This window comes from Peromyscus californicus, unplaced genomic scaffold (assembly GCF_007827085.1).
Source record: "Peromyscus californicus insignis strain IS unplaced genomic scaffold, ASM782708v3 Scaffold_7__1_contigs__length_154581171, whole genome shotgun sequence".
Classification (NCBI taxonomy): domain Eukaryota; kingdom Metazoa; phylum Chordata; class Mammalia; order Rodentia; family Cricetidae; genus Peromyscus; species Peromyscus californicus.
This window is the reverse complement of record NW_026294595.1, coordinates 93,582,852-93,813,703: the sequence shown is the minus strand read 5'-3', so window position 1 is coordinate 93,813,703 and position 230,852 is coordinate 93,582,852. Positions and strand designations below refer to the sequence as shown.

Genomic DNA, 230,852 nt, shown 5'->3' with positions numbered 1-230,852 from the left:
GGGTGTAGCGGCCCAACTCTGTAATCCTAGCACTTAGGAGGAAGAAGCAGGGGGATCCAAAATTCAAGATCATTCTCAGCTCTGTAGTGAGTTCAAAGCCTGCCTGGGCAAAGGAAACCCGTCTCAGCAACAAAACAAACTAAATGAAATGCTCTTAAATGAAAAAGAACTTTTAGGGCTGGAGAGATGGATCAGTGGTTAAGAGCACTGGCAGCTCTTCCAGAGATTCTGAGTTAATTCCCAGCAACCACATGGTGGCTCACAACTATTTATAATACAATCTGATGCCCTTTTCTGACATATAGTTATACATGCAGTGCACTCATACATAAAATAAAAATGAATAACATTTTAAAAAAGGAAAAGAACTTTTAAATGAAAGTTTTAAGTTTTTTATTTGTTTTTCTTTTATGTGCACGAGTGTTTTGCCTGTATGTATGTCTGTGCGCCATGTATGCTCAGAAGCCAGAGGAGGGTGTTGGATCCCAGCCCTAAACAAGACATTTCTACCATTTCCTCTAAGGCTCAGGGAACATTGCAGAACAGGAGGTAGAAAAAGATCAAGAGCCAGAGAGAGGCCAGGTGGTGGTGGCAGCAGTGGTGCATGCCTTTAATCCCAGCACTCGGGAGGCAGAGGCAGGCGGATCTCTGTGAGTTCGAGGCCAGCCTGGTCTACAGAGTGAGTTCCAGGACAGATGTTACACAGAAAACCCCTGTCTGAAAAATTAAAACAAAACAACAACAAAAGAGCCAGAGACAGACGGGCTACAGATATCATCTGGGCAAGACAGCCATCACAACCCAAACTCCCAAGATGACTGGACCTGTCAGTCAAGCTTGGCTGGAAGACTGCTGAACTATTCCCTGCTGAAGCAGGAAATTTTGTCTTTAGTTGTATACCTACTTGTGCCCCCACCAGGCTCTGGTGGGTAGTTCCAATTCAGTGGTCATACAGTTGACCCTGGTTAAACTAAATGAATGGGTCTCCCCAAAAAAAGACCAAAAGTCACCAGGTGGCGCATGCCTTTAATACCAGCACTCGGGAGGCAGAGGCAGGTGGATCTCTGTGAGTTCGAGGCCAACCTGGTCTACAGAGTGAGATCCAGGACAGGCACCAAAACTACACAGAGAAAACCTGTCTCGAAAAACCAAAACCAAACCAAAACAAAACAAAAAAACCAAAAGTCATGAATCTGTGAAAGAACTGGTAGAGAGGAGGGGGCACTTGATGAGGGGAGGGAGGGAGATGAGAGTCTCTGGGGGGAGATTAATCAATATATATACATGTATGAAATTGTCAAAGAACAAAATGAATAAAGCAATGTATGGATGGCATCCCAACAAGTTACACAAAAAGATAACCCTCTCCTTCCTTCTTCTTCCTGGAACTTGTTCTAATGACTGTTTGCCTGGTTTGTTTTTATGACAGAGTTCTTATTACAGCACTTAGCATTTCGTTGTCAGGCGGCTTCCAAGTTGTAAACAGTAATGCACTGGGGGAACTTGAGACCTCCAGAATGCAGAAGTAGTCACTGAGGCTACAGATGCAATGTGGAGGCATCAAAGCCCTAGACCTCACTTCCTGGCCTCTGGTTTACATTGTAGTCGATGATTCTCATCAGCTGTTTACATCTAACAGCTGTCACTAGTTCATAAGAAAAGGAAGGGGGGGTGGGTAAAAATTAAAGTTGTTTGGCACCAAAAGAGAGAGAGAAGTGGACTGCAGGTGGGACTCTCGTTGCTGCTTAGCCTGCTGCTCTCTCTCTAAAGTGTGCATTTATTTTATGTGCAGGGTATGTCTGTGCACCAATGCATGCAGTGCCCATGGAGGCCAGAGAAGAGCACTGGATCTCCTAGGCCTGGAGTTACAGATGGTTGTGAGCCACCGTGTGGGTGCTGGAATCAAACCCAGGTCCTCTGGAAGAGCAGCCAGTGCTCTTAACCGCTGCTCCATCTCTCCAGCCCGCACCCACTGTTTTCTTGCTGTATGCAGAATTTTAAAAAAAAGAGGGAAGGGGACAGATGGCTCAGCAGGTAAAGGTACTTCCCACCAAGTCTGCGGACCTGAGTTCAACCCATCAGTGATAGATGCTGCAAGTTCCTCCTCGAAAACAAACAAAAACCCTTAGGATCTTGTGGGAGACGTGAATGCACATGTTTAACTAAAAAACAGTTAACGTTCAGTGCGCACCAGTCCATGACGGTGGTGAGAGAGAGGCCCAGGAGCTGGAGAGAGGAGAGGACGCTTCTTCTGGAGCTGAAGTGTGTGGGCATGCTTCTTGAGAGGTAGGAGGGGGTGCACCGTAGCAGGAGAAGAAGGATTTCACTGTGGAGAGAGGAGAAAACATACAGGGTATGGTCCTGTGAGCCAGGGAGGTAGCTGCATCTCTGTGTGTGCGCTCTGGGGGTTGGGGTTCTTTTTTTTTTTGGCTCCAAGCCAAAGAACTGACTCAGCTAATGTAAGCAAAAAGGGAATTTATTGGAAAGATGAGTGACTCTCAGAAATGATGGGAAATTTAGAGAATTAAATTTGGAACTAGAATCAAGGGTGCTGCAGAACTGGAGGTAGCAGGGACTACTCTGCTGTTGGAGTGAGTGCCAATATGAATGTTTCTGTCACTGAATAATCTGACTTGGGATTCAAAACCTTGAGGCAGGGAGCAGGGATGGGAACTGGGATCAATAGCTGGTCCTAGTTAGAAGTGTGTTATTATTACACGGGGGTGACTCGATGACATAATTTAGTGTCCATTACAAAAGGCTATAGGCACATCCTAGGATCCTGAAAAAGGACGATGTGTGTGGTGCTGTGTGGAATTCCAGCACTTGGGGGATGGAGGCAGGAGGAGTGGGAATACTAAAAGTCTAGGGGCTGGAGAGATGGCTGGGGGTTAGGAGCACTGGCTGTTCTTGCAGAGGACCCAGATTCAATTCACAGCACCCACATGGGGCTCAGAACCATCAGTAACTCCAATTCCAGGGCATCTGGCACCCTCCTCTGACCTGTCCGAGCACCAGGCACATGTCCTACATAGACAGATGTGTGGACAAACTCCTCAGAGGAAGAGTACAAAGGTCTGGACTACATGGGGTAGACACAGTTGCCAGGAAAAACAACAAAAACAAAAACCAAATGCCCGGAGCCAAGGACATGGCTCAGCAGGGAAAGTGCTTGTCATACAAACGTGAAGACCTGAGCGTGGAACCCCAGGACCCATGTAAGAGGCTGGACATGGGCGTTCCCTGGGGCTCACTGGTCAGCCGGTCTAATCAATTGGTGAGCTCAAGTTTCATCAAAGAATCGTTGCTTTAAAATACATACATAGAGGGGCTGGAGAGATGGCTCAGAGGTTAAGAGCACTGCTTGCTCTTCCAAAGGTCCTGAGTTCAATTCCCAGCAACCACATGGTGGCTCACAACCATCTGTGATGAGATCTGGTGCCCTCTTCTGGCGTGCAGGGATATGTGCACTGTATACATAATAAATAAATAAATTAAAAAAAAAATACATACATAGAGCTGGACAGTGGTGGCACACGCCTTTAATCCCAGCACTCAGGAGGCAGAGACAGGCGGATCTCTGTGAGTTCGAGGCCAGCCTGGTCTATAGAGCGAGTTCCAGGACAGCCACCAAAACTACACAGAGAAACCCTGTCTTGGAAAACCAAAAAACAAAACCCCACAGACACATGCACACACACAGTAGAAAGTGTCAGTCTCAATACAAGCGTAGGTGCACACACAAGTGTACCTGCATGCACATACACTCAAAAAGAAAGGAAGAAAGGAAGGAGAGAAGGAAGGAAGGGAGGGAGGGAAGGAAGGAAGGAGACCAATAAAATAAAAATTAGATAGGAAGAAAATCAGAGTAGTATCTCTGTGGTGGTTTTGAGAGAAAATGGCCCCCAAAGGGAGAGGCACTATAAGGAAGTGTGGCCTTGTTGGAGGAAGTGTGTCACTGTAGAGGGGGGCTTTGAGGCCTCATATATGCTCAAGTCACACCCAGTGAGACAGTTCACTTCCTGTTGACTGTGGGTCAACAGGACTCTCAGCTCCCTCTCTAGCACCATGTCTGCCTGCAGCCACCATGTTGTACCATGATGATAATGGACTAAACTTCTGAAACTGTAAGCCCCGCCCCCCGCCCCCCCCATGGTCCAAACAGATCTCTCTCACCTGCTGTCCTGCAACTGCTCAGACCCAAACAAACACACAGAGACTTATATTATTTACAAACTGTATATGGCCTATGGCTTTAGCAGCTTGCCAGCTAGCTCTTTCATCTTAAGTCAACCCATTTCTATAAATCTATGTTTTGTCATGTGGCCATGGTGTTACCCGTCTGCTGGCATCTTGCTTCTCCTTCAGTGGTGACTGGAGTCTCTCTTGACTCTGCCTTTCTTCTTCCTGTCTGTCTCTTGGATTTCTTGCCTCGCTATAACCTGACTCTCCATAGGCCAGAGCAGCTTATTTATTAACCAATGGGAACAACATACATTCACAGTGTACAGAAAGACATCCCCCAGCACCGTGGTCATGGTGTCTTGTCACAGCAATAGAAACCCTAAGGCAATCCTGTAAACCAGATGTGGCAGCATAGACCTATAATCTCAGAACTTGAGAAGTGAAGGTTGGAGAATCAGGAGCTCAAGATCATGCTGATAGCAAGTTCCAGGCCAGCCTTGGCTGCGTGAGATCCTAGCTCGAAAATAAGAGAAAATTCATATATAATCACAAACACCTTTAATTGGGAGGTAGAATCAGGAAGGTGGCCCATGTGTTTCAGACCATCTTGGTCTACATAGTGGATTCCAGGCCAGCCAAGGATCCATAGCAAAACCTCGTCTCATAAAAACCAAAACCAAGGCTGGAGAAGTGTCTCATCAGTTAAGAGTATATACTGCTCTTGCAAAGGACCCGCGTTCCTTTCCCCACCCACTTCCAGTGGTTCACAAGTGCCTGTAACTCTAGCTCAATGCCTCTGGCCTTCCTGTTCATGGTCTCACACAATTAAAAATGAAAATAAATCTTGAAAAAAAGATAAAATTTTGTATATCATGTCCTCATCCCCCCTATGGTGGTTTGAATATGATTGATCCCCATAAACCCATAGGGAGTGGCACTTTTAGGAGGTGTGACTTATTGTAGGAAGTGTGTTACTGTCGGGGCGGGCTTTGAGTTCTCCTGTGCTCAAGCTACTCCCAGCATCCCAGTCCACTTCCTGTTGCCTTCTGATCAAAATGTAGCCAGCACCATGTCTACCTGCACGCCGCCATGCTCCCCACCATGGTTATAATGGACTGAACCTCTGAACTGTAAGCTGCCACCCCAATGAAATGTTTTCCTTTATAAGTGTTGCCATGGCCATAGTGTCTCTTCACAGCAATAGAAACCTTAACTAAAACATCTCCTCTTTTTTGTTTGTTTTTTGAGGCAGGGTTTCTCTGTAACTACTGTAACCCTGGCTGTCCTGGAACTCACTTTGTAGACCAGGCTAGCCTCAAACTCACAGAGATCTCCTGCCTCTGCCTCCTGAGTGCTGGGGTTAAAGGCGTGAGTGACCATGCCCAGCCCCCTCCCTTTTGTTTTTCTTGTGAGACTGGGTCTCACTGTGTATCCTGTCTAGTCTGGAACTCATTGTGTAGACCAGACTGTCCTGGAACAGTGATGGAATTAAAGAAAGATATATACTGTCATGCCCAGAAATGCTCCCAACACTTTCAGTCGGGGGAAAGGGTCTCATGTAGCTCAGGTTAGCCTTGAGCTCACTGTATAGCAAAGGCTGGCCGTGAACTGTCAATTTCCCAAGCGCTCCAATTACAGACCTGTGCCACTGTACCTGTTTTCACATTTCTTAATAATTATCATATTTAAATTGTTGATTATATATCTGTCTCATACTATGACCTCTCCTTTACCAATAATGCATAGATAATGCATAACAAATACTCCTAAGAACAGAAAATCCTGCCTGCTTTATGGATAAGGTAGTGTTGTTGCCCTCAGTGATATTTTTCTAGTATTTTATTTATCAAATGATTTTACAGTGAATATCCACATAGTCACTACCCTGATTTTGCCTTTAGTTACTTCTTATGGCTTTTAGGGATATAATAATTTATTTTAAAAAAATCAGTGCAATTGCAATATTTCAACAATACTTAACCCAACTATAAACTGTAGAAACACCTCCTATTCATGTGTGTATGTGTATCTGTGTTTGTGTGTCTGTGTGTGAGAGACTGATTTACAGTTTAAGTTTATTTACAGAAACCTGGGTCTCCTACCAGTGGCTGCATGGGGAAACTTTCAGTTGTTGAGACGGTCTCATTACAGAGCTCTGGCTGGCCTTGAAGTCCACTCTTTCTGCTTCAGATTACCAAGCGCTGGGAGTAGTGGTGCCATCAGGCTTTGGCTTTGTTGTTACATTCTTTTTTTAATGTGTATGGGTATTTTACCTGTGTATCATTTGTGCACACAGGAGGCCAGGAGAAGGCATTGGATCCCTGGGATTGGAGTCACAGTTGTGAGCTACCATGTAGGTGATGGGAATCAAATCCAGGTCCTCTGGAAAAGATGCTCTTAATCACTGAGCCACCTCTCCCACCCCAGTTACTGTTTTTAAAAAAAAGTAATGTCTTGCCGGCTACTCTGGAATTTATTTTCTAGTCCAGACTGTCCTCATACTCTGATCCTTTGCCTCACCCTCCAGAAAGCTGGGACTAGAAGTATGAGCCAGCAGGTCCAACTAAGTCCCCTTTTAGACAGGTCTTAAATGTTCTTCCAAGTTTGAGTTGGACTTTGTTTATCTGAATGTCCCATCGACTGGTACTCCCGAGGGCTGTGAAACATAAATATATTTCTTCTTCCTTGAGTAGCTCCTTGACTGTTTGGAGATGAGGGCCATGACCTCTCTGACTCTTTCCCTCCCCTCTCTCTCTCTCTCTCTCTCTCTCTCTCTCTCTCTCTCTCTCTCTCTCCTCATCTCTCTCTTTTGAGACAGGATCTCTACACACAACCCTGGAGCTCACTATGTAGCCCAAGCTGACCTCGAACTCACAGCATCTATCTGCCTGTCTCTGCCTCCCAAGTGCCGTGATTAAAGGTGAATGTCACTGCATCTGGCTAGTCCCATATAAATATTGAAGGGCACATATAAGAAGGCACCTGAAGTACTCATCACATCCATCTATTATTTTTCTGTTTGCTTCCCATAAAACACTTGGGGGAATAAGAGAAACTGTTTTCAGAAGCACATAGCATTGTGATGAGGAGAACTTACAATAATGATGGTTTGGAGGATGTATTAATGAGTTGTGTGGGGAAGAAAGGAAGTGGTCTTTGGAGTGACATCCTAGAAATGTAATTAGAAGAAAAATGACACCAAAGGGAGATTGGGAAATCAAAGTCGGACAGCTGAAAAGCTGTGTATTAAAAGGTCCAGCCGTGATGAAATTCAAACAACAGGAAAGTTGTATGACTAATTGTTAATGTTGAAAAAACAACAGGGAAATTACAATATCATGTATTGTTTCTCTTACGCTTTTAGGTTAAAAAAATTCTTTTTATTACTTTCCTGAAATGTAAAAAATGCAGGGGACTGTGCACGTGCTTCGGATGGACAGTCCTTGCTAGCACATGTGAAGCTCTGGTTCTGTTCCCAGCACAATGTCAAGCTGAGTATGGAGGTGATTCCTGTAATCACCCAGGGGGGAGAAGCAGGGAGGACAGCAGTGGAGGGTCATCTCTGCTAGCTGGAGGCCAGCCTGGGCCAGGTGAGAACCCGACTGAAGAAGAGAAAAGTCATTGTGATTTCCATGTGTTTCTATGTGTGCTTCCGGTACTGAACAAATAACAGAGATCAGGGAAGAATGAGGAAAAAAATGCTAGCATTTCAAAAACATGTTTCCGAAGCTAGGCAAGGTGATGCAGTCTTGTGACTTCAGTGCTGGGGCAGGAACCACTACATATGAGTTTACAGCAGGCCCGAACTACACTCTGAGAATCTCTCTTAAAAAAAAAAAAAAAAAAGCATCAGGCAGGGCATGGTGGCACATGACTTTGATCCCAGCACTCAGGTGGCAGAGGTGGGCAGCTATCTGTGAGTTCCAGAAACACCTAGGACTACACAGTTAGACCCTGTCTCAAAAAAGAAAGGAAGGAAGGAAGAAGATAGGAAGGGAGGGAGGGAGGGAGGGAGGGAGGGAGGGAGGGAGGGAGGGAGGGCAGCTTTTGGAAACCACCACAACAACTATGATCTTAACTTTAAATAAAATAACGAAATAGATACTTAAAAGTTAAAAAATTCGTAAGCCTCCAAAGAATGAAGGAATTGTGACTTACCAACATTAGGCTGAAATGTAAATAGTAGACTTTGCCAGATTGGTGTGAGTGGTTTTCTGGGGGTTTTTTGGATTAAGAATTCCAGGAACAAGAGAAGAAGCAAAGTGTTATATACTCTGTTGAGTTATGAGCAATGCAGGGTGACCTATCGTCCTGTGAAACCTCCATTGGGAACTCATATGGTTTCCAGGTGAGGGTAATGACTGGAAACACTTGAGAAAGATGCATCAGTACAAGCGAGCAATGCTGGGGGAAGGAACCGGAAACCTTTCATTGTGAAGTAACAGAGAAGTTGATACAATGAAAAAATGCTGTTTGGAGAAAAACAAAACAAACCAGAACTGAATATTCAGTTCAAGAAATAGAATATTACCAGTGCCACAGAATCTCACCTTGCCCCCTTACAACATTTTTTTTTTTTTTTTTGGTAAATTTTAAAATATGTGTGTGCTTGTGTGTCTGTGTGGGACTATGTGCTAGTGAGTGCAGTTACAGGAAGATGCCAGAAGAGGGCATCAGACAACCTAGAGAGGAAGTTACAGGCCGTTGTAAGCTGCCTAATGTGGGTGCTGGAAATTGTACACACTATTAACCGCTGAGTGGTCTCCAGCCCCTCACCTTGCTCCCTTCCACATCTCCATCCCAGCAATGGCCATTATCTTCAGTTTTACTTGTAGGCCTTTGCTTTCCTCACTACAAATGGCCCCCAACCCATAGCAAAGTAGTTTTGTCTATTTTTGAAATTCACATGTATGACATCACATTGAATGTATACTTTTGTGCCTGATTCCTTTATCCAGCATTATTCTGTGGTATGTTGTGTGTCTATGTCTAGTTGATTTTCTTTGCTGTATGGTATTGTGTGAAGTCTACTTGTGGGAGCTATGTTCTGACTAATGTCATGAGGTGGTTTCACCATTGTGTGAAGACGGTGCAGGAGGATTACAAGACCACTGTCTCCAGACCAAAGACGTAGGGAGCAATGACTGCTCCCAGCATTCCTTGACACTGTTACAGCCGAAACAGATTTTGTTCTGGTTTAGCTTGCTTTGGTTTTGAATTGTTTATTCATTGCCCTACCTGTCTTAGAATTCACAAGCTGGCCTCAAATTCAGAGATTTGCCTTCCTCTACCTCCTGAGTGCTAGGATTAAAGGTGTGTTCCATCAAGTCTGGCTTGGGTTTGCTTTTGGTTTTGTTTTTTGTTTTTGTTTTGTTTTGAAACAGGGTCTCTTCAGTGATTTGAGTGAGAAATGTCTTCTGTAGGCTAGTGTATTTCAACACTTATTCTCTAGTTGGCGGTGCTGTTTGGGGAGGTTTAAGAGATGCAGCCTCGCCGGGCGGTGGTGGCGCACGCCTTTAATCCCAGCACTCAAGAGGCAGAGGCCGGTAGATCTCTGAGTTCAAGGCCAGCCTGGTCTACAGAGTGAGTTCCAGGACAGCCAGAGCTACACAGAGAAACCCTGTCTCCAAAAACCGAGTGGGGGCAGCCTTGCTGGAGGAAGTGTGTTTCTGGGGATGACTTGAGATTTCATAGCCTCATTCAATCTCCAGTTTGCTTTTTCTGTTCCCTGATTGGTCACCCATCTTCCTGGGTCTGCTGCCATGCTTCACCGCCGTGATGATTCTTGACTTTCTGGAATGGAGAGCCAAAATAAACTCTTTCTTCCACAGTTGCTTTTGGTCATGGTGCTTTACCACAGCAATGGAAAAGTCACTAATACAGTGTCGCCACGTAGGCCTAGCTGACCTGGGGCTTGCTGTATAGACCAGGCTGGACTCACACTCAGAGGCCCTTCTCCTGCCTGGGTCTCCAGAGTCTGAAGATTACAGCCATGCACCACAATGCCCAGATTGTTTTCCTATTTTTGAGATAGGGCCCTCTGTAGTTCAGGCTGGCTTTGAACTCCTGATTATCCAATCTTTTACCTCTCAAGTGTTAGAATTACAGGCATATACTACCAGGTCCCATAAAATTTTTCTTTAGAGACATAGAATGAGTACTCTTTAAAGTAATAGCAAAAAGTTTTGTATAGTACATGCATGAATCAGTAACACAGTTATTTTTATTATTATTAGTATGCACTATGCATAATTTATAAGGCTGCCCACATATTAGGCTTGCTTATACCATCAGCACCATACGCACATGAGCACTGGACTGGGTTGTGATGTTATAACAGCATAGGATTTTTTCAGTTACATCATCTTATAGGCCCACCCTTGTATGTGAAATCTGTTTGTTGATTAAATCACTGTTATTAAGCTGGGTATGGTGGTGTGTGCCTGTATTCCTGCCACCTAGGAGGCTGAGGCCAGAGGACAATAAGACTAAATCAAGTCTGTCCTCAAAAGAAAACCCTGTCTCAAAAAACAACAAAACAAAACACTGTTACAGGATCTGGTAAGGTGGATAAAGTACTTGCTATTCAAGCATGGAGCCTGGATTATGGACTCCCCAGAACCCCATAAAAGTCTGATGGACTAGGGCTGGAGAGATGGCTCAGCAGTTAAGAGCACTGACTGCTCTTCCAGAGGACTGGGGTTCAATTCTCAGCACTGACGTGGCAGCTCACAACTGTCTCTAACCCCAGTTCCAGGGAATCCAATGCAGGCAAAACACCAATGCACATAAAATAATAATAAATAAATTACACTTAAAAGAAGTCTGATGGGCCTGGTGACCTGTCTGTAATTCTACCACTCTATCCGAACTGGGAAATAGGAAACCCCTGAAGCAAGCTGCCTAGCCAGGCTAGTCACATTGGTAAGCTCTGTACTCAACTGAGAGACTCTGCCTTGAAGAATAAGGTAGAGAGTAATCAACCTGGGCCTCCACAGGCCTGTGCATACATGTTCATGCACACACCACACACACATAATAAACTACGTATTCTTATGCCACACATGACTACCACAGACTATTCTGTTGCATTATTAGTTTTGAGGCAGTAAACAACTTTCAAGTTTCTGGCTTACAATAACAAACATTTGTTTCTTGGGGTTGGGAATGTGGTTGAGTTAGTAGAGTGCTTGCCTAGCATGAACAAAGCCCTCACTCAGTTCAATCACCAGCACGACATAAAACTGGACATAGTGTCCGTGGCTATCTTCCCAGCACTCGTGAGGTGGAGGCAGCAGAGTGAGAAGTTTAAGTTTAATCTGCTACGTGTGACCCTGTCTTAAAGAAACAGGAGTCAGAGATATGGCTCAGTAGATAGAGGGGCTTGCCACCAAGCCTGATGAACTGTGTTCAACCCTGGAATCCACACGATGGAAGGAGAGAAGCACCTCCGACATGAATCACACACACAAATAGAAGCATGAAACAAACAAAAGAGACTGGCGGGATGGTTCAGTGGTAAAAGCACTTGTTACTCAAGCATGAGGACCTCAGTTCGAATCTCAAGCACCCACATCAAAAGCTAGGTGTGGCTGCACTGGCCTGTAACCTCAATGCAGTGTGGAGGCAGGAGGATCCCTGAGGCTTGCTGGCTGCCAGCCCTGCTCCGGGTTCAACCACAGACCGCATCTCAAAGAATTAAGGTAGAGAGTGTTAGAGCAGGCCACCTGATGCCCTCCTCTGGCCTCCCCACAGGTGCACACACACACACACACACACCACACACACACACACACACACAGTGTGCATGGGCATACATGCCAAACCAAATAAACAGAAACTCAACTATCTGTTTTGTTTTGTTTGTTTTGGTTTGGTTTGGTTTTTCGAGACTGCCTCTGCCTCCCGAGGGCTGGGATTAGAGATGTGTGCTATCACTGCCTGGCAAGTATCTGTTTCTGGCTCTTGAAATCTGTAGACCCTGTCGACCTGACTTTTTTCTGTGTTTTCACATTTTTAGGACACAGGCTGAGGGAGCAAATTCTTTAAAAAAAAAAAAAAATTCAATTTCCTTAGCACTCAGGAGACAGAAGCAGGCAGATCTCTGAGTTTGAGGCCAGCCTGGTCTACAGGTTGAGTTCCAGGATAGTCAGGGATACACAGAGAAACCCCATCTCAACAAATCAAAAAAAAAAAAGGGGTTTTGAAATTTTAGGCTGGAGCGATGACTCAGTCATTTAGAGCACTGACTGCTCTTCCAGAGGACCCGGGTTTGATTCCCAGCATCCACATGCGGCTCACATCTGCTGTAACTCCAGTTCCAGGGGGTCTAATGCCCTCTTCTGACCTCCTACAGCACCAGGTACAATGTGATGAGCAGACACACATGCCAGTAAACCACTCAGACACATAAAATAAAAATATAGTTTTTTAAATTTATATTTATTATTATTAATTTGTGGCGGGGGCTGGGCACGCCATAGCACTCATGCGGAGGACAGTGAACAGTTTTCGGGTTTTTGTTCTTTCCTTCTACTGTGGGTTACAGGGGTTGCACTCAGGTTGTTTGACTTGCATGGCAAATGTTTTACTCACTGAGTAATCTCACTGAAGAAGCAAATTTTATATGGGAATATGCTGTTTTGTTTTGAGACAGGATTTCTCTGTGTGGCCCTGGCTGTCCTGGAACTCACTCTGCAGACCAGGCTGGCCTTGAACTCACAGAGATCCACCTGACTCTGCCTCTTGAGTGCTGAGATTAAAGGCGTGCGCCACTATGCCCACCAGAAAATATATCTTTTTGAAACAGCAGGGGAAGCAATTATTTCTGGCAGGAATACACTGAAATTCTTAAAGCTTCCGCTTGGACATAACTAGCAGCTGTTGTCTGTTCTACTCACAGTGTATTGGCCGAGCACGTCCAAGCCAAGCCACTCATGTGGAATGAATGCTCCAGGAGTCACACGGGTGGTACACCTGAGTACCAGGAGCTCTGAAGAACAAGCTAGGAGGCCACTCTGGAGACCGAGGCAGGAAGATCATGAGATTAAGGTTCGCTTAAACCCTATTTCTTTCTTTTTTAAATTAAAATCTCTTTTTTTTCTGTGAATGTTTATGTTATGAATGTTATGAATGTTTAACCTGCATGCATGTCTGTGCACCATGTGTATGGCTGGTACCCAAGGAGGCTAGAAGAGGGCACCAGATGCCCTGGAATCAAAGCCACAATGGCCCTGAGCTGCCACATAGATGCTGGGATCCTTCAGGAGAGTGACCAGTGCTCTCAACCATGGAGCTACCTCTCCAATCCTCTAAAACCCGATTTCCAAAACAAAGAAGCCCAGTAAAACCAAACACAGAGAAGAAGCCCGGGGGCTGGGGATATATCTCTATCAGGAACAAAACCCTGGCTTTGATCTTCAGCACTGCTTGTAAACTTGGATCCTGTATAGTCCAAATTGACCTCAAACTTGATATAGAGTGGATGATGACCTCAAACTCTTGATCCTCCTGCCTCAACCTAGGAAGTACTAGAAATATAAGAATTCATGTGTGCCTCTGTGCCCAGTGGGCCTTAGGTATTTTTGCAAAAAATGTTATACTCATAAATCCCACAAATTTTTGGAGTGTTGATTGGGCTTGTTCTGAATCCACAAGTGACTCTAGGGATAATCAACACTGAGGAAATCAGGAATTCCAAGCATGAGTTGGGTTTGAATCTCCACTCAGAGTTTTCTTTAATACCTCTTGACAAAGTTTTTCCCATAAATGTCTGACACAGCGTCCGTCAGGATAACTTCTAGGTACTTTTTATTTTGAAATAATTTTAGATTTACAGAAGAGATACAAAGAACAGAAATTCCTGGAACTCTTGTTCACTCAGGTTCTCCTCATATCTTACAACATCATGGTCATTTGTAACCATTGTGAAATTAGTATTTATAAACTATGATGAACTGAACTATGCAGTTTTTTTTTTTACAGTCCACCTGTTTTCCAATAGTGTATTTTTTCAGCCTCATTATCCAATCCAGGATATTATATTGTATTTTGTTTGGTGTTACTTTAAATATCATTTGTTAAAATTTTTATTTCCTACCTGCTTATTACTAGTACATAGAAATACAATTGTCTTACACATTAATTTTGGCTTTTGTCTTTTTAAAGACTCTACCAATTTTAATAATTACTCCATATTTTCTACACATGCATATCACTTATGAATAATGACTTATTCCTTTCTAACTATAGAATTTTACTCTGGTGTAGTGACACAAGCCTCTAATCATAGCACTTAGATGACTAAGGCACAAGAATTTTAAGTTTGAAGCCAACCTGGGCTACATGGTGTTTCCAAAATCAAACATAAACCTGCAGAACTTTCATTCCTTTTTCTTGGATTCTTGCTGACTGAGGCTTCTAATATTCTACAGAAGAAAATTGGGTCTAGAAAGCATCCTTGTCTTGTTCTTTATTTCAGTAATAAGAGAACATTCTGGGGCAGTGTGGAAGAGGCTCTCGGGTTAAGAGTACTTGTTGCGCCGGGCGGTGGTGGCTCATGCCTTTAATCCCAGCACTCGGGAGGCAGAGCCAGGCAGATCTCTGTGAGTTCAAGGCCAGCCTGGGCTACCAAGTGAGTTCCAGGAAAGGCGCAAAGCTACACAGAGAAACCCTGTCTCGAAAAACCAAAAAAAAAGAGTACTTGTTGCTCTTGCCAAGGCCCAGGTTCAGTTCCTCACACCCACCCAGTGCCTCACAGCCACCCACAACTCTAATCCCAGGGCATCCAGTGTCTTCTTCTGACTTCTGATGGCACCAGACATGCGCATGGTGCTATGCATATCATACATTCAGGCAAAACACTCAAACACATAAGTAAAGTAAATAGATCTAATTTTTTTAATTAAGAAAAATTTCTGTTTGAGGTAGAGAATGAGGTGGAAGGTTGGTGTGAGTTGGAGGCTGTTCTGAGATGCACAGTGAGGTCCACTTCAGCCTGAGCCACAGAGGGAGAAACAGTCTTCAAAACCACGGGATGGGAGGACTTTCACCATTCACTGTGTGTGTGTGTGTGTGTGTGTGTGTGTGTGTGTGTGTGTGTGTGCATGTATGTGGAGGCCCCAGGTTGACATCAGGCGTCTTCCTTGATCACTCTACACTTTATTTGTTGAGGCGACTGAACCTGGAGTGTAGCAGGAATCTTAAAAGTTCTTATTAAAAAAAACAAACCTGGAGCCAGGTATTGGGGTGAACACTGGAAGATCAGAGAAACAGAACAAGCCACAACCACCTCACCTTGCCAATTCCTCAGCTGATCCTGTTTCCTCAGACTGGAAGCCTCTCAGTCCTCATCCAGAATGAATCTCAGCTAAACTGCTGCTCAAAAGCCTCAATGCTTAACCAGCTAAATGCTTCTAATTTCTGGTCTCTACACCTTATATACCTTTCTGCTTCCTGCCATCACTTTCTGGGATTAAAGGTGTGTGAGTCACCATGCCTAGTTGTTTCCAGTGTGGCCTTGAATTCGGAGATCCAGGCGGATTTCTGTCTCTGGAATGCTAGGATTAAAGGCGTGAGTGCCACCATTTTCTGGCCTCTATATCTAGTGGCTGTTCTGTTCTCTGACTCCAGATAAGTTTATTAGGGTGCACAATATTTTGGGGAACACAATACCACCACACTGGAGCTTGCCCGTTCGTTTAGCTAGTATAATTAGGCAGCTTGCTCAAAAGATCCTTTGCTGCCCAAGTGCGAGGGTTTACAAGTGGGTCACCACATCTGCTTGGTTTGTACAAGGGTTCTAGGGACCTGAACCCTTGTCCTCACACCTGTATGGCAAGCACTTCATCCTCTGAATATTCTCTCTAGCCCTGTACATTTTATCGTACTTTTTTTTTTTTTTTTGAGACAGGGTTTCATCTGCCCAGGCTGGCCTTGAACTTACTGCATAGTCAAGGATGATCATGAACTTTCCACCTCCCAGGTACTAAGATCACAGTGATGTCCCATCACACCTGGCCTACTGTGCAACATTTAATGTTATATGAGTTTGCCGGGCAGTGGTGGTACATGCTTTTAATCCAGAGGCAGAGGCAGGTGGATCACTGTGAGTTTGAGGCCAGCCTGGTCTACACAGTGAGTTCTAGGACAGCTGAAGCTGTTATACAGAGAAATCCTGAAGCCCTGTCTCAAAAAACCAGAAGAAAAAAAATGTTATGTGAGTTTAAAACAAATTGAATTTTTGTTTGTTTTTTTGTTTTTGTTTTTCGAGATAGGGTTTCTCTGTGTAGTCCTGGCTGTCCTGGAACTCACTCTGTAGACCAGGCTGACCTCGAACTCATGGAGATCTGCCTGCTTCTGCCTCTCAAGTGCTGGGATTAAAGGCGTGTGGTGCAGCTACCACTACCACCCAGCTACAAATTGAATTTTAAAATGTATATATTAGTTTTGTTTTTTAAAACTACACTAAATGTAAATGAAGAGGGTAGGGATGCAGTTCAGCTGCAGAATGCTTGCCTAGTATGCCTGAAGCCTAGATTGGGATTCCTAACACCACAGTAATCCAGATGTGGTGACAACATGTAGGAGCATCAGAAGTTTAAGGTCACCCTCAGCCACAAAGGGAGTTGAAGGCCAGGGTGAACGCAGTGTTGCATGTTTATAATCCCAGTACTTGGTAGGCAGGATAGCAAATTTGAGGTCAGTCTGGACTTGACACCAGGCCAATAACAAATAAACAAAAGGGGACTTGGAATGAAGCCCTGTGTGGGAATCCATAGAACAGGCCCTCCGGTCTGTCAGTTATCAGAGTGAGAGGTGAGACTATGGTGCAGAGTGTCTCAGCACAGATACTGGCCAGGAAGCAGGAGAAAGAGGGTCATAAGCTAGTGTAAACTACAGACAAACGTGGTTAGAACACTGTAGGGGCCATGCTTCCACTGAACAGGCTCCAGAGGCAGGATGCAACCTTGAAAGGAGATGAGACTGAATACAGGAACCCAGACTGAGGGCTGTCTAAACTGACCAATGCATGCTGTAAGGATAAACAGGAAAACAGTGTGGTGCGTATTCAGACAGCCAAGCCAGTCACAAGGCCAACACAAAAGATTACACCCTTGTTAGAGGAAAGGAGCAGAAATGGTACCGGGTGAGGTCCTCATCAGTATGAGATCCAGTAGACTGCAGGCAACTGGTGGTCAAAAATGTGGGGCCGCAGGGCAAACAGCATCTCATACCAGAATGTAACTTTTGTAAAGGAAAGACGCAGACCCAGGATGGTTGACATTAGCAAGAGAGAGGGAGTCGGGAGAAAGCTCGCCGAGTGGGAATTTGAAAAGAGTTTGCACGATCCGTGCTGCAAAAGGAAAATGAAACGTCCTGGTCTGGGTCCACAAGGTCGCTTCTGGAATTCTTAAGGTTAGAAATTAGGTAAGGATTTCTCAAAACGTTGGCCTACTGGCAGAATTAAATATTTTCGTATCTATATGCAGTCAAGCTTTAAAACAATCTTGAATATGTGCCATTAGCTTCAGTGAATTTCCCAATTTCTTTTTCTTTTATTTACTTATTTACTTATCTTAAGAGAGAGAGGGTCTTACTATGTAGTTTTTGGCCTGGAACTCACTATGTAGATCAGGCTGGCCTCAAGCTCACAGAGATCCACCTGCTCTAGTTCCTAAGTGCTGGGATTAAAGGTATGAGCTACCACAATTGGATGACTTTTTAATTATTGTTATTAAAGAAAATGTCTCACTATGACTGGTATAACATACAGTTGTGACACCAGCACTCAGGAGGTAGAGGCAGGAGACTCACCATAAGTTCAAGGCCAGCTTGGCCTACCAAGTATGCTCCAGGCCAGCCAGCAAGATCTTCTCTCAGAGAAAAGCTGCTGGAGAGCTGGCTCAGTGGTTAAGAGCACTTGCTACTCTTGCAGAGGACCCAAGTTTGGTTCCTAGCACCCACATGGCAATCCACGAGACTATAACTCAACCTTGTTTCAACCAAGGTGGAAAGAACTGACTCCTGAAAGTTATCCTCTGACCTCCATATGTATGTTGTAGCTCATATGATACCTCCACACATACACATACAAAAAACTCTGATAGCTTAGAATGATCAACTGTAGCTCATAGAAATTTCTAGAGGCCATCTCCTAAACTCCCAGGTGCATTACCAGATATAGAAGTCATTCATAAAGTAACTCAATATAATGGGAAGTACTGTGTAACAATCGATATACTTGATAAACTATTTGCAATATGCATGGGTAATGAAAGCCAAGAATACATCACCTCTATATGGGAGAGCAAACAATGTAAGTTTGTGAGACTCTCACAAGGCTCTTCAAATAGTCCAATGATAGCAGCTTCATTACTATACACCCAGATTAATTAGCAAATTATGACTTTAATTCTGTCATATGTAGATTATATAATAATGACAAGCAATAAATAGAAACAGAAAAGAAGCAATTAATAGAGAGGATGAAAAGATGGCACAGTCACTAAAGCCATGAAAAGCTGGGGACCTGAGTTCATATCCTTGGCTCCCAGGTAAAAGCCAGGTATTGTCAAAAACTTCTACAACCCTGGCACTGAGGATGGATATTAGGTTCTCAAGAGGAACAGAACCTAGAGAGTGAATATATAGATATATATATATTCACTCTCTCTATATATATGGATTTATTAGATTGGTTACATAATATGGGTTGGGCCGTCCAGCAATGGCTGTCTTCACATTGGAGAGGCTGAGAACCTGTAACTGCTCAGGCCATGAGGCTGGATGCCTCAGCAGTCTCAGTCTGGTTCGGAAGAGTCGGAGGCTTCCAGGATTGCCTTCAGTACATGCTGGAAGGCTGAAGAAGCAGGGTTCTGATGACAGCAAAAGATGGCAGGAGCAGCAACAGGGTAGAGAAGCCCATGAGCAGGGTGGATACACTAGCCAGACACACTAGCGAGGCAAAAAGGTGAGCAGTCATAAAGCAAAGGTTTTTCTTTTGGTCCTCTTCTGGTTGGTAGCTGCCAGAATGATCCACATTCATGGTGGATCTTCCCACTTCAGTTAATGTAATCAAGAAAATTCTGAGCTGATGAGATGGGTCAGGGATAGACACACTTGACAAACAAGCCTCTCAGCCACGTTCCATCCCTAGACCCCACATAAAGGTAGAAGGGGAGACGTGACTCCACAGAGTAGTCCTCTACCTGCACATGCACACCATGGCTCATTTGATACAGCCCCACCCCAGCTATGCACACATGCACCCAGTAAAAAGAAAGACAACCTCACAGGCATGCCCAAATTAACCTAATCTCTCTAGCTACCCCTCACAGGGGTTAGAAAGCTCAAGAGGCTTGACTCACAGGTAATCCCAGGTCTGTCAAGTTGACAAGCAATATTAACCATCACATGGGCAGATCCCTGAAGTTCACGGGTCAGTTGTTTAGTCAACTGGCCAGCTCTGGGTTCACGAGAGACCCTGTCTCAAGAGATAAGGTGGAATCTGGGAGTGGTGATGAACACTTTTAATCTCAAGACTCGGGAGGCAGAGGCAGGAGGATCTCTGTGAGTTTGAGGGCAGCCTGGTCTCCAAACTGAGTTCCAGAACAGCTAGGGCTGCATAGAGAAACTCTGTCTCAAAACAAAACAAGAAAGATAAGGTGGAGAGTGAGATTGGAAGACACTATGTTAACCTCTGGCCTCTACATGCATACGTACCCACACACACACATGTGCACACATAAACTACATATACACACTACACACACATAAAAGAAAAAATAGAGGAACTTAGATACAGAAGTTGGACAATCAGCAGGGGAAAAACAATAGGAACAGACAAAGTCACTTGTAGATGTTACATGCTCGTAAGATGGCAGGTGGGACAATGACAGACAAAATTATGGTAACAGGGACACCTGTGTTGAAACATGCAGCACCAAGTCTAATAGGATTACCTGAATATTGGAGTCAACACATCCCCCATTTGAACATCCCACTAAGATCCCCATATACAGTTGCAAGGTCACAGGACTTCATATGAGCAGAGCAGGGGCAGGCACTACAAACAATAAAAGATTATGTCCATACTGGAGATATGCTTCGTGGTGCACTGGCTGGTTTTGTGTGTCAACTTGACACAAGCTAGAGTCATCAGAGGAAGGAGCCTCAGCTGATAAAATGCCTCCGTGAGATCCAGCTGTAAGATCTTTTCTCAATTTGTGATCAGTGAGGGAAGGCCCAGCCCATGGTGGGTGGTGCCATCCCTGGGCTGCTGGTCCTGGGTTCTATAAGAAGGTAGGTTGAGCAAGTCAGGGAAAGCAAACAAATTAGCCGCACTCCTCCATGGCCTCTGCATCAGCTCCTGCCTCCAAGATCCTGCCCTGTTTGAGTTCCTGTCCTGACTTCCTTCAGTGATGAACAGTAACGTGAAAATGTAAGTCAAACCCTTTCCTCCCTAACTTGATTTTTGGTCATGGTGTTTCATTGCAACAGTAGAAACCCTAAGACATTTACTGCTCTTTTAGAGGATCCAGGTTCAGTGTCCAGCACACATATGATATCTCATGACTGTCTATAGTAGAGAATTTGATGCCCTCTTTTAGCCTCTTTGGGCACCAGGCATGTACACAGTGCACATACATATTCAAGCATAACAGTCATAGATATATAAAAAACCTTAAAAGATTATGCATATACCTTCCAAAGGCTACATTACTCAATACCTAATGCATACTTAAAATTAGAAACTATGATGGCACAGGATTACAGTACTGGGTCACTGAACCAAGAAGCCCACACAACATAATTTTGTTCCAACAGAATTATGGGTAATTTATTTCCCACGTGTATCCAATAAATAGGCACTTTTGGAAAAGTATATTTGGCTAACTTATGAGGTCTCTGGTAGCACAGGAAAGGTCAACAATTGATAAAAGGGATCTCTCTCTCTCTCTCTCTCTCTCTCTCTCTCTCTCTCTCTCCCTCCCTCTCCCCCCCTCTTCCCCCCTCTCCCTCTCTCTCTCCCTCTCCCTTTTGTTGTTTTTTTTGAGACAAAATTTCTTTGTGTAGTCCTGGCTGTCCTGGAACTCACTCTGTAGACCAGGGTTGGCCTTGAACTTGGAGATCTGACTGCCTCTGCTTCCTGAGTGCTAGGATCAAAGGCATGCACCACCACTGCCCAACAAATGGTATCTCTTGATCCTAAAAAGTTTCTGAACAGAAAAGTAAACATTCCTACAAGTGAAGAAGGATTTCTCTCTCTCTCTCTCTCTCTCTCTCTCTCTCTCTCTCTCTCTCTCTCTCTCTCTCTCTCTCTCTCTCTCACACACACACACACACACACACACACACACACAATCAAGAAAATTATTTAGAGATTTAGAAACAACTAAATATAACAATATCAGATGCACTGATAAAAATTATAAAAGTAGAGGTCAAAAAGCCCAAATTAGTCGACTTGCTACGTGTACTAGCAGCCTCAGTGATAAGGTTTGCACAAAAAGCTGATGGGTGGTTGGGTATAATGCTGCACACACACCACATATGCATAATCCCAACACTTGGGAGGCAGATCTTTGTGAGTCCAGGCCAGCCAGGACTACTTGTGAGACCCTGTCTCCAAAACCAAACCAATTGCTCTTAGGAATCAAGAGGTGGTGACCAGACTGTGCCCTGTTCTACAATACTCCCATGTTGTGTAAAATAGTGGTTTTTCAGACTGTGCCTTGCCCTGAGAGAACCCATTTTACAAGAAGCTTGGGGCTCTCTTTTAAGTGCAACCATAAAGATGGGATAGCTATGTACTTTGTTGGGCATGTAAACACTAGCATTTGCTTGCTATCATTCACAAAACAGATAAGTAACTTGTCCCTAAAAGTAGGACAAGTGCCACCTACAAATTTATCAAAATGAATGAGTGTATTAGTAGACAGGTGTATTAAAGTCACATGAGAACAGCCGGAACAAGGGCTGGAGTGACAGCTCAGTCAGTAAAGTGCTTGCAAAGCATGCAGGAGGACCTGACTTTGATCCCCAGAATGCAAGTGAAAGAAGCCAGGCATGGTGCAGGCACTTGTAATCCCATTGCTGGAGAAGTGGAGGCAGGCAGGGTGCTTCCTGGCCAGTAAGTTTAGACTGCTTGGTGAGTTCAGGCCAATGAGAGACTGCTTTAAAAAAAATAGCAGATATCTGAGGTTGCCCTGTGGTCTCCACATGCAAGCACATGTACTTGTCTGTACACATGTGTCAGTTACACCCACAAACATGCAAAAACAGGCCTGTGGGTTTACTGAACACACTAGGCTAAGGAAGGGTGGTGCACCCTCACCTGGAACCTATAAAAAGGAAGACAACTAACACTGCAGTCTGTCCTCTGACCACCAAGTGTGTGACAAGGAACTCACAGGCAGAGAACTCCTGACTCTCCCCACTGCTGAGCCAGCCCACTCAATCACCAAACAGCTTTGTACCCGGTGGTCCATCTGGGATTGCTGTCCGTTCATCCTCTGGCCCAGTCTATTGCCAGAGGTTGAACTATCTAGTCTTCAACGCCATCAAAGACCCAAAGATGTAATATTATCTAACAACAGAGACAGCTGGCTACCTGGAGAGTCACTCAAAGTTACTCTACAATGTTGAGGCATCCATCTTCAGCCCACAGGCTTAGAGTATCTGGCAGACTTTTCTATCCTGTCTTATTTTGGCAAAGTTTGTCAGTCACTTTCCTCTGTGTCCTGCATAATATCTGGCAGACTCTTCGGTGAAGCAGGAATTTTGAAGGACTGTCCTGCCTTGTTTTGGCAAGTTCAACAGTCTTTTCCTGTGTGTCCTGCATGTCCAGTCTGCACAGCACATTGTCAGCAGTCAAAGGCAGCAGTTTCTTTGCCCAGTGGCTAACCTTGCCACAATGAAAGAAAACTCCATAAGGAGTTTCTTCGATACCCATCATCTCTGAGGTAAATTGGTGCTGCCAGGAGCAGATGTGCCTCATTGTCATGAAAAGCCCTAAGTTAACAAAACATTTTAAATGCCATATTCTGTAAGTCTTTGAAATGTTTGAAGACCATCTATCTAAAATATATCTATTTAGCCTAGAAAACATACCTAACATATGTATAAATTTGATTGTTATAAATGACTAACTACTGAGCTATGTTTCTTGATTGTCTTATATAGTTTATAATAATGGTTTTCAAAAACTAGAACTTCACCCTACATTCCACAACACCTCAAAAATAGAAACATACATACAATATGTTGTAACAAAAATAACCTTACTTTTTTTAACCAATAAACAAAAATCCTTTAGACAAGATTAGAAACATATATATGTATATATATTGTTATAAATATACATATGTATATATATATATATATAGTGTAACAAAAATAATTTTAAATTTCTATAAATTTTCTATATTCCCCTAAATGGTAACAAACATCCATAACCCACCAAATAACCAAAAATCACCCACACCCCCTAACTCTTGGGAATGTGGGTGTAGTTTTCTCCATACTGCTTTCTGCTGTTTGTGAATGAAGTATCTTTAGGGTTCCAGAGATAAAATTTCAGATAATGGCCAAGTCCTAGGAAGACCAGCAGTAATCTTTGCTGATAGTTATCACCTGTCAAGATTCAGGAGGTCTTGCCTATGCCTGATCAAACCTGATCCATATCAACACTGAAGGAATCCACAGCTTCTCATCTCCTGTGGAAACAAAATTCCAAAGCATTTTGATTCCATTTGACAAATATATTTTTTGACTTCTTTTTTTAAAATTAAGATAGCCCTAAAGTATCTAGGTAGTTTCAATTTTCAGTCCTGTTCACAATCTCATGTGTCCTAACAGCTGTCTTTTGCTGTTCAGCATTCAAAATAGTCAAAGTCAACACAATACTATACTGGATCCAGACTCCCTGTGTATTTCCCATCTTATGTGGCTTTTTTATTTACTCTCTCTTTAAAGACTTTATTTTATACACTATTCTTTTTTTTCTATGACTATATCCTTTTTCTTTTCTTAAGCCTACACACATTATTAAACACACTATAACCCGTTTAGAGGTTTTTCTGTGTGGACCTCTTTTATTGGGCACCTTCAGACTTTTTTGACTGTATGATTAAACTTTTAAACTGCTAACCTATACCTGGATCCTCTGCATGCGACTCTCAGCTGGTTCCACCCACTTCTTGGGTCATGAAAGCCAGGACTAAAGCTCACAGCCTGGTTGGAGGTTTGTGACTAAGAACTGTGTTCAAGGTTCTTAGAGCTCTAGAATGCCGATGCTTGCACTGTGGCAGGCATTTTTACTTGTTTTTTTTGGTTACTACTTAACATACTGGCTGCTCAAGGACTCGACTGCGGGCAAAAACTCTTAAAGGAGCCATATCCTCTTTTTTTCTTTTCTTTTCAAGCTTTCTTAGACCTATGAAAATGTGAGCCCCACATTGGGTGCCAATTGTTTTTTTTGTTTTGTTTTGTTTTGTTTTTAAATTGCTGCTGCCTTTTAAACCATGGCTGTTCAAATAAGCAACTGCAACTCCACTGCTACCAGCAGTGGTTAGGTCACAAGAGCCACAGCCTGAGGGAATTCTGTTCCCTCAGGCCTGACTCTTTCAACGCTACAAAGGGAACTTAACTAAATCTCTGTCCCTCTGAAGAACTCAAGATTCAAATGTCAAGGTGGAATTCTGCTCCTCAGAGAGGCTGAATAGCAAGTAGCTCATCTCCTCTCCTTGCTCATGTCCTCCAAAAAGCCCTTGTGCTCCTCCTCATCCCTACTTAAAAACCCTTCTCCATTTGGCTCCTCTTTACCACTTCCTGTCAGCTAGTTGCTATCTTGGCCTCCTGACTGCAGGTGAATTTTATTTAATCAAACACATCTTTGCATCATTAAACAAATATTCCAGAGCATAAACAAAAGCAACACACCTTAAAATAATATTGTACAATAAACCTGTTAGCAAACTAGACCCCCCTACCTGCATGGAGTTCATACACATCCCTCTCTGAACAATGAATAAATGTTTCTTGGTAAATGACCAACAAACAGACTCTATTCAATTGTACTCCAGTTATGTATGGGTATGAGGATGCTCAAACTTGTTTTGAGTCAATGTGCAACATGGCAAACTGTTTTCTAAATGAACTTTTAGGGAGAATCCCAATGGTAGTTTGAATGTAATTGGCCCTCAAAATCCCCAAAGGAGAGGCACTATTAGCAGATGTGGCCTTGTTGGAGTAGGTGTGTCACTGTGGAGGCGGGCTTTGAGGTCTCATTTATGCTCAAGATAATGCCCAGTGTTTTAGTTGATCCTGTTGATCCTTCTCCGGTACCATGTCTGTCTGCACACTGCCTTGCTTTCTGCAATGATGATAATGGACTGAATCTCTGAAACTGTATGTTGACACCACAATTAAATGTTTTTCTTTATTTTTTTTAAAGATTTATTTATTATGTATAAAGTGTGTACGACTGCAGGCCAGAAGTGGGCACCAGATCTCATTACAGATGGCTGTGAGCCACCATGTGGTTGCTGGGAACTGAACTCAGGACCTCTGGAAGAGCAGTCAGTGCTCCTAACCTCTGAGCCATCTCTCCAGTCCATGTTTTCCTTTATAAGAGTTGCCATAGTCACAGTGTCTATTCACAGTGATAGAAACCCTAACTAAGGCACCATCTTATGCATATATATAATTGAGCAATATTTGATTAAACATGAGCAGTAAAAAAGAGGTTATACAGCTTATATCTGTCAATCAAAATAAAGAACCACCTTAGTAACCATCCCTCCCTTTTAACACCATAAGAAGCCCCAGGCAATACTGTGGAGCCCAACTCATGTGGCCTGTTTGTGACCTATATTTATAGCTTCATTTTGAATAGTGTTACCTTGCTGTGTTTACAAACTGTGTGCGCATTTATTTCATTCCTGAACAGCCACTAAGAACCTGGAAACACCTAACGCATCCTGTCTATCAGTGACAATGTGAGTTTTCTCTCAGCTACCTAGTGACTAGGGCAGCAGTACCACCTGGGTCCAGGGACTGGAGACAGATCTGGCAACACTGCAAGTCACTTTCTCAAGACAAATAAGACAAAATCACATCATGGATGTAAGAAGTAAGACCTGTAAAATATTAAACTTTTTCTATGCTCAGTCTTCACTCATGACTAAATTCATTGCATGCTTTGTCTTGCCACCCTTCTGATTCTAGAATCATCCTAAAATGGTCTGTTTTTACTAATAAATGTATATAATTTATTTCTTGTGTTTTGACTACTTATTTTCTTTCATAACCTACTATTCTAAAACTCTAGTGTATCTTAAGGAGTTTAAAATCCTCTCCCAGCCTCCTTGTACCCTGGGCAAATATGTGGCGTACTGACATACACACAAGCAAAACATCCATACCCAAGTCAGGCGGTGGTACATGCCTTTAATCCTAGCAATAGAGAGGCGGATCTCTGTGAGTTCGAAGCCAGCCTGATTTACAGAGAGTTCCAGGACAGCCAGAGCTGTTACACAGAGAAACTCTGTTTCATAAAACAAACAAACAAAAATCCATACACATAAAATTAAAACCCACCAACCAATCAATAAACAAACAAATGAAAACAAAAAGCTCTTGCACTGTTTTTCCAAGAAATTTCCTAGGATGCTCTGATGTTTTTGTTTGTTGTTTTTGTTTCTCCCCAGGTATTGGGATATAATATTACACATTCTGCAATACCCTAAATTTGATTATAAGGTCTGAAGGATGGAGGAAGAGATAATGGAAGACTTCCATATTCCTGGATGTTTATTCAAACTGAGTTAAAATCCCAGGCAGTTGAACCAGGAGTCCCCCGATTCTAGAAGGAGTGTACTTTCACTATTGCCAGGCATACATTGAAGACACTGATACCTCTAGATGGTCCTCTGAGCCCCACAGTTTACCTAGCAATGGACTGGATGGTTGCCAAAATTTTAGTTACATTACCAGGAGTAATTTCATGCCAGTTGGGTGAGTAAAAAATCCCTGGTTTTTTTTTTTTTTTTTTTTGAGACAGGTTTCATTCACTATGTAGCCCTAGCTGGCCTAGAACCACTGTACCATAGTGAGTTCTCAACCTTCCTAATGCTGCGACCCTTTAATACAGTTCTTCATTTTTGTGGTGACCCCCAACCATAAAATTATTTTCATTGCTATTTCATAATTGTAATTTTGCTACTGTTATGAATTGTAATGTAATATTTTTGGAGATAGAGGTTTGCCAAAGCAGTTGAGACCCACAGGTTGAAAACTACTTGTCTCCATAAGCTATGGGAGACCAGGCTGGTCTCAAACTCACACAGGCCCACCTGCCTCTGCCTTCTGAGTGCTAGTACTAAACTCATGTACCACCACTCCTGGCTGCCGAGTAGATTTTAAGTTCTCAAGGGAAACCTTGTGGAGTAACACAAGTCCATTACTAAATGGCCACTGTGCTGCCTAGTTTTCTGTCAACTTGACACAAGCTATAGCTCTCTGAGAGATGGGAAGCTTGAATAAATAAATGCCTCTGTAAGATCCAGCTGCAGGCAAGCCCGTAGAGTGTTTTCTTAGTGATTGATGCGGCAGGAGGGGGCAGGGGACCCCATTGTGAGTGGTTCCACCTTTGGGCTGTAGTCCTAAGTTCCTTAAGAAAGCAGGATGAGCAAGCCGTGAGGAGCAAACCAGTAGTAGCACCCGTCCACGGCCTCTGCATCATCAGCTTCCTGCCCTGTGTGAGTTCCTGTTCTGTGTGAGTTCTTGTCCTGATGTCCTTCAAGATGAACAGCTATGTGAGATTGTAAGCCAAACAAACCCTTTTCTCCCCAAGTTGCTTTGGTCACGTTGTTTCCCCACAGCAATAGAAACCCTAATTAAGACAGCCACTTAATAAGTGAATTATACCCTTTCAGCCGCTCACTTTTGCTGTGCAAACCAGATTCCATTCCTGATAACCCTGGAATCCTAAGGCCTGCACACAACCATCTCATCTAGCTGCGCCACCTCACATAACCCGCAGTGCTGTCTTCTTGAGGCTAAAGGGGAGCCCCAAACTAATAACTGCACCAGAGTAACATTATACGGCAGGAACTTCCTTGCAATGTACAACCTGCCCACAGGGCCCCAAACAGAGAACGAAGTATTAGTCCACAGCCTATCCTTTTCTTGCTATCTTATTGTCACCAAACTCCGAAATCAGCTGTGTGCCGGTTGTGCGATGAACATGCAGAGCTTGACATAGAGGAAACTGAGCCAAGAAATCAGGGTGTGGTGGAGGATGTATGTAATCCCAGTACTCAAGAGGCTGAGGTACAGCATCCTACATTTGAGGCCAGCCTGGGTGACACCAGAGCAGATCTGTCTTTAACAAAAAGGGGTACAAACTGAGAAGATGGAAGGCAAGCCTCGAATCCAACTTTCCCTAGCAGCTATGATTATATGTTATAGAAGGGAAGCACACACGTACGATAGGAGACAGTCCAGGGGAGAAACTGATTTCACAAGTTTTCATAAAATCAAGGTTTTCATACTTTGACAGAGGACATCTGGTAAACAAACCATTGAGCAATTTATGCTTCTGTAAAACAAGCTTGCAAATCATTTGGTGACACTCTTCTGGAACAGACAACAAGGTCTCCTCTCCATTATTCAAGGAATGTGAATGGGGAGAATGTACTTAAGGTGAGGTTAGTTTGGCCATAGGAAGAATGTGTTTTGTTTAGTATGTTAATCTTAGGTAGCTCAGTAGTAGAATGCTTACCTAAAACACTAGCATTAGCAACATCGAGTTCCATTCCCAGAACTGAACAGAAAAACAGAAAAGAAGCCAGCTGCTGGTAGTGCACATCTTTAATCCTAGCACTCTGGAAGCAGAGGCAAGTAGATCTTTGTGAATTCAGGCCAACCTGGTCTACAGAGTGAGTTGCTGGACAGCCAAGGATACAGAGAAACTTTGTCTCCAAAAAATCAAAAAACCAAACAAATAAACGAAAGAGAATCAACTTTAGAAAGGAAAAATGGTTCGAAACTCTTAGTAGTGAAAACTGCTTTATTAATATGTATACATAATTTAATATATAGCATTTTTATATATAATAGTTTTCTTGAGATAGTGTTTCACGGAAGCCCGGGCTGCCCTTGAACTGGTTATTTAGCTGAAGATGACCTCTTTGACTTCTTGATCCTCCTGACTTCTTGATCCTCCTGCCTATACCTCTAAAGTGCTGGGATTTTAGGCATCGGCCACCATACCAGTCTTTGTGTTTTGTTAAGTTTATGGAGCCCAATTACAAATCCTACTTCTATTGACCATTCCTCAATGTAGTAGGACGAGAGACGATGACTGATGGGCTGTTTTCTTCTGAGATGGTGCAGTGGTTTGACTGAGAATATTCCTTAAAGGCTCAGGTGTTTAAATAATCAGTCCCCAGGTGGTGGTGCTGTTAGGATAGCTTTAGGAGATATGACCTTGCTGGAAGAAACATGTCACTGGGGATAACTTTTGAGGTTTAAAAGCCACACACCATTGTCAGTTCACTCTCTGCTTCCTGTTTTTGGTTTAAAGTGTGAGCTCTAAGCTTGCTACTTCAGCCATGATGCTTACCACTTCCCCACCATGATGGACTCTTATCCTCTGGAACTATAAGCCTGAAAAACCTCTCTTCCTTGCCTTGGTCATAGTATTTTATCACAGCAATAGAAGGGTAACTAATAAAGATGAGGTGATTGTGTTGTTCGAATCTTAGATGGTCTTATAATTAAAAACCCAGAGCCAGATATCAGGGTGAAAGCTGAAAGATCAGAGAAGCAGAACAGCCCGCCACTAGTTCTTACCTCTATGAAATCCTTAGTCTAAAGAGCCAGTTCCTGTTTCTTCATGCTTTATATACCTTCCTCTGCTCTGCCATATTACTTTCTGGGATTAAAGGCATGTGTGCTTCCCAAGTAAAGGCATGAGATCTCAAGTGCTGGGATTAAAGGTGTGTGCCACCACTGCCTGGCTCTGTGTCTAATCTAGTGGCTGAATCTGTCCTCTGATCCTCTGGCAAGTTTATTAGGGTACACAATATATCACCACAGTGGTGTACATGAGTTGGAGGAATGAAACTCTTTCACATGAATTTGATATACTCAATAGTTCCTGCAGAAAATTCAAGGTTCTGTGAAATCATTGCTTGAGTTTCTTTAGCCATTTTTCACTGAACATATTGAAGCAGATTTGATTATAACAAAAGTCACAAATAAAGTCAGTAAAATTCATGTCTCAATTTTAGTAGTCAAGAACAGTTAGACTCAATGCCCTGGGCATTCTAGAAAAACAACCAGTCATTGGCTCCTAGTACTTAGAAGGAATTTTAGTTTTTTGAAACAGTTTCATATAGCTCAGGCTAGCCTTAAACTTTATTTGTAGGTGAGGATGTCCTTGAACTCCTGCTCTTCATTTCTCTATCTTCCAAGTTCTTGAGTTACTGGTGTGTGTCATCACACCCAGTCCCTCTGGGGATGTTTGGTAAAGTTAGGAAACATGTTTTCAAATCTTCCCCAGGATAGTTTGAACTTCAGCACAAGATTAATGTAAATACAACAGGAAATAACTGCAATAGCACAACCCTCTATTTAAAAAAAAAGGTTTTTTTTTTTTTTTTTTTGTGTGTGTGTGTGTGTGTGTGTGTGTGTGTCTGGATTTGTATACACTAGTAAAGTGCTGTGGAGGTCAGAAAAAGAAGCTGGATCCTCTAGAGCTGGAATTACAGGTGGTTGTAAGCCACCTGATATGGACTCAAGGTCCTCTGGAAAAGTAGAAAGTGCTCTTAACCACTGAACCATTTCTCCAACCCATAAACCCCTCTCCTGCTTGGCCAAGATATGATGTAAACCTCAGGAATCTGGTCATTGACCACTACTTTAGCTAAACCTGCTGTAAGAATTCCTAGCCACTCTCCCATGACCGTGCATTTGCTGGTAAGATGCTTAGTCATCCTAGGGCCTTATGTCCTACGTAATCCATGCACTGCTTGATCATGTAATTTGCATGCAGCGTGATCACATAATCTATGCGCATGTGTGGCATAGCTATGTAAGCCGGTATACGCATGTGCAGGGGAATCTATAAAAGCAGGTCTCACTCATCCCTCTGCCCTTTTCTTCCTGCACGGTCATTCCCATAGGCCTAAGCACCTCCTTCTGCTCCCTTCCCTTAAGAAACTTTTCTGGTACGGTAAACAGCACCACTTAATGAATAACATTGTGCCGCTTAATAAATAACACCTGCTATTTGGGGGCAGAGTTTACCCAGACAATTTTCATTAACTGTATTTTCAAAGGTAACAGATTTGAAATACTTTGTGTTTTTACTTCTCCTCAAGTCAAGGTTCTACTGAAGAGAATACAAAAATCTACCTTCCTGGTATATAAATTCTTAGATTTTGGTTTTGTTTTTTGGTGCCAGGGGGTTCAAATACAGAGCATTATACTTGTTAAACAAGCCCTCTACCACTGTATTACATCCTCAGCCTTAGTTCTTGAGAACTTAATGTTGGTCTAGTGCTTAGTGTCTTAGGGCTGATAGGTTCACAGAAGCTGGTTGGAGAGCCTAATAGGCAAGTTCTCCATCTTCTGCAGCTTTTCAGTAACACAGACACTCATGGGGGTTCTTCAAAGCTTCTTCAGCTTATCAGATATCCTGCCAGAACACAGAGGTAAGCCAAGAGGTCAGTGTGGTCATGAATCAACAGGTTTTGGAAGATACCATCAGTTAGATGTCTTACTTTAGGCAGGGTATGAGCTCACCCTTAGAGTTATCTATGTATACACAGGTTCAAGCAACAATGTAAATATACACAGAAACCATTAAGGCTAGTTTTCAAGAAAATGACAAACATGTAGCTAAATACAATTATGTTAACACCCCACCCCACCCCACCCCTGGTCAAGAGGACAAGTCAGTTGTCTTTTGCCTTTTTAATTTTTTTCATTTATTTTTATTTACATGGATATAAGTATATGCCTTGTGTTGGTGTCCTTGAAGGCCAGCTGGAGTTATAGGCAGTGGTGACTGAGGAAGCTGCCTGACTTCCATTTTGAAAGCAGGAGCCATTATGCTGTATTGTTAAAAAAATAACTTTCTGGGGCAGGAGAGATGGCTCAGTGGTTAAAAACACTGGCTGTTCTTACAAATGACCTGGGTTCAATTCCCAGCACCCACATGGCAGCCCACAACTGTCTATATCTCCAGTTCCAGAGGATCTGGCATACTCACATGGACATACATGTAGGCAAAACACCAATGCACATAAAAATAAATAAATTAAAAAAAAACTTTCTATTTACTGTTAAGAGATGAGTTGGGGGGCTAGAGAAATGGCTCAGAGCTTAAGAGCACTGACTGCTCTTCCAGAGGTTCTGAGTTCAATTCCCAGCAACCACATGGTGGCTCACAACCATCTGTAATGAGATCTGGTGCCCTCTTCTGGCCTGCTGCATATATGCAGGCAGAACACTGTACATAAATAAAAAAAAACTTGAAGAAAAAAAAAAGAGCTGAGTTGGTGTTTTTATGTTTATTTCCTGGAAACTGACCTTCCACAACCCATGACCTTGACTTGTTTTTGGGAATACCTTTCCCCTCCCCGAACCTTCCCTAATCACACAGTGACCACGTGATGCATTTTGAGATTTTTTTCCTGCATTTTCTTATTGCCCCATTGTCTCTCTTCTATAAACTTGCTCTGCAACTCTTTGTGATTTTACTCCTTAAAAAAGGCCCAAGAAATGGATTTGCTGCTGCTGTCTTTAAGCTGATTTAGGAGGCAGTTGCTGACCAATTCTTAGGTGCACCCCAATAAAAATCAAGCTTGCTTCAAATTTTGCTCAAACTTTGGTAGTAGTCTTATTCTCGACTGGCGAGTTTAACATTTTCTAGAGGCCCCAGCAAGATTCAGACCACCTACCCAAATTCTAAACCCAGACCTTTGCTCTGGAACTCAAGGGGTTAATTAAGGAGGCACTGAGACATTGCAAGGCTCTGAGGCTGCCTTCATTCAGTTCAGGGACTATCAGAATGAGAAATGCATCAACCATCTACAGGCCTCCTGGTGAGTCATGGTGTTGTAGAATATTATTTTAAGATCTGTTACATTTGTTTATGCTGCAAAGGTATGTTGCATTCTTTTATTCTGCATTTGTTTAACTCTGTAAAATCGTGTTACTGTGCCTGTCTAAAACACCTGATGGTCTAATAAAGAGTTGAACAGCCTATATCGAGGCAGGAGAAAGAATAGGCGGGGCTGGCAGGCAGAGAGAATAAATAGAAGGAGGAATCTGGGAGGAGAAGAAATAAGAAAGAGCAAGAGAGAAGGAGAGGAGGATGCGAGGGGCCAGCCACACAGTCACAGCCCGCCATGGAATAAGAGTGAAAGTAAAAGCCGGGCAGCAGTGGCGCACGCCTTAATCCCAACACTCGGGAGGCAGAGCCAGGCCGACCTCTGTGAGTTTGAGGTCAGCCTGGTCTACAGAGTGAGTTCCATGATAGGCTCCAAAGCTACACAGAGAAATGCTGTCTCAAAAAACCAAACCAAAAAAAAAAAAAAAAAAAATCTAACATTCTAAGGTTTGACTATCTAACATACCTTTGTGTTCTTGCTGCTGAAATTTGTATCATGATTGTCCTATGGCTAACAGTTTTGTTATTTTGCTTTCAACCTATGCAAACAGAACCTAAATGCATCTTTACTGGGGAAATAAAAGGCACAACTATCATAGGAAACACCCTGATATTGTCTTGTCATGTAAAAAATTGTCTTTATCCACCAGGGCCCATAGATTGGACAAAAGAAGGGGAAGAACAGCCTTTAGCCAGATGGATGGAGGATACTTGGGATGGACTCGTCTAATTGACCAATTCCAACGTAATAATACAGACCAGCATAACCACATATTCTTTAAGAGGTTCTGAAAATGGAAATTACAGGTGTGCTAAAATGAGAAGGGAAAGGGAAGTTTCATTAATCACTTCAATTGAACAGAGTAACCCTGTCTGTAATTAATAATGTGGAATATAATCTCTGGGTCCATGTAGCACTAAAAAGTCAATGAAAAAAACTCCTTCTGTGTCAGAGTAATTTGTGAGGCTAGAGAGATGGCTCAGAGGTTAAGAGCACTGGCTACTCTTCCAGAGGTCCTGAGTTAAATTCCCAGCAACCACATGGTGGCTCACAACCATCTGTAATGAGATCTGGTGCCCTCGTCTGTCATGCAGGCAAACATACAGACAGAACACTGTATATATAATAAATAAGTCTTTTTAAAAATTGTATGGAATAGGGGTATCTTACGAAATGATACAAGGATAATGAGGACAAAAACGGAACATGTCCCCACTATTGTTTTAAAAGCTGTGGCTGATGTTCCCGTTGACGTCTTTTTTCTCTGCTGTCCATGTTTGGATTGTGCTGATGTCCCTTCTTATTGTAATTCCACCTCTTATCACATGTTCCCCTTTGGTAAACAATTGCCCTTAGGATGGACTTTTTCTGTGAAATTCATACTTATTCTGCACTCCCAGAAGGATATAAGGGTTTATGTGAGATAGGATGTGTTACACCTATTTTACTCAGTAAATCTTTACAAACTGTTAGTGGAATTACAAGAACTCTTCCTGAAAATTGCCAGGATTCCTTACATCTGTTAGGTTCCACTACAGTTGCTGCTACCACAGCCCTTCTGTTACTTGTCCCAGGACTTGGTGTTGGCCACAAAGAGAGGTTTCTAAAATAGCCTGTCTAATTTCAAAAACTACTAATATTACAACAAAAATATTAGCAGAAATTAATCAAGAAATGGGAGAACTGAGAATAACTGTTTTACAAAGCAGAGCTACTAAAGATAACCTGTTACTTACAATCCTGGTTGTCAGCAAATTACTGGAATGTGTTGTTTCAATATCTCTGATTTTCTCATACTATTGACAACCAAATTGATGATCTACATATAGAAATAAACAAAATTTCTCAGATAAATTTTGACTGGCCAATATGGCTAAGATGATTCTTTTCCTTCATTGGTCCTCTAATATTATTTCTATTAGTTATCATAATTGGACCCTGTGCCCTTCAATGTATCACTAACTTGATCACCCGTCAGATAAACAATTTTAGAATCACTGCTGCTTGACAATATTATTAAGACATCCTCTATCAAAGACTTGGCAGGGAAACATAAGTCAAGGGGGGAATGAGGAACCTGCCTGACTCCATTTTGAAAGCAGGAGCCATTATGCTGTATTGTTAAAAATAAGTTTCTATATTTATTGTGAGATCGGTGTTGTAGTTTGACTTTCTTTGGGACACCAGCCCCCAATAATGCCACGGAGACTTATTATTAATTATGAAAGCTTGGCCTTTAGCTTAGGCTTATTCCCAACTAGCTCCTATAACTTAAATTAACCTGTTTCCATTAATCTATGTTCTGCTACGTGGATCTCCTCCCTAATCACTTTCCCAGATCACATGGTGACCACATGATGTTTTTGAGATTTTTCCTGCATTTTCTTATGGCCTCATTGTCTCTCTTCTGTAAACCTGCTTTGCAACTACTTGTGATTTTACTCCTTAAAGGAGCCCAAGAAAAGGATTTGCTGCTGTTCTCTTGAAGCTGACTTAGGAGGCAGTCGCTGGCTAGCTCTAGGATGCACCCCAGTAAAACTCATCCTTGCTTCAAATCTTGCTTAAACTGTGGTCGTGGACTTATTGTCCATGAGTGGATGAACAGGCCTGCCTGACGGGGTGCTAGTAACCTAACTCCAGTCTTCTGTAAGAGCAGCAAGCTCTCCTTACCTCTGAATTGTCTCACTAGCTCCATATGTTAACTTTTTTTTTTTTTGAGACAAAAGTCTCTTTATGTTGTTCTAGCCGTGTTAGAGCTCACTATGTAGATAAGGCTGGCTTCAAACTGACAGAGATCCTCCTGCCTCTGCCTGAGTGCTGGGATTAAAGATATTCGCCACCATGCCTACCTGGATGTTAACATTTTTTTGTTTTTTTGTTTTTGTTTTTGAGACAGGTTCTCATATGAAATACAGGACAGCACTGAATTCAAGATTGTCCTGTTTCGGGGCTGGAGAGATGGCTCAGAGGTTAAGAGCACTGATTGCTCTTCCAGAGGTCCTGAGTTCAATTCCCAGCAACCACATGGTGGCTTATAACCATCTATAACAAGATCTGGTGCCCTCTTCTGGCCTGCAGCCATACATGCAGACAGAACACTGTATACATAATAAATAAATAAATCTTAAAAAAAAAAAAAAGATTGTCCTGTTTCAGTCTTCTGAGTAGTAGGATTACCTTTTTCTTTTCTTCTTTAGGGGGTTGGGGGTTAGGGTATCATGTAGCCTAGGCTAATCTTGAGCTGGCTGTCACTGAGGATGACTCTGAATTACTGATCCTGCCTCCACCTCTCCAGTAATAGAACTGCAAGTATGTACTACCATGCCTAATTTTCCCCCCTTCTTTTTTTCAGGACAGGGTTTTTCTGTTTAGCTTTGGAGCCTGTCCTGGAACTCACTTTGTATACCAGCCTGGCCTCAAATTCACAGAGATCCTCCTGCCTCTCCCTCCTGAGTGCTGGGATTAAAACATGCGGCATGCGCTACAACCACCACATGCCACCACCACCCGGCTCATGCCTAGTTTTAAGTGGTATTAAGATTTCAATCTCAGGGACTTGTGCATGCTGGGAAGGTACCATACCAACGGAGCTATATCCTCAGCTATATTGCCTTTTTAAAGAGAAATTTTAAATCTGTATTTGGATCACACATCTTTTAGTCTTTGGTTACTTTAGAGACTAGTGGGGTGTATTTGTTCTAGAATTAATATTAATATGCCTTCCCAGTCATAAATCACTCAACACTTAAGAGGTTATTAAGGGAAAAAAATGCTCTTTGGACTGTGCCTTCAAGATTTTACTAACTTTATACACCTTAGGCTTATACACTCCATAAATACTCTCATCCTTAAATCTCTTTCATGTCCAACCCCAGGTTTCACTTTGAACAATTTTTTGTTTGTTTTTTTGAGACTGGGTTTCTCTGTGTAACAGCCCTAGTTGTCCTGGAACTCTACAGAGATCAGGCTGGTGTTGAACTCACAGAGATCTGCCTGCCTCTGCCTCACGAGTGCTAGGATTAAAGGTGTGCACCACCGTGCCCGACTTCACTTTGAACAATTTAAAAAGACAGGAAACTGCAAGTCTGGCCACATGGAGAGATGAGAGATTTACATAGCAAAAAATATTGGAGATTCTCTCTCTCTCTCTCTCTCTCTCTCTCTCTCTCTCTCTCTCTCTCTCTCTCTCGGTTTTTCTGCTACACCTGATAAACTTATTTCTCAAATACACCAAAATTGTCATTTTTTAAGTTGTTACTGTTGTGCCCAGATCGTGACCCCCAGAGAGACCACCAAAGACGAGCATGCCGGAATGCAAAAGCAAGGTTTAATTCTTAATACAAGCCTAGGCAGGGACTTTGTCCAATACATCCAACGCAGTGGAGGCTGGAGGAAGTGCCCGCCTGTCCGCAAGCTCAGTTTTTAAAGGGAAAAGTCACAAGGTTACATCTTTTAGGGGTGCTAGTACGGGTACAATTCTGATTGGCTCGCTTCTAGGGGCTTCTAGAAATTACTTCTAAGGGAGTGGTTGCCCACCACCATTTCTCATTGTATGCCCTTAGGTGGGGGCATTTTTATGGTCAGTTACCCTGGAAACCAGGGAGAGGACATTCCATAGTCTGGCAGGTATTACCTTGTGACTACCTTGTGACTCTGTACTTTTACACTTCCTGGTTTCTGGAATCTGAACTGACTTGTTTCAGTAACTATTGGCCTATTCCTAGAAAGAAAAATCTTAGGCCTTAGTTTTTGGGTGAAGGCATTTTGGTCCTATTTCTAAGATGGCTCATTTTGGTCTCACAGTTACTCAGGTTCATTTTTCCCATGTGGCAGAAAATTATGCCTTTCCTGATAAGGGCACAGGGGACTTAATGACAGATCAGGACTTAACATGGCTGTGAGTGTCCTTTAGAAGTTCTGTTCTTTGCTATGGGGATGAGCCTAATGACCAATTGTTAAGTAAGGGCAGACTCTTTTTGTTATGGGAATGGAGCCCAGTTGGATGTCAGTCTTGCTGAACAGACATTAGCATCTATTAGCACCCTAAATTTTACCAATCTCTAAAAGGCCTGGTTAGTGTGCTATTTATCTATGGGGTATTTTGGACACAGCTCCCTTAATTAAATTTTACTTTGTGTGACTTAATTTCCCCTAAGCAAATAGAAATAATTTATAGCATCAATTCTGTAACTTGGATGGTGGCAAGCCACATGTTACTTATATCCCCAAATGGAATCATGCCACATGGTTCCTTTAAGATTACCTATGCATAGATTTTTACTATCAACTCTTAGTGCTATTAGTTTTAAGTTAACCTTTTCCACAGATTTTACAAATTTTAACCATATCTAACAAAATCAACTTATAAATCTTCAGGTAGAAAATGTTCACATAAGCCACGTCTAATTTTTTGGCTCTTCTCTCCTGTCACAGTGTCAGATGGCTCAGACTGACAAAGGACATAAAGGAACTTTTACATAAGCACGCCTGGGTCTAGAGAAAGGAGAGCCATAACCCAGCTCTAGAGCCTTCCAATAAAATAGAACAGCAGAAAACAATTTTAATGTTATTCACACCAAAAAGCTATCTTAACTCTTGCTAACCCAAATCCAGTGACCAGAGAGCTCAGCGATAACTTCTGAGGCCTGGCCATAAAAGCAGCCATGGTAGTGGTGGTGACTAGCGGCTGGCACACAGAGGCAGCAAAAATATTGCAACCAAACTTACAGACACACTAGAAAACAGACAAAACTTTCCAACAGAACAGGCAGACACAACTTTCATGAGACAGACAAAACTTTCCAACCAGAACCAGGTGGGCGGTGATGTCTCCCTATACACCTTAGACAGGAGAATATTGGGGTCCCATCGAACCCCTCCACACTCCAGATAGGGATCCCACAAAACAGAACCAGACTATGACTCACCAGGAGGCCTCTGTAGATGCTTGCTGCCTTTCTCAGCATAGGAAGGAGTTCACTCCAACAGTCGGCAAACTGAAGGCAGCCTCGAAGCCTTGAAATGTCTCAAGGCACATGCCTCTTGATGTGGCCTCAGCCTTGGCGTTCTGGAGTAAAGGTTCAGCTTTAGAATTTGGGTTAGGGGTCTGAATCTCATCGGGCCTCCAGAAAATGTTAATCCCACCGATCGAGAATAAGACTACTACCACAATTTAAAGCCAAATTTGAAGCAAGCTTTAATTAAATACTGGTCAAGTTGATGGACTCTGGACAGGTCCACCTCTGGTTTCCCAGAAAAAAATGGCCCCGAGTCATGGTTTGCAGCAGCTTAAGTATTTCTCATCAGGTCCAATTAGGGGCAAGTGTACATCCCGATGTATTTCCTGCTTGTGAACCTCCCTCCCACATGTGATCAAGCATATCTGTAACAGATGGGTCAAACACACTTGTTTAGGGGAGTGAAAACATGTGGCTTGTTATCTCCCATAAACAGTAATCTCCACCATTTCAGGAACTATCTGTCCTTGGGCAAGGGGCTTACAGATCAGAGGCATTTTTGTTTCATGGATCTTTTAGGCACAGTAATTAAAACTTAAAATGTAACTTTGCCTCTCACACCAGGACTATCTATATACACAGAGAAGTCCTGTCCTGAAAAAAACAAGAAAAAAAAAAAAGCATCCTTTAAGTCTAGCATAATATACCAACATAAGTCTTCCAAAACGGTGTTTAAGAGAATGTAAGGTCTAGGGGGAAAAATGGACAAGAACCTTTCACTATTCGACCTATGGTCCTGACAGAACCATTCTTCATAATTTAGTGTTTGCACTAGAAAGATGGGGATGTTATATGAAGAATGGCTTGGTCTTATGATGACTTCTTTTAAACTTAAAAGACCACCAGGAGTGATTACATTCCTCTTAAGGGTATTTTGAGGTTACATATTTCATGGCCTTCCTTTAGGATTGATTACCCAACCAGTCATGGTGGTTTGGATATGTGCTGGCTTCCATCTGCTTTATGACCTCTCTTACCTGGTCCAAGTTGTCTCCTAGTCTCCATAAAGACTCTTTTCTGTAGCAATAGCATCTGCGGGGTATAGGCACATTCAGTTCACACTCCTACCACTACTCAGCCTGGTGAAAAGTTACCTAAATTACTTTGTGAGCAAGTCAAGTAGAGGAATTGGGCATTCAGGCATATCTAGAAAGTTATGCTTGAAGCTCCTATCACTACGGGAAGGCTAGGTTAAAGGCCTCCCCTGGCTCCCTCATAGTCATACAGTTTATTACTACTAATGTGTATGAGTGCATATGTATGCATGTCACAGCACATGTGGAAGTCAGAAGACACCTTTCAGAAGTCTGTTCTCTTCTTCCATCACACATCCTGGGGACTGACCTTAGGTTGTCAGGCTTGCATGCTAAGTGTTTTTCCCACTGAAACATCTCACTTTTTTAAGTTAGGAGATGGGTGTTCATGACAGAATTAGTGGTTCCCATATTAACTTGTTCCTCATTGTCATTTGTATCACAAGTTCCTGTGGGGGATATGGGAGGCCATTTAAAATATCTAAACTTTTTGTTTTCTTTCAAGACAGGGTTTCTGTGTTGTAGTCCTGGCTATCCTGGAACTCACTTTGTAGACTATCCTGGTCCTGAACTTAGAGATCAGCCTGTCTCTGCCTTCCTGAGTGCTGGGGTTAAAGGTGTGCACTACCATGCCTAGGGAAAATTTTTTTCTAAAACTAAGGATCTCACTATATAGCCCTATCTGATCTTGAACTCAGAGAGCCTTTTGCCTTCTGAGTGCTAGAATTAAATGCATGCACAGCCACACCTAATTATGTTATTGTCATGTCCATGAATGCATGTGTAAGAGGGCATTAAATACCCTGGAGCTGGAGTAATGGGTAGTTTCAAAAAGTTGTCTGATACTGATGCTAGGAGCTCAATGCCAGTCCTCTTACAAAAGCAACAAGTACTCTTGTTTTTTTTCCAGACAGGGTCTCTCTGTGTAGCTTTGGAGCCTGTCCTGGAACTCACTCTGTAGACCAGGCTGGCTTCGACCTCACAGAGATCTACCTGCCTCTGCCTCCTGAGTGCTGGGATTAAAGGTGTGCACCACCACCTGGCTGCAACAAGTACTCTTGACCACTGAGTCATCTTTGCAGCCCAAGAGAGGGCATATGAGATCTAAGAGAACTGTTAAGTTTCTTCATTTTTACCAGAAATTCCTCATTCTAATTGGGTGGTTTGAAAAGCAGAGTTTTAACCTTGTTCTTCCACTTCTTTTAGGTTCTTCAGCTTGATTTTGTTTTTGTGTTTATATAGCAAGTGTTGTATGCACATGGATATGCTGGCCTGTTTGAATTACATGGAGTGCAGAACAGACAACAGATATCTTTCTCTATTACCCTCCATTTTATCAGTTTGACCCAGGGCCTCTTACCGAACAAATGTTTGGAAGCTTTTGGCTAGACTGGTTGACCAATGAGCTCTTGGGATATGCTTGTCTGTCCCTTAGCACTAGGATTACAAACATGTACCGCCACATAGGGCTTTATTTTCTCATGTGGGTGCTAGGGATCCGAACTTATGGCCTCATGTTTGCAGAGCAATTGCTCTTGCCCACTGAGCCATCTCTTTCGCCTTTGGCAACCTTTACGTCAGCATCCTTCTCCCTTGCAGTACTGCACTTTTTTCTTCTTAGAGGGGCTGATCACTGCTTCCATCCTCTAGGTCCTAATAATCCTTTCTGTTTCCACCCTAAAATATGAATGCTCCTGCAAACCAGGACTTTCACTTCATTTTCCATTTGCTCTTTCAAATCCTGTGCTTGATCTCTGTCATAGTAAACGTTGAAAGCCATCTCTACTAGGCATTACAAAAACATAAAAAAAAAACCCAAAAATTTCATGTGTATGACTTTTTGCATGCATGTATGTGTATTATACACGTCTAGTCCCCTGGAGGCCAGAAAATTCTCTGGCACTGGAGTTACAGATGATTGTGAGCCACCCTGTGGGTGCTGTGAACCAAACCCAGGTCCTCTTCAAGAGCAGCAAGCACTTTTACTGATGAGCCATCTCTCTAGCCCAAAATACATCCTTAAAATACCACCCACCTTTTGTAGTTTTCAGTTTATCATCAAGAATGCTTTGGCTGATAAAACTGATGTTTATCTTTTTTGGGTGGGGAGAGAGTCTCAGGTTTGACATCTAGACAGCACCAGTGGGTCTGACAGATAATACTCATTTTTTGTTGTTGTTGTTTTGAAGGGTCATTCAGAGGTCTTTGATTAACCTCCAATGCTTTGTCAAGACTCTGTAGCTTAGCAACTCCTCACCCCTTCTTTAAGTCTTGTGAATAGGTATCTTCTGTACTTTTCAAGGACTAGTCCACAGTCAGTCATGTCTCATACAGTATGTATTGTAGGGACAGATTCGTTTGTCCAGCAGGATTCAGTGGACACACTAGATGGAGCCCTTGGCTTCACTGTTAGCATACTGTTCAGGAGTGCCTGAGTGTCAGCCCAAATGAGGTGCTGAAATGTGGGATGGATTATCTTGACATGGCTATTACTGTTACAATTAAATTGATCAGAAGTAGAAAGTACTAATAAGTAAAAGGAGAGAGAGAGAGAGAGAGAGAGAGAGAGAGAGAGAGAGAGAGAGAGAGAGAGAGAGAGAGAAAACGAGAACACACCAAATTAAATCTCGGCTTTTCCCTGCCTGGGCATCGGTGGCACCTTAACCAACGGCAGCATGACAGGTGGGGAGACCATTTCTTCCCAATAGTTTTTCCTGACCTGTTTTCCCCGAAGTTGAGTTCGGGGGTGGGGGTGGAGGTGGGGGTGGGAGGCAGCCACTAGTGGTCTTTGAACATTTGTGGTTATTTCCCATTTGGTACCAAGCACGGCAAGGTTAGGGTTTTTTTTTGTTGTTGTTTTGTTTTTGTTTGCCTCTAGAAACATGACTTTTGCATCTGTACTGAACAGGCTATTTCTTGCAGAAGAAAGCTTCTTGGAGGTCTTCTTTCCACCTGTCTTCTCTCTTTCAAAGGTGATATATGGGCTTCTCTTTGTACTCGCTTTGATTTTTGCAGAATCTTTCTTATAATTTTTAAAAATTACGTTTCTCTGTGTTTGTATATCACAAACACGTACTACAGCAAGTATGTGAAGGTCAGAGGACAATAAGGAGTCAACTCTCTCCTGGTATCATGTGGATCCAGGAGTTTAATTCAGGTCGTCAAAATTGGCGGAAAGTGCCTTTATCCACTGAACTGTCTTGCTGGATCCTCTTACAAAATAATTATTACTGTTAAACTGTATTGAATTTAAGCCGGGCGGTGGTGGCGCACGCCTTTAATCCCAGCACTCGGGAGGCAGAGCCAGGCGGATCTCTGTGAGTTCGAGGCCAGCCTGGGCTACAAAGTGAGTCCCAGGAAAGGCGCAAAGCTGCACAGAGAAACCCTGTCTCGAAAAACCAAAAAAAAAAAAAAAAAAAAAAACTGTATTGAATTTAAAGTCTCGTTTCCACATTTTTCTCCTGAACTTAAGACAAACCAAGAAACACCCCAGCAGTTGGGAGGCAGAGGCCAGCCTGGTCTACAGAGTGCGTTCCAGGACAGCCAGGGCTACACAGAGAAACCCTGTCTCGGGGAAAAAAATGTATAAACAGTTCAGGTCCAAAGGATGCGACCTGAATCAAATTGGAGTCGCTCAATGCGCAGTGCAGACAATATTAATCCAACAACTGATTCTTGCAGAAAACGAAAGGGTAGAGTTCAACAACTCTTTATAGGTCTCCAAACTGAGTGTCTATCAAATAGAGATGGGAAGAGAACTAGGCATGGTGGCGCACACTGTAATAATGTCAGGACTCAGGAGGCCGAGGCAGGAGACTCTCTCCGAGCTTGACACTAGCCTGGGGCTACAGAGCCAGACTCTGTCTCAAAAACAAACCCAGACAAAATAACAACGGTACAAAAACATCACCCCCACCGCCGCCCCCTAAAAAAAATGCTGCGGCCGCACGTGTGGTGGGGACTCACCCGCTAGGGAAGCGGATAATGCATGGAAGGTTCAAGCGCCTCTGCGCCAACAGTCTTGAGCCGAGGGTGGGAAACGTCCCCAAGGCGAACAACGTCGTGGCATCTACCAGACACGCCCAAGCTGATCTCAAGGTCCGCCCACTACCTGGAGAAAACTTCCAGAAGGAACGTCAGGTAGCCCCTCCCGGCGGCTGCCCGCAAGTACAAAATTATCCCTAGGATCTTGGGCGGGTTCCATTGACGTTACTTCCGGGAAAAGTAACCTTTCTTCGGCGGTTGCAGGGCCGCTGAGCTCTCGCGACATTTGCTCCCGCGAGATGTGCTTGCTCACTCCAGCGATGACATCCTCCTCCTCCCCGTCGCCTTTCGGCAATCTTCGCCAGTCCCAGCCCCGACCAATCTGCACTCAGATAGTATAGATGAGGGTCTCCCCCAGAACTTCGGTCCGCGAGGGGCGTCAGGCGGCAGCGGCGGGGTACAAGCTGCACGAGGCCGACCGTAGCGGCACTGTGGGTGGACACGGGCTGGCGACTAGCAGTGAGCGTGGGCGGGGCGGGGGTAAGCCAGCCGAGTAGCTGCTCGATTGTTCTGGCCTGGCTATGGCGCCTCTCCTCCCCCCCGCCATGGCTCCCCGTGTCCCTGCTCCGCTCCTCTCAGTGAGTGAAAGTGGCCGCCGCCGCCGCCGGCCCAGCGCCCGCAGCCGCCTCAGCGCCGCCGCCATCTTGGGGTCCCAGGAGCCGCCGAGGGAGCGAGCTAGGAGCGTTCCCGTCCAACGCAGTCACCGTCCCTCGGCCTCAGCGAGCGAACCGCGGCTCCACAGTCGGCGGGGCGACCCCCCCCCTCCGGACCCCGCCCGCACCCCGCCCCCCCTCCGCCGCCGCCGCGGCGGCGGGGCCCCTCGGCCCGAGGTGAGGTTGAGTAGACGTGGGCGGGTGGACAGAGGGGGTGTAGTGTAGGCCCCTATGCGCCCCTCTCTGCGGGCGACGACTGGGCCGCGTCTTAAAGGGGCCGTAGCCCCCGGCCCTTGGATTTGTTGGGGTTAGTAGAGAGGATGGGTGTGGACACTCCCCGTAGGGTTGGGACCTCAGAGACCTGGGCCTCGGCTTTTCTCTCGTACCTCTGGAGCCCTGGGGTCATGGGTGACCTCAGCTCCCCGAGGAAGCCCGTGGAGCACCCACACGTGGGGAGTGTTAGACCAGGTGCACGTGGGACCCGGTGGGGCGGTGTCGGGCTAACACGTGTGTGGGTTTGGAGACGGGGAGGGGCAGGGCGGAGGCTTGTTGGGCTAGACTGGCAACCGGGTGAGGGTTCTACCTGTCAATTTAAACGAATGAGATCTGTGGGCTTGATAGTATGAGTATCAGTTTATGGGGAGCGAGCCGCGATACGGGTGAATGGTGCAAGTTGCTGGTTGGTGTTAGAGAGGGACGGACTTAACACGTGCACAGACTTAGAAATGTGTCCGTGACGTCCCTTCTGGGTTTTTGAGGCTTTTGCCGCGCGGCTAAGCAAGTGTCATCTTATTTTGACAATTCCTTCTTGAGCTTGCTGATGAAAAGTACTACTTCCGTAATCACGGAGGATGGAAGCCCCCTACAGTTTAGAAGTTGGATAGAGCCGAGGAAGGCATTTAACTATTTTAGTTAAGAACCAACTGTGCTGAGGATTCTTTGATTTACGTTTTTTTTTACTTGTTAGGAATAGTGAAAGGAATTTGAAGGTTGAACTCTTTAAAACATCGCTGGTCATGAGCTTAGTTAGTGACTCCTTAATTTACGTTCCTAATTTTCATTGTGGCTTACTGATACTGGTTCCCACGACTTCCCTTCCTTCCGGTCTTGTCTTTCTTGTTTTTTATGTGTGTTTTTGTTTCGGGCCAGGATGGCCCAGAACTTGAGATCCGCCTGCCTCAGTCTCCACAGTGCTGAGATTGTACACTTCCATGGCTCCCCTCCAACTCCCCACTAACCTTTTTCATATATGATCGTAGTTCAGGTGAATTAGACACAGTTCAGAAATTTTCAGTATATGCAGAGTTGTGTAACTATCACCACGATTTAACCAGTCACTTCAAAAAAAAGTATAGGAGCCTCTTAAGTACCATACATTCCTTTGTTTCCTCTTTCCACAGCACAATCAATCAATTTTCTGTCGTCTTCGACTCTTTTTTTTTTTTGAAACAGGGTCTCACTGTGTAGCTCTGGTAGTCCTGCAACTCACTATGTAGACCAAGCTGGCCTCTAACCCACAGATATCTGCCCACCTAAGTGTCCTGAGTGCTGGGAAATAAAGACATGCAACACTGTGTCCAGCAGATTTGCCTAGTCTTGACATTTCCATTTTATATAAAGGGATGCTAATATATGTACCCACTTTTTACTAGCTGCTTTCATGTAACGTGTTTTTGAGGGTCATACATGCTATAGCATGTAAAATTTGGTGTTTTGTTTTGTTTTTGCTGTTATTCTTTTTAAAGAAAGATTTCTGTATATGTGTGTGACCCTGAATGTATGTATATACCCATGTGTGTGTGTAGGAGCCCATGGAGGTCAGTTAGAAGAAAGCATCAGATTCTTTGGAACTGGAGTTACAGGTGGTTATGAGCCACCATGTGGGTGCTGGGAACCAAACCTTGGTCCTGTGCAATAGCAGTAAGCACTCTTACCTGCTTAGTCCTCTCAGCTCCCTGTTTCGGGTGTTTATTTGAGTCAGGATCTTACTATGTAACCCAGGGTAGTCTTGAACTCACAATCCTCTTGCCTCTGCCTCTTGATAAAGACATGGGCTATCTGGTTTTGTTTTATGCTGAAAATTCACTAGCTCCATCTTCCTATAAAACAACAATCTGGAATTGTTAAATTGGTTTTTCTTGGCACTTGCTTCTGCATCTTTATCTTTAACCAACCTTGGACTAAAACCTTCAAAAATTTTCAAAAAGTAGAACTTGAATTTGCTTTGGACCCAGCGCTCTGATGAATCCAGGATAATGAAGTAGTGTGTAGGCATACTGTGTTGGGGGCGGCCTCATCTCTTTCACAGACCCTCACTCTCATCTGAGCATTGTTCACTTTGCTCTCTCTCTTCTGTGCTGTGTAGTTAGGTTTGTGGTGGTTATGTCTGTCCCGAGCAAAACCATTCCCTAAACAACTGTACACATTGTACTTATATGTTACATTGATCCATAACTGAACGGTGACGTGAAGAAATGAAGATGTGGGTAGGTTATGTCAAAAGGTACTTCATTTCGAGCGTCTATGGGTTTTGGTGTGGGAGAGCACTAGAACCAGCCCCCGGGATACTGAATGATCACTGCAGTCATGAGTGATTTTGGAACTGCATATGGGACCATGCCTTTGCCACGTAGCCCAGGGTGTAGTAGTTTATACCACTGTATTCGTGTAAGCCCACTGTTAGAATGCTTACATGACAACAGGAATAGCTCAAGAAATAGTCACATTTCTCAGAATGTTTGTCATTACATGATGCATGTGTGTGCCTAGTAATAGCTGCATGTCTTTTAGATTTTGTTGGGCTCTTTTTCTGGGAGCTGGGAGGAAAACATGGTCTCATACTGTTGTAGCTCGAGATAGCCTAGAACTTACTGTGTGGACTGTGGCAGCCTCAAATTTTCAGCAGTCCCAGGAGTGAGCCACCATGCCTAGCTTCTGCCTATAGTCTAAAGTAAATTTTGTTTTTAAGAGAATAAATGCCTTGTTTTAATTTACTGTGTTCTTTCCTCTATGTCAGTGGTTCTCAGCCTTCCTAATGCTGCCCCCCTTAATACAGTTTCTCATGTGGTGATCCCAACCATAACATTATTTTCATTGCTACTTCAGAACTGTAATTTTATTACTGTTAGGAATCATAATGTAAATATCTGTGTTTTCCAATGGTCTTAGTTGATCCTGAAGGGGGTCTCAACCCACAGGTTGAGAATTGCTGTTCTGTATCTTGAGAAGAATTCAAACCAAGTTTAAAAGTATATGCATATGCATATATATACACACACATATATACATATATATAAATTTTTATTTAGTGTATTTGTGTGCACATGCCACATCACATGTGTGGAAGTCAAAGGACAATTTGCACAACTTGTGGGGGTCATCCTCACTGCCATGTGAGTTCCAGAGGTCAAGCTCAGGTCACCCAGTTTGGAGGCAAGTGTCTTGCCAGTTCTCAGACCAGTTTTTGAACTCTTTTTGATAGGGAATGTAACTAGAAAAAATTCTCTGACTGGGCTAGGGTGTGCCTCAGTAGTAGAGTGCATGCTCAGGGCCTTGAATTTGATCCGTAGCACCACCCCCTGCTACAATAGTAGTAGTAGTAGTAATAATAATAATAATAATAATAATAATAATAATAATAATAATATTGAGTAATCCAAAAAACACTGGTGGTGCATGCTTACAATTCCAGAATATAGGAGCTTGGAGCCAAGAAAATAAAAAAATTTAAAAATGATTTATTTATTATTTGATGTGCATTGGTGTTTTGCTTGCATGTATGTCTGTGTGAGGGTGTCAGATGCCCTGGAACTGGAGTTACAGACAATTTTGGGATGCTGTGTGGGTACTGGAATTGAATCTGGGTGCTCTGGAAGAGCAGCCAGTGCTCTTAATGGTTGAGCCATCTCTCCAGCCCTGAGTTTTAAGCTTGAAGTCAGCCTGGGCTACATAGGAAATTCATTAAGTACTTATACTCACTGAGCCATCTGGTATCCTGAAGACAAGTTTGAAAGTTGACTACTAAGTCTCAGAATATTGATGAGCTAGCATACAGTGATGAGAAGAGCTTAGGCATTGCTATTAAAAACCTGTAAGAGCCAGTTAGTGCTGGGAATGTAATTTGGAAGGGTGCCCAAAGCCCGGGTTCAATCCCCACCAACCCCTATACTGGGCATGGTACCACTTGCTGCAAGGTGGCCAGCTTGGGTTATTTCCAACCCTGTCTCTAAAATTAAGTAAATGAGCTGGGTGTGGTGGCATATGCCGATAATCCTAGCACTCAGGAGGCAGAGGCAGGTGGATCTCTGAGTTCGAGGCCAGCCTGGTCTACAGAGCCAGTTCAGGACAGCCAGGGCTACACAGAGAAACCCTGGCTCAAAAAAAGAGAGAGAGAAGAAAAAAGTTAAGTAAATGAATAAATATATGAACTGTTTAACATGATCAATACTTTCTTTCAGTATTCTAAACTTGGTTGGTTTTTATCCCTGTTTTACAGATGACAAGTAAAACTCAGGTTGCCAGTAAGTGGTAGTGTTGTCTCCTTTCAGTCCCAGAAATATTCTAAAGAGCATTTGTGTTTGTTTGAAGTCAATTCTCTTGTAGGCCAGGCTGTCCGTGGAGGCTGACCTTGAATTCTTAGTCCTCCTGCCACCACCTCTGAAGAGGTAGGATTACAGACATGTGCCACCACCCTCAAAACAAACAAACAAAAAAACAGTAAGAATTGCACTGAAAACTTTAGGTTTCTTTATAAAATGCTTTCCGTAAATTGACTGTGGTGGCACACAGCTATAATCCCAGCTCTTGTCAGGTGGAGACCGGAGGAGCAGGAATTCTAGGTCATCCTCTACTGAGAGCCAGTAATAGTTCAGAGAACTTGGTAGAGTAGTATATATAGGGTCTGGTGATGTATCTCAGTTGGTGGAGTGCTTATCTAGCATCCATAAAGTCCATAGCAATGTATAAACTGGGTGTGGTGGTTCACACCTGTAATCCCAGCACTTGGGAGATAGCAGCAGGTGGACCAAAAGTTCAAAGTCATAGTGAGTTCAAGGCTAGCATGCCCCAAAATAAGTAAAAGGTTTTTCACTTGAAAGACTTGGGTTTGACGGCTGGGTGTATAGGTAAGTGCTTGTAATTTCAACTCCTGGGAAGGTGAGGCGTGGGAGTGGGGGGTGGAGTTTCCTTGGAGTTGGAAGCCATCTTGGACTACAGAATGAATTCAAGGCCAGCCAGGGATGTACAGTGAAACCATGTTTTAAGATCTATGGTTATAGGGCTTAGAGAGGTCTCGGGTTCAGATCCCTGCACCCACATGTCAGGCCACAGTTGTCTATAACTCTAGTTCCAGGCTATCTGACACCCTCTTCTGGCCTCCACAGGCACCAGGCAGACATGTAGTGCACAGGTACACATGTAGGCATTCACATACACATAAAAATAAATCTTAAAAGAAACCACAATATTAATCTCAGTACTTGAGAGGTAGTAGGAGGCTTCTCAGTTCAAGGTCATCATTTTTACTGTTAGTTGCATGTTTTCACTTTGATGGCTTGCTTGGATTCATATTGTGGAGACCTTTTAAATGAAGATACCAAGAGTCAGCTTGAGGCTGGGCAGTGGCTCGCTCCTGGAACTGCTGAACATTTGAGGCTGCCACAGTCCACACAGTAAGTTCTAGGCAGAGCCAGGTGGATCTCTGTGAGTTCTAGGCCAGCCTGGGCTACAGAGTGAGATCCAGGACAGGCACTAAAACTACACAGAGAAACCCTGTCTTCAAAAACCAAAAACGAAAAAAAAAAAAGAATCAGCTTGATTAAACTCACCATGAAAGTTTTATACAAAGGTCGTCCTGAAAGGGTCCTGTGGGAGCAGTGGACATGCACTTACTGTGTAAAAGGCAGTTGAATGGAAGCTCTGCTATAGAAGATTATTACACGTAAGATTGATGTTTTACCATCATAAAAATTAAAGTTCTACCCCTCCAAAACAACAAAAAAAAAACCATGCAAAATAAAACCCAAACTCAATAACAACAAAAACCTGTTGGATATGATGTGAGCCTTATCCCAGGACTGGGGAGGCAGAGGCAGCCTGGTCTATATAACTAGTGTCCAGCCAGGCAGGATAAGTGGAGAAACTCTGTTTCAAAACAACAAATAAACAAACTAACTCACATAGGAACACAATCAACCAAACAAAATGAAATAGAAAAAGACTTCGATTTAATCTCATTTACTGGGCAAATTATTTAACATGTAACCTATGCTGACTTGAAATCTGTGTGTCCCACATCTGCCTCATGAGTGCTTCTTGGGATTATAAACTAAGATTACAAGTGTGCATCTCACCAAAGTCCAGCCACGATGAAAATTTGAGCTTCTAATAGGTAAAATGGAAATTATTATTTCTGCTTCTGAAACTAAATCACATGTTAAGCACTGAGCACATCACTGAACGTTGTTATCTTTTTTCATTTGGGAAATAAGTACACCAGTGGTTGTCACATTGTTTTGTTGTAGAATGGAGCTATTGCTTACTAGTAAGAGGGAACAACTAGGGGTTGGGAATTTAGCTCAGTGGTAGAGCGCTTAGCTCAAGGCCCTGGGTTCCGTCCTCAGCTCTGGGAGAAAAAAAAAAAAGAAGGAACAACTAATAGAGCATGAGGTTTTCTGAAATACTTAGGTTTAGAATGTATCTTTAGAGAAATGCTGCTATAAACACACCCCCCACCCCTGACGGGGCTCCTGTTTCCTCTCCTCTCCTCTCTTACCCCCCCCCTCCTCTCCACTCCCCTCCCCTCCCCAGGGTTTCACTGGCTGTCCTGGAATTAGCTCTGTAGACCAGGCTGGCCTCGAACTCAGAGATCCTCCTACTTCTGCCTCCCCTCCTGAGTGCTGGAATTAAAGGCGTGTGCCAACACTACCCAGTGAGACAGGGTTTCTCTGTGTAGCTCTGCCTGTTCTGGAGCTCACTCTGTAGGCTAGGTTGGCCTTGAACTCACAGAGATCAACCTGAATCTGCCTCCCCAGTGCTGGGATTAAAGGCGTGCACCACCAATGCCGGCTATATTATTATTATTTTTTTTTGTGAGGGCATGTTTGTATTTTTTGTTGTTGTTTTCCTATATTCTTGTTTTCTATAAAATAAAACAAGTGAGTTACCTCCAGTTTTGCATGTGATAACTTTTCTGCTCAGAAATTAGTTGCTGAGTAGAATAAAATGTGAAAGTCTGTGTGTGGAAACAGGAAAACAGATAAAAAAAATCTGTAGGATAAAAGAAATAATAAATAAAGGCACCGTGATCAGTTTATCCCTAAGAATGTTGTCCAGATAAGTTGCCAGAAAGGCCAATAAAAATAATTCCCAAATGGGTGGTGGTGGCATACACCTTTAATCCCAGCACTTGGGAGGCAAAGGCAGGTGGATCTCTGAATTCTAGGCTGACCTGATCTACAACATGAGTTCCAGGTCAGCAAGGACTGTTACACTGCGAAACCTTGTCTGAAAGAACCAAAACAAAAGTCATTCCCAGGAAGAGTATGAGGAGAGCGGCTGTGCCCCGTGAGATGGTCCGGTAGGGCCAGTGCTTGCTGTACAAGTCTGTCAGTTTGAGTGCCACCCCCAAACCTACAGTCGAAGGGAGTCAACTCCCAATGTGCTTCCATCTCTCATGGAGGTGTGTGCATATACAGGAAATAAAGTGAAGGAAGAGCTAATCGGTGCTTTGATCCCAGCTCTCCAGAGGCAGAGGCCGGTGGATCTCTGTGAGTTTGAGGCCAGCCTGGTCTACAGAGCAAGTTCCAGGATAGCCAGTGGTGGTGGTACATTGCTTTAGTTCCAGCACTTGGGAGGAAGAAGCAAGCGGATCTCTGGGAGTTCGAGGTCAGCCTGGTCTACAGAGTGAGTTCCAGGACACAAACCCTGTCTGGAACACCCCCACACACACACACCCCCGCAAAAAAAAATTGTTAAAAGTTTTTTTGTTTTGTTTTTCAAGACAGGGTTTCTTTGTGTAGCCCTTGACTCTCCTGAAACTAGCTATGTAGACCAGGCTGGCCTCAAACTCCCAGAGATCCTCCTGCCTCTGCCTCCCAAGTACTGGGATTAAAGGTGTGTGCCAAACAGCTTACTTTTTGACTGTAAGTGCTGGAGGTCCAAACTCAGGTCCTCAGACTGCACAGCAGGCACTTTACCCCTGGTCACCTTTCCAGCCTGCTCTTTTAGTAAGAGTGTTTCACACATTGATAATACAGTTAGAGTCTCATTAGTCTGCCTGCCTTCCTGGGAGCCTTTGATGTCCTAACATGATTTTTTACTTTAATCTGTACACATTCGATGGTCATAGTGGCTAATGCTTGCCTCCCCACTCCCAGCACTCTGGAGGCATAGGTATCTAACTAGAAATCTAGTCTCAAAAAAAGAAAAAAAATTTGGGTCTAGAGGTGTGCTCCTAGAGCCCCAGTGCTGGATGATTCCAGAGGCTTGCTGGCCCACCAGGCTACTAAATTGGCAAGTTTCAGGTTCAGTGAGGACTCTGTAAGATAAGATGGAAGGGCCATTGAGGTGGCTCAGTGCATAGACGCACTTGCCAAGCCAACTGTCCATCCAACTTTGAGCCATAAACCCATACAACTCTGATGTCCACATACTCACCCTCTCACACATCATGCACAAACTTACACACACAAAAGAACAAAGATGGAGAGTGATAGAGGGGGCACTGGACCTCTGGCCTCTGCATTCTCGCACGTCATGTACACGCTTTTTTTAAAGGAGGGGAGAAATGTGCTCTTCTAAATAACCTTAAAAAGGAATGAAATCTAAAACAAATAAGTGTATAAATCTATACTCAAACATTTTTATTACATTTTAGTTTATTTTTGTGTTTGTGCACACACATGTACTACAGTGTGTGGGGGGACATCAGAGGACAGCCTTAGGAGTTGGTTCTCTCCTTCTAAATCTGGGTCCTTGGGATTGAACTAAGGCTGTCAGATTTGGCATCAGATGCCTTTATCCATTGAGCCATCTTGCTGGCTATTCTGAGGCACTCATAAATATGGAATATGATAAAGTCATATTCAATATGGCTACAGGTTAACAGTTCTGATACTGATGTATATGCATACTAGAGTTGGACAACTAACTAAATGGGTGACTGGAGACAGACCTCTCAACTGTTGAAGTGGGATTCCTCCCAACCCCCCCTCCACAGGGTTTCTTTGTGTAGCTGAGGATGTCCTAGAACTCAGTCTGTAGACCAGGCTGGCCTCCAACTCTCAAGCTCAGGGACCCTCCTGCCCCTGCCTCCCAGGTGCTAGGATTAAATGTGTGCGCCACCACGCTGAACTTTGAATGGAAATTTGTAGGCAAGCACGAAAAAGAGGATTTCAGTATGAATCCCAAGTTTAGCTTCATATAAATACAGATTATTATACTTAGAAACATTAAGATACATACTCTTGCCAGGTGGTGGTGGTGGCGCTTGACTTTAATCCCAGCACTCAGGAGGCAGAGGCAGGCAGATCTCTGAGTTTGAGACCAGCCTGGTCTACAGAGCTAGCTTCAGGACAGCCAAGGCTTTTATACAGTGAAACCCGTTTTCAAAAACAAAACAAAATCCCCGAAAACATTCTTGTTCAATATAGACATAGAACACATCTATACTGTATTACTGTATTAGTTGGTTACATAATGACATCATGTATCCACTTAGTGCCTAGGTCTTTTTTTTTTTTTTTTTTTTTTTTGGTTTTTCGAGACAGGGTTTCTCTGTGTAGCTTTGCGCCTTTCCTGGATCTCGCGCTGTAGACCAGGCTGGCCTCGAACTCACAGAGATCCGCCTGCCTCTGTCTCCCGAGTGCTGGGATTAAAGGCGTGCGCCACCACCGCCCGGCGCCTAGGTCTTTTTTTGTTTGTTTGTTTTTTGTTTTTTTCCAGACGGTTTCTCTGTGTGGCTTTGGAGCCTATCCTAGCCTATCCTGTAGACCAGGCTGGCCTCGAACTCACAGAGATCCGCCTGGCTCTGCCTCCCGAGTGCTGGGATTAAAGGCATGTGCCACCAACACCCAGCTTTTCTTTTTGGTATTTTAAAGTCAAGAGTTTCTCTGTAGCTCTCTCTGCTTGTCCTGGAACTCAGAGATCTGCCTGCCTCTGCCTCCTGAGTGCTGGGTTTGAAGTTGTGCACTGCCAATACCCAGCTAGTGCCTAGATCTTTTATCTTCAATAAAAGGAAAAAGGTCTGTGTGGTGTTTTGAGTGAGACTGGTCCCTATAGCTTCATGTATTTGAATATTAAGTTCCCAGTTGGTGGACTGTTTAGGAAGGATTAGAAAGTGTAACCTTGTTGTTGAAGTGGTGGGGCGTTGAGGACTCAAAAGCCTAGGGTAGACTGGGCCTACCCTAGGCCCAGTCTCAGTCTCTTTCTGCTCCTGCCTGTGGATCAGGATATAGGTTCTCAGCTACTGCTCCAGCAGTATGCCTGCTTTCTTCCATGCTCTCTCCGTGATGATCATGGACTAACCCTCGGAAATTGTAAGTCTTCAATTTAAAGCTTTCTTTTATAAGTTGCCTTGGTCATTGTGTGTCCTTGTAGCAGTAGAACGGTAACTAAGACTGTTTGGAGAAGTGACCAGTTCTAGAGTTGACGGAAATATAAATGATTAAAAAGTACTTGGAAAAGTCAGGTCACGTGCAGACTTTTTTGTTACATACTTTTAAAACAATACAGTGTACAAATATTTGTGTAGCATTTGTAGTGTATTAGATAAGTAACTGAGAGATTCACAGTAAACCGGATATATGAGGGTCATAAACAGATTATGTGCCAATTTAATATGAGAGCATCCATGACTGGGTTTTGCAGGGATTCTAAAATCAATATCCTGTGTACACTTAGAAATGACTATATTTCATTTTGAAAAATAGCATGCAGGTTTCATTAAGAAAGAAAAAGGATTAAGAAAATATATAGTCACAATATACTTATGGGGTGGCAGTATATTCTTTTCTTTGCCACTTTAGGAATTTGTGGAAGGGAAGGAATTTGTGGAAGGGACAACCTTTTTTAGCCAAGACTTTTTCAGTTCACTTTTAAAATGCAGGTATTTTCTATCTCTGGAACATTATGAGTAAACTCAGCTTGTTAAGTTGCTAGACTGTTTCCATGTTATAGTGACCCTTAGGCTGAGCAGAGTGTTTCTGGCCCTCATGGTTGAGTGCTCTACCTACTTTTGCTGTTTGAGGGCAAGCCAGTTTTTCTCCCTGTATTTGCTCCTTAGTTTGGTGTGTGGTTCATATTATCTCTTCCTAATCAAGAGCTTTGTGACTTTATTTACCAGGATAAGGTAACCAAATAATTTACAGTTGAAACCTGGATGCTTTGGAAAGTGAAGGGAGAAGGTCTAAATCAGATTAGTGGGAGATAGGTCAGCGTAATGGTGGGACTTCTTGTTGTTTTTTGTTTGTTTGTTTGTTTTTGCTATTTTGTATCAGTGGCTGGTTGTTGTGGGTATTCATTCAGCCAATAGCTTTGGACTACCAGTATTAGGGCGTGGCCTCTTGGCAGGTTACATGACTGCTTAAAATCTGAGGAGGGGCACACAGTTGCTCTCTTAGAGTGATTGGAGACGAATAGCCTGCTGCTGGGCAGAACGGAGGACAACGATGGCTGTTTACTTGGTTCTGTATCCATGAGTGTATTTTCCCCCAATTTCATATCTTAATAAATCCTTGATGTCCCTAAACAGACTGGGGTGATGTGGGAGACCTGCTCCTTCCTCAGCTGATAGTAAAGAATTGGGGCTTTAGAGTCACTGATGGTAAATGGATTTTTTTTTTTTTTTTTTTTTTTTGGTGTTTCCACACAGGGTTTCTCAGTGTAGCCTTGGCTGTCCTGGAACTCGCTATTTAGACCAGGTTGACCTCAAACTCACAGACATCCTCCTGCCTCTGCCTCCTGAGTGCTAGGATCAAAGGCATGCACCACCACTGCCCAGCTCCAAATTCTATTTTTTTTAACTTAGTTATTTAAACTAAAATGAGAGTACTTTTTGTTTTGTATTTGGAGATAAGGTTTCTCTGTAGATTTTGCTGTTCTGAAACTTGATCTGTAGACCAGGCTGGCCTTAGACTTACAGAGATCTATCTGCCTCTGCACACCATCACTGCCTGGGTGAGTTTGACCTTGAAGTTTTGATCCTCCATGTGCTGGAATTATATAGGTGTGCACTACTGTATCAGGACAGAATTTGTAGTATACAGATTAAATGAGCTAGTTTGTTTTATTTTTTTTTAAGTTAAGAAATTTTGTGTGTGTGTGTGTGTGTGTGTGTGTGTGTGTGTGTGTGTGTGTGTGTGTATGTATGTATAGCACATGTATGTATATACCACAGGCACCAGAAGAGGGTGTCAGGTTCCCTGGAACTGGAGTTACAGACAGCTGTGAGCCACTGTGTGGTTGTTGGAAACTGAACCTGGGTCTTCTGCAAGAGCAGCCAATGCTCTAAATGCTGAGCCATCTCTCCAGGCATTTTATTTTTCAAGTTTTTGATAATGGGTTCCAACCTAGGGCCTCTCACGGGCCAAGAAAGCTCTATAACTCTGAGCTAGTAATTGACCTACAATATAGAATCCCCATACTAGTAGATTTTTCTAAGTATGTATGTGTGCACATACACATAAGTAGACTTAACATGGACATGGGGCAATTATGAGGAACTGAAGTATAATCAGAGTATAACCAGGATTAACTAGAGTCTTGGCACAGACCAGTCAATGGTAAATTGCTCTGTCAATGTATTAATAGTTTTTCCATCCTTAGAAATGTCAGTGTAAGGCAATATAAACTTTGAAGAGTTCTTCACTTTAAGATTGGAATAGATTTGACAAGTTTTTAGAAGAAGGTATTCATTCCTCCTTGGAGTCTTATCACTCCTGGAAAGTTTACACCTTTCTTTAATCTGTGATCCCCCTGCTAAGAAAGAAGATGGCTGGGCATGGTGGTGAGATTTTGTAGAAAACTCTAATAATATATGTATTCCCCTGGCAAATAGGCTACCTCATACATATGAATGACTATAAGTATAAAAAGAAGGTGATGTTGAAAATAAATACTGTACTCTGCAAGATGCACACAGTCAGCTCTTCACATGGATAGTTACTCATTCTTTTTGTAGTTATTAATGGAGGAGAAACAGGAAATACATCCAAGGATTGTTTGAAAAAGTGTTTTATAAATTGTGTTGCAGTTGATGATAATGTTTCTACATTTTACCTTTGCACTAGACGCCTTTGTGTCTAATGAACTATCTGAGTTTGTTGTGGTCTCTATGTCTTGTGTTTGAGAGAGCCTGATTTCTGTTTATACAGAAGGCAGACAGGCAGAAGAGGAAGAGGAATAGTCTTTTATGTTTTTTCCTTTTTCTTTTTTTCACTTACCTTCATTCTGCAGCTGTGCAGTCGGAGGTCTTTGTGCATGAAGACAGATTTGTTCTATGGCCTCGGAGTTGGGTGCCGGGGACGATGGCAGCTGCGCTGAGCTGGCAAAGCCCCTCTATCTTCAGTACCTGGAGAGGGCCTTGCGGTTGGACCATTTTCTGCGACAAACATCGGCCATCTTCAACAGGAATATTTCTAGGTTTGTTACTTTATCTCTAACAATGTTTTATTTCATTTGTGATTACTGTCTCTAAGATTTAATGGTAAACTATTTATGATTTTTATTTTTGGTATTTTTTTTTTCTCTTTCAAATAAAACAGTCAACTTTTTCAAAGACTGTTTGTTCTTTAAATGTTCATTTGTAATAACCTTAAATTAATCATTCAGTCAATCTTTTTTTTTGAGACATGGTCTCCCTATGTAGACCAGGCTGACCTAGAACTCACGGATCTCTGCCTCCACCCCTGGAACACCAGGTTTAAAGGTGTGAGTACCAGCTTGCCTGACCACTTAGATCTCTCTTTCACACACACACACACACACACACACACACACACACACACACACTCACACACACACTCATTTATATTATATTATATTGTATTATATTATATTTATACTGGTCTCAAATGACCTTGAACTCCTGATCCTCCTGCCTCCACCAGGTGCTAGGTTTATAGGCATGTGCTGCCACACTTGGCTCAAAATATATTTTGTTGGATAATCTTTAATTACAGACTTATTCTTTATTATTCAATTTATAGTGATGACAGTGAAGATGGACTGGATGACAATAATCCCTTATTGCCCGAGTCTGGGGATCCCTTAATACAAGTAAAAGAGGAACCTCCAAATTCATTGCTGGGGGAAACTTCTGGGGCAAGCAATTCTGGATTATTGAACCCATACTCACTGAATGGAGTTCTGCAGTCAGGTCAGTGTGGAGTGGGATTCCTCTGGACCTTGAGTTCTCTTGGGGGCAGTCATCCTTTCATTTTTTTTTTTTTTTTTTTATTCTTTATGTTTCTTTATCCAGAATCAAAATCTGACAAGGGGAATTTATATAACTTCTCTAAGTTGAAGAAAAGCAGAAAGTGGCTAAAGGTAAGAGCTAAGACAGAATGTTTCTAGTCCAAATAACCTCCTAAGATTGCAATAGAAGGGAAGTCCCTGCTCCATTTGGGCATCCTGGCAGGTGTTTCCAGAGACAGGTTTTTATATTGGAGTTGGTTTTGTGAAGAGAACTCAGTGAAGTCATTTTAGTAGACTTATTAAATATGAGACACTGAAGAAAGAAGAGACATTGATTGGATAAGCTACTTCCTTCATTGGCTCACCTTGTAATTAGGAATGTCAATTTTTCATGAATGTTTGAATAGTTCACCAAATGTCCTGAGTGCCTCCACGTGCCAAGTCCATGTGCCAGCTGCTATTATAGGTAGACAAGTCTCTGATCTGTGTCATTTACATTCTGCATGAGGGAGGTAGTGAGTAAGAGTGTAAACAAGTAATTACAACTTCATTAAAAGATAGCATTTCAACAGAATTCTGAATGATCAGAGTGAGCCGTGTGAATGTCTAAGGTAAGAGCCATTGATCATATGAGACATACACAAGAATCATTCACAAAGAAGCAACTTGGTGTGTCTGGGAGAAGAGGCTAGGGTGGCTGGCAAAGTGAATAGGGTAGTAGAAATGAGATTAGAACCTAGTGATGTGTGGGCTGCCTTCCATTGTTAGGAGTGCCCTTACTCAGATCACAGCTATAAGTAGTTAGAGTAGCATAGTATTTACTCCACTACTGTGACTGGTCTCAGTTAACAGGGTGATATTTCTTCTTTTAAAAGGGTCTCTTAGTTAGCATATGCAAACATTTAATTAAAAAAAACTGATTCACTATTTCTTACTTTTGCTATGAGCTCAAAATGATGTAAGTCCTTTAATATCACCACCATGTCCTTTAAAACTCAGATGGTTAAAGCCTGACTTGCTTTATATCAGAAAGATTTTTAGAAAGTTAGAAATATAGAAACCTTTATGCTTAACTATCACATTTTTAAGAATTGAGATATGGCTCTGGAGAGGTGGTTCACAATGCTTGTTGCTCTTGCTGAGGACCTGGATTTTGTTCCCAACACATATGGTGTCTCACAACCATCAATAACTCAAGTTCCAGGGGATCTAATACCTTCTGACCCAGCGGGCACCAAGTATGCATATAAGTGCATGCAGACAAAACACATACACATAAAGTAAATAAATCTTAAAAAAAAAAGATAAAAATTGAGATATAAGTCACTGACCATAAAATCTAATCTTTTAAACTATGAGACATAGCTTTTAATATGTTCACAAACTTCTTGGCAATTACCATTGTCTAATTTCAGAACATTTCATCATTACATGAAGAAACCCTTTGCTCATTAACAGCCACTCCTGTCCTGAGAGTCTCTCAGTCCCTGCTGGCTGTTACTCACTCACTCTCTTCTCTCTCTCTCTCTCTCTCTCTCTCTCTCTCTCTCTCTCTCTCTCTCTCTCTCTCTCTCTCTCTGTTGATTTGCCCATTCTGGACATTTCATAGAAATTGAATCATAGTATTTGGACTTTTGTGGCTGGCTTTTCTTACTTGGTGTACTACTTGAAGGTTTATTATGTTCTGGTATGTGTTAGTACTTTGTATCTTCTCATGGTCTAATCTGAATCTGCCACGTTTTGTTTCTCCATTCACAAAGTACTGGACATTGAGTTGTCTCCCTTCTAGCTATCACACCTTGCTTTGTCCTTATTCCCTTATACGCTGTATTCCTTTTTTTTTCTTTATTCCTATACCCTAAATTTTTTGTATTCAGCATTTAGATGGATTTTTTTGTTGTTGTTAAAGAGAAGTCTAAGAATCTGAAATGACTATACTCTGGCTCTTTTGGTCGTTGTTCTAGCATCTGGGGAAAAAATGATTGGATTGTAAAAGAAATTGCTTCACAGCAAAAGTTATATTCAATTTTCACCCCTTTTCTAGAGTATTCTTTTAAGTGATGAGTCCAGTGAGGCAGATTCTCAGAGTGAAGACAATGACGATGAAGAAGAAGAACTCCATCTCAGCCGAGAAGAGCTTCACAACATGCTTCGATTACACAAATATAAGAAACTTCACCAAAATAAATACAGTAAAGACAAGGAGGTGAGGGTTTCAAGAGAACGCCCCACCGTGACACTCTTCTAACCTGTGTGAGATAGTGATTGTTAATAGTTTATTGTGACCAGAAGTCTAGCTTTTGAAAGTAGGTAATTGAATGTCTTTTAAATAGCCTTAGTGTTGTGTTTCCATCCTCACTGTCTCAGTTCTGGGCCACTTTCATCACTTAGAAAGACCCCTTTTGCCCTTAGCTTCTGCTCTCGTCTGGTCTTTCTTGGTACCAGGCAGCCACCAGTCTACCTTCTTTCTTGATACTTCTTTGTATTTTACATATTTATCTACTTGAGACTTGCTTAGGAGGGTGACCTTGAACTCCCATCTCCACCATCCAAGTGCTGGCATGTGCCACCACGTACAGTTGTGGTTGTTTTATTTTTGGGTGGTGTTACAGATTGAGTCCAGGGCCTCATGTATGCATGTGTCCATTCTAGACATTTCATACAGATGGAATCAGATAACGTACTTTTTACCCAACTTCTCTCACTTAATATAATGTTTACAAGGTTTGTCCATGTTTGTACTATGTATTACTATCCCATTCGTTTTTATTGCCAATAGTTTTATTTTTAGAACATGGTGTTTTTGTTTGTCACTCGATGAGCTGATTTTTCCCACTTTGGGCACTATTGTATGCTACTGTGAAGGTTTTTTGTAGATGTATGTTTTCATTTCTCTTGGTTATATACTCAGCACAGAAGTTGCTAGGTCATATGATAACTGTGCTTTACTTTGTGAGACTATCAGTATATAATTACCACTGCAATTACTTGTTGATGTTTTCTGTCTGGGAAAAACTTTTCTTCATAGATCAATATTATAGTGATGATAGTTCCCACCCAACCCCCAACCCCCTGGCTGTCCTGGAACCTGCTCTGTAGATCAGGCTGGCCTTGAACTCAGAGATTGGCCTCCCTCTGCCTCCTCCTAAGTGCTGGGATTAAAAGTGTACGCCACCGCCACCCATTTGATGATAGTTTTAATGACAACTATTTGACCACTGTTACCAAAACATTCTGATTTTTGCCAGAAATATAGGCTATTGTACATAATGAGCAGTAGTATATTTTAAGACCAAATGATTTTCCAACAATATTAAGGTTGAATGGTAGTTCAGAGAACCTTGAGTAATACACGTAAACTTACAAACTACAAACCTATGGGAATGATAAGCAGTGGAATACCTAACTTTCGTGGTTATTGTTGTTTTGAGATAGAGTTTCTCTGTGTAGCCCTGACTATCCTGGAAACTCACTGTGTAGACCAGGCTGGCCTTGAACTCACAGAGATCTGCCTTCCTCTGCCTCCCAAATGCTGGGATTAAAGGTGTGCACCACCACTGCCCAACAGTATCCTAACAGTTTTGATTCTGAAACCTGATGCCATAGTACTTGGTACTCTTTGTATTTACTCATTTCTCTTTTTCTTTTTTTGAGACAGGTCTCACTCTATAGCCCAGATGGGCCTTGAATTCATAGCAGTCTGCCTCAGCCATATGTGTTGGGATTATAGGCATGATCTGCTTTGATTTTTTTTTTTAATTGAAATAAAACTGATATACATAGGACTGTAAGTGTACAGCTTGATGCATGCTTACTTAATTTTGCCAGTTGACAGAGGGCTTTATTTTAGTCCTCCATGTTATTCCATCATTTATAATCTTAAAAAGTGATTCAAAAGATTTTAATTTATATGAGAAATAAGATTTTATGGGGTTTGAAAGTCAGTTGAAATGAAATGTTTGGAAGGATTTACTGCTACATGGATGGAAAAAATGAGATTATTCATGTTAATTGTAAAATAATAGGTACTGTACTTAATAATAAACTCTTTTGGTGAGAGGGAGGGGGACTTGAAAGGGGATAGGGCTGTGATGACAGATTGGTAACTGTTTGAAGGACCTAACAGCATATGCAACCAGCACAGAGGCAGGCGGGAGGCCAGGAAGTCTGCATGGTGTGTTTCGGGCCAGCCAGGACTACACAGTGAGTAACAGCCCGAATAGTTACTATCAGGAACCTAGTAAAGTAAAGTTGAGGACCTATTGGTAGTGGAACTACGGCTTACTTCTTAATGATGAATTTTTGTTTGATTTTTGCATTTACTTATTTAGTTTGTGTGTGGGCATGTGTGCAGCACACGTGTATGGATGTGAGTGATGTCAGAGGACAGCATCATTCAGGTGTCTTCCACACTTTGGTTTCCAGGGATTGAACTCAGGCTTTCAGAGTTGATGGCAAATGCCTTCTTTATCTGCTGATATCTTTCTAGCCCTTAGGTGAATTTCTAAAGACAAAAGATTCTTTATCTTTTTGTTTTGTTTTCATTTTTTGTTGTTGTTACAGTGTTTTTGCTTTGTTTCTGTTTTATTTAAGACAGAGTCTTGTGTAGCTCAGGCTGGCCTGGAATTCCTGATCTCCTTGCCTCCACTTTCCTTTTCCCTTTAAGCCAGTGTTGGAATTACTAGCTTAAAGAGAAATGCCTCTGGTACCAAAGTGTATCTGAAGTACATAGTGGTGCACATTTGCATATCCAGTATTTGGAATGAGGAGTTCAAAGCCAGCCTGGACTGCATAAGCTGCTGTTGAAGAAGGTTAAAAAAAAAAAAAAAGAAAGAAAGAAAATATGATAGAAAATCAGATTCGTGAAGGTTTTCCTTCCCAAACTCTTTCCAACAATCTGTCTTATGCATAGCAGTTGAACCTGTTTTGCTTCAAAGTTAAGAAAATTGTCTTTGCTGGACTAATTTCTTACTGGTCTGTGGAAACAATGTTTAGGAGCTATGATTTCCTCTGGCTTAGCTTTCTTTAATTGAGATGACTTGAGGCTGTGCTGTGGGGTGCAGGCAGGCCCATCACAGTGTTTGCCTGCTTCAGTTGCAGCAGTACCAGTACTACAGTGCAGGCCTGCTCTCCACATACGACCCTTTCTATGAGCAGCAGCGTCACTTACTTGGACCCAAAAAAAAGAAATTCAAGGAAGACAAGAAGCTTAAAGGTAAGCATTTATCCCACCCATATTTACTCTTCCTTCATTTCAGAATTGTGTGTGGTGCATTTGGACTTTAAATGTAGTATCAAATTACTGAAAAACTATAGTCTCTTTTTTCTGATTAGTGACATTATTATTTCACATTTGTTCTGTGGTCTTTCCTAGAAATAGAAAGACTTAAGAACTATAGATTGTAAACATTTGCCAGTAATCCCAGCACTTGGTGGGTAGACTCAGGAGAGTCTAGAGATCAGATACGAATTCTGCTCACAAAGCATATTTTTAGTCTTCCCTTCTTTTTCACATCCCCCTTTTCTTATCTTCTACTCTCCCTTCCAGTGGAAATGAAGTATTTGTGCTATTTATGATTTTTTCCTCAAAAAATTTATTGTCCTATCAACTGATGCATTTTTTCTCCTATTATTTTCTTTAGTTGTCTTGCATTTCCACCAAAAAGAAGTAGGTTTCCACGTTGTGACTGTCACTTGAGGCCAGTGATGCTTTACAAACCTTTCACAGTGCAAAGTTCAGAAGTCATTTGAATTTTACATATTAGTCTGTTTTTCATGTGAACAGAGGGAATGTCCAAAATTCTTTTCAAATTAGTGAGATCTTCCTTTTGGAATATTTATTGGCTTGATAAAAGGAAGAAACATTGCCTGCCTCTGGTAGAATGAGGAGAGCTCCTGAAGACTTTTGTTTTAGAGTGATGATGGTGTTCTTTGGTTGTGTGCTGTGGAGGGAGTGAAATGTAGCCTTGTAAGCATCTCTTTCCTTTGCAGCTAAGTTGAAAAAAGTGAAGAAAAAAAGACGACGAGATGAAGAGCTTTCCTCTGAAGAATCCCCACGTCATCACCATCACCAGACCAAAGTCTTTGCTAAGTTTTCTCATGACGCACCTCCCCCTGGCACCAAGAAGAAACACTTATCCATTGAGCAGCTTAATGCTCGCCGCAGGAAAGTATGGCTCAGCATCGTGAAGAAGGAGCTACCGAAGGTAAGTGAGTGAAAGGGACGGGCGGGAACACGGCAGCGGGAGTGGGAGGGAGTTCTGGTGGTGTAGGACCAGCTTAGACATTTAGTGATGTTCGTCATGTTTCTTACAACCTCCAGAAGTAAGCAAAGTAAATAAAACTGACCAAATGGGGGCTGGAGAGATGGCTCAGTGGTTAAGAGTACCGGCTACTCTTCCAGAGGACTTATGTTGAATTCCCAGCAGCTACATGGTAGCTCACAACTGTCTGTACCTCCAGTTCCAGGGGATCCAACACCCTTATACAGACATACTTGCCAGCAAACACCAATGCACATGAAATAAAAATAAATCATTAAAAATTTTTAAAAAAAAGACCAACTGACCAATATGTGGGCGAATGGGCATATTAATGATGAGAGGAGAAGGGCCAAATGTAACAGGAACAAGTCAAACAGATGTATTTACCTGTGTTATAAATAACAGTTATATTCTAGTGGTGGATGCTAAGTGTGTGTCTCCATGGTTTTATACTCAAGGAGTATGTAGTAAAAAAAGAAAATACCGTATTATGTAAACTAAGACAAAAAGAACTACACAGGGCTGGTGAGTGGCTCGGTGAGTAAAGGCTCTCACCACCAAGCCAATTCCTGCACGTTGTCCTCTGACCTCCACATGGGCACCTTGGCATGTACATACACACAAAACACACATACACGTTAGACATAAAGTTTTAAAAACTACACAGAGTGGGGTTAACATTGTAAATGTGGATAGTGATCAGATGAGCTATTTTGAAATTACATCATCTGTATACTACACTTCAACAGTCAAAGAAAATATATTACCAATGAGAGCTGCTTTCTCACTCCAGGGAGTGATGTTATAAGTAAGGAAAAGGGAAAACTGAGCTGAAGCCTGGGAAATCTGACTAGAATTAGAGATCTTAGAATGATTTCATGGAGACTCACACATGTGACTATAGAAGTATATAAATGATTGTGTTTGCATGTACAAGCTGGCAGAATTCAAATAAGTACCACTTTTGTTTTGTTTTGGTACTGGGGATTAAAACTTAGGGTCTTAATATAAGCTAAGTAGAACTGTTCTCTCACTGAACTATATACCAAAACGACTTTTTGTTTCTTGTGGGTTGTTCCGAGACAGCATTTCTCTATGTAGCCCTGGCTGTCCTGGAACCTGCTCTATAGACCTGGTTGGCCTCGAACTCAGAGATCCACCTGCCTCCCCTCCTGAGTGCTGGGACTAAAGGTGTGCACCGCCACCACCCAGCTTCCTGTTTGGATTTTTGAAATGGGGTATCATGTGTACCAGGTTGGCTATCAGAAAATGGAGAATGTCCTTGGATTCCTGACTTCGCTTCCTAGTTGGTTTAGTTTTTCAAGAAAAAGATTCCCTCTGTATAAGCACACTGCAGTCATACATCAGGAGCTTTAACAAGCTGATCAAATATTGTCTGCTTTGTGGTTGATAGTAACATTTCATCAGTTTTCTCCTGATTGAAGCCAGGATCCAACTTTGGAACTACATGTTGCATTTAGTTGTTAAATCTCTTTCATCTGAGTTTTTCAACCTTTGTCTTTTGTGACATTGTTACTTTTGAAGAGGACAGGCCTGTACCTGGTGTTTCTACATGGGTAGATTTGGGCTATGCATTTGCGCATGATTATCACAGTAGTGATGTGTTCTCCTCTGTGAGGCATTTCAGGTAACATACACATTTCTGTCCACTGCTGGATGGCAATCTCTGGGTGACTTTTGGAAGTAATTTGTCTTGTATATACTTGACATTTTATTTTTCATTCCTTCTGGAATTAAATAAAGGCTACATAGTCTTATTAGAAATGAATCTTAAGTATTACTTTCAAATGTTTTAGGCCAACAAGCAGAAGTCTTCAGCTCGAAACCTCTTTCTCACCAATAGCCGAAAGGTAACAAACATACTTTCCGTTTTCTTTTTTGCCTGGGCGTGTGTTCTCCTCTGGGCCTATTCTTACTATTCTTGTGTGTTGTTATGTATTGATCATGAGTCAGATAATATGGAAGAGAACTTCTAGATAGTCTCATTCTGCTTATACTTTGAACTTTTTGTATTAAGCCAATTAATTAATGTTTGGTTCTTGGGCAGATCATAGTGTCTTTAAGATCTGTGCTCAGTCTTTCCATTTAGCAATGATGGGGATCAGAGAGACGGCTCAGTGGGTAAAGGTACTTGCTACCAAGCCTGAGTTCAGTCCCTGGAACCATTGATGGAAGGAAAGAGCTGACTCCCTACAGTTGTCCTGGAATGTCCACACATGTGCCGTGGTACATGTGTACCCCCAAACACACAGCTATCACACACACTATAATAGTAACTAAAAAAAGACAAATGTTGATGGGAAGAAACTTCTCTGAGAGAAAAATAACAATTTGTTGTAAGGATCAGATGAGGTAACATTTTTAGTCTGATTTCTCCATACTAGGCTCTCAGCCCCTCTATTTCCTCATCTATAAAATAGAGATGATGATGATGATGACACTCTTTCAAAGGGCTTTTGTGAACAAAGGATACATTAAGACTTGGTAAAATATGCCTCACACGGAAAAAAGCAGCGATGGCTATTATGATTATTAATGTGATAATAATACTTTGTCACTTCTCAGTGAATTTCAGGGCCTTGCCATTGTTGCATTTCTTTTCTTGGGGAAATGTGAAGGAATATGTTCATCCCAGTTAGGGCACCAAGGACAGGTGAACCATTCAGTTTAATTGGAGTTACTTAGACACACATGGGCAGCTTACAGACAGGACACAGCGAAAAGCCACGCCCCCATCCCAGCCCTAGTCCTTGCAGGGCAGTGGGGCCTACTGAACGCTGTCTAGGTAGCTCCCTTAGAGGCTGCTGCTTCCCTTGTGCATGTGCTGTCCTGTAATTTCTCCCACCTTTCACAAGGGAATATTAGTGGGTCCACTCTTGGGAGGGTCTCAAGCCAATAAATATATCCAGGGCCGTTTCATGCCTAAAGTACAGAGTTCTACGACAGTACATATATTTTGTTTCATTTAAAGTCTAGGTGTAGGTAGGTTTCTTGATTGGAGATTTAACCTTGGGTCTGGACCTCAGTCACACTTGATCACCCTTTTCTCTTCATTTTTCACTCCCTCCCTTCCTCTCCTCACTCTTCTTCCTTTTGCATTTATATTTTTTTATGTTGTTCATTAACAATATTTGCCTTTTTAAAAGCAAAAATGTTTTAAAAGAATAATATGTAGGCTTATATAAAGATTTGATAAATTCTGTTGACTTCATATAATTAATGACAGATTAATTCAGGGGAATTATCTCTTTAATAGGACTGTTGTACTTAAAAATAAAAAATGGGGAACACTGGTTTAAAGTCACAGGCAGAACTCTTGCTGGAAGTAGGTTCTTCCCTGTTATGATAATGATGCTGCTTGCAGCTCGCCCACCAGTGCATGAAGGAGGTGCGTCGAGCTGCCTTGCAAGCGCAGAAGAACTGTAAGGAGACTTTGCCTCGTGCTCGCCGCCTAACCAAGGAGATGCTTCTGTACTGGAAGAAGTATGAGAAGGTGGAGAAAGAGCACCGCAAGCGAGCAGAGAAGGAAGCTTTGGAGCAGCGGAAGTTGGATGAGGAAATGCGGGAGGTGAGGCAAAAGCAGATTCTAAAAGCCGCCTTAGTACCAAAGCACTAAGAATTGGGTTTGTTGCTTAGTGCTTTCCTGGAACTATAATATAGACCAGGCTGTCCTCAAAACTCTCACAGAGATACTTGCCTCTGCCTCCTGAATGTCTGCCCCTTTTCTCTGTTTCTCATTTGTTTGGTTTAATTTCATTATCATCATCATTATCATCATTTTGGTTTTTCAAGACAGGGTTTCTTTGTGTTGCTCTAGCTGTCCTGGAACTCAGAGATCCACCTGCCTCTGCCTCCTGAGTGCTGGGATTAAAGGCGTTCACTACCGACTGGCTTGTTTTAATTTCTTTAAGAAATTATGATTTTATGTGAGTATTTTGCCATCATGGATCTGTGCCTCACATGCATGCATGCTGAGGCCAGAAAAGGGCATTGGATCCCCTAGAACTGGAGTTATAGAGTGTGTTACATAGGGACAATAAACAATTAATCTAGGTTTCTGAGACCCATCCACTTTTTCATCTACCATTTTAAACTTTAGCCATTACTATTGCTGAATGTGATGTCTCTCAACTAGTCTAGACTTTGTATATCTAGGAATAGTGAATGAAGAATTTTATTGTCATTGATAAAACAGTTGGAATGAATAGAAGAACAGTTAGGGTCCAGAAAAGATGAGTATCAGAGGATTGGATGATGCTTTTTTCAGATGTGGCCCCTAGTCTTTCTCAGAGTGGAGCTTTGGAGCCTCTCCTGAACCCTTGCTCATCCTTTTCATTTCATTTTTCACTTCTTCTCTTCCCTTTTCCTTTTGTATTTATGTATTTGTGTGCTTAAGTGTTGTTCATTAGTAACATTTGTCTTTTTAAAAGTAAAAACTTTTTTTTAAGAGACTTATATGTAGGCTTATATAAAGATTTAATGAATTCTGTTGACTACATATAATTTATGACTTGGATGTTTTTACCTTCAAACCCCCCCCACCCCCCACTGTAGGCCAAGAGGCAGCAGCGAAAACTGAACTTCTTAATCACTCAGACAGAGCTGTATGCTCATTTCATGAGTCGAAAACGTGATATGGGTCATGATGGAATCCAGGAAGAAATCCTAAGGAAACTGGAAGATAGTTCTACCCAGAGACAAATTGACATTGGTGGTGGAGTGGTGGTTAACATCACCCAGGAAGACTATGGTGAGTCCTGAGTCAGGAGGCAGAGGAAGCAGGTAGCCTCCTGCTAAGCTAAGTTACAATTCTTAAAAGTTTGGTCCTGATTCATAGGTAATGCCGATCAGAAAAAAGATTTATTATATTGTAGAAGGAAGTATGTGTGTTTTTGCAAAAGAAGCCTATAAAATAATTTATGAAAGAATTTTCAGTAGAGCCTTGGATAGGTAAGAGTGTTTGCCTAGCCTTCGTGGATCCCTGGGTTTGATACCCGGCACCACATAAACCAGGCACAGCAGTGCAATCATGTGATCTCAGCACTTTGGAGGGTTAGGCAGGAGGATCAGAAGTTTGAGATCATCTTCAGTTACATAGTAAGAGGATTTTCACAGTGTAGTAATCAAGATCATGTTGACCTAGAAATGCAGGAGAATGGAAGTATTTCAGAGTATCTTGAGTATTAACATATGTATAGCTAGATTTCATCTGAAATCTGCGTGATTTTGATTGTCCTGGCAATTGGTATCAAATTATAAAAGAAACCCTAGGCCTGGGAGATAGTAGATCTTAACTCCCAGATGGGTTTTGTGTGCTGGCTTTCACTGTTGGAGACCAGGGACATGAACTTTACGTTGACTACTACTTTACTTTTAGGTTCTTTTGATTATTTGTTTTTGTTTTAGCTTTTTCAAGACAGGGTCTCATTATATAGCTCTGGCTGTCCTTGAATTCACTGTGTAGAACCCACAGAGATCCGCCTGCCTCTGCTCCTGAGTGCTGGGATTGAAGGTGTGCGCCACTAAGCCTGACTTAGTTCTTGTCTCTGGCAAAGCCTTTAGCCTTTCCCCCTCCCAGTCCTGTGTTCGCCTTGGGATAAATATGTGGAGAACGGGGGATCCACTTATGTATGGGGTAAGTTGTATCTTTGAAGGAGATCAAGTGTGATAATCTACATGTCTTCTCTTTTCAGATAGTAACCATTTTAAAGCCCAAGCCCTGAAGAATGCTGAAAATGCTTACCATATTCACCAAGCTCGAGTAAGTCTTTTAATGAAAAGACAGGCTGGGCGTAGTAGCCACACCTTTGATCCCAGCACTCAGGAGGCAGAGTCAGGTGGATCTCTGAGTTTGAGGCTAGCTTGCTGTATAAGATCAGTTCCACACCAGCCAAGGATTCATAGTGAGACCTTGTCTCAGAAAAAAAAAAGAAAGAAAGAAAAGGCATATTGTTATAGGCCTAGGAAATGTCCCACAGTTTTTCATTTGCGTGTTCTTAGTTTTTTACTTTTTTTTTTTATTTATTTACTTTATTTTTACTTTCTTTGTTCATTGTTTCAGTTAAACAAATTGGTTAGCACTCGTGCCTGGTCCTGGTGTGTCTGTGTATGTAGTCTGTGTGTGTTCTTGTGTCTGTGTCTGTGTGACTCTGACCACATGTAGGGTGAAGTCTTCACTTCTTTCAAAAACAGATGTTATTGGCCACCAGGTGGGTTCTGGTAATTGAACTAGGTCCTCTAGAAAAACAGCCAGTGCTTTTAACCCCTGAGCCATCCCTCAGTCTCATCTCTGCTTCAGGATAGTACTAATACTTGGGATGGCAGAATAACAAATACTTAGTTGTATAGAAATTTTATTATTACTAAAGTTGAAAAGTTACAGTTAAGCTACAAACTGTTTTGTATCCTCTTGAGTAATCATGGGTTGTTTTAATGAAAGAGACTATCAAGAGTCCTGTGCCTTGAGAAACTAAGTCACTGGTTTCTTTCACTCAAATACTAATTTGTTCTATTATTCCTGAGCTAGTCTTTTTTTAAAAAAAAGATTTGTATTTATTCTTTGTGTATGACTGTTTTGCTTCTATGTATGTATGTGCACTATGTGTGTGCTTAATGTCCACAGAGGCCAGAAGAGAGTACCAGGTCACCTGGAACTGGAGTAAAGATGATTGTGAGCTTCCAAGTGGGTGCTAGGAACTGAACCCAGGTCCTCTGCAAAACAGCCAGTGTTATTCTGAGTCATCTCTACAGCCCTTGAGGACCTAGTGATCTTTAATAAAATTAGTAAGAAACTAATGAGTTGAAACAAGTGAAGAAAATGCAGTTTAGTGTACTTCAGGGAGCCTTTCTGTTACTTTGTCAGAATTAAGAATAGATACAAGCTGCGCCGTGATGGCACATGCCTTTAATCCCAGCACTCGGGAGGCAGAGCCAGGTGGATCTCTGTGAGTTCGAGGCTAGCCTGGGCTACAGAGTGAGTTCCAGGACAGCCAGGGTTACACAGAGAAACCCTGTCTTGGGAAGAAAAAGAAAAAAAAAAAAAAGAATAGACACAATTGCTGGGTGTGATAGTACCCACCTTTAACCCCATCACTCTGAGGCAGAGGTGTGCGGATCTCTGTGAGTTTGAGGCCAGCCTGATCTATGTAGTGAGTTCTAGGACAGCCAGTGCTATGTAGAGAGACCCTGTCTCAAAAAGACCAAACAAACTAACAAGAGTAAACACAAATACCACCTTCACACAATTACTCCAGTTACATTTTGTATTAAAGCCTGTTTTGATTTTTGATATTAGTAGATGTTCATTGTACAAAGTTATGAATTTCTTAATAACATTTTTATTCAAGTATATCATGTACATTCATCATTATCATCATACTCTCCTATGCACTCAACCCCCTGTATCACAACTTTTAACCAGCCGGGCGGTGGTGATGCATGACTTTAATCCCAGCACTTGGGAGGCAGAGGCAAGCAAATCTCTGAGTCCTAGGCCAGCCTGAACTGGCCTAGAGGGAGTTCCAGGACAGCATCAAAGCTACACAGAGAAACCCTGTCTCGGAAAACAACAACAAAATCTTTGAATTAGCAAGTAATATGATACAGCTTAGTTTGTTAATAAAAACATTTTTATATAATTATTACATTAACTTTGTAAGATATTAGAAAGTTTATTCTATTTTTTAGCATAGTGTAAAAATATGCTAATGAATTGTGTGTTTAAATTTTTTTAATTTTTATTTTATGTGCATTGGTGTTTTGCCATGGGTGTCTGGTCCCATGGAACTGGAGTTAGAGTTGTGAGCTGCCATGTCGGTGCTGGGAATCAAACCAGGGTCCTCTGGAAGAGCAGTCAGTGCTCTTAACTGCTCAGCCATCTCTCCAGCCCATGCTTAAATTTTTTTATTTTTATGTTTTTCTTGACTTTTTATTTTCCAGACAAGGTCATTTGATGAAGATGCAAAAGAAAGTCGAGCAGCTGCCCTCAGGGCAGCAGACAAGTCTGTCTCTGGGTTTGGGGAGAGCTACAGCCTTGCGAATCCATCCATCCGGGCTGGTGAGGATATTCCACAACCCACTATTTTCAATGGCAAATTGAAAGGTTACCAGCTGAAAGGCATGAACTGGTTAGCCAATCTCTACGAACAGGTAAATTTTAGAAATATGTCAGACCTATAATTTTCTTTCAATTAATGTAATTATGAAGTGAGTTCATCTTTAGCTTTTTTTGTTGTTGTTGTTACATTTACTTATTTTTATTTTGTGTGTAAATGTTTACCTTTATTGTATGTAAGTACACCATAGGCATATAGTGTCCATCGAGGTCAAAAGAGGGAATCAGATCCCCTAGAACTGGAGTTAGAGCTGGGTGTGAGTCATGTGGGTGATAGAAACTGAACTTGAGTCCTCTGCAAGAGCAGCAAGTGTTCTTAAGCACTGAGCCATCTCTCCATTCCCAAAACTTGAGCTTTATGCAAGAGTCTGAAAGGTATCACTGTATCTCTAACCTGGAGATTCTGTTTGTATCCTGTATATAGTATGCCTTAGGTACTCCTGGTAAGCCTCATTGTTTGCTTGATAAATGAGTTAGATTAAGTAAAGAACTGGCCTTAGTCTTGGTCTAATATATCATGAATCACACATATAACTGTAATGGTGGAAAAAGAAACCATTGCATTAGTCTTGGTACTGAGTATCCAATCAAGCTTGGTTGATCTGATCCTCATCTTTGTTACATCTTCTGGCACTGAATGGAATGAAACGTATGTGGTATAATCAGGTGTTGACCGAATATCTCTCACTCTCCATGACTCCCAGGGTATTAATGGAATTCTTGCTGATGAAATGGGTCTTGGTAAAACTGTACAGAGCATTGCACTCCTGGCCCATCTGGCTGAGGTGAGTAGATGGAATTGTCAGTCATCTTCCTATCCTGAATTTAGGCTCATTTCCTATCAACAGTGAGCCACTTAAAAGCAATGTTATGCTTGGTAGCATATCAAAATAATAGAACTTGTTGCTACATTTGAAGGCCTTTTTAATGGACAGAATGGTGGGCCAGGACAATATTTGAACAAGTATAGCTAGAATCCTTGTCTTTCACTTCCTTTTAAGACCTACCAGCGTAGTGGCAAGGACTTTATTGTTAAATTACAGGATCTGGTACTGGATTCCCATCTCAACACTGCTCTTTCTAGCCATGTCATATAGGCAACCCACTTCACCTTTTTTGAAGTGATTTCACTTTAAATCTCTGAGGCCTAGTTTTCTATCTTTTTCAAATCAGAGGTAATATATATCTTATAGGAATCTTAGAAAAATTAAATGGGAAAATGTGTAATAACATACATCGAAAAAATTAATACTCTTCCAATTAAAAAACAGTGAAATTATGATAACATAGTAGAAAATAATAAAAATGAATCAGTATGTCATGTATGTTTTTATGAAAAAAATTAAAACCTAGAAGTCACAAGAGAGTCGTTGCTTAGTACTTTACCTCTTTGGTGTGTTCTTATTATACTAACATTACTTCTTTTCTATTTTCGTATTACTTACTTTGGTTTTTCAAGACAGGGTTTTTCTATGTAGCCCTGGCTGTTTTGGAACTAGTTCTGTAGACAAGGCGGGCCGCAACTAATATTGCTTCTTATTGAGTGCATATGTATGGACATTTGGGAGATAGGCACGATTTCTCTTGTTGCTGTGTTTCCTGTTTTCCAATTTCTCTTGTTGCTGATTATTTGGGATTGAATAGCTTCAGTTTCCTATAGCTGGCTAACTCAGTTTTCTGTTACAGAGAGAAAACATTTGGGGACCTTTCTTAATAATTTCACCTGCTTCTACACTTAATAATTGGCACCAGGAGTTCACAAGATTTGTTCCTAAATTTAAGGTAAAGAAGCTCTTGTTCTTTAAGATAAGCTTTCTGACCCTTCTTTTGTCTTTGGTTCCTGTTGTTGTAGTGAACACTGTGACTGAGAGCAGCCTGGGGAGGAAAGGGTTGATTTCAGCTCGCAGCTTGTATTCCATCATCCGAGGAACTCTCCACACGAACTCAAGTAGGCAGGAGCTGAAGCAGAGGTCTTGGATGATGCAGCTTACTGGCTTGCTCAGCTTGCTTTCACTCAGTACCACCTGCCCAGGTGTGGCACCACCTCCTGTGGGGTGGGACCTTCCACATCAGTCAAGATAATGCCTTACAGACTTGCTTACAGGCCAGCTCTTCATTTTTTTTTGAGACAGGGTATCTTGTAACTCTCTATGTAGATCAGGTTAGCCTTGAACTCAAAGAAATCCACTGGTTCCTGCCTCCAGAATGCTGGAATTAAAGGCATGTGCCACCATACCTGATTTACAGGCCATTTTCTCACTTGTGGTTCCCTCTTCTCTGCCTCCCAATTGTTAGTATTCAAGGTGTGTGCCAGCCCTCCTGGCTCTTTTAAACTGTCATAGCTGTGTGTGGGGTATGTGCAAAGAAATGTGTTGGATCTCCTAGAGCCAGGGTTATAGGTGTAACCTGTATGAGCTGCCTGATGTGGCTGCCGGGAATCAAACTCGGGTGCTCTTAACTGCTTGAACCATCTCTTTAGCTCCCTTATGTTTGTTTTGATACAGTCTTATGCATCACAGCTGCCCTCGAACTTGTTATATAGCCAGTATTTATGAGTGTATACCACCATACCAGGTTTATATAGTGTTGAGAGTCAATCACAGGGCTTCATGCATGCTAGACAACCACTCTGAACAGAAGTACCTTCACAGTCCTTTTATATCTGTATTTGTTTTATTGCTTTGCTTTTGTTTTTTACAGATAGAGTCATACTCTATCCCCAGTACTTCAGGCTGTCTTAAAACCCCACTGTGTATGTAGACCAGTGGCTTTGAACTTGTAGTAGGCAGTCAGCTTGCCTTGGCTCCTAGGTGCTGGGATTATATGTGAACCTTGACACCTGGCTTTTTCTTTTGATTTTATTGAGATGTCATCTGCTGTGGATGACTTTGAACTTCTGATCTTGCCTCGACCTCCCAAGTGCTGGGAGTGTGAGTCATCATCCCCAGCTTCCTTATATTCATTTCTTAGAAATATTTACTTAGGAGAGTAATAAGGAAGCTTATAAACCTTTATGCTAAATAAATGAAAAATTCAAAGTCTAATATAAGTTATTTGTGCCATTTTTCCACATGAATTGATGGTCAAGGTAAGATGATAGAAAAAAACTACCTTACTTGTTTCAAAGTAGATTTTGGCAATTTTTATATTGTATTGTAATCCATTTATAATAATTCATTTTTCTTAATAACTCTAAAGTTAGTCTTGATCTAGCTTATAGCATCTAAAGTAGATAATGTGAAAATTGATTTAACTAACACAGAGAGGAAAAATTGAGATTGACTGGGCCAGGGATGTTCACTTGGTAGAATGCTTGGTTCCTATAAATGAAACCTCAGACTGGACCCACAACACTGCATAAAACTGGTGGCGGTGGTGGCAAAACCTATAACCTCGCACGTAGAAGGTAGAAGAAGGAGTATGAAAACAGCATCCTCAGCTATAGAGCAGGTTTCAGACCAGCATGAAACCCTGTCTTAAAAAGAATCAAGAGGTGTGTTACAACAGATTAGGTCTAACGTAGACACAGTGCAAACAGTTTTTACGCTGAACATGGTGACTCATACCTCTTGATTTCATTACATGTGAGGCAGAAGTGGGAAGATAAGAATTCAGTGCCAGCCTTGGCTGTATAGAGAGTTCAAGACTAGCCTGGGCTACATGAAACCCTTTCTCAAAACCCCTTTCCCCCAAACAAAGAACAAAACAGTTTTGTTTTGGTTTGGTTTGGTTTTGTGTGTGTGTGTGTGTGTGTGTGTGTGTGTGTGTGTGTGTGTGTGTGTGTGTGTGTGTATGTGTGTGTGTGTGTGTGTGTGTGTGTGTGTGTAATATTGTAGAAATATAGAAAAATGAGTGGGGTTGATTATATTACTTGTAGTTAGAATGGGTGGGTAATGAATTAGCTGTGTTCTGTCCCTGAAAGGATGCATTGAACATGAAGTTGCATATTAGTAAAGATTTTATGAATTATGGATCAAGAAATACTATCTCTGAGTTGAATACTTTATAATTTTAATGGGCTCCATACATTGCTGCAAGAAGGGCAGAGATGAGGCAAATATTTTTCTGTCTTAATGCTTCGTAAGATAGAGGAACATAACTGGGATTTCTTAGCATCGTGCAGTTTTTTTGGCTATATTCCTTTTCTTACTGAATTGTTGATATAGAACATGGGGTTTTTTTTGTTTCTCTCTTTTTGGTTTTTCGAGACAGGGTTTCTCTGTGTAGCTTTGCGCCTGTCCTGGAACTCACTTGGTAGCCCAGGCTGGCCTCGAACTCTCTTTTTTTTTTTTTTTTTAAGAAATTTTTGTATTCATTTTATATACCAGTCACATATCCCCCTCTTCCCTCCTCCCACCCCTCCAGCCTTCCCCCTCCAACACACCTCCCATTCTCTCCAAGAAGATAAGGCTTCTCATGGGGAGTCAGCAGAGCCTCGTACATTCAGTAGAAGCAGGTCCAAGCCCCTTCCCCTGCCTCAAGGCTGTGCCTGGTTTGTTTTTTGTTTTTCAAGACAGGGTTTCTCTGTGTAGCCTTGGCTGTCCTAGAACTATCTTTGTTGATAGACCAAGCTGTTGTCCAACTCAGAGAGATCCGCCTGCCTCTGTCTCCCGAGTGCTGGGCTCAGTGGTGTGCACCACCACCACCTGTCATGTAGAAAGTGTTTAAAAAGGATATCAGGACTTGAGAAGATGGCTCAGTGGCTAAGAGCACTGGGTGATCTACCAGAGTACCCAGAGTTGATTACCAGCCCCCACATAGCAGTTCACAGCTGTCTTAATGCCATTCCCTGGAGATCTGATGCCCTCTTCAGGCCTCTGCAGGCACTGCATACATGTGGTCCACAGATACACATGCAGGCAAATACTCACATTTAAAATGTAATCTAAAATAAGAGATCAGAAAAGTAGCTCTTAATTTGCGTAATCATTTTCAGCTCCCTTAGAATATGAGATTGGCTTAATTGAAATTTTTTCATGAATTGTTGGGCATATGAAAAATGGAAATAGTTTTCTGGCTTTTCTTGTTTTCAAATTATGGCTAGATACATGTTGAATACAATGTTAAAATCTTTAATTTCTACCCAGCCACTGGAGGTTTTTTTGCAGTTCCTCCACTGGCCAAGTGTAGTTAGAGTTTTCCTGCCTGGCCCACAGTCAAGGCAAATCTCTCTCACCTGCCAGTCCCACAGCCTCTCAGACCCGACCAAGTAAACACAGAGACTTATATTGCTTACAAACTGTATGACCATGGCAGGCTTCTTGCTAACTGTTCTTACAGCTTAAATTAATCCATTTCTATTAATCTATACCTTGCCACGTGGCTCATGGCTTACCGGCATCTTCACATGCTGTTTGTCATCATGGCGGCTGGCAGTGTCTCTCTGACTCAGTCTTCCACTTCCCAGCTTTATTCTCCTCCTTGTCCCGCCTACACTTCCTGCCTAGCCACTGGCCAATCAGTGATTTATTTATTGACCAATCAGAGCAACACATTTGCCATACAGAACATCCCACAGCAGCCAAGAGATGGCAATGTGATGTTATTTTAAATCTTCATATCTTTCCTTTGCTTTAATGCCTAGAACCGAGCTTTTATGTGCATATTCAATTTCCATCTTGTTTATTTGTTTATTGAATTTTTTTAAAGATTTATTTATTATGTATACAGTGTTGTGCCTGCACGCCAGAAGAGAGTACCAGATCTCATTACAGATGGTTGTGAGCCACCATGTGGTTGCTGGGAATTGAACTCATGACCTCTAGAAGAACAGCCAGTGCTCTTAACCTCTGAGCCATCTCTCCAGCCCTGAATTTTATTTTAACACTGGTGTAGATGTGGTAAAATAGAATCTGTGGGCCATGTTTTAAGTGTCCTCTGTTGGATTTTCTGTTCTAACTTTTTTATATTATAAAATATTCATAACACAAAAATTTACTATTTTACCAAGAGAATGGTATGTACTTGTCCTCTCAGTACTCAGAAGGTTCAGAAAGGAGGATTGCCACACATTCAAGGCCACTCTGATCTACGTTGCACATTCCTGGCCAGCCAGGACTACATAGCAAGACTCAGTCTCAAAAAGTCAGACAGAGCCGGGCGGTGGTGGCGCACGCCTTTAATCCCAGCACTCGGGAGGCAGAGCCAGGCGGATCTCTGTGAGTTCGAGGCCAGCCTGGGCTACCAAGTGAGTTCCAGGAAAGGCGCAAAGCTACACAGAGAAACCCTGTCTTGAAAAACCAAAAAAAAAAAAAAAAAAGTCAGACAGATAGTCATCCAAAAACTACCTTATTCAGGGAAGGTAGAATGGCCCAAGGAATGGAGGCACCCACCAAGCCTGGAGACCTGAATTCTGGCCCCAGTACCAGATGCCAGGGGAGAGAACCAAATTCTGCATGTGGTCCTTTGACTTCTGCCTGTGCTCTGTGGCACATCTTGAGTATGTACACATGCATATCTGCATATTCACATATATGTAAAATGAGTGTGATAAAAAAACCTACCCTCATAGCCATGTAAGTGTATGGTTTAGTGCTTTAAGTCCATTCACAATGTTGTGTGGCCATCGCTGCTCTCATCCCTATAGTCCTCACCCTACCCTTAAACCCTGTCCATACCGGGAGGTGATGTTGAACACCTTTAATCCCAGCAATCGGGAGGCAGAGGCAGGTGGATCTCTGAGTTCCAGGGCAGCCTAGTCTACAGAGTGAGTTCCAGGACTGCCAGGGCTACACAGAGAAACCCTGTCGGGGGTGGGGGGTTGGGGGGGTGTTGGTGGTGGTGGTGTTGGTTGTGTAGGCTTTTGTTTGAATGCGTGTCTTGTTTTCATTACTTCAGGCCATATGCCTGAATTGAATTACTGGATCATTCAAGTTATTTAGAAGCCTACTCTTTATGTGGTCTGGGAGCTAACACTAGATTGAACAGCTTGAAATTATTGATTTGAAAATACTTTGTAATATAGGACATAGAAATCAAATATGTATCTTTTGGAATCCAGCCACACTGTTGTATGTGTTATTTATGGATTCAAACAGTATAGTTGTTTTGACAGAGACCATATGGACTACAAAGCTTAGACTTTACAAAAGATTTGCTGACCCTAGTGTCATTGATTGTTTTGATTGTCATTCCCTTAGATTGTTGAAAACATGTTTACTTCTCTATTAGATAGAGGTTCTCCTCAGGTTTATAGTTAGAGTATATGAGATCCATAGATCGTGATGCCGACATCTGGAACCTCAGTATATTTGGTGTAGGTGTTTGGAAAATGTGTATGGTTCTGACTAGGATCTCTACTCCCCCCAATTTCTTTATTTTTCTCATAAAATGTGATTTGTATTTTTTTAAATAATTTATTTTTATTTTATGTGCATTAGTGTTTTGCCTGCCTGTGTGTCTGGGTGAGGGTGTAAGGTTCTTTGGAACTGGAGTTACAGACAGTTTTGAGCTGTCATGTGGGTGCTGGGAATTGGACCTGGGCCCTCTGGGAGAACAGTCAGTGCTCTGAGCTATCTCTCAAGCCCCATGATTTGCATTTTAAGTAGTTATTTGCATTATTTTTCGTTCTTTCGGGTTTTTTTTCTTCCCCTGCTTTATTGTTTCTGCTCTGTCTTCTTTATTTCTCTGCTTCTAAACTTCTTTCAACTGTTGTGACCTGGAACTTAATGTTGTTGACCATCATCTGTATGGATATGTGTTTGAGGGGATCACAGATTTCTAACCATGGCTTTAGTCAGCCACAACAGTTTGTTTTGAGACATGGTCTTACATTCTAGCTCTGACTATCCTGAAACTCAGAGATCTGCCTGCCTCTGCCTCCTAAGTGCTGAGATCAAAGGTGTGTGCCACCATGCCTGGCATCCAGAGCTGCGATGTGTCACATGTTAAAATTATACCTAACTTCCACTGTCGTCCTTTGGTTCATGAGTTGTTTAAAAGTATAGCTCATTTTCAAGTAGTAAAGGCCTTTTTATGTGTCTTTCCTGTTACTACTCCATAGCTTGAGCCCATTGTGGCAAGAGGACATGTGATATTATTATGTTACTCCTTTAAAATGTCTTGGTTTTATGGTGTAGCATATGGTCAATTTCCATATGTCCTGACCATGTTTGAGAATTTAGGTGTTCTGCAGTTGTTCAGTTCAGTATTCTGTTTGTTGATAGGTCAGGAAACAAAGTCAGATGACTTGTTTAGCTTCTTCTCTCTCTCCTATACATCTGCCTGATGTATCCACTGAGAGAGAGAAAGGTATGTTATAATCTACCACAGCTACTATATGTCTGTTTTGCTTCTAGCTTTAGCTTTTAACTTTATTTACTCTTAAAAGTCTTAATGTATATAGAAATATATAATTACTTACTTTACCTCCCTGCTGAACGGAACCTTATTTATTTATTTATTTATTTATTTATTTATTTATTTATTTATTTATTCATTCATTCATTCATTCATTCATTCATTCATTCATTCCGTCCTTCGTTGTTCTGAGACTGGGTTTCTCTTTGTAGCCTTCCTTGGCTGTCCTGGAACTCACTTTGTAGACCATACTTGCTTTAAACTCATGAGATCCTCCTGCCTCTGCCTCCACATCCTGGGATTAAATGCTTGCATCACCATGCCCTAAATCTTTTATTATTATAAAATTGTTTTAAGACTTTTTGATTTAAAATAATTTTTCTGGTATATCTAGTCTAGTTTTCTTCTGATTTTTTTTTATGTAGTGCTTTTCTATCTTAATTTTTTTTTTTCATTTAATTTACTGCATGTGTGTGAGTGTTTTACCTGCATGTACTTCTGTGTACCATGTGCATGTCTGGTGTCTGTGGAAGTTAGAAGAGGATATTGGATTCCTTGAGAATAGTTATAGAGGTTGTGAACCGCCATGTGGGTGCTAGGAACTGAAGCTGGGTCTTCAAGAGGAGCAAGTGCTGTTAACCACTACGTAGCTCTATTGCCTAGATGAGCTTTGGCTTCATGAGTATTAGGATTACGGGTGTGTATGATCATATCCATCGTATTTATTATTTATTATTCGTGTGTGGTCTTGCATGCATAGGACTTTAGTGTGTGTGTAGGTCAGAGGACCACTTTTAGGAATTACATTTCTTTTTCCATTTTGGCTTGTAGAGATTGAGTTCATATGGCCAGACTTGAGTGACAAGCACCTTTACCCACTGAGTCATCTCACTGATTGCCAGTTTATTTTATTTTTTAGTAGAAAACCTGAGAGAAAGCACCGTGTATTTTAGGTTGTCTATTTGAAATAGAGTCTGGCTAGGTAATCTCTGATGACCTCAAACTTATGATTCTCCTGCCTCAGCTTGCTCAGTTTTAGGATTACAGGCATGTAACACCTGGATGCTTTAACATTGGTAAAAGCTCAATCCTCATCTTCTCATTATCTCAATCTTCTTTGGGTTTGTTTCTGTAATTTTTCACATTAGTTTTCAGTGTTACTTTTCGAACGTTTGATTATTATTGCTCAATCCTGTGTCAGAGTGTATAGTAAAATTTCTACAGATATTGTAGACGTACTCTTTTCTTCCACATAGGAGATATATATAGATATATATATATCTATATATAGATATATCTATATATCTATATATAGATATATATAGATATATAGATATATATAGGCAGGGAAGGTTGATTTGTTTTTAAGGTAGTATCACTTAGCCGGGCGGTGGTGGCACACACCTTTAATCCCAGCACTTGGGAGGCAGAGGCAGGCAGATCTTTGTGAGTTCAAGGCCAGCCTGGTCTACAGAGAGAGATCCAGGAAAGGCGCAAAACTACACAGAGAAACCCTGTCTCGAAAAATCAAAAAAAAAAAAAAAGATAGTATCACTTGCAGCCCAGGCTGGCCTCAGATTCACTCTGTAATTGAGAATGACTAGTTTTGATTCTTCTGCCTCCACTTTCCATGCCCTGGCTTCATGTGTGCTAGGCAAGCTGTCTTAGTACCTATATGTCCAGCATTTATTTATTGTTTGTTTGTTTGTCTGTCTACTTATTTATTTTTCCCTACTAGTATTGTTGCCCCTCTGGCACATAAGTAATTCAGTGTTTTCTTAATTTAATCAGAGCATGAGATAATTCAAGGATTTTAATACTCATACATAATCCTTGAGTTATAGTTTAGAGCCAGGAGTGTGAGTAGTTAAGTTACCAGAATACGCCGACTTGAACTATAGTTTGTTTGTTTGTGTGTTTATCCTTGGCTCTACATCTCTTTTTTTTAATTTTTTAGATTTATTCTCTTTTATTTTATTTTGGTTTGGTTTGGTTTTGGCTTTTTGAGGCAGGATTTCTTTGTGTATCCTTGGCTGTCCTGGATCTAGCTCTGTAAATCAGGCTGGCCTTGAACTCACAGAGATCCTCCTGCCACTGCCTCCTGAGTGCCAGGATTAAAGGTGTGCGCCACTACCACCTGGCTATTAATTTCATTTTATGTGTGTTTTACCTCCATGTATGTGTTTACTCTCAGAGGTCAGAAGAGAGTATTGGATCACTTGGAATTGGAGTTGTTGATGGTTGTGACCCACCATGTGGGTGCTGGGAACTTAACCTAAGTCCTCCACAGTAGTAACAGGAGCTGTCTCTCTAGCTCCCCTACATGTCCTTTTAAAAAATCTCTGCTAAGCTTTTTATTCTCTCAGCTGGAACTTTTGGAATCTATCAGTGCTGCATAGAGAAAGTATACCACATGCTAATAGGCTTTACCACTTTTTCTGGTCCTTGGCTCTGTAATTTTCCATTGCTTCAGTATCTCTGATATTTTAAAAAAGATACATTGTGTATGTGTTTCTATTTGGTTAGTAGAATTGGTAAAGCAATGCCCCTTTTATTAGTTTTTTTATTAAATCATTCAGAATAACATTTATTGATAATGTTTACAGTTTATTACCAAAGAAAATAATGTATGTATTGATCCATTTTCCAGGTGCTACCATATTGGGGAAATCCTCATGATAGAAAAGTCATCCGGAGATTCTGGAGTCAGGTAACTTCAGTTTCTCTCTCTGTCTCCCCCTTCCCTTTCCTCCTCCCCGTTCCTCTCTCCCTCCCCCCCTCTTCTCTCTCAGTTCTCTTTGATTTGAATAAGTCCTCATGTTTATAAAATCTACATTTCTGGATATGGGACAAATATATTTTTCTTTAGATACATTGTTTTTCCTGTACAGGCAGTCATTTTTACTTATAGTCCAGTATGAAGAAAGACCTTTTTTCTTTAAGATTTACTTTTTTAAAAAATTTATGTGAGGCTGTGTGTGGTGGAGGTGGAGATCCTTCTGCCTCTGTCTCGCCAGTGCTGGGATTAAAGGTTGCACTACTACACTAGGCTTCCTTTTTTACCTTATTGAGAATGGTTATGTTGCCTAGAGAGATGGTTCAGTGCGTGCCATGCCAGCTTGATGATATTTGTTCAGTCCCTGAAACCAACAGTGGGAGGGCAGAGCCAACTCTGGAAAATTGTTGTTTGACCTCCACGTGGATATGTGCTTATTCCTATTTATACATACAGACATTGAAAATACTTGTTTGACAATGTTTACATATCATTTTCCATATTTCCCCTCTTACATTTGTAGAAGACCTTGTATACTCAGGATGCCCCCTTCCATGTGGTCATCACTAGCTACCAGCTGGTAGTACAGGATGTCAAGTATTTCCAGCGGGTCAAATGGCAGTACATGGTACTGGATGAAGCTCAGGCGCTGAAGAGTAGTTCCAGGTAACATGCATATTAGAAACTAGCCTTCATGGGTGGGAGTCTCCACATAGAATCAGCAAAGGCCAAAAATTTCAGAATATAACATAGCATGGTTTGTGCCTCAATAGTTTGCCTGACCAGAATGCAGAAATTCTTACTTGATGTATTTTTCTTTGACACTCAAATATCATGCTTAGAATATATAGATTTTTCTCAATCTCTTCAGTTTTGACTTTTGTTGCTAAGGAAAATTCTATAGGAAAAGGGAACTTGGCCTTTTCTGTGGGATTACTTTATACAAGAATTCCAAGCAGCAAGTAGAATGTTACTCAAGGGGCATTAGAGATTATCACTTTTTTATCACCCTCCCCCCCAGTTGCATGGTTATTAGACCTCAAAAAGTCTTTTTATTTTAAGTTACATGTGTAAAGATTCTCAAACTAAAATAGAATAGTGCTTGGCTATATAATTTTACTTGGTGAACCTGCAGAACTTCTCTTAGAAGTCCATGGAATGGGCAAGTGGAAAGTCCCAGTCTGTGGAGGGCATTGTTGTTGAGGAAGGACCTGCCTGTGGCTAAGAGGAGTGAAGACTTCTCTTCCAGCCAGCACTTATTTCATTGCTCCACCAGATGAGCTGAGAAGGCAAAGATTAATACTTTTGACACTTTGTGTTTCGGATAAGTGGTTTCTAAGTAACTGCCTTATGGGGTGTGTGTGTGTGTGTGTGTGTGTGTGTTTTAAAGGCAAGAACAGCAGGAGAAGATAAAGCTAGAAAGGTCACCCACTTCACCTGTTTGAGGGGTTTTTTTTTCTAAGCATTCATACCATTGGTATTGATGAGTCTCAGTTCTGGGATTTTTATCTTCATCTTTGTTAAAATATATTTTTATTGTGTGCATGATACAGTATATGATTCTTAAGTTGTTTGAAAAGTATTTTTAGAAATATTGACTCAAGATAATTACAGAAAGACTTATTGCCAACTTGGAATTTGTAACTCATTTTCTTGAACAGTGTTCGTTGGAAGATTCTCTTACAATTCCAGTGTCGGAATCGGCTTTTGTTAACTGGAACCCCCATTCAGAATACCATGGCAGAGGTAGGCACTAATCAGGATCACCGTTTATATCTTCTTAAGACCCCTGTAGCCACGATGGCCTCCTACCATTCTGTACAAATGATATTCACTGCCATAGAAGACTTTGAGTCTTCCTAAGTATCTTGTCGGCACCATTCTCACTTTCTTACTCTTTGTTAATTACAGTGTCCCTTTTTGTTTCTTTAATGAATATTGAGCACATTAGGAAATGTTGCTCATCTAATACGGGTAAGTTTTTACTCTAGAATCAGAAGCTAATATTCTCTAAAACCAAGCTGAGGACGGAACCCAGGGCCTTGTGCTTGCTAGGCAAGCGCTCTACCACTGAGCTAAATCCCCAACCCCGATTCTTTTTTAGAATCATCGTATTTAACATTTTGTAGACAATACATTCACTGTTAACTGCTTGTTTTTGCCTATATAATATGGAAACTCATAAATAGGGTAGAAATGAATGGCTCTGGCTATGTTCCCATAAAACTTCATTCATGAAAGTACATAGTCAACCAGTAGCCTCACAGGCTGTAATTCTGTGGCTCCTTCTTTAGGGTTATTGACAGCTAGTTATACTACAACAAAACTGTGTTCAGCTATGGAATCAGCTTTTTGACTGTCGTCTTTAAAAATGCCATCTATACTACTACAAAAGCTGAGCAGTATTTATATTATTAAGCTTTTAGTTTTCGATTACTTGAGAAGTCATAATTTTTTGTTACAACACCTAATCGTAGCGGGTTCATTGAGCAAGTGTTTAGATTCATTTATTCTTTCTGCCTCACGTACATGCGTTCATTTGTTACTTCATTCCCCAAACCTTAATCTGTAGTCACATAGCATCATTTTATGACACTATTATCTGTTTAATATTTTTCCTTTGTTTGAAGCTCTGGGCTCTGCTGCATTTCATTATGCCAACATTATTTGATTCACACGAAGAATTTAATGAATGGTTTTCCAAGGACATTGAAAGTCATGCTGAAAACAAATCTGCTATTGATGAGAGTAAGTACTACTATGCCTTTCTCTTTTGTGTGTGGAATTTTAAGATTCTGTGACCCAGGTTTCACACTATGGCCTAGACTGTCCTGGAATTCGCTATGAAGTTGGGCTTCAAACTTAGACATTTCCTGTTTCAGTTTCCCAAGTGCTGGGATTACAGGTGTGAGCCACCACATCTGGATCTGAACTTTGTTTTCAATATATTAGTATGGGCAACCATGTACTTAGGATTTCTTTATTTTTTCTTTTAATTTTACTTAGTATTGGGTGGGAGGGTGCATGCCACGGTGAGCTTGTGGAGGTCAGAGGGCAACTGTGGAGTTGTTCTCTTCTTCATTTTACCTTTGTATGGGTTCTGGAGATCAAACTCAGGTTTACCAGGCTTGCTTGGCAAGCATCTTCATCCAATGAGCCATTTTATGAGCCCTAGGATTTGTTTCTGTTGCAGACCTTTTTTTTTTTTGGTTTGCTTTGGTGCCTGTCCTGGATCTCGCTCTGTAGACCAAGCTGGCCTAGAACTCACAGAGATCTGCCTGGCTTCACCTCCCAAGTGCTGGGATTAAAGGCATATGACACCACCGCCCAGCTCTGTTGCAGACATTTTTAACCTGGCTTGTCAAAATAGTTTTGTACTATTTGCCTAGTATTGAGAACATGCCAAGTTGCTTATTGTGTAAACATAACTTCACATCTACTAATTGTAAGAATAATTAAGTAGGGTCTGGAGAGATGGCTCAGTGAGCACTGAGTTTTCCAGAGGATCCAGGTTCAATTTCCAATACCCACATGGCAGCTCCCAGCATATGTTACTCCAGTCACTTGGGATATGACACCGTCTCGTGACCACATTAAGCACTGCATACGCACATGGTGCTCAGACTTGCATGTAGTAAAATAAATTCTTCAAGTGATTTGAAGAAGTTGTTAATTTTTTGACATTTCTTTAGAGATAATTTTGGGCAAACACTGTGACCTAGTTTGGGGAGAAAGGGTTCTTTTGGGTTACACATCCCAATCTTAGACCATCCTAGAAGTTAGAACAGGAGCAGAAGCAGGGAGCTTGAAGCAGAGACCATGGAAGAAAACTGCTTTCTGGCTTGCTTCCATGGGTTGTTCAGCCTGCTTTCTTGTACTACTCAGGACTACCTGCCCAGGGGTGGCACTGCCCACAGTTGACTGGGTCCTCCTGAATTAATTAGGCAGAGACAGGCAGATTTCTGTGAGTTCGGGGTTAGCCTGGTCTACAGAATGAGTTCCAGGACAGCTAGCGTTACATAGTGAGACCCCGTCCCAGAAAAAACAAACACACGCACCCACGGAAAGAAAATGCCTCCCAGGCTTGTCCAATCAAGTCTGATGGGAACGAATTCCTCAGTTGAAGTTCGATCTTCCCAGGTGTCTCCATTGTGTCAAATTGACAAAATAACTAGTACACACTGGGAGTCTTTTCTAGCTTTCTTTAGATCTTTGTGAAAACCTTTTTATTGATACAGTTTTCCAGATATGCTCTGAAAGTAGTTTCTATGTAAATAGAGCCTAAACAAGATGCTTGTTCTTCTTCTTTGAAGTTTCATCCTTCCAGAAAATCATTGAGCCCAGTGGCACTTGGAGGGTTTGGAGGGAGGAACATGATGTTTACTTTGACTGTCTTATATCAGTGTACCGTGTATTATTTGTGGACTTCCTGTTTCAGATCAACTCTCTCGCTTACACATGATCCTGAAACCATTTATGCTGAGAAGAATCAAAAAAGATGTAGAAAATGAATTGTCTGACAAGGTAAGAAATAAAATCTTATTTTTAATGAGTTTGAGCCTCAGGTGGTACCAACTTAGGGTTCTTGGCAGGAAATTTCCTTGGCATATATTTATATGAAAGGTAATTAATTTGATTGAGATATTTGAACTTGAATGGTCACAGGGGACCTAAGCAAGGCAAATAACATTCTTTTCCTTTTGTTACCCACCTACCCGAATTTGGGTTTGTTTTGTTTTATTTTTATATAAGGTCTTACACTGTAAGCTAGGCTGGCCTGGAACTGATGTAGAATAGGGTGATCTCAAACTCTGAACAGTCCTGCCTTACCCTTTTGGCTGCCTGCTGAGATTATATGCATGAGCCCTCATGCCTAGCTGTACTTTTATTGAGAATTTGAACCATTACAAAAACAGAATAATGTCATGACTCCACTTGTACCCATGGTACAGCATCAGCAGTGATTAATGACCATTCCTAACCTTTGGTGTACTCTAAAACAAGTCTCACAATTATTTTATTTCAAAATAGTTTCATGCGGGTGGAGAGATGGCTGAGTGGTTAAGAGCACTGGTTGCTCTTGCAGAGGACCCGGGTTCAATTCCCACCACCCACATGGCAGTTCACAATTGTCTGTAACTTAAGTTCTGGGGGATCCGCATGTCTCTTCCCCAGCGCCTCCCCCCACCCCAATATATACAGGCAAAATACCAGTGCACCTTAAATGAATAAATAAATCTTTTAGAAAAGTTTCATGTGGCCGGGCGGTGGTGGAACATGCCTTTAATCCCAGCACTTGGGAGGCAGAGCCAGGCGGATCTTTGTGAGTTTGAGGCCAGCCTTGGCTATAGAGTGAGTTCCTGGAAAGGTTCCAAAGCTATACAGAGAAACCCTGTCTCAAAAACCCAAAAAAAGGAAAAAAGAAATTTCATGTGTATCTCTCAGTGATTTTATTTTCCTTGGAGACAAAGTCTCACTGTAGACCAGTCTGAGGCTAGCCCCAGAGCACAGAGGTTCTCTTGCATCTTCCTCCCAGGGACTGCGCCTAAATTGTGTACCTCCATGCTCTGTAGATTTGTTGTTTTTTTTTTTAAATTAGGTATTATTATCTTTGCCAACTGAATGAATGATAATACTGTTAACCAATTTAGTAAGTCATAGAAGAGGTCTCTTTCCCCTTGTCCTACCACTCATGTGCTTGTTGTAGACTGAGTAGTCCTTTCACAGTTGGTACTTGAAGATATGGACATGAGATATTTGGAAATGTAGTTTTGTAAATTACTGTGAAGGGTGATAGTTGGTGCTGTAAGAAGTGGAAAAGAGGATTCAGAGGGGATATCTAGTGTGTGTGACAAGTGGGGCAAGGAAACATTGTTTTATTTAAGTTTATACTGATTTTTTTTTTTTTAAGATTGAGATTCTAATGTACTGTCAATTGACCAGCCGACAAAAGCTCTTATATCAGGCACTGAAGAATAAAATTTCCATTGAAGACTTACTGCAGTCTTCTATGGGCTCTACTCAGCAAGCACAGACCACCACCAGCAGCCTCATGAATCTCGTCATGCAGTTCAGGAAGGTAAGGCTTAGGTCGTTTGCTCTGTGGGTTTTGTTAACCTGCTTTGTGGAGAGGGCTCCAGGCTTGATGCCAGATAGACCTCTAGAGATGAAAATGGGAAGGTAAATATTCATGAAGTTTAATACTCAGCAATGATGTCTGCAAATGACAATGTTGTCCTGCCATTTCCCTTCACCTTAGGTGTGTAACCACCCAGAGTTATTTGAACGGCAAGAAACTTGGTCTCCATTTCATATTTCCCTAAAGCCATATGAAATTTCTAAGTTTATCTATCGTCATGGACAGATCAGGGTCTTCAACCATTCACGAGATAGGTGAGCACATATTGATACCGGTTGATGCTGAGTGCTTTTATAATTTGGCTCAAGGGGCACATATATTATTTAGTAGTGTCAGGGATTGAACCCACCCTCATGCTTATGTCGTAGACAACGTGCTATAGTGCTGTGTCCTTAGTGGAGTAGATGAGTTTAGTGTTGACTGTGTGAGCTTCCTGTAAAGAGATATGTAAACCAATAGTGAACAACTACTGATTGCTCTTATGATGGGAGTTGGAGCACTATTAAGGCTTGCATTAGATGGCCTTAAATGCCTTAGCCATTTTTAAATCGGAATATGTACCTATGTACAAATGTGTATTTGCACCAAAAGTCAACAGTAAATTTACTAGAAATGTCCTGGTATACTTAAATTATGTTAAAGTGACTTAGAATCACACTTAATGCAGAACTGAATTGATTGCTTTTTAATTAAATTTATTCTCTTGATAGAGTCTGCAGGAATAAATTTGGTAAAGTTGAATTAGTCACTAAACTAGTACGCTAGAGACCATTTCATTCAGAAACTTGGTGTGTGGTCCATCTTATACCTCTAAGTTAGGATAGTTCTGGATTTCAGACTTTTTATTGTACTCTTAAATGGATGTCTGTATGCCAGCATTTGAAAGCTGTGGACTTTGAAAGTTCAAAGTTTTCGTTATAAAAATATTCATCAACATGACCTGATGAAAGTAAAATTGAAGGTCATTTAACAGATTTGAGCAAGAGAAATGGACCAGAGTTGTCCTTTTTGTTCAGACTAGAGTTGAGAGTCTGTGAAGTGAGGAGAGAGTTACATTATTGTAACAGTTTTGTATTTTCTAGCATTTGTGTCATGATTTGCATAGTAATATGACAAACTTACGTGCAGAAATAGTCTTAAAAGATTTTCCTTAATTTGGAGCTTCTAGGTTAGTTAACTTCCCAGTGTTTGTACTCCCCTTCAGATTTATTTTAATTACTTGCTCTACAGGTGGTTAAAGGTTCTTCTTTCTCCATTTGCACCAGACTATATCCAGCAGTCTCTCTTCCACAGAAAAGGTAGGAGTTTTGATCTTTGAAAGGAGTGTCGGGATTTACCAGGATGGTCTTTGTTTTGCCTGTGACTGTAGTGTTTTGACTTTAATTTCGGATGTCTTGATAAATTGCTAAATTAGTGGCTAGGGAGCGGCTTTGACTATGGAACATTAGCATTTGCCACACTAGTGTGAGGGCTAACTAGAGTACAGAACTCCAGATCCCAGGTAAGTGCTGGCTGGGAGTGGTAGCCCTCCTGCAATCCTAGCACATAGGTAGAAGAGACAGGATCCCTAAAGTAGCTGGCTAGCTAAACTGGTCAAATCAAGGAACACCTTGTTCAGGCAGAGACCTTGCCTCAAAAGATAGAAAGGCACCAAGGAAGGTACCTTTGCACATGCAATTTGCCCACACTCACGTGAACTTGTATACACACATGCTTTCGTACCACTCAAACGAAAGATTAAAAAAAAAAAATTTACAAGTTGTTTATCTTCATCTATAATTTCTGTAATTCTTATTTTATTTTATGTGTGTGTTTGTTTTATTAGAGAAGACAGGGTTTCTCTATCTAACCCTGGCTGTCCTGGAACTCACTATGTAGAAAAGGCTGGCCTTTAACTCAGTGATCTGCCTGCCTCTGCCTCCCGTGTGCTGGGATCAAAGGCATGAGTCACTGTGAAGACCTACTTTCTGTTATTTGTAGATATACCAGGAAGCAGTACAAAATAGTCAGAGTGACTTTCTCCGTTTTATACCTCCCTGTCTCTTAGGACTTTCTCTTCCTTAAAGCCAGGTCCAGTGGCTCACCTCTAATCTCAGTACTCAGGAGACCGAAGCCATGAGTTTGAAGCCAGTCTGGCCTAGTATGAGAACTTAAAAAAAAAAAGAAGAATTGGCCTGGGCATGATAGAGTGCTTGCTTAACATGCACAAAGCTCTTAGTTCAATCCCTAACACCTAATAAACCAGGCTTGGTGGCACATATCTGTAATCCCTTCATTCAGGAGAGAGAGTCAGGAAGATCAGAAGTTCAGAGTCATCCTTGAGTACATAACAAGTTTGAGACTCCCCCCTTGGGCTATATGAGAACTTATCTCAAAACAGAATTTCTTACACTTGAAATTTGACATTAATGCTTTTATTGAGAATTCCTTTCTTCTTTCTTATCCTAAGCTGCTTGACCTTGAGCATTGTCCAAAATATTAAGGCGAAAGTTCAGAACCTTTCTCTTCTGTTCTGTCCTTTCCTTTTTCTTCAAATCATAGAAATTCACCAGAGGCCAAACCCCCCAAAGGTGACTGATGAGCCATCTGCACTCCATCCCGTATGTGCTGTACTTGACAGGTACGGCTTCTGTCTGTGGCTATAGTACACAAACATGACATCCTGGCTGGATCAGAGTCTTTGCCGTTTGTTTTTAAGAACTAAACAAGTCAGCAGGTTGAGTATTGTCTCGTGGTTTGCTAGCGGGCTCAGCATTGTTCTTTGATTTTCCAGGTATTAATGAAGGAAGCTGTTTTTCTTTCCTTCGATTTATTGATGTCTCGCCAGCAGAAATGGCAAACCTCATGCTTCAGGGACTTTTGGCCAGGTGAGAAGTTTGCGTACTGTGTTAGAAGAGCAGTTGGGAATAGGCAGGGACAAAAATGAAGTACTGCGAAATTAAATATTTAATATTAGGCCATTTGAGCCTCTATTTTTTTCCCTTTTGATAATTTTTTTATGAGCTAGGGATGGTGGTGATACATGCCTATAATCCCAGCACTTAGAAAGCTGAGGCAAGGGGATTGGGTGTTGGAAGCAGCGTGTGCTACATGAAACCTTGTCCCACCCCCGAATAGAAAAGAATTATTATAATCCTTTTTTTTTTGTGTGTGTGTGTGTGTAGGTAGGTGCATATAGATATGCTTACTATTACCTCAAGCATTCTGGAAAATTTAGCTGTGTGTTTTTATTCTTTACAAAATGACTTTCACAGATTTTTATTACATTGTTTTTAATATATAATATATATATAGGCGTACACCGCCACCACCACCCAGCATATATATATATTTTTATATTCGTATTTCCTGGGTCTGGAGTTACAGACAGGTGTGAGCTGCCATGTGGGTGTTGGGAATTGAACCTGGGTCCTGTGGAAGAGCAGCCAGTGCTCTTAACTGCTGAGCCATCTCTCTAGCCCCTATTATATTGTTTTTAATGAAATAGATAATTCATTAGGAATGACTGTCTTCCTGATAAGATAGTTTTTAATGGTAAAAGTTTTTGAAGTTGAGATAAATGTTTCTGAGTACTTTTCTTATTTATTTGCTTTTTATTATAGCTGTATAGAGCATTTTACTTTAAAAACAAATCATGTAAAGGAATATATAGAACAAAAGTATGTAATGACTTTATCTGAAGGTCAGAAAGAATTGCTTCCTAAATGCTCAAGATTTGCAAATGATGTATGATAATGAGATAGGTCCTTATTGTGAGCTGCCAAATTTCCTAAGAGCACTGAGTGAACCTATCTCTGTGGTTTGTTTCAGGTGGTTAGCTCTTTTCCTGTCTCTGAAAGCCTCCTACAGGCTCCATCAGCTGCGCTCTTGGGGAGAGCCAGACAGGGAGAACCATCAAAGATATCTGAGAAATAAGGATTTTCTTCTTGGAGTTGATTTTCCACTTTCCTTCCCTAACCTTTGCAGCTGCCCTTTGTTGAAGGTAAGGAGTTATATGTGCTTAAATTGTCTACTTAGTGCCCTCACTTCTTTTTTCTTTGCGTTAGTAAGAATAAATGGTGTTCTCAAGAACCCCAGTGTTCACCCAGGCAGTGATGGTGCACACCTTTAATCCCAGCACTCTGGTGGCAGAGGCAGGCAGATCTCCCTGAGTTCAAGGCCAGCCTGGTCTACAGAATGAGTTCTAGGACAGCCAAGACTACACAGAGAAACCCTGTCTCAAACAACAAAAAGCAAACAAACAAGAACCTCAGTGTTCTGAGGGGGTCTGTACCATGTATTGAGTTACACCTATATTGTATGTCTATTTTTCCTGTGTAAATGTTTTGTTTATAACTTCGTTGTGATGAAGAGCGGCTTGGCTTGCTCTTTTTTAATTCTTCGTTTATCCTTTATGTGTATGGGCGTTTTGCCTGCATGTACTCCTGTGCAGCCTGGGAGGCTAAGGCAAAAGTTTACACGTTCAGAGCCAGCTTGAGTCTCTCTTCCTGGCCTGCTTATGTTCACTTGAGGCTTGCATGGTGCCAAGAGACTCTTTAGCAAAGCTTTGCTTTATTACTACTGTGTGTATATTGTGGTTCTGGCAGCCAGACTGCTCGTGCTGGGGGGATGAGGAGGCAGTCAAGAGCATGAACACAGAACAAGAGACTAGCTAAAGCTGTAACTTGTTAAAACCAAGTAACCACCATTCCATCAGTGAGATCACTGTTTTCTTTAAATAAAATGATGGCCAAAATAGACTAAAGAAATAATGTTGCTAGTTGTATGTCCACTGATCCTACCCTCCTACCCTGCTTCCCTTGCATTGATTATAAACAGTAAAGTATTTGAGGAGTTGTCAGGATTTCTGTAAAGCAAAGGTTACATATTGAATATTTTAAACTAATGAGCTTTTTTTTTTAAATCTAGAATTAGATATAAATTATCTTGACTTACAGACTTCCAATAAAATACCTAATATATATGACAGTATATTCTCATGTGGGAATTTCCACCCAGGAATAGAATTACTGCTAGATAGACTTTTTCCAGAAAGGGACTGATGGGGTTTTTATTTATTTTTGGTTTTTTTGAAGGGGGGAGTTGTTTGTTTTTCCATTCAAGGTATCTCTGTTCTGGAACTTGTTCTATAGACCAGGCTGGCCTTGAACTCAGAGATCCTCCTGCCTCTGTCTCCCAAGTGCTGGGATTAAAGGTGTATGCCTCCATGCCTGGCCTGATATTTTATTAAGATTCCTTATGATGAGTTTTGGCATCTCTTCCATTAAAAACATTTTTTAAAATTTTAATTTATTTGTATATTTTGCCTGCATGTACATTTGAATACCACATTTATGTAGTACTGATGGAGGCCAGAAGAGGGCATCACACCCCCTGAGACTGAAGTTACAGACAGTTATGAGCCTCTGAATTGAACCCAGGTCCTCCGGAAGAGCAGAGTAGCTGGAGCTTTTAACTATTGAGCTTCCTCTCCAGCTCCTTGTATCCCTTTCTTTTTTTTTTTTTTTTTTTTTTTTTGGTTTTTTTCGAGACAGGGTTTCTCTGTGTAGCTTTGCGCCTTTCCTGGAACTCGCTTTGGAGACCAGGCTGGCCTCGAACTCACAGAGATCCGCCTGGCTCTGCCTCCCGAGTGCTGGGATTAAAGGCGTGCGCCACCACCGCCCGGCTTGTATCCCTTTCTTAATAACTACATTGTTGGAAGGAAGAAGTTGGAGAAAATGTTCATTCCCTTGTGTATTCTATGAATGTAATAAAAGATTTCTGCTGAGTTTTGCTCTTGGAGAATATTCAGAATGAAGATGACTTAGAGATAGAGATAGTGTTTGGTTACTGTTGTTTAGAAGTCAGTAAATGTTCAAATGCCATTAAGTTATCTGTTGATGTTATGTCAACTGCTTGTCCAGAGATGATCTGAATGCCAGTGGGTATCCCAACTACCAGTCCTGAACTACTCCTGAAGTAAGCAGAGATCGTGGGCCTGTGCCTGTCTGGTCTCCTCTCTAGCTCAGGAGGATAAGAGGACTTACTGTTTATGTCGGAAGTATACTTTTGAGAAATCAAGAAAACAACAAACAATACAAAACAACCTAGAGCTTCTGTTTTGTTTTTGTTTTTGTTTTTGTTTTTTTGAGACAGGATTTCTCTGTGTAGCTTTGGAGCCTATCCTGGAACTCACTCTGTAGACCAGGCACAGAGATCTGCCTGCCTCTGCCTCGGAGTGCTGGGATTAAAGGCGTGCCGCCACGTCTGGCCCTAGAAGTTCATTTTTAACCCTTGTCTGTACATTAGTAATAAGCCTCAGGGGTAGTGTACCTAGCTAGTCAGCATTTATTAGTACAGGCTGACAGCTGAATAATTTTCATATTAATCATTCGGGTGATAATAGATAAAAATGTAAAGAGACAAGTGAACTTTATTCCAGAGACCAGCCAGCTAAAGAACACAGATGCTATTAAAAGATTAGTGGTCTTTGGTGGGGGTTAAAAGGACCTTAGCATCTACAGAAAAGGCAAAACATGTCAGAGCTGCGTGGGCCTAAGCTTGTCAAAGCTCTGTGTGCCTACCATTGTACTAAAGTGATTAGGAACCACTGAGGGAACAGATGGGTGTGGTGTGTTCCCCTGCAATCGCAGCTTTTGGGAGGCTCAGTCAAGAGGACTGCAGATTGAGACCACCTAGAACATGAGTGAGAATGCTGGGTGCACACAGGCCAACCCCTGCAATAATAAAGAAATACACTAATTGTTCTCTGTAGTGGAACCCAGGACCTTATTGGTAGTAGGCAAGCACTCTGTCTATCTCTCAGCTACATCTTTAGTCCCTGATACTATAATTGAAGAATTTACATTATTTTGAAATAATAATGTTGCTCAGGTTAGCTTAGACCTCATTATGTAGCCAAGAATGTAGACCTTGAACATCTAATCTTCCTCTAAACCCAGCCCTTACTCAGTGCTTCATGTTGAATTTAAGTCCTCATGCATGCTAGGATAAGCATTACACCTACTTAGCAATATCCCCAACCCAGTTGTTAGTGCTTCGATTTTATTATTATTTTTTTTCTAGAAAACTCTTTTTTTCCAATTAATTTATTTCTGTGTGTATGGGTATTTTGCCTGCATGTTTGTCTATGAACCAAGTGTGTATATGGTACCTGAGGAGACCAGAAGAGAGTGTTGGATTGCCTGGAGTTGGAGTTAAAGATGCTGTGAGCCATCCTGACTGTCCTAGAACTTCCTCTGTAGACCAGGCTGACCTCAAACTCACAGAGATCTACCTACCTCTGCCTCCCGAGTGCTGGGATTGGTTAAAGGCTTGCCCTAACACTGTCCAATCTCAGTTAACATTTCTAATTAGTTGTCCAATGGAGGCTAAAAAGAGACTATTTCCTGTTCATGAACACTTGTATTCCTGTCTCTGTGTAAATAAGAAAAATAATCAGAATGGTGGTGCATGTCTGTGATCTTCTTAGCACTTGAGAAACAGTGACAGGAGCATTGCCACAAGCTTTGAGACCACTCATCTACCTAGTGAGTTGTGTAGACCAGATATGGTTGCATAGTGCAATTCTGTCTCAAAAGAATCACTGTTTGCAGGGTGTGGTGGTGCACACCTTTGATCCAGCACTCAGGAGGCAGAGGCAGGTAGAGCTCCCGTGAATTGAAGGCTAGCCTGGTCCATCAAAGGCTACATAGTATGACACTGTCTCAAGAAGAACCAACTTTGTTAGAACTACATGACACTATTAGCACTTGATTCTACACTGTCTTAAGGGAAATCTTACAAGAAACTAGTCTTAATCATTGTAATTTGAGTTTGCATTCATAGTCATAACAAACCAGCTAGCTACCTAGCACACATAGTATTTCTCTTCTGGAAGTGAAATTAGAAATGACACTTGATTTTGTATACTAATAAAACCACATTTTTAAATTAACATGAGCCTTAACTATGTATTACACATTTGGTTCTGATTAAAGGTTATTTAGAATTAATAGTATTGACCAGGAAAAACGTTCATTAAGTTGGATATTCAGTGTGTGACACATTTTCTGTTCTGCTTCATTAACACTTTTTTTTGTTTTAAGTCTCTTGTTTTCAGCAGCCACTGTAAAGCAGTGAGTGGCTACTCAGATCAGGTCGTCCATCAACGGAGATCAGCTACCTCCTCGCTTCGTTGCTGCCTGCTCACTGAGCTGCCATCTTTTTTGTGTGTGGCCAGTCCACGAGTAAGTCTCACAGGAGGGAAGAACAGAAACAGTTAATATTGTTTAAAAAAAACAAAAAAAAAACCAGTACTCGGGGTAGTTTCTAAGCTGTTTGGATCTTCAAAACATACCAATTCTAGTTTGTAAAAGGAAAGGAGCTGGGCATGGTTATTCACTTGTGATCCCAAGACATGGGAGGCTTGAGAGTTCAAGGCAAGACTGAATTATACTGAGACCTATTTCAAAAGAAAATTTAAGAGCAGGAGAACATCCATGATCCTGTCTTTTCCAAGATAGTACTTCACCTTGAAATGTAGAGATTTTAGAATTACTGTATGTTGGTGGTTGCTACTTTTGATTAAGTCAGAGGCTATAAACTGTAATGTGCAAGCCATCTGTCAGGAAGATCAGTACCCAGACAGCAGGGCCAGGAGAAAAGCCATAGTTACCTGCTTTGATGTTTTGTTAAGGTTGTCATAGGATGGTAACTCAGTTAGGGTGGTGGCTTCGTTAGTAAAAGAGTTCATCTGGCCTTATCTCAGTATGGTCACTCCAGAATCAGGCAGTTCCCAGTCTGCTCTTCTCTCACTTCCTCAACAGCCTTGCCTGGATTGTGTTTCTCAGGTGTTTTCCATCTGAACAGTGACTGCTGCATCTTACTTGACATTCAGTAGTCAGACTTTTTTCCCGGGGGCAGTAGGGAGGAGTGATAGTGTTGGTATTTCTGTTGTGGTTTCAGCTTTGAGCACGCTCTCTTCCATTACCCTGTTTATTCAAGCAGTATTCCCGGGATTACTGACAAACAGCCCTGAGAGGTTTCCTTTGGTTCTCTGTCTCCCTCTTCCACTTCCTTTCTTCTCTTCATTGATCATAGAAAAGTCAGACAAAAATTCTCCCTATTCCATGAAGAAGTATGTCAAGGGAGAAAGGCAGAATAGTGATGTGACCCACCTAAGTGTTTAGACAAAAGAATACCTTCCTTCTGTTTTCCCAGCTTGCTGTTTTCTGTTGCTCCTGGGACAACAGAGTTAGCTAAGGAGCTCTTTCCCTTTTCTGTTTTTATCTTGTTCCTCCACTCATCCCAAATCTTCTATTTTCACAGTTCTATCCAAAAAAGAAACTTTCAGGTCTTCCTTGGAAACATTTGTCTGCCATTATTTTTATCAGTTTGCATATTTTATTAAATGAGAATAGATAAAAGAGAATCTGATCAAGGGTCTAAAGAAAGGTGAATAGAAAAGAAGTACTGAGTCCCATGGGCTGCTCCCTGCCTAGATTTCTATCTATTGGTCCTGTGCTGTGTGAGCCTAATTCCCATGCCGCTCTCAACCCTGTTTGCTGTATATTTATGGAAAAAGTTTTTGGAATCTGTATGTATCCTGTTGCTCCAGAGCATTCTTAGAACCGAAGTTGTTGAGGGAAATGAATTTTTTTATAAAAAGTATCTAACTCCGAGTACTGTGTGGAAAGCAGCCTTCAGGCTTCACTGTTACATGGTTGGTTTCCTTCTCTTTTAACCTGATCTTCTGTACCAAGTTCCTAAGAGAGGAGGCTTAGGTTTCTGGGAGAGGAATGCCAAAACTATTCCTAGTGTGTCATCGAACCAGTAAAAGCCACTAACTCATTATGTATGTAAAAATTGTCTTTATGCACATAAGAAATATTTATCTCTCAAGACTCCCTAAATCTCTATAACCAACTGTACTCAAAAATGTCTTCCCAAAATTAGAAATTTAAACAAACAAAAATATGAGAAACAGTCTTGGGCTGAAGCATGGTGGCTTATATCCCTATCATTCTAACATTTGGTTGGCTAAGGCAAGAGAGTTGTTAAGTTCGAGTCCAGCCTTGTCTCACAAGGGAACGAAGAGAAAAAAGCAAAGAAAACAGTGTTTTTACAGGGGCTAGGCAGAAGTCTGAACTGCCACGTCTGATGGTGCTCTTCCTCTAAAGAATAATAAATGTTGATTGAAGAAGCTGTAATCACTGTAAATGTGTGGTGGTCATCAGGGAGCAGTAGAAAATTTACCACCCTCTCTTCCTATGCAGTCTCTCTCCTCATATTTGTAGAGTTTTCTCATGTAGCATGTGCTGAACCTGAAAACAGGAATAATTACACCATGATTTTGAGGACATGAGGATTCTAACCATGTCTGAATATTTTATGTGCACCTAACTAGGCTTCACCTTTCATCTCAGTCCTGGGGATGAATAAAGTGATTATTTCATGAGATGTCTTTCATTCTACTGACCTTAAACATTTGGTGAGGAAAGAGAAATTGATTTCCTTGGAGCCTTGACTGGCCTACCACTTCTAGAAGTCATTTCCCTGGTGTGTGTTCTAGAGTAACCATCACTAAGGAAGGAACTGTTTCTCAATAGCGAGAAGTAGTTCTATAGGGTTAGTAGAGTAAGGAAGATCCTGGGCATTCATCTCACCAAAACCCAGAAATGTTTGGAGCAGTCACGCTCCCAGAGCCAGAGCAGGAACATACATGTCAGGAAGGACGCCCTAAATGCTTGACGAAGCAGCTCCTCCAACTACAGTAATTTAGGAGGTTAATGAAGCAAAGCATGGAATTAGCGTGTGGGAGTTGCAAGGGGTACAACCTTTTGACATTGTGATATGATGCTGTCATGTACAGAAGAGTTGGGTTTTCTTCGTAGCTATCCGTGAACACCTGGCCTGCAAGCATAGGTTGGATATGCCTGGACTAGACGCAGGATGCATTTCCATTTGTGGGGAGGGAAGAATGGTACGTCATGCCTCATTGCTACTATTTCTACACCATCAAGGTTTGCAGAATGAGCACAAACTATCTAGGATGGAGCTAATTTAGAAGTAGGATTATTCTAAGAAGAAATGGACTTTTTTGTTCCTTTGGACCTCCAAAGTATACTGCTCACATACTTAGACTATGATATTTTATAACCAAAGCTTATTTTTTTAAAAAAAATTGTGTCTCAGGTTCAATTCCCTGTACCACAAGGTGGCTCACAACTGATCATTCTAGTTCCAAGGGATCTGACACCCTTTTTACTCCATGGGTATCAGGAACACACATAGTGCATATGCATACATGTTAAGAAAACATACATTTAAAAAAAAAAAAGAATTGTGCCTTGTATTCAGCACTGGACTTGGAAGGATGGGATGTTGGCAACATTGTAAGTTTATAACTGAAGATGTTTTGCTTTTTAAACTGTTGGGAGCACCTGGATACAAGTCCTTAGCAGGAGAACATTTGCCTATGTCACTGATCTTCCATTGTCCTTCATTCTGAGCATCTAGTTTCTGAGTTTCCATCTTGAGATTATGGCCCCAAAAGCCTTGATTCCAGTCTGTGTTCTGTTTTGTACTAGAAAATAAGGGGACGTTAGAGAGGGTTTTCTTTAAGTGTGTAATATCCAGTATTAGTCTCCACTGTCCAGTGTGGTGGTTCAGCCTGGAATTCCAGAACTCAGGAAGCTAAGTCAGTAGGATTATGAGTTCCAGGATAGCTAGACTACATGAGAGACCTTCCGAAAAAAAAGTCTAGGGATGTAGCTCAGTGGAAGAGCACTTATGTGAGCAAGTTCCTAGGTTCAGTCTCCATGCAGAGATGGTGATGCAGTCAGGAGGAACACATGCTGTTTGAGCATATGTAGAGCCTTCCCCTAAGGTCACAGCCACAGCTTTCATCATTTTTATAGCGGGACAGCTGTTAGAGTTTGAGGTGATGTGACTCACATCCTACATGGGAAATGTCTGCTCTGGCCCAAAGTCTGCGGGATTGCGGAGTAGATAAACTATTTCAGAGAGAGATACGGTTTTTGTAAACCTGCTTTTATTTCCATCTTTATAAGTATCCATGGGAAAATGAGGTGAGCGAGAAGGAAAACAACAACATCAAAGATACTCTGGAAGAAACAAAAGTAGTAGGACTTGTCTACATAAACTGGTTTAACCCTGAGTAAGTTTGGAGCTCCTGGCCCTTTGCTGTGGCCTTAGGTAGTTTTGCAGCTGAACTGTAGATGGCACTGCTCTCTAACAAATTTAGTTCCCTCCGGCTGCCAGCTAGTGCTGTCTCTTTTCTGGCTGTTGATAATAAATGAGACTGTTTACCCGCTCTTGGTACCCTGTGGCTCTTAGCAGAAGCAACTGCAACCCCATGTTCAGCTATCACCATTGTCTAGGCTTGTTTGTTAACCTAGGTCAAAATAGTTTCCCCTCCTCTAGATTCACACCTGTCATCTGCTCCCATCATAGCTCTAACGGTTGATTGCTGTGAAAATAGAGTAGTTAATAGCAAAGCAAATTTCCTAAGTACTCATCTGTCAAGAAATTGTAGAACAGCCTAACTAGGTACAACAACTTCTCTGTTCTGATCTCTCTCACACCTTGGCTCTTTATACACTCTTGGCTGTTTATACCCATTTTCTCCCCATCTCTTTGTCTACTTCGACGCTTTGTCTGAGTAATTTACTGCTTTTGGTGAATGGACTTTTAGCGTTTTCATCATCTTGGACTTGGTAGAACAACCAGAGCCTTTCCTTTTTTTTTAAATTTATTTATTATACATACAGTGTTCTGTCTGCATGTGCCCTTGCAGGTCAGAGGAGGGCACCAGATCTCATTACAGGTGGTTGTGAGCCACCATGTGGTTGCTGGGAATTGAACTCAGGACCTCTGGAAGAGCAGTCAGTGCTCTTAACCACTGAGCCATCTCTCCAGCCCCCAAGCCTTTACTTTTTAACAAGAGGTTACATTCAACAGTCTTCTTATCAGATGACTTCACAGAGAACTAAAAAAGGATAAACCTATGTTTCTAAGTTGGCAGAGAGCCCTTTCTCTATTGGGAAGGCCACATTCTAGTTTTATCAGGTTGTACTATGATGACATAAGAGTTTTGTGCAGTCTCTGCCTTAGCCAGGAAATGAATACACTGCTTGCTGGTGATTGCTTCTCTCTATCCTCTATGTCCCATATTCCTTCTCCAGCATGGCTTGAAAGAAGTCTTCCCTTCTTCTCCATTGGAGTTGTCCATGAGAAGTCTTGATAAACAAAGAAATTTTGCCATGAAAGCATTAAAGATAGCTTCAGGCATAGCCAGGTGGTGGTGGCACACACTTTTAATCCCAGCACTTGGGAGGCAGAGGCAGGAGGATCTCTGTGAATTCGAGGCCAGCCTGGTCTAAAGAGTAAGTTCCAGGACAGCCAGAGCTACATAGTGAGAGACCCTGTCTCAAAAAACAAAGATCGCTTCATGTGTGTGAGAGCAATACTGTAGTCCTTTAATGATGTCTGTCCATCTCCAGATCCCTTTCTGGTATCACCATCGTGTGTGGCCAGTAGTTCTTTGTCTAGTAGTGAGTGTGAGTAGTAAATGTATCGAGATTAGAATCCTGTCACACTAGCATCCTAGTCTATCCACATGCTCCAGTTTCTTTTTGTGTCTTGTGATTATAGGTTCATGTTTAATATTAGAGATTACCATTTTACCCAGAGCTCTCTGACTCAGTCATTGGCACCATCTTATTTTGTTAGATGAGGAAATTTAAAGCCAGCAGCCTGAGATTATCATATTGCTCTGATTTCAGAGTTCTGGGCCTAGGGATAAAGCTCAGTTGTTGATAGAATGGTTGCTTAGCATTCACGAGCCTGAAATTTGCCTATAATCCCACACTGGGTAGTGAAGGTAATAGGATCAGTTGTTCAGGGTCATCCTTGGCTTCCTGAAAATGTGGAGGCCATCCTGGGCTACATGAGATCCTGTCTCAGAAGAAGAAAAAAAGAAAGTTGAAGTTCCCTCAAGGCTTGATGTGTGTGGAAAATGCAGAAGCAGTGATTTTCCACCTGTGACTTTGGCCCTGCAGGTCACCGCAGTGCCGTTGGATTCCTACTGTAATGACAGAAGTGCAGAGTATGAGAGAAGAGTTCTGAAGGAAGGAGGGAGTCTGGCTGCCAAGCAGTGTTTGTTGAATGGGGCTCCTGAGCTGGCTACCGATTGGCTAACCCGCAGGTCGCAGTTCTTCCCAGAGCCAGCTGGAGGGCTGTGGAGCATCAGGCCCCAGAACGGCTGGTCTTTCATCAGAATTCCAGGTAAGTTTTCTGCTCCCTTGGAGCATGTTCCCAGCTTTGGTAAGAGAAGAGGAGGGAGAAAGCCCGTGTGATAGTTTCCAGTGTTTTGTGTTCAGAGTTCGTGAGGTTTCTGCCTCTCCTCCCACCTGTAATTTATAGGTAAAGATATAAGTAACTTGTGTCTTGAGTGGAAAGATGGGAAGAGAAATGTTTCTAGATTTGTTCTTGAGTTCTCTCCTTTGATAAAAAAGTAATGCCACTTTTTTAAAAAGGCGGGGGTTGGGATGCTCATGGGTAGAGTGCTTATCTAGCGTACAGAAGGCCTGGGTTCCACCCACTTCAGAGTCCGTTCCCCCCTTCCCCCCCCAAAAAAAAAGAAAAACCACACACACACAAAGTTTAGGAAAGGCTCAGGTCGAGTGAGTGCAGTTGTCTTGTGTCGTCACTCCAGAGAGCCTAGTTTAAGCAGCACAAACAGTGTCCTGAGCAGGCCTAGAGATCTAAATGATAATAGGAGGAAAAACAGTATGTTTTGTGCCAAAACACTAGCAGATTCCCAGACCCCCTGGGGTCAAGGTCCAGGGTTGAAAGGAAACTAGGTTTTCATCTTTGCTTCAGTGAGACTGCACTTAAGGAAGTGGAACACAGAAGGTCCACAGACTGATGCACTTTCCACCTGCTGCAGAGTGTAGCTTAGAGCTACAGTGTTAGCTTGATTGTCCAAATTCTCCGATGTCTTGATTGTGTTCTTACTGAAATTTAATGGAAGCTACTAGGACTATGCTCTCAAGGGGAGCCTCTGCTGTTAGTGACAGCTGGACTTCTGTGGGGAGGCCTGCTTCTCTGTTTCTTGTCTGAAGGCTTTGTATCATCCTGTTGATAGCCTTTTAGAGTGCTTTGACTATGTCTGTTTGGGTATGTGAAATCTATATTGCCTATGGCCTCAGAAGTGACTTAGAATGCATGAGAGTAGTGGGTAAAAGTGTTTGAGTCCAAGCATAAAGCAGGACTGGATGGATACCACAGACATGCAGGTAGGAAAGAAGCATGGGTACCAAAAGAAGCAAGATGTACCATATTTCTTCTTCGTTCTTTCTAGCTCGTTGGTTCCCAGTGTAGGAGTAGAAGGCTTATTGCTGGCGCTGTGGGAATCTCTTGTGGCTTTTCCTGTTCTTTGAAAGAAAAATGGACCTTGTTTAAATAGCAGGAAGTGTCTGAGTTCTTTTCGCATCGATAAAAAGCACCAGCCTCACTGGCTGTTTACTGTGAGAACCGACAAGCTCCTCACTGACCCCATTGTGCTCTGTGGACTAGCTGGGGTGGGGTAGGGCTGGGGGGGGTATCACTTGAACCTGTCTGTATTTTATCTCCTCCTTCTATACTTTTACATTTTTTGTTTCCCTGGGAAAGGTGGAGTCTTTCCAGTTGTTTGGAAGACTGACCAAAATTTCCTGAGTTCCATATCTTGGTTGCTTCTGCAGGTTTCAGCCTTTCAGAGGGTTTCTTTCCTTGGAGAAGAGAGATATTTGTGTCTTTTTGTCTTGTCAGAGTCCTCGTCTGTGGAGAGTAAGAACCAGTGTTTAAATGTAAATACCATTAGATTGCTAGAAAGATTATGAGAGAGGATAGATAGGTCTGGTTGTTTCAGTATCCTTTGAGGTCCTAGTTTAAAGAATGGGCTGGGACTGGATTTGACTGGGCAGAATCTGCTTGATTTCTTGGGAATTATGCTTCTCCTGGCTCTGTGCCCCGCTTAGCCATAGGTGGTGCTTTTGTACCACATATCTTGGTAGCTCTTAAAAATTGAATGATGTGGCCAGGCGGTGGTGGCACACACCTTTAATCCCAGCACTTGGGAGGCAAGGCAGGTGGATCTCTGAGTTCAAGGCCAGCCTGGTCTACAAAGTGAGTTCCAAGACAGGCTCCAAAAGCTACACAGAGAAACCCTGTCTCAAAAAACAAAACAAAACCAAACAAACAAAAAAAAGTTGAATGATGTATACCAGGCCCCAAAGATACCAGGGTGGACAGCAAAAGAAGCCTGTTTTCTGCATATCTCACTAAGGACAAATGCTAGACACTGATTTGATCTGTCTAGCACACTCACTGGAGAACTCAGAAATATTTTTGTTTGCTTAAGTGTTTTATCCCCTTGGTTCAAGTCTGTTTCTTTGGAGTCTTTGCTTTCAAAACAGTCCAAACAGGTCCATTTGGTCTAAGGATGTAGCTCACTGGTATAACACTTATCTTGCATGTATGAGCCCTGTGTTTGACCCCAACACCACAAAACAAACAGACACAACCCAGATCTAGTCCCTTGCCTCCACCTCCCCCAACTGCAGTGACAAGCTAGCAATGCTTGCTGCGTGTGTGCATGCATGCATGCATGCATCTTTCTTTACCTCTGTACTTTCTGATCCTAGCATCAGTTCGTTCTAGTTCTCAAACTAAAGAGACTCTGGGAAGCAAGGAAGTGTGAAGACTGTTGAATCATGGTTTTATTTATTTATTTATTTATTTTTGGTTTTTCCAGACAGGGTTTCTCTGTAGTTTTGCGCCTTTCCTGGAACTCACTTTGTAGACCAGGCTGGCCTCGAACTCACAGAGATCCGCCTGCCTCTGCCTCCCAAGTGCTGGGATTAAAGGCGTGCGCCACCACCGCCTGGCCTGAATCATGGTTTTAAAGTCAGTAAGGGGCTGAAGATAGCTCCCAGCTTAGGAGACTTCACTGCTCCTACAGACGACCCACGCTTAGCTCCCAGCACCCACATGGTGGCTTAAAAGTCCAAACCACCAAATTCAGGGTTTCTGATGCTTTCCTCTAACCTCACTGGGTGCCAGGCACATACATGGCATACATACATACATATAGGCAAATATTCTTAGGGTTGCTAGTGCTATGAGGAAACACCATGACCAAAGCAACTTGGGAAGACAGGGTTTATTGGCTTAGGATTCCACATTGCTGTTTATCAGTGGAAGAAGTCAGAACAGCAACTGAAGCTGGAGGCAGGAGCTAATGCAAAGGCCATGGAGGGGTGCTGCTTACTGGCTTGCTTACTGGCTCATGGCTTGCTCAACCTGCTTTTTTAGAGAACTCAGGACCACCAACCCAGGGATGTCACCACCCACAATGGGCTGGCCATCACTGATAATGAAAATGCCTTACACCAGATCTTATGGAGGCATTTTCTCAACTGAGGTTCTCTGCTTTCCTATAACTCTGGCTTGTGTCAAGCTGACATAAAACTAGCCAGCACACATACACATAAAAATAAACACATCTATTATTACAAAGTCAGAAGATGCTTCTCAGAGTCTAGACACCATACAGATTTGGGTGTACTTTGCTGCTGATTTGTTCTGAAGGGAGAGGAGACGTAAGCAGGCTATAAAAACATGAAGAGCTTAGCTTGCCCATTCCCATTCAGTGACTGAAAATCGTGTGGCTTTAAAAACGAGGGAAAAAATGACTAGTTCTGTGGGAAATAGTAAAAGCTATCAAAACCAAAAGACTCCTGACATTCAGTAAAGAAGGAATTATGAGGAGAAGGGAACTTCTTGAATTGTTCAGAAAGCATTGCTGCCTGATCAGACTTGGAATTTCCACTGGCCTCCTTGTCCGGTGCCAGGGAGAAAGCTCAGGACTCGCTCCTGCTGCACTGCAGTCTTCTGATTGTGCTGGTAAGGAGACAGCAGAGAGAAGAGCATGTCAGTAATCTAAACAGGAGCAAACAAAGAGACTGAACAAAGGTGTGGAACACAGCAGCGGGGAGGGGGGGTGCCCAGTGTGTTCTGGCAGCATTCGAAGGTGGGGAAAGGGTGCAGTGCAGAGGAGTAAACATCCAGGACCCATAGCTTTGTAGCAAAACAGAGCAGCTGGTGATTTGTTATGGTGCTGTCAGCACATCCGTTCTTGTTCGATGTAGACAATAATTGTGTACTTGGCAAATAGTGGCAAGAATGACAGTTGAGAATTCTTGGACTACTGTCAGTACTTGGCCTTTGCAGTTCTGAAGAAAGCATGGGTCAACCCCGGAAACTAAGTTTGACTTCATAGTTTTCTCTTTTACTTTTGGGGGGTTTGCCAGTGTAAAATTCTCTATATTGTTTCTCTTCTTTTTGGTGTGTGTGTTCCCCAATCACTTCCATTTATATTGTTATGTAGCCTCTCAAGCCTCTTTTCTTTCCCTCTTAATGCAACAATTGTTCAGGGCATGTTTATGAACGGTCTGCAAACAGGAAACTCTCCTTCCTGGAATATGATGTGAGTGAATGGTACTGAATGGATACGATGAAAACTTGGGAGTTAAGTGTTCTTAAAAGGTCTCAAGCTGAAATGTGTTTCATGTGGGAAGAGGAAAGAGAAAACACAAGCTCGTGGGTGAAAGCAGTTTCATTTCACAGACACTTAAAGTCTGTTCTTTCTGAAAAACTGGGAGTAGGGCTCCTTGAAAGAGCACATGCTAAGCACATGGCCCTGGAATTGATAGCAGTTATTGGAGGGTGTCAAGGGTAGACACATTTACTTACATTTCTTGGTGTTTACATTATCTCCAGACAGCTGCCCTTGTCTCTGTCTGTTCTCATGCTTTTAGGGCATAACCTCTGTCTTAGCTACTGTTCTGTTGCTGTGAAGAGATAACACCATGATGAATACAACTTATAAAAGTAAGCATTTAAATGGGGGCTTTTAGAAGGTGAGTCCATGAGCCGCCTGGCAGGGAGCATGGCCCCAGGCAGACAAACGTAGTGCTTGAGCAGTAGTTGAGTGTACATCTTTCCTGCAAGTTGCAATCAGTGGCCTTTGGAAACCTCAAACCCCGCCCCCAGTGACACTTCCTCTAACAAGGCCACACCTGCTAATCCACTAATTGGGGACCAAACATTCATATGAGTCTCATTCAACCCAGCATAAACACAGGATTAGAAGCAACAAGTTTCTTGAGATAAGTAAACAAAAGGATTAGAGTCTTGAGGGTACTTATAGCACATGACATACTTGTCACTAGTAGATAGCCTTGTATACTTGGTGTTCCCTCAGTAAGAATGTGCACCAAACACCTAATCGGCTCTGTCAGCTGAGAGGCCGTCTCCAGCTCTTTCAGGATATGCCTTCACAAGCACTCCTGGAGTCAGGATTTAACAGAACTTTCCATTCCACCTCATGAAGATAAGATCCTGATTACAGAAATTTCGACAGCATACAGCCTTGCAGTAGGTGATTTGTTGCTTCAATTAAATAGTTTCCTCCCCTACCCCTTTTTTTCTCCCCAGGCAAGGAGAGCCTCATCACAGACAGTGGAAAGCTGTATGCCCTTGATGTCCTGTTGACTCGACTCAAGTCTCAAGGACATAGGGTCCTTATCTACTCTCAGATGACCAGGATGATAGACCTACTGGAGGTAGGAGAAGGAACCTTGGGGACCTATGAGTCCTTGACATTTAATTTGGATAGGAATCTAATGTCCCTATAGTATCAGCCATAATTACTGGGAACACCCAAAGTTGTCTTTGTGGTTTTCCATTCTGTAGAAGGAGCAGAGTGCCCCATCCCCCAGTCATCAGAGGACTTCTGTTCCCTTAGCCAATGAAATGCTCTTCTTTACAAGAGAAGAAATGCCACAATTTTAAAGCAGATCCTAGTCTGGGAAGTCTCTGAATTCTATATAGAAGTCAAGATTAGAGATTCAGGGTTTTTTTTGTTTGTTTGTTTTTTGTTTTTTATGTGCATTGGTGTTTTGCTTACATGTAGGTCTGTGTGAGGGTGCCAGATCTCCTGGATCCGGAGTTATAGACAGATAGACAGCTGTGAGCTGCCATGTGGGTGCTGGGAATTGAACCCCGGTCCTTTGGAAGAGTAGCCAGTACTCTTAACCCCTGAGCCATCTCTCCAGCCCCCGAGATTCAGTTTTTTGTTTTATGTTTTTATTTTTTTATGTTAAAAACCCGGGAAATAGCTATTCAAGCAGATTACATTTAATGGTTTTCATCTTGACTATATGTTGCAAACATTGGAATGAGCTCTGAGAATTAGGATATTTAAAATCTCCTGAGGTAATGTTAATGTACAGCCATGGTTCACCACTGGATTAGCCATCAAAGACAACTGGTTACATGGTTAGGGCCTCTCTGTTTTCTTTTCTGAAGGATGACTTATTTGCGCAAGAAGAGGTCGTAGACAGAAACAAAAAAACAAGAACAAATAATCACAAACCACCAGAGTTAAGTCTCTTACAGGAAAGTTGGGAGAGGCTGAGGTATCTGGTGATCAGAACTGTATAAAGAGCTCATATTTTTTCCTGGGTTTAATATGTGAAAAGCTCTGTATGCTAGCCTGCTACTTGAAGGATAGTATTAAGTAGAGATTACTGTGATGGTCCCTGTTTAAGAACAAGGAGATCAGGACCGTGAAGATAGAAGGGATGGGATAGCAGAAGGGAAGGTGGATGACTCGGCACAAGGGCACTTGCCTCCAAGCCTGGTGACCCGTGTTCAGTTCCCAGAACCCACATGGTTGAGAGTTGAATTCCCACAGATTGTCCTCTGACCTCCACATGTACATCTATGCATGCACACATACACACACAAATAATAAAACAGTATTTTAAAAAGGAGTAGGGACGTTTTGGGTTCTTTGGACACCAAAGTTGACTTGGTAGATTTTGCAGGGTGTTTATCCATTTTGTGGGCAGGCTCCTTTTAATAATTTGGTAACTTCTTTTAGCAAGAGATGTAATAAGCAACATCTAGAGTCAATTTTATTTCTATAAGTCTTAGATTTCATACAGTGCTTAGATTTGGGGTACTTATAACATGACAAACTTTCTGATTTGTTTCATGACATCCCCTATTTATAAATGATGGGAAAGTCCTAACAAGTTTGAGCATAAGAGAGGCGATTAAGCCACTGTTGCAAATGTTTTCTTTTGATTAGTTGCTGTTCACCCCAGTTTCCCACATACTGCTCAGAAAGTAGGACCTAGGGCTTTCTGTATGCTAGGTATGTGATAGCCTCAGCCATGTTTGGTGGTGTAAATCTTTAATACAATAAGGTTCTAATAGCAGCAGTTGAGCTAAAAGAACTCTGCTCAGACCAGATGATGACAGTAGCCAAAGTAATGTAAGTACCAGTCGTGCAGTGAGGGGCTCTCTTCTTGGTTCTTGTGTGCTTGCCTCATCCTGAAGAGTTGGGGAAAGTACAGGGGAAGCAGTGATTGTCAGCTGGTAAGAATTACAAAGAGGCCGGCCGTGGTGGCACACCCCTTTAATCCCAGCACTCGGGAGGCAGAGCCAGGCGGATCTCTGTGAGTTCACGGCCAGCCTGGTCTACAGATCGAGATCCTGGACAGGCTCCAAAACTACACAGAGAAACCCTGTCTCAAAAAAACGGAAAAAAAAAAAAAAAAAAGAATTGCAAAGAGAACTGCTGGAGAGATGGAGAGATGACTCAGCTGAAGAGCACTGGCAGCTCTTCTGGAGGACCCAGGTTCAATCCCCAGCACCCACATGGCAACTTACAACTGTCCCTGACTCCAGCCCCAGAGGACCCAATACTCTCTCTGGCCCATGCTGGCACCCCACAAATGTAATTTACAGACGTATATGCAGGTAAAACACCCATACACACAGAAAAAATTACTTTTAATTACTGAAAGAGCAGTGCACAATGGGCCTAGTAAAGGTGGCAAAAACCTTCCTTTTTCAGAATTATATAGAGTCTGAAAAGTTGATGCATATCCAGAGAAGTTCCATGGGTCATGAGAGAATAAGTAAGCTGTAAGCTAGCTGTGACAGATGAAGATAAGTGTGGGTGGGTAACGTCTGATATGGCCCTGAGTTTTAGGTGGCTTAGTGGGTGGTATTTATGAACAAGACAGCTGAGAACTTTAAAATGCAGGTACCTCTCTGTGGAGAATTATAAATTAAGAAAAAGCAGATTCATAACCCGAGTTTCACAGCTGAGCCATGTTCTTTGTTCCAAGCAGTTGGTTCTCACAGAGCTGAGCTTCTGAGGAGCAAGTGGCAGTGCCCATAAGTGTTTACTGTTCTGGCTGATGGTTTACTGAAATGTAAACGTGTTGTGGATCTCAGGGTAATGCAGCATTAGGTCTGTATTCCTGTATTTGTCAGAATATTTCCAGTCACTTTCATAATGGACTCATTCATGAAACCCGAGTCCCTGAGTCTAAAGAGAAAGAGTATGCTTCTTCAGTATACCTGACTTCTCTAACACAATAGGCTCAGAAAGTCGGTTTTTATTTTCGGGATACCACACCCCCCCCCATTGTCATCTTATAGTTGTACAAAGGGGGAAAGAAAAGTTCCCACTTAACGTAGGAGTTAAAGACACTCGAGGCCACTGAGATCCGATGCATGGCTCGGGAGCATGACCTCTCTCGTTCACCCAGTGGTCCTTTTCCTCCCTGTTACTCCCGTCTTTTGCCTTGGCCCTGCTGTTTGTTTCTCAAATTCAGCAAAACTAGAAGGCAATATAGGGCCTTTAGTGGGGGCAGCACTAGTTCTGGGCACCTGCCTTGGCTGGTTTCTGTAGCAATTGACAGCTGGGCATGGTGGTGCACACCTTTAATTGCAGCACTCGGGAGGCAGAGGCAGGAGGAATCTGAGTTTAAGGATAACCTGGTCTACATAGAATTCCCTGTCAGCCAGGGTGAGACAGTGAGACCCCATCTCAATTAAATAGTGATTGATGGACATTTTTTCTTTTGATAAAAATCTCACTTCAATTTAAATGTGTAAGTGTCTGATCTTCCAAATATAATTTTGTACTCAGAAATGTTTTAACTTATTACATGGCATCCAAATAAATATTTCTGAGTGAGGAAATTAAAGAAAAGGGGAAATTTATTCACTGAACTAGGAATGTTATAGTTTCCACAGGCAGAAGTAGAAGATATTATAGATGACTAGGTGTTGCATTCTGGTTTACTTAATATTCGCGGAGTCACCTGTAGTGTCTTCCCTGTTGAGGGTACTGTAGAAACAGACATCCCCTGAGCAGTTGGGATGAGCTTGTACAGCTCTATGTCACACAAAACTCTTCTGCTGCCACCTTTTTTGTGGGGAAAGATGCCCATTTCTGTGATATTTTCACAGTTAAAGAGAGCTGTTAATTTATTCCAGACAACTTTCATTATGTCTGGGTTTCATCTTTGGAGATTCACTCCTGTTGCATAAGTAACTGAGTCTGAATTTAAAAGAAATACATTGCTCGGTCTCCTGTGCAGTATAAAAGTCCTTGTAACACCTCAGTCAACTCATGATTGTATGGCATGATAAGTACTGAAATCCAGCAGATCTTAACCTGAACTCATATTTTAAAATATTAGGATATAGAATTAAATCCAGATAATCCATAGCTAATTGTGACACCTGAGACCACTGGGTTGTGTAACTTGTCCAGGCAAGCCTGAAGTACAGTCCCTCACTGGAGAAGGATTCATCCTAAACAACACTCTGTCATGTCATCTGAGCACTGGCTTCTTTACAGCTCCAGATTACCTTTGGGAACCGTGATTTTGACCATGCTAGGAAGCTAGCATGTCCTTAACTGTCCCCACAGAATGAAAAGCAAATTTGAGTCACTATCAACTGAATTTTCGTAAGGTCTTAAGAATGGTAGGGAAAATGTTTTAGCTTACAGCCGCACTACTTAAAATCAGCAGAGACAGGAGAGTCTCTGGGGCTTGCTAACTGCCAGCCTAGCTCCAGTTTCAGTAAGAGACCCTGTCAAGGGAATAAAGTGGATAGTGATAGGGCAGGACACCTGATGTACTCTGTTGCCCGCTGTATACAGATGAGTATATCCACATACACATGTGCATTGGAAACACACGTTAAAAAAAGAAATAAAATCTATAAATAAATATATTTATTTTCATGACACTTGTGAGCAAGGCATTATGCTTTACAGCAATGGACCTGGTGTTTACATACACGAATAACTGCCAAACGAACCCTGATACTAGTGCCAAAATGAAGCATTAGCAAAACTAAAGATAGCTAGAGGGAATATGTTTATTTGTAACTCAGCCACTTTTGCAGAAGGCTACATACATAGAGAGTAATATTTGAACTCAATTTAAATTGGATTGTAATTATCAGGAAGAAAGGAAATTCAAAACTAAAGAAACCTGATTTTTAAAAGGCAATGGTGTGAAAGTATAGACTTGGGGAGGTAGTCCACTGTGACTGGAAGATACAGTATAGGAGAAAAGAAAGACAGTGATTATGTTGAACCCATAAGAATCTTAGAAAAGAATCTGCTCTGAAGTGATCTGTATTTTGTAAGGGAAATAAAGCCATCGTATTTCATTCTCTTGGTACATTATGCTTAGGCTACAGAGAAACTGTAACCGACATAGAGAGGAGTCTGACTTTTTCCTGGTGATATACCCCAAAGATAAAGCAATTCCAAAAAAATGAGTTACACCGTGTCTGGAGGTTTTTGATTCAACACTTAAGTCTTTCTCTCACTTTGCTTTATCAAAGCGAAATTGGGTTAAAATGAACCTTAAAGGCAAATTTGAAATAAACTTTAGAGTGGATGAGGCCCTGCCCCATTTCCCTTCCCCACCTAGCATTGAGCATCCCTTTTACCTGGGAAACAAAAGAAGAGTGAAGCTTGAACCAATCTGTGAGTCCCAATTCTAGCCCCAGGTCTCTTTGTAGACTTCATTGAACATCCACTGGACAGTGGGAGTGACTGTAATAGCACCTATCCTAAAGGCCATCCTGAGGATGAGATGAGCTGAACCAGGGAAAATATATAAAACACTGACTATACTTAGTGAATGCTCAGGAAATCCCAGCTATCAACAACACATCACCGATACTGCAAGGTTCACCTAGTATCTTTGCATTACGCTACTGTATCTGTATATCTGTTTTACTTAGTGAACTTCAAATGGTTGAGAAAGTATTTGCTAAACTACTTCATTAGGCTGATACCTTTGTTTACATGTCACTGGTTAAACATGTAGGATGTAGAGCCTGGCCTAGTAGCTCATGCCTTTAATACTACTAGTACTTGGGTCTGAGTCAAAAGGATTGCCACAAGTTTGAGATCAGTCCCTCACTCCATAGAGAGTTTTTGGCTAGTTCTTCGTTATGAGGTGAGACCCTGAGAAATAATAAGTAGGATTTATGGATATGACCCAGAACTGGTCTGAACTTGTAGGAGCTTTCAAAATGGAGGACTATTGTAGATTGAGAACAAGCTAGAGTGTGGGCAAATGGGACCCTGAACCCTCCACCTGTCTTCACTAACCAGAATAGTGATGCCTTTATCTATTTTGCATATAGAGGGAGTCCATTAACCTTTAGTTTAGAAAAAGTTGTAGTGTTTTGTCAGCTCTGATAGCATAGTCCTGCAATCCCAGTACTCAGAATGCTGAAGTAGGAAGATTGCCCTGAGTTCTAAACTATCCTCAGCTACAGATATGAAGAACCCAGAAAGTGCCAGTGTTTTAAAAACAGTGTGTTCTACAGCAGTCTTTCTTTTTTGAAATTTTTTTCATAAAATATATTTTGACTATGTTTTCTCCTCTCCTGATTTCTCTCAGATCCTTCCCACCTCCCTACCCACCCAAATTTGTCCTTTAGACAAAAAATACCCAAATAAATCAAAATGAGTCAAAAAGTCTACAAAAATACCACTGAGTTCGTTTTGTGTTGGTCAACTTCTCTTAGGCATGGAGCCTGACCTGAAGTGCAGTTGATATACTGCACCCAGTGAGACTGTTTGGAGAAAAGTGAAGTTTTCCTTTGCCAGCTGGTCTTGGTTGCAGATAGCTTCTTGATTTTAGGTGGGAGTCTGTGTCTGCTTCCCCTTCATTGCTAAGACCCCATCTGGCTTGATCCTGTGCAAGCCTCAGGCATGCTGCCCCAGTCTCTGAGTTTATATGTGCATCAATCTTGTGTCTGGTAGACACTGTTTCCCTGGAGTCATCCACCACCTCTGGTTCTTACAGTCTTTCTGCCTCTTCCACATAGATCCCTGAGCCTTAAGGGGAGGGGTTTGATGAAGACAGTTCATTTAGGACCGAGTGCTCCAAAGTCTCTCACTCTCTACAGTAGTGTTTCTTAAACTTGATGCTTACAAGTAATACATCATCAAAATGTAGGTTCTGGTTCTGCCTTCGGTCTTGCAAACTCCAGGTGTCCCTAGTGATGAATGTCATTGGACGGTCATGTCCAATACTAGGGCTCAAAGGGACTCCTCCCTTTCTTTCTGCTCTTTGCTTGTGTCCTCACCTGTGGATTTGGGGTGTATATTAGTTTCATCTTTGAAACTTTACTTAAGATATATTTAACAAATAGAAATCATATTTAAGGTAGATTTAAGGTAAATCTACGTTTATCTACTTTTGGGTGTATGTAGATGTACATATTTATATATTCTCTCTAACATAGATATTTTATCTCTATTTGTTAGAGAGCACTCATTCCTTTAATGTATTTGACATTCCTGTACATGTATATAATGTATCTTGATCCAGTCTACCCTCAACTCCCTCTTCTCCTCCCCGGCATGCCCTGCTCTCACATACACTCTTCTTTTTGTGATAACCTATAGTCTAGTTAGCGCTGCCTACTAGAATGTTGGCTGCAATGAGTTATGAGTACACTGGCCATGTCATATCTAGAAGGCAACATTTCGGCCCTTGTCCCCATCTTCTTACCTCCTTTCTGTCTCCTTTTCTGTGACGTTCTCTGAACCTTAGCAAGGTGGAGGCGTGTTATATAGATGTCCCTTTTAGGACCAAGCATACCGTGGTCATTTACTCTCATCCCTTTATCAGTTTGAACTGCTGCATTAACTGTTGACCATTACAAAAAGAAGCTTCTCTGGCCAAGGTTGAGAGTGATATTAATCTATAATTATAAACGTAAGTATTTAGAAGACAGTTTGACAACATGTCCTTTAGGAAAACAACAGAAGTAGATGCCTTGATAGAGCATCTGACCTCCAGAGCAATGGACGTTTATAATACCAGGCATAGATTTCTTCCTGTGGATCAATCTTCATATCCAATCAGAACCTTGGTTATCTTCATAGTGTTTTTGAACCAATAGGCATCTTGCCTAGAAGGCCGATATTGTAGCATTCAGGGTTCACACACAGCTGGGTAGTACAGTTGATGGCTTTTCTCCCTCAGTGGTCTGCATAGCACTTCCTGGCCCTATGCAAAGCTAGACAGATGAAAGAGAATGCTGGCCGTACTCTCAGGAGGGAAGGCTAAAATCTTTCTAGACTATGGATTAGCCTATAGAAAAATGTCTGCCGTAAATCAGACAGTGAAGGGAAGATGAATAGGAATCTCACTTATACAACTGAAGTAAAACAGCTCTCTGAACAGATGAAGATAGGTTTCTTCTGTATCCCAGAATCTAATCAATATTTATATGTATAATTCAGGTGTCATTTGGCTTAAAAGGGCTTATTGGGAAATGTTATCATTTATACTATTTTCTACAGAGAAAATATTTTACTGTTTAAAATAACCCTGGACTTTTAAATTATAACCTGTTTTTATGTTCAGGCTATCTGTATTATTTCTCCTGCAGTTGTACATAAAATGTTTTTACATTAAAAAAAAAAGGACAAATACTATAGAATTGTATTACATGAAATATAGAGTATACAAATTCATAGAGACAGAAAAATTAGACGTTATCTCAAGATGGAGAAGAAAGGAATATAGAGCAATGATTTCCCAAGTACAGAATCTGTTTTGTGTGGTAAAAAAAACCCACAAATGGACAGTAGTATCAGGACATAATATCATGAATTTAATAAATCAATATAATTAATGTAATTAATGAATATCATAAATATAATTATTGAATGAATACTTCGAATGTAATCAATGAATACTATAAATGTAATTAATATCATGAGTGTAATGAGTGAGTGTAATTAAAAAATAAATTAGTTAAAAAAAAAAAAAAGAAAAGCTAGCCAACAAGGAGGAGATTTTCAGATCATAAAACCAAAAATACTCTTTTTCTTTACTGCAGAATAAAATTCCATTGTGGTAGTGCGCCACCTTTTCATTTTAATTTCTCTATGTCCTGCACCCAAAGTGTGCTATGTCTTCAGCAGCAGTGTCTTACTGTGTAGATATGGTGTGCAATGGCAAATAGCCTGCCTTGTTTGGGTGACTTTTTGGAACTTCCCTGACCAGTAACTCTGTAGGGAGGTAGCCCACACCAGGGCACTGAGATTTTATAGTTAGCTTACAGAATAATAGGTTTCTATAAGGGTTTTTCATCTGTTTGGATTAACCTGTTTCCTTCTTCCTCCCCTCTTATTTACCCTTCCCTATTCTCTTCCCACTTAGTATTTGACCCTCTCCTTGTGCTTTCATGGCATATGTGTCCTGCTGTCCCACCGCCACTCTCACGGGCCTTTCTACCTTACTGACCTCTACAAACATTCAAAATTAAATACACATCAAAATTGTGAAGCTAGGATAGATATGTGAGTGAGAACATGTAGTCTGTGACTTGTTGGAGCTGAGTACCTCACTTGACACTGTTTCTGGTTTCATTCATTTTCCTGCAAATCTAAAAGAATTCATTTTTAAGCTGGGGGGTGGTGGTGGTGGTGGTGGTGGTGGTGGTGGTGGCGGCGGCGGCGGAGGCAGAGGCAAGCAGATCTCTGTGAGTTTGAGGCCAGCCTGGGCTACAGAGTGAGTTCCAGGAAGGGCGCCAAAGCTACACAGAGAAATCCTGTCTTGAAAAACCAAAAAAAAAAACCATCATTTTTCTAGCTGAGTGGTGGTGGTGCATGCCTTTAATCTCAGCACTAGGGAAGCAGAAGCAGATGGATCTCTGTTAGTTTGAGGCCAGCCTGGTCTACAAAGTGAGTTCCAGGGCAGCCAGAACTGTTACATAGAAACTCTGTCTCCATAAAACCAAAAATACTCTTTTTCTTTACTGCAGAATAAAATTCCATTGTGGTTGTGTGCCACCTTTTCATTATCCGTTTATCATTTGCTGTGCATCTCACCTAATTCGATTTACTAGCTATTGTGAATAGAAGCAGCATTAGACATGGGTATGCAGTAATTTCCATAATGGCTGTACCAGTTTGCACTGGTACCAACAGTGGATAAGTGTTCCCCCTTCTCTCGATACATGCCAGCATTTGGTGTCATTCGTGTTCTTGTCTTGTTTTTTTGAGACAGGGTCTCTCTATGTAGTCCTGGCTGGCCTCAAACTCAAAGAGATCTACCTGCCTCTGCTTCCTGAGTGCTGGGATTAAAGATGTGTGCCACAAGCAGCTGTCATTGTATTCCTGATAATAGCTATTCTTACTGGGGTAAGATGGAGTTTCAAAGTAATTTTAATTATGTTCCCCTAGTGGCTAGTGATGTTGAACAATTTTTAAATTGTTTGCTGCCATTTATATAGTTCTTTTTTTTTTTTCTTTCAAGACAGGGTTTCTGCGTAGCCCTGGCTGTCTGGAGCTCACTCTGTAGCCCAGGCTGGCCTTGAACTCACAGAGATCCACCTGCCTCTGCCTCTCGAGTGCTGGGATTGAAGGCGTGCGCCACCACCACTGGCTGTAGTTCTTATTTTAGAACTCTAGTTACGTGTCCATCTCCCCTCCCCCCCTTTTTTAGTAGAGTTATTTCTTCTATTAGTGTTTAGCTTTTTGAGTTCTTTCTATAGTCTACATACTATCCTCTGTCAGGTACATACTGGCAGAGATTCCCCCCTCCCCTTATTCTGTAGGCTGTCTCTTAACTCAAGTAACAGCTCCTTTTGCCTATACAGCAGCTTTTTAATTTCATGTTACTCTGTTTGTTGATTATCAGCCTTATTTGTAGTCTGAGTGGTTAGAGTCCTATTTAGAAAGTACTTGCCTGGGCCTTTATCTCAAAGTGTGTCCCTATGTTTTCTTAGAGCAGTTTCAGAATTTCAAGTGTAATTTTGAGGCCCTTGATTGATTTGAAGTTGAAATTTGTGCAGAATGAAAAGATAAGGATTTAGTTTCATTCTTCTACGTGTAGATAGCCAGTTTTCTCAGCACTATATGTTGAAGATGCTGTCTTTTCTCCAATGTGTATTTTTCGTATTTTTTTTAAATTAGGCATCTGTAGTTGTTTGGCCTTGTAACTGGATCTCTCTTCTATTCCCTTAATCTGTGAGTCGGTTTTTATTCCAGTACTATGCTGCTTTCAATTCTGTGGCTCCATACTATGACTTGACGTTAGGTATGATGATAGCTCCAGCAGTATTCATTTTGCTCAAGGTGCTTTGGCTATCTAGGATCTCTTGTGCTTCCATATGAAATTTAACATTTTTTTCCCTGTGAAGAATGCCACTGGAATTTTGATGGAAATTGCATTAAATCTGTAGACTGCTTTTGGTAAAACAGCATTATTCACAGTGGTGACTCTTCCGTCTAGAGTCTTTCTCATTTTTTTCTTCAGTGTTTTAAAATCTTCATTGTGCAGGTTGGAAAGATGGTTAAGAACACACATTGCTCTTTTGGAGAATCCAAGTTCAGTTCACAGCACCCACGTCAGGCAGCTCACAGCCACCTGTAACTTCAGCTCTAGGGGATCTGATTCCCTCCTGCCTCTGAAGACACCACATACACATGAACAGGACCCCCATACACAAGAATAAAATAATTTTTTTCATTACAGAGATGTACCAGATTGATTGAGCTTATTTCAGGACTCTTGTTGTTTTTGTTTGTTTGTTTTAGGTTATTGTGAATAGAACTGTTTCTCTATTTTTTTCCCTTTTTTATTTTATATGTATGGAGTGTTTTCCCTGCATTTATGTGTGTACAATATGTGGGTATAGTGCCTGAGGATGTCAGAAGAGGGCATCAGGTCTCCCTGGAACTAGTATTACAACAGGTGGTTGTGGCTGCTAGGAATCAAACCAGGGTCCTTTGGATGAGTTGCCAAGTGCTCTTAACTGTTGAGCCATCTCTCTAGCTGGTTTCTTTTTCAGGTTGTCATTGGTATGTAGGAAAGCTCATGATTTTTGTGTGTTAATTTGGTATCCTGCCACTTTGCTGAAAGTACGTATTCATTCTAAGAGTTTTCTGATACAATCTGTAGGATCTCTTATAGTATAGAATCTTGTCATCTGCAAACAGTGGTACTTTGCCTTCTTCTTTTCCTATTTGTATGCTTTTTGTTTGCTTCTCTTGTCTTACTGCCCAAACTAACACTTAAGCACTATATTGAATACATGTGGAGAAAGTGGGCCATCTTAGGTTGTTACTGATTTTAATAGAATTCTTTTGAGTTTTTCCCCATTTAAGGTTAGCTATAGTTTGGTTGTATATATAGCATTTATTATGTTGAGTTATCTTTCTTTTGTTCCAAGTTTCTTCAGGGCTTTTAAGATGAAGTGATGTTGGATTTTGTCAAATTTTTATATTTATTTCTATTTTATTTTATGTATAAGAATGTTTTGTCTGCCAGGTGGTGGTGTGTATGCCTTTAATCCCAGCATTCCAGGACAGCCAGGACTGTTTCACGGAGAAAACCCTGTCTCAAAAAAAAAATAATAAAATAAAATAAAGAAAAAAAGAAAGAAAGGAATATTTTGTCTGCATGTATGTGCACCATGTGCATGCCTGATACTCAGGGAATTCAGATGAGGGCTTTGGATCTCCCTGAATCTGGAGTTAAGGATGGTTGTGAGCCACCATGTGGAATCAAACCTGGTCCTCTCCAAGAGCAACAAGTGTTCTTAACTGCTGGGCCATCTCTCCAGGCCGCAAGAGCCTTTTCTACACCTTTCAAGATGACAGTGTGATTCCTGTCCCTTGAGTCCATTTTCCTATAACATTTATTGGTTTTCAAGCATTGAACCATACCCACATCTCTGGAAAAAACCCAACTTGGTCATGGTTAATGATTTCTTTTCTTTTCTTTTCTTTTCTTTTTTTTTTTTTTTTTGATGTGTTCTTGAATTCAGTTTGCTAATATTTTGTTGAGAATTTTTAAATCTAAGTTCAAGAAAATTGATCTATAATTTTTCATTGTTGTATCTGTCTGCTTTAGGTATCAGGGTAATATTAGCTTCATAAAAAAGTTTTGTAGTGTCTCTTTCCTGTTTTATGAAATAGTTTGAGAAGCATTAGTTTTAGTTCTTTGGAGGTTTGGTAAAATTCACCAGTAAATCCATCTGGACCAGAAATACTTAATTACTGCTTCAGTCTCATTGCTTATTATAGAAGGTTTTGTTTTGTGTTGTTTTTGGGTTTAGAGACAGGGTTTCTCTGTGTAGTCCTGGCTGCCCTGGAACTAACTCTGTAGACCAGGCTGGCCTTGAATTCAGATTTCCGCCTGCCTCTGCCTCCGGAGTACTGGCATTAAAGGCGTGGGCCACCACAGCTGGGCTTTTTTCTTTTAGTTAGTTTAGCAGAGGGTTTGTCAGTTGTATCTTTTCAAAGAACCAACTGTTTGTTGCACTGATTCTTTGTAATTTTTTTTTCCATTTCATTAATTTCTTCCCTGGCCTTAATGACTTCTTTCTGTCTACTAATTTGGGGTTTGGCTTGCTCTTCTTTTTCCAGGGCCCTAAAATGCATCGTGAAGTTATCTCTCTCAGAGATCTCTGATTTCTTAATGTAGGCACTAAAACTATAAACTTTCCTCTTAGGACTGTTTGTATTAAGTCTGGGTATTGATATGTCCTTCATTTCCATTTGATTCTAAGAACTTTTCATTTCCTTTGTTAAAGGAAATAACTGGCTTCTTAATTTTCAGATTGGCTTTTAAATATTTTCATTTTTATGTATGAGGATAAGGGATGTGTGCACTGAGTGAAGTTGCCCAGTTGCCAGAAGAAAGTGTCAGACCCCTTAGAACAGGAATTAGAGGCCCTTGTTGTGAGGCTCTCCATATGGGAGCTGGGAACCAAACTCCTCTGCAAGAACAGTAAGTGTTCTTGACCGCTGAGCCATCTCTCCAGCTCCATTATTTTTATCTTGGTTTCTTCAAAGACCTTAGTCATTCTTGGCTAGTTCATGTTTAATCTCCTTGAGTTTATACAGTCACTAGGATTGTGTTTGCTATCGACTTGTAGTCTTCCTCCATTGTAATCACATACTGTACCAAAAAAAAAAAAAAAAAGATTTCAGTTTTCCTTTGTTTGTTGAGGCTCACTTTGTGTCCTAATATGTGATCTACTTCAGAGAAAGTTACATCATGGGGAAAGTCCTTACTGCCACAGGAAACCAGTGTAAATGTCTCCAATATGTAGAATTTACTGGCTTTTTGGTTTGGGTTGGTTGTTTTTGTAGTACTAGAGATTGATATAGTTACTTAACTATAGCTCTGGTTCTCTTTCAGTTTTGTATTATAAAACAGTCTCATTGAACTGTCCAGACTGGTCTTGAACTTACCCTCCTGCTTTAGCCTTCCAAGTAGCTGGGATTACAGAGCTGTTTCACAAGGCCTGGCTGATTAGTCTTTTTCAGTAGGGAAAAGTTATGTTAGACCCTATATATAGTTGAACTTAGTTGTGGTTCTTAATAGATACATTTATTTATTCTAAGACTCCCCAGAACCTAAGACATATACACTTTTTTTTCTGTATATACCTAAGATAGTTTATCAAGTAACAATTTACTGGTAGCTAATAATAAAATAAAATGTAATACACTATATCAAAGTTATTTTAAAAATTACTAATTGGCCTGATACACTGTAAGCCTTTAATCCTAGCACTCAGAGACAGAGGCAGGCAGATCTCTTTAAGTTAAGGGGCAGCCTGGTCTACAAAGAGTTCAGGGCTACATAGTAGACCTGATCTCAAAGACAAAACCTGGCAACACACGCCTTTAATCCCAGCACTTGGGTGGCAGAGGCAAGTGGATCTCTATGAGTTCAAGGCCAACCTGGTCTGCAGACTAAGTTCCAGGACAGCCAGGGCTGTTACACAGAGAAACCCTGTCTCAAAAGAAAAAACAAAAACAACTTATTAATTACTTGTTTCTTATTTTCTATTTCCTATTTTCAAACTGCAGCTTTACTGTAGGTAGACTGAAGCAAGGAAAGTGAAACCACAGATTGAAGGACTACTGTTAACGTTTGCTGAGTGTGTGTGTGTGTGTCTGTCTGTGTCTGTGGTGTCTGTGTCTCTGCCTGCCTGCCTGCCTGCCTGCCTGCTTCGGGTCTCATGTTGCCCAGGCCGGCCTTGAATTTGCTTTGCAGCTGAGGTGGTTCTTACATCTCCTGATCCTTTTGCCTCCACCTCCTAAGAGCTGGGAACACAAGCCTATACCACCTCACCTGGCCACATGTCTGTCTGTTTATACATAGGCTACCCTGTTGAGATTTGGACATGAGCTTTTCTACAGTGAACTGTTTGTAGGGTCATCTTGGTTAACAGGAGGGAAAATAAGCATGAGTTTGATCTTCTTCTCTAAAGAACCGCAACTTTTGAGACAAGGGAAACACTTTTCCAGCTGGATCTCTTAAAGTCTTTTCTGCATCTTAAAATTGTGATTCGGTGATCAGACGAACATACTCAGCTTAGGAAAATTACTTTGTCATCTGTTTCACTCTGATACTGAGACTGTAAATTCAAGAACTTTAATCCGAAGGGATTTGCCAAGGGTGGGGCCGAGGGACACGGGTATAAATGTTAATTACTAAAAGGAAACTGGTCGTTGTTCATAGCTATGAAAAATCTATGCTCAGTGACTGAAAAGCCATTTTAGTTTGGAGGTTTAGTTTTTATTTGGGGGAGGTTGTTTTTATAAAGCCTACAGAAATCTGTATTGAATTAGTTTCCAAATTGAGGTTGAGATTACAGGTTGGTTTTTGAATTTCATACAGGAGCAATAAACTCACTTGCTGCCCTTTGATAATTAATCATCCCTCCCTGTTCTGTGTATAGTGGCTTGAGCCTGGTATGGAGAAGGTGGGCAAAAGCTTGTGAATTAGAACGCAGTGATTGGCGTCAGACTTACTGTGTTTTTATCCTCCTTGACAGGAATATATGGTTTACAGGAAGCATACCTACATGAGGCTGGATGGTTCATCCAAGATCTCAGAGAGACGGGACATGGTTGCTGATTTCCAGACCAGGTAACATTAATGAGCATTACAAAAATTCTTTTGATTTTCCTCTAGTGCTTTCAGTGATGAGTTTGTTTGTTTTAAGCCAGTGCATCTTAAATTATTAAGCAGTCACCATAGCATACCTAATTCGTGTGTGTGTGTGTGTGTGTGTGTGTGTGTGTGTATTGATATGTGTGTCCCTATGTGTTTGTCAGAGGTCGACATTACATGTCTTCCTCACCAGTTTGCTCTCCATGACTCACTGAACCTAGAGGTTACTGATTGGACACGAGGAGCTAGATAGTGAGGTCTAGGTATCCTCTGTCTCCACCTCCGGCTCCAGGCAGGCGTGCACCACCACCACATCAGCTAGTACCTACTATGCCCAACATTGCTAAGGCTGCTTAGAGTGGTTGAGACCAAAGAACGAGAGTGTGAACATTAGTATGAAATGTAGTGATAGGACTGGGTAGCCTTGACTGTCCTAGAACTGGCTCTGTAGACAGGCTGGCCTGGAGTTTGCAGTGGTCCTTTGCCTCTTCCTGAATGCTAGGATTACAGACATGAGTTACCACTCACAGCCATTTTTTTCTTACAACATCAGTGCCTACTATTTTGGAAAGTAAAGTATTTCCTTTTCTTTTTTAAGATGAAGATAGGAGCCAGGTGTGGTAGCACACGGTTTTAATCCCAGTACTCAGGAGGCAGGCGGATCTCTGAGTTCAGGGACAGCCTAGTCTACAAAGCGAGTTCCAGGACAGCCAGGAATGTTACACAGAGAAACCTTGTCTGGAAGGAAAAAAAAAAAAAAAGATGAAGATAGAGATACAGTCATAGATAGTTTGTGCTGGATTTATCTCTTGATCTCCCCTGCCTCCACCTCAGGAGTTCTGGAACTACAGGCATTGCTACTTACAGCAATAAAAGGATTTCTGAATATGAATGAGGACCCCCTCCACACACACACACACAAAAGAAGAGAATGTCAATGTCTATGAAGAAAGTGTTTACAAAGCTACATGTTAGTCTAAAGACATAGCTCAGTGATAGAGGGCTCACTTAGCATGTGCAAGACAAGTAGCTAAAGTAGCTATCTCTCAAGAGTTTGCTTAGAGTTGATTTCATTTCCTATGAGCTTTCTGGTGTTACAGATACAGAACAATGTGACAAGTTACAGTGGAGTTCAATCAGTCCTATTCCTAGCTCTCAGTCACAGTACCTCTCCCAGCTGCTAATGAAATTTCAACTACAGCATGTTAAATTTGGGGGGTTTACAAGAGCCATGACTGCACTGGGTGGGTGCTGCCTCTCGTTGTGCTGAGCAGTCAGTCTGGTGACTGCTCTCCTCAAAGAGCAAGCCATGTTCTTCTGCAGATAGGTCTGTTAAACCCCATTCATAGCGCGCTCTTCCTCACATTCGGAGAATTGAGAAAGGTGGTAGAGGGGCTAAAGACGGGGCACAGTGCTTCAGAGCACTGGCTGCTCTTCCAGGGGACCTGGGTTCAATTCCCATCCCCCAAATGGTGGCTCACTGCAGCCTGTAACTCCAGTCCCAAAGAATCTGACACCCTCTTCTGACCTCTTGGGACACTGCATGTACTTGGTACACAGACTTACATGCTAACCACATTTTTTTGTTTATTTTTGTTTTTGTTTTTCAAGACAAGGTTTCTCTGTATAACAGCCCTGGTGTCCTGGAACTCACTATGTAGACTAGGATGGCCGAAAACTCATAGAGATCTGCCTGCTTCTGCCTCCTGAGTGCTGGATTAAAAGTGTGCACCACCACATCCATCCAGCTTAAGGCTAACCACATTTTTAAAAATCGGAAAAAATTTTAAGAGAAATAATTTAGACCTTACAGTGTGAATAAGAATGGTTCTGACTTTCTAGACTTTAATTCATGTCCAATTAGTATTTATCTTTTTAATTCTTGGGAAGAAAGTTAAGCACGTAGCTATTTGTGTTAACTAATTTCTTTTATTTTAGTTGTATTTATTTATTGTTCTACTTATTTGTTTGCTTCCTTGAGACAGGTTTCATATAGCCATGTCTTTGAATGGCTGATTCTTCTGTTTCGTTTGAGGCAGGGTCTCTCACTGTAGCCTAAATTGGCCTGAGATTTGTAACATGTTGACCTCTGATGACTGAGTTTACAGCTGTTCTAGCTGACCCCATTCCAGGAATGGGGAGGGAGGGAAAGGAAGGGGAGAGAGAGAATATGTACTTGGAGGCCATAAGTCACTGTCAGGTGTCTTCCTCTGTCACTCTTTTTTATGTCACTGTTTTTATGATAGGGTCTCTCATTGAGCCAGGAACTTGTTCTTGGTTCTCGCTAGCTGGCCAGCAAGCCCCGGGCTCTGCCTGTCTCTGTCCACCAGTACTGGTTCTGGGAGTACCCTGCTCTTTGTGTGGATGGTGGGGAATTCCAACTTGGGTTCTTCTCCTCGTGCTAACTCTGCAGGCACTTACACATTGAGCCGTTTCTTTCAGTGTTAGGGGTTTTTGTGTGTGTGTGTGTGTGTGTGTGTGTGTGTGTGTGTGTGTGTGTGTGTGTGTGTCTGTTTTGTTCTATTTTGTTGTTGTTTGTTTGTTTTAGGGTCATGATATGCAGCCCAGGCTGGCCCATAACTCACAGTAATCCTCCTGCATCAGCCTTCTGAGTGCTGAAATTTTAGGCATGAAGGATCAGACTGAGCTAATCTCCTAATTAATTTAGTAAGAGGAGTTCATTGAGCAGGTTCGGTAGTGCAGTAGCTTTGAAGACTTTCCTGTAGGGACTGGCGATGGCTCGGCTTGTTAAGAGCACTTGTTGTTCTTGCAGAGGATCCAGGTGTGCTTTCTAGCACTCATGTGGTGGCTCACAACTACCCTCAACTCCAGTTCCAGGACGTCCAGTGCTCTCTTCTGGCCTCTAAGGGCAGCAGACATACACATAGTACACCATCAAGTTTCCCACATAAGATGTTCTCAGCTTATAAGTCTGAGTTGCATCTTAAAATAGAGAAAAAGACAGGTGTTTTTCAAAACAAAAGGCATGCTTTGCCAAATATTTTCATTATTATTAGTGAAAAGACATCAAAAGAAAAAAAATTGCAGTTTCAAATCAAAAGCCCTGTGGCTCAAAGGTCAGCCAGAGTAAACAAGAACTCCTATAAAAAGCCATTTACATTCCCTTCATACAAGACTTATTTATGAGGGATCCTTCCAGGAAAAAGTCTGGCTGAGACTAAAGACTGTTTGGCCAGGATGTCCTGGCAGCGTTCAGAACATGTGACCAGTATGTGATCCTAGGAGCCATTCACAAGGTCTTTGCTCTGTGATGAGTTGGCCTTTACTTCCCTTTCTCCTACCCCTTGGCCTTACCAGATGAATCCCCCCTCCTCTTCCTCCACTCTAGATAAGTGACCAGTTATAGTAACCCTTCGGAAAACTTGGAGGGAAATGACTGTAGCATGGGTTCTGTTGTTTGTTTTCTTCAGAGGGAGAGCATTGTGAGGCTGCAGTGTGACGCTTACATTCTGCTGCTTTTTCAGTCATTCAAGAAGCTTAGCTCCCATTCATTCATGCCTAGCACTGCTCAGGCATTTTGGTGCAAAGGGGACTTAGTGGAATGTACAAAAAGAGTGAGATTGAGATACAGTATGCCTGTGTAATGCGGGGTTTCATAGACTCCTTATAGACACTATAGCCTACTCCACCCGGCAAGGAGCTGGCCATTCAGCAAACCCTGAGTGTGACTTCTCTGCAGCCCCTAGAGGGCAGTCAGACTACACTGTTGCCTTCTAAGAGTTCATCTTGTCTAATCAGAACTCTTAAAACATTAACTTGTATTATCATCTCTAAATATAGTAAGTAAAACAGAACTTCTCAGCAGCTGTAGATATGTTCATTATAGTAATCTGACAATATAGTCCAGACTGGAAACATAACTCCTTTGATAATTACAACTCAAGATTTGTCTAATCCTTATTTTCTGTGATGAAATTACATTGATTATAGCAGATTTGAGCTATATTTAATGTGTCTCACCAGAAGCCGTCTTTTCAGCACAAAATTAATATCTAAAAGAAGCATTTTCACCCTGGCACTGGTGGTGATCACTTACAATTCTGGCATTCTAGGGCAGAGGTAGTCCATGGCAAGTCTGAGGCCAGCCGGGGCTCCATAGCATGACATGGTCAAGAAAAAAATTTTCTACAATTGTAGTTCGAAGTTTTTATGTTTATTTTACTTAGAGAGAGAGAGAGAGAGAGAGAGAGAGAGAGAGAGAGAGAGAGAGAGAGAGAGAGAGAGAGAGAGAGTGAGTTTGTTTCTGAGTGTTGACCGCATCTGGTCTGATTTCTTCAGCCCTCCAGATGACTCTGAGCAGTGTGTAATCTCTCTGCTGCTCTTTCGTAGTCTCCCCAGCCGTCACATGCCTGGTCACATCACGGAAGTCTACCCAGTGTTCATATGCTAGGCTTCTTCAGGAATTACCCACTGAAAGTGGGTATCACACAGGTATTAGAACAGGAGAGGAAGTTATATGGAGCCAGAGTCGTCTCAGTGCTCAAGTGAGATAATAGTGCAGTCTTTAGACACTAGTTGGGCCCTAAATCCTCAGTCAGTTTTTATGTGAACATTACTATTGTTCTTCCATGGACCTGTGAGCATGCAAGTTCCCGTGGACATTGGCCTGCCTCCATGGGAAAATGTGCTCGTGGACTGGTGGGTGCACTGCAGTTTTGTTGTTGTGGGCTTTGTGTTTTCATCATAAAATTGATGTTACGATTTAAATAAACTTCTGAAATATCACAATGGATGATGAATTCAAAGATTAAAAAGGAAAACAGAAAGCCTGGTATGGTGGCCACACCTTTAATCCCAGCACTCTGAGGCAAAAATATTACTGTGAGTTCAAGGGCAGCCTGGGCTACATAGTAAGAACCTACATCAAACAAGGTAAATGTTCTGTCAAGCTTCTAATGTTCCTTCCATCTCTTCATCTCTGAACCACATCTCTTAGAAGTGTAATTCCTCCTCCTCCTCCTCCTCTTCTTCCTCCTCCTCCTCCTCTTCTTCTTCTTCTTTTTTTTTTTTTTTGAAACAAGATTTCTTTATGTAGCCCTGGCTGTCCTGGAACTCACTCTGTAGCCCAGGCTGGCCTCAAACTCACAGAAATCTACCTGCCTCTGCCTCCCAAGTGCTGGGATTAAAAGGCGTGTGCCACCACAACTGGCAAGTGCACTCTTTTTTCTTTTTTTAATATTTATTTATTTTTATTTTACGTGCATTGGTGTTCTGCCTGTATGCATGTCTGTGTGAGGGTGTCAGATCTTATAGTTACAGACAGTTGTTAGCTGCCATGTGGGTGCTGGGAATTGAACTCATGACCTATTTCCATAGCAGTCAGTGTTCTTAACCGCTGAGACATCTCTCCAGTCCCCTTCTTTTGTTTTTTTCAAGACAGGGTTTCACTCTGTCACCCTGGCTGTCCTGGAAAGTCACTCTGTAGACGAGGCTGGCCTCAAATTCATAGAGATCCACCTGCCCCTGCCTCCTGAGTGCTGGGATTAAAAAGGCATGTACCACCACTACTGCCCAGCAAGTATATTCTTTTTTTTTTTTTTTTTTTTTTTTTTGGTTTTTCAAAACAGGGTTTTTCTGTGTAATAGCCCTGGGTCTCCTGTAACTCACAGAAATCCACCTGCCTCTGCCTACTTTGTACTGTAATTAAAGGCATGCGCTGCCACCACCTGGCATGCATATTTCTTCCCCTTTTTAAAAATATTTTATTTATTTATTTATTAAGAGATTTTCTGTTCATTTTTCATACCATCCACAGATTCTCCTGTCCCCCCTCCTCCCGCCACATATTCCTTCTTAATAAATATACCAAGACACTGTTTTGAGGAAAAAGGGGAAAGGTAAAAAGTAAAATATAAGGATAAACTGGTAAAACTTTTCTGGTAGTGTGGAGCTTTTGCATCTTGACATACTAGGGGCCTGGACAGGCTTTGATGTCCATGTGTGCCTCTCGGAAAGTTGTGTCTCCTGAATGCAGATAGTGGGCCTAGCTGGGTTAGAGGTTAACCAGGTGCTTATTTGACGACACTTCCTTCTCTGACAGGCATGTCTGTGACTGTGCCGTCAGTCAGTCACGCGGACTAGGTTTGTAGTTAACTAGACCTGAGTTTTGGAGTCTAGGAAGCAGTTTCAGAAGTCAAATGACCTTACCAAGGAAGAATAGCCCAAATGAGTGGGAGCTCTCTGATGTCAGCGGCTGGTTTGGGGTTTTTTTTGTTTTTTGTTTTTTCTTTTCTTTTTTAGGGGTCTTGGGGTACCGGGATGGTGGTGGAGACTGTCTCACTATGTAGCCCTGGCTGGCCTGAAACTTGGTGTGTAGACCAGGCTGGCATCAAACTCATAGAGATCCTTCTGTTTCAAGTGTGCACCCCCACATTCTTTTACTGAAACCTATGGATTAACTCCTTTTACTTTGTGATTTAGTACCTTTGTATCTAGAACTTCGCAGTTAGACTTCCTCTTTATCAGTGTACTAGAGTACTCTCTAGCTGCTCTGTTTCTTAACTCATTTATTTTTCTTAGTCAGTCCAGATGTGTCAGACTGACTTCATAACCAAAGATGGGTACTGAGGCTGGAGAGGTGGCTCAGCAGTTAAGAGCATTAGCTGCTCTTCCAGAGGTCCTGGGTTCAATTCCCAGCACCCACTTGGCAACTCACAACCATTTATAACTTTAGTTCCATGGGATCAGATATCCGCTTCTGGTGTGTAGACATAAATGCAGACAAAACACCCATATACATACATAAATTTTTAAAAAGTCTTTTAAAGAAAAGATGAGGATATTGGCTGCAGTTCGAAGAAAAGCTTGTGACCTGAGTTTCCAGTTGTGGTTCTCACTGCATACAGAGAAATTTACCACTTGATTTAGAGGACCCTCGTGTTTTCACTAGTATAATCTTTTCAATAGATTGTTAGGGTTGTTCTGGAAAATAACCTGAGGTGTGAAATATGAACATGAAAGGTTATCTTGGGCTACGCTTAGGTTATCTGCAGGAACTAGGCTGCTGTCAAACACCTGTTTGTTTATAAAATAAATCTTTCAGTGAAAAGCCCTTGTGATCTGGCTTGGACCTTTTTTATTTGGCAAATAATTTGTTGCCTAATAAGTAGCATCTGCTGCTTTGTAATTCTTTCTTTTAAAGGACTTAGAATGTAACAGGAATCAATATTGTATCTACTTGTTTCTATGTGAGGAGTTAGTTGGCCTTATCTAAAAGTGCATCCATCCTAAATGTCTTCCCTGGATTAGTCCTAAGTCAGCTTAGTGCACAGAAGTCATGACCAGATCTGAATTCCTGATGTGTGTTTATTTTTCTGAGTTGTGTCATCTTAAAGTGGGTGCTTTAAGCACCAGTGGATAACAGCATTTGTTCGCCAAGCCTAACATAACAGCCAGAATCCCAATTCTGGAAACTGTCCTCTGACCTCCTCTCATTCGATGTGGCACACGTGAGCCTGTTTGCGCGCTCGCTCGCGCTCTCTCTCTCTCTCTCTCTCTCTCTCTCTCTCTCTCTCTCCCCCTCCCTCTCTCCCTCCCCCCCCCCCTCCCTCTCTCATACACACACATAGAGAGAGAATAATCTTTCAAACTATTAGAATTCTGTTCTGATTTATTTGCCTCTACATGATCTGGGAATACTTTGACTAGTTAAAATTGGGGGCTACTAAGATGGCTCGGTGGTTAAAAAAGCTCCTGCCAGGCAGGCCTGGTCACCTGAGTTTGTTCTGTTCCCTGGAACCTAGGGTGGAATGAGAGAATTGAATTCTGAAAGTCCCCCTCTGACCTCCACCCACATGCATGTGGCACATGCACACGTCATACACACACACTCTCTCCCCTAATAATAATAAATAATTTTAAAGAGGGTTGTCAGTCCCAGCACTCAGGAGACAGAGGCAGACAGATCTCTGTGAGTTTGAGGACAGTCTAGTCTACAGAGTTCTAGGGCTACATAGAGAGACTGTCTCAAAAAATTTAAAAATAGGGCTCTTGGGAGGCTGGGAGATTGTTCAGTCAATAAAGTGCTCTCCTTACTGAGAACCTGAGTTTAGATCCTGGTGCGAAAACACTTGCCAATAGTCCCAAGGCTGGGAACCCGGGACTGGAGGGTCCCTGCTGCTTGCTGCTTGCTGCTAGCCTACCAGTCCATGGCGTCCGGTTCACTGAGAGCCTGTTTTCACAAAATATGAGAAAGAGAAGACACCCAATGTAAACTCTGACCTCCAAATGCAGGCACATGTTTGTACCCAAATAGGTAAACAGAAACCAACCAAAAACAGGCTGGGCATGGTGGCACGTACCTTCCTTAATCCCAGCACTCAAGCAGAGGCAGGAGAGTCTCTATGAATTCAGATCCAACCTGGTCTACATAGCAAGTGCCAGGCCAGCCATGAATGCATAGTTAAAACCTTGTCTCGAGGGGGGGAATGCACATGGAAATACTAGGCTTATGGTGCAGCCCTGTAATCTGAGCACTTGGATGATGGAAGCTAGAGGACCAAAATCCAGGGTCATCCTCAGCTATATAGCATGTTCTAGGCTAGCCAAGAATACAAGAAAGTGTCTCAAAAGAGGGGAGAAAGCTATTGGACTCAAGTGTAGCTCAGAGGTGGAGTGATTGCTGAGCATGTGCAGATTCCTAGGTTCGGTGCCCAGGAGCACCACAAGGAAGATGACAAACCAGTGTATGTGTAATGTGGTGTAGCCAGAGGTCTGTTTCTACAGTAACATTTTTCTGTTACATCTGCTTCACGGTTGTACTTTTATTGGTTATCAGTCAGATAGTGTGGCAGCAAAAGCTTATGTGCAGATTGGAAGATGACTTCCATCATGTGGATTTTGAAGACAGAACACCTATACACAGTGTCTCAGGAAAGCATCAGTCAGGTTCTCTAGTCACCAGCACTCTTCTAGGCCTAGATTGTTTTTAGAAATTCCTCTCTGTTCCCACATTGCATTATTCCTTTTCCTCCTAACATGTACTTTCCTCTTTTCTTTAGGAATGACATCTTTGTGTTTCTGTTAAGCACTCGAGCTGGAGGACTGGGTATCAATCTCACGGCTGCAGATACAGTAAGTGATGGGAGAGAGCATGATGCATTGGCTCTTCAGGGCTCTCCTATAAATATTTCATTCATCAAGCATTTTATCTTTCCTCTTGGTTTTTCCTATCCATTCTCTTTGAATGATTTCTTTACACATTAATTAATAGAAGATTAATGACTTGCTTACTGTGTGTCAAGTACTTTGCTGACAGTTGGGGGATACAGCAGTGAAAATAAACGGGGGTGGGGGGGTGGGGGGGTGGAGGAGGGGACGGACAGCCAAGCAATCCACTTAGATTTGTTTAAGGAGCTGTAACTAAACAAATCAGAATGATAGTTATGACTAAAATATGTGGTTTCATTACTGAGAAAGGTAATGCTTTTGTGTTCTGAACCTCAGGAGCTGTTTGGATAGCAATGACCTTTAAAAAAAAATAAACTAAGCCAAGTAGTGGGGGAGTATGCCTTTAATCTCAGTACTTGGGAGGCAAATGCAGGTGGATCTCTGTGAGTTTGAGGCCAGCCTGGTCTACAGAGTTAGTTCCAGGACAGCCAAGGCTACACAGAAAAACCCTGTCTCGAAAAACATAGATGGATGGATGGATGGATGGGTGGGTGGGTGGGTGGGTGGGTGAGTGGGTGAGTAGATGGGTGGATGGGTGGATGGATGGAATCTGTGCAACGATATCCCCACACACATTAGGAAGGTGCAGGTTCATGAGCTCATGGAGAAAAGAGGACAGGATGATGATGAGGTCTGAGGAAGCTCATAGTACCTACCAGAGCTGGAATTAGATCCCGGTCTCCATCTCCACTCCTAAGTTAGGCCCACTTTTTCTCTTTAGTAACTTGGCATCCTCAAACCATGTGCCTTAGAGAATGAAAATCAAATTCTATGGGAATGCTAATTATCGACCGTAAGATTCAAACTTGCCTTATTTACTACCAAGTGGGACAGGGCATGCGGGCCTGAAGACTGTTGGCATAACTCTATGGAGTACACCAACCTGCCATGTCCTGGAAGGATGACTATGGTTACGTGTGTTGTTCATGTGGTTACTCTGATGTGGTTGCTCACATCTGCCCTATTACATGACAAAGATTTGCTCTTGACCTTGTTTTTCTTAGTTCGCCTTTTTTGAAGATGTCATATAGTACCAACAGTTACATACTCATTAGTTTTTCCTAGCTGATCTTTTGAGTGCATCACAGTCCCTGGCCATATACCTCTTGGTCCAAATCCATTCTTGGCTCTGCCAACACTCAAGCACAGTTTGTTTGTAGCCTTCTTTACAGAATATGCTACTTAAAGCTCCTATCCATGGTTTACAAGCCTCTTCACTTGCCAGCCTGATTGCCAGATCCCTTCCCCTCCCAGAAGTAAATGACTGACTTGTAATTTTTTGAGTACACCATTACCATATTACACTACTGTTAATTTGTTACCTGAGCCTAGATCATTATGTTCTGAGCTACCTTTTCCACCTAGTAAACTTCTGTTTGTGTTTCAAAATACCTAGTCCAATATCACATCCCTTCCTAGTTCCTTCCCTGTGCTCAGTCATGTTATATTGTAAGTAATGATTGTACATGCTAGGCTTTGACCTACCTCATCAGTAGAAAGGAAGCCCTTTTTCTAATACCTGGGCCTGGCACCGTTTTAGGCACTAAGAATTCAACATTCAGTGAAATGAAGTTCTATTTTTCTCCTAGTAATTACATTGCTAGTTGTGGTAGTTGATAGAGTATAAACAGAAGAACTAATTTAAATACTGTGATGGAAAATACAACCATGCAAGTGGTAAGAGGACCCAGGTTGCTGTTCATAAGGGATGTTAAAGCCTCTCTCATGGGTGACATTTAAGTCAGGACCTGAAGAGAGTGAGAAAGCAAGCCAAGAAGTAGTCTGGCAGAAAGAAAACACTTCAGGCAGAGGAGGTAAGTCTCGGGCCTTAGACTAAGAACCTGGTTGACATGATCAAGCGACAGAGAGAAAGTAGAACAGAGTTAGTGAAGGAGGAGTGTAGTGGGCCACACAAGCACGTCCTGCAGGGCTGGATAGGTCCTGGCAAGACTCTGAGATCGAAGAGTACAAGAATTTGAACAAAAGATACCAGTAATATTCATTTTATCTGCCACCACAAAGCAGCAAAAAGTCCACATACGACTTCTAACCACAAAGTGTCTCATTTGAAAAAACTTTTTAAATTATTAAGTTGGCACCAAGTTTGTAGTCATTACATTAAGTAAAGAATATACCTACATAATAAACTTTTTAAATAAATAGAGCAACCTGAAAAAAAAACAAAACTAGTGGAACATTTGACACTATTTAAGAAACCAGTGCATCTCTTCTGGTTTCATAAGGAAGTTGGATGAGTTCCTGGGCTGCTCATCAGGTGTTTCGTTTCTAATTTATTTGCACACGGTGTGCTTTGTGGGGAAAAACTTGACGTCTTAATGACTGAGGAAGTGATTGTAAGCATGTATTTGTAAACACTGGGACTAGTCTACTAGGTTAGTAAAAACATGGTTTTAGAAGTGATGAACGACAGGTGATTTTTACCACATTGTTCTTTGCTAAGGATATCTTTATGTTTGACTCTGTTTAGGGAGGCATTGTTATAATAAACTGCCCAGAATTATTTTACTTTCTGACTTGTTTCAGATGCTTACGTGTAGAGAGAGGATATATAGCAACATGATATGTCCTATGCCCAGTGGAGTTAGCTTTTAGCTCTCTCAAGGGACTGGACTAACATGTGTTCTCTTGGAAGAGAAAGCGCCAGTCCCACTTCCAGTTGTTAGCCAAAATTCTCTGGTTGTTCCTGTGGAGTTTTCCCTGTTTTCCATTTCACTCCCTCATTCCTTGGCTTATATAGTCCAATCTCGGAACACCATGCCAGCTCTTACCATGCCTCCCGGCATGCCTGGCTTAGTGTTTACAGCTTCATGAAGGTACTGTTCATAGATTTCACCTTAGTCATAGCTGGGCTGCACATTCTACATGACATACTTTCATCATCCCTAGCTAAATCAGCTCGACTCCTGTAATTGTTTGTTTCTGGAGACTGAAGTGTGGCTGTCATCTGTGTCTCAGTTGAGCACTCGGTTGTCCCGTGTCTCCCCCCCACACACACACCCACCAGGTCATGCCACAGTGGTCCCAGCGTTCATCTGTCTTATTTTGTGTCCCATTCTTTTCACTCTTGTGCTTGCTTTAACCTGTTGATTTATATATGTTTTTATTATTTTTCCTGTGATTTTTCTTTTTCTAAACAGTATCCTGTTTTAGTCTGTTCTCTTCCCAAATTATCTTTTTTTTTTTTCTAAATATATCTTTTAAGTTATTTTCTTAGGCTTTAGTCTTCTGTTTATGAGCCCAGAAGAGCCCAAGTTGAATCAGGGTTTAATTGTCACTGAGATGTCTAAGGAAAAATGCAGATGTTAAGGCAGTCTTATGATTCATGGTGTAGGCATGTCTACTGTGAAGTCATGCTGAACCATTGCTCCAGGCTTCATTCAAGATACTCTTTTTAGCTGTGATTTCATCACATGTGTGTGTCGTTTGTACACATGTTGGATAATCCTAATGTTGAAATAGTTTATTTTGTGTATGGGTGTTTTACCTGCGTGTATGTCTGTGTGCCACTTGCATTGGTGTCAAAGAGGTCAGAAGAGGGTGTCAGAAGCCCTGGAACTAGAGTTACAGAGGTTGTGAGCTATTGTTTGCTGTGGGCTCTGGGAATTGAACCCAGGTCCTCTGGAAGAGCATTTGCAGCTGAGCCATCTTTCCAGCCCCATCCAAGTCTTTTTTTTTCCCTTAAGTCTGTATTTCCTTATTTTGCTCTTCCTGAAAATTTTAGATGGATTGTCTAAGATAGATATGGTAGTGTATACTTTGGAGGCAGAGGCAAGGGATCTTTTTAAGTTCAGAGCCAGTCTTGTCTACATAGTGAATTCCAGGCCTACCAAGCTATATAGGAAGACCCTATCTCAATAAAGAAATAAAGGTACTGAGGATATAGGTGACTAGTGGAGTATTTGTCTAGCTGCTAGCATATAACAGTTTGATCCCCTATACCATGATAAATGACAGAAAGCAGGGGTGGAAAGGTAGGTGGATGGATGTATAGTTAGGTAGCTCTTCTAAAAATTTTAGGCTCAATTTAAAATTACAGTAAGTATTCTGGTAAAGTTTGTGTCCTCTACAAGTGGCAGACATTGTATATTTCCGCATCAGGTCTATAGATATTGTTTTGGCCAGCATTTTGTATTTTCTTCCCCCAAGGACTTAACCTATGCCAAAGTTAAGGAATCATACCTAATATAAGAGCAAGACCAGACAGGGGTGGTGACATACATCTTCTATCCCAGTACTTGGAAGACAGTGGCGCAGGGACCACAAGACTGTTCACTGAACTCCACGGAAAGATGTGTCTGAAAGAATAAAATGAAATATCAAAACAAAAATGACATCATACAAAAGAGCCAGTGACGTGCTTAAGTAATACATCCAGAAGCATTAAAATGCTGATGCCATAGCCAGGCATCGTAGTGCACACCTATAATCCCAGCACTCATGAGGCAGAGGCAAAAAGATCACTGTAAGCTCAAGGGTAGCCTGGTTTGCATAGTAACATCCTATATCAAAAAGTAAAAGCAGGAAGCTGGAGAGATGGCTCAGTGGTTAAGAGCATGTACTGTTCCTCTAGAGGACCCTGGTTCTACATGGAAGCTCATAACCATCTGTAACCTTAGTCCCAGAAGATCCAACACTCAGTACACAAATAAATTGCTTATGAATAATATTTAGCACTTGGAAATAGAGGCTGAAGGATCAGTATTCAAGGTCTGCTGTGGAACAGTCCTTTTCTACACTATGAATATGTATTACTCTCGTTGGTTAATAAAAAGCTGACAGGTCAGTAGCTGGGCAGGAAGTTAATGGGAAAGCCAAACTGAGAATGATGGGAAGGAGGAGGGTGGAGTCAGGAGAGACATCAGCCAGCCACCTGGGAAGCAAGACATGCTAGAGGACAGGTAAAGCCACAAGCTACGTGGCAATTCATAGATTAATAGAAATGGGTTAATTTAAATGACAAAGGTCATCCTTAGCTACAAAGCAAATTCAAGGTCAGCTTGGGTTCCATGAGATGGGGGTCTCATGGAACCCCAAACCAAAGAAACAGTATTGTGCTCCAGGAAAGGCAACACAGAGAAAGTTTCAGGAGAGATGACTTAGCCCTTAAAGTAGCGCACAGGAGTCCTTGGGGACGCTGCTGCTTGTGGTCATTGCTCTTGGCTATGCTCGGCCCATTGTGTTCTTCCGCATCACCGTCAGTGGTGAGCCTTGGAATGCAGTTCATTTGAATCAGAGCTGAACATTTACTCCTTGTGGAAATTTGGCATAAGATTGATACTGATAGCAATTGTTTACAGATGAAGTAACAGGTTGACAAGAGAACTTTATTGCTGAGGATTCAGTTCTAAGGATTCCCACTTTCACAGAATTATCCAGAATCCATGTGCCAGGGTGGTGACTTCATACTGTATAGTGGCACTGGGCAAGTTCAAACATGGGGAGAAAATTTGAAAGTGAGGTAGTCCTGACATCTTGACCATGACAAATGTTGGTTCAAACACAAACGATGCCCTCCCATATGCACTGCTAAGGCTGAATGATTGGATAGTAAGCCTGTGGTCCTTAGGAAGGAGAGAAATGGCATGAGCATTAAGAGTAAGAGTCAGAGCCAGGCAGTGGTGGTGCACGCCTTTAACCCAAGCACTTGGGAGACAGAGGTGGGTAGATCTCTGTATGTTTGAGGCCAGTCTGGTCTATGGAGTAAGTTCCAAGACAGCTAGAGCTACATAATAGACCTTGACTTTAAAAAAAAAAAAAATCTAGGGTCACCTGATAGTCACCTGATCTTATTGGTTGATTATTGTACTGCTTTGGGGGAACCCTTTAAACATTTCATTTTAGCATTCGTGGAACAAGAAGTATGTTGATGAGAACTGGGGAATGCTAGGAGAATTGTGTGTGTCTTTGGTACTTAAGATTTTCCCATCTTTTATTGCCAGTCCTCCATTAGACTATAATCTTAGATAAATTATAATTTATCTGTAAAGTAAGATTTTTTTGTTTGTTTTTTCAGTGTTGCAAATCAAACCAAGGGCTGTGTCCATGCTAAGCACATGCTGTGTGTGCTCAACCATTGAGCTGTGTGCCCAGTGCTAAAGTAGAGGTCTTATTAGTACGCAAGTCACAGAGATTATGGGGTGTAAGCGAGTTACTGCACTTAGAATGGTGGTTGTATTTCAAGAGTCCTCTACTGATGATATTAGCATACCAAGTACTAGATGTAGATATTAACTATATTGGGAGGGGGGGTTAATTGTTTAAGGGACTCTTGTTGCTTTGTCCAACCTGGTCTTTGTTGTTGTTGTTGTTTAAGATTTATTTATTTGTTATGTATACAGTGTTCCATCTGCATGCATGCCTGCATGCCAGAAGAGGGTACCAGATCTCATTATAGATGGTTGTGAGCCACCATGTGGTTGCTGGGAATTGAACTCAGGACCTCTGGAAGAACAGGCAGTGCTCTTAACCGCTGAGCCATCTCTCCAGCCCCCCCCCCAAAAAAAAAAAACACCTGGTCTTAAACTCATAGACTCAAGTGGTGCTTCCTCGTGAACTTCCCAAGTATCAGGGACTACAGGCACACACCAGCACTCCTCTTATCTTACCCCCCTTTTAATTTATTTTTAGGGGTGTGTGGGTGGGTGGGTGTGTGTGTGTACTCCCATGAAGACTAGAGATGTCACATCCTCTAGAATTGGAGTTACAGGAGGTTTATCAGCCTCCTGTTGGGTACTAGGAATAAGACCTGGATCCTCATTCTCTTAATCACCGAGCCATCTCTCCAGTGCATACTTGCATCTTTTCAATGAACACTATACATAGACCAGGAGCATGCCTGTTTTTCCAAGAGCAGCAAACAGTTAGCTTGGTCTTCCAAGGACTTACTTTCTCACCATTACATAGATGATAGGAACAAAATGTGACCTGGCTAGCACCAGTGTTTACAGACAGATGAATAGCCATACACTGAAAATTCCTGTCCTGCACCCAGAGTACATCAGTCTTTGTTGTATTCTCTTCTTGCCTGTGCAGGTGATTTTCTACGACAGTGACTGGAACCCTACTGTAGACCAACAGGCCATGGATAGGGCCCACCGCTTAGGGCAGACAAAGCAGGTCACTGTGTACCGGCTTATCTGTAAGGGCACGATCGAGGAACGCATTCTGCAGAGAGCCAAGGAAAAGAGTGAGGTAAGCAAGGGGAGGGAGGGATTGTGCAACAGGGGATAGAAGCCAGCCCCAGTGACTGGATTGAGACTGTTGAAGAGTCTTGTCTTTCCTTAGTCATGGGAAACAACAAAGCCTGTACATAGGATGCTCATGTGCACACTGACACCACAGGGGGCCTGTGTGGGGGCTAACATTTCAGAGTCTGCCTCAGTTTGCCCACTTGACTATGTGCCAGAATAATGGTATGTTTTGAGTTATTTTTAACTGACTATTAATAGTCCCGAACAAAAAAAAAAAATCCCCAATTGTCCTTTCTTTGGGACAAATACGGTGGAGGAGCCAGCCAAGTGAATAAGAAGTAGTAGAGCCAGAACCTCCTATGGAAGTGATTCAGAGGGATGATTCTGGATGTTTGCGGTGTGGGAGTGGGTACTTGGAAATGACATGTTAACCCCTTTTGTGTAGATTCAGCGGATGGTGATTTCTGGTGGGAACTTCAAACCAGATACCCTGAAACCTAAAGAAGTGGTTAGCCTTCTTCTAGACGATGAAGAGCTGGAAAAGAAGCGTAAGTACTCTGGCAACAAACCTTCTGTCCTTCCCAGACTCCCAGATGAGATGAGCACTGTGTATGCCAAGGCCAGAATTTATTTTCATTTTAAATTACGTGTATGTGTGTGTATATTTCTGTACTAAAGTGTGCTCACATATGCGCGCGAATGACACAGCACATGTGTGGTAGAAGACAGCCTGCAGGATATTGTGGTCAACTTCCACTATATATGGGTTCTAGGTTCAAATTCAGGTTGTCAGATTTGGCAGCAAGTGCCTTTACCTGGTAAAACCTCCCACTGGCCCAGAGAAATATTTTATACAGAATTTCAATAGCAAGTTGCTGTAACCATGAAGACCTTTCACCTAGAGTTTCTAGATTTTGAGAATGTTGAGTTTTGGGTTTATCCTGTGAGTTCCTGTGAGCACTTCCACAGCCCCACATCTCAAAATAAGCTCTTTTCAAGTAGGAAAGACAAGGAAAGCCACAATAATTAAGTGGAATCATGGTTTGAACTTAGAAGCTATTAAGACACCAATAATTACTGTTTTTGACTTAGGAAAACACCAGTTTTTTGTTTTTTGTTTTTTTGAGACAGTTTCTCTGTGTATCCCTGGCTTTCCTGGAACTGGCTCTGTAGGCCAGCCAGGCTGGCCTCGAACTCCCAGAGATCTGCTTGCCTCAGGGTTCCCATCTTTGCCTCCCAAGTGCTGGATTAAAGGCATACAGCAGCACCACCAGTATTTTTATTAAACAACACAAAATTATACCTTAGGAACCACTAGAGGATGTGGCCCTACATTTCAGAGGGTAGAAGTTGTGATTCTCAAAGACTCTTGAGTGTTTTTATATTTTCTTGGTAGTGAGGCTACGGCAGGAGGAGAAACGGCAGCAGGAGGAGACCAACCGAGTGAAAGAGCGGAAGCGCAAGCGGGAGAAGTACGCGGAGAAGGTATCTGCAGACTGGGGTGGCTAGGGACTGCGGGAGAAGTCTGCGGAGAAGGTATCTGCAGACTGGGGTGGCTAGGGACTGCGGGAGAAGTCTGCGGAGAAGGTATCTGCAGACTGGGGTGGCTAGGGACTGCGGGAGAAGTCTGCGGAGAAGGTATCTGCAGACTGGGGTGCATAGGGACTGCGGAAGAAGTCTGCGGAGAAGGTATCTGCAGACTGGGGTGGATAGGGACTGGCAGGGCTTGGACTAAGTGTCAGAAGGACAAAAAAGGCCTTGGATCACTGTGTGCACGCATATCTATGCATACGTGATAAACCACAGCCTGCATGTGGAGATCAGAGAAGAACTCGGGAAAGCTGGTTTTCTACCCCCATCTGTGTGGGGGCTCTGAGGGTTAATGTCAGGTGCTCCAGATTGGCAAGCAAGTGCTTTGTCTGCTGAGCTGTGTCACTAGCCCCGTCTGTGTGATCTGAAACAGTTGTGTGCTGACGGACATTTGATGATGTAAAAGACATCAAATGTAGAGCTATGTTCCTTTTCACAGACTCTAGTGTTGGTCACAGTTGGACTGGGACCTATCTCAGTGATAACGATGACGGCCAAGGTGATGTTACTACATAACTAGCTTTTATAGAACTTGTTGGTTTTGGAGACGGAGTCTGTCTACATAGCCCTGGCTGTCCTGGAACTCACAAAATCCTCCTGCCCCAGCCTCAGGAGTGCTGGGATTAAAAGTGTGTGCTACCATGCTTGACTTCTTTCATAGAGTCTTTCAAAAAGACTAGCCGAGCATGGTGGCACCCCACCTTTAATCCCAGCACTTGGGAAGCAGAGATAGGCGTATGTCTCTGAGTTCCAAGCCAGTCATGGCTACACAGTTGAGACTATTCAAAATAAAAGGTTAGGGCAGGATCCCTTTGGTCATAGGCCTTTGATGGTTAGCAGCCTAGAGCTGGTCTATATAGCCTCTTTTAATGAAGAGCCAGTTTTAGCCTGGGGACACTTTGTACTTGCCTCTCTTACAGAGTTGGGAAGTCCTAAAAATGAAAGCTGAGCTCCTCCTGGCCTGGGCTGCCTTCTCTGCCCCTTCCCAGGCAGGCTCTTTTCCTCACTCTGTTCTCATAGCTAACCCATTACCTTTAACATTCAGAAAAAGATGAAGGTCTGGGGGTGTGGCTTACTAAGAGGTGGCTTTCTCACATAGGACACTACAGAAATTAACAATGCTTTTGTGTGTGTGTGTGTGTGTGTGTGTGTGTGTGTGTTCCTGTGCACATGCCACAGTGGGTATAGGAGGGTCAAAGGACATCTTTGTGGAGTTGGTTCTCTCCTTCTGCCTTTATATGGATCCTGGGGTTTGAACTGGGATCCCCAGACTTAAGTGGCAATCACCTGTACCCACCGAGCTACCTTGCCTATTGTAGAGTAACCATTTAGATCAGATGTCATCCATGCTCCAAATACAGAATAGAAAGTACTCAATGACAATATAACTACATGGTGTTGTACACTCTTCACCCTGTAATAGACGTAGACAACATGACTGTTGCAACAATCCAGAAAAGGTCCTGATGACCTGAGTTTGATCTCAGGAACCCATGCGGCAGAAGGGAAGAACCAGTTCCCGCAAGGTGTCCTCTGACTTCCACATGAATGCAGCACATGCACATACACACAATAAGTAAGTAAATAAGCAAGCCCAGTAGACGGTATATATGAAGAGACACCATATACCTTTCTCCTCCTCTGAGTTTTGACTTCCTTTATGGTGATTCAGGGCTTGAGATGTGGCTCAGTGCTGGAGTACTTGCCTCAAACGTGAGAGATTTTGGTTCAGTCCTCAGTACACATATAACCTATACACACAAAAAAGGAATGGAGCCAGAATGGTGATGCCTTCAAGAAGTTAGAGGCAGGAAGATGGAGGGAATTTGAGGCCAGCCTGAGCTGGAGAGCAAGATCCTGTCTTAAGCAAGTTTCAGTGGTGTGTGTTTGTCATCCCAGCACTTGGATGGCTGAGGCAGGAGGATGAGACTAGACCAGGAAACGTAACAAGTACCAGGCTATCTGGAGCCGTATAGCAAGACTCTGCCTGTCATCCTTTTATTTCCTAATCTCGCTTTTCTCTTTGGGGAAATGCTCATGTTGTTTTTTTTTTATGTATTTTCTGACCTTTGTATTCCCAGAAGAAAAAGGAAGATGAATTGGATGGGAAAAGGAGAAAAGAGGGCATGAACCTTGTGATCCCATTTGTTCCTTCTGCTGACAACTCCAACCTCTCTGCTGATGGCGATGACTCCTTCATAAGTGTCGATTCAGCCATGCCCAGCCCTTTCAGTGAGGTGAGGTTCCTTCTGGATGTCTTCATCACACTACTGGGACTGCATCCTGACCTTATGGCGGGGACATGATGCTGGACTGCTGGGCAGTGTTTGCTTCCAGCCTTGTGGGAAAGGGTTGCATAAGGGCAGGCTGGCTCTCAGAACCCAAGGCAGGATCAACACTGAAGGCAGGCCGGAGAAAGAATACATGCATGTCCCCTGAGGCGTGTTCTCACTTGAGCATGAGGGCTGCAGCCAGTGAGGGTATGATCTCAACCTTTCTGCTTCTAGATCTCAATCAGCAGTGAGCTGCACACTGGCTCCATTCCCCCTGATGAGAGCAGCAGTGACATGTTGGTTATCGTGGATGACCCAGCCTCCTCAGCTCCTCAGTCTCGAGCCACTAATTCTCCTGCTTCCATAACAGGCTCTGTCTCGGACACTGTGAATGGTAAGTGATGCTTCTGTCTCATACAGCTCCAGCCCGCTCCACTACTTCGTAGGAAGCATTCATTTGGTGGTGGGCAAGGTCCAATTCTTTTTAGGATAAGAGACTTTTTATGACTTGTTTGTTTTTAAGACAGAGTGTCTCACATAGCTCTGACACTCACTGTGTAGACCAGGCTGGCCTTAAACTCATAAGAGATCCTCATGCCCTGACTCCCACCCAGATCCTGGCATTAAAGGCATGCACCACCACATCAGGCACATTTTTGTTTATTGTATGTGTACACACATGTGGAGGCCAAAGGACAGGTTATGAGAGTTGGTTTTCTCCAAATCCAGGGATCTAATCAAGCTGTCACACCTGATATCCAGTCTTTAGCCATCCCACAAACCCAGATACCAGAATTTTATTCCTTCTTCCAAGAGTAAAAGGGAGCAAAAGATTTTACTTAACTGTGTGTGTGTGTGTGTGTGTGTGTGTGTGTGTGTGTGTGTGTGTGTGTGTGTGTTTTCAACTGTGGGGTGTGATAGTGTACCTAGGTGCATGTAGAGGCAAAGGTGGTGTCTAAGGTGGTGTCTTTCCTGAGTGTGTATGTATGGAGGCCGTGGGTTGGATCCCGTGTCTGCCCTCCCCATCCCCAGCACACATGCTGCCACACTCTTAGAGGTGCAGGAGACCCAAACTCAGGTCTTCGTGCTTGCGTGGCAGGCATTTTTACCAGGGGAGCCAGCTCCCCAGCCCCTGTTTTTGCTAGTTTTTAATCAAGTTAGCTTCGGGGGCATTTCTTCTGTGGTTGTATGAAGCCCAATGGTATTACTTTCTCTTGAGGAACCTTAATTTTAAAGCCTGAAACTAGGACTGAGCACAGTGGTGTGAGGATAGTCAAGGCCAGCCTTGGCTACATAGCGAGACCCTGTCTCAAAATTTAAATTAAAAAAAACAAAAACAGCCGGGCGGTGGTGGTGCACGCCTTTAATCCCAGCACTCGGGAGGCAGAGGCAGGCGGATCTTTGTGAGTTCGAGGCCAGCCTGGTCTACAGAGTGAGATCCAGGAAAGGCGCAAAGCTACACAGAGAAACCCTGTCTCGAAAAACCAAAAAAAAAAACAAAAACAAAAACAAAAACAAACTTAGAAGTAGGATTGGATATGTGGTTCAGTGGTAGAGTATGTATATAACATGCCCAAGGCCTAGCTAGATTCAGTACCCAGATATTTTTTTTTTTTTTTTTAAGAAATAGAGGTTCAAGGCAGAAACACTTTTAATTTCCCACAGCAAGTCCTTAGAGTTCATTTAGTAAGGGGCAAGAATAAAAATAAAATAATAAAATAACCATGGTGGAGCCACTTCTTAGAAGGAAAGACAGTTTGAAGAACATAGCTATGTTTAAAGAGCCCCAGATGTCCTCAGATACTCAGCAAGCCAGGCACCATATCCTGTGCCTGTAGTTCCAAAGCTCAGGAGACTGAGATTGGAGGATTACTTGAGATCAGGAGTTTGTGGCCAGCCTGAGCAACATTCGGAAACCTTGTCTCAAACAAAACAGAATACCTTGAGAGCCAGCATTTCCTGTCAAGGGGATATTTGGTGCTTGTTTTTTTTTCCTTTGGGGCGGGATGTTTGTTTTTTGTTTTATTCTTTTCGAGACAGAGTTCCTCTTTGTAACAGTCCTGCCTGCCCTGGATCTCACTCTGTAGACCAGGCTGGCCTCGAACTCACAGAGATCCGCCTGGCTCTGCTTCCCAAGTGCTGGGTTTACAGGCGTGTGCCACCACCGCCCAGCAAGGGAATATTTGTTAACATTTTAAGAGATTTCTTTTTTTCCCTCTTGGCTATTTGTTTCCACAGGAATTTCCATTCAGGAAGTGCCAGCTGCAGGACGTGGTCACTCAGCTCGAAGCCGAGGCCGCCCCAAGGGTTCAGGAAGCACAGCCAAAGGAGCAGGGAAAGGCCGAAGCCGGAAGTCCACAGCGGGCAGTGCTGCTGCCATGGCAGGAGCCAAAGCAGGGGCTGCAGCGGCATCTGCAGCTGCCTATGCCGCATACGGGTACAACGTGTCTAAAGGTGCGGAGGCCAGGGGGCCTGCAGACTGTGGTCCAGGACTGTCTGAGAGTCTGTTTAGCATTCTACAAGGTAGAGTGGGCAGGATACTCCAGGCCAGAATCCCAGAGCCTGGTTTCAAACTGAGCAGTTCTGACTAGCCCCTTTTCCTCTTGGCTTGAGAAAGTGCTGTGTTTGGCTAGTAGCTATGGCCAGAGTAAGTTGAAACATCCAGTTTTCCTGCCTTTCCCCCTTTTGTGTGTGTGTGTGTGTGTGTGTGTGTGTGTGTGTGTGTGTGTGTGTGTGTTTTTGAGACAGGGTTTTCTCTGTGTATCTTTGCGCCTTTCCTGGATCTCGCTCTGTAGACCAGGCTGGCCTCGAACTCACAAAGATCCGCCTGGCTCTGCCTCCCAAGTGCTGGGATAAAAGGCGTGCACCACCACCGCCCGGTGCCTTTCCCTTTTTTAATTCTAGGTTGGTTGGTTGGTTTGTTTTTCCGAGACTTTCTTTTTAGTAATCCAAACAAGGATAGTTAACATTCATCCAGCTACCTGAGCCATGGCTCAGGCAGTGAACACCTGGTGCCCATAGGAGCAGAGCCATAGAGCTCCTAGACCCTGCTCTTGAGTGGAACAAGCCCCAAAAGAAACAGCTTCCTTGTGGTTACAGGTCAAAAGGGGGAGGAACCATGGACCTGCTCTAAGGATTGTGGGTACCATTCAGAATGGAGGAGAACGTGAGTGAGAAAGGATTCAGACAAACGTAAGAGTTGGCAACCACGGTGGCATGTTGAGGTTCACTGAGCATATCAGCCAAGTCATGCCGAGGAGTAGCAATGAAAGTCAAGGTTGGAGGACATGACGAGACCTGATGGATAGGAGCTTCACAGGTGTGTGGGAAAGGACTGTTGACAGCTGGAGAGAAGTGGCTGCTATGACGGAGACATAGAAAGTATGATTGGAGTCAGAATGCAAGCCGTCCAAGTGCTGTGAGGAGGAATTGACTGAGCTGCCTCCCCACCTCTGTGCAAAGCCTGACCTCAGCCAGATACGGTGGTGCACATCCATAGTCTCAGCGCCCAGAGGCAGGTTCTAGAGCAGCCAGGGCTTCATAGTGACACCCTGCTGTAAACAGATATCTCATGTGGGCCTAGCGTAGCTCATAGGGGTTTTGGGTCAACTTGTTAGAGTAGCATATATCAGAGGCTTGCCTTGTTCTCATGCTATAGACAATGGTGACCTTGGACTTCTGGATTGTTAGAGCAAGGGAAGGCATACTTGTATAAAAAGTGCTTGGCCTATTGTGAGTGCTCAGTAAAAGTTGGTTCACCTCCTTTCTCCCACTGCAGGAGCCTCCAGATTCATTTATTGCTTTATTAAGGAAATAAGTACAGTAGCCTACCCTGGTGTTTCTTAATCCTTTGCTAGCTCCTTTGTATCCTTGGAAAGAGCAGTGTCTCCAGTAATCAAAGCCTGTCAGTATGACAGGGCTCAACATGGCTGGGGCAGTGTGATACACGTCAGAGAAGCAGGCGGGAAGAGACAGGATAAGCAGATAGACTGGCCAGAACAATCAACAGACACTGTTAGCTGGGGATGAAGACGGAGAAGGACTGGTCTAGAAGTGACCGGTAGTACCACTGTGAACAGAGTGAACAGAGATCTGTCTGCCCACCAAGTAATACAGGAGAAACATAACCAGGCATGGTGGTACACACCTGCAGTTCCAGTACTTGGGAGAATCGAGAGTTTGAGGTTATCCTCTGCTGCATAGTAAGTGTGACAAGTCCAGGAAAAGAAGTCAACAAGCAGAACAAACATGCTAGACAATGTTGAGGTACGAGAAGGAGGTACCTTTGTCTCATTGTTGTCCAGAGAGCAGTCACCTAAGATGAGAGGTTAACCAGGTCCTTGACATGACAGAGCTTGGAGAACAGAGGTAGCCTTGGCTGGTGCCAGGGAATTGACTGGATATAGACACAAGCTAGGCTAGGTCACCTTGTGTTCCCTGGCCAGACTTGTTGAAGAGCAGAGGCCTCTGAAATAAGGAAGCAGCAGCCGGGTGGTGGTGACACACACTTGTAATTCCAGCCCTCGGGTGGCAGGAACAGGTGGATCTCTTGAGTTCCAGGACAGCCAGGATTGTTACACAGAAACCCTTTCTCAAAACCAAACAAAAGGCCGCTAAACTCAGGTGCTTTCCAGAAGAAGACAACAAAACATTAGTGCCTAGTGAGTTAGAATTTTCATCCTGTAAGCAGGCCTCCTACACTGGACACATGCCCTCTCCAGAGTCTGAAGAGCGCATCTTCCTCTCTGGGTGAGGTAATGCAGGTAGGGCTGAGTGTGTCACCATTTCTTAACCCAGCCATCTTACAGACAGGCAAATACACCTCAAAGATGTCGGCAAAGAGCAGCAGAGCAGGGTTCCCACCCCTTTCCTCCAGCCCACACTTAGACAGTACTGCAGACTGCCAAGGCAGTTCACAGGCAACTGCCACTAAGGGTCATTGTGATTTTCTCCAACCCCACAGGAATCTCCGCAAGCAGTCCTCTGCAGACATCCATTGTCCGACCTGCTGGCCTTGCAGACTTTGGACCTTCAAGCGCCTCTTCTCCCTTAAGTTCCCCTTTGAACAAAGGAAATAATATTCCTGGGACTCCTAAGAGCCTTCATATGACCAGCAGCCTAGCCTCAGACTCCTTGATCCGGAAACAGGGCAAAGGCACCAACCCTGCCGGAGGACGGTGACCATCTCTGCCCTCGAGCTTCCTTCCCGGGCCACACCAGGGGCCACAGGTGGTCTTTGGATGGCTTGCCCAGTGTGGCATCTTGCGTCCTGTTTGGAGAGTGGGGAGGACGAGCCGCGGCAGAGGAGGGCAGGCGGGTGGTTGGTGTGAGCACTTTGACCGCCTGCTTCCACAGGAGTGTCCTGGGTTCGGGCCCACCATCCCAGATGAGCTCTGCAGCCGAATCTTAACCTCTTTCCAGGGAAGGGCCTGACCTCGACCCCCTTAGATGCTCAGGCACACTGTCTCCATCCCATCCCACTCCAGCTCTGACCATGTCCTTCATGAAGGCTCCACCGGTGCTGTGAAGAGCCTTCCATAGTGGAGACCTCTCTAAAGGTTATGATTTCCTACAGGGCTAGAAAGGAAGGAAATGGTTCCCTGGTGTCCGCAGTCTGGGCACTCCTGAGTCTCTAAACCCCATCTGCCACAGTGTCCTCACTGAAATGTGCAGGGGAGGCCAGGGAAGACGGTGGCTCCAAGGGTGACAGGCTGGAGGAAGCAGACCCACGGGCAGTCCCAGCTTCCTCCACTGTCCGGCATGTTCACACCAGGGAAGCTTTGGGTCCCACCAGCAGCAGTAGCAGCAGCCCCCACTCAAGGGACTTCTCAGAAGCCAGTAAAGAGACCAGGAGCCACCTCAGCAGGACATCCTCCCCATCTTGCAGATGCCCCTTGTCCGTCCTGAATGCACAGTCTCCCCGGCCTTGCCCGTCAGCCCTGCTTGGCTGTATGCACTGTCTGTATTGCACTGAGAGGGGCAGCAGAATGGGGGGGACAAGCTCAGCACCACCCTCCCAGCCCCAGCCCCGCTCCCTGAGCTTGCTGCCCTCTGAGAGGGGAAAGGGGCGGCTGGAAGGGCTTTCCACCTGATGTCCCTGGTGGAGCAGGTGCTTCTGGGAGGGCCAGCCTCTAATTTGCACACCTGAAAATCGCGGAATTGAGTTTAGATAGATTGATTTTTTTAATTTTTTTTTTGAGGTAGGTGTAGGGAAATCATTTAATTTAAATCATAAGGATTCCCTACCCAAACCCTGACTCCTGTGTACAGATGCTCTTTAGAGGGGATCAGAAAATGCCAAGCCTTTTCTCTTTGAATGTGCTGTCTATTTTTATAGCTGAACTTGTACATATGTATAAAGAGAGACACATCTTTCTTTTACTAACTGGATAAAAAAATCTTAAATAAAATGGAGTGAGATAATTTTATGTAAATTAAAGTGTCTGTGGTCTTTGCAGCTGCCTTTCTAGTATACAAAGTAGCGCCCTCAGAGGTTTGACAGGATCCGAAGAATGCAGAACCTTTACCCTGATCAAAAAGGACAGGGCTGTGGGTGTTTGCTCAGGGGCAGTGTTAACTGAACTCGGGGCTTTGCCTCCACCCATCAAAGGAGGCTTGACCAAGTGCCTGGCATACAGTGTCTGCCCTGGGGGTGTGGGTTCCTTGTGATTCAGGACCTGGATGTGGGCAGTGTGACCTGGCCTGGACCAGGCAGAGTTAGATAGTGGTAATTTGAATACTAACAGTGTCCCAAAGTTTGGTACTTGTAAGAATCGTGAGAGAAAACAGTGAAATGAGTTCCTGGGGATTCCAGGCATCCATGTTTTTGACAGCTGGCTGGTCAGTTGAGAAAAGGGCACTAGCTGCCTGCCTGGATTGGCAGTTGCTGTTTCTGTGATTGAGCTTACAGCATTGACATGTTCTTGCATCACCTTCGAACAGGACTCATGCCTCCCTTGCCCTGGCCCACCCATACTCTTGATGGAGACAGACAGACTGGATGCTGGACAGCTGTTGTTCCAGTCCTAAAGATGGACCTTCATTTTCAAGTAGCACTTGCTGATAGCCTGGGTCCTGTTTTTCTTACTGGTAAACGTGACCAAGGCCTCATACAGAGCACACTGGCAGGCATGAGTTTCCCAGTTAACCATTCCCTGCTCCGTCCCTGCTGTGGCTGGTGTGACCTAGTGAGTCAGCTCACCCGTCAGACTCTGGCCTTTCCAGTTTTCATTTCAGCAAAGCCTCCTAGTCTTGCCAAGATCCACAATGGCTGCCTCTCTGGGGACCTGACAGCTGAGGTCCTAGGCAGCTTCATTCACATGTTGATGTGAATTTTGGATCAGTCTTGGAACTGCAAAAACACTACAATATTCCTACTTCACCAATGCAGATCCCGAAGACAGACCTAACATGCCATGTTGAGGCTAGCTCATGGCTTTAATCCTCACATGTACCTGTCTCTTCTTTTCTAAGTTAGAGGATTGGGATCTTCAGATAAAAGGCTTTGAACACAAGTGTCTCATACCCCATCTACCCACTTTCAAAACATGTTTATTTTCTGTGTAGAAGAACCTCCCAGCTTTCTAGGGGCAGTTTTTTTCCTTAAAAAACAAACAAAAGACTAGCTGGAGAGAGTTCCAAATGGGCTAAAAGGTGCATTCCTCAGCAAGTCTAGGAGCCCAATCCAAGGTAAAAGCATGATCTGGATCTGTAAAGCACTCCCGTTGACAGTCTCACCACGAGTCAGCCATGAAGGCCCACGGAAATGGGTTTTAAGATCATGGGGTCTGAAGCCGGACAGGAGTGGTGCACGCTTTTAATCCCAGCACTCAGGAGGCAGAGCCAGGCGGATCTCTGTAAATTCGGGGCCAGCCTGGTCTTCAGAACCAGACCCAGGACAGGCACCAAAACTACACAGAGAAACCCTGTCTTGAAAAAAAACAAAACAAACAAACAAAAAAAAAAGATCATGGGTCTGAATATACAGCCTTGGAAACAAGGTCTGTGCTGTACCTGTTTTGACAGGCCTGGGACTTTATTGAAGCTTCCTGGACTGGCTTGTGCCTTGGAGGTTGGGCTGGGCATGTGAGCCATGCAGACTGAGCATAGAAGCCTTGGTGTTTGCAGGTGTCCCATCCACAGAGCCTCACATGTACTCCATGTGCCACACCGTCTGGCCCTTAGAAGCCAATCTCGTTGGTTCCCATGAATGTACATTCAGAAACTTAAGAGTCTTAGGATCTGGGGGTTTCACAGATGTTCAGATCAGCCTGTCCTCAGGCTGCATAGAACCACTCTGCTTCTAATGCCAGGGAAGGATTCTGCCCAAGAGTTCAGCTATTAAGTAAAAAAAGTGATTGAAACTGAGTCATCCTTTCAGGAGATAGTTCTTTACACTATGAATCATTTGGGGGATCTCTTTTTTTTTTTTAATTTCTGGTTTTGGTGTTGGTTTTTTGAAATAGGACCTTAGTTACCTCAGGCCCACCTCAAACTCACTAGATAGAGAAGGCTGGCCTTGAACTCCTGGTCTTCCTGTCTCCAGCTTCCAAGTGCACCACCATGCCAGCCTACTGTGAGATCTTAAAATATAGGTTCTGCTTCAGGCAAGTGGTCTAAATCTGAATTTCCAACAAGACCCCAAATGTTGCCATGCGTCCACCACACCTGGCTTTGTTGTTAAACAGTTTCTTCCATTACAGCCCTCTGTGGGTTCCACCTATGCCATGAATTACCGAGTATCTACGACCTCTCCCCAAATGCAACCTGTCAGATTGCTGTCATTTACAGGCTCACCCCTGTCTTCCCATGATGAAACCTGTGACCACCAAACTCCTTCAGGGTCAGCTTTCTTGGCTGATTCCTGATTCTCCCTCAGGAAGAAATGGAGAAATGTGGCTTCTCGCCCGTGATTCTCTGAGCCAGCTCCAGGGTGACGCAGCCCTGCAGTGAGGTATGGCTTGGCTTCCCAATCTGTACATCTTTATGTTGCTCATTGACATCACTTCGAAGAGGGCAGGTAGAGAAAGCAGGGCCTCTGACTGCCGTTTCCTACTATGAGGAAATGATGGGTGCTAAGGAGGGTGTCTGCCTGGGAAAGGTCTTGAAAGATTGAGCAGTAGGAACTTGGTGCTATTTCAGCCCTTGGGAGAAGGATGTGACAGACAAACAGCCCCAGGATCAGGCTCTAGAGACAACAACCCAAGTGGCAGTGCCCAGAACTGAGAGTCACAAGAGGTGAAAGGAAAGAGAAGGAAGAAGGGGACATGGTAGAGGCCCACTTCCTGGTGGTTGAGGAGCCTTAAGGATGCTGGGTAACTTGCTTAGCACCAAGCTCTTGGGCCTTCCTCTGGCTCATTTCTTCCTTGTTTTAGCTGCCTTCTGGTCTTCAAAGCTGACACCACCCACCTGCTTCCACTTCCCCTCCCTAGTGGCAAGTTGGGTGTGCTGCTTCTGGCTGCTGCCACAGTGAGCATCTGACTGCTAGATTTGGGGGGTTGTTCACAGTGATGGTTTGGCTTGATTTGGTTTTTGTTTTGAGATATGGTCTTCCTAAGTTTCCTAGGCCACCTCCAAACTCCCGGTCCTGCTTCAGCATCCCAAGTACCTAGGGATTATAAGCCTGTGCTACCACACTGTGCTAAGGGATTTCTTACTTGTCAAAATGAAGACAGCAGGCAAAACAATCTGGAATAGGGCAGGTTAACCTTAGAGAGGAAAGCAGGTCCATCACCAGTTGCAAAGAGGAAGGCCAGCCAGACTGAAAAAGGATTTGAAACAGGACGGTAATGACCTTGTGCCCTCTCTCTGAATGGGAAGGGCTTCTTTGCAGCCTGAGCAATGGCCACCAATGTGAAGACACAACTGAGTCTCCCAGAGGGTGACATGTGGGGAAGATCCACCTGCCAGGTCTGTCCTGGAGTATGTCCTTAGTCTTGGCGGGTTGGAAGGAGGCAGTCTTGCTAGAAGACTCAGGAGTAGACAGTACAACCGGAGGTGATGTCGTGGTGTCTGTGACAAGCAGAGAGAAGGCTTAGGTAGGCAGAGGTCGATGTCCCACATGGAATGCATTGTGTAGGGTGGAAAGGAGGCCATTTCCCATTGTAGAAAGGCAATGAAAACGGTTATTGGGAACATCCCAGGAGTCTGTGGGCGGCTCCCCTTTCTTTTAGCTGGAGAGCCTTTGGGTGGGGGCTGCTGAAAGACACAAGGGTCTGAAGGACGAGACAGCAGAAGAGGCAGCAGGTTCCGGGTGAACAGTCTGGAGAATTTCAAGTGTGTGAAAGAGCCTGGGGCTGCTGTTAGGCAAAGGTGTCCGGGTAGGTATGACAAGGTCTTGACCAGAAGGGACAAGGGGAATGGGAAAAAAAAATCTTGCCGGGCGTTGGTGGCGCACGCCTTTAATCCCAGCACTCGGGAGGCAGAGCCAGGCGGATCTTTGTGAGTTCGAGGCCAGCCTGGGCTACCAAGTGAGTTCCAGGAAAGGCGCAAAGCTACACAGAGAAACCCTGTCTCGAAAAAACCAAAAAAAAAAAAAAAAAAAAATCTTGAGATCTAGGACTGACGAGTGAGGGGTGGAAGAAAAACCATGGGATAAAAGGGTGTTGGGGACCCCCCAGGTGAATAGGAACAACAGTTTGGTTGTTCAGGCATAGATCTCGGACTAGGGTGAAAGCCTTTAGACTTTGGAACTGCTAACATTAGCGTATTGTGGGGAGAGCTAGTGGGTCTTTGCTAGTAGTTGAAAGTTAATAGAGCCTTGGAATCTAAAAATGATAGGTTCAAGTCCCTTAAGGCTGGGAGGAGGAGGAGGTGGGCAAGGGAGTATCGGTCCAGACACACAAAAGTGGTGGAGTCTTGTACTTTAGGGGTATGGTAGAGTTAGGGAGAAGGTATCCCACAATCAAAGGTTAACAATGGTTGAGGATCATATACATACAAGTCACACAATTGACTGAGTAGGTCACATGTATGTATTTATATGTGTAACAATAACAACAACAAAAAAAAGGCCATGATCCCCAGAGGAGCAAGGAAGAGAACATGGGGGACTGGAGAAAGGAGAAGGGAGAACATGATGGAATTATGTTTTAATTTCAAAATAAAAATAATGTGGGGCAGTGATGGTGCTTGCCTTTAAACTCAGCACTTGGGAGGCAGAGGCAGGCAGATCTCTGTGAGTTCAAGGCCAGTCTGGACTACAGAGTGAGTTCCAGGACAGTCAGGTCTACACAGTGAACTGCTGTCTCGAAAAACCAAAAAAATTACAAATTTAAAGAATTAAGCAATGGACAAGGATTAACAACTAACGGAAAATATAAGATCTCCATGGGAAAGGATGAGGTGAATAAGAAGTTATGCCGGGCAGTGGTGGCACATGCCTTTAATCACAACACTCGGGGGGCAGAGGCAGGCAGATCTGAGTTCGAGGTCAGCCTGGTCTACAGAGCAAGATCCAGGACAGGCACCAAAACTACACAGAGAAACCCTGTCTCGAAAAAAACAAAAAAACAACAAAAAAAAAAGTTTCTTCCTTTATGATAGAAGATAATAGAGGCATGGAATTCTTCCAAAATGTTCCATCTCACAAAAGAACACCAGTGAATGACCAGGAAAAATGGGAAGGGGCTGTCCAAAATGTCTGGGCCAAACAACAATGGAGCATCCTGGGTAGGTGAGGTGGGAATGCCTTCTACCTAGATCAGAGCAGGGTCCAGCAAATGCAGGCAAAACTGAATAAGTAATTCACTCACATGTGGGTCAGCAAAGGAATAGTTTGGGCCTAGACAGTCGGCTCAGTGTCTAAGAGCACTGACTGCCCTTCCATAGGCCCTGTTTTCAGTTCCCAGCACCCACAGAGCAGCTCACAATCATCTGTAACTCCAGTTCCAGGGGATCTGACTCCCTCTTCTGGTCTCCAAAGGCACCATGAATGCACATACTGCACAGATATACATGCAGGCAGAAAATACCATATACATAAATTTTCTGGAATAATAAAATAAAAAGAAAAATCTTTACCAGCCACTACAGTGTCGCCCTGGGTTTGGTGAGAATAATGGCAGGGGGCTTCAACTCCTGGGCCTCCCCCGTTGTCAGGAGTTGTTAGTGCCAGCAAGTTCACCAAGCCTGAGTCCAGTGATTAGAACCTGGCAAGAACAGACGCGTTCTTGACGGCACCTGGCATCTCTCTGAGCACAGCCTAATTTCCAGTGTCCTCATTCACCACACAGGAGGCAGGGCTGAGGCCGTGGCCATGAGATGGGGAGGCTCGTGCCCTGTGTCCCATTTGGCTGCATTTAAAGCAGGCCCTTCATAGGCCGCACTGAAGTGTGGAGGACATCACTCCTTTGAGTTATCTGCAATGAACCGTGGTGTGTTTGCCTCCGGTATTTGCTATTTAGCCTGATCTCATTGAGACTCAAGGTTTAAGATCTCCTCTCTGTTATTAAAGACTTAAAACCTGTTTTTATAAGGTCTCTGAGGAGCATGTGGCCAACCTCTATCCTTCACGGCTGTGTTCTAACAATCAGCACTGATATCTCCACCCTTCTCTGTCAAGGGATAGCCTATTTAATCACAGTTTCAGATCAGCAAGTGAAAAATGAAGGCCAGATCCTCATCAGCTCCGTGAGTAATCGCTTTGATTTTTTCGTAATTGACCACAAAAGGCAGCTTCTCCCATTGCTGCCAGAGGCATGCAGTCATAGACCCTTGTTGTCGGAGGTCATCTGAACTGCACTGGTAATTCCCATTGTGACCATGCATAGACCTGCCACGGCACAGACTGGGCGATGATCCTCATCCTAGGCATGAAGAGTGTTGGCACATACCTCCTATCCCCAAGAGAAAAAGTGGAGGTCAGAGTGACATAAATAATATCATGCAAAGTCAGGTCAAAGGACTAAGACACTGAAATTCTTAGTAGTGGGAGTTGGGGTTCCAAACATTTAGGGGTTGTGGACATGTGTGGGGTGGTCAGTGATGAGAGGAAGAGTGGAGTGGGGTTGGCTAAGAGGAGCAGTTGAAGGACAGGTGGGTAGGTCTGAAGGGAGAGGCAGTAAAGGTTTGGCTTTGGCAGGGAGATGAAGTGTTGGGGCCAGTTTGGTGAGGAACAGCAGCGGAAGGAAGAGGGTTGTTGGGCGGAGGTCCTGCGCAGGATGGACATCTGAAGAAGAAGGCAGCGCCAGGTAGGAGCTTACAGGCTGGGGTCATTACAAGGCAGGGAGGGGTAATTTCAGGGCAGGGAAGGGGAGGGGACTGATGTTTTGTTTCATTTTTTGGCCCATGACTAACCTCTGTTGGGGTAGCTGAGGAAATAAGGTACATAGTGGGTAAAAGAAGACCAGGCGACAAGTGTCACTGGATTCAAGTAGAGCGAGGAGGCCAAGGTCCTACACAAACCATCACAGTTCTGGAGACCAAACCACTGTAGTGCAGTGTTTGACCAGGGATGGGCCCCATAGACTCGTGTTTGAATGCCTTGTCCACAGAGAGTGGCACTGTTGTGAGGTGTGGCCTTGTTGGAGGAAGTGTGTCACTGGGAAGGCAGACTTTGAGGCTTCATGTGGCAGTCTCCTTCTGCTGCCTGCTGACCCAGATGTAACACTTTCAGCTCCTCCTCCAGCACAAGTCTGCCTGCATACCACCATGTCCCACTAAACTGTAAGTGAGCCCCCATTAAATGTTTTTCCTTTATAAGAATGCTGTAGGCGTGGTGTCTCTTCACAGCAATAGAAACCCTAACTAAAACAAAAAGTTTGTTCCAGACTGGGGTATGGCTATGAGAGGCCTGACCATGCTCTTGTTTGGAGGAATGTGGACTTTGGGATTTTAGATTCGAAAAGCAGTGGAATACTTTAAGTGCTACTTAATGGGCCATACTAGTAGAAACATGGGAGACAGTGGTGTGAGGGTGATTGAACTGTGGGGGCCTGGCTCAACAGGTTTCAGAGGAGAGGAATGTTAGTGTATGGCCTAGAGACTGTTCTTGTGATGTTTTGGCAAAGAATGTGGCTGCCTTTTGCCCTTGTCCAAAAAGTTTGCCTGGGCCGGGTGGTGGTGGCGCACGCCTTTAATCCCAGCACTCGGGAGGCAGAGCCAGGCGGATCTCTGTGAGTTCGAGGCCAGCCTGGGCTACCAAGTGAGTTCCAGGACAGGCGCAAAGCTACACAGAGAAACCCTGTCTCGAAAAACCAAAAAAAAAAAAAAAAAGTTTGCCTGAGGTTAAATTTGAAGAGTTTTGGATTAACTCCATTGGCAAAAGAAATCTCAAAAGAGCCTAGTATTGACTATGTTGTATGGTTATTAATAGTCATTCTTATGCAGATAGTTGAAAAAGGAAAAATACAAAACGTGCAATTTGAGGAGAAAAGGGACATCAGGAAGTGGAATGGAGCTAAATCCCATGTTCAAGGAGATAAATTAAAGAAAAGCATGATATTAAACAGAATAGAGGTAGTGGTAGCCTCAGGGCCAGGCCCCACCCAGCTAGGTTTCCAACTTGTGAAAAGGAATTAAAGAATAGCTTAGGTCCAGACATGTTGGTACATGCCTTTAATCCCAGTACTCAGGAGACAGAGGCAAGCAGATCTCTGAGTTTGAAGCAGAGCAAGTTCCAGGACAGTCAAGCTTAGGCAGTGAAGGAAACCATTGAAAACAGAAAGCTGGTGAAGATGTAATTGAACAAGGGGGCCATATTCCAACCCTAGCAAGCAGCGGGACTTGGCACTTCAGCCACATGGTTCTGGCTTCAGAGTTAAGGATAGAAGAAAGGGGCCATGGAATCTAACTCTGTGACTAAGGAAAGCTTCTGAGGCCAGGCGTGTGTCGGGGTGTCCCTGCATGGAGGTCCAAAGAGGCTACTGTATGAAGCTGTGAAGGTGAAGCCTTGATTGCCTTGGAGACCTCAAAAAATGTTGGAGATGCCAGAGTTGTGGGATACCTGCTGAGAAAAGCTGCTAACGGGGAGTGGAACCAGCCCAAGGGAAGGAGCTGGAGATCTGAAGAGCATCTTGACATCAGACACGGAGATGCAGCGTGCAGAGTTTGCCCAGCTGGTTTTCAGTCTTGCTTTGGTCCAGTATTTCCTCACTACATTCCCTTTCATCCCTTTTACAACAGTAATTCCAATTGTGCCATTATCATTATATGTTGAAGTATATGATCTGCTTTTTTATTTTGATTTTATAGGAGATTACAGTTAAGAGATTGCATGAATCTCAGAAGAGACTTTGAACTTCAGACTTTTAAATAAGTTTGAGACTGATAGACTATGAGACTTTGAAGTTGGACTGAATGCATTTCTGCCTTATGTTATGACCATAAAACTATGGGGGCCAGCAAGTGGAATGTGGTGGTTTGAATAGGAATGGCCCATAGACACCTGTGTGCTGTGGGATGTTCTGTATGTCAAATGTGTTGCTGATTAGTCAATAATTAAAACACTGATTGGCCATTGGCTAGGCAGGAAGTGTAGGCGGGACAAGGAGGAGAATAAAGCTGGGAAGTGGAAGGCTGAGTCAGAGAGACACTGCCAGCCGCCAAGATGAGAAACAGCATGTGAAGATGCCGGTAAGCCACGAGCCATGTGGCAAGGTATAGATTTATAAAAATGGATTAATTTAAGCTGAAAGAACAGTTAGCAAGAAGCCTGCCATGGCCATACAGTTTGAAACCAATACAAGTCTCTGTGTTTACTTGGTCGGGTCTGACGGCTGTGGGACTGGCAGGTGAGAGAGATTTGCCCTGACTGTGGGCCAGGCAGGAAAACTCTACCTACACCTGTGTTTGAATGCCTGGCCCATAGGGAGTGGCACGATTATGAGGTGTGGCCTTGTTGGAGGAAGTGTGTCAATGTGGAGCTTTGAGGTCTCATATGCTCAAGCCACGCCTCGTGTAAGAGTCTCCTTCTGCTGCCTGCAGATCCAGGTGTAGAACTCTCAGCTCTTTCTCCAGCATCGTGTCTGCATGCCAGCATGCTTCTTGCCATGAAGATAATGGACTTGTCTTAGTCAGGCTTTCTATTGCTATGAAGAGACACCATGACCATGCAACCCTTATAAAGGAAAACATTTAATTGGAGTGGCTTATAGTTCAGAAGTTTAATCCATTATTATCATGGTGTAACATGGTGCTGGAGAAGGAGCTGAGAGTCCTACATCTTGAACTAAGGCAACAGGAAGTAAACTGAGACACTGGGCAGGAGACCTCAAAGCCTGCTCCTACAGTGACACACTTCTTCCAACAAGGCCACACCTCCTAATAGTGCCACTCCCTTTGAGGGCCATTTTCTTTCAAACCACCACAGGAATAAACCTCTGAAACTGTAAGCCAACCTCAATTAAGTGTTTTCCTTTATAACAGTTGCCGTGGTCATGGTGTCTCTTCACAGCAGTAGAAACCCTAACTAAGACATTTAGTTTTAGGAACAATCAAAATAGAGGCGCTTTACAAAATGACATGGGTGTGGCTAACAGCCTTCACCTTCCAACTGCTAGGGTTGCGGAAGTGTGCTGCCTGGCTTTTCTGCACGCACACGCACACGCACACGCACACACACACCTTTAAAAAAAGAAAGGATCTTTTTTCTTACAATTTTATGTGTTTGGGTGTTTTACCTGAATGTACTGAAATGTATCACATTTGCCTGGTGCCTTCATAGGCTAAAAGAGGGCGCCAGATCCCCTGGAACTAGAGTTACTGACAGTTGTGAGTTACCACATGGGTGCTGGGAGCCAAGCTACAGTGCTCTGGAAGAGCGGCCAGTGAGTGCTCTTAACCTCTACTTAATAGTATATAGTAATAACCTTAGCCAAGGGATGTGATTCAGCTGGTAAAGGTCTTGCCTAGCATGCTTGAAGCCCTGGAGTTCATCCCTAGCACCACATAAAACTAGGTATGAGCCGGGCAGTGGTGGCGCACGCCTTTAATCCCAGCATTTGGGAGGCAGAGGCAGGTGGATCTCTGTGAGTTTGAGGCCTGTGTGGGCTACAGAGTGAGTTCCAGGAAAGGTGCCAAAGCTACACAGAGAAAGCCTCTCTCAAAACAAAACAAAACAAAACTAGGTATGGTGTGCAACAACCTATAATTCCAGTACTTTGGGAGTAGAGGCAGGAGGATCAGAACTTTAGGGTCACCCGAGGCTCCATAGTAAAATCAAGACCAAGCTGAGTTACATGAGACCCTGCCTCAAAAATAAAATAACAGGGCCAGAGAGGTGGTTCAGAGATTAAGAGCACTGGTTGTTCTTACAGAGGACCTGAGTTCAATTCCCAGCACCCACATGGTGGCCCACAACTGCCTGGGACCTGATACTTTCTTCTGGCCTCCACAGACACTGCACACACATGATACACAGATAGCAGGCAGAACACCACACACAAAATAAAAGTAATAATAAATAGATCTTTAAATAATCCACTCACGCACATAAAATAAAAATAAATAGTTTTTAAAAGTAAGATGTCCTCTCAAAATTAATGAATACTCTTCATAAACAAACCCGGGGCAAAGGGAGATGAACCATTCTGCTCTCCCACAGCAGGACAGAGTTCCTGCCCTTTCAAATTCTGACTCTGTCCAAGAGGAAACTATCCACATGGACTCAGCCAGCCACTCCAGTTTAGATGGGACCTGGATTGGCTATTTGCTCCCTGGGGACAACAGGGTTCTGGGGTCAGGACAAAGCCCAGGGCCCAACCCAGAAGAATGAGCCGTGTGGTCCCTGGTCCGTGTGGCCTTTAGGAGCTGGCTGTGTGGTCCGAGAAGATATATTTAGCTGCATCAGATGCTGCTGACTGTGTGGTGACCCACAACTGTGTTGTTGATAAACTAGCCAGAAGCCTCGGGTTGCAGCCAGCCCTCCCTTCGCCTAGGCTTGGCAGTGAGGAGAGGCGGAAGGCCAGGGCCTGGGAAGCCCAGAGAGCACTCCAGCCCTGCTCCCTGCCCCCTCCCACTCTGCATCGCCCAAGTCAAAGCTAGCTGCCCTGCTGAGTGAGTCAATTCATTTATTCACCAAGCCATGTGTTCCGTTCTTCAGCACAGCCTTTGAGAGCCTGAGATAAGCCAGGCTCTGAACTAGACACCAAGGATGCAGTGATAAACGAAGAAAACACCAGCTCTTGCCTTCATGGAGTGTCACTCTGGTGAGATGAATCACAGAGCTCACTGGCATGAAGGTACTCAGCATCCATACAGCAGTTTAAGTTAGGGACTGTGTTCCCCTAACGGGGTTCATTCCAGGCACCTGAAGCAGCCGTGACTGCAATCTTATTTTGTTGATGAGGCCATTACAGCCCAGAATAACCTGGCCGAGGACTGAAAGCTGGTTTGGGTTTTTGTTTTGTTTTTGTCTTTTCCTTTTGTTTGTTTGCTTCCTTGAAACATTGTGTCATAAGAAGCCTGGCTGATCTAGAACTTGCTAGTAGCCCAGACCAGCCTTGAATTTGTGGCAATCCTCCTGCCTCTGCCTCCTGGCTGTTAGAATAACATCAATGCACCCAGCCAAGACCTACAGCTGGTAAATATGGAGTCCAGATCATTTTCTTTCTTTTTTTTTTTTTTAGAAGCATAAATATTTATTTGTAACAAAGGAGTTTGTGCACAGTGTTGAGAATCTACAACTTCTTATTAAGTTCACATTTGCACTTCCCCTTTTTAAACAAACATTTATAACCTGATCATTTTCTTATGGGAGTTTATTAGTTGGTTGGAAAACAGAGTTTCAACTCTGTAGCCCAGGCTGGACTCAAACTCATTATCCTCTGTCCTTAGCTTCTTAAGCACAGGAATCACATGCATGAGCCACGATTGTAGATGTAACAGTCTTATTATTAAATAAGAAACACAGAGCCAAATGCAGAGTTAAAAGCCCAAGAGGTCAGAGCAGTAGTAAGAGCTGAGACTTAAAACCGCCTTCTTACCCTTTCTGCCACTGCTGTCCTTCCCCTCAGAAAGAGGCCTACTTCCTGTGTATCTGTCTTTTTATTGACTTTCTGTTCTGCCTTCTCATTGGTTGTAAACCCAACCACATGACCTGCTCGTCACTGCCTGTCTATACAGACCTCCAGGTCTTCTATGGTTGGTATTGAGATTAAAGGCATGTGTCTCCATGCTGGCTGTATCCTTGAACACACAGAGATCTGCCTGTCATGTGATCGGGATTAAAGGTGTGCACCACCACCACCTGGCTTCTGCTATGGCTTGCTATTAGCTCTGACCCCCAGACAACTTTATTTATTAACATACAAATAAAATCACATTTCAGTACAGATAAAATATCACCATGCACCATGCTCCCCACTTCTGACTTTCCTCTTCCCTCTCCCCCCTCATTCTATTGAGACAGGGGTCTCTCTATGTTGTCCAGGCTGCCTCACACATTACCTCAGCCTCCTTAATAGCAAGAACTAAAGCAATAGTCCACTGCGTCCAGTTAGAGCCCTTGTCTTTCCTGGGGTTGTGGAGGAAGATGCCATTGAGATTTTAAAGGGACTAGGTTCAGTCCAGAGGTTCAGTTTACATTTGAGATGCCCAGGGAGTAAAGGTGCCTTGTCCAAGACATACAGCTTATCTGGGTGGTGATGGTGCACACCTTTAACCCCAATACTCAGGAGGCAGAGGCAGGCAGATCTCTGAGTTTGAGGCCATCCTGGTCTACAGAGCGAGTTCCAGGACAGTCAGGGCTACACAGAGAAACCCTGTCTCGAAAAACCAAACCAACCAACCAACCAAACCCCAAACCATAACTTCAAACAGGAACCTCTAGACTCTCAGCCCATATATCCTTGCTCTGCATTCGAACAGTAGTCTAGTGCCCGGGTCCAGGATCCAGGGTGTGTCTCCTAGGTAAATATGCCTCTTCTCCTCCTCGAAACCCTACCCAGCTTACCTCTGCTACGTAGTCCCTCTTCTGAGTGGCAGCCTAGATGCCCCACCCTACTCTAAACAGTGATTGCCTCTTGCTGGGGAAGTGGCCTTTCATTCACCAATAGGATAAGACATGAACTCCTACTATGTGCAGGCTCCTCCGGGACATTTCAAGACAGATGTAGTCTCCACTATCAAGGGTTCACAGTCTGCTGAGGAGACAAGAACAGGAAGGAGACAGGCGCTCAGGCATAGCTCAGTGGTAGAATTTTGGCCCGGCAGTCTCCAGGTCCTACATTTCATCAACAGTACCAAATAAATAGGAACCAACAAGACAGGGTGTGTACGAAGAAACGGGACACGTGTCAGGACCAGAACCAGCCCTTGGTGGTTGTGGGGAGTTGGATTCAAGGACAGCTTCCCAAGGGAGGTGACGTCTAAGTGACAAGCACCCAGACCCACACTGGCAAGGAAGAGACGTTCAGGATGAGAGAACAGAGGTACAAGATCCCACATGGAAAGAGCCCCAGCACCCACTCGGGTTCCTTCATGCCTCCTGGACTCTGAGTGGCCTGGGTCTCCGCTCCTTTGGGACCCCCTGGGCCAGAAACGAATAGCATAGTATTCCATACCAGCTCAGCCCCAGCTCGCTCCACCCTGACTCAGTGTCCCTCCTAGCCAGTGCCCTGCTCCCTCTCCTGTCCTCTCCAGGCTGGAGACAAGACTGGTGCTGGCCATAGGCTCTGCGATGGAAAAGTCAGAGCCACTTACGGTACTGACCCAAGTCCTCTGCTCCCCCAACACCAGCAGGCTACACAGGACTGGGGGAGGGGGGACCATAAGGCTTGGGGGAGGGGCAGCTTGCTGCCACAGTCAAAGGGAGAGTTAAAGAACTATAAATGACTACAGGACAAAAGACCTGCTCTGGGCATGCTGGGAGACATACTCAGTCACGGATACTGCTCCAGCTCAGCACTCCAACTCTTGGGACTAGTAAGCGTGTATGGGGGTGGGGGTGGAGGGGGGCGCACAATAAAGGAGCCACCAAAACGGCCTCTCCATGATTAGGGGGAAGGATTTTAGTGTGGATAAGAGAGAGAACATCCAGAGGTACCTGGAAGAGTCCAGAGCAGAGAGAAAAAGAAGTAGGTTGGACATGACCAGGGCTAGGGAAACAACAGCAGAAAATAAAAAAGAGAATAATGGAGACTAGTGGGGTGGGGGTGGGGTGGGGGGGACTTGCCATTATAAATGGGGGGTCTAGGACAACCTGGGGGCTAGCAGAGTGAAGGGGAAATAGGGGATGTGAAGGGCCGGGAGGTCAGATGGCCGTTGAGATATATATAACAAGTAGGTATGAGTAGGCATTGAGGGAGCCTGAAGCTGATTTGCGAACACTGGTATATGTCAATGGAGAGCCACATGTCCCATCTGCCAGAGGTAAGGGGAAAGGACTCCTTTGGGCTGACAGGAGCTGTTTCACAAGTTCTTGAGGAGTGTTGGCTTTTAGCTAACTGCCAGAAATCCTTCCATAGTCCAGCTTGAATTGAACCAATTTTGGACCTAGTCAGTGAGCCCGACATTTTCAGGGGAAACGGGGCACCCTCTGGACCTGACAGTAAGATGCGGTCCTCTTCTCCTAGGGAATACTCAAGGCCATGGTCTCACACAGACTGAAGGAGAGAATCAGGCACTGCCCATGCCTGGCTGGTCTGCCCTCGCTGGGTCTTCCAGCCCACATTCCTGGACCTTGGCATGACATTCACAATAAATATGACCCTGGAGAGGCGGCTCAGAGCCCTTGCTTCTGGGTGAGACTTCCATGGGCTCCTTCCCTCCAAGGTGACAAATGACTGCATCCAGACAGGTCATTGCCCACATGTCCTCTGTATGATTCAGTACTGTGCCTCAAGTGAGGGTGCACAGCCCCTGCTCCCAGGAGTGTCCGTTTAGTGCGGACGGGCCTAAGCAGATCATGTTAACACCAATGGCTGGGCACGAGACAGAAGTAGACAGAGGTTAGAAGGATCACAGGGGAGGGCACCAGCCAGCCTGGCACAGCAGCAGTGGGACACCAGGCTGGGGCCTGAAGGGACAGAAGTGGGTGAAGGGTGATCAGAGGGCATCTGGGCTGGGAGAAACTGGATGGTCAGAGGTAGCGGGAGGTGACATCAGGAAACTTGGATTATGGAATGGGGAGCATGCAGTGGGCCAAAAGAGGCTGAGGCCACAGCAGGACCAGGTTCCAGGGACTTAAAGGCTGACAGTGTGAGTAGGTGGATTTGCAGGTAGAATAATGCAGAAAATAAATCCACCAACCTCGGAGCTGTCAGGTCCAAGAGAAACTCGGGACAAATGGCTGTCTAGGGTGCCTCTTAGCATACATGCTGGCCTCCAGGCTCACTTAGTACCTGTGCCTCTTCTCACCTCACCCCACCCCTACCGTAAACTTCTCCAGCTCACGGGCTTCCCTTCCCCCAGCTTTCCGTTCCTATACATAACCCTGCCATTGCGGACACACACTCTCTTGGCTCTTCTTTTCTTCCTCTCTCTTGCCCTTCTCTTGCTTTTCCCCCCCGCCCCCTCTCCTCTCATGGCCAGGTCCAGTCTGCTGGCCATGCTTAATCTACTCCTTCCTCTCTCTGCTCTGGATTTTTCCACATGCCCCTGGCTTTATTTTCCCTCATATCGACAAGAAAACCTTTCCCGCAACCATACCTTGGAGCGGTCACGTCCTCACTTCATACAAGAGCTGTGAAGGGAGATGAGTTCAAAGGTCTCAGCAGCAGTCTGGGGTAATGGGGTGAACATGCAGCTATAGGGGCAGGGCAGATTCAGAGATGGTGCAGACATGCTGCATTTTTTTTTTTACTGTGTAGGGCTAGAGATCTGTGCCCTGGCTCGTGCTGGGGGCAGGGGGGCAGCCAGGTCTGAAGCAGCAGAGCAACTGTTGGCATTCCGGCCCTCCCCTTGCCTCCCGAGTCCTGTATCATAACAGCAGTAGTCTCCAGAGACAGCCCCAAGCAAGCAGCAGTCAAAACAAAGCCAAGAATAAAGCCCAAAGTGCCAGGCCGAGGAGCAGACAGGAAGAGCCAGCGGTATGCAGTGCAGTTCCTGTCCAGGGGAGAGGGAAAAGAGGGAGGCAGAGGTAAAAATGGGGCCACTTAGGAAGGGCTGGCTGTACGTGGAGCCCCACCAGAGACGACCACTCAGTTTAGAGTCAACTGAAACTCTTTACTCCAGCCAGCTGGGACTACACTCAGGTACCAAGTATAGTGTAGCTCCTCCAGGTGCTGAGCAAAAACCACGTCATGATCTCTCACAGCTGTGGGGGTTTGCATACGCAGGCAGTTTAACAGAAGCTAAGCTGAATTAGCAGGGGCATCTTGACCTCGGGCTCCAAGTCAGCTCAGACATCCCGACCTTTGGTTCCTAGAAGAGAGTTTTGGTAAATTTCTGTGGGATTCTCCATCCAGGAGATCAAATTCTAGTTAAACTTAAAATGGCCTCAACAAGAATACAAGGGGCTGGAGAGGTGGCTCAGCAGTTAAGAGCACTGTCTGTCCTTTCAAAGGACCCGGGTTCAATTCTCAGCACCCACATGGCAGCTCACACATGTCTGTAATTCCAGTTCCAGGGGATACCTTCACATCAATGCACATAAAGTTAAGTAAATTTAAAAAAAAAAAACAAAGAATCAGGTGCTTAAAAAAAAAAACAAACAAGAATGCAAGATGGAGGAAGCTCTGTACTGTTTGAATCTTCAGGGTGTGTCGCCCTCATAACCCAGGAAATGCCTGGGGCAAAGGGAAGCCAGAAGTGGTCCTGAGGAGGAAGGACAAACTCTGTAAGGTGTACAAGAGGAACCACAGGTGTAGAGCCTTCCCAGGCCCCACCCCAGACCCGGTGTCCTGAGCTGGGCCTCTGCCCTCAGCTATGGGTGAAGGTTGGTGCCTATGTCGAGGAGGGCAAAGGATAACCTCAGCAAGCTGGCTTCGGCTAGCTCCTCTGACAACGTCTGAGTCTGCTAATAAAGCTACCCTGTTTGGATCCAGGAGTCTATGGCCACCATGTTATTAACTGTCTAAACTGGGATACGTTTGAAGGAAGACAAAGTAATAATTTACTGCAGGATAACAGAGCAAACTAGGCCTGCTCTGGGCACACTGGGGTTTGTGGTCACCAGACACGGGCAGGAGGCTGTGCCCAGAGCTCCCACTCCGGCCCTCGGGGACACTCTCCCTCTGGTCCTGCCAGCTCTAGTTCAGTCTTAGGTATAAAGCAGGGTTCAGGTTCTGGAATACCAGGACCCTCTTCAGAACCAAGCTTGAGGTTGGGGAAGTGCTTGCACCATGGCCTTCTTTTCACAGCTTCTGCTGTCTAACAGAGGCCCCTCCGCTCCCTTCAGGAGAACACAGCTCCCAATGGAGTGGGCTCCTGTCTGTGGCTCAGCGTGGGCAGAACAGAGAAGCTGCCCGAAGCCTGGCAGCTCTGACTGATGCAAAGATCACATGTGGTCACCACCTTCCTCCTGCCCGGGACCTATGGGGCAGTGCCCCTGCGCCAGCACAATGTGAAGTCTTCAGTCTCCTTCCTTCTGCTTCCCTCACCTTCCTAGCCAACCGCCAAGAGGCAGGGATGGCCACCACCTTCTGGGCCCTGGCACTCCTTTAGTTCACAGTAGCCTTTGCCTGGATTGCGGGTCACAACAGGTTCCTGCCAGCTCCTGTCCTGAGTGCATCTTTCCACACTATAAACACAAGTGGCTTTAAGGAAGACGAGACCAACAAAAAGAACAAAAACAAAAGATCCTTCTGTGGGAGGAAAAGCGTGCTAAAACAAAAACATCACCAGAGAACATAACTTCCCTGTTTAAAAAAAAAAAATCATTTCCTCCTTTATCTCACCCCAAGGTAGCCTCTGAGTCCTCAGCTGCTGAAGCAATGCACAGGAAACTCCAATCCCCCAAACCCCAAAGGCAGTCCAAAAATCCACAAATGGGCTCAACTTGGACTCGAGGAGGATTTCTTGCTGTTAGATAAAAGCTAGAATTCCTCAGGAACTTGTGAAGCTGGTTCCCCTCTACCAAAAGGAGCCGTCCCTTATCACCGGCAGAGGGGACAAATGGCCGTCTGTGGTGGCTATTAGTATACCCAAGTGCACGCTGGCCTGCAGGCTTCCTCAGTAACACAAGGACCTGTTTTATACATTTCAAAGTCCATGCTAGTCCTCTATGCTTCTCCAGCTCACAGGCTTCCCTACCCCAGCTTCTCATTCTCCTTATAACCCTGCTGTTCTCAATGTTCTCTCTCTCTCTCTCTCTCTCTCTCTCTCTCTCTCTCTCTCTCTCTCTCTCTCTCTCTCTCTCTCCCTCCCCTCCGCTTCTGCTTATCACACTGTTTTCTCTATCCTCTACCCCTGCCGTTCTTTTCTCTTACACAGATAGCCCTGGCCATGTTCGGTCTACTTCTCTCTCTGCTCTGGACTCTTCCAGATGCCTCTGGCAGTTCTCTCTCTCATCTACAACAAAAACCTTCCCCTTAACCACACCATGGAGCAATCAGGTTGTCCGTTTATACACTCCCTCCTCTGCCTGTGAGTGCTGTTATTTCTCCAGGGCCCCACCAGAACCACACAGTTTTGCCCCAGTCCCCAAGCATGAAGAGGGGCTGTGTGTCCTCCAATAGGGGAGGTCAAGGGCCTTCTGGACTGTTGCAGACTCAGTAAGCCACACTGAAATGACTGGGGAAGACACTCTACAGGGCTGGGCAGGATGACTTAGGAGAGCCCTGAAAACTCTGAAATTATAAGGTTGACACCCCATCTTCCCACCTGTTCAAGTCTCTTCTAACTGAGAAAGAAACCAAAAGTAATTTGTTGTTGAGGCCAGACGTGATGGCACACACTTTCAATCACCCAGGAGGCAGAGGCAGGTGGATCTTTGGAAGTTCCAGGCCAGTCGGAACTACTTAGTGAGACCTGTCTTTCTTTCTAAAGGGGGAAGAGGTTGAAGGCCTCTTCAGTTCAAGCACTAACTGCTCTTCCAGAGGACCTGGTACAATTCCCAGTTGACAGCGAACTGTAACTCCAGTTCTAGGGCGTCTGGCATCCTCCTGTACCCTCTGCCAGACTGCATGCATGTGATGCACAGATAGGAGGCAAAACACCCTGGCTGTCCTGGAACTCATTCTGTAGACCAGGCTGGCCACGACCTCAGAGATCCATCTACCTTTGCTTCCTGAGTGTTAGGATGAAAGGCGTGCACCACCACATCTGGCTAACATATATATTTTTTCTTTTTTTTTCTTTTTTCTTTTATGTAGATGCTGGGGATCCAGTCTTGGGTCCACTTTGCTCTACTGAGCCATCTTTAGCCTCTGGTAGATTTTGTTGGTTTGTTTGTTTGTTTGTTTTTGAGACAGGGTTTCTCTGTGTAGTTTTGGTTCCTGTCCTGGATCTCACTCTATAGACCAGGCTGGTCTCGAACTCACAGAGATCCGCCTGGCTCTGCCTCCCGAGTGCTGGGATTAAAGGCGTGCGCCACCACTGCCCAGCCTGACTAATATATTTTAATAAAATAATTTATAATAAAAAGAAATGTTCCAAGCCGGGTGGTGGCGCACGCCTTTAATCCCGGCACTCGGGAGGCAGAGCCAGGTGAATCTTTGTGAGTTCGAGCCTGGGCTACAGAGTAAGTTCCAGGAAAGGCGCAAAGCTACACAGAGAAACCCTGTCTTGAAAAACCAAAAAAAAAAAAAAAAAGAAAAAAAGAAATGTTCCTCCATCAGGAATTTTCAGAGTAAGGACCAGGAGCCTCGGGCGTGCTGGGGGGTGGGGGGCGGTGTCCTCAAAGCTTCTCAAGAAATTCATGAAGTATTTTTTCCCATTTCCTCAGCGATGTGGTGGGGTTCTTCACAGGCTACATGGCGATGAGAATTTGCAACAGAGCAGATGTGGAGACAGGTGGGAGCCAGTGGGTTGTGCGGCCAGAGGCACCAAAACACAACGATGCTGCTCTTGTCCCTCAGTGATTTTGAAAATACAGTTCTCTTCTCCCCCACTTCCTCCTCTTGCCCCCTCCCCTCACCCCTCCTCCTCCTCTTCTGATGTGTGTGTGTGTGTGTGTGTGTGTGTGTGTGTGTGTGTGTGTGTGTACAGGCTTGTTGTTTTTATTTACTTAATTTTGATGCCAAAGTATGGTACCAGTGCCTTAGACACCTAAGCATATCCTCTACCACTTAACTATAATCCTAGGCCTTGGTTTGATTTTTTATTATCTTGGCTTATTTTGTTTGTTATTCTTGACGTTTTGAGACACGGTCTAGCTATGTGCTCATGCTATTTGAAACAGTGTCTTACTCTGTTGCCCAGCCTGGCTGGGGACCCATGATTGAACAGCCTAAGGAATGTTAGGGCTACAGGTGTGTTAACATGCTTAGCTCTTGTTCTTTATTTATTTTTGTGTTGTGTTTATTTAGTGTGTGTGCGTGTGTGTGTGTGTGTGTGTGTGTGTGTGTGTGTGTGCAGGAATGAGTGCTTGTGGGTGCTCTCATTCCACAGTGCACATGTGGCAACCAAAGCACAATTGTGGGGACCAAGGTGCTGTCTGCAGGCTCCAGGCACAATGATCATGCTCAGGGTACCTGCAGGGTGGCCAGTGCCAAGGGCTGGCTATCGTACAGCAGCCTGGAGCTCTCGAAGGTCCTGCCTCTGAACACGCTGCCACTGAGCAATAACAAGATATCCAGAGATGAAAAGTGGTTCATTTTCTGGACTAAATCTCCTGGAAAGACCTCTATGGTCCATGGAAGGTCTATGGAGGCCACGTTGGTATCTGTCGTCTGCACTGCCACTGCAGGTGTGTTGATGTCCGTGGTCTGTGCTGCTGCCAGAGGCCAGGATGATGTCTGTGACCTGTGCTGCCAACACAGGGGACCAGTTTGATGTCCTTGATCTGAGCTGCCTATGGCTGCTGTGGACGAGGAAGCTTCATTAGCAGTGGCATCGATGAGTGCAGACTCATAACTCAGAATGTGACCCCGAAGGCCTCTGTGACAGCCTTTGATCCCCTGCAAAAAATTAAAACAGTCCAGACAGGAAGCTATTGAAGAGAGTCCTTAAAAACTGTAATAAAGATGTTGAAGTAAAGCTCTTCCCAGTGGACGGCTCCTGGCAGGGGATGGGTGTGGGTGGGGAGGGACTCAGTTCTCTTTAAGGGGCTGGCCACTGTGAGTTTGACCATGCTCCAGTGAGTGCATGGGAAACACAAATTGGGCTTTGTGGAGTTTGTTGTTTGTTTTTGGGGGGAGGGTGGTAGAAGGGTAGACCTGGGAGGAATGGGAAGCAGGTGTGATTGGGATGCATTGTACGAAATTCCAAATAATTAATAAAAATATTATGTTGGGAAAAAAAAACAAAGGCATGTATCACCACCAAAAAACAAAAACAAGCAAAGGACAACATTCAGAATTTAGTTCCTTTGGTCTACCACGTGAGTTCCAGGAACTGAACTCAGGTCACCAGGTTCAGTGATAAGCGTCATTACCACCATGCCGTCGCTCTAGGCCTCGTGGTCTTATTTTGAATTTAACTATGCTTTAAGTTTTTCAATTTCTATTTGCTTTTTATTTATTTATTTTTTTCAAGACAGAGTGTCTCTGTGTAGTTTTGGTGCCTGTCCTGAATCTCAATCTGTAGCCCAGGCTGGCCTCGAACTCACAGAGATTCGCTTGGCTCTGCCTCCCGAGTGCTGGGATTAAAAACGTGTGCCACCGCTGCCCAGCTTCTATTTCCTTTTTAAAATTTTTATTATTGTGGGAAGGGGTGTGTGTGTGTGCGTGTGCGTGTGCGTGTGCGTGTGTGTGTGTGTGTGTGTGTGTGTGTGTGTGTGTGTACATATGTGGCGGTCAGAGGTGTCCAGTCGGTTCTCATCTCCCACACTTATGTGGGTCCAGGAACTGAACTCAGGTCCTCAGGCTTATTCAGCAAATGCTTTACCCACTGAGCCATCCTGCTGTCCTCAATATCTATTTCTAGTATCCATATCCACTTTGTTTTTTTTTTTTTCCGGGGGAGGGAAGGGTTGAGACAGGGTTTCTCTGTGTAACAGGCTCTCCTGGAACTCACTCTGTAGACCAGGCTGGCCTCGAACTCACAGGGACCCACCTGCTTCTGCCTCCCAAGTGCTGGGATTAAAGGCGTGCGCCACCACGGCCCATCTCTACAACCACTCTTGCGGTGCTCAACACGGTTGTTTATAAAGGGGCCTGAGGCTCAGACGCCTCCCCCACCCTCAGTTACTGTCTGCTTCTCTTTCCTTGCAGCAGGCAGATTTTCTGAGATGTCTACTTGCCCCCTGACTCCAGGGCCCTCCCCTGTGCATCCTCACCAATGGTCCATTCCTGAGCTTCCTCACATTAAGGCCCCCGAGGCCCCTCAGTGTAGGGGGAGAGTTCAAGAGGAGAAATGGAGTCTGCATTTAATCTGCTTTCTCTTTTTGTCTTCCGTCTTTTTCTCTGCTTCCTCTAACCTCGTACCCAGCCCCCTTGGCCTCACCCCTAAACTGCTCTCAGATCCACTTATGTCCACGCGGTCGCCTTGCCTCACACCACCGTCACCTCCAGCCCGCAGCTCTCCCTGCAGTCCGACCAGCCCGTGTTTCTTCTTATACACCCCTTTCCTGCTCACACTCTGCCAGGGCCCTCCGCTGACTCAGGAGGAATGCGTGGCCACAGCCTGGCACAATTCACCTTGCTGGCCAGCCTCTGGGCTGCCACCTGTCTGGCCCCATGTTCCCTCTGTGTGCTAGCCCATCTGACCTTGTCTCCTCCTCAGGCACACAGTGTTCCCTGAATCACTATCTCCAGAGGTCCCTTTGGGAGCTCCTTCACCCAGTCAGGCTTCCCTGGCTGTCCACTGACTTGAGTCGGGGGACCTGTTTAAGGGGTTCCCTAATTTCATGCAGAATTGTCACCACTGTTCTAGACTCCAAATTCCTTGAGGGGACTCCTTTATGCTGCATCCCCAACATGTCTAGAACTTGACACCTGGCTTGAACAATTGTAGTATAAACATGAGTAGTAAGGAGTAGGCTGCAATCTCCATCACTCTGGAGTCGGAGGCAGGGGGATTGCAAGTTCAAGGCCTGCCTGGACTACAGAGTGAGTTCAAGACCAGCTTGGACAGCTTACTAAGATCCTGTTTCAAGGCAGAGGCAGGCGGATTTCTGTGAGTTCGAGGCCAGCCTGGTCTACAGAGTGAGTTCCAGGACAGGCTCCAAAGCTACACAGAAACCCTATGTAAAAACAAAACAAAACAAAACAAACAAAAAGATCCTGTTTCAAAGTAAAAGATAAAGGGGTCTGAGGATGTGGTTCAGGGGAAGAGCACTTGTCTAGTATGTATAAGGGCCTAGGTTCACTCTAGTACCCCCACCAAACAAGAAGGAAAAGAATGGCGGTCCATGTGTGCTATCACACAGCCCTCTCCACCCCCTCTCAATGCCTTCCAATCCAGAGAAGGCAAGGCTGGGTCCTGCTTTGCCCAGGGGCCCAGAGCATGGATGCCAAGAGCTCCCCGACACCAACTGCCTCCTGCTGTTGCCCTGACCAGGTTCCCAGAAGAGCCTGGCTATAGGCCACGCTTTTTCCATCAATGGCCAAGACACGAGGCCGTCAAAACATAGGCACACAGCGCAGTATGGCTTTCTTCCCAGGCACACTGCCTGCCCAGCTGGTCAGAGTTGACCCTGCTGGGGACACCCAGACCAGTGAAGGTACTGGCCACAAAAGCAGTAGCCACACATACCACCCAACTCGTCCCATTCACCACTCATAGACAGCATGCCTGAAAGAGACAGCTCAGAGCCAGGTGGTGGTGGTGGTGGTGGTGGTGTACACCTTTAATGCCAGCACCTGGGAGGCAGAGGTAGATGGATCTCTGTGTGTTGAGTTCTCTGGAAATACACAGAGAAACCTGGTGGGGGCGGGGGTAGCGTTTAGTGGGCTGAGCACTTTCCTCCCTGGCACTGAGCGGTGAGGGGAGGCGGCTAGGTTGAACTCAGACTCTCTTGCTGCTAAGGCCAATCAGCTAGGAAAGGCTCTAGGGGAACACTCACTTCCTATGGAGAAACTGCTGGTCTGGCTAAGATCTGGGAGCTGCAACCTGTCCCCGGGAGAAGGAACATCTAGGGACATGCAGAGGGTAAACAAGGAGTGTGAAAAGGACCATTGTGGGTAAGTTCTAACAGGTCAGGTCAGAAGGGCCAGCCAACACTGCATTCCCCAGGAGACTCTGGGAATAAAGGATCATCAATTCCAGGCCACAGGACCTTTTTCTAGGCACTGCCTAAGAAGCTGTCACCATCATACCCCTACCCAAGTGCCCCTTCAATAAGAAGCCATGATCTGAACTGGCTTCCAGAAAGAGACAGTGGCTGGCCCTGAAGATGGAGGAAAGTCTAGTGTGAGCTCCAAGCAAACCAGCCTCCTTGGGACAGCTGGAGAGGATGAAGCACCTGGTCCCAGGGCAGAGGCGAGCTTGCTGCTCACAGGCTTGCAGGCGGAGCTCTGGGCATTATTTGTATACACAAAGTGCTGGAAACAGTGGAACCTGCCCTCCCCGCCTAGGTGCTGGGAAAAGCAGAGGAGAGTGAGCGTTTTCTCTTCCTGGGAGCCTTTCAAGGTTTATCGCTCACTTACCCAAGCCCCATACAAAGACAAAACATATTCTGGCCAAGGTAATTAAAGATTGTTTATGGATAATAGTTTGGGACAGACTGAGAAGAGACCTGCAGTGATGTTTCCCAGGAATAGAGCGACAGGTAGGTCTACAGGGGTGATCCAGACAGACAAGAGGACAGACAGAAGGATAGGGAAATGAAACTGAAAGGGGAAAAAAAGAGACCCAGTCCCAGCAGCTGTGTCTGTGCATAGGTTCCAGCGCTGCCCTGGGCCCCAGGGGATGAAGAGGGATACTGGACCTTGGTCCTTGATGGGCTACCGCTCCTCATTCTCTGCTGCCCTTCACCCAGCAGGCTGGGAACATGGGCAGATGATATTTCCAGGGCTGAGGAGAGTTAGTCTGGGTGGACAGAGGATCAAGGCTCTTGGAGGGTCCCTGGAGGGTGTAGAGGCCTAGGTGGTATGGAATTAGCAGCAGCAATGGGGGGATTCTGGTCAGGCACCAGAGGACTAGGGCAGAGCCACCGCACAGCAGGGCCCATGTCCAGGGCAGGTCCCCCCACCTGCCCTGCCCACCACACCAACATGGTGCAATAAATAGTTTTCAAGTAGTAAGTCAGTGTCCATCAAGAAGAGAGGCAGAGGCTAGCAGACAGGCCGGGGCATAAGACAAAAAGTCCCCAATCACCCACCATGCCTTCTCAAGTTTCTCGAGCTCCATCGAGTCTGTCTCAAGTACTACATGTTGACGTTCATCAGCGTCCTCACAGACACTCCCTGCAGTGGGGCTCGGCTTCTCAAACCAGTGCCAGAGCCTGCTCGGTGAGGTAAGAGCAGGGCAGCATTGTTCCTACAGCGTCCACAATGGCTTCCAGGTGCTCGTCCTGTGCCTGAGGCCCACAGAGCTGCATGAAGTCTGCCAAACGCAGTAAGTACTCAAGGTTGTGGCCAGAGAAGCCCCGGCAGGCAAGGATCTGTGTGGCAATGACCTCCTCTGGAGCAGGGCCCAGGTAGCCAGGGTTCTGTGGGGTGGCCACATAGGCCAGTGCTGTGAGGGGTTGGTCAGGGGTATCCTGAGGATAGAAGGTGACTTCCTTAGTGTCGTAGCCTCCGAGTACTGCTTCTCTCACATTCAGATACTTCAGGGCCTCGTTCACCTGCTCCCCTCGAACCTGGTACGCCACGCCCCAAGTGCAGCCCTAGGAGAAAACAAAGACACCTCCAGTCAGTCACATCGCCCGTTGCTGGTCCCTCCTTCACTCTAGAATGTTACCCTAGACGCACCCCACAACTGTGCTCTATAAAGGAGTGGGGGTGGGGTGGGGGGGATGGTTCAAGGGGTAAGGGTACTTGCTACCATGTCTGATGACCTGACAACCTAAATTCAATCCCTGGGACATACACGGTGGAAGGAAAGAATTTACTTCCACATGTCCTCTTGCCTCCACATGTGACCTAAGCGTGTGCACAGGAGCACACATGGAAATAAATGTAATTTTTAACATGTATGTGTATGGGTATTTTGCCTGCATGTATGTTTGTGAGCCATGTGTACCTGGTGACCCGGTAACCTCGGAGGCCAGAAGAGTCAGATTCCCTGGAATTGGAGTCACAGGTTGTGAGCCACTGTGTAGGTGCTGGGAACCAAACCCAGGCTCTTTGGAAAAGCAGGAAGTGCTTCTAACTACTGAGCCATTTCTCCATGAAATTTAAATAAGTAAATAAACAAAGTGGTTGGCTGGCTGCTGAGGTACCCAGAAGCAATAGGCCTCCCTTTTTTTTTTTTTTTTTTTTTGAGACAAAGTCTCATATAGTATAGGCTGGCCTTGTACTCACTATACAGCCAAGAATAAATTTGAACTCACAGACATCCACCTGCCTCTGCTTCCTGGGTGCTGGGAGTAAAGAGAAACTGTGCCTGACAGTTTCACCTTTTAAAGATTTATTTATTTATTTTATGTATGTGAGTGCTCTATCCACACGTACAACTTTATGCCAGAGGGAGGCATCAGATCCCACTATAGACGGTTGTGAGCCACCATGTGGGTGCTGGGAATTGAACCCAGGTCCTCTGGAAGAGCAGCCAGTGCTCTTAACCTCTGAGCCAATTCTCCAGCTCCTGTTTTACCTTTCTTTTTTTTTTTTTTTTTTGTTTGTTTTGTTTTGTTTTTCGAGACAGGGTTTCTCTGTGCAGCTCTGGAGCCTTCCTGGATCTCACTCTGTAGACCAGGCTGGCCTCGAACTCACAAAGATCTGCCTGCCTCTGCCTCCCGAGTGCTGGGATTAAAGGCGTGTGCCACCACTGCCCGGCCTATTTCACCTTTCCTAAGGGTTGACATAAGTGGACTTGCCCCAGAAGACCAGCAGGTCTATGTATATAGTTCGCCCCAGGAACTAATGAACTTATTAGACATACTTAACTCTCACACCCCACTCTCCACCTAAATTCAGGCCTGCATCTTTTTTGTGTGTGTGTGTTTGTGTGTGTGTGTGTGTGTGTGTGTGTGTGTGTGTATAATAGGGTCTCTCTGTAACTGTCCTGAAACTCACTCTGTAGATCGGGCTGGCCTCGAACTCACAGAGATCCACCTGCCTCTGCCTCCCGAGTGCTGGGATTTAAAGGGTGTGTCACCACTGCCCGGCAGGGACCTGCATCTCAATAAGCTGCTCAGATGGTTCTCCAAGAAGCACTGAGTTAGGCTACACTTCCACTCCCCCAACAGTGACCCTCTGCACCCTTACATATTGGATCCCAGGACTCCTCTCCTGACTTTGCACTTACCTCACGATCTTCAAGGAGAGTCACCACTCGGCCAGGCTAGAGGGAAGCAAGGTTTTGAAAAGACAAATTAGCTATTAGCACTTCCAGAAGGGCTATGGATGTACCTTAGTGCAGGGTGTTTGCCGACCAGGCACAAGGCCTTAGGTCCAATCTCCAGCAAAACACACACACACACACACACACACACACACACACACACACACACACACCCTGAGCTTTAATCCTGTTGTGACTTGAGCCTGTGATTCCAGCGCTCCAGAGCCTTGAGAGGGAAGGGGTTGCCATAAGTTTGAGGCCACATAGCAAAAAGTAGACAAGAAATAGGAGGAAGAGGAGGAAGAGGAAGAAACAAGTATATCTGTCAACAGCCAGAAGTGCTGACCCAAGCCCCAAACCTCAGAGAGTGCCATTCATCCAGTGACATGGTCAGAGAGTGATGGGCAGACGCGGAACAGACAAACAGCGGGTGGCCCTGGCTGGTAATCAACGCAAGAATCCACAGGTGCAAACGCCAACCTGAACCCCAGGCACACAAATTTCAACCACCAACCAAGTTTACACATTTCCTTCAGTTAGCCCAAAGTCCCTGACATTTCAGGGCATGGGCGCCCACTCTCCTGCTGACCCCACCTCACTCCCCTGGGCACAGTAGGATGCTCACCATCTTGTCGTTGCCCCTGTGGAAAGTGTCTCCCTGCCAGAACCGGCGGCTATAGCCACGTACAAAGCCCACACGGCTGTCGCTGTAGGCAAAGTCCGGCTTCCATACTAGGGAGCCGTACCCGAAAATCCACAGGGCTTGGGGGTCGCCATCCTCCCAGGAGGGCTGCGCGGATGGTGCAGGGGACAGTGAGGGAGGTGGGGTGCTCTGGGCTGCGGACTCCTGCTTCATGGTGCCGGGCGCAGGGACGGGCCCAGGCGGCCTCCGGGGCTGGTCTCCGGCACGGCACGGAAAGACCGACGGACGCGTACACCTGGCCTGGCACCGATCGGTCGCTCCAGCTGAGTGGTACCCTCAGAGGCGCTCTTTAAACCCTTCGGCCGGGAGGGCCCTCCAGCTGCCTCCAGCTGTCTCGGTGATTGGGGCGGAGCAAATCTCCTTTTGGCCAATCACCTTTGGATTTTGCTTCTCGATTAACCGCGCCGCCCTCCAAGTGGGTACCAGAGTAGCCCGCCCCCCGGCCCAACGAGCGTGCTGATTGGTTCAGCTCCTCCTCCGTGGCAGACCTGGCTGGAGTGATGCAACCGCAGGGAAGGTTTCCCCAGCACCGGCATGCAGCAAGGGCGCGTCGGATTGCGTCAGGCTGCGGGTACTGGGAACGGGCCTGGAACCGGCGCGGGCACCCGCCGCCCCCCCGGGAGGCCCTCAGTGACCCGGGCGGTGTCTCCCCCGCAGTCCAGCCGGTGCACTTTGCAGAATCATTGCCACCCAAAGCGGTGGCTAGTGCAGGGCACGGTCAGAAAAAACGCTCTGGGAGCCACAAACTCTAGCCTCTGGGGCCTCGCCTGAAAGAAAGCACGCACTGCAGAGAAGCTGTCCCTGGCACCCTCCGCATTCCACTCTGGTGCCTCATGCTGTTGTCCATGTGAGCACTTGGAGAAACTGAGTCACCGGGCGGTAGAGGGTTTTGCCAAGGCTGCAGTTGAGTCAGACTGGGTGGTGCAAGCTCGAAGGCCTCACGTGAGGGCTACGCCCCGGGCCAAATAATGTAGGACCCCTGAGTTCAGGCGGGTTTGAAGAGAAGCCAAAACTGAACAGCCGTGGGCAGAGCAGTCACTTCGAGGATGGCCGCCAGCACCTCGAAGGTGCAAGGCCATAAAGAAAAGAATGCCAGGCCAGTTTTATTCCAAGGCTATGGGTTTCATTTTCCTGGGCTTGGGATTTTCAGCAGTGGTTGATCTGTGTAGACCCCGAGGTTTGGGGCAATGTTGATTAAAGAGAACACAGAGGATTGAGGGCGGCTGCAGCCTTTCTCCTCCCGCCTTGCCCGGCAGTGTGTATGGGCCCTGGCACCAAGGTGGGCACCGGGCACCAGCTGTCTCCCTGGCAGTTCCTCTCTGTCCCGAACCCTGCAGGAGTCACCGCAGGCAGCTCTCCCCAGCAGCCTGCCCTTGCTCCACCTGGCGGGGCCACTGCCACCCTAAACTGTAGGCTGGAGGGAAGATGAAGTTTTTGACTTCCTAAGCAGCCCCAAGAGGCTGCACCTCTGGGCATCTCTCAATGGGAAAGGGAAACAGAGCAGAAGGCCTTCCACTTAGAAGAACTGCAGTGAGCTCGCGGGCAGTGGAAACTCAAAAGTGATGTAAACCGGATCGATTCATCCCCCAACGTGTCTAAGCACCAATCCCAGCATTCAGGAGGCTGAGGACGGAGACCTGGAGATTCAGGTCAGCATGGGCTACAAAGCAAGACTAAAAGAATAAATGTTATGGATGAACGGAGTGCAGGTATTCCTAAAAGTTGGAGGAAATTTTGTTTGCTTTCGCAGTGGTGGGAATAGAACATGGGTCTTCGCCAGGCAGTGGTGGCGCACACCTTTAATCCCAGCACTCGGGAGGCAGAGGCAGGAGGATCTCTGTGCGTTCAAGGCCAGCCTGGTCTACAGAGCGAGTTCCAGGACAGGCTCCAAAAGCTACACAGAGAAACCCTGACTCGAAAAGCCAAAAAAAAAAAAAAAAAGAACATGGGTCCTAACACTCATATGCTTCTATACCTTTGATACATGCCTGCCCCAGGTCTCGGTTACCTTATGAGGATCACACATTACTTTTCTGAATGGAAAATTGTTTTAAAAAAATGGTGATATCTGGTAATTTTCCTCTTTGCTGCCCCTCTGTGTTTCTCTTCCCTTCCTTTCCTATCCTCTGTGTTAGTTCCTCTGAGTACCCCCTTTGCTGCTGCTGCTGCTGCTGCTGCTGCTGCTGCTGCTGCTGCTTACAGAAAATAGCCTCTAAGAGTCTTCCCTCACTACCTCTGGTGGGAGATGGGAAACTGATGAACTCCTGGAAATACCTGAGTCCGTACAAACGACCCTGCGACTCACTCTTTCCACTCCAGGGAATTCCTCACAATATGAAAAGAGCCATGTGCCTGAAATTTTAATGGTATTTGTGGTAGCAAAAGCAAAGGAAGAAACCCTTAAATACTTAAAAATAGTTACATATTTAAGAAAATTGTGGTCAGTCCACGTGACAGAGAAGTGAACAAAGACACACAGAGGGAACAAGTGTCCAGACATACATGGTAGCAAAGCTGGTACACCCAACTGCGTCTGAAGCGTTAGACACAATTCTGTATTGCTGTAGCAAAGCTGGTACACCCAACTGCGTCTGTGAAGCGTTAGACACAATAATTCTGTATTGCTGTGCTTACTGGCATTGAAACAGTAGCTGATATATAATTACATGAAAAGGCAGGTTGTAAAGTAACCTTATATAACTTTTTCAACTTAAAAAAGTCTGAGGTGAAACTGATAGCGTGCTTGCCTAGCATGTGTGAAGCCCTGGGTTCCATTCTCGGCCCTGAGGAGAGAAGCAGTCTATGTGTGCTTATTAGCAAGGAGGGATCTGGAACAGCTCATTAAAATGTTCAAAGCGACCACTTCTGAGTCCTTACATGGCCCCGGCAACATGGCAGCAAATTTGAACTTCCTTTTTTATATTTATTCTGGTTGAGATTTTTTTTTTTTTTTTTTTTTTTTGGTTTTTCGAGACAGGGTTTCTCTGCGTAGCTTTGCGCCTTTCCTGGATCTCGCGCTGTAGACCAGGCTGGCCTCGAACTCACAGAGATCCACCTGCCTCTGCCTCTCGAGTGCTGGGATTAAAGGCGTGCGCTACCACCGCCCGGTCAAGATAAAACTTTTTTCAAAGAACTCTATTTCTGCCAAGGGAGTTCACACCGGTAATCCCAGCACATGGGATGCCGAGACCAGAGGATTATGAATTCAAGGTCAGCCTGGGCTACATAATGAGATTCTTTCCTAAAACAACTAGGCTATTTTGACTTCATTTAAAATCAGTATCTATTATGAAGACATTCTAGTAAAAATGCCAATGACTACATAGTAAACAAAAAATGCAGGATCTGGACAGTCACATGAGGAATAGTAAAACTATTAAAAACAACAATAAACGGGGTGTGGTGGCTGATGACTGGAACCCCTGTGGTTCCAGCACTGTGGAAGCTGAGGCTAGAGGCCTGCTACAAATTTAAGGGTAGTCATGGCTACATAGTGAGTTCCAAGCAAGCCTGGGCTACAATGTGAGATCCTTTTTGCAACAAATAAATAAGTGAAAGGATACCTCAATAATTGGTGGGAACATCAAATATGAGTGTTGAAGTGTGGGTGTTGCAGTTGAGAAAGTTTAATGGAATGATTATCCTTTATTTATTTATTTCGTATGTATGTGAGTAGGTATACGCACGTGAGTAGGTGTATTCACGCAAGCATGTGTGAAGGTCACAGGGCAATTTTTAGGAGTCCCAGAGATCCAGTTCAGGTCATCGGGCATTGTGGCAAGCTTTTACGCACTGATCCATCTCACCCGGCTGGAAATGTCATTTGTGTTTGTTTTTGTCTGTCTGTTGTAACAAAGTCTCATGTATCCCAAGCTGGCCTGAGTTTGCTATGTAGCTAAAGATGACCTTGAACTTCTCATCTTCCTGCTTCTACATCTTGAATGCTGGGTTACAGACATACGTCAGCAACTCTGATTTGTGCAATTCTGGGGGTGAAACCCAGGTTTTGTGTATGCTAGGCAAACACGCTAGCCACTGAGCTACACCTCCAACCTGAAGTGCAATTTTTTTCTTTTTCTTTTTATTCTTTTTTCTTTTTGAGACAGAGTCTCACTATGTAGCTATCTAAAAGTAGCTGAATGTTTAAGTAAATAATGGTCAATTCACATGACATAAATGAGCATATACACACACAGGCATAAGTGCACAGAAAAACTTAAACATCCAGCCATAGATGGTAACATAACATTGATAAAGCCCATTAAATCTGTGAAGCCACCAGAAACAATTCCGTGTCCTGTACTTACAGGCATGGAAACTCAACTATGATGTTTAATTATATAAAAAGCACATGTGTCTGAACCACCTAGGGGACACTTCCGTGATATTCTTTTTCAGACCTTTTCCTACCAAACCAAAGCGGCACCTGTGTGATCCTCACAGAGTTATACACTCACTCAATGCTCCTACAACCCCTTAGGTCACATCTGTCACCCGTCCTCTGCACCTCACAGTCACATACCAGAAACAATGATTTATTGGTTATTTTCCCATGTGCCCGACAGTTTGCTTCCGTTCTAATGAGAAACTTCTCCTAGGAGGCATCTGCCAGGAGAATCTGTAGGTGGATCTCTAGAATGTCAAGGCCAGCCTGGGATACATAGTGAGACCTTGTTTCAAAATAAATATATATAAATAAATATGTAAATAAAATTATATACTTCTCCACTCTGTTGGAAGGTAAGTACAATTTCACAGAGAAGTACACAGTAAGTCAGGCGGACAGCTCACGGTGGCACAGTTGTAGTTACAGATCCTGGGTCTAAACACAGATGGCCTAGCTTCCTTGCTGACTGTCAATCATTTGATAGCCCTCCTTCCATCAAGGTAAAAGCTCCCCCAAAATGTAATCCTCTTTGAAGGCCCAGTGGAGTCAATATAGTAATAGCATACCGAAGGGCATCCACAAAGTAGTGAGAACAATGGAGCGGGGGAGGAGAGAGAATATGCACTCTTTTGCGGGGGTTGGGGGTTGTCTCTTGTTGAGACAGAGTTTCTTTAGTCTTGACTGTCCTGCATCTAGCTCTGTAGCCCAGGCTGGCCTTGAACTCACAGAAATCCACCTGTCTCTGCCTCCTGAGTGCTGGGACTAAAGGTGTGCGCCACCACCACCCAGTGAGAAGATGCTCTCTTACCCTGAAAAGGTCAGGGTAATATCTCACATACTACCGGACACAAGTTCAGCAATCTCAAAATAGAAATCTCCACAAACGTTGCCAGGGATGCTGGGCGGTGATGGCACACGCCTTTAATCCCAGCACTCGGGAGGCAGAGCCAGGCGGATCTCTGTGAGTTCGAGGCCAGCCTGGTCTGCAGAGCGAGTTCCAGGACAGGTTCCAAAACTACACAGAGAAACCGTGTCCCCCCCACAAAAAAAGAAAGTTGTCCAGGGCTCTTAAACAGCTCCTGTCGCCGTCTTCGCCGGCCCCCAGCCCTTGTTTCCCTTCGCCATATTTCTCTCTCACTTATAAACCACTCACTTAGTGGCCTGCTCTCTTCAGCACCAGAAGCAAACACACCATAGCTTTCCTGCTACAAGACTTCCAGGAAGGGGCTGCTGATGTCATACCCACAGAGCCACCAGCCCAGGAGAGTGATGGGCCCAAGCACCACCTCCACCTTGCAGAGTCACATGTGTCGTGCACATGATGTGCACCTGGTGGCTTCCTCTTTTGGATCTTTCCCAAATTAACCTTTCCTTATTGTTTTCCTTAAAAAAGCAGCCACTTCCCATTTCCTTGTGATCCTTTTCTTCTCACTTCTCATTCCACACGCTTCAGTCAACAACTGTTGCTCACAAGTGTGTTTATCTGAGACAGGGGAAGCACTTGCTTTGGGACATAAAGACTTGCATACATTAATTACACTTAAGCATAAAGTTACCTTATAAAACTGCTAAGTCTAGCAGGATGCCCGGCCTGCCCAGACATGGTCTCTAAGTTTGGATTTGAGCCCCACTCCATCGGCCATCAGCTGGGCCACCCTAACCATGTTGTCACTGGTCATCAATCTCCTTAAACGTGAAATAATAGGAATGGCATTCGCCTTGTGGCTTTACCAAGGGCTGAAGCTCTCTAGCCATGGTCTGATGCCTGGCTGACTAATTATTTCCATTTAAGACTTACCACTTTCCATTGTATCCAGGGCAGAGTCACAGTCTGCCTCTCCACCTGACTCAGCTCTGAAGAATTGAGTGCCTTAGAAATGTGATCAGGCTAAATACGTAGACTCAATGGAGGCGAATTATAGCCGCCTTCTTCTCTATTCTTGCCAGGCAATTTATAGATTGGTCCGGAAGCGCTTATATACGCTAGGCAAATTCTCTACCACCAAGCTCTGTTCCCAGCACTCTTTTTTGTTTTGTAGGGCTTGATTTTTCGGAGGCAGGTGGATCTCTGTGAGTCCAAAGCCAACTTGGTCTACACAGTGAGTGCCAGGACAGTCAGGGATACATAATGAGACCCTGTCTCAAAAACAAAACAAAGCCAGGTGGCAGTGGCGCACGCCTTTAGTCCCAGCACTCGGGAGGCAGAGCCAGGCGGATCTCTGTGAGTTCGAGACCAGCCTGGTCTACAGAGTGAGTTCCAGGACAGGCACCAAAAACTACACAGAGAAATCCTATCTTGAAAAACCAAAAAGAAAAAAAAAAAAAAAAAAGAGAATCACCTGGGAAGAGAGGCTCAGTTAAGTAAATCAGGTTGTTTGTGGGAATGTCTAGAAGGTTGCTGCCTGCCTTTCTTTCTTTCTTTCTTTCTTTTTTTTTTTTTTTTTGATACAGGGTCTTATTATGTAGGCCTCACTCTTGACTGGTGTAGATCTCATTGTGTAGATCAGGCTGGCCTTGAAATCATAGAGATCTGCCTGCCTGTGCCTCCCAAGTGTTGAAATGAAAGGCACCTGGCTAGGGAATTGTCTTGATTGTTAATTGATAAAGGGAAACACAGCCCACTGTGGGTAGTACCATTCCCTAGGCAGAAGGCCCTGCTGATAGAAAGCTAGATGGAGTTAGCTGGAAAGCAGGCAGGCAGCACAGGGCATTCACCAGCCTCTGCTCCTGACTGTAGACGTCATATGACTGCTGCATTGACTTCCCCAAACAGTGGACAGTAACCTGGAGTTGAGTCAAATCCACTCTTCCGCTCCTGAGTCGCTTTGTGCCGGGTTATTTCATCACAGCAACAGAAATGAAGCTAGTGCAGACTTCCTCTTCTCACATGCCTTCCCAATAGTCCCTCCCTAATAACCAGGAAGTCCTATGGCCCTTTTGGGACAAATTGTGCCTCACTTTGGGACCACCGTCCCTATGTCCCAGGATGAAGACTCATCCTTTCTGTAACAGAAAGGAAGTTGGTCTGAGTGTATGGGCCATCAAGGGACAAACTGGAAGGGCAAACAACTTGCCCTACTAAAATCCATCTACAATTCCTCTTTAATTCCCCAACAGCAATACCTTTTAAAACTGGAGAAATGGCTTGGTTGTTTGCTATTCTTGCAGAGGATCTGAGCTGTGTTCCCAGGAACCACACTTAGAGGCTCACAACTGCCTGTAACTCCAGCTCCAGGGGATTACACCAGTTTCTATTCTATTCCTGTGATCAGAACACCATGGCCACGGAAACTTACAAAGGAGAGCATTTGTTGGCCTTAGGGTTTCAGAGGAGCAGAGGCCATGACAGTGGAGCAAGGGCACAGTGACAGGAAAACCTGAGAGCTCACTTCCTGGTCCACAAGTAGGAAGCAGCCAGAGAGCACTGGGAATAGTATGAGTCTTTTGAAACCTCAAAGCCAACTCTAGTGACACACCTCCTCCAACAAAGCCACAACTCCTAGTCCTTCCCAAATAGTTCCACCAATAGGGACCAAGTATTCAAACTTGGAGGCCATTCTCATTCAAACCACCACAGCAATACTCCTCTGGCCTGGGTGGATCCTTGAACTCATGTGCACATACCCCTACAAGGTACACATGCATTTACATCATTAAAAATAATAATAAGGCAGCTGGACCTGGTGGTGCACGTCTTTAATCCCAGCACTGGGGTGTGGGGACAGAGGCAGGAAGATCTCTATGAGGTCAAAGCTAGCCTGGGCTACAGAGTAAGTTCCAGGACAGCCAGGGCTACACAGAGAAAAACAAAAATGAAAAGCAACAACAACATAAGGCCAGCACTCGGGAGGCAGAGGCAGGTGATCTCTACCAGTTTAGGGCCAGCCTGGTCTACATAGCAAGTTCCAGGCCAGTTAGAGTGACATAGTGAAACCATGTCTCATCTCAGACATTTGAATACTTGGTCCCCAGCTGGTGGTGCTGTTTTAGAGTTGTGGCCTTGCTGGAAGAAACATGTCACTGGGGGAGTGGTTTGAGGGCGTAACTGGCACTGTTTCTAATCTCTCTGTGTTGAATGCTTACGTGGGCTTTGGGCTTGCTACCCCATCTACATGCCTACTGCTTTTCTCTAGGAATCTAAATGCTAAATACCTCATAACCAGTCAACCTGAGATCAACCTCTCTATGTAGATGATTATTTCCCAGGGCAGACCTTCAGATTTTATCCCACGGGGCCCCTGGGATCCCTCTGGACTATTCAGACAGGGATATCTTCCAGAGAAGTATGTATTTGGACTCAGAATTGGCCCTACCACTGGAGTTAGCTTACAAGGGACAGGCTGTATTTATTTGTGTGGCTTCTATCTTTGCCTAATGCTGTCCATTCTCTGGTGAGGTTGAAACAGCATAGCAAATGCCTTCCCTGATACACAGGCCTTTAAGGTTCAAACTTTCCTCCATCAGAAGGCTTTTCTAACTTAGGATCCTTCCTAAAACAAGCACTCTGTACTATGAAATGCCATCCTACACGTGATCAAACCACTGCTTCCCCCAGCTCTTCTGTGGATCCACCCATGACCGTTGGGGCTATCTTCAAGGTTCAGGTTTATGCTTTCACTACACTTGAGTTCCAGTTAAGTATTCACACTCTTTCCCAAGTCCTATAGTTTCCCTGGGCCTCCAAGTAGCTGAAACTCGACAACAGAGCTTTTATTCATTGGCTGATATTGTCCTTCAAAACTAGAGGCCTGGGCTAGAGAGATGGCTCAGTGGTTAAGAGCACTGGTTTTGTTTCCAGAGAACATGAGTTTGTTTCCCAGCACCCACATTCACAACCATCTGTAACTCCAGTCCCCAGGGATCTGACACCCTCTTTTGGCCTCTCCAAGCACCAGGCCCATAGGATAGTACACAGGCATACATGCAGGCAAAACACCCATACACATAAAATTAAAACAAACAAAACCTTGAGACTTTCTCACTGCTCAGGCAGGTTGTTACGATATATCGCGAGGCGGACCCCAGCTGTCTGGCCCAGGGTATCCCCATGCATGCAGGGAAACATGGCAGGCAGATGCGCTGGGTGGCAGTGGCTCGTGGAACAGTCACTCACACCCAGGCGCTGCATCCACGTGGAGAGAGTTTATTATAATAGAGAGATGAATAGAAAGACAGGAAAGAGGGAGACAGGAAGGAAGAGAAGGGTGGGAAAGCGGAGGCGTGCCCACTGTTGGGAATGGAGAGAGAGGGGCAGAAGAGAGGAAGGGAAGGAGAGGTTTTCCTTAAAATGAGGCTTTTAGTCAGAACACAGGGCGGCCCCAAGGGGCGGGTCGGAATACTAACACAGGTTATTCATGAGACCTGTCACTTCTGAGTAAACAATATGGACTTGGGTGGGGGGACAAACAACTACCAAAACCCAAAGATAACAGTATAAAGTTTTTTAAGGCTGGGCAGTGGTGGCCCATGCCTTTAATCCTGGAACTTGGCAAGCAGAGGCAGGCGGATCTCTGTGAGTTCAAGGCCAGCCTGGTCTACAGAGTGAGATCCAGGAAAGGCGCAAAAGCTACACAGAGAAACCCTGTCTCGAAAAAAAACAACAACAACAACAAAAAAGAAACCCTGTCTCAAAGACAAAACAAAAAAGAAAAGGTTTTTTTAATGGATAATAACATGGCTCAAGGTTCTTGGCAAGGTCGGATCCTAGAAGAAAGAATGCACTGGATCTGGCCCTTTCTATCACCTACATTGTATTATTGATTTTGAGTTGTATTTGCTTGTTTATCTTACAGTGTATCTTATTTGTGTATTCTCGATTGGAACCCATATGTCATCCATACAACCTGAGATAGATCTTTTACCTAACTGCTACCACGGGCCATTGACAGGTCTCTTAATGGGGATCCTAATTGCTATCAATATTCAACACCCCTCCTCCATGTGAAGTAGCTTGATTGATCTTTGCTCTAGCCCCTCCCAAAGTCACTCAGGGTCACCTGTCCTGAGGAGGGGTCGAGACAGGAAACAGTGTGGGTCAGGCAGTTAGGGCCCGGCACCCACCACCTGAACACACTGACACTCACAGATGCTCCATGGATCAAAGCCCCTCTGCCTGCAGGTGCTTCATGAGTCAAAGACAGTCCATGGGATGACAGTTCCATAACTATACTATTTCAGGGTGGCTCTAATGCCAGGAAAGAAATAGAGCACCCCATGTGGGAGCAGAAGATAGGCCATTATTTGCTATTGTTTTCTTGGTTCTGGAACTGTTTAAAAGCACATAGCCCTTGTCACCTGAGCAGGGTCCTCTCTTGAAACCCCTCAGAATTCTCTCTGTCTCTGTCTCTCTGTCTCTCTGTCTCTCTCTCTCTCTCTTTCTCTCTCATTGTTGTTGATAATGTTTGAGACAGGATCTCTGTAGCCCAGGCTGTCCTGGAATTGCTATGTAGACCATGCTGGCCTAGAACTCAACCACTCTTTGTTCCAAGTGCTGGGGTTAAAGATGTACTAGTGGCCAGCTTTTCTTCCTTTCTGATTAATGGTGTTGGTCCAAGCGTTCAGCTCTGGAGTTCCCAGGCTTCATTTCTTGTCCTTTGTAGGACACAATCCTGGAGTCACAGCAGCTTGTAACTGCAACCACTGTAGCTCACTATTACAAGTGGATTCAAGTGAATTTACCCCTTTCTCCTGACCCCAAGACAAGGTCATCTTTGGCTACTGAAGGAGTTCAAGGCCTGCCTAATCTAAATCCCTGCCTCAAAAACAAAACAAACAAGCCAGGCGGTGGTGGTGCATGCATGCCTTTAATCCTAGCACTCGGGAGGCAGAGGCAGGTGGATCTCTGAGTTCGAGGCCAGCTTGGTCTGCAAAGTGAGTTTTAAGACAGTAAAGACTAAACAGAGAAATTCTGTCTTGAAACCCCCCCTCAAAAAAAACCCCAACAACAGCCAAAAACCAAGCAAACCTGACTGGTTAGCCTCTCCAGATTGATCAGTTACTTCAGATAAGCAACTATGCTTTGCCATTAATGTCTGGCCTATAACACAGGGGTTCAAAGAGTGTTGAAGAAATGGATGTCCCAGATCACTTGACAATGAGGAATGGCTTTGGAAGAGAGTTTAGTTTTAGTCCCTTGCTCTAACTGCTCTTTTCCATTCAGGTCAGAATGAGCACCTGCAGGAGGTGGCTGGAAGAGGGTGGGGATGTGTCAGAGTTGGCTTTAGCGGGTGAAGGGGCCTTGCTCCTCTGAACACCAGGACAATATTTGGAGGAAAGCATCACATTGGTCTCCTTCCAGTTACTCTCTCAGCTTAGCGGTACAGAACCAGGACCCAGCTGAGCAGAGGAGCAAAGTGATTTAAGATTCCTGCACTGGTCCCCAGCTTGGTCCCTCCAGCGGGACAGCAGGCTGGGCGGCCGCGCAGCGCCCTCTAGTGTCCGGTGGCCGCCCTGCCATCCCGCCGTGACGCCCGCGGGAGATTCCCGCTGGCCGCGGCTGCCGCCCCGCGCGGGTTCCCGGGCTGGGGGCGGCGGATACGGAGGAGGCAGGAGGCGGGACCCAGTGGGAGTGTCTCCGAGAAACTCGCGGCCTTCGGCGGCTTCCCGGCCCGGGAAGTGAGCCCGGGTCGGTGACCACAAACAGGAAGTCGGGCTGTAACAAAGAGCAGAGGGCGGGGAGCCGCAGAGCTCCCGGGCGCCCGGCCGTGGCGGCAGGTGGAGGGCTGACCCCGACGGGCGGGCGGGCGGGCGCACCTGACTCTTTCGCTGCCCAATTCGACCCGGCCCGGGACACCCTGGGACGAGAGGGGCAGTGGGCGCGGCCCCCCTGGGGAAAGGCCACTGGGACCTCCCAGGAGCATCCCTTCCCTGGGAAGGGACAGTCACAGTTCCCTGAGTGAATCACTTCCATCTCCTTCCCGGAATGCAGCAGGTCACACGGGGCGGAGGGCTGGGCCCACAGATGGTGCAGACCCACGGGGAGGCAACACAGGCAGAGAAGGGAGCTAACGGGGGGCTCTGTAGGGCCCCCCGGCAGGGGTGTAACACTGTACATGTTGGTTGAGTCCTGTGGCCTCAACTAACTAGCCTGAGTGGAACCGTTGTACCCTCATCTGCCCCTGGACGGGATCCACTGTGGCCTTGCCTGAGCACGCCAATAAAAGCACCGCTGAATTCTTCGCGGCCCCTCCCAACCCAGAGCACAAGGATCTCCAGGTGGTCACCAGCCAACAAGCGCTGGAAAAGCAGCTGTCCTCGGGGCCGAAGGTCACCGGGAGGTCAGACCAATTCTTTAGACAGGACAGTAACTCCAGGCTGCTGAGGAACTTCTAGACTCTGAATTCGCTTTAAAAATACACAAACAAAGATGAGCATTTGCTAGGCTACTGAGAGCACTTAGTAGAGCGGGTGTAGAGCTATAATCTAGTCTTGTTTGAATGCCAAGTCTCCTGGACACTTGAGTGATCAAGAGAGCCTTACCTCTGGGGAGGGGGCTGGTCCCTCAAGGAGAGACCTTCAGGAAATCCTAGGAGAGAAGGATTATAATTTGTTTACACTCCAAGTGAGAACTGGAACCCACTTCTGAGTTGCTAGGGAGAGGGCCTGGCGTGGGCTGCAGGTTGGAGCACCCATAAGCGTACCGCACCAAGTCCTTGCGTGGGCTCCCACTTGTGCCAGGAAGCGGGGGTGATGTGTTGGGTGCTCTCAGCTCCCTGACTAGGGTATCAGAGGTGGTAAATGGGTTGAGCCAGCAACCAGGACCCCTCCAGGGCTCTTCTCTGACCATCTGGCAATGTGTAGCCCAGGCTGGTGGTGTGGACGTGCAGGCTTGCGGGTGTCCTACCTGTCCCCCACATGGGAGCCTCGTCATCTCGCCTTCTGTCCCAGCCCAGTTTCCCCCGCCCCCAAGAGCCTGGGAGCCGCTTTCCTGTTTCATTTTGGGCAGGAAGAGTGAGGTCGTGTTGTTCTTCCCTCGGCTGTGGGCTCAGGCTGTGGGAACGGTTCCCTGAATGCTTTCCTGTTTGATACCCTGTGTGTGCACTAGAGTAACAAAGAATGATGACCAAGCCGCGGAGCATGTGCATGCTCCTGGCACTCAAATAAGCACCCAGATCCTGGGTCACCATGCTGGAGCTGGGGGTGGGGCCAAGTTTGGCTCCGGCAATTGGCCTCCATTAGGAAGGGCGTCTGTTGGGTCTGTTTTGCTTTACTGTGAACAGGCTGAGTGCTGGGGGCATCTCAGCAGCTTTTCCCTCGCTTGGGGTGGTTGTTTTGGTTTTGGTTTTTCATGAGTTGTGAGTTGCTCACCATGGGGTATGTTTGTGGCTGCAGAGAGAGGATAGGCACCCTAGGGACTATCCTGAGCCTTAGAGGAAGCTGGGCATGGAGTAGATTGGAAACCCCCTGATTAGCATCTCAGCCTGGGCAACCCGACTCAGGAAAGCTGATTCTCCCAGTCTCTGTGGCCTCATCCATCCTTTCAGCTGTCAAGAGAGACAAACCCAGGGCAAATCCCCTGCACATCCCCATTCCAGATCAACTCCTCACCAGTACTGAGGAAAGAGCAGGCGCTGGGGTAGGAGGAAGTGCTCAGAGAGGACTTAACTCGTTATCTAATAAGCGAGTCCTTTTGAATAAGTAATGAGAGACTCCTCAACAGGAGCAAATCAAGGCCCCCATGCTTCTTCTCAGGCTTGGGGAAAGGGGAGAGAGATTCCAGCCAGGGAAAATATAGCCCCATGGAATGCTGGGAGAATAAAGTGGGGTAGGGGTACCCAGTCTCAAAGTCCCCAGGCATGGAAGGTTAGCCTAGGCTGGGGATAAGGAGGATGAGGCTAGGATCCCCAAAGACCGGACTGAGACACAGGCCTTCCACACAACATACCAAATCCAAGCATGCACAGGCCCTGGGAGTCCCAGGAGGGCATCCAACAGCAAGTAGAGAAGGGGCTTCCGACTATTTGGGGTAGGAAAGCAGGGAGAAGATTCCCACTCTACCATTACAAAGACAGGACCCAAGAAGTAATAGTTTCCTGTACACATCTGTTCCATATTATAAATACACATTATATACAAAATAATGTTATAAAATGTAGAAAGGTCAGTGCTTCTGATTCTTAAATTATCAAAATACTAGATTCCAAAATAAACTACAAAAAAAAAACACCTCATATTATTGATTTCTGAAGATCGGCTTCAAGGGTGGTCTGGGGCAGCAGTGGGCACTGATGGAACCCAGGCTCAAGGGCACAGAAATGGGCATGGGGGAGGAAAGGGCCTAGGCCACAGCAGCACCCACTATCTCCCCATAACAGCCCTGAGCTCCCCAGTTAGGCCCTAGAACCCCAGTTGGCACAAGGGGCAGGCCCCAAGCCTGTCTGTCCACACAAGCCCAGAGGCACCAGGACCAGTGAGAGGTGAGCTATCTACTTTTGCCCAGAGGGTCTAGGCTAGGTGGCACCCCACATGCTGTGGTTGGAGGCAGGAACCACTTGTCTCACCTCACCCGCTGGGTAGCCCCTGCCAGAAGCCAAACTCCACAGTTTCCCTGACTACGAGAGGCCCGTCCCTTGCAAGCCTCCTTCTCCTCTCCCATTTGGGCCCAGCAGTCATGACGGAACCTGGGCAAAGGCACTTTGGAAACACAGATGCCCATGGAAGCCACAGCAGCTCCGAGACCAACTGGGCCACTGCTACTCTCCGAAAAACAGTCAAGAGCCCCGTGGTGGCCACTGTTGGCAGATGCACCTTGGACATCAGCTCAACGGATGCTCCTCTGGCTCCTCGGCTCTGTTCCCTTGTTGGTAGGGCTGCCCATCTGAGGTCAGGCAGACGCCTGCAGGCCTGCAGGGTGGTGCAACTCTTGGCAGGTTCACAGTCTGTCCAGTCCATGCCGTTCCCTCCTCCTCTTCAGAGCAGCACTGTGCATACTAAAGACGTCCCATCCAGGATGCAATGTAAACAATGCAGAAGGGAGGCCCAGCTGCTGGGCCGAAGCTGGGGTCTGGGTAGGCTCGTGCCTTATACCTGGGGAGCACATACAAGATGGGAAAATGGTTATCCTGGGGATAGGCCCTGTCTCCGGGGATGCTCTGGGCCTCTTTGGGAGAAGTCACTGGGGGAGGGGCAGTCCCCTCAGTCTTCTGCCCTAAGATATACAAGTGTCTGGGCGTTTGCACTAATGTGGGGGTACAAGGGAGGAAGCCAGTGGCAAGGAGCGAGCAGACACAGGCAACTGTCTTCACCCAAAGGCAGCTGGGTAATAGTTCCTGAAAGGTAGCCGGCGCCATGGCTGTCCTTCCTAGCTCTACCCGAGGTTCGCCTGGCTCCTTAACTTTGTCCCTTTCATGGGTGCAGCTGCCGAGTCAGGCATGCCACCTGGTTCCTGTTTCACACCCTCTGTGGTAATGAGACCAGCAGGGGACCCAGGAGCCACCAAACACCAAGGAAGAGGCCTCTGACCCACCCCTCCAGGAGGCTGCTAGTGAGCAGGACATTTCTCCATCCACACAAGGCAGGAGGGGACACGCTGACAGGGGAAGGCCAGCTCAGAACTTACCTCCGTGGCAATGACACATTCGTTCCTCTCTTCTGATATCAAACACACTGACTGGTACATGGAGTCCCTGGGGGAGCATATCGCTGATATTCGACACTCTGGCTTTTCACTGAAGGAACACAAGACAGGCAGGTAAGAATGAGGGAGTGGGGGGTGCCTGGAGATACAATGAGGTGCTGATCTAGATCCCCAAGAGTTAAAGGTTGCCTACTACAGTGGTCCAGAATGGTGCAGGCCGGGGATGCTCAATGCTGGCCTCTGGGGGCAGGTGGTTAGAACAGGCCCCCAAGAGAGCCACGGGACTCAACTGAACCAGAAAGCTCATAGGCCTAGAAAAAGCCAGTATTGCCACTAGAGACAAGCCGTACTGTGGAAACATGGCAGTCACAAGAGATACGCAGTGGACAGCTGGTGTCTGGGAGTGAAGAACGGGTGAGTGAGCGAGCGAGAGGGACTTCCCTAGTAAGAGACCCTTAGAAGAAGCCAGGGTGGGGGCGGTGGTGGCGCACGCCTTTAATCCCAGCACTCGGGAGGCAGAGCCAGGCGGATCTCTGTGAGTTCGAGGCCAGCCTGGGCTACAGAGTGAGTTCCAGGAAAGGCGCAAAGCTACACAGGGAAACCCTGTCTCAAAAAACCAACCCCCCAAAACAAAACAAAACAAAACAAAAAACCCTAGAAGAATTCTTAAAAATTATTAAATTGTTACACTTGTGTGTGTGTGTGTGTACACATGCACGTGAAAGTGTGCATGCCACCGCACCATTGTGGAAGGCAGAGGACGACTTGCAGGAGCTGTTCTCCCCTTCTAACATGGGGATCCTGGGGATCAAACTCGGGTCACCAGTCTTGGCAGCAGGTGCCTGCCTCTACCCTCTGAGCCTTTCATTTTGTTTCTGAGAATGATCTGCTATGTTGCCCAGGTTGGCATCAAACTTGCCATCCTCCTGTCTCAGCCTAAGTTGGGGCTACAAGTGTGTGCCAATGTGCCTGGCTCCCTACAGAGAGGCAACTGGAGAATCTTGCTGTCCGTTCCACAACCCTGCTTGTTTAAAAGCAGCCAGGGCCTGATGCCAGTCTCTCACTCAGCCTGGGAGACCCAGTCCAACTATGGAAGGGTCCACAGCCAAGCCCTGGGCTTCCAAGGACGGCTCACCTGTGTAACCGAAGTGGCACCTTCTCTCCTAAGCTCTTGTCACTGTGAAGATACTTCCCAGGCATGGTCCCCCGCCCCAGGGGCCCTGGAGCCAGATTGTAGTCCAGTGTGTGGTTCTGCAGTTTGCCACAGTTGGACTTGTCCAGGCCACAGTCCACCTCCAGCTCCTTCTTCTGGTTCGTGTTCTTGAGCTGGGCAGCAGGGATTAGATTGTCCTTCTGGAAGTCTGACAAGTTGTTCATGGCCTCCCTGCTGCCATCATCGGGCCGCCGAAGCCGCAGCTGCCGCACAGCTACGGCCACCATGCCCAGCAACACCATCAGTACCACCAGCCCCACACCCAGCGAGACGGCCACCCAGGGGAAGCTGGGTGGCAAGCCCAGGGGAAACTCGCAGAGGCTGCCCACAAAGCCGTAAGGACAGTTGCAGACGAACTTGTCTGAGGAGAGGCCAGTGTAGCAGGTGGCCCCGTTGAAGCAGGGCCCCGAGGCACAAGCATCCTTGGCTATCCGCACCTCACAGCGCCTGCCAGAAAAACCAGCAGGGCAGGTGCATACTGGCCCGTTCTCCAGATCGTGGCAAGTGCCCCCATGGGCACAGGGGCTTCGGGTACAGTCACTGATGTGGAGTTCACAGTGGGTGCCTGTGAATCCCGGTCGGCAGCGGCAGGTACGGCTCGGACCTCTGTTTAGGCACTGGCCCCCTGTAAGGACACAGGACCCAAGTCAGCAATAGCCTTCACATTCACAGGTGAAGGAAATGGGGCCTAATCTATGGGCTTCTACCTCCGTGTGTTCAGACTGCATGGACAGAACCCTTCTACAAAGAGAACTGCACCAAGTCTCCGCTGACCCTGGTTCTCCACGCCTCAGCGGGCTATTGTATAAGTTCCTGGCATCTTACAGAATTCTAGGGTAAGACAGATATGCTTGGCTTGCTCTCTCTAGCAAAGGATCTGATGCCTGTGGCTTTACCTGACTGACCCCTAGCCTCAGTTTCTTCTGCTGTTAAACTTCACAGGTAGCTCTGAGGATCAGGCAGGGAGGACACAAAGGCCAGCACAGACTACATACAGGAAGCAGTCGGGTAGGCGCAATCATCATTTAATTTAATCTTCACAATCTCACCAAAGACACTTAGTTACACCTTCCTGTTCAGGCATGATAAAACTGTGGCTTGAGGGATGAGAGTGTGAACAGATTACATTGCCACCCCCAGGCCCTCAACAGCTCCCAAATGGCTGCCTGCCTGTCTTATACACAGTCACCTGTCGACCAAGTGCATGGAGATTACCAACGTGTTCTGTGTCTCAAAAAGTGCTGATATTCTACATACTTTGTGCCACGCTCATTCTAGGTGAGTATGGGGAAATGTGGGGCCTCAAGGTACAGAGCTCTAACCATCACTGGCCCTTCAGAAGGGATGCGAGGCCTCCAACGTTTTTCTTTCTTTTTATGGTTTTTCAAGACAGGGTTTCTCTGTAGCTTTGGAGCCTGTCCTGGAACTCACTCTGTAGACCAGGCAGGCCTCAAACTCACAGAGATCCACCTGCCTCTGCCTCCTGAGTGCTGGGATTAAAAGCGTGCACCACCACCGCCTGGCCTACATCCTTCTTTCTAACTCAAGGCTTCCTAAGGAGGGCCACTTGGCTACCCTAGTTAGATCAGGGTTCATCCATGGGGATAAGAATGGAAGTCATACAGGATGGGGCACTACCCCTCACCTAAGGCCTGCTGCTGACCTGTTTCTCTTCCAAAGAGCCACCCCCAGTTACGCAAGCTCTTCACCCTCCGAAGCAAAGGAGAGTCCATTTCAGTCAGTCTGCCCAGAGTAGCAGACAGCTCTCTCTCTCTCTTCTCTTGACTCTCTCTCAGGCTCTCTGGCCCCGGGCCCGTTCAGCAGGTTGGTAAAGTGACAGAAAGGACTTACCATTGGCACATGGGTTGTTGGTGCACCTGTCCACTTTCTTCTCACAGTTGGAGCCAGTGAAATTAGGGGGGCATTCACAGGCATAACTGGCCCCCTGGTTGCGCTCCCGGCAGGAGCCCCCGTTGAAGCAGGGTGAGTCAGCACAGGTCAGGGTACTATGTTCACAGTGCTGCCCATAGTATCCTGGGGGACACAGGCAGTGGTAGCCATCCTCCTGGTCCTGGAGAGAGACCATTAACAGGCCACAGTTAGACCCTGGGGATGGGGCAAGGATATATGAGGTTGGCAGTTAGCCTCTGCTCGCCCATCGTGCCTATCCACGGATGCATATCCAAAGACTGTGTGGACGCTACCTGGTTAGACCTCTGCCTCCCTGAGCTGGCTTGGGTCTCACCTTACAGCTGCCGCCATTTCGACAGGGATTGCTGTCACACTTGCTGAGTTCCAGCTCACAGTCCACACCAGTGTAGCCTGGGCGACAGGTGCAGGTGTAGCTCCGATGGCCGCTGTTGGAACACGTCGCTCCATTCTTGCATGGGGAGTGGTGAGTGCAGTAATTGAGATCTGTGGAGACAGGAAGCAACCAGCTGAGTGGGACCAGAAACTCTCCCACCTACATGCAAAGTCAGCCCGTACTTGACCCAAAGAAGAGTCAACGTCTTCCAGGCCCAGGCATCCCCCTTCCTCTGCCAGGGAAATCATGAGTGTTGAAGCACCTTAAACCACATTGAAACTGTACAAATAGAGGAAAGTTGATAACAAAGCACAATTAGTCCGTGTCCCGCTGTGTAAGCTCACACACACGGCCAGCCACAGCAGGATGAAGAGGAGAAGGAGGTGAAGTTAAGGCCCCTCGTCAATGAGGAAGCCATGAAAGGCTTCATGGAGGAGCTGCACGCCCAAAGGACCCAGAAGAAGGAGTAAAATTTCAACACATGGGAAGAGGAGTAGCAGGGAGATGAGAGCCACCACAGGTAGGACCAGGAATGTTCTAAAGGAGGTGTTAAAAGTGTATTTTAGGCCAGGCGGTGGTGGCGCACGCCTTTAATCCCAGCACTCAGGAGGTAGAGCCAGGTGGATCTCTGTGAGTTCGAGGTCAGCCTGGTCTACAGAGCAAGTTCCAGGACAGCCAGGACTAAACAGAGAAACCCTGTCTTGAAAAAAAAAAGTGTATTTTGAATGATAGCTATTTATTTTCTTACTGGAGAAGAACAAGGCGAGAGAGCCAGACAAAGCAAACAGAGGGGCTATGAGGGCTGTTTGCATATAACGAGTATACGACTGTATCGCCTGGGAGCAAATATGGATGGCAGAAAGGGAGAGCAAGGGACCAGGTGTGCGTGCGTGGGGGGGGGGGAACGACAGAAAAATGGGGGACGTTCTGTGTGTCTGTGTGTGTGTGTGTGTGTGTGTGTGTGTGTGTGTGTGAAAGAGAGAGAGAGAGAGAGAGAGAGAGAGAGAGAGAGAGAGAGAGAGAGCATACAAGGACTGAATTCCATGCTGGCAACAAGTCAGGGCCTAGGCAAGCTTTTTCCAGCATGGCACCCCCCCCTCCCCTTTCTTGCCAGGCCTGTGCAGTGTCTCCATGACAACAGGCACAGTCTTGACCCTGAAGAGGAGAGGATACATCTGGTACAGGGATGTAGAATAGGCTCACAGACTCCTATGTAGGCAGAGGAGTAACGACTGTCAAATACCAGGTAGAGCCCAGGCAGCTGCCTGGCAAGTGTCAACGGAGAAAGGCAGGTGGCTGTGCCCACACTAAAAAAGGCAGTTAGATATTCCCTCCACCCAGAGGCCCAGGTTGGCCACAGCCCAGGGCCGCCAGTGGGCACACCCCACCAGACAGCTGTTTAGGGGAGAGCTGCTCAAACAGCCTTGGAAGGTGAGCAAACACTCAGAGGGTTAATCGGTAACTAAAGGCAGAAAGAGGAACAGAGCTCGGCCTCCCTTTCTCTTTGGTCTTGCTAGAATTTATGAGCATGAGCTCCAGGCTGCCAAGCTGTTACCCCTTGGGCCTCTTTCAGTCACCTTGGCTCTTCTGTACCTGGAGGAGAATGTCCTACCACCATCCCATTCTAGGTCAGTTGAAAAGAGCCTTTAAAAGTACCAAGATTGAGCTGGGCTGTAGCTCATAGATAGAGAGCTTGCCTAGCATGTCTGATACCCTGAGGTCCATCCCCAACACCACACACATGTCCTACGATCCATGAACAGTAATAGGGAAGCCAGTTGGTGGTCACCAAGAAAGAGGGTCCAGTCACCATCTCTGGTTTCCACCCCCGCCACCCCATCTCTCCTCCCCTCACTCACCTTGGTCACAGAACAGACCTCCCCAGCCCTCGTCACAGGTACACTGCCAGGGGATGCTGCAGGTGCCATGGCGACAGCCATTGTGGGGGATACATTCATTGCACAGGCGACCCTGCCAACCCGGACGGCAGCTGCGGGACAAGAAGCCGGGCGTAAGGTGGGAGGCCTGGTTACGAGGAAGAGTCCCCCTTCGCCCGCCGGCTTCCTGTCCCCAACTTACAGGCACTCTGCTGGCTTGCTGCAGTAGCCGTTCTGTTCATGACAGCCAGAAAGACAGATAGCTAGGGAAAGGAAACAGGGCTGGATGAAGTTAGGGTACCAAAGCCTCAATCTCCCCTCCTGCTCTCCTGAGCTCACTTCCTACTATTGGCCTCCAAGAGGAGCCATGGTTATCTGAAAGGGAACCAGGGACAAAGGAGTGGGAGAGAACCATGCTGGATGGAATGAAGAATAGGGGTCCACGTGGCCTTATGCCCCCTGAGGAGGAGCTCTGAGTCCTAGGTTACAGCATCCCCAGGTGGTCCTGGGGCCCAGCTAGTAGGCAGCACAGACCTACTTTCACGGGGCGGCGGGGGGGGGGGGGGGCGCGACACATCCCCTCCCTTCCTTTCCAGTGGGGGCCTGGCTGCTTACGCTGATCACAGTATTTCCCCGTCCAACCCGGCAGGCAGGACAGGCTGCCGTCTGGCTGGCACACGTAGTGTCCGAAGAGGTCATTGCGCTTCTTGCACAGGCGGGAACAGTTGTCTCCATAGTAGTTGTCACTGCAGATGACCCGGTAGGAGTAGCGCAGTCTTGTGAGGGTGCTGTTTTGCTCGTCCGACAGCCAGTTCTGACCCACAGCAAGGGAGCCTTGGATGGTGATCTCACCGATGAGTGCATCGGCTGGTAACGCCTCTGCAAGGAGAGGGTCGGGTCAGAGGAAGACGGGCAGCCCGACTCAGAGAGCCAGAGACTGCTGCCCACTGTCTCCTTCACCGTGACCATGGCGGGTCAGTTACCAACCAGACTAGTTATCCCGATAACCCCACCTGCCAGTAAGCACAGGACAGAGGGTCCCAGCGTCTTGCTACTTAGCTTCCCTGGGTGTGTGCATGTGCAGGGGGCTTGATAGCATTCAGAAAGGGTACAATAGACGGATGTTAAGATATCCCAGGGTTGTGGAGGCAGATATGGAGGGGAAAGAGGAAAAGAGGTCAAAATGGAAAAAAAAAATTGAAAGGGGGAAGCTCTCTGATTCGAGATTCGGGAGCAAGGAGTTCTTTGGTGCGGTTTCAGGGGTTCTGCTCCAGAGGTAGGTAATGCTTTTTTTTTTTCTTTTTTCCTTTTCAAAGTGAGAATTGTTGTGCTGGTGAAATATCCTTTTCCTCTGTGTCAGAACAACATCCCAAAGCCATTATTCCCTTTCCAAAGGAGCGGAATTCGCAAAAGGTGTAAAATACAGGAAGGGGCCCGTCAGCGGCGCTGGCAGCCTCGGCCTTTCTCACCGCCGTGCTCCCCGCGTTCCCACGCCAAAAATAACCCGCAGGAAACGCAATTGTGCTCTGAGTCCAGGCAGCAAGCGGAATCCGAGCGTCCAGCGCGGGGCGCAGCTCCGGCCAAGCTAAGCGTCCTGGCCCCCACCCCCAAGCCCGCGTTTCCCCCGCCTATAACAGCTTAACTCTTTCGGCGCCGTGTGATGTCGCCCCCCTGTGGCTGAGGAGAGAGCTACTCACCTGGCCGCAGGTCGTCTCCCGGTGCGTGCCAAGCTTGGATGTTGAGTGAGAAGGTACCCTGGGAGGCAAAAGGGGGTGGGGGTGGGGGAAGAGATAGCGATATGAGCAGGGCAGGAAAGGAGGGGGTGCCTCGCAGCAGCCCGTTTAATTAATCTAATTGCAGGATACAGTTACCGAGCTCGGGTCAACATAACTGGTGTTCGCGCAGGACAGCGCGCGCGAGCTGAGAAGGCAGGGGAGGGAGGGAGGGATGTGGGATGCGAGAGTGTAAGTGAGAGCTGGGAGTGGGCGGGTGGTGCGGCGTTGGGGTATTGGTAATGAAACTCGTGTCCCAAGAACTGGGTGGAAGAAAGACTAGTGAAAGCCCTCTCCGGGGTGGTCTTATGAGAGAAGGGAGGTGTGTGTGGCGGGGGAGCAGGAGAGGAAGAGCCCCCGGGGCTCTCCTGGGGGTGCCCTTTGGAGAGAGGTTCTGGTTTCTGGGCGCTCCTTTTATTTATTTAATTTTTTTTGGCCTTCGGTGGTCTCCCAGGTTGTGCTTACCGGCCAGGTGAAATTGAAGGGCAGTTGAAGAGGGTTGCGACCACCGCCACTATTCTCGTCCCTGACGACGAAGGAGTTGGTGCCCAAAATCGGTGTGGAGACGCTGCCGAAGGTGCAGGGTCCCGGCGAGAAGGTTGCCTGGAAGTGCTTAAGGCAGACGCGGAAGAAAGTCCGGCAGCCGGGCTCGCAGGGCCGCCCATTGGCCAGCACACCGCGCTCGTTGGCGAACTCCTGCAGCCGCAGCTGGAAGATGCCGGAGGCGGCAGCGCGCTGCTGCACGGGGACCGAGAGAAGGAGGGAGGAGAGCGGTCAGGTTCAGCTGGCGCCGGGGCGCAAGCCCGGAGCGCTGCGGGAAGGGGCGGAGAGGGCGCGGGACGTTACCTGCGGCCACAGTACCGCCAGCAGCAGCAGCGCCCAGTGGAAGGCGCTCCGGGATGCAGGCGTCATTCCTTGGGCTGTCCTCGCCACTCGGGGGCTCTGAATTTGCTTCTTCGGGATGTCGCTCTCCAGCGCGTCCGTCTGCCAGCCGAGTTCCTAAAAAGCTGATTCCTCTCGGGGCTCTGCTCCCCGGTCGCCTTCTCGAAAACTCCGCGGCGGCTCGATGCTTCCGTAGGTAGGTATTCCAGGTGAAGGCGACTGGGCGGTGGTCGCTCTAAGTCTGTGTCCTGGAGCTAATCCTAGGGCCTCAAGCGGACTAGTGCCGGGGTACACTGCACCCAAGCGGCTTTGGCTGAGGCCCTTGGCCTCGGGTTCCTGGCCGGCGAGCAGCGCCGCTACTGAAACCTGCTGCCTCCGGAGCCTTTCTTATATATATTGGCTCCTCTTCGCAGCCTGTCAGTCAGACAGACTCATGGTCACTCTCCCCTCCCCTCTAGGCCTCTAGTGGCTACAGTCCCAGCACCCACCGGAGGGGGCCTCCGCCCCCGCCGCTCCCCCTGTCAACTAGCCAGTAGGGCGCAGGTCCCCGCCCCTCTTCCAACCTCTGGGCTCCCAGCTCTGCGCGTGCCCAGGGAGCAGCCCTCAGAGATCGTCTGGTTAAGGGCTGAGACCCTCGCCACCAGAGGATAGGAGGGTAGCCCAGTGATGCAGCGGGAGGTGAGGTGGTTCCGGGATAGTCCTGGGGGTGGAAACGCTAAGGGATCGCCGTAGGCGGTGGATCTGCTCCAGGCATTAGCTTCCTATAGTCCTCCAGCAGGTGGGAAGAACTTAAACCAAGAAAGCGAAAACCAGCGCCAGGGGACTTGGATCGCCCTCTTCGTCCCAGACTGTAGGTAGCTCGTGCCTGGCTGGCCTCCAGCCTAAGAGCACCCACCCACCACGCGTCCCCAGCACCGCAGGGAAGCCGTCGGACGCGTTAACCTTTCCGTGGCCATTCCAGGCAAGGCAAAGGGCCAAGCGTCTAAGACTCGGGTCTTCTCGGCACCTGGTAGGCGTGTCACTCCCCAGCCGCGGGGCGTGCCCAGCGCGTGCCTTCTCTCTTCTGTTCTCCACCCCCACTACCTCCTGGCTCGGGCTAGCGCCGGGACTAGTGGTCGGACAGGGAGGTGGGGGGCGTGGTTCTCGAAATGGGGGGGGGGTGCGTCCTCAGCTGTATGGTAATGAAGTTCTGGCCTCACCCTCAGTGCCTACCTCACCTGGGTCGCACTTGGACTTCCGTCGTCGCCTATTCTGGCCCCGACCTGTGTGTCCCCTAGCTCCGCGAGGGTAGGGAGGAACTTTCCTAACTGCGGGGTTTCCTCGGACCCCTAGAGGGGCAAGGAGAGAGAGCCCGCGGCTGAGCAGGCCCAGCTCTCTCTGCAGAGGGCAGGATGTAGGGTGGAACTGGAGGCGCACCAAGTTGTTTGAGTTTCGGGCGTCTTCACCCACGTCGCACGCGCGCCTCTCCCGGGTGGCCTCTGAGTGCAAACCGTGCAGCTGCTTTCCCAGAACCCGTCGTGCTCCTCGGAGGCCGCAGAGCGAGGAGGGCTGGCTTCTCCCAGTCTCGGGGGTGCTAGAGAACTCTCTCTGGGCTACACTGAGGGCGGTGGGGGCACTGTGGCTTCATCTGTCAGCCCTCCCGCGTGGTGATGGCTGGCTGTCGTCGGACGATAAGATCAGTGCGGGGGGTGGGGTGGGGGGGACGCGGCTCCAGCCCCAGGGAGGCCATGGTAGGGGAAGAGGAGCCCAACAGCTGCCTATGACGAACATGGTCTGATTTTTTGACTTCGGTGGTGCTGATGGAGGATGGGGGGGGTGGGGTGAGGAACATGAGGTTCTGAGCGTGGGGTGGGGGTGGGGTGAGGTGAGGAGACAGGCTCCGGGGTCCCCCACGCACGGCCACCCCTCCCAGCCACCATCTGGCGCGAGCGGGTTGGCGTGGGGAACCGAGGTGGGGCGGGGGCCGGCAGATGGGCCCAGGCTGCACTAGCGAGTTAATGTAGGTTATGGGCAAGCCGAGCCCCAGGCCCGAGGGAGGGGGAGCTCGGGGCGTACCTCCCGGCGGTCCTGGCAAGTGGACTTCCACATCATCTCTCTGCATCCTCTGTGCATCCCTAGATCTTGCCTAGGATGTCAGGGGATGCCCCCGCTCTCTCCCTGGAACTGGCATGCAACCCCACCAGGCTCTATTAGCTCTCCTACCAAAATCCTAGCCTGGGAGTTCATTAACACGTGCTCTCTTTCTGACGCTGGCACTTGCCTAACTCTCAAGGGAGACATCTCCATCCACACAGGGTATCTATTACTCTTGGAAGTACTCCCTCATACACGTTAGTGTGCCAAAATATTAGTCAAGGACCAAACAAAAGTTGGGATCATTGTTCTCCTCAAAAATGGGCAATGTAAGCCATCCACCTAGAAAACTTCTGACTCAGAAAGGAAAGAGTTATATTTTCCTCTTCACTAGAAGCTCCTATTCACAATATTCCTGAGATTTCATACCTGGTCAGGGCACCACTCGGAGCCCTGGGTCCCTGCTAGAGTTCCCATCTGCTGGGATCAATCTTTACCCACATTGCTCGATATGAATGTGTACCGAATGTTTCTCGAGCCCGTCTCTCCCACTCCCTCATTATGAGCAAAAGAACCGACTCTTAAGTGGAAGAAAGGCAACACGGTCCTGGTTACTCAAAGGAATGGAAGGTTGTGAGGCTGTCCATAGGAGACCGGGAGGATAGCAGGTCACTGTGGACCTAGTCCCTAGTCAGGGCCAGCTGACTCTGACCCTGATGTAGACATTCCATAGGTCCCTAAGCCAGACCGACCTGGGTCCCCATAAACTGCAGCCCTTTCTTGAGTCCACAGCTCTTCGACTCCATGGCATCCTCCACATTTCCCAGCTCTGAAGCCCGAGTACTGGGGAAGCCAGGCAAAGCCTTTCTCCCTACACGTTTTCTGCTTCTCCTGTTCCCTCCTCTTGGCCACTGTGCATGCCACTTCTCAGTTTCTCCAGTTATGCAGAACCAACTCCTGAAAGTGAAAAAAAAAAAAAAAAAAACAAAACCGCCCAAGTTTTCTTTCAGCTGGGTCTCCAAACTAGCCACAGGTTATTGGGGTGATGTTTCGGGCCTCCTTCCCCGCTGGAAGCCTGTGAGCGCTCCCCAGAGCCACGGGCGCAGCTCAGAGACCTCCAGGGCGGTGTTAGCCCTCCTCTTGGCCACTACTCTTCCCAAGGGACAGCGGTCTGGACCCGGCACACTGCACCCGGGTAGAGGCGAGGTGGGGTCTGGGCTACTGCGCCCGCAGGACAGGCTGGGGGCGGGGAAGCAGACCTGTCTGGGGCGGGGCGCTTAAGCCTTGAGAGACCCTGCTGCGGTCGCTGCGGAGAAGGGGCCACGTGCTGGGAGCCGCGGCCCGGGAGCTGCACAGAAGGCGGGGAGATTTGCAAACTGTTGCTGCCACATGGCTGCTTCATTCGATCCATTCACATTGAAATGAGGCCGGCGCGTGCCTCATCTGCCGCAGGGCGCTGCCACGCGTCAGGCTGGCCCGCCGCGTGCCAACTGGGGCAGTGGGGCTGGCAGAGCCTGCCAGCCGTGGGGGCGCAGCTCGGGCCCTGAGGCCAGGAGGGGATAGGGAAGGGAATTGAACTGCTCTAGCCACTCAGGCGCCGCAGTTTCTCCGACCTTGGCCCTGCATCTAGGAGTGAACCGACAGAAAGGCCCAGGACGAACGGTTTCAGAGGGGGGCCAGGATCGATGCCGCCGCTCCCCGCAGATGCGCCCGGGCAGCGCTGCTCTCCATCTGCCGCTGCTCGCACCTGCCGGTCAATAAATCGATTTTACAATTTAATGCAGCAGCTTCCCGCCCGCCTCGGACAGATGCCGCCGCAGAAGCACCTCCGCCCTCTCCCCCTCCCCTCGAGGGGAGCCAGCGGTTAGGATCTGGATTCCCGCTCAGCAGGCAGCGCCCCGCAGCGAGGCGCACTTTTCCCTACTGCTCCTTCGAGAAACTGCGAAACTGCATACGTCGAGTTTTTGCCCAGCGTCAGAGTGGAGTCCCTAGAACAGGCCTGAGGCTAAGGGAAGAAAGAGGAAGATGATGATTTAGCATTGGCCTCGAGGACTGGCTGGGGGAGGGGGGGTGGTCTTCGAGGAAGGAACAGGATGCAGGAACTGATGATAAAACCGAAGGGCTGGGAAGAGAAGAGGGGCATGGTATTCTAAGTCACAGTGGGTTCTGATTTGAAGGGGACCGAGCAAGGCTGAGTACTGACGTGGCTTGGGGTCCGGTGAATGAGTATGACTGAGACCTGGCCCTGTGGTCCTGGGCTTGAAACTTAACCACGACTCTACACCTGTTTTTTCATCTGTGCGGTGTGATAATAATGGTAACCTAGGAGAGTAAAGGACTGCTTTCGATTATGCATTTGCAAGACTCAAACAATAATTTAGTTCCTTCCCTTCCCTCTAGGCAACACGAAGACAACCAGAGGCCCCCGGGGGAAGGGAGTGGAGGGCGGTGTACAAATACGTTTCAGAGGCAGAGGAGGAGAAAAGACAGGGACACACTCCTAAGGGAAGAGGCCTGAGGAGCAGAAGGAGGGGTGGGAGAGCGAAGTGTGAGAAGTCAAGAGTTCAGGGCCTTTTGTAGGATGACTGTGATAAAGCTCCTGACTGAACATCCTAGAGAATAGCTGTCCACACTGTGGCCTTCCAGAGAAAACCTTCCCACCCAGGCAGCCCCTCCTGCTGAGGTGGTCTTTCAGAGCAGTGGCCCTCCGGAAGGAGGAGGCATCCCTGAATAGATCTGATCACTGAGGGTGCTGGCCACTCGAGAGGTTCAGCTTTTCTCATGTCCCCAAGAGAACACACCTCCTGGGTACACTGTCCGCTGGCTGATTGCTCTTGCCTGATGACCCATCGTATGGGCAGGATCACTGGGCATGGTGGAGTACTGCTTGGGCGTCTTGTAAGGCCCAGGAAGGCCTCCCATCTCCTCTTCCGTGGCCCCAGGCGTCTAGGGCCTGGAGTAGTTTCATACTGTCTCCTTGGCCTTCCCAGAGCACTCAGATCAAATGGGGCCTGGGACTGAGACAAGTGTTCTTTCTCAATAAGAGCACCAAGGGCCTGCAGAGACAGTAAGCATGAAAGGAGAAGCTAAGGATTCTGGAAGCTTCTTTTTAACTGTTCATGATGAATGGGAAGCTTTCCTCAGGCCTCTTGGGTGCTTAAAAAGATGGGAGGGTAGTGGTAGTGGTGCACACTTTTAATCCCAGCACTCAGGAGGCAGAGGCAGGCAGATCTCTGAGTTGAGAACAGCCAGGTTCACACAGAGAAATCCTGCCTCAAAAAAACGAAAAGGGGGGGGGGAGACAGAAGGAAAGAGAAGGCAGAGCAGGGCACAGACTTGGCAGCTGCAGAACAGAGATAAGCCTGGTGGCCAGGGTCAACTTGATGACCGGGCAGCTGCTTCAGCTACATCTGCCAAACCCAGGAGATGCCTGGAAAGCTGGGGCCAGGAACCACACATCGGGTATTTCCAGCCATAGAGGAGGCTGGGGCTTAAGGCAGCCTCCATGGCAGCTCGCCCAGAGCCCTGGTTTCCCCTTCCCCAGTTCCTTCCTGTCCATACTCTACCAATAAGCAGGGAGAGAAGGGAAGGGAAGGCTCAGGACTACCTTGCCGAGAGACCCCGGGCTCAGCTGGAAGTAGTGGGGCACATCTGTAATCCCAGCACATGGAGGTAGAAGGAGGATTGGGAGTTCAAGGCCATCCGTAATTATGTCTAGTCTTCTGGAGGACCCCAGTTGGGTTGCCAGCACCCACGTCAGGCAGCTCACAGCCATCTGTAACTCCAGATCCAGGAGATCTGACTCCCTCTTCTAACTTTCTCAGGCACCGCACACAGCACACACTCACACAGACACACTTGAAAAATAAAATAGAATCTAGAGTCAGACAGATCTCTGTGAGTTTGAGGCCAGCTTGTTCTGTGCATATAACACGTTCCAGACCACCCAGAGTTATAAAATAAGACCCTGCCTTTAAGCCGGGCAATGGTGGCACACGCCTTTAATCCCAGCACTCGGGAGGCAGAGCCAGGCGGATCTCTGTGAGTTCGACGCCAGCCTGGGCTACAGAGCGAGATCCAGGACAGGCACCAAAACTATACCGAGAAACCCTGTCTCAAAAAAAAAAAAAAAGTCTTTAAAAATCCCAAACCAAAACCACAAGTCAGGCTGGAGGCCTCCTGATGTGTGTTCCTCAGTGTCCAGTCATTGCATGGAAGGACAACTTGGTCTGAAGAATGTGGCAGTGGCAGGGGTGAGGGCAGTTCACTCTCTTAGCCTGGCTTCCTCATCCTGAGGTTGGTCTTTCCAAAGAAGCTGTTTCATCTGCTCATCCCCCACCCTCACCAGGCTGACCCCCACCCTCGCCAGGCTGACCTCCACCCTCGCCAGGCTGACCTCCACCCTTGCCAGGCTGACCTCTGCCCTTACCAGGCTGACCTCCACCCTCACCAGGCTGACCTCCACCCTCACCAGGCTGACCTCCACCCTCGCCAGGCTGACCTCCACCCTCACCAGGCTGACCTCCACCCTCCCACCCTCGCCAGGCTGACCTCCACCCTTGCCAGGCTGACGTCCACCCTTGCCAGGCTGACCTCTGCCCTTACCAGGCTGACCTCCACCCTCACCAGGCTGACCTCCACCCTCGCCAGGCTGACCTCTGCCCTTACCAGGCTGACCTCCACCCTCACCAGGCTGACCTCCACCCTTGCCAGGCTGACCTCTGCCCTTACCAGACTGACCTCCACCCTCACCAGGCTGACCTCCACCCTCGCCAGGCTGACCTCCACCCTCGCCAGGCTGACCTCCACCCTCGCCAGGCTGACCTCCACCCTTACCAGGCTGACCTCCACCCTCACCAGGCTGACTTCCACCCTCGCCAGGCTGACCTCCACCCTTGCCAGGCTGACCTCCACCCTTGCCAGGCTGACCTCCACCCTTGCCAGGCTGACCTCTGCCCTCACCAGGCTGACCTCCACCCTCACCAGGCTGACCTCCACCCTCGCCAGGCTGACCTCCACCCTCGCCAGGCTGACCTCCATGGCCCTCTCTACAGGTCTACTTTTCCCCATGGCCTTTCCCAGGGCCAAGCTCTCCCCCGCTCCTTGGTCTTTCCAGTTTCACTTAGCTTACATCCCATCCTCACCTAACCCTTGGGAGTCCCTGGGTACTGTTGTGCCCTACACCTTCTCCCACGAACCCACAATTCATCTCTTGGAAGCAACTCTGCCCTCTCATTTCCCGACCTGATCTCTGATCTCTGATCCCAGCTGCCACCCAGGACAAGCAAGGAGTGGGGGTTGGGGCCACACCCCTGGCTTTGTCGACCAGCAGGAACCCAGGAGTGGGGGCTTACTCAGTCCTAGTGCCCAGACTCCTGGAAGGAAGGGTTAGGCCTGAACCAGGAAGTAGGTTGCACATTTCTCACATCGAGAGAAAGAGACTGGGGACAGGTGCCAACTCTGAACAGCTGCTTGATCCAGCAGGTCACTGTTCCCTGGAGAAAGCTACTAAGGAGAGATCTGATGGCCATGGTCAAGTAGGTGATGGGTCTAAAGCAGAGGACAGTGACCAGCTATCCCTTTCTCCCAGCACAGGCAGAATAAGAGGAAGTGGACTTCAATGGTGGCAGGAAGGATTTAGGTTAGACATATGGGAGAACTTCCTGTGACAGTGTCTACACTATGTATCCCAGTTGCTAATCCAGGTTGAACTCTCCCCTGGAGTTAATGAGAATTGCATACTGATGTTTGCTAATGAATAACTTGACCTGCCTGTGGTTAACAGAGAACCTCCAGCCCAGTATCTAGGAAAATGTCCAGACAGGCCTAGAGGCAACAGGAACTGGGCTTCCTCTTAGCCCCAAGGAGTTTGGGCCATTGAGTGCCTTCCTGCAGCCCTGTAGATGTAAGAAAGTCAAAGTCTAGGTACTCATAGGGAATTCCAGAGCAATAGTGAAAAGCCAGGGTCGCCAATCCCAGGGTCTCAGTTATATGCAGCTCAGCAATGGAGAGGCCTCAACACTTGTGTGCCCACTCACCCTTCTCCGGGATCTTTCCCAGGTCACAGGAGCACCCCCACGGTTGGAGTCACGTTGGCATCTGAGAACCTGAGATGCCTTGTGCCCAACTTCCTCTCTTCTGTTAGGGCCTGATACTTCCTTTCAGCACTGTAGCTCTCTGGTTAGAGAAAGCTGGGGGAAGCTGAGACAGATCCATCACCAGTGCTACCAAGAGCTTGGGCGCACAGTTCAGTGGTAAGGCGTGTACTTAGAATGCACAAAGACCTAGGATCAATCCACAGTAACACCCCCCACACACACACTCCCATGCTCACACAGCATGGTACTATAGTTCATGGTTCGTTTTCCTGAGGCTTCACTGAGTTCATATGCATGTGTGTACATGCAAACATGGATGAGACACATACGCACAAAGCTTGGGTACGAGGGGCTGGAGAGATGGCTCAGCAGTTAGGAGCACTGACTTCCAGAGGACCCAAGTTCAATTCCTAGCACCCACGTGACAGTAACTCCAGTTCCAGGAAATCGGATATCTTTACACAGACATACATGCAGGCAAAACACCAATGCACATAAAATAAAAATAAATAGATTATTTTTTTAAAAAAAGGAAAGATTGGGGCCGGGCAGTGGTAGCGCAGGCCTTTAATCCCAGCACTCTTGGGAGGCAGAGGCAGGCGGATCTCTATGAGTTCGAGGCCAGTCTGGGCTACAGAGTGAGTTCAGGAAAGGCGCAAAGCTACACAGAGAAACCCTGTCTCGAAAAACCAAAAAAAGAAAAAGAAAAAAGAAAGAAAGAAAGATTGGGTACCAGAGCCACCTCATTGTGGAGGAAATCTACTGTGTGAGGCCACAAGGGAACAAGTGATTTGACTCTTTTCCCATGGGATGTGGAGACAAGATGGAGGCACAAGTAAAGGAATGTGGTGGGTTGGAGAGATGGATCATGGGTAAAGTACTCATTGCACAAGTGGGGAGACCTGAGTTTGAATTCCCAGAACCCACATAAAAGCCAAGTGCAGTAGCATATGTGTCTGTAATCCCTGTGCTCCTACAGGAAGATGGAAACAGAGAAGAAAGGATCTAGAACAATGAGAGACCATGTCTTAAAAAAATAAGGTGAAAGGTAAGGACTAATACCTGAGGTTGTCCTATGACCCCTACATAAACACTGTGTGTGTGTGTGTGTGTGTGTGTGTGTGTGTGTGTGTGTGTGTGTGTATGTGTGAACTAATTGATTAATATACCTTAAAAAGGAAAGAGAAGCCAGGCACTGGTGGTGGCGCATGTCTTTAATCCCAGCACTTGGGAGGCAGAAGCAGGCAGATCTCTGAGTTTGAGGCCAGCCTGGCTTGTAGAGCTAGTTCCAGGACATCTAGGGCCACACAGAGAAACCCTGTCTCAAAAACAAAAAAGGAAAAAGAATGTGCTAGCTAGCCTGTGGACCCATGGCTCAGAGGAGACAGTATTACCTGAATTGACAAACAAACAAAAAGCCGGATCTTTGTTGTATTTGTTTATCTGAATCTTGTATTTATACGTAACTGTTAGTGTGTCCCACATGTGTGCAGGTAGAAGCCAGAAAAGGATACCAGAGCCTCAGGAACTGGAGATACAGGTGGTTGTGAGCCCTGACCTGGATGCTAGGGACCTAGCTCTGGTCATCTGGAAGAGCAGCAAGTACTCTTAACCACGGCCATTTCTCCAGTCCAAGAGCAGTGCTTGGAAAGAGGGAAGGAGAACATTCCTGGGGAGCACAGAGAGGCCCAGGAAAAGGGGGGAAATGAGAAGGGAGGGCTGGCAGAGCCGGGGAGGGCAGAGTCCTGACTTGTGAGGTTGGATGTGAGTGGAGTGGTCAGGGTATGGGTAAACACCACGGGCAGATGGATTCAGCCTCAACTGTGGGCTCTTGAGCAGAGGCACTGGGACAGCCACCACTGGGCAGTGGTGTACAGAAAGTGTAGGGGTGTAGTGTGGGGAGATGCAGACAGGCCAGAAGTACAACGCCTTCCTGCATTTGAGGCTGGGGGCCAAATGTACCAAAATGCCCAGGTCTACTCCTGAGCTGACGGCTTCCGTGGGTGGACGGCTGGGTGGTCTAGAATGCCAGAATCCAGGCATTGGTCCAACCTCTCAAGCCTAAAGACACACTCCCCCGTTTCCATCATCCCCTACAAACCCGCACTTGGCTTGTCCAGCTTCTGTAGAGTGGAGGCAGCTGGACCACATACTCTCATGGCTAAAATCTCACTTCCCTCTATTCCCCCAAAAGCTGCCCTGCTCGACCAATGAGAAGACAGGGTTTAATCAAGCCTGGAATCCACAAAGGTGTTTTGGGAGAATGACCTGAGGCCATACGTCAGGAAAGTTCTACGTAAGCTCGAGGTAAGGTGAGCTCTCCAGGGCACTTAGACCGGTTCTGTACTGTTTAAGGGCTTGAATACCTCCTGCACAGGATTTTCAACGCTGCTGCCGCCGCCGATCAGACTGTCCCGGTCTCTTTCGAAGATTTGGTCGTAGAAAGTACATTTGCCAATTGATCTGCAAGTTCTACTGTGATCCGTGCGGGCTGCGGGATTGGGAGAACTGTTTGGTCTAGACCTCCATGAGGACCAGAGGAAGTGTCCACCATTCTCTTGGGTCCAGGATCAGTCTCCCGGGTTCCAAGGCCTTGCCTGCTGCCCCTCGTTGGTGCCAGGTAGGGCAGGGGTAGTTTAAGTATATGGGAAGTTCTGGTCAGTTCCCAGCATGGGGGTGGGGCAGTCAGAGTGAGGCTGCAGGGTCAGCCCTTCTCAGCCTCACTGGGGAGGCCAGGCTCAGGTCAGCTTGTCACTTTGGCCAACCCTCCCAAGGCTGAGATCATCGCCCTCCAGCCTCCATGGCAGCCTCCACCCCCAGCTGAGCTCACTACCATGGCCTACTGGGGGACATTGTTGTCTCTCTGGGCCCCTCCCCAGGCTCAATGAGCTGTTTGTTGGCATGTCCGGTGAGGGTAAGGGAGGGCGGGCATGGGGCGCCCATACACAATGGGGATTCCGTCCATTCTGAGGTGGCTGCGGGAACCAGGCCGGCTTTGTCCCGGGGACCCTCATTCCCACCATTTAGCAGCCGGAACTTCAGGCGGAAGTCCCTGTAGTATAAGAACAACAATGTCGTCACCCTGTCTGTAGGGGAGGGTGCTGCAGGCCAGGCCTCCTAGAGACCCAGGGAATCTGCAGCCTGGACATTTACAGCCCAAGTGGCACTTAGGATAGGTCCTGGGGCCAAGGCTGTGCCTCAGATCTGAGGGAGATTCAAGCAGACAGACGGTGTCCCCTCACCTGCCTATCAGCCCAGCTGCAGCCTGTGGCATGTGGCATGTGAATGGGCTCCCAGACATCCCCAGTGCTCGGCTCTTTAGAACCCCAAAGTGCAAAGGGATTGCATGCATTCTGCAGGTCTTGCTGGTGTGGTACAGAGGGGTTGTCTTAGGGGTAGCCTGGTCTACAGCCTGCCCTTCAGAAGCGGCTCAGGTTTCTCAGACAACAAGTGTTTATTTTCCAGTGGGAAGAGGGGGGAACAGGACAGGACATCGTCACAGCATTTCCCCCCTGCCTGGTGCTGCAGTGGTTCTCACAGTCTGGGCACTGGTGACATCACCGGCCTTTCCTCCACAGCTCTGGCCTCCTTGCCTCGCTCACCCCACCCTGAGCCCTGGCCAAACCACAAGGTTCTTAGGCTCCTGTTTCCGGTGAGGGCACTTCTGGGTGGGCACTCCTAGGGGCTGGGGGAGCAGTGAACTGAACGGGTTCCTCCTCAACTCATTGCCCAGGCTGAGACCAGAGACAACCCCTCCACGTTCACCCCTGTCCCACCCAGGGCCTCCTCGCAGTGTGATGCTGGCCCTTTAAGGGTCTTGGGAAGCCAGAACAACAGGAAATCCAAACGGCCTCATTAGGCAGCTCCAAGCTCAGCACAGTAATTAGTGCCCCGAAAACAAAACAAGGAAAAGCAGGTGGTGGAGTGCCCCCATCTCTGCTGCCTCTGGCGCGGCCTGTTTAGTACCCATAGCTAGGCAGCTGGGACTGGACCCCCTCCCTTCTAGGCCCCCTCACTCCAAGCTTCTGAGGGCTGTTCCCCACTGCCCAGGCCAAGGGTCAGGCTTAAGGAGAAGTGGGCTGCAGGGCCTTCGCCCGTGATGTCCCCCTGGGGATACGCACTGGGCCTTCCCCTTGCCCACAGCCAGGTGGCCGGTTGTCCACAGCATCTTTCACCTGTTTGGAAAACTCTGTGATGAGAACTGAGGACAATATCCGCCTCCTCCAGAGGGAAACAGGAGACCCAAAAAGGTCTCCTCACGGCGAACACAGAAACTTCTCGGAGGTCCAGCCCCTCAGGTTGCCTTCCAGGTGAACAAGGCCACTTGTTCTAAGTGATGGGCTCTCACTTCGAAGCCCCTTAGATGCCAAATGCTTGAGCAGGAGCCAAAGAGGACCTTAATTACTTCTTTTTGGCCTGGCTTCAGGTGACACCTCATTCTGTCTTTCCTTTCCTCCTGCATTTGCTGTAAGAGGAAGCTCGTGCTGGCCCGACCCTGAGATGTCTGCCTTCAGCTGTAAAATCACTTAACAACCAAATATCCATTGATCAACCATGGATGGAGCAATTGCAACATTCCACCTACCACGCTTGTAGGAGTCCTTGGGAAGATGTCAGGGACTGTAAGTGACACTACCTAGTGATGGTGCCTCCGTCTGACAAGGCCTTTGAGAGCAGGCTGGATGACTTTCTGAGTACATAGTCCTCACAGGCTCTAACAGGTGACTGACTGGTACCTAATTATGAACAAGAAAAAGTGAGTTGGGACTTGGAGGTCTGGCTCAGCAGACCACTCATTACTCCTGCTGAGGACCTAGGTTCAGTTCCCAGCACCCACCTGGAGCCTCATAACCATCCATAACTTCAGTTCCAGGGAACCCAATTCCCTCTTCTGACCTCTGCAGGCACCAGGCACGCATGTGGTACACATACGTACTTGCAGGCAAAATATGCCTCACATAAAATAAAATAAGTAGCATTTTTTAAAAAATGAGCTCGAAATCACATCTGACTCCGAGGAGTTCGTGAGAGCCCAGAATTTGGCATGGCAGCATGTCACACACAGTACCAGCACAGTATCAGGGCCACTGATGCTCAGGGAGGTCACAGCCTTTATGCTTTGTGCAGAAGGTGCTGGGGCAGGGGAGACCTGGGTCCTCCTGAGAACAAAGCTAGCATGACCCTGACCATGGGGAGAGCTGCGCTGGGCTGGGCTGGGTTGGAGGCCCCATGGGGCCAAAGCAGAGCAGGTTGAGTGAGGATGGTGGCCAGCCTGTGGCCACTGAATGGGGCTGTAATTAAACTGTGGGTGGGTTTCTGGTCACACTCCTGTTGGTTGAGAACAAAGGCCCCAGGCTTCATTGCCCAGGGGGAAGGAAAGGCAGAGGGAGGGGCTGTGGTAACCCAGAACCTGCTATTGGGCTGGGCAGCTGGCCTCCAGCTGGGGCAGGGAGGTCTGCAGACACCTCCAGAGACCACCAGCCTAGGTGGCCACTTCTGAGGGGCTCCCACCTGGATCCAAGGGTCCAGTTCTGATGGTGGTGCTGGGAAGAAGACAGAAACTGACTGAAGGGTCACAGGGGCATAGAGCAAGAGTCCTCGATCCTGGCCCCACACAGGGATTATTGGAGCCATTCCCTGGAGATTCTGATAGGCCTGGTCTGAGATGAGGCCTAGGGGGCAGTTGTTTCTAAAGACTCCCCTGCAGGTATAATGGGGTGGGGAGATGCTCCCTACAAAGCCTACAGTGTTCAGAAGGCACAGCCACCCACAGGGCCTAGGAGCCAGTGCCCCAGAGGACAACATGGGCAGTAGAGTCTTCTGACCCAGGGACAAAGAATAAGGCATTTACAAGCATTCAACTCTTTTTGCCCCCATGGAAAATTACCCAGGGAAATGGCTGTGGGCAAGGAGAGGCGTGCTCCGAGGCTCCCAGCGGCTTCAGTCAGGTGGTCACTTGGAAGGGACTCTTCTACCTTACTCACAATCCCTTAGGACCTGTAGACAGCCCCCGAGAAAGCAGGCTGGGTCCAGGAGGGAAGAGAGATGGGCTGAGAGTACCTGAGAGAAGGGGCTGGAGTCCTGAGTGGGGACGTGACCCTGTCCTGAATCATTTCCCGGATGTAATGCAACAGCCCAGACTTCAAGGTTTTGGGGGATGGAAATCTTTTTTCCAAGTTCCTCGATCTGTCATCCCCCCTCCCCCGCCGGCCGGATAGGACTGGACCAGTGTCCTTAGGGTTCCCACTCAGCCTTCCAACTTAGCCCTTCTCCTCTGGAGCTCTCCCTGGACATTGTTTTCCGCCTCAGGAAGTCTCTGATGCCCTGCGCTGGATTTTGTTTTCCTTGTTATCAGGACAACTAATATTTTTTCCTGTGCAGGGGGGGCGGGGGAGGAGATTTTCCCAAGCAGATAACAGCTGTCAGTGATGGGGGAGGGGCTAGAGTTGAGGCTGCCCTTCACTCTCCCTCTGCCACCCTTCCACATCTGAGCTTTTGAATGAAGGAGGAAGTTCTGGTGCTCAAGCCAGCCAGGCTAGCTGGACACCAGGGGTAAATGTAACTTAGTTTAGGATTGGAAAAAGCCCACACCTTCTCCTTACCTCTCTTCCATAAGTATTGCCCATAGCTAGGCTACATGTTCAAAGACAGAGAGAGGGTCCTGGGTTGGCCTTCTCCTACAGTGGCAGGAAGGTAGTCTTCCCCCTTCCTGACATGTGGGATGAGACTCCCTTGTGCCTTGGGAGCTATATCTTCCCGGAGGTCAGCATTCCGAACCACCGAGGCAGCCTTGTGGCTGAACATGAGGAAGAGTGGGCACACACAGGAGCGTTAGCTCTGCTAACCAGTGTGGCTTTGGGCAATTCAATGCACCCTGCTATGTTTTAGGCTGTGCATCTCCAACATGGCCATATTGATTTCCTGCCTCACTTACCCAGATGGTCATGTTGTGATCACACAGATGAAAATGGTCTGATTCAGTGTCGGGAGATTCTCCTGACTAGACTTGAGCTGGGTTTATGGGTCAAGTCTGTAATCCTAGAGCTCAGGATGCTAAGGCAAGAGCCTCAGCTACACAGTGAGTTCAAGGTTAACCTAGGCCACATAGGGAGACACCCCAACACACACACACACACACACACACACACACACACACGCACGCACGCACGCACGCACGCACGCACGCACGCACGCACATGTGCGCGCACAGGCAAAATTGCTAATGGCCAGCATCTCAGTTTTCTGTGGCCTTCAGGAAGGCCCCTTGGACAGCAGACCAGAAAGCAGAGGCCATCGACAAACAGGCTCTGCGTGTGTTCTTCCTTGATAAATGCCTACTTTCTTTTGAGACAGGGTTTCATGTATTCCAGGCTGGACTCAAACTTGTTTTGTAACCAAGACTGACTATGAATTTCTGATCCAGTTTATGGAGTGCTAGGGACCTAACCCAGGGCTTTGTGTGTTAGGCAAGGCCTCTGCCAGCTGAGCTACCTTCCCAGATGGATAAGCTCCCACTCGCTGTGCTGTGGTGCCAGGGTAAGGATGCCTGGGTCTTTGAGGTGGTAAACCTGCAGGTATCCCAGCAACAGGGCTTTGCTTATGATGATTAAGTCCCTTTCAATTTAATGACAACAAACAGGGCCAGTGAGATGGCTCAAGGGTTGAGGGGGCTTGCCACCAAGCTTGATGACTTGAGTTTGATCCCTGGAACTCACATGGAAGAAGAGAACCAACTCCTGTAAGTTGTCCTTTGGCCTTCACAGGTGTGCCATGGCACATGCGTCTGCCTGTGCACACACACACTCACAAAATAAAGGGGTCAATGTCAAAGAAAATGACCACAATCGGAAGGACTACGGCTGGGACTTTCTAAGTCCCAGTTTGCAATGCACCAAGAAAATAATTGGTCCACTCATGCCTTGTAATCTCCTTCAAGGAGATGGTCTCTCGTCCTCCATAAGCATGGTGGATACCAGTGACCTGTGTCCGGGCCTGGCAAAGCAGCCATCAAGACTGAGGGCCAAGGGAAACAGAAATTCTAGTTAGACTTACTTTTGAGCTAAAATGAAAACTGAATCCTAATAACATTTTTTTAATGTAGATTTATTTTATGTGTGTGGGTTGCATGTATGTATGTGCACCACATACATGCCTGATGCCCAGGGAGGTCAGAAGAGGACATCTTATCCCTTAGAACTGGAGTTACAGTCGTGAGCCACCCTGTGAGTGCTGGAGATGGAACCTAGGTCCTCCAGAAGAACATCAAATGCTCTTTTGGGGGGTTTTCCGAGACAGGGTTTCTGTATAGCTCTGGCAGTCCTGGAACTCGATTTGTAGACCAGGCTGGCCTCAAACTTGCAGAGATCCACCTGCCTCTGCCTCCTGAGTGCTGAGATTAAAGGCATGTGCCACCACGCCCAGCTAATAGCAAGTTCTCTTAACCACGAGGCCATCTCTCCAACGATTCTAGTAACATTTAACATGTGTCTTTCCTTCCTTCTTTCTCATTTTGTTTGTGGGTCTGGGCCTCGTATATGCTAAGGTAGATCTATAACTCTCTTTTTATTTTAATTTTATTTATTGAGCCAGGGTCTCATACAACCCAAACTATCCTTGAACTTGCTATGGAGCCAAGGATGACCTTGAACTCTTAATGGTCCTGCCTCTACCTCCCAGATTACAGGCATGTGTCATCATGTCCAAACTTAGCCCTTTTTAAAACTTTTATTTTTACTTCAGATACATTCTTACATAGCCCAGGCTGCCTTTGAACTCTCTATACTGCTGAGAATGACCATCAACTTCTGAGCCTCAGGATTTCAACTCTTGAATGCTACAGGCCTAAGGCACCATACCCATTGTTCAGGCTTTGTGTTTATAAATATTCATACAGCTTGAGGATGGAGCTGTAGTAGAATTCTTGCCTAGTGTGCTTGAGACCCTGGGTTCCACTCACTGTACCACAAAAGTAAATAAGTAAATACAGCTAAAAGCAAATACAGATTGGTGTCTTCACAGGTTTGCATTTATATACTCTATCCCTCAAGAGGCTGAACGGACAAGTCTGCTTGGGCCCCAGGAGTCCAAGGCCAACCTGGGCAGCATAATGAGATCCTGTCTCAAAATAACTTCAGGAAGTCCCTGAAACTGACCAGATGCAGTAGGCCCCACCCTGCCAGAGTTCGCTATAAAAGCTGAGAGTCCCTCTCAGAGGAGCAGAGTCAAGCTGCAAAGAAGACTCTTGAGACCAGACCAGGTGCCTGAAGAAGCAGAAACCAGCCGAGCTGCGCAGAAGAGGGTTAGACCAACTTTGTCGCTTGGAAAGGACACTGTCTGACCTGTGTGCTCCAGGTTCCCAGCTTTGTGAACTGTCACCCATGCTGGGGTGACCTCGGTGATGTACCTGTCTTTGAGTCATTCCTGCTCCTGTAAGTAACCCCTCACCCATATTCTTGGAGTAACTCTGACAGAACTCACTGTTCACAAGTTGGACTTCGGTGTTTTCTGTACTTGGGTCTGTCATGGGGTCCCTGTCTGGGTGAGTTGGTGTGTGTGCTGCATCTTCCCAGAAGTTTTGTCATACAACAGCGCTTGATGTGCGAACACGAGGACCTGAGTTCCAATTCCCGGCATTCAAACAAAGGAAGGAAGGAAGGAAAGAAGGGAGGGAGGGAGGAAAGAAGAGAGGGAAGGAGGGAGGGAGGAAGGAAGGAAGGAAAGGAGGAAGGAAGAAAGTAAAGGAGAAAGGGCGAGCCAGGCAGTGGTGGTGGTGCACACCTTTAATCCCAGAACTCAGGAGGCAGAGGCAGGCGGATCTCTTGAGGCCAGCCTGGTCTACAGAGTGAGTTCCAGTACTACACAGAGAAACCTTGTCTTGAAAAAACTAAAAAAAGAAAAAAAAAGAAAGAAAGAAAAGAAAAGAAAAAAGAAAGAAAGAAAGCCAGGTTCACTGGACTTGCTGGCTAGACAGTTGAATGGAAAAACAGTGAACTCCAGGTTCACTGAGAGACCCTGTCTCGTTTTTTTTGTTTTTTGTTTTTTTTTTGGTTTTTCGAGACAAGGTTTCTCTGTGTAGCTTTGCGCCTTTTCCTGGAACTCACTTGGTAGCCCAGGCTGGCCTCGAACTCACAGAGATCCGCCTGGCTCTGCCTCCCGAGTGCTGGGATTAAAGGCGTGCACCACCACCACCCGGCCCCCTGTCTCGTTTTTTACTCAAGGAGTGAAATGGAGTGTGACCAGCAGGCACAGATACTACACTCCATACAACAACATATACACCATATGCACAGGTGTGTGCATGCACACAGAGTAATCAAAATAAGGAAAAATAAAACATCTGGGCTGGCCTGTTAGTGTAGGCCTGTAATCCCAGATGCTGGGGAGGCTGAGGCGGGAGAGTAGAAAGTTAAACACCAGTCTGAGACAATTTTTTTTTAATTTATTTACTTTTATTTTATGTGCATTGGTGTTTTGCCAGCAGGTCAGACCTTTGAGTTACAGACAGTTGTGAGCTGCCATGTGGATGCTGGGATTTGAACCCGGGTCTTTTGAAAGAGCAGTCAGTGCCCTTAACTACTGAGCCATCTTTCCAGCCACCACTAGTCTGAGAAATTTAGTGAGATTATCTTGGGGGTGGAGGAGAGACAGAGAGACACAGAGACAGAGACAGAGAGAAATGAGAATTGGGGATGGTTTAGTCTCCAGTACTGAAGGGAGGGGAAAAGAAAAGAAAGAAGAAAATTTGGGGCAGTTGGTGCTGGAGAGATGGCCCTGCCGTTAAGGGTCTTTGTGTTCTTGTAGAGGGCCTGGGTTGGGTTCCCAGCCCCCATAGCAAAGCTCAACAGCTGTCTGTAACTCCAGTTCCAGGGGATCCGATCTCCTTATCTCCGCTGCCACCAGGCACACACACAGTACACACACATACACGTGGGCAAACACTCACACAAAGTAAAAATAAACCTTCAAAAATAGTCTAGTAATTTGAAACATAACCCGGAAAGTTAATGGCATTTCTGTCCCATCAGACTGGGTGCTAGGAAGAGGGGAGGCAGGCGTGCTCCGGGTGCAGCATCTCACTGGTTCCATGGGCCGGCCATCTCCCTGCCTCCCTTCGGCCACCGTAAGTCCCAGATGGTGCCCTGCTTCCTGCAAGGGAGAGAATAGCATAGCAGTGTATGTCTGACATCGTCACCTTGCCTAAAGTGCTCTTGTCGAGGAGGCTGGGGTCCCTGAGGCTGCCCCGCAGTCTGTGTTATCCCCAGGAGAAAAGTCCCTGGCGGGAAGCGGCCCTCTGCTGGGAGGCCATTTCCCTAAGTGGCCAAGGTAAGAAGTGGGGGATTTCCAGTCTAGTCCGCCGCCGGGCTGACTTCAGTACCGGGGGCTCCTCTTCTTTCTCAAATAGTCCAGACTGGTATAAGGGCAAAAACTCCAGAGGGGCAGAGCTGTGGGTAAGGGGGTTGAGGGAGCAGCAGAGGCAGCGAGACCCCCAGGCCTCCAGCCCCTAAGTCCTGCTCTGGAGGGAACGCCAGGGTTGTACTCGGGAACCCCAGGGACCCAACTCTGGAAGACCCCAACAAGCGTGTCCAGGAGTGGGGTGGGTCTGAAAATCCAGAATGGCACTTACTCATGGGTCTGTGGAGAGTGAGTCAAATCAATGAATGCCCCTGCCTAACCCCAGCTTCTGCCCCAGGACTGCTACGTACCACTGGAGCTTAGAGGAAGAGCAAGTCTAAATCTCAGGCCAGGAGTCTCTTCTAACTGGCCAGCACTTCCAAGGTTGCGGGGGAATCAAAGGGCGGCATGAGCCCATTCAGAGTTGGGAGCCAGTAGCCTGACAGTCCAGACCCTCATGTCCTGAACACTTGACTTTCAGAAAGGGGGACACCTACCCCAACAGCGTTACTTTGTAGTGCTACACTGCACTGGGTGAGGAGGTGGGTACCCCAGAGACCCCGTGCAAAGAGAGGAGGGAAGCCCTGTCCCAGCTCCAGTGTCATCGTACTCAGGCCTAGGGACAGGTTTAGAAAACAGCTAGACCCTTTTGGGTCTCCCGTGCCTGGGCACTCGAGGATTTCCTTTCATACCCAGCATGGAATGATGTAATGTATGCTTGCTGTGGACACATGTCTACCTTTCTCCCTCTCTCTCTCCTCTCGTGTGTGTGTGTGTGTGTGTGTGTGTGTGTGTGTGTGTGTGTGTGTGTAGGCTTGTGTAATTGAAGCATGCCAGGTCAAGGAATAGCCAGGATTTGTGCAAGGGCCCTATGTAGACGAGAATATGAGCATTAACAAGTGCAGCCAATATCATAGTGTGAACCAAACCCTGAGCCAGTGTTGCAGACATAATCACCAATCTGCCCATGTGCCAACCATTCCCCTCAAGGAAGGTATTATTATCTGTAGTTTACAAGTCGATAAACAGAATTTGCACCCAGGTCAACCTAAGGCCAAGCCAGAGACTTTTCCACCAAGCTCTAATGGAGTGGTCCTCTTCAATTATACCCCATCTGTTTCTTGTCTCTGAGGCCTGGTCTGAGGTGACAGGTCCCCACTTTGTTCTTTTTCCCTCCCTACTAGCTGAGGTGGCCTGTTCAAGGCCTGTGGCGCTTGGGGACACTGGGCCTAAGACCTTCATCCGTCAAAGGAGGCCCTGGTTCAGAGAGGGTCTGGCTGGCCCTGGGCGGATCAGCTGGGGTTGAGCTGGGCCCAGCTGTTTACAGTAAACAGAAAGCTCTGGAGGAAGGAAGGAGGGGAGGGGCTCCAGTCGTCATGGAGACTGGACAGAGCGGCCAGGTCTCAGCCCTGATTCACAAGGACATTGGCTGCATCTTTGTGGCTCTAAAGCTGGGGGAGGCCCAGGGAAGATCTGGGCAGGGCAGGCTAGCAGGAAAGTCCGAGTCGCAGAAAATACACTCCTGCCTGTCAGCCTTTTGCCTTGTCGCTTACACTAACAACAGCCACTTAGCGGCTTCTCCAGGATGCTGAGCTCTAGGCCCTTCTGAATTTTTTTCTTATTTAATCAAGTGGTGGATGTAATAACAGTCTCTAGTTTATAGATAAAGAAACAGGTTCAGAAGGATTGCGTGGAGCTCAGGGAGTGACTCAGTGGGCTAATGCCTGCCCCACCTCACAGGTATATGGCCCTGTGTGACTGCACAGGTTCAATCCTGCAGTGGGGGGCGGGGGGGGGGGGCGGGGGGGGATTGCAAGGAAATTGACTCCCTGCAAAAAGATTAAGCAGTCGTGTCCCAGGTCATGCAGCTTGTCACACCACAAGCTAATACAGTCTATTTATTTATTCCTTTATCTTTGACTCACCGGGGATCGATTCTAGCATCTCACACATGCTAGTTAACTGTGCTACTACCTGGATCCTCATCCCTGCCTCCAGTTTTTAAAATTCTGAGACAGGATATCCCTAAGGTGTCAAGGTTGATCTTGAATTTACTCCATGTCCACGCAGACCCTGAACTTGTGATCTTCCTGCTTTAGCTTCTCAGTAGGTAAGATTCAGAATATAAAGAGATATTCTGGATAAAGTTTTTTCTTTGTTTCTACCCAAGCAGGTAAAGAGATGATCTAGGTAGGGAAGCCTTGAGTTCCTGAATGAATAGGGAAACTGAGTCTCCTAGAGGACAACTGGACTTTCCCAGACTTCTGGCGTTAGTCAAAGAGATTGCTGGGGACAGACCCCACGTGTTCTAGCCCTAACCACTAGACCACACGAATTATCCACAGCTTAAGCTGGGAAGGTCCAAAGAGAAACTCCCTTTCTAGTCCCAGCCTGGAGTGTAAGCTCTCACCCAGTGGACGTGCTGGGTCGGTGGAGGCCTTGCTGGGCCAGGGCGCTGGGGGATGCTGGGGGGTTTCTGCCCACACATATGGTTTCCAGATTCCAGGGGATGAAAGGGGACCCTGAGGCACGGAAATGGGGGATGTGTGATGACAAATTTAGACTGATTGCTTTTAGGAAAAAGCCAAGAAACCCTAAAAAATAAAAGCAAAAATTCCACTCGGAAACCAAAAGGGAATTATTTGATTGTGAAACCGAGTGCCTGCCAAGAGCTGCGCAGTTTAACACGGAACGTATCCAGGGACCTTGACGGTTCAGGGGATGCAGGGAGGGAAGGGGGCTCTGTCGGCTGATCCTGCCATGTCACTTGCAGTTTGGGACAGGGATCGAAGTGGGCAGAACACTTGGGAAGATGCCTGCTGTCAGGAGAACCCATGGTAAGCAAGCGGGAGCCACGCCCGCCAATGTCCATGCCCAAAGGCCTCGCTGGCTGGTGCGGGAGCTTCACCATTGGAGGGTCCAGCTGGACTATGCAGGGAAAGCACAGAAAAGATGCACCCTAAGTTGGGATTTGGGGACAACATGGCCAAGAACAGAAGGTGGAAGAGAGGACATCTGTCTGGAATTCGGACTACAGCAGACCCAAGAGTTAAAGATCAAAGAGGGACAAGGGGGACTTCCTGAAGCTCTCAGGGGACGGCCTGCCAGCCAGACTGTTGTGCAAGCTCTGGGCTGGACCATAAGGACAGGCTGGCAAAGGGGCTGGGTCTGGTCAGTGGCCAGAGTGATGCTCGCCCAGCACCCACCCCACCCCCGGGCTGGAGAACTGGACCTGTGCCCTGTGCTCCTCTAGGAACCCAAGACCCCGCTGCCCTAGAGAGCATTCCTATGCTACTCCAGGGCTGCATTCCGCATGCCCGAGAGAGTCCTCATTCTGGTCTTGGACTTCTCTTTCCTGGAGTCACCATTTTACGAGAAACCTTGAAAGCCTTCCCAAGTAAGATTCCTTTGAGATAAGAGTGGGAGTGAAACAGGAGCTGCTGTGGAGCTCAGGAAAAGGGGTACCTGGACTGCTGTACCTCACTGTACTCAGTGAAGCTTCATATCGGCTCCTGAAGGTCTATTATATCCCCCACCTCCCCCAGACAGGGTTTCTCCGTGTAGTTTTTGGTGCCTGTCCTGGAACTCACTTTGTAGACCAGGCTGGCCTCGAACTCACAGAGATCCGCCTGGCTCTATTATATTCTTATCTTGCAGGTGAAGAGATGGGTCCAAGGGTGTGGCTAGGCTGATGGCTGACAAACCCAGGGAGAGGTTTATCCTCACTCTTTCCACGTCACCTCCCTCTCCTTCAGCTCCGGCCTTTTTGGCTGGTGATGCAAATGAGTATGAGAGCCTCAGAGATTTTTGTAAACCAGGATGTAGGAGTGGCAGCTCAGTAGTTTCAAACCGAGATTCTTGGCAACCTGGCATCTCATACACATTAGAGTTGGGAAGGAGAGGCCAGGCCAGGTGAATAGGAGGCATGGGCACCCATCCTGGCTTCCACTAGACACTCACATATCCATTTCAGGTGTTGTGCAGTTGCAGAGAACCCTTTGAAAGCAGAGTTCCCATAACACTCTGTGGTCTCTAGCTAAGGTCTCAGAGCTCCAGCCCTCTGCAGCCAGGAGCAGGATGAGTTCTGGGTTGGGGGTGTGGTAAAACAAGTGGGCTAGACCACTTCTGGGTTTTAACCCCTCTGGAGAGGTGAGGGGGAAAACCAGCCTGGAACTGTGAGGTTGGTCTGTGATAGTGAGTTAGGGGCAAGAGTGAGCTGCAGAGATAATATGGCACCTGCCGTGTGCCTGGGAAACACAAACAGACCTTTGACCACAGCAGTCTGGGAACCAGGAGCAGCAACACGTTCCTGGGAGTCACACTAGTAACCCTTTTTCTTTTTCTGCCCTGGCTTGGACTCTGTGGGCATCAGTTGCTGGCCACTGACCTGGAGCCATTTGACATCCTGTGATATCACGGTATGGGTACTGGCTACTCAACTTCAAGGCTTACTTCAAGGCAAACACTGAGCAAAGGCAAGCTTATTTGGGCAAGGAAGTCACCCAGACGTGGGCATCTGCAAAGTGGAATCGCCTCTATCAAAGGCTGCCTCTCTGCCACTCTTGCCGTTTGGAATCTGAGGCGGAGAATGCTGCCCCTCTCCTGGTGGCTTATAGATCATCTCCATGCTGAGGTGCAGGAGGAAGCGGAAGGCTGGAGATGCCCAAGCACCAGAGCTGCTACTCAGTGGCATCCTGCTCTCTCATGGCCCTCCAGGCCTGCTTCTGAGGGTTTGTTTATCCTCAACCTGCTGCAGGGACAGCCTTGCTCCCAAGGAGAAAAAGCTGCCAGCAGGGTCTTTTGTGGTTCTGCTCCCGTGTGGTACTGCCTAGGGGCCCCACCATGGGGGCAACAGATGGACCTATGGTCTCTACAAAACAATGGTGGGGGAGGGGCCTTGGCATAGTCTGCCCCAAACAGGAAGCTGGGACTGAGCTTCAAAGACCTGGCAGGGCCAAGGGGCTGAGTGGTGGAGCCAATGCCAGGCTGGAGGCGGCATGAATTGCTTGTTGCCCTCCAGCCTCGGGATGTCCAGCCCAGCAGCATGGCTGAGGCCACAGTGGCCAGGGCAGCTGGGGTTTGGGCAAAGGATGGCTTGCACTCTCCAGACAGTAGCTTCTGGCCTGGCAGCAGGTTGGGGGAAGGGGGCTTAGAGAATGGGCTTTGCCCCAGTTCAGCTGCCTCGTTCCAGTGAGGCTGCAAGTTCTATACCCAGCCACGGTTGTTCTGTCTCTCCGGCAAGCAACCACGAGGGGCAGGGCTGGCACCAGGCCTGCTGCCCACTCCCTGCCTCCTGCTCCCAGCTGCTCTGCTCAGAGCCTTTTCCTCTCCACTTCCTGTTCACACAGGGGGGGGCGGGAAGTGGAGGGAGGAAGTTAGGGGGTGGTGTGGAGGGGGGGCCCATTGAA

General features: G+C 45.4%; 3 protein-coding genes and 1 long non-coding RNA gene across 6 annotated transcripts; 1 reads left to right on the top strand and 3 right to left on the bottom strand.

Annotated features, from left to right (window-relative positions):
• Positions 1 to 29,240: 29,240 nt before the first annotated feature.
• Positions 29,241 to 44,507, bottom strand: LOC128102708 (uncharacterized). Its single transcript, XR_008215485.1, has 3 exons — positions 44,392 to 44,507; positions 39,302 to 39,441; positions 29,241 to 31,894 (listed from the first exon to the last, which is right to left on the bottom strand). It is a non-coding gene; the product is annotated as an uncharacterized LOC128102708 (long non-coding RNA).
• Positions 44,508 to 45,184: 677 nt separating this feature from the next.
• Positions 45,185 to 153,228, top strand: Ino80 (INO80 complex ATPase subunit). 3 transcript variants are annotated; one of them, XM_052726717.1, is made up of 36 exons: positions 45,185 to 45,299; positions 58,575 to 58,760; positions 59,327 to 59,496; positions 59,599 to 59,666; positions 61,579 to 61,740; positions 64,629 to 64,749; positions 65,526 to 65,740; positions 67,615 to 67,668; positions 69,183 to 69,386; positions 70,373 to 70,568; positions 71,512 to 71,579; positions 73,757 to 73,966; positions 74,636 to 74,716; positions 75,618 to 75,713; positions 84,880 to 84,939; positions 85,529 to 85,671; positions 86,667 to 86,751; positions 87,636 to 87,753; positions 89,444 to 89,529; positions 90,917 to 91,084; positions 91,265 to 91,398; positions 92,375 to 92,442; positions 93,918 to 94,011; positions 94,955 to 95,126; positions 99,232 to 99,372; positions 105,208 to 105,433; positions 110,690 to 110,817; positions 126,419 to 126,513; positions 135,558 to 135,630; positions 142,780 to 142,938; positions 143,383 to 143,485; positions 144,334 to 144,422; positions 146,612 to 146,764; positions 147,035 to 147,194; positions 149,039 to 149,254; positions 151,764 to 153,228. In XM_052726717.1, the coding sequence occupies exons 2-36, from the start codon at positions 58,618 to 58,620 to the stop codon at positions 151,979 to 151,981; spliced, it is 4,677 nt and encodes a 1,558-aa protein (XP_052582677.1). In that variant the 5' UTR covers positions 45,185 to 45,299; positions 58,575 to 58,617; the 3' UTR covers positions 151,982 to 153,228. The 3 variants fall into 3 exon arrangements, with proteins under 3 accessions (XP_052582677.1, XP_052582676.1, XP_052582678.1); XM_052726716.1 differs by having other exon boundaries at positions 146,609 to 146,764; XM_052726718.1 differs by lacking the exons at positions 45,185 to 45,299; positions 58,575 to 58,760; positions 59,599 to 59,666 and having other exon boundaries at positions 59,358 to 59,496; positions 146,609 to 146,764.
• Positions 153,229 to 178,402: 25,174 nt separating this feature from the next.
• Chac1 (ChaC glutathione specific gamma-glutamylcyclotransferase 1) lies at positions 178,403 to 182,271 on the bottom strand. Its single transcript, XM_052723422.1, has 3 exons — positions 181,794 to 182,271; positions 181,133 to 181,168; positions 178,403 to 179,549 (listed from the first exon to the last, which is right to left on the bottom strand). Exons 1-3 carry the CDS (start codon positions 182,022 to 182,024, stop codon positions 179,148 to 179,150), a joined length of 669 nt encoding a protein of 222 aa, XP_052579382.1. The 5' UTR covers positions 182,025 to 182,271; the 3' UTR covers positions 178,403 to 179,147.
• A 14,008-nt stretch (positions 182,272 to 196,279) lies between these two features.
• Positions 196,280 to 207,469, bottom strand: Dll4 (delta like canonical Notch ligand 4). Its single transcript, XM_052725384.1, has 11 exons — positions 205,847 to 207,469; positions 205,466 to 205,738; positions 204,926 to 204,983; positions 203,844 to 204,107; positions 203,431 to 203,491; positions 203,211 to 203,341; positions 201,292 to 201,461; positions 200,898 to 201,117; positions 198,969 to 199,671; positions 197,816 to 197,924; positions 196,280 to 197,283 (listed from the first exon to the last, which is right to left on the bottom strand). Exons 1-11 carry the CDS (start codon positions 205,910 to 205,912, stop codon positions 197,278 to 197,280), a joined length of 2,061 nt encoding a protein of 686 aa, XP_052581344.1. The 5' UTR covers positions 205,913 to 207,469; the 3' UTR covers positions 196,280 to 197,277.
• Between the last annotated feature and the right edge of the window lie 23,383 nt (positions 207,470 to 230,852).

Bases quoted from the DNA above. Each gene is read 5' to 3' on its own strand.
- Ino80 (XM_052726716.1), top strand. From the start codon at position 58,618: ATGGCCTCGGAGTTGGGTGCCGGGGACGATGGCAGCTGCGCTGAGCTG. The intron at 58,761-59,326 runs GTTTGTTACTTT...TTCAATTTATAG, and splicing joins TTCAACAGGAATATTTCTAG to TGATGACAGTGAAGATGGAC. The intron at 64,750-65,525 runs GTAAGCATTTAT...TTTCCTTTGCAG, and splicing joins GGAAGACAAGAAGCTTAAAG to CTAAGTTGAAAAAAGTGAAG.
- Chac1 (XM_052723422.1), bottom strand. From the start codon at position 182,024: ATGAAGCAGGAGTCCGCAGCCCAGAGCACCCCACCTCCCTCACTGTCC. The intron at 181,169-181,793 runs GTGAGCATCCTA...GCTTCCCTCTAG, and splicing joins ACAGGGGCAACGACAAGATG to CCTGGCCGAGTGGTGACTCT. The intron at 179,550-181,132 runs GTAAGTGCAAAG...GTTTTCTCCTAG, and splicing joins CTCTCCTTGAAGATCGTGAG to GGCTGCACTTGGGGCGTGGC.
- Dll4 (XM_052725384.1), bottom strand. From the start codon at position 205,912: ATGACGCCTGCATCCCGGAGCGCCTTCCACTGGGCGCTGCTGCTGCTG. The intron at 204,984-205,465 runs GTAAGCACAACC...TTTGCCTCCCAG, and splicing joins CCTTCAATTTCACCTGGCCG to GGTACCTTCTCACTCAACAT. The intron at 197,925-198,968 runs GTGAGCCGTCCT...GTGTTCCTTCAG, and splicing joins GTGCCACTTCGGTTACACAG to TGAAAAGCCAGAGTGTCGAA.